The sequence below is a fragment of the Labeo rohita genome, chromosome 6 (assembly GCF_022985175.1).
Source record: "Labeo rohita strain BAU-BD-2019 chromosome 6, IGBB_LRoh.1.0, whole genome shotgun sequence".
Lineage (NCBI taxonomy): Eukaryota > Metazoa > Chordata > Actinopteri > Cypriniformes > Cyprinidae > Labeo > Labeo rohita.
In genome coordinates, this window is record NC_066874.1 from 34,162,874 (window position 1) to 34,451,231 (window position 288,358).

Here is a 288,358-nt window from a genome sequence, read left to right on the forward strand (position 1 = left end):
TGCTTCTAACAAAATGCTGAGAGATGTACACTTATGCTGATAATATAATTTGTCATTAAACTAGAAGCACTTCCTCTAGTGGACTCAGACCTTTGAACACTGTATTTGCAGAAGAATGATGCAATCAGCGGAAGGTCGCTGCATTTTAGCATTAGTGTGTTTGTGCAGGACGTCCTGGCAGGGACTGCAGAGGGAAATGATTGATAACTTGCTGGAGCTCAAGTGGAGAGCCCAGTGATTGCCAACAGTATCTGGCAGGAGCCACAGGAGCCGAGCCGCGTGCGCGTCGCATGTGTCTACAAAGGTCAAAAGGTCATCAGAAGAGGGTTATTTAGACAAGACCACCTCTGATAGACATTGATGACGTTGGTGAAGAAGAGGCTGCTGGTAATATTCCACTTGTGAACATGACCACACAGTCTGCAAGCGCCTTTTAGAGCGTTTGAAACCTGGAACAACCCATAAATGTTTTATGGTTTATACTCAAGGTGGTGATTTCACATGCCCTTGAATTTCTATATGTGTGTTTAAAGCCTAAGAGCCTTTGAGACCAGGATTACCAGCTGCCTAATTCTCATTGGAAATTTCATTCAGATGCTCGTCTCCTCCAAGAGAACGCCACAGACCAAACCATCATTCACTAAAGAAGATATATGCGTGTCGGTCTGTAATATTTGGAGCACACCCCAGCTCAAGGATGAAGGCGATGAAATTTTGATTGGTATTACAGCGTTGCCCATAAATCACATCAAAGAGCACATCATTAGGCAAGATTTAGAGCTGGTTTTTGATGCAGATGCTGTGTATTTAGCAATGCACGCTCATTACTTTTCAGCTAGTTTAGTTTTAAGAGACTTTTTGTGTGTGATGATTAGTGTTAATAGTAAATGAAATTGTTTGAACAACACAATACTGAAAAAAATTGACAATGCTATATTTTGTTTTTTTTGCAATATGTACTGCAACATGACAAAATACAGATATTGTCACCAGATGACTTGAAGAGCTATATTTGGAGATAATGAATCATTCTGGAACAATTGGGTTAGTTTTATTGCAGAGGGCGTATGCATAGAAAATAAAAATAATTTTAAAAAGCTGAAAAAGTACTTTTTACTCAGACAACCTGAGGAAATGTATTATTATAATAATATTTCTGTTTTGTTTAATGTTTTTTTAATAAAATAATAATAATTGACAAAAAATTATACATTAAAAACAATATAAATGTGCAGCCCTACAAAAAAGCACATCAAGCCTGGAGTTCTTTAATTGCATTTTTACTTTTTTAAATTGCAGGGTTTTTTTTAATTGAAATGATTTTGTTGTGGAGTGCATCTACATAGAAAAAAAAATAATATGGGAAATTTCAGTAAACAGCCATACACAGTAACCATAAACAGGCTTTCTACTTTCTAGATTTCATAGGGCACATTTCCACTCTTTTCACTATAAAATAGTATTATTAAAAACCAGAAATTCATGTATTTGTTTAAATAAATCACATTCTTCGCAATTTAATTATTGCATTAACCATATCTCAATATTGGTGTCGATATACAGCACACCCACAAATTTGACACTTCATGTGGCATTTCATTGGAATAATTAATAATACAAAATTAGAGCTGCAAAATGATTAGTCAATTAGAAATAAAAGTTTATGTTTGCATACTGTATGTGTGTGTACTGTGTATATTTATTATCTATATATAAATACGCACACACACACACACACATATATATATATATATATATATATTAATTATTGTATTTGTATGTAAACACTTGTATGTAATTTATATGTAAATATAAATATTATAAAATAAAATATAGTACGCACACACATATACATAAACTTTTATTTTGAATCAATTCATCATTTTGCAGCTCTAATACAAACAGGCTGCATTGATCTTTAAATATGATCATCTTCGTCTTTTCCAGAAAGAATCTTTCTGTCCTCCATGTTCTCTTTAGTCTCGATGGCCATTTTAAGTTTCTGCCAGAATGCTCGAGTATCTTCTCCAGGTTTGGGGCGACGTAGATACGTCCGTTTCTTCACCAGCTTCCGCATTCGGTAATACGGCGAAAGCTGGTGCGCGGGAATATCCTCAAGAAAAACTAGAACCAAAATGTCTTTCTGCTCATCAAAAAGTCTGAAGCTGGCCACCTGGATCTCATGCGAACACCAGACGCTCTTCAGGTAGTTGTGCGTGATCAGGCAGATGGTTTTGCGGCTGTTGTATATTGCGTCCACGATGTTGTCGATAATGGCTTTTCCTGGCTGGAAGTCTCGATGATGAAGGCACAATCTCAAGCCGTGCTGATCCTCCAGTTTGGGCACAAGTTCCTCCAGGACCCATGGCTCCTCTTGAGCATTGTACGAAATGAAAGCGTCATATTGAAAATCCAGATTTGGGGTTTGCTTCCTCTTCTTGTCATTGAGGAAAGCTAAGAAGAGGTAGTACGCGTAGACCAGCTGCCATTTTAGAAAGTGGTAGACAAATGAAATGAGTAGAGTGAGAATGACGATGGAAGAACTGTAGATGAAGCATATGAAGTCGTAATTCACATTGCAGGATTCAGTGTTGAAGGCCGCCAGACTCTTTCCGCTTAAAGAGAGGGGATAGCGACATTCGTACTTGTTCAGGTAAAGCACCTGCGTCTTATTGTTCTTGACAGCCCAGTCGATGAACCAAGCGTTACTACAGTCGCACGTGAAGCTGTTGTTTTGCAAGTCAAGCACTTTGAGTTGAGGAAGCGACTGGATGATGGTTTTGTTTATAAATTGAAGGTCATTCGTACTGGCTCGTAGGACCGTCAAACTGGAGAGGTTTGCGTCGACTAAGAAGTCCAAAGACTTAAGGTGAGTCCGACCCAACGTAATCTTATTTAGGCCTGATATTGGCCCGAAAAGCCTGGATGTCAAGGCATTCCTGTTCGCAAGATTATTAGCTGTCAAATCCAAGTACGTAAGATTGGGAGTGTGAATAAATGTGTCCACATGTAAATTCTCTATATTAAGATTCCCAGCATAAAAGACTTGCAAGTTTTTGAGACCATTCAGGAAGTTCGAGGGGATGTAGTTTAAGCCTCGACGTTGGCTATTAATCTGCAAAGTTCTCAGTTCACTTAACAGGACGAATGGTGGACTTTGTAGGGCCTGTTGACTCTCGTATGCAAAGTAGTTGCAACTCAGTTCTAATTTTTGTAGGTTAGGTGTACCAGCGAACACAAGATGGTTGCTTAGAGTTCTTCCTGTGATCTTGTTAGATGAAAGGTACATTTCTGCTAAATTGATCAGTCCTGCAAACGCATGTGGTTCGATAATAAATATCTGGTTATCTGAGAGATGCAACATCTGAAGGGAATCCAAAGCTTTAAAAGTGTCATTTTGGATGGCACTCAACTTATTGTTCGTTAAGTACAGGTATCGTAAGTTCCGGGGGCCTAGTTTAAAGGTGCCAGTGACCGTTAGTATTTGATTGCTGTTCATAATGAGCTCTTCGAGAGTTTCTAAATCCTTAAATACACACGACTCGATTGTCACAATTCGGTTTCTGTGCAAATAGAGTTGTCGCAACTGCGTCAGATTGGCAAAATCAGAGCAGGCAAGATTTTCAATGTTGTTGAGATGAAGGTCGAGGACCCGTAAGTTGGGGAGAACCTGAAGAGTTTCATTCAGTTGCGTCAGAAGGTTCTTTTGTATTCGTAACTCCGTCAAGTTGACTAGATGTTTGAATGACGATTTGTACATTTTCAGTACTCCGTTGTTTCTTAGGTGCAACTCATTCAAATGCACGCATGGTTTAAAAATGCGATCGGTGAGTAAGGAAAGTTGGTTATCCTCCAAGTGGAGACCCCTCAGACTAGGAAAACATGCCTTCTGTAAAAGCATCTCCACTTTGAACCCCTGTAGACCATCCAGCGCCATCCAGGACACAGACGGGAAACTCTGCATTATATAACCCAGCTGTTTCTCATCAACGTGATTCCTACTGAAGTTGAGAATTTTAACTGTCTTCAGAAACGCCTTGTCTAGAATAAACCAATCGAATGTATTGGTCTGGAAACAGGTTGACAAGTCCAAGTACTCAAGAGCAGGAAAGATGTTTTCCATCATCCGGAACACTGTCAAGGGATTCACCGACAGATCCAACTTTTTCAAACCGACGAATGCTGACGGGATGTCGCTTGAGTTGAAAACTCTAAAGTGATTGTTTCCCAAGTAAAGGTTCTCCAGATGTGGTACTTGAAGAAGAGGATGGAGTTTGGAAATGTCCTTTAACATGTTATTGGTAAGGTTCACAAGCCTCAAATTCGAAAGTGTCGCAAAGGTCTGGTTTTCAATCATCTCTAGGTTGTTGAAGTCGAGTCTTAACTGGGAGAGACTTGCAAGACCGTCGAGCATTTTTGTGGTTACGGTTTTGATTTTATTGTGGGACAGGTTGAGCTCTTCCAGGTTTGGTAGGTCACTCAGTGCGTTGGCGTGTATTTCAGATATCCTGTTGTGAGATATGTTTAGAATGATCAGATTTGAAAGCCTGTTGAAGTCCCCTTCAGCGATCTGATAGATGTAATTGTAGGAAATGTCCAGATTGACAATGTTGCGTGGTAACGGTGAAGGTATTTTCCAGTAGCCCATCCTGTTGCACAGCACCTTCAGATGGCCAGAGTATTCGAAAGGGAAATAAATCGTGCAGTTACTGAAAGAAAATCCATCGGTCAGGGTTATGAGGACACAACAGTTCAGAATGAAGAAAAATGCAGAACTTTGCCTCATTTTGTGAAATCTGTAAATAACAGAAGTCTGCACTGATTTTGAAAGGTCTCAAACAGCACCTTGATCTTCCCCTGTAAGACACATTTTTAGTTTGAAAACACATTATTCATTAACATTTTAGTATGTCCACTTGTGCAATGACTTCTAATTTGCAAGACCTATTATAGATTTAGGAAGGTGTGAAAAGTATGAAAGGAAGTCAACAAAAAGGCCAATTTGTTATCGTATCTGATAAGTATTCAGGGTTTCTGCGGAAAAGTCTTGAAAAGTCTTTATTTGCCCTAAAAAGGTCTTAATCAGAGCAGAAAGCCTTATTAAATTCATAAAGTCATCGCATTACGTTGCATGCATTGCTAAAAATTTACATCATCTTCTGCAGTGGTGGGTGTAACGAATTACAAGTAGCACAAGTTGCATAATCAGATTTTACTAGAAAATGTCTGAGTTGCTTTTTCAAGTAACTAACGCCAGTTACTTTGTTTTTCCATTTATTTATACTGTAGTTCTAGACTAATGCATTAATTCATCTCACTTGCAAAAAACAGATTCAGTATTCATCAACATGAATTAAAACAGTGAAAAGCAAACTCAGAATATGATGCAAACCAATAATTAAATGTTAAATAACACAAATGTCCTTTAATTCCATTTTATTAACCAGTATTTTTGCTGCTGACCTACGACGATCCAGTTCAACCATACTAATAAGAAAAATGACTTCAGCTCAACTAACATTTGTGCTTCATTGTTTTTCTTATTCCTGTTGAATTTTCTTCTGTTGCATTCTACAGATGTGAATTTACTTTTCCTTCAGCCTGAGCATTATTAATTTCATTTTTTGGTGTAAAAGAGCTTTTATGTTTGCTACAAATGTATTTTTTATATTAAAAACAAACAATCAAGCCCTGCCCAGGTTTAAAAAGTAACGCAAAAGTAATGTAACACATTACTTTCCATTAAAAAGTAACTAAGTAACATAATTAGTCACTTTTTTAGGGAGTAACACAATGTTGTAATGCATTACTTTTAAAAGTAACTTTTCCTAACACTGATCTTCTGTACTTACTCCAAAATGAAGATACAAAGTCTTGTTTTCTGAGAAATAATACAACACAATGTACCTTAAATTTTCTTTACTTTGTCTTAAAAGGTTCTTAAAGTTCTAAATGTAACTTCATTAAGCCCGCAGAAACCCTGTAGTATTTCATGTTTAATTTGCAGTTAAAGACAAATGCATTTCGATTTATTGTAAGCTACTTTTTTTGTAAACATGTAAACTTGCAATTTTATCCATTTTAAATGTATTTTTTTGCTCTCCGCATTATCTGATATATTTTTGTGCAGTTAGATTAGCAGCTCTTAAAAGCACTTCGCCGCTAGTTTGATCTAGTTATCACTATTATAAATATAAGAAAGAGATTCGTACCTTGTTCGTCTATACTTCTCAGTAGCAGCATGCAACCCAGTATGTCAGAGATCTCTTACAGATTTGAAGGAAGAAGCTATTTGAGTAGTTCCCTGTTTTTCTGCCGAACATTGGAGGATGTGACAGCCACTGCCGTACTATAACTTTCTTTGTGATTTCCACATTGCATATTGTTCGTCTATGTCAGCACAAAGTTAAAAAAAAAAAAAAGACTTGTTAGTCAGCAGAGGCATTCTTATTATTTAAGAGAAGCAGTATGTCTTAAGGTAAAAACTTGGAAGAGAAATCAACAATAAAAAAACAAGAAAATGTATGACCAAATATATATTTTCAATTTCACATTTTGTATCATTGTGTCAATTTAAAGGGGTCCTATTGTGCTCTTTTACAAAGTCTTGATTTTGTTTTGGGGGTTTGAAAAACACATTATTTTTAACATAATTGACATTATTACAAACATTTTTCCCAGCCTGGCACAAATGACTCGATTAGTTCCGGGTTTAGTGAAGGCTCGCCTTCCGAAAAACAAAATGTCTTGTGATTGGTTAGCTCTCCCACTGCGTTGTGATTGGCGAATAGCTTAGACGGTTTTTCAGTACTGCCACGCCCCTTGTCAAAGAAGTAAGTTCCGTGAACAACTGTTAGTGCAAGCTAGATTAGAGTGATTCTTCTGTTTTAAATATGGATATTGTTCTTACAAAAACACATCGATTCGCTACAGGAGGCCTTTATTAACCCCACGGAGCTGTGTGAGGCACTTTTTATTATGGATGGATGCACATTATTGGACTTGTTTTGGACTGATGAGGAAAAAACACCCATCTATGCCGTTCTAAAGCTAAAAGATAAATTTTAATATAACTCAGATTGTATATATACACCTAGGATGCATGGAGGGTGAGTACATAATACGCTACAGTAGTGTTGGGTCCTATTGTTAGCCTGCGAGATTGCCAGTACATGATATTATTGTGCTAATTTATTTATTTACATAACGTTACTTAGTTTCATTTCCCGAAACCAGCCCCAGCATAAGGCTAAAAGCAGCCTAAGATTATCAGAGAACATCATCATTGATTAGTCTAGCCTATTCTAGTGCAAGTTTATGGATTAAAAAATGCTCGCGTTATAAGTGAAGCTATCTACACTGTATGATGAATAAATATCTTACTGCACACAGTGCACACGTCTGTGGCGCATGACGGCTCTGACATTGCAAGATCGCGGCTTCGGCATGTGTTTCGACCCCCTGTACTAAACACGTCTGCGCCGCGTTACGGCTCTGAAGCGGCCGCTCTAGTCAATGCTTGCGTTTATATCCGCCACGCTGCGGCTTGTTGAAGCGGTTCTCTGCACTGCATTGCTAAAGTTAGGCTAACCCCCCCACCTCGTCCCTACCCACCCTCCAACAATTCAAATTTCCGTAGACAGGATTTATTTTAAAGATATTCTAATAGACCGCGCTGTGACATCATTGCATGCGGAAAACAAACGCTGTAGTACAAAGGAGTCGTTCGTGGTAGTTCTTTAAAAGATTTTTAAACAACGAAAGATCTCCCTTTGGAGTGGACTTTGAGATTTGTAACTTTGCAGATCTTTTTTATGCCCAAACATACACACCCCACACTGACTAAAATTCAGTGAAAAAGCATAATCGCACCCCTTTAAACATTCGTCTTTGTGTTTTCAGTTAGCTGAGCTGGTCTTTTGACACATGTGTAAATGTATATGTATTCTACAGGTGGTAAGGAGAATAAGATGCCCATCCTGATCTCAAAGATCTTCAAAGGACTTGCGGCGGACCAGACGGAGGCTCTTTACGTGGGCGATGCGATTCTGTCCGTGAACGGGTGCGACCTCAGGGAGGCCACTCATGACGAGGCTGTTCAGGCCCTGAAGAAAACCGGCAAAGAGGTCATTCTGGAAGGTAAGACGGAGCAAATCGTTTGGCTTCAAGGAATAGTTCAGCCGAAAACTATTTTTATTTTTACTGTTTTTGGTCGTGGAACACAAAAGGTTTTTTTTTTTTTTGCTAAAATCCTGATCATTCCTTTTTCATATAAGAGTGAATGGAAACTCGGACTGTCAAGCTCTGAAATGACAAACACCATGCATATTTCTCTTCTGAAGTCATACAGTACATTAGTGTGAGCAACAGACTCAAATTTAACTCATTGTGTGCTGGAAATCGTGAAGGATCAAGCTTACTGTAACTCACCTGAATGTCTGAATCATGAACAAACGGTTCTTTTGAGTCTAATCGTTAACAAAACCCATATAAAAATAAAATTTCATGACTTGATACAAAATAACGTTCATTGACTTCAAATTAAAATGTATAAAAAATAACTTATTTCAGCTACAGTTGCAGTAATTTTGTTGTTTTGTGAAGTACTAAAATAACTAAAAATAAAATAACTACAGTTAATAAGAACTATATATAACTATAGAACTATATAGAACTATATAGACATATTTAATTACATATTGAGATCAGGATGGGCATCTTATTCTCCTTACCACCTGCAGAATACATATAGATTTACAAAATACCAGCTAATATTTTTGTTACTTGATGTGTTAACTGAAATAAATAAATGTATAATAATAAACTGATTTAATAAGAGCTACAGTACTTCTCAGTTTTTTAGTTTAATTTGAAGTACTAAAATAACTACAAATAATCAAAAAAACAATACGTAAAAACTATAGACCTGACTATAATAGTGTATCAATGATACTAAAATAAGACTGGTCTGATCTTTTCAGTGAATCATTTGATCCAGTTCATCCAGTTTTGGTCTGAAAGATTCATTCACCAATCAGAATGATTCCTTGACTTAATGAATCATGCACACACTAGAGTGGATTATTATAACTGACTTTGCACAAAATCTCAAACAAAACTATCATAACTTCTGAAGACTTGCAATATAGAGTCATATTAACTGTTAATATACTTTTATGGTATTTTTGTCATTTTGGAGCTTGACAGCCCATTCATCTGCTTTCATTGTATTGAAATAAGCAAGCATGCCATTTTTCTTCCTTTTTTTTTTTTCTTTTTGAGTTACCTAGTTTTAGAACTTGAGAATGACTAAATTAATTTTGTGGAAGTAAGTGTCTGTCTACCAACGCTGTATAGATTAAAGCATTCAAACTGCAAACCGTCAAACCTTTTACAGCATTAAAGCTGCCATTGACCAACCTTTCTTTTTTTAGTTTGCACGCTGCTTTTGATTCTCGCTTCCTCTTAGTGCAGGGGTCAGCAACACTTTTGACATGAAGTGTTCAAATGGGAAACCATGAGCCCTTAATAACTGCGCACAAGTGTTTGGAACTAAAATTGAGCATGAGTATATCAGCGAATGATAATTACATTAATGCACATCTTTAAAAGGCTTGATGGATTCCATAATGGAAGGTGGGCTGTATAGGTTTTACAAGCCTGCATGTGTATGTGAGATACCCATAGTGCCATGTCAGCATTTTAGCGCCTTTAAAAAGGCTCTTAAGCGCCAAAGATGCAGGAGTGAACGGTGTTTGCATGTAATGCTGCTCTCAGGTCTACTGGGATGGTCCTACTTATGAGTTCAGAATTGGTAATTGCGATGAGATGTGCCTTTAGTGATTTTTGGACTGGATGTAGAAATATTTCATATTTCTTTTTATTTATTTTTAATGCTACAAACATAGAAAGCTTTATCTTAGCACAATAGCATGAGAAAATGAGGAGAAAATGATGCACATTAGGGTGTGTACTGCAAAAATCATTTTCTTAATATTTTTGTCTCGTTTTTCATATTGTTTTAAAAATAGATGTATTTTGTTAAATTTATGAAACGAAAAATTAGAAAACAATTTTGCAATAAGGTTAAAAAAAAAAAATAACTACCTTTACATTTATAATTTTAATGTATGCAGTTAGCAGACATTTTATCCAAAGCAACTTACAAAAGAGAAACAAATTCAATAATTATTTTGTTAACAATTTACAATTAGTTTTCATTTGTTAACATTAGTTAACTATATTATTTACCATGAGCAACACTTTACTGGACAAGCATTTATTAATCTTACCAAGCATTTATTAATACTCACATAAACAAACACTTATGAGTCTTAGGTTTATTTTTTTGCATTATTAAAATCAAAAGTTGTATTTGTAAACAAATTTTTAGTTTTAGTTTTATTGTACAAGCCTGATATTTTCTCAAAAAAGATTAAAAAATAAAAAATGATATATATATATATATATTAGAAAAATATTTACACTAATTTCCAAGGCAGAATTTCTCATTATTTTCAGGTCTTTAAATAACTAAAACTAACTAAATAAAGTTAATAAATAACATTTCTAAATACTATGTAGACATATTTACATATTCATTATAGATAAAACTAATAAAAAACAAAAATAACTTAAACATTAACTAAAATTAAAGTGAAAACAAAATAAAAAATAAAAAATAAATAGTAATGTTACCTTTAGATGAGCTGAAGCTTTTTTACTTTTTCATTAAGTAGACAAATTAAATGCAGGTGAAATTGTACAGTCACCAATCACAATTAAAGCTTATTTTGCTCTAAGAAAACTGCCTTTTGTGATTATACTTTGAAAGACTATAATTCTGACGTGACTTATAGTTGGTATATTAGGTGAATATCAAAGAAGAAAATGATATCAGACTTCCTCAACACTTATCTGATATCATTTTATTTATATTATTTAACATGAGCAACACTTTATTTTCCTCTGTAATTCTCACTCAGTGATCCTAAATCTGCAAATCAGAGACAGACGGGCAGCATGAGAGAGTCACAGCAGGAACGAATGGAAGCATGAAAACTCCTGTCATCCGCTAAAGCTTTTCCCACCATGCTTGGGCGCAAAAGGCTTGATTTTTCAGAGGCTCATCACACACACACACACACACACGAGCCGCTCAGAATCTTGCAGTCGTTTCTGTCTCAGGGATTTACTCTCTTCTGCTTAGTGAGTTTCTATGATTCAGTAATTGAGTGTGTTTGGTTCTCGCTCGGCTTCTGCATCCTTCTGCTTTCCTCCATCTCTCACACATCAGCCGTTGCATCTGCTTCACCACTGACGCCTTCAACCCTGTTTGATTCGTTACACACTGGATCATATTGTGGATGTGGAGAATAATCATACACACATATTTAACTTAGGCTAGGGATCAGGTTTGCTGGTCCTGTTGTATTTATTTCTCCGCCACCATTTGTTTCACACATTTCTGTCTCTCTGCCTGTCGTTGGTGTTGAGAGTGGGTGGATTTTCTCCTGTGACATTTGAATCAAACAAATCATGCATGAAGGTTTGTGACCTTCAGCTGCTTCAGATTTATTGACTATAGAATTCATCATTCATGGGAGAATATGTATGTTCGGGTTCTTGTCTAGCTGTGGCTTCAGTGAAGGATCCTTTCTGTGATCCTTTAAAGATGAAAGTAAACAGAATCCTTCTGATTCCACATGTGAACACCGTGTCCAAACCAGACGTGACACGACACGCTTCCAGTATCAAGTCATGTGTTTCTGTTCTTCACCAAGAGTAAATGCTGCATGACACAACAATTGACACGACAGACGATTGTTTTATCATGTCAGACGTGTTTTTGTTTTAAGATTAAGAAATGAATGCATTAAATAGATCAAAAGTGACAGTAAAGACATTTATAATGTTACAGAATATTTCTATTTCAAATAAATGCTGTTCTTTTGAACATTCTATTCATCTGTGAATCCTGAAAAAATCACGGTTTCCATAAAAATCTTGGGCAACACTGATAATAATCAGACATGTTTGTTGAGCAGCAAATCAACATATTAGAATGATTTCTGAAGGATCATGTGACACTGATGTCTGGAGTAATGATTGAAAATGCATGTTCAATTGCAAGAATAAATTATATTTTAACATCTGTTCACACAGAAAACAGCTATTTTGAATTCTAATAATATATTAGAATTTTTAGGTATTGTTGATCACATAAATGCAGCCTTGCTGAGCAGGAGACGTCTCTCTGAAACATTGCATAAACTCACTAATCGCAAACTTTTGAACAGTAATGTAAGTGTTAAATATAGTTAGAGTAAATTGCAAGCATACTTTTTACTGTAATAGTATGTTATTTTTTGCACTATACCATATGTTTAATTTGATCGACGTCCACTATTTCACATTTGAATGCTATTTGAAGTGTGGAAATCAAGTCAAGTACATTGCGTTGTCAGAAACAGTATGCTGTGATCACCTACTAAACATTTTGGCGAATGCACATCATCTGAGTATTCACATAGAAAACAGTTATTTTGAGTTGTAATGATATTTCACATTTTTTATGTGTTTTTATCAAATAAATAGAGCATTGGTGAGCGGAAGAGACTTCTAAAACTTTGCATAATCTTTACTGACCCCATGCTTTTTGAAAAATAGTGTATGTTATATTCAAAGTGGATTGCTAGCTTAGTGTTTACTGTAATAGTGTGTGATACAGAACATAGTGTGCAATAATAAATTCTTATACAGTAGTATACCATGTTTTTGCATTGATGTTTTCTGTTATTTTGCATTTTTAATGCAGTTTAAAGTTTTAATGCATTTTTAATGCAATTTAAATTTCTTTTGAACAGTAGTCTAAGTGTGCATTATATTCAGAGTGAATTGCAAGCATACTGTTCACTCTAGTAGTATGTGATACAGAACACATTATGCAATAATAATTTTTTTACAGTAGAATGCAATATGTTTAATGTGATTGACGCCCACTATTTTACATTTGAAGGCTATTTTGAATGCACATCATCCGAGTATTCCATGCATGCGTAATATTCACAAACTGTATACAGTATACTACAAAAATAGTATGGGTTGCATGCTATTCTGAACATATCGCTCATCAAATGCTGAGATCCTCCACCCTGCTGCTCTCCAGGGATGCAAACTAAATGCATGACTTCATTTAGATCGGGTCAGATCTTCATACTTGTGGCCAAATTGAATATTCGCACTTAACTAAATTAAAATCATAAGCGCTTCCAGCTGTTTTTACGGCTTCCAGTCAGGAAGAGAAGTTGTGCTGAGTGTTTTTCTCCAGATTATTCAGTGATATCAAGTTTGACATTAGTGAAAAGAAAAGCATGCATTAGCTACTTGATCTGAGGAAACGCTGCTTAAACAGTTTAAATATGGAAACACACACACACAAGTTCCTACTCTTAATTGTAATTTTTTTGGTAGGTGTGAAAACACTTTTTTGGGACCGCTGTGTGGCGTGCACCAGTTTGGTCTGGTGGTTTCGTGTGTGTGGATGTGTGTTTTCAGGAACATTTTTGTGTAGGCGATGAGCGACATTCTGGGCACAGCGTGCTTCGGGAGTCACGGCGTAGCCAATCAGACAGATTCCGGACGCTCCCACGACAACCGGAGGGCAGGGGCTCCACTGTAGGGGTCTGTTGTGTTTGACGTGGCTCCGGGCTCTTGTGTTTGCCCAGTCAGGCAGCAAGAACAACTGCATGCCTCCATGTCGCCCAACCCGGGCCTCAGCACCTGGAAACCACCGACCGAAGTCGCCAGCTAGAAAAATCTGTATCTAGTCTCTTAAAGGATGTTCGCTTTGTGTCCCAAAGGGCAGGAATGTTCACGTTTAGATAGAGCAGTGACAGCGCAGACAGATTTATATCTTGTTTTTCTTTTCCCAAAAACACTCTAAGTGAATATGTGAATGCAGACGCGAATGTTTGGATAATGCAAGAATGCAAGGAGGGTTTCACTCAAATGTCTGTCATTATACGAGGTAACTGAATTAACTAACTCAGTAAGAGAAAACTTGTGGAATGTTTCATTGCTTTCTCATTCATATGTCAGGTATGGAAGCTTGTTTCCACCACAGAATAAAAAAAGTACAAAAGTTAATCACAGTTCGGACTCACACATTTTTCCTTTCAATATCTGTCAGTTCTGAATTTATATTTCACAATTCTGAGTTTAAATCTTGCAATAATAAATTAAAATCAGAATAGTCATAAAAACGGAAAAATGTGAGAATAAAAAGTCACAGTTACCTTTTTTTCATACTCAGGAGACTTAATTGTTTCAGTGAAGTATCAGTGTTTTTTTTTTTTTTTTTTTGAGATCTCTTCTGAAGCACTGTGTGAAATTAATGCACATGTGAAATATTCTTGCACATGTGAACATTCTTTTATCAGAATAAACATCTTAGAAGACTTCTCGTTTATGAGATACAAGTGAAATGCTGAAGAAAAATTAAAAGTGAGTTTTCAAGATGCATGAATTTATTTACATCTAGATATCTCCGTCCTAGACATTTTATAATGCAATGATGCACAAATGGAGTTTGTGTGGCTAGATGTGTTTGCATTCACATGCTAAAGCAGAGACGTGTTTATTTCACAGTGGAATTGAATCTGGCATTGGACTGGACCCTAACATTTGGTTTGGGTTAAACTAAATCATTCAAAGATGAGCTGTATTTTTCCGCCTGTTACTTGTCAGAACAATCATGACCTCCTCCCTGTTTCCTTCCTTGGCTTTTCTTTTTCCTACCGTTTCCACACTGAAAACCAATAACACTACAACACTAGACCGCTCCTATTTCAATCAACTGAGCTAAACATGGCCATTGCTCTTTGATCTCTTTAACATTCTCTTCTAGACAGTAATAAGACTAAATGGAGAACAAATGGAGACTTTTGAAGTGAAACAGGATTTTTCATGTGAAAAATACAGGATGGGACTTGATTTCGGGACATATTAGTTTGAAGTTTATTTACTTTTCTGCTTAGCAATACTGAGATTGAATTGTAGCAGAAAGTGCACTGAAAAATAAAATTGCATGAAGAATACAAAATTACACATAAAACACAAAAATACCCCAAAAATATAAAAACAAAACCTTCAGTGATAAAATTGCTAATGAAAAATATACATCCATTCACACATGCACATAAAGATGAAAAGTTTTAAAACATATAAGACCCTAAGCATCCACATTACATTCATTGTACAGTCTAATACCATAAGGAATGGTTGAACTAGCGTAACGTTTTGTCCTTGCATTAAATAATGTCAAGTTACTTTGCTTCCTAAGAAGTCGACCAGTTTTTTCACCCCTGATCATGAAGAAGATGATCATACTGGGCCGTCTCTTGTATTAGTTTAATAGTGGCTTGCTTACTCTGATCTTGTAAATCAGGTAGATGTATTGATGTCTTAGTAAATCTCTAGATGATTTGCTGTGCTCTCTTTTGAACATTTTCCAGCAAAGCTGCTTGCTTTTTTGTGCAACCAACTAACAGCACATTTGCATACTCCAGACAGGGTCTGATCAAGGAGCAGTACATACTGACTAAGTCATCAGCAGAAGCTCCATGTTTTGCAAAAACTGTCAAAAAGTAAAGACGTTGAGATGTGATGATTTGCATTTAATTGATTGTCAAGATGGTACCCTAGGTATTTTGACTCTAACACCACAGGAACTTCCTGACCTCCCAGTATGAGTGGTGGTGGTTGTGTTTTTTTTTTTTGCAAAACATATCCTCATTTCGACAGATTTATTTCCATTTAAGAGCATGTTGTTATTTTGTGCCCATGTTTCCAAAGCGAATGCCTCCATTTCCATCTTTCTATCCGTTTTGATGCCTTTTACTTTACAGCTCGTTATATAGCAATATCATCTGCATAAACTGTGTCCATTGTATCGCCAAAAATGACTTCACGGGTTGACATATGAAGTAAGAACAGATATGGTGACACAGCTCCACCTTGGGGAACCCCTGATGTCACAACCTTCCATGCACTGCTTTTATATTAATCAAGTAAATGTCCATTTCTTTGTGTGTCTTCTAGAGTTTCAGAAGAGATCTCAACTGTGTGCAACTGTGTGTAAATGTGCTTCAAATTAGTCAAAATCACAAAGCCTGCAAGTCTCATCAAATGTAATTTCGTAGCTTTATACTCATACCGGATGACTAATTTGTGTTTCATTAAGATCATTTAGAAGAAACATCTCAGACAAAGTAGAAATCCAAAGAGAAATCCGCAAAGATCTCCATTAAGTCTCCTAAGCTGTGAAAGAGCAACCTCTGCTCTTTACCGTTTCCTCGCCAAAATGCACATCGCATGGCAATTTTAATTCCACAAAGGCCATTTAGTATCAGTCCCAGAGGGCTTTTGTGCGACAAAATCCTTCCGTCTATAAATAGCCTCAGAATCCTCTAATCTAAACCTCTGACGAGAGTCTTTTGTTGATGTGATTAATGTTTGGTAGGAGATGCGAGACCACTGAAGACTTGAATTATGAGAAAGCAACAGCAGAAGGATGGTGCTGTGGGGCTCAGTCGTGATTGGAAATAACGAGGAGAAGAAGATGAGACAATTACATAGTTGATTAAAAGCATATGATTAAATAGATGCAAAAACGAAGGCCAGTTACAATTCAGTATGCATATACTGTGATGTCGTCAATGCTGTTGGTTGAATTTTGAAGATAAAGTCAATGGGAGATTTTCAAACTTTAATCTTAAATTTCTTCTTTATAAAAACCAAAGGTAGCCCAACTGAGACTGAATTTATTTAAGGTCCGAAAGGACTTGGTACATTAAGCAGAAAATCAACCTGCAAATTGCGTTTGGTTAATGACGTTTTCTCTGTATTTGTTGAGATTAGACTGGAGGATGCATTTTGACGGAAAGTCAACATTATATGTATTGCAACCCATTTTACTGCTGGAATTGAATGTTTTTCCAAGTTAAACGACATTTAAAATAGAAGAAATTTAAAAAAGTAGCTGTTGGACTTGATTTTATCCATTAGGAACAGAATGGACCATGAAAGTGAGCATTGCATAATTAAATAAAAGTTTGTACCACCATTCAAAAGTGGATAAGATTAGTTTTTTAAAGAATTAATACTTTTATTCAGCAAGGATGCAGTAAATTGATCAAAAGTAACAGTAAAGACAGTTAAAAATGACATCTATTTCACATTAATGCTGTTCTTTTAAACTTTCTATTCTTCAAAGAATCCTGAAAAAATATAAAATGTAACAGTTTCCATAAATTTTGGCAGCACAACTGTTTCGATAATAATCAAAAATGTTTGTTGAGCAGCAAATCAGCATATTAGAATGATTTCTGGAGGATCATGTGACACTGAAGACTGGAGTAATGATGCTGAAAATTCAGCTTTGCATGACAGAAATAAATTACATTTTAACATATATTGACTTAGAACACAGTTTTCTTAAACTGCAGTAATATTTCACAATTTTTTCTGTATTTTTGATCAAAGAAATGCAACTATGGTGAGCAGAAGAGACTTCCTTCAAAAACATTTTCTTTGGGAATTTCTGTTTCCTTTAAGACTGCCACTGGTGAATCATTCACAATAAGACCAGGAACATGTATTAAGTTGAAAGAGTCAGCTTTATTTCCCGTTGAGTTTATGCCACCTTCAAAGAGCATATGAGGCTGATTCTGCTGAATGTGTGTGTGGTCAGCAGGTGAAGGACTGAGGAATTCAGACACAACATGTGTGAAAACAGACTGTGTGTGTGAAATGCTGCATTCAATACTGTAAATGTATTTATAGAGTGAGAGAAAGACGGTTGTGTTTGTCCGCTGCTGCTGTATGTGCTGACTAGATGAAGTGTGTTAGTGAACGGCCACTGAGACGAGCTCTATTCTGAGTCAAGGAAGCCCCTCTCCACCTCTATCACTCGCCCAGACGGAGACAGAGAGAGAGAAAGAGAGAGAGAGAGAGAGACAGGGGTGTGTTTCACACTTCAGCTTCTACAGTGAAACTCAATCTTCCCTCCATAGTGGCGTCTTCTATTTATAACCATCATGAATGTGTGTGTGTGTGTGTGTGAGTGTTAAAGACAGAGACTACTATGTGTGTTCATGCTGAAGGGTTTGTCGTGTTTGGTGTCTTTTGTGTGTGTGTGTGTGTGTGTGTGTGTGTGTTATCAGCAGTATTGAGGAGCTAAATGTAACACTGCCACTAACTTAACTAGATTTTCAGTAGCCTTGAGTTGATGCAATAACCAAACACACTTTCTTTTAAATTCAATTTTGTAAATTATTTCTTTCTGAATGTACTAAAAAAAAAAAGTCAGTTTAATGAATTTATGTATTTTTATTTATATTTATTTATTTGTTTTAATTTCTATTTATATATTTTTATTTATATTATTTCTTTATTTTAGGTATAATTATTTTTATGTATTTAATTTATTTTTTATTTTTATTTATTTACTTAGAATGTTTATTCAAGTTTCATATTTTCAATCTAATTGGGGTTTTTTTTTTTTAGTTAAATGCTGCTGTTTTTTTACTATGTTTTGGACTTGGTTTAAATAAAGAATTCATTCATTTATATTTTTTATTTATCTATTTTATATTTAATATGAATTAGATTACTGAATACTCATACATTGAAAAAGACGCTCCCTTTAACAGCTTTGAGTAGTTAGGTAACATGTAGTGTAAGACATTGCTCTAATTTTATTCAACAGCTGTTGTTTTGACCTCTAATTTTATAAACTAAAGTGCTTTGACCTTTAAATTGTATTAAATCGATGTAATGTTTCATCTCCAAATTTTATTAAATCATTAACCTCAGCCTCTTATTTTCAACCTCTGGAGGTCAGAAGGCTGTATTTGGACATTTATGTTTTTTTTGTTTTTTTCTATGCATGTTACATTGCAGCTTTGACAATAAATATGTGGCCATTTTAAAATCCACTAAAATATTCAGTATGTAAAGCATCAAAATCTGCCATCGGTTTGTCTAAACTGTGCAAACAGACTGGACTGCAGCACTGAACATGCTGAGCAATACTTTCCTAATGGAAGTGTTTTTATTTTTGGTTGCGTAGAACTTCTTTCCCTTTCATCCGAAGCTGCTTTATTGGTAGTTGGACTTTCCTTTTATAGCCGTTCAACTTAAATCAGCAAGATTTTTCAGAGTTTAGTGGGTTATGCCCACAAATTGACTCTAAGGCTGTGTTCAGAATAGCACACTACTCATACTATTTGTCCATATGCATGATGTGAACATTGCAGAATATCTGTGAACTAATGCATATGACATTTTATTTATATATTTGTAATAAAAATATTTAAAAAAAATATTTTTATCAGTTTTATTCCATGTTTATTTGAAATAAAATGTTTATTTAATTTTTAAAATTACAAAAAAAATTGTATTACTTGTATTTTTTATAAATTGTATTTTATATTGTTTGTTTTTCTTAATTGAAATTTAAAAAGGTAAAAATACAACAAAATTATTTTTTTTATTATTTATATTTTTATATATATTTGTATTAAAAATATAAAAAAAAAAAACAATTTTGCTTATTTGTATTTTTTGTAAATTGTATTTTATATTGTATGAATTTTATTTGAAAATTAAAAAAATGTAAAAATACAAAGAATTTGTGTTTTTTTTTATTTATTTTATATATATATATATATATATATTTTTATTATTTGTATTTTTTTTTATATATATATAATTTGTTGTTTGTATTCTTTATTATCCAAAATGTTTGTTGTTGCATAATGCACAAAACTTTTTCACACACTATTCTTACAAAATATAATTCCGTATTCAGTGTTTTTTTGTGTGTGTAGTATGTAGTAAACAGTATGCAAGTGTTCCATTCTTGATCAGAACGGACCTGTGTTTAGCCCTATTTCAGAATGACAGGAACACTTTTAACTAGCAGTAAGAATATTGTCCATCTCTGTCTCTTTTTTTCTCTGTAGTGAAGTATATTAAGGAGATGTCAGCGTTTTTTAAGGGCGGATCATCAGCGGGACCTCCGGTGCTCGATTCTCCTCCAGCCACCCCACAGAAACAGACGGACCCCGCCCTTAAAGAGACCCGGACCATCCCGCTCCGAATGTGCCAGGTGACACGCAAACAGTGTCCGCCTGACACAGAGGACAGGTACACACACACCTGTAGAGTTTACCCATCATAATGTAATATAATATAATATAAATGTACTTTATTGTTGGTAGAAGGATTGTTTATGAAGATTATTATGGTATTACATGATTATAAAGGCATATTAAGACTTGTTTGTTGTAAAGTCTGCTCTTCCGTCTCTGTAGGTATTTTGAGGTGGTGTCGTCAGACAGGAAGAAGTGTGTGTTTCTGCGGGCTAAGGATCACGCTATGGCTCAGGCCTGGTATAACGCCATCCAGACCGGAAGTGCAGCGTTACTGAGCAGCGCCAAAACTGAGCTGAAAGCCCTGCAGCCGAGTCTGGATGTCATGCACATCGGCTGGATCATCGAGCAGGTGAGAAGCACACGCACACACACACACACACACACCATGAGCTGAGATGAGATGCGATGAGATGCAGCAGAGTCTGAAGATAGTGTGTGTGTGTTGGCAGGGCTCAGAGCGACCAATCCTGGCGGTGTTGACGGACAGAGATCTGCTGCTGTACGGATCCCTGCCCGACAGTAAAGAGACACTCAACAGCCCAGACAAGAGCTATCCTTTAATTACCACCAGGTAAAAACAAACACACACACACTCGAACAGTGCGTACTAGAGCATTAAGATGAGAGGATATGCACGCATTTACCACAGTAAAACAGTGATGCTGGCACAATGCATGGCAGATGACTACAGTAATAAAAAATGGATTGATAAAGTATGATAAAAATTATTTTATGTAATTATTTTATTTTACATATTTTATTTTTTAAAATATTATTAGATTATATTATTTAAAAAACTATTTTGCTTATTTGTATTTTTCATAAATTGTATTTTATATTGTTTGTATTTTTTATTTGAAAAATAAAAATCTATTTTTATGATGTATATTTTTATATATATATTTTAAATATTATATTATTATATATTATATGGAAAACCTAAAAATAAGAATTTTAAAAAGTGATTCTAGGATATGACAAGTCATTGAAATAAAATATAATATAATCTGTAATGATATAATTTTTCTCGTAATGCATGATTGTCAATTTGCTGTCATTTTTTTTTTAATATAATTTTATATAATTATGCTTTTATACATTTTTTTTTCACACACATATACACATTCTGAGATTATTTATCATACTACAATATGTATTTATTATTATAAATTTGTTTATTTGATTACATTCATTTATTTATTTATTATTGGAAGAAAAATATGATGTGCTTAATAGTCCAAGAATAGCTATATATACATTTTTATTTTTATTTTATGTATATATACTTACATTTTTATTTTTATTCATACACACATACACATTCTGAGATGAGTTATTGTAGTACAATATGCATTTATTATTATATGTTTGTTTGTTTGATTGATTCATTGATTAATTAATTTTTGGAAGAAAAAATATTGTATGCTACTGTAAATATTTTAAGAATGTGTGTGTATTTTTTATTTCTGTATTCATCTATTTACTTATTCACTGTATTTATTTACCAGACTACAATGCATCATTGATTTGGTGGCTTTTTTGTTGTTGTTTTGTCATTGTGATAAAAACAGTTAATGACAACAGTAATCATAATAAACAATTCTGAGAGGTCATGTAATTCATTAGGCAAACGTGTCTCATCCAATAAAATTTTAGGGCCACATCTGTGCATTTATAAAGCAGATAATGTATGTAGTTGAATATGTATGTTAATATCTGCTGTGTTTGTCTCGGTCAGGCTGGTTCATTCTGGACCGGGTAAGAGTTCATCGGTCCACGACTCGGAGCTGACATTCGGCCTGCGTTTGGGCACTAAACAGGGTGTGGAGACGCATCTGTTCAGAGTAGACACGGCCAAAGACCTGTCCACCTGGACGCACCTGCTGGTGGAGGGCTGCCACAGCGCCGCAGAGCTCGTGCAGGAGGTCACGACAGGTGAACAATCACACTCAAACTTGAGCTGTAAACATCAGTGGATGAACCGATGGGCAGATCGTGAGACTGTGTGTGCTCATGTCGCCCTCCGTTGTGTCAATAATGTGTTGCACTGTATTTCAGCTTTATTTCATTTCAGAAGTTTAGTTAACGATGGTGCCCCTTTTGTAACGCGTCTTCTCTCTGTGTTTTGTGTAGCGTGCAGCTGGAACGGGAAGTCTTGTATGTTGAGCGTTCACATAGACAAAGGCTTCTTGTTGTTCACGGAGGAGGCCGGCGTCAGGAGGAACGTCCTTCTCCAGCAGCCCTTCGAGCGTCTGCGTATGTCCTCAGACGACGGCGTCCGCATGATGTTCCTCGACTTCGGAGGCCCAGAAGCTGAGATCGTGAGAGACGTTTTAATGCTTTACTACTTTCACTTTCACCCTGATTTGCTCTGAATTTGAAGGTGTTAGCTCTTTCCTTGAGGAAAGCGTTATTGCTTTTCTTTGTCTTGGCCAGTTTGAGACATGGTTGAGATTTGAGACGTTAGAATACTGGGTTCGTTTTCTCAAGTGAAACAAGTGAGAAGTTGGAGACTTCAGCAAATAGGCAAATCTTTGTCTCTTTTTAATTTCAGTGCCATCTAGGAGAAACAATTGAGATATTGATGAGATCTCATGTGATTTTTGTCTCTCGACACCTCATATTTTTTTCTAGTTTTTATTGATTTTCTTAGTATGTTAAAGAAAAAATAAGTTCGTATTTGATAACTCAAATCAGGCCCAAACCCTAGCAAACTTGCTGACGTCATGAGAACATCTGCATTATTTATACTGTTTAATTTTAGTTCAGTTTTTATTATTTTGTCATTTTTATTAGTTTTTTTAATGTAACTATTTGTTTAATAACTTTTTTTAAAATTTTTATTTCCATTTAGTAATTTCAGTGCTTCAACTCATTTTTTTTTTTTTTAAAGTTAATTTTTAATTTTCAATTTATTTTCTTATTTACGTTTAGTTTAGGTTTAAGTTGTCAATTTTATTTTATTTAAACATTTTTTAAGTAACTATTTATTTATTTAGTTACTTTTGTTTTAATGTTAATTTAATGTTTATGATAATTATTATTATTTGTCTTTTTATTATTTGTTTTTTAGTATAACTATTTGTTAAATAACTACTTTTTTTGTTTTTATTTATTTCCAGTCAGTAATTTTAGTGCTTCAACTCAAACTTACATCAGATTTTCCTTTAAAAAAAAAAAAAAAAAATGTTATTTACATTTCGTTTAGGTTTGAGTTTTCAATTTTAGGTTTTTATTTTATTTAAACATTTGAAATGTTTGTTGCATAATTTATACTGTTACAAATTCTATTTTTATATTTTCAGTTTTAGTTTTAATTTTACTTTAATTCTTATTCATTTTATGTACTTTTGTCTTTTTTGTTAGATAACTATTTTTAAAGTAACTATTTATTTATTTAGTTTTAGTTTTTATTCGTTTTTATTTTTTTCTTAGTAAATTAATTAATTAACATTAATTTATTTTCTAATTTACGTTTAGGTTTTTCATGTAATATTTAAAACCATTTTTAAAATGAACAAAAATGTTTTCATAGTTATTCTGAGAAGTTAGAGACTTCAACAAATGCTCAATTGTCTCTGTTTTTAATTTCAGTGGCGTCAAAGAGAAACATTTGAGATATTGATGAGATCTCATGTGATTTCTTTATTTCAGCAACTGGACCTTCACTCCTGCCCTAAAACCATCGTCTTCATCATTCACTCTTTCCTGTCGGCCAAGGTCAAGCGGCTGGGGCTGTTGGCGTGACGACGGCGCTCGGAGACCCCGCCTCCACAGGACAAACGCCATGACGACGGAAGTGACCGGTGGACCAGTGGACATCAAGCCAAATCTTCCATCACAGACTGTCACGGGTCAGTGTTGAGACGCGGACGGCCCAGACCTGCAGCCATTCAGAGATGATTTCACGCTGTTTTCCTCATAGCGCCGACCTTTTATTCATTATCATTTTATTGGTTTGTATCTCAGCTAAACTTTATGAATGTTTAAAAAAGAATCACATAATAATATGCTATAAGAGCAGCAACAGAAACAAAACAAGAGATTAAACTCTGTTCCAGAACCTACGTAGGCAGCTGTCTATTAAGGGAGCATCTAGTCTGAACTGATTTAAGATGTTTGATAAGTGTGAAAATATGCAGAAAAAGTCAAATAAAATACAATAAAAAAATAAATAAATATATTTAAAAAAATAATACAATTAAATAAGGTAAAATAATAAAATAAATACATTTAAATAAAATAAAAAATAAATAGTAAATAATACATTTAAGTACTTTTATTATAGGTAAATCAGTAAACTTGATACTCCAGTGTTATTTAAAATAATTTATTTAGACTCATCACCACCTTTTATAGATCCCCCCCCCCATGCTTGTTGCAATGCATTATGGGACTGCCTTTAACACAAGCATACAAGTGATTCTGTATTCAAATTTTCCCGACAGCCTTTCAGTGATGCCTTAAAAGTGCTGTCTAAGAAGGCAGCTCACTAGGTTTTGGAACAGAGACTGTGAAAAACGCAGCTGCTCTGATCATGAAAAGGGCTTTAACGTTTGGCAGCTGAGAGCGTTTAAGAAATAAGATCTCAGAATTCACCTTTCTATGGTGAGAAATAAGGGGTATTTCTAATTTGACTACCTTCTGACCTATAAATATAACCTTTTAAGACACGTCGTCTTCCAGAATATCTGCTATGAATCTATGCATCTGTGAAGGGAGAGAATCAACCGGCCAAACCCTTATTAAAGGTACCGTTACTATATTCATATACTATATGGTATATGGCTTTTGTTTGGGAAATATGGTTAAGTGTCTTTCTCTTTGTGTTTCACAAGCCAAAACTACAAATAAAACTCAAGTGAGAATCATAATTCAGATTAAGATTTGGATAAACCTTCACTAAAAGTGAAAAGTCTGTGTACTGATTTTAAATAACTGTGTTATACTGACCTCTAATGGGCGTAATGAGCATTACAAGCAGTATGAGCTAATCTCTCTGGCTGTGTTTACAATGATATATTAACATACTGCATACTAGTTTTACCAGTTTGGATGTTAACATGATGCTAACTGATGCAATAATGAACCTAAAAATAAAATTGTCCATTGTAATTAAAATAAAAAAAATAATTACAGTAAATTGGATTCAAAATAATTAAATTAAATTAAATTAATCAGTAAACATTTCAGTGTTTAATTTATTTTTTTTTGTATAATTTTTTTTATAATAATTTCTCTCAACCAGAGCACTCTGCACTGAATGCTCTATCCCATAATGCAGTGCCATTGACTTTCCATTTGCATGATAAATGCACCATAAATATTAGTTGTGATGTATTAACATACTGCATACTAGATTTACCAGTTTTGATGTTAACATGATGCTAAATGATGCAATAAACCTAAAAATAAAATAAAATTGTAATTAAAATACTCTATCCCACAATGCAATGGCCTTGACCTTCCATTTGCATGATAAATGCACCATAAATAATATTAGTTGTGATGTAAAACAACTTTTTCTTGAAGCATCATTTGTTTAGATGCCTAAAACTGACATTTTTAGACGTGCTTGCATTAAAAATTCATAATATTTTCTTGGATAAGCAGATGCTGAAATAAACGTGTTTATTGTTGCACAATGCATATTGTGTTTACAACAGCAGGAAGTATGCAGTATGCTAGTGTTGCATTGTAAACACAGCCTCTTTTATGCAATATCATCTTGTTTTGTTATTTTTCTTTGTTTTTTACCTCCTCCTATCTGATTTATGTGAGTAATTATGAATTCCTCGTAGACGTCTTTCTGTTTTCACATTTGTGCCGTTTGAGTTCTGCTCCAGCTGCATCGTGACGGCGATATGCAAGTGTTTTCTGCTCAGAGACGGCCTTTTACAGGTGGAAAATATCCTTCATGTGGCCTTTTTTAAATTCTACTAAATTTTAATATATTATAATTCAACTAAACTATATTCGAACTATGTTAGCTATCGGATGGAAAATCATATTATATCCTTATTTAAACAAAAGAGTGCCTTTTAGGGTTGTTTGTATATAAAATTGCAATAAATATAACTGTTGACTTGAGTTTTATTGGGTGATTTCCTGGGGACGAGAGGCCGGGGAGCGGCTTTCACTCATATATGGTCAAAAACATGAGTGAAAAGCCCAATAAAACGCACACAAACACAGTCCAGCAGCCGGATTCTGAGGGAACATTCATGAGTCATGTACACTATAAAACTAGTTAACTGTGTCTTGGTTTTTAGGAGAAATAAAACAGACAAATGAGTCAGTCGTAGAGATATCATTTGTGTCCATCATGACTGTTGTTGTTGTTTTGCTGTGAGACAAAGCTTCACTCTTCTCCTGCTTTTAGAACACAATGAGGCCAAACCTCGACCCACAACAGACTAAAATAAAGAGTTGAACCAGGAGAAAACAGCCATTATTATTTCATTTGAAACAGTTACTGCCTGAAAGGTCAAATGACTATTTTAGAAAACATTTTTAGGGAAAAAAAAAAAGATAAACTAAAAAATAAGATATTCAGAAAGTGTAAATAATGGAACGGAGCAATTTGTTAATTTAATTTAATTTTAAAAGGGTATTGCGTTAAATATCAAATCAATATTTTTTTTTTTTAAAAAAAAGTAAAAACAAAAACGAGATTCTGGTATATTTAGAGCAGATAAACAGGAAACAAAGTAATTTTGATTTAATTAGAAAAGGATGTTTTTGTTTTGAAAATACATAAAACATTTTTTAGAATTTGAAAAGTTCATTATCTGAAATATCAAATCATATTTTTAAAGGTAGAATTCAAAAACAATTTTCTCAATAAAAATGCATAACATAATTAAATAAAAGAGATATTAGACAAGGATATTGCTTTTACAGTCCAATATGATATGATCATTTTTTTAATGAACCTTTATTTTTAAAGCATAAAAGGGTTGAACAGAAAGTACAGTACATAGACAAATTCAACATTTTTTCTATCGTAAAAGATGATTTTTTTTTTTTACAAAATACATAAAACACTTTTTATTTTAAATTTTAAAAAAATTATTGTCTGAAATATCAACTCATATTTTTAGAATTTTACCTTCTTTTTAAAAGGTGTTAACTATTTTCTCAAAAAAAAAAAAGTAATATAATATATTTAAATAAAAGAGGTTCTGGGATATTCAGAGAGTCTAAATTAGGAAACAGAGCCTTAATTTATTTGACGTTATTGCGTTTGCAGTCAAATATGAAATATGATATTTTTATAATGAACCTTTATTTTTAAAAGGGGAAGAACAGTTTAAAAAGGTTGAACAGAAAGTACAGTACATGGACAAATTCTACTTTTTTTCAGAAAATACATTTAAAAAATTAGGGGAAAAAAAAGCTTATTTCAAGGGAATAATTATATTTTAATTTTTAAAAAATTAATGCTATATTTAGGCTGAATTGGATTTTATTATTATTTATCAAAAACTCATCCAAAATAAGCTAATAATAATAAAAATAAATAAATAATTCCTTTTGCATGACATGCTAAACAGAGTCACGACTATCATATAATGTAAGTTCAGTGCTGATGTGAGTCGCTCATGTCCAAAGCAAAGTCTGTGTTCAGTGTTCAGTGTTCAGTAATGCAAAGGACATAAACACGAAACATTTATTTATTCCCCATATTGATTCCATGCAGGTTAAACCAGATGTGACTCCGTGCCTGCTGGTAACTTTTGAAAATAAATCCTTTTTTCCAGAGAATACAGAAACGAATTCTATTTCAGAGCGGTAAACCGAGTGCTGGTCATATATGGATGTTCTGGGACAATATTGATGGAAAATAACTCAGTGTTATCTGAGCAATTAATCAAGCTTCACTCAAAACCAACCAACATACTCTTCCCGTAAACACACCTTTACCCGGCAACCGTCGCCATGGCAACAGAGATTGGCAGCGGGCCGCTGTGTTCATCAGTTAGATGGAAAAATTGCCATTGAGCCCTTTACATGAGTGAGAGAGAGAGAGAGAGAGAGAGAGAGAGAGAGAGAGTGCAGTGAATATATTTTGATTAGATAAAAAACTGGAAGGCACTCAGGAGGAAAAGAGAAAAGAGAAAATTGGTGCAGGCGCTGCATTAAGAATATCCAATGAATCAAATGAATCACTGATTCACACTGAACGATGCTTCTGTTCAGTTCTTTTGTGAAAATGCTCAGGTGTTTTTAAATGATTGGAAATGCTGAATTTGGGGCTGAGAATTTATTTGCAGTGAAATACTGATGAATTCTATACAGAGACATTTGTTTATGAGATGTTTCTAGCTCATAAAATTTGTGATTTTTTTTTTTTTTTAATTATTATTGCTGAATTAATTTTATTTTAAAGGTGAACTTCAGTTAAATGTAATTAAAAACACTTTATTGGCCAAAAAAATCTAAGCATTATTAATAAAATAAAATAAAATAAAATAAATAAAAATATGTGATTTTTAAAGTACAAACCTTTTAAGGTAAAAATGACAGCATAAAGAGGTTGAACAGAAAGGTTAGAGCAAGTACAAAGTACATTTTTTCAGAAAATAAATAATGAAATTGAATAAATTATTCTTACTAAATTAATTCTATTTGTAAAGAAATAAAATCTAACTAAAATATACCATGTATATTTTCAGAAAATAAACTTAATATTTAGCAAATAGAATATTTTAGTAATTAAAAAAGAATAAACAACTAATTATTATTATTATTATTGATTTATTACTATTACATAGTATAAACAGTATATAAAAAGTAAAATATAATAATTTACAAATGTTAGAAATTAGACTAGATATCAAAGCGTATAGGCACAGTTTGGAAGTGAAGTTTGAAATTATAAATTGAAAATGAAATTACGTTACTAGTGTAATGTAATTATATGGATTAGTTTAATGATGCAGTTATCACTTTGACTGTAAAAAATCGTGGGCATTCAGCTGAACAACATGACGGAGAGTAGATGATGAGGATCTGTTCTTGTTCATCTTCATATTTCCACGCATCTCCTGATAGAACAGATGGTTTTGCTGTTAAATCTGTAACAGGTGGGTTCACTAGTTCTGTCATTTATCCGCAGCTCATTATCAGTCATTCTGGGCTCATTTCAGGCTCATTCAGGATAATTATCCTTTATACATTTATTCATTTGGCAGACGCTTTTATCTAAAGTGATTCATATTGCGTCTAGGTGCACATGTATGCGATTCGTTGAGATAAACTCCATGACCTTGATGTTGAATCAGTATTTTATACTGAAAAGTCTTGTATTTGTGCATTTTTTTTTTTTTCCCATAATCTGTTCTTTCTGGTTAAGATGGTTAAACTAGTCAGGAGAACTGGTGGAGTCAGCAGCAGTCCAGTATCCAGTGCTGGTGAACATGCTGTTTTTTGTTTTTTGTTTTGTTTTTAACATGTATTAACATTAATTATTGAGTATCCATTATTACAATGATTCATTCCTTTTTTCTCTTTATTGAGACACATGAGATTGATTGTCTTTAACAAGTTGTAACAGTTCTGTCTAAATCTTTTCAAGTACTCCTGATCTGTCCCTGTTCATCTTCTTTTTTTTTTTTCAAAATTTATGTCCTGATAGAACAGATGGTTATGCTGGTAAATCTAAATCTAGAATGACTAATTCCTTTTCAGGTACTCCTGCTTAGCATTCGCTGTTCTCAATGTAATCTGATCCTGTGTGTCTCAGGTTGTCTTGTAAGGAACCCATAGTGTTGTGTCAGAAATAATCTACTAGTTTTGTTGGAACCCTTCAAGACATTTCATATGGAATTAAATATGGAATATGTAAAAAAAAAAAAATATCCAGAGAGAAAGACAGAGAGACAATATTTTAGATATTTTGGATAGTAGTTATAAAATAAATTTAAATTTATATAATAACAACACATTATTAATAATATTTAATTTAATTTGTAATTATTTTTAATCACTAAAATATTAGATTTATTAAATATTATTATATTTTACTTTTTACTATATGTTAAATATTTCTGATACTTTTTAATTCAAATAATCAAATTAATTGAATAATTTATATAATAGTAATAAATTAATAACATTTTTTTAAAAAAAATTTAAGTACTAAAATATTCTATTTGCTAAATATTCTATTTAATATTTTAAAATACTATTTTGTAGTTACGTTTTGTTTCTTTACAAGTAGAATTAATTTAATATTTTATTTAATAATAATAACACATTATTAATAATAACATTGAGTTATTTTTTTAATTTCTAAAAAATATATTTTAATTTAGAATTTATATAATAGTTTATAAAATATATAATAATTTAATTTTTATTTAATTTAATTTTATTTTTTATTGCTTTTGCAGTCCGATATGATATGATTTTTTTTTTTTTTACAAAAAAAGGGGGCATAAAAGGGTTGAAAAGAATATACAGTACACTGACAAATGAACATTTTCTCATAAAATACATAAAGCATTTTAGGGGAAAAAAAGCTTATTTCAAAGGAATAATTGTATTTTAATTTCAATAAAATAATGCTATTATTATTATAAAATAATAATAAAAAAAAGATTTTAGCTATTTTTAGGTTGAATTGGATTTTTTTATTTTTAGAATCTGAATTGGATTCATTAAATTATTTATCAAAAAGTTATCAAAAATAAATTAATGATAATAAAAATAAATAAACAATTCCTTTCGCATAACACGCTAAATAGAGTCATGTCTATCATATAATATAAGTTTAGTACTGATGTGAGTCACCCATGTCCAAAGCAATGCCTGCGCCTTTGTGTTCAGTTTTCTATATTTTATTTTATTTTATTTTATTATTATTTTTTTAAATTATTATTATTAATGAGAAACTGAAGAGCAACCTGTATCTGCACTTTCAGACTGTATTTTCCCATCATGCGTCAGCAGGGGGCGCTGTGTCTCTGTGTTTGCTGTGCTGCTGGTTTGTGGGGGGTGGAGAGCAGCAGAGCTCAGATTGAAGAGGTGACCTAATTCAACTCAGGACATCCCACAATGCTCGCTCATGTACAAACACACACACACAATGAGAATCAGGAGGGAAGGAAAAAGCGAGAGCGGCTTTAACACACAAGATGAAAACCCGTGGCATTGTCTGACCCTCCCAGAGCTCCATTATGATCCACAATCACTCACAGTCACAACCTCAAAGTCACAGCCAATAAACCTCACTCATTTATTAAAGGAATACGTTAGACATAAAAAGAAAGAAAATGACTCATTATTTAATCACGTTATTTAATCCTTCTGAACCCGTCTGACTTTTTTTTGTTTAACAGAACTGCTTATTTCCATACAGAAAAAGCATGGAGTGTTAAATAATATAAAAACACCATATGACTCATGCAATATGTCATAATATTTAGCTTTGTTTTAATGAAAGTGTGGTTAGATGCATGGCTCTCAAAGACAATTACTGCTGATTTTACATCAGCAACGCCATTAGCTATCTTGAGTTTTTTAGTTATCTTGAGTTAGTTTACTATGCAGAAATGCAAGATATTTTAGAGCTTTATTTAAGTGAAAAACAACCTGATTTTGCTCTGTTCCTCACACAAATATGATTCTCAGTATATTATAGTGCAAAAGTCATAGACTACTGATGTTATGAATTATGAAACTGTTCACATTTACTTTCAGTGTTTATTGTTAAATGAAAAAAATCCTAAACTATTAAAACGATTTTTGTTAGATAAAATAACCATAAAATAAAACATAAGTATTAGATGTATATCTTCAACAAAAATAAGAAATGTTAACTGTTAACTAAATACTTAAATAAAATTTCAATAGTAATATAATTATGTTGTTAATATTTTAATAATATAATAAAAATAATTTTGTAATATATATATATATATATATATATATATATATATATATATATATATATATGTATAATAATAAATGTGAAAATAAATTAAGCAAATAATTTTTTGTTAACAAAAACTAACAAACATGCATATTGAATATTATATCTTCAACAAAAATGCGAAATGCTGACCTGGCAACTAACTGAAATAAAATAAGTTTTAAGTACTAAAATAAGTAAAACTAAGACAGTAATAAATAAATACAAATAAAATAAATTAAATAATAGTAAAATAATAAATTAAAACTACATGAGAAATAAGCAACAAATAAATAAATAAATAAAATTTTGTAAAAAAAAAAAAAAAGGAAGAAGTAATAAAAATTATAAAAGCAAATCACAAAAATGACTAAAAAATAAAATGAAAAACATAAAAATAAAAGCTAATATAAAACAAACACCATAACAGTATATAAATAATACTGAAACAATTAATGCATTTTTTATAATATGAAAATGTGCAGCTTGGACATTGTGCAAAACATCTCCTTCCACAGAATAAAGAAGCTAAACCGGTTTAAAACGACATGAGAGTAAATAAATGATAGCAGAAGTTTCATCATTGGTTGAGTTATTCCTTTAAAGCTGGTTAGTCAGTAACATTCGCTCTTTCTCGTAAAAAGACGGCAAACAGTTTTAACAGGAGCTGTTTCTCGTTCTCTCCTCCGCCCCTCCACGTTTGCCGCAGGCTGGAATTATGGGTAGTCATTTCATGCTAAGACATGGTTTGACTCTTTTTTTTCTTCCTCTCTTTTTTATGATTGTTATTATGACTCTCTGTACTAAAGAGGCAGGTTAGGGTTATTAAATATGCCAGGGCCAATTGTATTTTTGCTCAAGTAAGCTTCCTGGAAATATTCCATCTTAGCTGCTTTTATTCGGGCAAATGTAGTTATGAATTTTAAAGTAGGCTGTTATAAGTGGAGGGAGAGAGAGGCTGTGAACGGAATTCTGAGTAACGCAGAAACAGAAAGATTGGAATTTCTTGTTTCAGAGGCCGAGAGAGAGAGAGAGTGAGTGAGTGAGTGAGAGAGAGAGAGAGAGAGAGAGAGAGAGAGAGTGGAAGAGCAGTGAGGTTGTATTAGAGCGGCTGGTTTACATCAAGCTTCCAAAAATACTTCCTTCATCTCCTTCTCTCTGTTTCACCTTCTCTCGTCTCATTTTCTCTCTCTCTCTCTCTCTCTCTCTCGTCTTGATGTGAGGAGGTTCATATATAGATTTTCTCTTTAAACTCAGAGTTAGAAACTCTGCTGAACTCTTGAGATGTTTGTCGAGATGTTTCTGTGTGTGACCATGTGATTTGCTTATACAACGAGTTTTCATGTATGCATGTGTGTGTTTGTGTTCATAAAGATGCACAAAAACACAGCACCCAGGCCTTTTTAATTGCTGCTGTTAAAACCCCATTAAAACATGAACTGACTTGATTATATACTATAATACTGTACTATAACACTTTAATTATATATATATATATATATATATATATTCATTTAAATTAAAATATTTAGTTAAAGTTGGTACTCCATTTTTTTTTATTTTATTTGTACAATTTTTGTATATATAGACATAAAAGCCCCATAAATGAATATATATTTACAAATATATATATATAATTTAAAATGTATATAAATATATATATAATTAAAACGCACACACACACACACACACACACACACACACACACATATATATATATATATATATATATATATATATTATTACAATGTTATTACAGTTATCTTTATTACAATGACAAATAATGCTGAAATAAAATAAGTTAATATATATTTTCTATTATTTTATGGTAACATTTATTTTATTTCATGGAACGAAAATATATGTTTTAATGGTCTTCGTTTTGAAAAACTATAATAACCCTGCTATTTTGACAAATTTCCCATAAAATAAAAAAATAAATTAAAATAAAAAAGGCCAGAAAATATGTTTGCTAAAATATTTTTCTAAATATATTTGCATAAACATTTTATTATATATATATATGTGTGTGTGTATATATATATATATATATATATATTGGATACATTTGTTTTTAAAAGCAACTAAAACACTTAAAATACTTTGCCTTTAATATATTTCAATCCAAGACAATACATTTACAAAAAAAACCTGGCATATGAATACAAATAAAAAATCAATAGAATAAATACAAATAAAAACTAAAGCCAAAACGCATAGTCTAAACAAAAAGATTGGAAATGTATTTTCTTGTCTGTAAAATTATTTTTATATATGAAGGGTGAAACTAAAAATATTTTTCATTTTAAAAATTTTAAAAATTTAATTGAGCTTATTGGTTGCAGTTTAATTAGAACGTTTAAAATATATTGGCCAGGGAAAAAAAAATAAATTATATATATATATATATATATATATATATTTATTTATTTATTTATTTATTTTTGCTTTTTTTTTTTTTTTTGCTGTGTGTTGCTTAAATATTTTGGGTTGACATTTTAAAAATAAATAACATTTAAATGTTTACAATGGCATTTAGAGGCTCATAAAAATGGACTGAAACTCCAAATTCTGTTCTGTTTCACTACACGTTATAGTATACAGTACATAGTGCACTGAAACATGCAATGAAACATTTTGTGCTAGATATATGATAGCATTTCTTAGAGACTTCATGCAGTCATCAGAAGCAGCTTTGATGGTGGAAAAATAGTGAATGATTTCATATGGAAAAAGAGTGCTCCATTCCATACGATACTGCCTTATGAAAGTTCACACACTAGATGAGTGAGTGCATAGTGTGGATGTTAAAACGCTGTATCTCTGATTCAAAAATGCCTCTTGATGTGAGTATTGTGAAAATCTCCAGAGTCACAGAGAACAATAGTGCTCAGTAGTGTGTGTGTGTGTTGTGATTTATTTAATCAGGTTTGTTGTTCCTCTGAGTGCTGTTTCTGTGACACTCACACCTGAATTGAAGATAACGCAAATGAGCCGTGTGACAGAAAGAAACGTTCCCTCATTTATCGAATTATCACATTGTTTGAAACAGCTCAATAAAAAGCAGCACACAGGATTTTTTCCTTTAAGGACCTTAATTAAATTAGATTAGGATTTTCATTTATTTCTGTGTGTGTGTGTGTGTGTGTGTGTTAATAAGACATTTAGACTCCGATGAGCTCTCAGGTTTTCAAGCTACAGTGCAAAATTAAACACACACCCTCGGTACTAAATTAAAACTATAGATCAACCAAAAATGAAAATAGTGCCATTATTTAACACGTACAGGAGTTCCTGTTTATAAAACCCTTTTCCTGTTGACCTGAAAATAATTGTCTTTGTTGCTGCTTATGAATCTTTCAAACTATTCAGTTTAGACTTAAGTTATTTATTCTGAAAATAAATAAATAAATAACCAGAAAAAGAGAAAATTGTATATTTTAATGTATATTTTAACATATTTTAAAGCGGACAGAAAATGGCCAGAATATACATTTGCTAAAATATGTTTCCACATGTATATTTTCTACTTTTTCTTTTCTTTTCTTTTTTTTTTTTTTTGAATTTTTTTTTTTGCAATTTTTTTTTTTATATTTTTGAAAATATATTTTAAAAATATAAACACATTTTTTATACATTAAAAAATAGTTTTTGCATTTAAAATATGGTTGCTTATTCTCAAAACTGTGGAAATACTTTTGATTTGCTTCAAATCAAAACTTCAATTTGTTTTGTATTTATCATTTTTTATTGTTTTGTATAAGTGTATTTCTCTTTTTTTGGTACAAGTCAGACTAAATAAAATGAGAAACGTTGTCTTGGAAACTAGCTGAAATAAAATAAGATTGTTTTTAGAAAATGTTTTATTTTATTATTATTATTATTATTTTGAAACCAGAAGTTGAACATACAATATTTTTTTAAATAAAATGCATTTTATATGTATTTGAAATTAATTTTGTGTAAAACTCGAAAGGCCTGTCCTGTTTTGCATACTAAATTTTGTAGTTTACATAGTGGAAGTGCACTGAAACATGAGGTGCACTGCAGCATTAAAATATAAGTTTCTTTTTTTTGAGTTAATTTCTCATATTTTCTATACTACGGTATTAGATTTTTCTGGTTGGTTGATGTGTGGTTATTTCTGGGAAAGCATTATGCCAACTTCAGCAAATCTGACCAGGTCGGTGTGAAATTCACACGCTTTCTTGGGGAAAGCGACCTCTTTAACCTCTGAAGGTGTTTTGGCACGTTATGATAAACTAAGAGCGTTGGCTTTTGACTCGGTTTCTGTATGATTGACCGGTGATGGGTTGAGTTCTGGAACACATCTGTTATTTGAACTTGAGCGCAGCCGTGCCGGCGGTTTCTCTGGGTGGATGTGGGCAGCTGAAGCCAGCAGTGCCACGAGAAAAGAAAAAGTCAGTCAACTTTGAGAGGGTTTTTCTCTATAACGCGGACTTCCTCCTGCGCAGGGAAAGCACGTTCACACGCCGCTATCGGCAGCACGATCTGGACACACGATGTGGTGTTACAGTAAACTCAGGTGGAGCACCTGACTGATGATAAGAAACAAGGACTTTTGTCACTTCTGTTCATTCTGTCCACACCCACAGCATACTTCAGCTCTCCTGACATCTGTATATTCCCCACTAAAAGGACAAATTATGTTTTGCTTAAAAAGTCTGTTAACTTCACTTATATTTTTGTGACAGTTAACCACATTTTGATCACATATTTCAAATTTTATGTGGCATGAAGAACATTAAGCCTTTTTAGTAGCTATTTAATTAATTAATTAATTTCTTAGTTTTTTTTTTTTTTTGTCAATTAAGCATATTTTGATTGCAAATTTGGAATACTGTTATGTGAAAAATATAATTTATTATTGATTTTAGGATGAAATATGAGCTGTATGTGTTCTTGTTATCAGATTCATCACAATAATGTACAGATCACTATGCATACATGCTTTAACTGAAAAATAAATAATAGAAAATATAAAACAAAAATAAATAAATAAATAAAGGAAAATATATAACTAACTAAATAAATAACTCAATAAAATAAATAATGAAAAGTATAAAACAAACAAATAAATAAATAAATATCAATCCTTTTAGGACCATTAATAATTTTTTTGTTCTTGCTTCTTTGTCGTTTCTTTTTTTTTTTTTTTAATATATATATATATATATATATATATATAATTTTTATTACGGTTAAGGACATTTTGACCAGAATTTTACTGCAGTGTGTGTTTTTTGTTTTGTTTTGTTTTCAACTGAAAGAATTTATGGAACAGAAAAAAGAGAAATGTATATATTTTGTATTCTAATGTTTATTTTAATATATTTTAAAACATAGAAAAATGTCCAGAATATAAATAATAAATAAATAAATAAATAAACAACACAATAAAATAAATTATGAAAAATATAAAACAAACAAACAAAATAAATAAATAGAAATCCATTAAAAAGACCCTCTTTAAAGACCCTCTTTAAGGAGCAAAATTGGTTGTTTTTGTTGTTGCTTTTTTATAATTTTTTATTACAGCTAAGCACATTGTGACCAGAAATTTTTTTGTTTGTTTGTTTGTTTGTTTTTGTTTTTCAACTGAAAGAATTCATGGATCAGAAAAAAAGAAAAAAACTTACTATACTATATTTTACATGGTCTGTACATGATTTTTTGTGATTAATCCAATAATAAAACTGGCCTAGTTGCATGCAATTGTCATTTCTTACCAAGTCCCTTTTTTTACTTTACATTTTGCTAAACATTTTTTATTAAATTGTTTTATCCCCCACTAAAAGACAAACTCATTTGTGAAGGTAAATGGCAAGAAATGTCATGTGCAGCTTATATTAAAAAACAAACAAACAAAAAAAAACAACAACAACAACAACAAAAAAACTTTACATGAAGAAAGTGAAGGCTAATAGTATTTATTTATTATTTTTATTTTTATTTTATTTTTTTATCAACAGTTGAGGACACTTTAACCACAAACGTCAATTACTGTAATGTGAGCTTATTTTATTCATTTATTTATTTTTTGAAAGCATATGTTTTTGTGATTAATGCGACAAAGAAACTGGCCTAGTTGCCTTTTCTTGGGTTACCAAGTCCTCTTTTTTTTAACTTTTCATTTTGCTGAACCTAAAAAAAATGATGAAAAAAGGCATGAAAAGAAAAAGCAAAGCTCTTATAAAAGACAGAAACTGAAACTCTTTTCTTGTCAAATCCGCCCACGTTTCCTGAGCGCGCTTTTGCTCTTTCTCTCTCTCTCTCTCTCTCTCTCCTCTAACAAAAGACCAGTCAGAGAGAAAGGTAGAGGAAAAAGACTTAAACTAACCTCCCCTGTTAAAGAATACCAGACCAGTTACACATGTGGTCTCGTTAGCTAAAAATGTTGACATGGAAACCATAGCACATACGTTACATGTGCGACATCAAAGGAGGAGAAAATGACAAGAAACAGAGAGAAAAAAGCTCTTGTCAAAGTCTGTTCAGCGCACGTTGCACCGCAAAAGCTTCAACCGCAGAAGTGGAAAGTTTCCATGTCGCAGGTCATAAACTGTTTGAATGTTCAGTCCTGATGTCCACCGCAACGTCAAACCTACTGTAAATGCCTTTGTTTTCAGTACTCGATTTTTAGTTCATGTATTTTGTCAGCATGCAGCTCAAATAGACTGTTTTTTTGCATAAAAACATCTGTCTTGATCGATTTTGACGCATAATAAGTCTTTATGTATAATGCATTACAAAGGTGTTCATAATATACATTGTGATGCATTATATCTTTTCATAAAATGCATTATAATATTTGCTTGCCATGTGTTTGAGTGCATATACTTTATAAAGGTGTAAATATGATGCATTATAACTGTGCATACAGTTATTTATGATATGCATTATAAGGTGCATTAATTAATGCATATCTTTTACAATGCATGATATATAAAGGCTCCAAGTAAAGTGCTACCTGTTTTTTCCCTTATTTTACACTTGTAAAATGACTTTTAAATGCATGATTATGGCGTCTTGTTAAATCTATAGGAGAAACCTTTGATATTTCTGGAGTATAAAGTCTCCATTTAATCTCATTGCTAACAATTGCAATATTAAAGAGATCTTCATTCCTATGGGTCGTTGTTAGGACTGAACTTTTGGCCTCCTTCCTGGTGCTTTTTGCAATGAAACATCTTTGCTCGCTTTATTGTAATACACGCAAACAATAACGCACGCGACCGCACAATGAAACGGCATCTTTCTGTCTCCATCAGCGTATGTTTCATTAAGATTATATGACTGAGATATTCCTCGTAATGTGTGTCACAGCACGGAATGGCGCTTCTGGTTTCCAATTGTTCAATAATGATCTATCTGCCAATTCAACACTGGCAGAAACACCCGCCGCAATATGAATAAAACATAAACGCGGGGCGGCCGGGCAGTTTTACTGTATAGCTTTGCTTGTCAACTGCTTCTGAGAAAAACACATAATATGAGAAATGTTATAAATGGGTCTATACTTTCAGTAGCAACCACAAAAACCAAGAGATTTCAGGTCAGAGTCCATTTAAAACACACCATATGGATGCTGTACCGCGGTAAAAGCACATGAAGAGACGTTCAGCATTCATGTTCCCTGCTGTGTGAGACTGACTCATATGTGTTATACCATAATGTCCTTTTCTTTCTTATGTTGGAAGATTCTTTCATAACAGTAAAACAGCATGCCATGCAATGTATATCATGTTTTTAAGCAATAAGGCAAATATCATATATATATCATATGTACATATATATTTGCATTTTTTTGCATAATTCTTATGACAGTTAAGCACATTTTTGATATTTTTTTATTATGTAAAATTTTAAATTTAAATGTTATTTTTTTATATACAGTTTATTTATTTATTTTTTCCCTCTTTGCCTCTATTTTTGGAATCTTTTAATTTAATCATTTTATTCCCCACTGAAAGGACAAACTCAGTGAGGAAGTGGTTGGTTTTAACAACTTGTGTACATTTAATAAAAATGTATATACTGTATGCATATATATTTGCATTTTTTACATAACATTTATGACAGTTAAGCAGATTTTGTAATATAGTTGATATTTTTTTATTTTTATTTTTAAAAATATTTTACTTTTTTATAGTTTGAATTGTTTTATTATAATTTTTAAATATTTTTGTTCACTTTGCTAGGGTTACTAAGTTCTATTTTTGGAATCTTTTCAATTAATCATTTTATTTCTCAGTGGAAGGACAAACTCAGTGAGGAAGTGGTTGATTTTAACACCTTGTGTACATTTATTAAAAATGCATATATGCATATTTTCAAAATGCATATGCATTTATTTTGGCATAAATCTTATGACATATAAGCACATTTGGTAATATAATTGATCTTTTTTATAATGTAAAATCATATGTTTTTAATTATTTTTATAGTTTTAATTGTTTTATTGTAATTTTTAAATATTTTTGTTCTCTTTGCTAGGTTTACTAAGTTCTATTTTTGGACATCATTTTATTCCCCACCGAAAGGACAAACTCAGTGAGGAAGTGGTTGACTTTAACACCTTGTGTACATTTAAAAGAAATCCCAACCACAAACTTCTCATTTAACGTTTTTATTACGGACAAAATGAAACAAAAAGGCATAGTGACACAAAATGACCTGGCTGGCAAGGAAAGAAAAACCAGCATTCAAAAAGTAAAAATAAAAAATAAAAGCAATTGTCATCATCATTATCATCATCCAAAACAAAAAAAAAAACAAAAACAAAAACAAAAAACAATAGAATTCAAATATTGTAGTTATAAGCAAAAGTGATCTCATTTTGTTCATAAATAGAAACCTGTTAAACATTATTAAATATTAACTGATGGGCAACTTGCTGATAACAGTTTTAAAATAATTATCATTGCTGACTTTACAAATAAAATAACTACAATTGGCAGGTTTGTACACAAATTAAATGTCTTAGAAGTTATTCTTTTTAATTCAACTAAAAATAGTATGCTACAGTAGAAAAAAAAAAGATTAAAATAAAACGTTCGACTAAATGATCAAATGTATTTAATTTTTTCCCACAAAACTTAAAGATGAGATCAACACAATAAAACATCTAGCAAAAGCTACTAGAAAACTATAGACCCACTGTTGTTTTACTGTGTGCTGTATTATCTCACATTGAGAACATTATAGTTCACCTTTACATGTCATAGTGGTGGATTTAACGTCAGTCAAGACCAGGCAAAACAAACGACCCGGGTTTCAATAGAACTACTGCTTTAGGCTCGAAACAAACTCCGTGCAAGTACGCGAACGTGAAATGCGGTGCATGATCCGTGTTGCCGGAAGCGGCGAGTTTAACAAACTGAGGTTTCATTGCGCAAACATTTGGAAACGTGTTCACGTCTGCGTACTTGCACAAAGTGTGTTTCTGGCCTTTGACCTGAATCCAGAACTTTTACGCTTCTATACGTCGCATTTAGAACCTGAGAGTAAATCGACAAAGTCGATCAAATCACCTCACGAGTTTGGCTGTGAACACGCTTTGTAAAACCGTACGTTTGCGATCTCAGAGTTACGGAAGCCCGCTTCCGCCACAGAAAAAAAAAAAAAAAATGCCACATTTAATTTCACAATTCGGATTTTTTCCCTCAAATTTGCAAGTTTACATCTTGCGATTTTGACATTTTTTCTCAGAATTGCATGATCTGACTTTTTTTTTTTTTTGCGAGTTACAAAGTCCAATTTAATTGCAAGTTTACATCTCACAAAAAGTCAGAATCGCAAGAACTGCAAGATGTAAACTTGCAATTGTGAGAAAAAAAAAGAATTTCATGTAATTTAATTTATTTTTTGTTCAGCGGCAGAAACGGGCTTTCATACAGATTTGTGCGGGAGTCCGTTTCGAAATCAAAAATGAGGCTCTGATGAATCGGGGAGCCTAAATGGAGAGCCAGGTCATGCAGTCTGTCATGGTTTTTGCCATAGATCTTTTTTTGGGAAATCACACCAGTGAGCACAGAGTTTAATGCAAGATTGTGTACGTGTGGAAACACTCTTCTGATATCACCTGCACAGGCTGTTCAGTTACACAACGCACAAATACACTCACGCACGCTCATTCACGCCGGCACGCATTCACAAAATACCATTTAAAATACAAATCAATGAATTATAAGTCATATTAAAGAAGAAAAAATATCTGGACTTCATCTTCCCAATTTGACCCCCAAAAAAGTGATATTTACAATCACACTGTGACAGATCAACAAAGACCTACACGGGTCTTTAAAATTACAAAAAGAAGTTGTATTTATCAATTTTTCCATTTGCGCATTTATTTTTTTCTCGTCTGTTTTTTTGTTTTGTTTTTTTGCCTAAAATTCACAGAGCATTATTTGAACAGCAACGTATCGCCCTCAGAAGAGTATTTTCTCTAAAGTAAAGGACCTGTTATTGGCCAAAAGAAGCGTTCTGTTGCAAGCAGGAAATAAATAAAAGTACAACAACAAAACAAAACCAAAAAAACTAAAAATAAAATAAAAATGAGACCAGGAGGAAAGTAACTGAGAAACTACGAGGAGAGTTTTCCTCTGTTTTAGTTAAAGCTCATTTGCCCTGAGGGCCAGGTTAATGGTAGTTTGCTTTATTTTTTTTTCCTTTTCGTTTTTTCTTATATACATCTTTTTTTGACGTTTTCTTTTAAGTTTATTCAGAGACGGGGTGAGTGCTCTCTGAGGTCTCTGGCGGAGAGGCCTGTACATTTTTTAAGTGCTTGGCAAAAATGAAAGGATCACTAGTAGTCTTCAGAACGCGTACACACACACATCCTTCTAAAAACGAATGAAAAATGACACTGAGGGAAACGGATGATGTCTGGGAAGGGTGGAGAGGTGCTGGGGACTCCCTGGTGTTGTTTCATCTTTTCTCTTTCCGTTCTCCTTGTTTTGCTTCAAGTGAGGTAGAGTGGCTTATCCCTGCCTATCATACTGCCACTGCGAAACAATGAGAAACAAATGAGCGTCAGAAAAAGGTTCATGTCTTGCTTTGGAAAAAAACTCCAAAAGTTCTCTTCAGAAAATTGTCTGCCAAAAATAACAATTGTGTCATTATTCACTAACCCTCATGTCACTCCACACCAAGTTTCAAACCAATGCACTGAACAAAAATAAAGATATTAGGCAAAATGTCTGAGCTGCTTGTTTCCATTCTGCTACACTCACTGTACATCACAGAATGTCATGGAATTTTTCAAATTTCGGATAAATAAATAAAAAGAGGGTCAGTACACTTTAATCGATGGACTATTGCCTGTCAATATTATTGTGAATATTATTTACAAAATTTGGTACAAAAACAAAACAAAACAAAAAACAACGGAATCTGAGAGAGAAAAAAGCATAATTCATAGGGCCCTAAACATGTTTTTTTTTTGGTAAACTTTTAATAAACTGATGTTAAATTGTATTGTGAATATTATTGTAAAAATGTCTTATTCATTTACCATTGAAATGGAATCCAGAAAAATGTAAAAAAAAAAAAACAGAAAACACAGAATTTGGTAAAAAATAAATAAATAAAACAACGGAATTTGAGAGAAAAAAACTTAATTCATAAGACCCTAAAAATGTATTTTTTTGGTAAACTTTTAATAAAGTGTTGTTAAACTGTATTAAATTGTATTGTTTTCAATTATACGGAGTCTCAATATTATTGTGAATATTATTGTGAAAAATGTAATAAATTAAAAAAAAATGTATGAATTAGAAATACTTTTTGATTATTACTTAACCATTAAAATGGAATCCTGAAAAATGCAAAAAAACAAAACACAGAATTTGGTAAAAAAAAAAAAAAAAAAATTGGGCCTTAAAAATGTTTTTTTTTTTTGGTAAAATTGTTGTTAAATTGTATTGAATTGCATTGATTTAAAAACTAAACACCAGAACATGCAAATGGGGGGAAAAAAAGAAATCCAAAAAATTCTAACAGACAAAATGCAATTTGGAAAAATAAATAAATATATCAACAGAATTCATAAAAAAATAAAATAAAACGGATTAAATGGTATTCACTCAAAGTTTTCTAAAGATCTGTTATATGACTTTAGAACACTTGAAAAACATCTCAGTAGTTGTTTTAACTATGGTTTTGGAACTTAAGATGTTTTTTTGTCAATGCATTAGAACAGTGTGAACATTTGGCTAAATACCTACTTTTGTGTTCCACATAAAAAAAAAGAAAGTCATACAGGTTCGGAATGACACAAGGGTGAATAAACAATGACAGAATTTTCATTTTTGTGTGAACTAGTCTTAACTTTGTCATTATATGTGTTTTTTTTGCATTGCATTGTTATATTACACAATAAATAATTCATGCCACACAGCTCTGAAACCACACATGCCGCTTGCACACGCTCACAGAGTCCCCTGATACTACGACACACGTCTCGTGGGACAAGCACAGTTAACACTGTAACAAACACACACACACACACTGTTTACCTGCAGTGGTTTCCACCGCATTCCCGGTTGCAGTACTCACTGTCCCAGTCGGGGTTCTGGCCCACTGGGTTCGGAGCCCCTGGAGACTGAGACCCCCCCCACGCTCTTCTGATACTCGGACTGTAAGTGAGAGAATCCCTGCGAGAGAAAGAATACACATATATTATTAACATTTTTAGGCCAGGAGTATGCAAACATGAATGCTTAGCCAATGCAATGTAAGTGTGTGGCCCTGATTTACATACTTTACATACTAAATTGTTGCACTTTTTTTTTTTAATTCTAAAGCATGTTTTTCATAAATTTAAAATGCATTGAGAAGCAAACCTATAATTTGTTTCTCATTTCTGTTTTCTTTTATTGTTTCATTAAAGGAAGGCGCTAAACACTGAAGGTGCCTGGAAAATCAGACCTTTTCGGTTCACACGGCGTCGAGTCTTCTGATAAAGACAACACCTCCAAAATAACACATCCTCCACCCCAGTTCTCACTTCATCTCATTTCAACTCATACTGCAACCGCTAACTGCACGCTTAAGATGACCTGTCCTTTTCAGAGTTAATTTGGTAACACTTTTCCAACAAGATTAGTTCCTGCTAAGGTTCTGAACATTGCTATTACTGTCTTAAACAAAAAAACAGGAGGTGTATACTGTGTGTTTCACTGGTTTTCAACATTAAAATGAGTTTTTAATTAACAAAAATTACACTTTAGATCATGCCATACTGTTTACTGCACACTGCATGCTTTATTTCCAGAATAAGTTATTTAAACTGTAGCAATGATATATGTTTGGAATATATATTTTATAAATAAAAACTAAATAAATAAATAATTACAAAACGACTATTAAGAGCAGTATGCAATTATAAACATTTCTAAAGTTACATTAACTGAATACTGTGAATTACATACTACAATCTGTTTTTTTTTCCCCTATGCAACAAGCATTTCTTTTTTTCCAAAAGAGCAAATTATTAAATTAAATTATATTTACTGCATACTGTGCATTACATACTACAATCCTTTTTTTTTCATCTACGCAAGAATAAATGTTTTTTCTTCTTCATCTTCTTCTCCAAAATAGTAAATTAGACTATAGCATGATAGCTGTTACTATGGTCACGTTTGGAATGAAGTGGAATGTATGTTGTATATATATAAAAATAATAATAATAATAATAAAAAAAAACTATTAAATGCAGTACGCAATGATAAACATTTCTAGGGCGGAAACACTAGAATGAAACACTAGAGTACTGTTTATTGCATGCAAAGAGTTTGCATTGCATACAGCTTATTAAAAAAAAAAGTAATATGTGCTACACTATGCATTAAACAACAATGGTATGCAACCTCCTGCTTAAATAAGCAAATGATGTCCAATTATAATTTCAGGAAAAATCAAGTCATTCGCATTTAGAAAAAAATCAAATAAAAACTAGAAATGGAACATCAAGTTGATTGCATTGCCCTATGGGATACAGCTATACAGTTGCACATTTTGACAAATTTCTATGCATTCAATGGCAGTGCGCCGTTCCAGTCGCACCCCATAAACACAAGCACGTGTGGCGTTTCCCAGCGTGCACGCTAACCTGCTGTCCTGGGGGTGGGGAGTGCAGCGGAGCCTGGAGGCCCATCTGGTGAGAGATGATTGGCTGCGACTGGACCTGCTGCATGCGGATTGGCTGGTTGAGGAGGGAGCCCTGGTGCAGAGAGAGCTGCTGGTGGAGGGGAGGGCTGATCTGGAAGGACGCTGGGGGGGAGGCACTGAGTGCGGGCAGCATGGCCGAACGGGGCAGGCCGTGTCTGGGAGCCCCCGCCGCGTAGCTCTGGAGGTCCGAGAGGGGGAAGGGGCTGGGGCCCAGGTACGGGGAGGAGGGCTGGGGCGGGACGCTGTACAGGGGGGCGTTGGGGGGCATCATGTGTGACGACGGCTGACTAGACTGGGCGCTTTTGCTGTCCACCGGGTCACTGTAGGTCTGACAGAGAGGAAGACAGAGAACATGCACGTCATATTTACGCATGTTTATATGAATACTACTATATAACAGCACCAGGTGCATGAGTTTAAACACTCTCAAACTGCACATTTACCTTATAGACCCTGCTTATAGATCTTACCTTATATTTTGCATTATAGAATTGGCATGGACTCTAAAACTTTATGTTTTCCAGCATGATTTGAAAAAAGCATCTTTTACTTCAGTGGAAATGAGAAATAAGAAATTCCTTTAATGTCTTTTGCAAAATAAAGTCTCCTACTGTACTTCTCAGATGTTTCTTCTGAGAAAAAGTCTGCAATCAAAAGTCAGAACTCAAACATTTCTACTCAAATGACAAACAAACCAAAAAAGAAAAAAATAAAGAAGACTGTTAAGAGCAGTATGCAATTATAAACATTTAGTTTAAAGTTACATTCACTGAATACTGTGCATTACATACGATATATATATATATATATATATATATATATATATTTTACTATGCAACAATAAATGCTTTTTTTAAAAAAACATTACATTAAACTGTAACATTGATAAATGTTACTGTGGTCATGTTTAAACTATGAAATTATAAATTATTTTAAAAAAACTATTAAGAGTGGTATGCAATGATAAACATTTCTAAAGTTATACTTACTGCATACTGTGCATTACATAATATATTGTTTTTGATTTTTTTTTGCACTATGCTACAATAAACTCTTCCAGGGCTTTTTAAAATCATATTTACAGTATATGAACATATCTGCCAAAAACACAGCATATGTTTTTGACAAAAATATTTAATTACATGCAATGAAGGGTGGTGTTTAAGAAAGGCGTTTAATAAAATATCTCAAACTGTGCTCAGATTGGCAAACATCCCAAAGTCTGCAATCCAAACCAAAAATCTCAATATGAACTCAAACGTTTCTCACCAAATGACTCATTTGCATCTATTTTTATTTCCCCTGAGGAATTTAAAGAGAATGCAAGAGAATGGCTAGACCAATAGTTTTCTATCATATTTTATATGCATTATATTTTGACAAAATATTTAATTAAATGCAATAAAAGACAGCATTTAAGCAAGGCTGTGCATCCCAAAGTCTGTGTTCAAAAGCCAGAAATCTCAATATGAACTGAAATGTTTCTCATCAAATGCATCTTTGTTTATCCTGAGGAATTTTAGGAGAATCAGTTCATTAAATGAAGCATTGTCCTTGAGGAGGAGGTAGTGCATCAAAGTCGTGAAACACGTGCATGAGCGTCAATATTTAAAACTGCAGAAAACCACAGTGAGAAGGAAAACCGTCAGCAATCGCACAAACACATCTATCTGTGATTTGTCAAGCTGAGAGCGTGCGCTTACGGCAGAGCATTGTTTCATTACAGTTTTACTCGGAAGCATGCGTCGCAAATGGCAATATGTATTTCAAATGCCAGTGCGTGATGGCCAGTCGCTCGTGTTCATCAGCTGTCACCACCATAACGCCATAACATCTAAACTGATCAACATGAAAAGATGGAGGGACGAATCCGTGTCGGCGGAGAAAACGACCGAAACCAAATGGGAAAGCGAGCGCCGTTTGAGCGAGCACATCTGCTTTGGACGTTTTCAAACATTTCTCTTTAAATTAAACAAGTGGAGATTGTCCAGGTCCTGAACGTACATCATCACGCACCATATGATCGCCTTCAAAAGAAACTGTTATATGTGGTGCCATTAACCGCCTCATATTTCACACAATCTCTAAACAACATCACAAACCAGAGGTTTACTGTTTTTCACTAAACTCAAACTTGTGTCATCATTTATTCAGCGCTAAACTTGTATGAGCTTCTTTCTTCTGTTAAACACACAAAAAGCTATTTTGAAGAATGCCGGTGAACAAACAGCTGCCGGTACCCATTGACTTCCAGAAACCATTTGGTCACACATTCTTCAAAACATCTTCTTTTGTGTTTCAGGTAAGACAGAGATTCATACAGGTTTGAACCAAGTTAGATTTTTAGGTGAACTGTCCCTTTAAGACTCTCTGATATTCTTAACTCGATGAAATTCTAACATAATATCCTGATTTAAAAAATATAATGTCAGAAAATGTACTTTTACACAAACACAAACTCATATTTATGTAAAAACGACTTGACAGTAATGCATCACATGATAAAATAGCAGCAGGTGCATGAGTTTAAACACTCTGCAACTTCACATTTCCCAGCAATTCTTCTCGTGCTTTACTCTCAAAGACGCTCTTCATGCTCCCAACAAAAAAGTGCATACAAAACCTCATTTGTGACTAAAAAGAGTCACTCTCTTTTCATGAGTGTATGTTTCAAGTTTTGAGCCGTGAAATTGATGTCAGAGGCATTTTTTCCATCATATTTTCCTCCTTTTCAATGCATGAGAGTATACGAACACATCAATCAAAGCATCTGGCAAAAACAGATTTTGACGAAATATTTAATTATACGCAATGAAGGACGAGAAAGGCGTTTAATAAAAGCCTCCGAGGTTGATGAATACTGTATTCACGGCTTAATCAGCGCTCTTGTTTTGGGCCAAGGAGCTCCGAGAGCGAGGTATGGAAAAGGAGAGAGAGTGTTTAGCATGAAAATGCAATTTGCGTTTTTCAAAAGAGAAACAATGAATGTAAAATTAGTGGTTTGAAATCGCTGCGTTTTATTATGCAGATGAACGTATGCCATGAAACGACAGATCGTGCTGATTTCTGCTCGGTCGAATCCGTCCGACGCCTTTCCCCAATTCGTTATCGATTTATGGATCGCGCAGGCGGCGCAATCTAATAGATTACAACAACAGTTAGTGACCGCAGAGACATGACAGAGATGAATACCGCTGACACAATTATGTATAAGGTTTGGGCTAATGATGCTATTTTTGGGATTGTGTACACGAGCGTGCCAGCAGAACGAAGAACGAGCGTCTGAAGGATCAGTTCACACACAAATGAAGAATCTGTCATCATTTATTCACTCTCATGTCACTCCAAACCTGTTTGACTGAGAAGGAGAATTTTCAAAGGTTCTTTTCTCAAATCTTTTCTATGTGCTCATTACTTTAGGATTATTTAGATGCTCTTATGTTACTTATTAATCATTTGAATTATTATTTATTTATGTTATTTTTATTTCTTTTGATACTCCTGTTAAGATTTCATTTATATCAGTTTTATTTTCAGTTGCCAAAACAAACAAGTTTTTCATCTAATAGTTACTTTGTTTTATTTCAATGAAAGAAAAAAAGTTTTTAACAGATTTAATTGTTAAAAATAACAACACTGATCTTAAAAACACCATAAAATTATCATAAAGGCTGTATAATTTGCATTTCTTATAAAGTCAGATGATGGACTGACATGAAGGTGACTAAATAATGACAAAATCTTCACATTAAAACATTGTTATATTTTCAGATTTAATTTCAGTAATTTTAGTTTTAGTAATGTTGTTATGTGTCATTTCTATTACGTTTTTACATTTCTACTTAGCTACTTTAATTTACTTTAATAATTTAATTTAATTTAATTTAAATTTTAATTTAATTTAAAATTAATTTAATTATTGTAAGTTTTAGTCATTTTAATACTAAACTTTAAACTTATTTTCAATTAGTTATTTTCAATGCAGCATTTATTTATTTATTTATAATTAACAAAAATGATTTTTAATAGTTTTAGCTTTTAAGTTTTGCAAAACTAGTCTCAAAATTACTCAAATTAATTACATTAAAATTAATTATTTCAGAAAAAAAAAGTTTTATGATGAAATTGATATTTTTTGGATTAACTATCCTTTTAAAACACATAATTAAATAAATATTTTATTTTCAGGTTTAATTTGACTTTAACTTTTAGTAAATTGATGTGCTTTTGTCATGTTTATATTTACATTATTTTATACACTTTTATATAATTTCTATTTAGCTTTAATTTATATCTGTTTCAGTAGTCATTTTAATACTGAAACATTTTCTGCTATTTGCTAATAAAACATTTTTAAGTTTTTATCTAATATTTAATTTTAATTAACAACAGTAGTGTTTAATAGTTTAAGCTTTAGTTTTAGTTGACAGTAACAACACTGGTCTCAAAAAACACCATAAAGGTGTCATAAAAGTAGTCTATATGCTCTATATTTCTTATAGCAAGTCATATGATGGCCAGACATGAAGATGAGTAAATAACAGAGAATCTTCATACTTTGTCTGATCTATCCTTTTATAAAACACACATACAGAAACTCTCCTGCTCTGATGGCTCTTCCCACGAGACTGTGCTGAAATCTTTAGTCTAATGTTTACCCCCCCAACATCAGCGCTGACCCACAGACATCACAGACGTGAACCCGTCCCGTTACCTTGGAAACCAGGCTGGCTCGGTACGCTGCCAGGGCCTTCAGGTACTCCTTCTTCGCTGCTTCTGTTTTCCGTTTGTATGCCTGCGAGGAGACCAAACACAACTGTCAATAAACACACACACACACACACAAGTAATGCTGGAATATGAACAGTTAACCTTTGCTTTGCACCTGGTCAGTGTCATGTCAACAACTTTAGCCTAAACTTACTATCTAAAATCTAGTCTAGCCTCTTCCAAGTCTTTACTGTCTCACTGAAACAAAAAAAAAAAAAAAAAAAAAAATATATATATATATATATATATATTTTTTTTTTTTCTTGCACAGTGTTTTTGTCTTATTTTCCACTACAAATCAGTGTTATTTTAGCAATTTTTTATTATATTATTATAGTTTTTATTAATATTTAGATTTATTTTATTTTCTGTTTTCAGTAATTTTGTTGTTTTTATCTGTTGAGCAGTTTGTAATGTCGATAAAGTTTTTATAATTTTTTTTTCGTGTTTTAGTCTTAGTTATTTTAGTACATCAAGGTAAACTAAAGTAAAAGGTGAAATGCCACCTAGAAATAAATGTACTGTATTTATTATTTTATATAAGTTATAGTTTATTTTATTTCAAGTAACCATTTTTATGGTTTTAATTTAAGTTTCAGTTTAATTTTAGTTAGCTATATTAACCCTGTTATAAATCTAAACATTTTTAAATCAAGATACATTTACATTTACAAAATGAAGACTTTAAACTTTAAAATAAGACAAAATATCTGGCAATGTGACAAAAAAACAACAAAAAAAAACAAAAACAAAACATGCATGCATATTAGTAATTTTTATGTGCTTTTGTCATGTTGCTATATATTTTTTATATTTATTTATTTATTTTATTTAGATTTATATTTAATGTAAGTGTGGTTGTCTGCATAATAGAAAAAATAAGCCTCATGTTCAAAACAAAATTATTCTGATTGGGTTCATACTGAGAAGCCTAATAGAAAACCACACAAAACATCCCACTTTTTAGCCCTTATTATGTACTTTTGTCATGTTAGTATTAGTCTTTTACATTTCATTTAATTTATATCTAATTTAGTAGTTATTTTAATACTTCAGCTTATTTTGTTTCAGTTTCAATTGACCCCGCTGAGAGAGATTAAGCATAAATACTGAGCATGAAAATCATGTTTTACAGTGCATTGCACGTTGCATGTGAGTGTAAATGCAGTTGTCATAATGGAAGTGAATTAACATATTTCAAACCAAATCATTCTTTCTGGGTTCATATTGAGGAGTCCATTAGAAAACCAGACGGATTTCTAAGTGTACATCCCACATCAAAGAAACAGCACAAAAGAAAAGGCAAGAAAAGGCTGGGGGTTGAGGAGGAGAAAGACTGAATTTACTGCAGCCTATGCAAACAAAGTGAACGAAATGCAATGCAGGCTAATGTAATTGCTTGTCAATCATTTCACCATCCCAGAATTACGGCTTCTATTTCTTTTTGGCAACAAGTGCAGCCAATTCCCTGTGAAACTGGGACGGACATCAGAATGATTTCAGCTGATGGGGGAAACACGCTTTAAAACGGTGACAACATACGTCACGCTGCTTCCAGACACATCCAGACGACAACGCTAAATCACCACCCGAGAAACTGAAGGGAAAAAAAAGCAGCTTGACTTAACAAGATGAATACGGCTGCGGTCTCACAGGAAGAAAAAATACAAATGAGATCTCCTGAATATCTCAGTCCTGTCTCCAAGCAATGAGATCAAGTGGAGTGCAAACACTTCCTTAAAATAAGAGCCGGAAATCTCACATGTGTGAGTTTATGATACTTCCTACTTTCAATATCATTTAAATAATGTAACTTTTTTTTCCCCTCACATTACAGTAATGTGAATTTAGGGGAAAAATGTGCTACATTCATTCATGATGATAATGGCACAATGCAATGAATAAACAAACAAACAAACAAACAAACAAACAAATAAATATTAATATAATGGTTAATATTTATTTAAAACATTATTTTTCTATGAATAAAATATAAAGTATGAATATAAAATATGAAGTTCTATGAGTAAAGAACATTGGTATATATCTGGAGATGATCTTGAGATTTATAAAAAATAATATAAAATAAAAATAAAATAAAATATAAAAACTATAGAAGACACACAAAAAAACATTTTGTATATCTGTCTAGAAGTGCAAAATAATGATAAAATACTGTAATATTAAAATAACATACTGTAATAAAAAAAAAATAAAATAAAATAAAATAAAATAAAATAAAATAAAGAAGAACTTATCTGTATAACTATCTACAGCAGACGCTGTCCTTAATGAACCAGTTATCTGGAGCTCTAAAGCTGCACATATTCATACAACACTCTCAGCAAGCAAACACATGGATGGATTAAGAATACAAACACAATCTGGCCTCAAAACCAAACAAAACCAATGAATGACAACGAATCGCACTCAATATGAAATTCTTTGTTTAGACAAATACTGGTAGGGATAAAAATTGGGCTGATAAATAAAATAAAATAAAGTAAAATAAAATAATAAAATAAAATAAAATAAAATAAAATAAAATAAAATAAAATAAAATAAAATAAAATAAAATAAAATAAAATTAAGTAGTGAAGTAATAAAATGTTTTTAGTCTAAGTCTATTTTTTTTTTACAAATTATTACAATAAAACAGCAAATGACACAAAATAAAAATTAGATTTTATTTTATATTAATTTTATTTTATTTTTTAGATATTTCATTTTAGATATTTTACAATATTATATTTTATTATAATTTTTTTCTCACATTACAATAATGAGAATTGTCACAATGCAAAAAAATATTTATGTTAATCTTGTGTTAATCTTGTTTTTTTAATGAAATATAAAGTGTTAAATATGTCTGAAATATATCTGGACATGTTTTTGAGATTTATGCATGAAAATACAGGAAAATAAAAGCAAATATCTTACAAATGTAGATAACTATAAAATAATATTAATACAATAAATAAAATAAAATACTAAATTAAAAAAGTAAAAAAAAAATATAATATTAAAATAATGAATAGTAGTAAATTTATAAATAATTTTTACAATAAAACAGCAAATGACACAAAATAAAAAATAATAATAATAATAAAATAAGTGTTTTAGTGTTGGATTTACTTAAAAAAAATTCACTCAGAAATTGCTAGTAAATTAAGAATTTTTACAATAAAACAGCAAATGAAAAAAAAAAGCAAAAAATAAAATAAAATAAAATAAAATATAAAATGATGTTTCCCTAGCTTATTTTAGTTCTTGTAGTTTCTTATTTTATAGTTGATTTGTAAGTGTTAATTTAGAGACGCCACTAAAGGTTTTTAATTGTAACAATAACTGTTGATCTGTCAGCACGCTTTGAACCTTCACAGAGAAGTTGATTTTAACCAACATTTAATCAACACAACAAAAACAACAGACCGAAAACACGAATACCTTCACGGAGCGCGAGTTCGCGACCTTGCGCGGCGATGGTTAAATATTGAACGAGGTGGCGTCGTTTTTTGTAGTAATGAACTCCCGAGGAGCTCCCAGCAGCTTTGGTTTCAAATTAATTTAACCTCCACTAATGAGTGGCCCTAACGACAGCAGCTCTTAAATAAATTACCATGCCTAAGGATTTCTAATTATTCCAAAGTGAGCGGATTCATTAGCAATTGAAGCCGTCAGAGAGGGAGCAGGTCGCTATGAATTAGAGGTAACGGAGCGCCGGGGCCGCGGAGCATGTGTTGGCGTCTTAATCGTGACACGCCGGTCGCCCCCCGCAGAATTAGCTGTAATTGTACCTTAATGAAATGTTCTTGTTTGATAACCGCTTAATTATGGAAGACAATAACTCGCGAGACCCGCTGACACGGGGAACGAGAGAGAGATATACAGCGCTGAGAGGCTGCGTTTTACACTGAATCAGGACGAAACTCGTCATTTGTGGCTCTCTCAGTGAATCTGAAGAACAAGTAACAACACAAGATGAGTTTGAAGTGTTATTATCTGGGGCCGGACGACGACACGGACCATCCAGAAGAGCAAAGCCTTATATTTAATGAGGCTGACGCGTGACATTCCCAATGGAGAACAAAAGAACAAGATCATTATACACAAGGAAGATGTATGAACCCAAAAAACATGCATGAATCTCTTGAAAACATGTCATGGTCACATGAAACCCCCAAATTTAATTACTGTAATGCATTTGATTGGAATTGAGTTTGAAAACTTGTTTGAGTTTGTAAAAAAGCTTGTAATTCTCATAATTCCGAGAAAATTGAAATGATTTTAAAGTCAGCATAAATAATGAAAAAAATTTTTTTACTCAGAAATTGCTTGTAAATTTGACAATTATTTACAAAAAATGCCAATTAACATATTAAATTAAATGTTTGTTTTTTTTTAAATGGTATTTTCTTGTGAAACATACTCTAGTATCTTTATTTTACTTTACTGACAACGTTGAAAAATCATTTTTACAGTGCATGACATCTAAGTATTACTATTGTATTTTTTATATAAGTTTATATATTTTATATTTATTTAATTTTATATATTTTATATTTAATATTATATTTTATTATATATTATTTTCACATTACAATAAGAAGAACTGTCACAATGCCAACATTTTTTAATGTTAATCTTGATTTTTTTATTTTATTTTATTTTCAAGACATATAGTGTAAAATATGTCTGAAATATATCTGGACATGCTTTTGAGATTTATTTATAAAAGTTTTTTTATAAAATTTTTTATAAAAGTTTTATTTTATAAAATTTATTTATAAAAAAATATCTTACAAATGTAAAATTAAAAATATATATATATATATATATATATATATAAATAATATAATGTATGAAATAAAATACAAAATTAAAAAGTAAAAAAAAAATGAAATTATCTAAAAATGAAAATAATTATAAATAATATTAAAATAATTAAGAAAATAATGATTAAAACAAAATACTAAAGTAAAAAAGTAAAACAAAATAAATATCTAAATATTATTCAAATAATAAATAAAATAAAATAAAAAACTATAAAAAGACAGAAGAAAAATGTTGTTTGTCTGTCTAGAAGTGCAGGCCCTGTCCTTAATGAACCGGGTGTGACTGGAGCTCTGGAGCTTCTATAACCAGTAAATAAATGTTAGGGAATGAGGCTTATTGCCTGCGGTTGAGAGGGCGGCTGGAATTATGCCTGTTCAGCCACTGTGGTTCTACATCATTTACCATATTCATCATTCACATGACTGACAGGTCAGGGCCATCACTAAAAGAAATGACTGTCATCTATTGGAGCAGAGGCCTATCAATCATCCACTAATGGCCCTATCAGAGCGGCTCTTCTGCAGCACGACTCCTCCCGCTCTGCTCTCTTCACACAATCAAATAGAGTAAGAAAAAAAAATTGTGTTAGATTTACTTTGAAATAATGTTCACTCACAAAGTATTATTATAAAATGGCAAATAATACATGAAATAATTATGTATTATAATTAAATAAAGTAAAAAATAAATAAATAAAATGAAATACAATGTGTTTTCAGCACAGGATTTACTTTAAAATTGTTTCACTTAGAAATTGCTAGTAAAACAGAAGATGGCAAAACTAGACAAACAAATAAATCAATGAACACATGAAATAACACATGAAATAAAAAAATTAAGTATAAGTACATAAAATAAAGTAAAAAATAAAAATACAAATATTTTTAAAAAGTATTTTTAGTGTATTTTCATTTTTTTATTCTCAGAAATTGCTAGTAAATAAAAAAATGATTACAATAAAACAGAAAATGACAAAAAAATAAATAAAATAAAAATAAAATAAAATAATGTTGCCCTAGCGTCCCTTAATAATGAGTAAAATAAATTAATTTCTTTTTTTTAAATTGCTAGTAAATTCTACAAAAAATTACAAGCAAACAGCAAGTAGCACACTGAATTAAAAGTGAAATTTTAAAGTAGACTGAAATCATATTTTCTTACAAAACTCACTCAAATATTTTGTATTTACAACTTTATTTACAGCGTACTAAAATATGAATAGCATAGGAATCATGCTCATATTGACCGATTTGAAAACACATCTTGCACACTCATGTTGATCAAACAGAGTTTTGGAGCAGCCTATACACACACATGCTGCCTAGGTAGGCAGCTCACTAGGGATTGAAACAGAGCCGAACGTGCACTGAAAGCAGCTACATTCGATCCTGCAGAACTTTCTACACGTCCAGTTGGGCCGAACGTCAGTAGCAGGTGATGATCTCAGAAAAAGATGACATAACCAGCGCTAATCAGCGAATTAAACGCGCCTCGGGGACACGCGTCCCCATGACCTCATCAGCTCCGGCCACACGGAACAGATGTGCGGCGAGTTGAGTCACGAAGGAACAATCCCAACTCTCTCCAGAATGAGAGAAAAAGTCACCTTGTTATGCCAGATAAATAAAAACGACACAAACAGACGCCACCGCTCAAGGACGAGCCTTATTATGCTAGGAAACAAACCGAACGCAGCCTAGACGTTCCCTACATCTGAGTCTTCCAGCCGCCGAAGGGTTAAAATGCACAAACAATAACATTTCGGAGAGCAGATGTCCTTGAGGGGGAATTGAAGGGCGCCGGGTGATGGCTAATCTCGTATTCTCAGCATGATCGAATCACCAGGCAACAGATATAAATAAAAAGAGCCCGGGAAATGAGGAATTCACATTCAAGGGTGTCAGCGGCAAAATGAAGATTCATGGTGAAGAGGGGAGAGTGAAGGAGGCAAAAATTAACTGCAAATAAAAGGACACAGCAGCTCTCAGAGAAAGAAAAAAGGCGAGCGAGCGAGCGGGAGAAATATCAGCCGGTGAGGGTGAACGAGCCGCACTCTGTCACCGAGGCAGGTGCTCTTATTTGACATGCAATAGCAGCTTGTGTTATGGAGGATATGCTAAAAATACAGCGCCCATCACACACACACACACACTTCAGTCGAGCTTACTGTATACAAAGCTCATTACTGACACAAACACACACACACACACACACACACACACACACTTCAGTCGAGCTTACTGTATACAAAGCTCATTACTGACACAAACACACACACACACACACACGTTCCCATGCACATCAACACATACTGAACAATCATTCCATGCAAATCAGCTGATTACAGGACAGTGTATATGTATACACTACCATTTATTCAGCAAGAATGCATTAATATCTATCCATTCATCCATCTACTCCATCCATCCACCTATTCTATTCGTCCATCCATCAGCCTGTTCATCTACTCCATCCATTCATCAAATTCATCCGTTCATCTACTCCATCCATCCACCCATCCAACACATCCATCCTTTCTTTCATCCATCTAATCTATCCATCCATCCATCATCTATCTATCCATCGGTTTATCTATCCATCTATCCATCTATCCATCCATCCATCCTCCATCCAACTATCTATCTATTCAAGTATCCACACATCCACCATCCATCAGTCTATCCATCCATCCCTCCAACTATCCATCCATCTATCCAAATATCTATCTATCCATCCATTCGTCCATCCATCACATCTATTCATCAATCTATTCATCCATCCCTCCAACTATCCATCCATCCATCATTTATCCAATCCATCCATCCATCCATCTACCCAGATATCCATCCATCCATCATCACATCCATTCAATCTATCCATCCATCATCCCTCCAACTATCCATCCCTCTTTCCAAATATCCATCCATCCATCCATCCATCCATCACATCCATTCATCAATCTATCCATCCATTCATCCATCCAATCCATCTATCCATCCATCCCTCCAACTATCCATCCATCATCCATCCATGCATCCATCCAATCCATCTATCCATCCATCCATCCATCCCCCCAACTATCCATCCATCCCCCCAACTATCCATCCATCTTTCCAAATATCCATTCATTCATCAATCCATCCATCCCTACTACTATCCATCCCTCCAACTATTCATCCATCCATCTTTGCAAATATCCATCCATCCCTCCAACTATCCATCCATCCATCCATCATCCATCCAATCCATCCATCCATCCATCCATCCATCCATCCCACCATCCCTCCAACTATCCATCCATCATCCATCCTTCCGTCCAACTATCCATCCAAACGTCTTTCCAAATATCCATCCATCCATCTTTCAAAATATCCATTCATTCATCAGTCCATCTATCCCTCCAACTATCCATCCATCCATCCATCCCTCCAACTATCCATGCATCCATCCATCTATCCATCATCCATGTGAAATACTGTATAACTGAGACTCCTGAGCAACAAAAGAGCAATCCCTGATCAACGAAATGCTGGTCTGAATTTACTCACTTGTTTCTGTTCCTCTCCCAGACTGTCCCACATGGAGGCCACAATCTTGGAGACGTCCCCGAATGTGGCGTTGGGGTTTTGGCCCTTGATGGCAGCTTGAGTGTCCCTGAAGAAGAGTGCGTAGGCTGAGACGGGCTTCTGTGGCTCATTGGGGTCCTTCTTCTTCTTCTTCTTCTGAGGTTTGGGCTTGGGCTTCATCATGTCAGAGGAGGGTCGCTTCTCTCCTGTGATCTGAAGGCAAAGAGAGCGAAATTATATGAGTGAAGATGCATCAGTTTGCCTCAACAAGACATACAATTCAGCAAATATGTTTCACTGCTGCATTCAGACAAATCTTCGCTGGAAGTCATTCTAGTTCCTTTGAAGAGCAGAGTATGAAAATGAAATATTTAATGCATGTGTAGTTTGTTGATATCTAAGGTTTCTTCGAGTGCGTCTACACCCACAGCCTGTGTCTCCCATCATGCACTGCTGTTCCAGTCATATGCATGTTTGACTATGCAAATGCGGGTTGTCTTTTATCTGCAAACATCATGAAATAAAAATGGGACGCACTGAATTCCAGAATGCTTTCAGTCAAGCGACGGCGCGGTAATCTGCTCTGACAGTTCATGGACTCTTCAGAGCTCTGAAACATTGCGGCTGAAATTGATTTCTTAATGCAGAGAGTCCAGCAGACGTTGTTAATATCCCATTTGAATCAGTGCTGCATCATCTCATGTCTGATGCGCACTAATACACATTTCTTCATCTAAAACTGCTGTGCACTTAAAATAAAAACAATTGCATTATTTAAACCAGTGAAAATGAGGATATAAACTGAGATAGAGAGAGTGGTGGTAAGACACAGAGGAACAATACAACTTTGTTAAAGCAAACGAGTGAAAGAGGTTTCTAGGGCAGAACTTGATGGTTAGATAACATCATTCTCTCTCATCAGCATTTTCAATGTAGCAAAAAAAAAAAAAAAAAAAGAAACTAATTTGAAGAGAGGAAATGTAGCATGAAAGGCTGGCTGATGCTCCATTAAAACAGAGCGTCTGACTTTACATGTGATTTACATGATGATCACATAAAACAACATTAGAATCATTACCAGAGTCAAAATGAGTCATAAAGTCAACATGATATTAAAAATTCTATTTACTTTCTTAAAAGATGTGGCTTTGACCAGGATTACAGTTAACTAAAACTGAAACTTAAATTTAAAAAATATTTTTGTTACTTTTGTTAAAAAAAAGCGTTAACTGAAAAGTTTAATGTGTTATACTAAAATAAATCAAACTGAAAAAATATAAACATTATACAAACATGTTAAAAAAATACTAAACATGACAAAAAAAAAAAAAAAAAAAAAAAAAAAAAACAAACAATACAATTAGTCAAATTTTAACTAAAATTAAAATGAAAATAAAATATATAAAAATTAAAACAGATTTAAAATATTAATAAAAATTATAACGTTATTTCAATGGTACTCAAACAACACTAGCTTTACTCTTTAATATTTCACTTAAAAATCCACAATTTGTATAGATTTTTATATAAAACATAAAAAATACAAAATATAAAAAAAATTAAATAATATATAAAATATAGATTTTTTTTTTCATTTACTTTATTTTTTAAGCTACTAAAAGTGGTCAAAATAAACACATTTAGACATTCAGACTTTCTATTCTGGAAAAATGGACCGAAATGGACATCATTATTTTTATGGTGCCATATCCGAATTTTATTTCAATACTGTAAGTGTCTCTCAAATCTGTCATGAGATGTGTGCAACAAAACACAGAGTGAGGTTTTGATTTGAGTCAAGTCCAAACATGTCAGTCAGATTATTTTGTACAGTGAATATGTTGAGTATGAGGTACAGTGCACTGCCTGTTCATACTTTACATTTGATCAAATAGTGACAATATGCTTATGTCAATGCCGCTACAGCGCCACTTGTGGCAGCACTGAGAATGCAATGTTCCCTCTTCATTGTGTTGTTTTGTGTTTGATGTGAAATCAAGTTGGCGTGCATTACAGTAACATGATGAAATATTGATTGTAAGTATGTTTTCCACATGCGCACACACATCGCCTATATGTGCACAGCTGCATATTTCCAGACTAGAGGATTCAATTAATGCATGCAAAAGCACACATTCACATGCATGAATATACAAAGCATATGTCAAATACACACAGATGCATTCTGGAAACTGACTGGAATCCAGCCATAAAATGCTTTAGATTTATATACATTGAATTTAATTAAGCGCAAACAAACACACATATGCCATCCATGAGCGTGCGCCACATTCCAGAAGAAAATGAAACGCAGGATGGATGTGTTTGTGTCGGTCACAGAGGTTAAATACATTAGCGTGCGTTGGTACGTATCAATGAGCAGAACTGTACTTGCAAGCATTTCCAGTAAAAGAAATACAGATGGGAATGAAATGTGCTAATTGTTCCCGTTGTCCAGACGGCATTATTATTAAAATCCACCAGGGTTTCAGGCTGACTGAAACACTTCTTGCTTATTTTGACTGGCTTTTTAAATCTACACGGACCAGGTATAATTGCACTGGACTCTGCGCAGTATTAGGCCAGACTCTTCCATAAGCCCGCTGAAGAACAATGTAATTTAAACATCATGTAAGTTAATTCACTCTTTGTGTTCTCCAATCCAATTAAGCATGCAGCGTCGCGATAATGAGGGATTTCGAGCTGCCTGCGCATTACATGCAACATTCAAATTAAATTCAAACTGACACTTCCAATAAAAGGAGAGGATGACGGACAAGCAGGAGTAATTGGTTTTCTGGGACAATGAAAATGAAAAGAGGGATAGAGAGGGAGAGAGAGAGAGAGAGAGAGAGAGAGAGAAACAGAGTAATGTTTTTGCCAACAAATCACAGGGAACAAAAGACGTCAAGATGTGAAGTTAAAATGCAGAGATTTGTAAACACTATTGAGACACACGGAAAATCGTTTGCCTTTAAATAAAGAGGGGAAATTATTCTCAAAGCTCTCGTCTGCCGTTTATGCTCCTCTACAGAGCGCAGCAGACGGATTCCGGAAGTAAAAATCACTTCAATTCTTTGCCACAGAGGAACTGATTTTTAACGATAACGTATAAACCTTTCAAGACAGACCTGCCATGAGATCTGAGGTAATTCACTGATGATATATGATCCTGTAGCCAACGCAATTATTTAAACTGTGCTTGTGTTTAACAGCCAAATTCCTGCCCGTATTTCTGAAGAGAAAAATACACCAATCAGAGAAGCCTCAGTTACCATGGAAACGGAAATAGTGACAAAAGCGCTACTACATATAGATTGAAGTCTCACCAAGGCTGCATTTGTTTGATCAAAAATACAGTAAAACTGTAAAAATGTAAAATATTTTTATAATTTAAAACAACTTTTTTCTATTTGATAACTTGTTAAAATATAATTTATTTCCGTGATGAAATGCTGAATTTTCAGCATCATTACTCCAGTCTTTGGCGTCACATGATCCTTCAGAAATCATTCTAAAATGCTGATTTGCTGCTCAAGAAACAATTATCAATGTTGAAAACAGTCGTGCTGCCAAATATTATTTTTCAGGATTCACATGAATAGAACGTTCAAAAGAACAGCATTTATTTAAAATATAATCTTTTATAATATCATTAATGTTTTTACCGGCACTTTTGATCAATTTAATGCATCATTGATTAAATCATGGCGTTTAAATGATTGACGACAAAATCACTAATGCTTACAACAAGACAATGCGATCGCTAACATGAACTATCAATATTTTTACAGCATGCATTAATCACAGTTCACGTTCATTTCCACATATACTAATACTTTTTTAACATTTCAAGTTGTGTAAATTAGTAACTTGCTTATCATGCTACCAACATGCTAATCAGGCTATAAACATGCTAGTAACTTGTTAATCATGCTAGAATCATGTTATTAACTTGCTAATCATGCTAACAGCATGCTAGTAACATGCTAATCATACTAAAATCAGCATGCATTAATCACAGTTCATGTTAATTTCCACATATACTAATACTTTTTTTTAACATTTAAAGCTGTGTAAATTAGTAACACAGCTAGCAATCATGCTAGCAACATGCTAGTAACTGGTTAATCATGCTAGCAACATGTTATTAACTTGCTATTCATGCTAACAACATGCTAATCATACTAGAAACATGCTAATCAGGCTATAAACATGTTAGTAACTAGCTAATCATGCTAACAACATGCTAGTAACTTGCTAATTATGCTAGAATCATGTTATTAACTTGCTATGCATGCTAACAACATGCTAATCATACTAGAAACATGCTAATCAGGCTATAAACATGTTAGTAACTAGCTAATCATGCTTACAACATGCTAGTAACTTGCTAATTATGCTAGAATCATGTTATTAACTTGCTATTCTAACTTGCTAATCATGCTAGAATCATGTTATTAACTTTGCTAATAATGCTAACAACATGCTAGTAACATGCTAATCATACTAGAATCATGTTATGAACTTGCTAATCATGCTAGAAACATGCTAGCAACATGTTAATCAGGCTATAAACATGGTAGTAACTTGTTAATCATAATAACAACATGATAATAACATGCTAATCATGCTATAAACATGCTAGCAACATGTTTATCAGGCTATAAACATGCTAGTAACTTGCTCATCATGTTAACAACATGTTATTAACTTGCTAATCATTCTAACGACATGCTAATCATGCTAACAACATTGTAATCAGCCTATAAAAATGCAAGCAACAAGTTAATTATGCAAAAACATATTAACAACATGTTAAATCATGTAAGCAATGTGCTAAATCACGCTAGCAACATCAACTTTAATATTTTTACATCTGCGTCAAACTTCCGGGCTAGGCTTTCTCAAGCCCACTCAAAGTTTGTTCTCAAACTTTACTTATCTAGTTATAAATTAACATCAACTAAGATGCAGAAAAGCTGCAAAAGTGTTATTGGTTCATGACACCTAATGCATTAAACAATGTGCAATTTAATGCTGATCGCCCCGTGAAACGCCAGCGCTTTGGAGGAAACTGACAGGACAGTGGTTCCTGTTCGTGTACCTTTGAGTGGTACTTTGCTTCCTCTTCCTGGGCGGAGCTCGAGGGGGAGGGCGTGGCTGACTGACTTCCTGACGATGACGGGGAACCGTGTGTAAAGGAGCCTTGGCCAATCTGAGAGCTGAGCTGGGACAGGGCGCTCATGGGGTGGGACAGTATCCGGGCAGATGGGTTTAGCATGGGGCTGTGGTGGGCGCGGGGGTAATGACTGCCCGCCTGCCCCGCAAACGCCGGCATCTAGGGTGAGAGAAGAAGACCAGACTTTACTAGGAGGAATTTTGAAAAGAAATAACCAATTGAGGCCGATCTACAAAGACACTAGTTTCTTCCCTCACCCTTTGAAGTGGCCGCCTGATTATTGGTGGCTAGTTTAGTTAATTTTGCAACGACTTTTGCACTACAACGCAGATCTTTTTTCAACTGATATACATTCTCACAAACACGTACTGTACAAAGCTGCGGCAAATCGCAATGCATCTGAACCCTGGGGTTTTGAAAGTGTCCTTTATAGTTTCAACCTGACTTATATCATCAACAGATTAGAGAGAGATCTAGATAGATAAGCGTCATTTACAGTAAGTCATCAACCACACTTCTCTCAGCATGAATTTCAAAGCTACTTCAGAAAGCCACAACGTTATTGGTGCTCAACCCGGAAGAATCCCAGAGCAACCACAATAGTGACTTGACACCTAAAAACAACAGTAAGAATTCACCACATGAGACCTTCACATGAGCTAAATAAACCATATATGTAGAAACAATTATGTAAATCACCATATAAAGCAAATACTACTTGTACAGTATGTACAGAAGGGAAACCGCTAAGAATGAATTGTGGCTGAAACGCAGTTTGCACAGGTTGATTCTAGTGCATTTAAGTGCATTTAGCACCTGGTTAACTTCTCTGCACCAAAATCCAATTCAACACCTTATTTTACACACATTAGTATTGCAATATATACAGTAAAACAAAACACCGTTTAAGATCATTTACTAAGAAGTGCAATTTGCATGATGCAGTTCTCCATCTTGCAACTGTGCATCACTATTTAGCACCTGTCAAACTGTGGGTGTTTTCAGTTAATTAAAATGCAAGCTTTTGCACTGATTCAATGCACGGTGATATACAGTATACAGTATATGCCGTGAAGCAAATTCCATTTGTATTTACAGAATAAATTGTGACGGAAATGCACTTTGCACAGGGCGGTTCTAGTGCATTTAGCACCTAATTAAAGTTTTTTTGCACTCAAATGCAATGCAACTCTTTCATTTACATCTATTAGTATTGACTTGTGTATACTAAAGGGAATTTACTAAGAATGAATTGTGGTCGAAAAAGCAATCGGAATTTGCATTTAGCACCTGGTTAGCTTTTCTGCGCTGAAATGCAATGCAAACTCCTGATTTTACATGCATTACTATTCCCTTATACAGCCTAGAGTAAAGCAAACACCCTTTGACTTATATAGAAGTGAATTTGTTAAGAATAAATTGTGGCCAAAATGCAATTTGCCAGGTGCAGTTCTACATCTTGCAACCGTGCATCACTATTTTAGTGCATTTAGCACCTGTTAAATTAATTGTGGGTGTTTAATTAATAAGGCACAGGATTTTGCATTGAAATACCATGCATAATTGTTTTTTTTTTTTACTAGTATTACCATATATGCAGTAAACCCGATTCTACTTGTATATACAGAAGGGAATTCACAAAGAATAAATTTTGTCCAAAATGGCACAATTCTTATGCATTTCAGTGCATTTAGCCCCGGTTACATTTTTTGCACTGAAATGCAATGCAACTCGTTATTTTACATGCATTACTATTCCCCTATATAGCCTAGAGTAAAGCAAACACCCTTTGACTTATATAGAAGTGAATTTGTTAAGAATAAATTGTGGCCAAAATACAATTTGCAAGGTGCAGTTCTACATCTTGCAACCGTGCACACTATTTTAGTGCATTTAGCACCTGTTAAACTTAATTGTGGGTGTTTAATTAATAAGGCGCAGGATTTTGCATTGAAATACCATGCATAATAGTTTTTTACACTAGTATTACCATATATACAGTAAACCAAATTCTACTGTATATACAGAAGGGAATTCACAAAGAATAAGTTGTGTCCAAAATGGAACAATTCTTATGGATTTCAGTTCATTTAGCCCCTAGTTAGATTTTCTGCACAGAAATGCAACGCAACATTTAGCACCTGTTAAACTTAATTGTGGGTGTTTAGTTAATAAGATGCTGGATTTTGCACTGAAATACCACAAATGGTGATGCAATTCCTTTATGCAAACTCAAAGCAAATTTCACCTTTGAATTGCGGCCGAAATGCAATTTGCATTGTGCAATTCTCCATCTTGTAACAGGGCATCATTATTTTAGTGCATTTAGCACCTGTTAAACTTGATTGTGGGTGTTTAGTTAATTAGATGCAGGTTTTTGCAATTCCATGCACTCCATATTTTATATGCATTTGTACATTTCTACCACAAGAATCAAGGAAAAAAGAGACAGATACTCTTTGATGAAGGCAGACATTGCTAAATCAGTTAATTTGCTAAAAACGCAACGGTTCCAGTTTCTCTGAAATCCCGAAATCCTCTCGAACTAAGCATCTGTAACTCGTGTATTTTAATATTTCACCGTGTTTCATTTCCATCGGCGCTCTTCAAAAAGCATCTCATCAGAAGATGTGAGCGGATGTCGACAGGAGGACTGCGAAGGGATGTATTCATTTACACATAAATAGGAATACTTAGCCAACCACGAATCAAAAAGAAATAGAAATAGAGGGAGAAAGTTGATGAACTAGCATTTATTAGCGGCATGCAACATTCACGAGTTGGGCTGAATTAAACATTACGAATCAACTGTATGCTTTTAAAATGATTAATGAAGTCGGAGAGGTCTGGGCAGAGCGGCTCTTGGTAAACATTACCGTAACGGCTATGATCTTAGCGAGAGCTCGTAATAGCGCTAATTAACCTCTCAAGACTTGCTAATAGATGAAATTTAAAATGAAAGAGCTACAAAGAGCAAGAAAAATGCACGCAAGTTCGCAAACGCACAGCTCTTTGTTAACGCCGCCGAATTAGCCCGGAATCTACAGGACATCCTACTATGTGTCGGTACAAAAGCAGACCCGAAACAAAGGCTTTCCTCATTTAGACGTTTCAGATCTCCAATTCTCAACAGCCCCTCCACAAGCAGCCCAAACACAACCTCCAACCTCAAATCAAATTTCAGCAACACCATTAGTTCAATTTTCAAATGCAGCGAAATAGCTTTAATGTTGGAGAGAGAGGGAGAGAGAATCCATTAATTTTCCATTTTCCGTGGAGTTGCTCTTTAAGGGCTTTCACAAACCAAGAAGCATTGAAAAACCAATTAATCAAACATGAATGGCCTATCATAGCGACGGCAACCCCATTTCCATAGCAACCGCTGCCGGCCAAGAGCATCACCCTGTTCTTTAATCTGGGCGCCGAACACACAAAAGACAAGAGAGAGAGAGAGAGAGAGAGAGAGAGAGAGAGAGAGACGGCCGGCAAAGCCAACGGGCTCATTGAGTGAATTTTCATATTACGGACAAATTCTGTGATTGGAACCTTTGTTGGGACAAAAGGTAGTGGGACGACTCTGCAAAAACCACCAATCTATCATAGTCTATTCTTTCTCTCTCTCTCTCTCTCTCTCTCTCTCTCTCTCGCTCACTGAATAATTTATGCTATTTGTTTCCAAACCATCATTGCAGCGCTGTCGTCCCGTTTGAAATTCTGAATATCATTTCAATAGTGTTGACTGGAATTACTGGCCCGTTTCGTGCTGAGAAAAGGCTTTGTAAAAAATAAAACCAGAATACAGTGAATGAATGCACATGAAAATATCTGATTAACAGTGTTTTCTTCAATAGGGATGTGCCAAATACTCTTTTCCAGACACTTAAGTTGAAGCCAGGAATTGCTATATTAGCTCTTTTGCTATAGGTTCTCTCAAATCAAACTAAGCATCTGTAACTCTTGTATTTTAATGTTTCTTCATGGTATTTGTTTATATAGTACTACTGTATTAGTTGCAAATAAAACTAGAGAATATTATACAAGAATATACTATTTCAGGCTTTGCATGTTTAATTCAATGTGTAATAATACTTTTTTTCTGAATAAATACACCTTTTTTTAGTGTACCTTCACAAAAACACCCATCAAAATAAAGCATTTGTAGTTTAGTTCAGTTGAGCTTATTGCTGAAACTTTGCAAGTTTCATTAGTTAAAATCAGTCAAATCAACTGCTTTAATATGCACAAAGTAACAACGAAAATAGTTTGAAAGCATTTATCTTAAAATGAAAAAAATATGGTGTAGAAACAATTTTTACTCAAAAATTGCTAAATTTCACAATTATTTACAAAGCAACTTATTGAATTAAACCTGAAATTTTGAAGACTGAAATAGTATTTTCTTGTAAAAATGTACACCAATAACAATTGTTTTTTACAACTTTGAAAAAAAAATTTTTTTTTTTTATAGTGTAGATACTGTTACTTTTTATTTACAGATTATTAAAAGCTGCATCTGTTAAAATTATTTAATGCACCTGAGCTAGATAACTAAATATGTTAAGAAATATGTTTCTCATTCTTATTGCATTAATGCATTAACTAATGGAACCTTAGTGTAAAGTGCACTTTATTTATTTATATAACACATTTTTAAAAAAGTTTGTTTTAAGCGAGTTTAACAAAATATAAACACAATATACAACAGGATTATCACAATAACAGGACAATAAATACATATGTGACCCTGGACCACAAAACCAGTCTTAAGTATCACAGATAAATTTGTAACAATAGTTAAAAATCCATTGTATGGGTCAAAATTATCCATTTTTTTAATGCCAAAAATCATTAGGATATTACTTAAAGATCATTTACCATGAAGATATTTTGTACATGTCTTACCGTAAATATATCAAAACTTAATTTTTGATTAGTGATATGCATTACTAAGAAGGTTTGGACAACTTTAAAGGTGATTTTCTCAATATTTTGATTTTTTGCACCCCCAGATTCCAGATTTTCTCCAATATTTTTTCCAAATATTGTCCTATCTTAACAAACCATACATCAATGGAAAGCTTATTTATCCAGCTTTCATATTTAAAAATAGACCCTTATGACTGGTTTAGTGGTCCAGTGTCATATATAGATTAAAATAGAGATTTAAAAACTTGCATTGAAGTATGTAATCATCAACATGTCCTTTAGATGCAGAGTCTACGGCACCGTTGTGTCTTTTATTTTAACATTAGACTTTTATCATTTCTTTCACACTATTAGGCCATTCCTCTCATATTTCACATTAAATAAGCAATTTCTAAGCGAAGAAAATCGTCAAACGAGTGAGCGTTTTGTGAGAGCGTGCCGGCCCTGTTATTCCAAACCACATTTGCTTTCAATTTATTTGGAGTCACGGTTATAATCAAAAGAATAAAGACGTGCACCTTCAGCAAACGACTTCTCTCTTTACCGTCAATTTAGACAAAGCAGTCGGCGCGAATCGTTAAACAAACAATATATTGTCTGCTGCCTGCTTACTGCACATTTAGATGACATATTGAATATTTGTTTTTAATGCCGTCTGTTTGCAGAGAGACAGAAAGAGAGAAACTGATCAATAAGTGAGAGTGAAAAAGAAAACATGCGAGAGAGAGAAAGAGTGATGGGTTCAGGCTATATAAAGCAGGTTGGATGGCTGTACAAACATCATGAAACAGTCTCACAAAGGTTAGCGGTTGCCATAGGTACTGTATGCTAATTACTAAATGGTATAATCCTCGACGGGGGGGATGGAGATGCTGTTCGGACCGGGCCATATGACTATATTTATCTTGTTTATTGGCACGAATGATTTATGTTACTTACATGTGAAGAAACGTGCAGTTACTGAGTAAAATACAGAGATGATTACAGTTACAAAGTGATTGATTTATGCTTAAATCTACAAAAAAGATTTCTATAAAGCATAAAAGCCCATAAAGCCTAATTTTTCAGGCTTCTAAATGCACCTTAATCAAAACCTGTTAAACCTGTCAAACACAATCTGTCATCTGACTGACAGTTTATAGGTGATAGTTTATTATTGAGTAAACATAAGAAGAACTTCAGAAATATTTCCAGATGAGCACTTATTGGACTGAAGCAGCTTGGCTTTACTTGATTCTCCATGAATCCTTTTTTTAGGCACAAATCTGCTCATTAAGATCTTTTGAGAAACGTTTGTTTCCAGAATCTTTACTTTCAATGTTTCTCAGTGGAGGAATGATCTTTTCAAGCCTCCAAAACATCTCACATCTTTTGAGGAAGTGTTTTGTTCATCTCTCAGTCAGAATTGGATTGCATTGCATTGTTTGGATCATTTACATCTCATTTTACCAAGACATATTATTGGAGATATAGAGTGACTACTGATACGTATGTGCATTTTTACTTTTATAAAGAGATCTCACTGATTTGCATTACAAGCATCAGAATTTCACCCTACTTTTTATCTATATAAATATCAACATCTGCACCAAATTGCATATTATTGCTCAGGTTTATTTCCACATATTCTCACAATATCAGACTGCATGATCAGACAGCAAGCCTGATGCATCAAATATGATTAAAAAACACTTCTTTATATTTAATGTTTAATTCAGTGCATTACTTGCCAATTCTGTGAAATTGTTTTTGAAATTTACTAGCAATTTCTGTTTCTACACAATTTTTTGTAGGTGTAACTTCAAAATAACAATTTTAGCGTAGTTTAGTTTATTGGTAACAAATATCAGCATCTGCACCAAATTGCATATCATTGCACAGTTTATTTTTCTCCATATTCTCACTATTATCAGACTGCATGATCCATAAAAAAAAAAACACTTATGCAAACTTTTTTATATTTATATTTTCTAAAGACTCAGGAAACTATTCAAAATGAAAAAGTCTATTATTTCATATGTCAGGCTTTACAAGCTTGTTTTTCTTACCTCTTAAGCAGTTTTGTCTTGTTTTGACCTTCAAACTCCCTAAATATTGTTTAATTTCTTTGGCAGAAAGACTTTTGCTTCTCAAATAAATGCTTTGTGTTTTTATGATTTTAAGATATTTATAGTGGAAAACAATTTTTTTTTTTTTTTTGCATTTACTGTAAGACATGTTCCTCACCCACCCAATAACAAATGCTGTGTTGATTTAGCAGAGACTCTCTGTAAGGAAACTTCATTTCCTGTTCCTCTGTTGTGTCTTCAGCCAAATAGAGTCCAAATAACAACCGCCATCCAATTATGAGCTCCACACTGAGCGTGTGCAATATCTCAACGCTATTGTGTGTGATTCTCTGAATCCTTCTCCTCTAGTGTGCGATTGGACGAACACATGAGGTGTTTGTAATGAATATGAGGTTACGTTTTTTCAAGTATGCATACTCTATTCTGCCATGAAATACTGTAAATCATCTACTGCACAATTTTGTCATGTGTCATGTGTCTTTCAGAGATTGAAATTTGTACAGTATTTTGCATGAATTATCATGCATTGTCAGTATAACCTGTGTGACATGAATTACTGCTACAAGAAAGAGAATGTACCCAAATTATCATGTATGTAGCTTCATGTGACAACTGTTCGGGCTACAGAATAATTCACAGTTATATTCGTTTCTGTAAAAGTACAGAATAGCCACTTCCGCAGTATGCAGTATGTATACTGGGTACAGAATGTACAGAATGTAGAATGCATACTGTATCCCACAATGCAATGTGTTTAACTTGAGCTCTCTTTTCTAGTGTGACAAATGAATTGTAAATAATATCTGCTGTGATTTTTAACATCTATGTTTTTGACTTATTATCCTGGTCCATATTGGATTAAAAATGCACATGCAAGACATTTAAAACATGTTTAAAAAAGCATCAAAAATGAACTGAAGTTAAATTAGTAATAAATGTAAAATTGAAATTAAAAGACATTAAATAGAAATATTAAAAAATATAATATAATAAATAATTAAAATATATTTAAAAGAAATATATAAAATATTAAAATGACAAAAGCACAACAAAATGACTAAAACTAAAATAAAAATAGGTTAAACAGAAATTTCTAAAAAAAAAGAATAAAAATGACAGAAGCACAGAAGTTACAAAAACTAAAACTAGAATAAATAGAAATATATATGAAAAAAAGTAATGGCAAAAGCACATAAAATTATACCAAAAAGCACATAAAACACCAAAACTGAAATTAAAAGAAGTTCAACAGAAATATTTAAAAAATAATAGAAATAACACAAGCACATAACAAATTTACTAAAACTAAAATAAATGAAATTGAAATATAAAGACAAAAAAAAATGGCAAAAGCATACAACAAAATGACTAAAACTAAAATAAAAGTAGGTTAAATAGAAATATATAAAAATAATAAAAAATTGCAGAAGCACGTAAAATGACTAAAACTAAAATAAAAATAAGTTAAATAGAAATATATCAAAAATAATAAAAAAATTACAGAAGCACATGAAATGACTAAAACTAAAATAAAGTTAAAAGAAATATATAAAGAATTAAAATGGCAAAAGCACAAAAGTTACAAAAACTAAAACTAGAATGAATAGAAATATTTAAAAAAATAATATAAATAGCAAAATTACACACTGAAATTAAAAGAAGGTAAACAGAAATATAAAAAAAATAATAGAAATAAAAAAGCACATAACAATTTACAAAATATAAAAAAAAATGAAAATGACAAAAGCATATAATAAAATTACTAAAACTAAAATAAAAAATCGAAGTCTAAAATCACTTAAAATGATTATACTGTAAACTAAAATTAAAATATGGACATGAAAATAAAAATGTAGGATATTAACAAATAATAAAATATGTGACTAATTTTAATAAATAATAATAAAATAATAGCATATAAATAACACTGGCACACTGCATGGTAAATAGTGCATTAGTATTGCATTGTGAACACAGCCAGTGATACAGCAGAGAGAATCTAGGCCATCAGTGCTCAACTGGTGGGTCACAAACCCTAAAATAGGTCACAGGTCTGATCTGACAGATAGAGAGAAAAAATCATTTTGCGAAAATTTGCGAAAAACTACATAATCATGCATAGGTAGGGAAAAAAAACTAGAAAGAGATGTCAAAGGTCACGTGTGCAGGTGCAACCTGTCGAATCAGATGTCAGCGCGGACAGATTGCGTGACACGATCTCATCCTCAAAAACCGAGAACAAAAGTGCAATGCAAGCTGTGCAGTTCATAATAAGATGAATGCATTTGTCTGCATGACTCTGGGATCCTTTTGTAAGTGATTCTGATGCAAAACGAGTCCTGAAGCACAAGCGCTGCTCTAGGCATGATGGGTAAGCGCTCTCTCTCGCCCGCCACCTCTGATTGGAGACATCTTGTTGGGAGTGATGGCTCACTCCACGCAGGTTCACAGTTGCTATTGTAAAATCACAGAGCGGTTAATTGAAACAAATGACTATAATAATAGAACATTATCCCGGCAGGCTCGCGGCCATGGCAGCTTTAATTAGCCGAGCGCCGGAGACTGATCTCTCGCGCTCCAGCCGTAAACACGGCGGGACGGGCGGGGGGGGATCTCATCGCGCTCTGCCCTCGCCGCGACTCCTTGTTCGCCTCGAGGGCAGAACATGAAACCCCGGCGCCGGCGCTCACCTCCCTCTTCCTCCATCGCTCCATCTCTGCCCGCGGGGGTCATTTATAACGCCGCTCCGAGTGCTAATAAGAGGGCCAATTTATAAATCAAGCGCTGGTTAAATCTGTAAGCAAACGCAACCTGTCGTCCCCGAAGACGTGCGAGTTTCATCTCCTCGCGTGTAAACGGAAGATGCTTACAAAGCGCCGCTCTTTGAACTCCAGGCTGAACTAAACCTCGCCGCACCACATCACACGCCGGCTCCATTCACAGCTGATCGCAGATCAGCCGGCGGTCTCCATGCTTGCTTCGCAGCGTCATTCATCAAACATCGCACGAGTCGCACAAATGTCTCTCATCAGATACAGATTGGATTTCCTACTGTAAGCTGAAAGATGCTTATCAAGGCTGCATTTATTTGATTAAAAATACAGTTAAATGCATAAAAATTGTGAAATATTATTACAATTTAAAATAACTGCTTTCTACGTGAATATATGTGAAAATGTAATTTATTTCTTTGATCAAATTTGAATTTTAAGGTGTCACGTGATGCTTCAGAAATCATTCTAATATGCTGATTTGATCCTCAAGAAACATTTCTGATTATTATCAGTGTTGAAAACAGTTGTGCCGCCCAATATTTGTGTGGAAACGTCATACGTTTGAAATAGAAATTTTTCGCAACATTATAAATGTCTTTACTGGCTCTTTTGATCAATTTAATGCAGCCTTGCTGAATAATAATATTAATTTCATTTAAAAAATTAATAAAAAATAATAATAATAATATTAATATACTAATCGTTTTTATGTAATTATTAATTATATTACAAAAAATAAATGTTTTATATAATATATAATTTTTGTCTTTGCTAAATAAAAATGAAGATAGAGATTTCTTTCCAAAAAATGTCTAAAAATATAATATAATTTATTTTATTACTATATAACAATATTTTATTTGATATAATTCTATATAATATCTAATTTTATATAATTATGAATTATATTATATTAAAAAATCAATAATTTTATTTTAATTTCATATATATGTATTATATAATTTCATATATATATATATTGGACAAGACAGAGATTCCTGATTCACATTTTTAACTAAATTAATAATAAATTAATATTAATAAAATTAATAAATCTAACATTGCTACATTGTTTGAAAATAAAACCTGTTTAGTGAAACACATAGTGCGTAAAACACAATAACTGTTCCTAATAATAATCATACTGCTAGAGAAGAAATGCTAAATGCATCTGATTGAACAAATGCTGTTTCTCCTCTGCAGTTTGTTTGTTTTGACTGTTGACAGTCGATCAGATGAGCTGATCGCATTGCCATGTTGTTTCTCCTCTACAGTAGTAATATTCCAGACGTCTTGATCTGCAGCAGAAACATCCTACATCTCTGAATGGAGTGCAGCAGAAAAACCACAAAAATCCAATTTAGATTTCATGGGGTCTTAATGTTAGTAACATTCATGGGAGGAGGAGACTGGAGGCAACAATTGAAATAATTTGATTGGACCTTTATTTCATGGCTGGGACAGTTTTATTGCATTATATTCCAATTCAATTAACTGGGATGTAAATCTAAGGCGAGCGGCGAGAGACGGAAAAAGAAGCCTCTAAAAGACTGGCGGAGTCTCTCTACGTGTTCATTACGACACGGACGCACGCGTGTTCGTCTGAAACTCAACGGATCGGTGTGGGCCAAAACAACTAATTCACTTTCACGCATTTAATAAGCTTCCGCTGCAATACGGTTTCGCTCAAAACGTCTTTAAAATGTGAGTGAGACGGGAGGAAAACAAACAAGACCGACAAGCTGACAAACAAAGGCTTTAGCGGAGCTGCTTGGTTGTGTGTCATGTTCACATGGCTTATTTGTGTGTGTTTTCAGCGTGTGTGTGTGTAATGAGGCTAACACTATAAACACTGTAAAGCTACAGGACGGTCAGTGTTTACTGCCTCAGCGGGACAGCACAACCACCGCAATTACACAGATGATATTCTGTGATCAGATTCAGGCTTAACATTCAGTGAACATGAAAGAGGAAAGTCAGTCTGATCCTAGACAGTATTTTAAGGCTTTATAGGTACAATCTCAACTTGACACCGATCTAAAGGGTAAACGGCACAACGGCGATCTACTTTAGGACAAAATCTAAAGCAGCATCACATGCATGTTGTTACTGTTAAATAAAACTATTAAGAATCTAAATAACCTAACTCAAATTTAATTATTAGATCAGTTTAAGTTGAACTTGTTTACTGAAATAAAAATGATTTTCAAATATATTAAAATAAAAGACAAAAAAATACTACAAATAAATGAATAATAATATATGATAATAGTTATATGATTACTATTATATGACAATATATGATAATATAATAATAATTATATGATTAAAAAATAATATATATATATATATATATATATATATATATATACACAAAATATATATAATGACAAGTAAAATAGGCTTAAAAAATACAAAAGCACACAACAATCACTAAAACTTAACTAAAATTAAGAATAAAATGAAAATTAATAAATACCATTTACAGAAAAATTTTATCTTTTTTTTCATTATTTGATCAGACTGCCAAAACTTATTTTCTTTTGGAAAAATAAAATTAAAATAGAAAATAACAACAAAATAATATGTGTAATTAAAATGTAAAATTTCATTATTAGATCAGTTTACACTGAACTTGTTTATTGAAATAAAAATAATTTTAAAATATAATAATTATAATAAAACATAAAAAACTAGAGAGAGAGAGAGAGAGAGAGAGAGAGAGATTTAATTTTTGTTTTAATTAACTAATATATATATATATATGACAAATAAAAAAGGCCTAAAAACCCACAAAAAATACTTTTTAAAATATTAAAATATTAATATTTGAAAATATATTTTAATTAAAATGTAAAATATTATAATTAAAACTGAAAACAACAGTAAGTGAACTGAAATAATTTTTAAATAATTAATTTCAGTTTTCAAATTGATCAATGTAGGTCATGTAACTTTTTAGCATACTACTTGAAATGTTTATCATGAAATAATTACTAGTTTTTATTCATTTTTTTTTAATAGTATGCAGTACAGTATACAGTAAGCTAGTATTCCATTCTGAGCATGACCAACGAGATGCAAAGGCTTAAAACAACAACTAAAAACACGGTGCAAATGGCCCCTTAGCAGACAGCAGCCTATTTAGACAGCAGACAGCAAGGAGCTCGCTAGGTTTGGGAAGAGAGCATATATATTTCCCAGGCTCATCTCCTTCCCTCCTTGTTTCTGTGAGCAGAGTTTGACATGACAGCTCTGAAATGGCTTTGGAAGAAGAGAGACGGCCGTATCAACACATGGAACAGACAGAAAGACAGAACATTTCTACTACATCTAATGAGAAACGAAGCCTGCAGTCAGCAGCCACACACACACACTCACACACACACTCACTCACTCTCGGCGGGGTGTCGCGGCAACAATTAGGTTCATTTAAGGATGATTAGTAAGTGCGTTAACTCTTCACACATGCTCGGCACGTGTTGGTGACAGCGGAGCGGCTTTCAGAAAGTGTAATCCAAACCCCTGCTAGCTCAAATCCATCTGCACCGCGCTTTACGCTTTATATATCTGTGCTGGAGACACCGGTGAGACTTTAACATGTAAAAGAGACACAGACTGACTCTCACTAAACCGAATGATGCCAAACTAAAGCAATAAGACACATTACAGCTCTTTACTATCTCTAATATTTCGAAGTTTCAGATTTGCCTGTAATCAAAAGTCAGATTTTAACTGGTCTGACCTCCATATCCAGATTAATTGGTAACACTTTAGTATAGGGAACAATTCTCACTATTAACTAGTTACTTATTAGCATGCCTATTATTAACATATTGGCTGTTTATTAGTATTTATAAATCACCTATTCTGCATGACCATATTCTACATCCCTAATCCTACCCAATACCTGAACTTAACAACTACCTTACTAACTATTAATAAGCAGCATATTAGGAGTTTATTAAGGCAAAAGCCTTAGTTAATGGTTTGTTAATAGCGAGAACTGGACCTATTAATTTTATAGATCTGTATATTATATATACAAATAAAGCAAATAAAGCAAATAATAAACAAATAAAAGAATCAGGGTTATTACAGATAAAAAAAAACTAAAATTAAATAATAAAAAATAAATATAAAAAAATAAAAAATAAAATAACATTAAATATAAAAAATACATATTTTATTTAAAAAAACTTAATGTACTAAAATAAAATAAAAAATACTGTATGTGTGTAAAAATAAATAAAATAAAAAAAAATAAAAAAAAATAAAATAAAACTAAAATTAAAATCATAAAAAGAATAAATATTTTAGTTAACTAAAATTTTTCAAAAACTTTGTTTACTTGAAATAAAATAAAATAAAATTTCATTTAACTTGATGTACTAACTCAATAACTAAAAGTCAAAGAAAAATAATAAACTAACTTAATAACTAAAATGAATAAAAGAAAATATAAAAACAAAATACTGATTTACTGTAAAAAGTATTTTGGAGTTTCTTTTTATTATAGTTCAAACTGTATTATTATAGTTAAGCTAATTAAAACTAAAATTATATAAAAATATAAAATAGATATTTTAAAATGTTTTTTAGCTAGTTGTAAAAGCATTTCTTATTTTTAATTAGTTTAACTTGATGTACTAAAATAACTAATACTCAAATAAGAATTCAAGTTATGTACACATAAAAACTTTAACTAAAATTAAAATGAAAGCAGAAAATATAAAAATAAAATCAAATTCAAAATATTAATAAAAACTATAATAATATCTCAGTGACACTAAAATAGCACTGCTGGGAACTTGATAAAGTCCAAATTAAGAGCAACAGAAGTCAAATTATCTGACTGCTTTTATCTCTCTTTATTTTAGGAGAAACATTTGAGACAAAGTTACAGAATGAAGTCTCTTGAGCTGTGAAAGAGCATCATTTGAGCAATATTCCAGCAGTTTCTCACCGTCAGCTGATGTGTGTCCAGATACACGCGGCGCACGGGAATACGGACGTGATTTCATGCTTTGATAAGATATAGACGCCAGTGACAAAATGAGATACATAAAGCAGGCCTTTATCTGCCGCGGTGGTTCCTGCTGTATCAGACAGACACCTCCGTGCACCTCCTCTCCTGCGCCTCCTCCTGTTTCCCTCTCGCTCCCCTCGATAAGGACATTATGGATATACTATAGATATGCTGACTTCAAATCAAATCACTTTGTTTCCAAGCAACAACTGATGTCCTTCCCAATAGTGCTGCTCTTTTTCCAGTAAACAATGAGACGACAATGACTAAACAAGAAGCAACAATAACACTGACAACGGCATAAAACTCAGAATTACTCATATGTCACATCTTTTGGAGTTAGTGAAATTTTGCATAGTCTGATTTAAATGCGACCGCAAATACACGCTCAGAAAAAAAGGTACAAAAGCTGTCAATGGGGCCTTTTCAAAAGCTACTAAAACGTACCATTTAAGTACAAATATGTACGTTTAGGGGACTAAATGTACCCTTTAAGTATAAATAAGGTACAAATGTGTACCTGATTGAAAGGATACAGTCCCAGCGACAGCTTTTGTACCTTTTGTACCTTTTTTCTAAGAGTATATAAGGAAATGCTCTTGTGTAAAAGATGATACATAAGAAATATAACATAATTTTACAGTATGATTTAAATGAGGCCGAATATATAATTAAGTGCTCTGCAAATTATAGTGCAAAAGATGATTGTGCAATTTACACAAGAAGAACCTATAATTTAACAGATATATAAAGTATACATATATGCATGCACATATACCCATCTGTTATGTAAGTTATATATATATATATATATATATATATATATAGAAACAAAAAAATAATAATATATATTGTAATTGTTCAAACATGTTGTGCACACATAAATTCTTATTAAAGTTTAAAATTAAGTGATATTAGTGTTTTTTCATCTCTATGAATTGGCCATGGCCTTAAAAAATGCCATGTGGTGCAACCGTAATTTATATTAAAATTAATTCATTTCCTTAACAAGCTTAACATTTTTTTTTAGATGTTCTCAATAAATAAAGTATTTCCAAACAAAGTATTTGCATTTATTTTGTTTTGTAAATATTTTTGAGTTTTTGCATATTTTTGTTTTAGTTAAGAAGGCGCCTGTAGTTAGCAGTCTTATTTTTCCTGTAAAAAAAACTAATAATAATAATAAAAAAATTAGAATACCATTCATACCACTCACATTTCTACTTGTAGAAATAACTTAATATTCATTGTTTTTTTTTTTGTTTGTTTTTTTTTTTGAGATCATGACACGTGATATCCAAATGTGGTAACTACATGCCAGCCATTAAAAAAAAAAGTGTTTGTTGTTGTTGTTGCTGTTGTTGTTTTTTCCAAATTTGAAAGAGAGTTACAAACCTACTTGACACTTCTGTGGGTTACTGGCTAATAGCTATATGATGCAAAGTCCAATCTTTGAATGGATTTCAACATAAAAGTCCAAAATGGTAGTTTCTTGATGGTCGCACCACATGACATTTCATAAAATGGAAAGCTTGTATTATGATGGAAATATAAATACAAATGCTTTGCAATTTTACACAGGATCACAAAACACTTTGGAAATCATTAATTAGATTAAAATTAGGGTAATTTTAAAGATGTTTCCAAAACAACAGTTATGGCCGGATTGTCGCACCACATGATATTTTGACACTTTAAATAACAGAAAAATTACAAATATATATATAAAATAATGATGAGTGTTTTGTGATCCTGTATAAAATTGCAAAGCATTAGTGTTTATATTTCTATCCTAATATACAACTTTGTCCGATGATTTCCATGTTATGAAATATCATGTGGTGCGACCACAAAGAAACTACCATTTTGGACTTTTATGTTGAAATCCATTCAAAGATTTGACTTTGCATCATAAAGCTATTTGCCAGTGACCCATGGAAGCGTCAAGTAGGTTCAAATAACTCATCTTAACTAACTAATCTTGTTACTGTATGTCATTTAAATAACAGTTGTGTATATGTACATAAATGATCTTATTTTGTAAACTGCACAAGCAACTTTTATCATATATGTTGTAGTAATATATGTAATTTTTTAATCATGTTTCCTTCTCTCTCTCACTCTCTTTGTCTATAAATGTATATATATAAAATAATTATTTGATATATGTGACCCTGGACCACAAAACTTAAGTAGCACTGGTATATTAGTAGCAATAGCCAAAAATACATTGTATGGGTCAAAATTATTGATTTTTCTTTTATGCCAAAAATCATTAGGATATTAAGTAAAGATCATGTTCCTTGAAAATATTTAGCTAATTTCCTACTGTAAATATATCAAAACAAAATCTATCTATCTATCTATGTATCTATCTATCTATCTATCTATCTATCTATCTGTCTGTCTGTCTGTCTATCTATCTATGTATCTATATGTGTGTATTCATATATGAGATCTAAATGTGCGTGCCATAACCTAAAGTCTCATATTTCCAGAGGAACGTGATTGGAAAATGGAAAAGAACTAAATGAAATCTGTAAATGACGCCTTGATTAGCACAATCCAAAGCCTAATGGACTTTATTAGAGAGAAGAGATAAGTTCTCATCTGAAACACACACACACACATCGTCTCTTTTTTGTTGCCTTTTCTTCCTCTATTTTTTGCTATAATGAAATTGGAAAATAACTTCTATTTCTTTAAAACATTTCTTAATATACAAGCCCGCTCTCATATCATATTGCGCAGAAGGAAATAAGGCACCTTCTCCCAAGAGATAATAAAAGAATTGAATTTTTCCTTATCGGCCCGGTCATCTATTTTTCCACGGAATGCTATTACTTGCTGCCTGCGGTTGCTAGGCAACAGGAAATATTAATAGGGGCTTTTATTAGGCAGGCTTTCACAGTGCAGCACTAAAAAGAAGAAGTGGAAAACATGAATGTGTTACATAAATCTTTAGCGCTCTCGCAGCTTTTGCGCAAGTCTATGTTTCCCTCTTGATTTATCGCGCCTTCCCCTCATTTATGGGAAATAGCGGTGTGAAATAAGAAAATGGTACATTACCCTGAAGGACTATTTGAAAATAAATAATCGCAAAGGTGAAAAGAAAGCTGTTTAAAAACCAGGGGGGTTTCGTTCTCCTCTCTCTCTCTCTCTCTCTCTCTCTCTCTCTCTTTCTCTCTCACGTTTTGTGCGAGGCCAGATTTCGCAGGGCCTATTGAACAGCCCAATGTTTTCCCCGTTTTCTCCAGATCCATCAATCATCGGTGTAATATTCCTTGCAGGAAATGCATTCTATTACGCTCTTTGAACTGCGATGGAAGGAAAGAAAATAAAAGATATTAATAGTTCCATAAAGCATTTCCGCTACAAATGTAATCCCCGAGTTGTGCCGTGATGCAAATATCTTTTGCTTTATATTGATTAATCGCACATCGTTCCATTTTGCGGGAAAAACTGACGTTTTCTCATTTCTTCCGTTTCTCTCTCTCTCGATACTCAGCCTCGCGTCAAAGCTGACAGATGCCATAAACCCTTTCGGTGGGCATTTTATTTTCAAATCTTGGGTGGAATTCAACAAAAATACATTTGATTAAAGCTGCTCGAAGGCCGGACGGCCACAAATAGCCTGAGAGTTTGGGCAGGCCGTCATCTTCGGGCTATTTCTGGTCGAGTCCCGACCGCAGTCCGGTTCATTCAGGCGGTGATGAATCTAGCAGTATAAGTACAGGCTGTAAAACCATTACTACATTCGCAGGCCTCCTCACTACGCTGAGAAAAACTTTGAGAGCTTGAGTGAAAATCCTGCTGGGTTGCATTTAATTGCATTCATGCGTTTGGCAGATTCTTTTGAACAAAAGCATGCGTTGCATGTGTTGATGAATTCGTGCATTCCCTAGGGACCAAACCTGTGACTTTAATTACTTTCAGCTACTGTTTATCACGCTTTTCAATCGAATGCAACATTATAAGCATAACAATTTGGGTTCAAAATAAACAGCCGCTAAAAACATGAACAAAACCTGATGATCATGATTTCCAGTATGATTTGGGATGATTTGAGCTTCAGTGGAAGAAGAACATCTGACCTGTGCATCAATGACAATCATTTAGTTGCATGTGTTAATTGTGTTTTTTGACTTATGGAAGCCTGTTTCAATAAAAACATTAAAAGTAATTATGACTATATCTCACAATTTTGACTGTTTTTCAGAATTGTACAATATAAACTCAAAATTGTGAAATTTAAACTTGCATTTGTGAGAAAAAACACAATTATGACAGAAACAAACAAACAAAAACTCAGAACTGCGAAGTTTATTATTATTATATGAACTTGCAATGAAGAAGGTAATTTTTTATCTCTTAGTTCCAACTTTTTTTCTTGCAGTTCTGACTTTTTTTCATAATTGCAATAATAATTCAAAAAAGTCAGAATTGCAAGAAAAAAAGTTGGAACTAAGAGATAAAAAATTACCTTCTTCATTGCAAGTTCATTCATTTTTTTTTATTTATTTTATACAAAAGAAAAGAATTGCAAGAAGAAAAGTCAGAATTCTAAGTTCATTTCTTTTGCATTTCTGACTTTTTTTCATAATTGCAAAATATAAACTCAGAATTGTGAAGTATGAACTTGCAATTCTGACATGAAAAGTCAGAATTGTGAGATAAAAACATGCAATTGCAAGAACAAACTTGGAACTGAGAGATAAAAAGTTGCAATTACCTTCTTCATTGCAAGTTCATTAATTTTTATTTATTTCATACAAAAGAACAGAATTGCTATAAGAAAAGTCAAAATTCTAAGTTCATTTCTTGCAGTTCCAACTTCTATCTCAAAATTCTGAGTTTACATCTTAAAATTGTGAGAAAAGTCTGAATTGTAAAATAAAAATTAGGTTTTTCCATTATTCCGTGGCAGAAACAAGCTTCCGTACAGACTTCTTGACTCCAGTGCACGTTAATATACGTTAAAACTGAAAGTGAATGTATAACCGATGCCTATATTAACGCTTTAGTTTTCTCCAAAGTGGCCTGTATTGACTTCAAAGCACTCTTAGCATTGACAAATAAACACATTCAAGTTTACATTCAGGGAGGAAACAAAAAACACTAAAACTTAAACTACAGACTATGTTATCCTGCATTATACAACATACATAAAACGCTCAACAAAACACTTGTACTCAAGGACAAAAGCCTCGATCTGTTGCTGTAAATGTATGCTCCTGCAAATTATCCTCCCTCTAATGACATGATGTTTTTTTACTCACTTGATTGCCCTTGAAATTTCATTGAAATGTGACATTTCATTAATGAAGCATGTTGCATTCAAAATCCACATCTGCTAAACTGCTCAAATCATTAGGTTAGCATACATTTTTCACTTTGATATTCACATTAGCTTGAACTACAGCACAGTTTCTTTCCTTGTGAGATATTTGTACAGTAAAGCGGGCAGGTTAAATTAATAGCATAAACGCTACCGCATCACTGATATTCAATAACAAATGTTGCAAGATGCTATGACGGACACCGAGCATCAAGAGAGATCATGTTTATATAGAAATATCAGATTATTTCTTCTGGATGGCTCTTCCGCCTGTTGCCTGATATTTCAATGTGTTACTTGCCAACTCTTTATAAATATGAGAAAAATTCCACAAGCAATTTCTAAGTGAAAATGATTTAAAAGAAACATTTTCAGCATAGCTTTGCAAACATCTTTCTAAAACAGTCCATTTATTTGTCAAGAATGCCATTTATTTGATTCATCAACACGCATTTATGAATCAAAACATAAAATAATGAGCAAACCAGACATTTCCACACAGAACAACAACCTGACTTTTAACCAATACTAAACCTATATGCAATTAGTGATCCTATTTTGGTATTATTGTACCGAGCATCGCTCACAAGAAAAATCATTAACACTTTACTTAAAGCCTTTATGTATAATGCATAATGAAAGTTTTCATAATGTTTGTTCATAAAAATGCATTATAATATTTGTCTATTTGGCATGCATTTTAATGCATTATACTTTCTGAAGGAGTTGCAATGCATTATAATGTAGTTACAATTATTCATGAGATCATATGATGCATTATAAGGTGCATTACAAGGCATAATTAATGCATTAAAATACTTTTATAATGCATTACATATAAAGGCTTTAAGTGTTACCGAAAAAACTAAGAGAAACTTTTGGATACATTTCCAAAATAAATTTCACATTATCTAATAGCTTAGTCTGCTTTAGCAAACCCATAATGAATTGCTCACAATAAGACAAGTAACTGAGTTAATAATGTAAATATACTCAGTTTTGATGACTTTAGTAGTAGCACTCTGGTTACATCTGAGCTCAAACTCTGTTTGCTTATCAAGTTATGACGTCCTACATGAACCTGCATTACCAGTGAAGAGTGCTGGTCTAGATATTTATACTTCATCAGAAGCACAAACGCAGTTATGGAGATGGAAGTTGTGTCCATGCAGCAGTGCTCCATCTAAATTGTTTGATATACTTTAAAAAGCTCTTAGTACTGATGACATTCCATTCAAAGCAGTTTTCCTTTTATCCCTGTGCCGTGTTCATTCACTCAACCTCTTTTTACCCCTCCCGTCTTCCTCGTCGTTGCTCTATCACTCTTTCTGCCCCTCCAGCCCATCTCTCTCCATCTCTTTTCTCTGACAGTCTCTCTCGCTCTGCACCGCTCTAATGAAAAAAGATCTCTCCAGCTCGCTCTACTCAAGACGGAAGATGAAACCTAATGGCTTTTCTTCTCTTCTCTTCTGGAGACGGAATATATGCACTGACCCCCTGATGGCAGAGATTCATTTCATCAGCAAAGGCTTCTGTTTGTGATGAAGCCCGAACAGGACGGACAAAACCGCAGATACACGTTCGCTAAACAACACCACAACATGACTAACCAAAACGGACCAGACTTGTTTGTTTAGACATTTGCAGATATAAACACTCAAAAGCGCAGCGCATGGATGGGTTTCGGTTGTTTGAATTGTGCACTTGAGGACAAATTAGGCCAGAAACATACTTCATGCAAGTATAGAAACATTAGCGTTTGCAAATGTACATAACTGTTATTTCTAGAGTCATAATTGGAAAAAAAAAAAATGACCGTATTCAAATTGGTCGGACAAACAAACCAAAGAACTTCTAGCTAAACTAAAAAAAAATAAAAAAAAATAATGATAATCAGAACAAGAAAACAAAACAAAATAAAACAGAACAGAACAGAACACAAAACAGAGAAAAACAGAACTGACAACAAAACAAAACAAAGCACAAAACAAAAGAGAACAAACACAAAACCAAACACGAAAGAAAAAACAAAACTCAAACACAAAAAAAGAAAAAACAAAACCAAACATAAAGCAGAACACACAACAGAACAGAACAAATCAAAAGATACAACAAAACATAACACAAAACAAAAGACAAACAGGAAACAAAACAGAACAGGAAACAAAACAGAACAGAATAAAAGACAAAACAAAACAGAAGAGAACACAAAACAAAACAAAAAAACAGAACAGAATACAAAACCACAAAACAAAACAGAATACAAAACACAAAACAAAACAAAATAGAAGCAAATTCAAAACAAAACACAAAACAGAACAGAAAACAAAACAAAAAAACAGAAAATAATATAAAACAAAACAACAAAACAGAAAAGAAAAGAAGACAATATAAAACAAAACAGAACAAAACAAAAAAAACAGAAAATAATATACAACAAAACACGAAACAGAACAGAATACAAAACAAAAAAACAAAACAGAAGAGAACTGAATACAAAAAACAGAACAGAATTAAAAAAAAAAACACAAAACAAAAGTAAAAACTAAAAGAAACACAAAACAGAACACAACACACAAAAAAACTAAACTGAACACAAAACCAAACAGAACAAAAACAAAACCGAACACAAAACAAAACAGTACAGAACACACACACAAACTAAACTGAACACGAAAAAACTTCAAAACAAACCAGAACAGAACTCAAAAAAAAAACAATAAACAACAACAAAAAAACCCTGAAAAAACACAATAAAAACATAAAACAATATAGTATATAGCACTCTTTGTGGCAACAACCAGTACTTGTGTTTGAATGCCATCGATCTACTGAACAAGACAAAATCAGCAATCTACAATTTCATTTCATCAAACTCGGATTGAGGCAAAGGTCATAAAAGGTCAAAATAAAGCGTGGAATGTTATCAGCATCACAATGAATAGGGCACAGTACACATTTCCCGTCCATACAGCTCACAGAGCATATAGCTCTCCAAAAAATGATTGGTTTTACCATTGTTATTGTGGTCATATAAACTGATGAATGCCACAACCAGAAACAACCTGAAATTTACAGCACAAATACTGCAGAACATAATCACTGCATGCTTAAAGAAGTTTGCTTGGGGAAGAAATGGGAATAAAATGGCAGTCCATCACGCTGAACGTACGCCGTCATTTAGTGGAGTATTATTGACTAGCACACTCTATTCGCCGCTCGATGGGTGTCAATATAGAAATGGGATCTCGAAATGAAAGAATGGTTGATTTAATGCGTTCTGGTAGCTAAAGAAATTGCATGCATAGATTCATACGGCTGTAGAACCGCTGTCATCCATTTTGTGCTGCTGCCTGATGTCCATTTTAAGTGGCTTCTTTTGTAGAGAGCCATTAGAAGAATGACCAGAGTTGAGTTCAATTTTGATTCTGTCCTGCCGTTGCATCGAATCCCAGTTTCAAACTCAGTTTTATCATCAAAAGGCAGAAAAATGATAAAGCCATGGCATTTTAATGATAAAGTGTTGATAATTTTGTTAGATGCTTGTCATTTTTATTATTTTTTATATTTCTATTTAGCTTTATTTTCAATTCAGATTTAACAATCTTAGTATTTAGCACTTATTATAGTTAAATATAATTTTTCTAGTATTGCAGTAGTATGTCAATACTTTGAATGAGCTTTTATGTTTAATTTTAGTCATGTTTTACTAATTCCGTTACATGCTTTTGTCATTTTTATTTCTAAATATTCCAGTTTAGCTTCATCTGTATTTCAATTTTAGTACTTTTAGTACTTTATTTTAGTACTAAATTAGCTTATATATATTTAATTTGTAATGTTTTACTCATTTTGTTAGATGCTTGTCATTTTTTTATTATTTTTTTATATTTCTATTTAGCTTCATTTTTAATTACTCAAAGTAATTTTAGAATTATATCAGAATATTATTTATTAATATTTTGAATTAGCTTTTATTTCTTATTTTAGTTCAAGATTTTTACATGCTTTTTTATTTTTAAAAAGAAAATTTCTATTATGCTTCAGTTTATTATTATTTAAGTTTTAGAATTTTGTACTTTCACTAGTACTTATTATAGTTAAATAAAATTCTATTTTGCAGACTTTAAGAGAGAATTTCACATTAAAGAAGAATTCCTTAATATCATTTTAGTATTATAGTAGTATTATATATTTATTAATATTTGGAGTTAGCTTTTATTTTATTAATATTAATATTTAGTTATCATTATTTTAGTTAGTTTTAGTCATTTTATTACATGCTTTTGTCATTTTTAGTTTAATTTTTAATATTTATATTTAGCTTTAATGTTTTTCATTTATTTATTTTTTTATTTTATAAAATATTTTTATTTCATTTTTTCCATTTCAGTTCAATCTTTGTATTACTCATAAGTTCAAAAAATCTTTTTTTTTTTAATGTAATTAGTTATTTTCTTTTAATTCAGCTTGATTTCAGTTAACATTTCATTTCAATCTAAAACCACTAGTAAGAAATAGACAGTTATAGTGGAATGTAAATCAGTTTTGCATTCTTAAAGAGTGAGATTGACTCTTCCTCATTGTTTTCCCAGTGTTTCTGAGCGGTTCTGTGAATTTCTCCGCTTTACGAGGGAGTTTCCACAGATGGCAGATTTGACGACACTCCTGATATTTCTTTATAGCCCTCAGAGTCTGTGTTAAGCAACAAAACACAAAGTAATGAGCTCTAGATATGAGGAGGAGGAGGAGCACAGCGGAATGGACTAACAACGACACCGCTGATGAATTTACCCACAAACCCTCAGCGCCACAGACAGACAGATGCATCCACATCATCTCTCTGTCTTACAATGCAATTAGGCAATGGTTAGTACAGACGAAGGCCTGATGCGGTCAGTTAGTTGTGATGTTTAGATGATCATTTGTCTGCGGGTCAGAGAGCAGCTCTTGCTTCATTCATCAAATCATTGTGTGGCACTCATACAAACACAGACAAGCACAACACTCAACATACTGTCCTGCCATTCAACTAAAACAACCAATCACGTTACCGGTAAAGACATCACATGCACACAAACGCTTTGAGACGCACACAACCCTACATACACCCAACATTCACTTTATAAATCACAGTAAACTGAAGACGCACATGCACAAGCTTTACTCTCCACCCAATATCATCCCTGAAATACCATATATGTAGCTTAAAATCATTTTTTAATTATGCAATACATCAACTGCATACCATTTACATATGCATATTGCCATTCCGCTGATTCTTTGTTTTGTTTTTTTCAGTAATTTTTACTGTAAATATCTAAAATTATATCTAAAATATTATAAATTATATAATATATATATATATACATATATATATAAATATTAAATATTTAATACATAATAAACAAATAAAAACATTTAAAAACATTTGGTGCTCTAAAGACATCAAATCTATGATAAATGCTCATTATATATATATATATATATTTTTTTTTTTTTTTTCAAACTGGAAAACTTTATAAAACATCATTATATATATAATATATTTTAGTTCATTTTAGTTCATGTTTTACTAATTTTGTTACATGCTTTTCTCATTTTTTTTGGTCGTTTTTCATTACATATAATTTACATTTTATTTTAATTTTATAATTTTATATTTTAATAATATAATAATAAAATAATAATAATTATTATTATTTATACTAAAAATTATAATACAAATAATAAGAAATAAAAATTTATATTTATTTAAAATATAAACAAGTTTTGGACATTTTGCTTGTTCCCAATTCAAGTTAACAAAGAGTACTCTACTGGAAAATAAACACACTGCTGCTACTGCTTTACTAATAAATAAAAATGCATTGTGCATATACAAATATCGCATGCCAGAGTTCAACTGAACTGATCTATTTGCATTGATAATTCTAAGTAATGAATAAAATAATATTCATAATTAAACACATTATCTGCAATCTTAGATCTTGAGCTCACTGCAGTGCATTCTGGGATTGTCTCATCCACAACTTCCTGTCTTTTAAGGCCATGCAATTAGTTTGCAACAGTCTTTGTGTTGGGAGTGCAGCTGTAATGCCTAACTCTGCTGCCTATGTAGGGATGAAATGTGGGACTCACCGAGGGTATCTGGCTGGACAGCAGGTGTCCGTCCTGGGTGAGCACATTGGGCATCATGAGGGGCAGCTCGGTGTAGGCGTACGGGTTTATCAGGCCATTGTGAGAGATGGAGTGACACAGGTAACTGGAATCGTGGTCCATCAGGTGCAGCAGCGGTGGCTCGGGGTGATTCGGAGGGGTTATAGGGGGGGATCTCGTAATCCTCGTCCCCCCCCCCTCCGCCGTTCCCGCTGCCCCCTCCCTGTCCTGAGTAATTCTGCTGTGGGAAAAGAAAGAAAATCACTTAGTGAGTTACACTCTGTACTCTATAAATGTATAAAAAGACTCTAGACGCTATAAAAAATAATGTGAGTGGTGTGTGTTTGCCAAAATAAAATAATAAAATAAAATAAAATAAAAATGTTAAAATAAAATATTTTTTATAAAAAATAATAAAATACTACTAAAGTTTGAATACAAAACATAAAATAAAATAATATCAAATGAAAATACAATATATGTGCAAATAATATGTAAATAAATTAAATAAAATGTATTGTTAAATGCAATAAATGAAATAAAATAACAAAAAATAAAAAATAATACTGTTACTTATGTACATATGTATACGATAAATATAATAAAATTAAAATACAAATTATGTTCAAATTAATTAAATTAAATAATATGAAATAAAAATACAATGTATTTTCAAATTCAATTCAATTCAATTCAATTCAATTTATTTGTTAAATGCAACAAATGAAACAAAATAATACTTATGTATTTATGTATACAGTAAATGAAACAAATTGTTCAAATGAAATGAATTAAATTAAATTAATAAAAAATTCACAACTAAAATAACTTTGTTCAAATAAAATAAAAAAGTTAATTTATAAAATAAATTATAACGTATGTTCAAGTAAAATAGAGAAAATAAAAACAACACTTATGTTAAAATAAAATATTGAATACATAAAATAAAAAATACTACTTAAGTTTAAATACAATAAATAAAATAAAATAATATGAAATTAAAAAACAATATATGTGCAAATAAAATAAATGACATTTAAAAAAATGTAATAAAATGTACTGTTAAATGCAATAAATGAAATAAAATAACAAAGCATAATATGTGTTACTTATGTACTTATGTATACAATAAATAAAATAGAATAAAAAAATTATGTTAAAATTAATTAAATTAAACAAATTAAATAATATGAAATAAAAATACAATGTATGTTCAAAAAAACTAAAATTAAATTAAATTTATTTAAATAAAATAAAAAAATAAAAATGAAAAAATAAAACGCGTATTACTTATTAAACAAAAAATAAAATAAAATAAAAAGATGCTTGAAAATTGTATGATCAAACTCAAACCCTTCTGTATATATGAGCAATGGTAGATGGGATGATTGCCTAATTACTTTGTGAAGAGAGGCATAAACATAGCTATATAAATATTATGCAGTTAAACAAGTACGAATCACTTTTTTGGATGATTATCAGTTGGCAGCTTCCGATCTGGCTCTGGAATCACGGAAAGTTGCTGGAAATGCGGCATTATCACAATCAACTTTTGGAAGCGCAGACCATGTTTTCATAGCGCTAAAGTTTGCGATCGGCTCCGGTGTTTTCCTGACGCTCGTGCCTCTCATCAGCCGCGTCAATCTAACTTTGGGCCCGACGGAGGAAGCGTGCGACGTTAAAATCAGGAAAAAGGAAAAAGAGAGAGAGAGGGAGAGGGAGAGAGAGATTGCCGGGGTATTCAAGAGGGAATGAAAAGCAATTTTGTAGGAGGCGATCTGACTGGAGCCCCGTCCATAATGACTGAGTCAAATTAATCATCAGAAATAATATTCCGCTGTCAACCATTCAAGAGCTTTTTTTAATAGAATTTTTATGATTCATGTCTGCCCGTATACATCAAACAGTCAGTTCTGCAACATTTCAGAAATCAATTCAATATCATCTTTGTGTTGCCTGTCATCTTCGCCTGGAGAACGGCCATTTATCTTGCAAACAAATACTTTTAGCAAATACGCGGCCATGGAAAAGGAGAGAGAGACAAGGATTGCGGGACCTCAGATTTCACCTTGCCGCCGTACATTACTCAAATCGCAAAGTTCTCCCAAATATATCACCCCTCCGAGGGTCTCCACAAGGCTGAAACGCTAAACGACGTTTTAAGAAAGAGACTAAACTCACTCAGAAGAACATTTTCATTGCTTAGAGATCGTTCTTTCATTGCTCAAAAGACTTAACCCTACATGATGCTGATGAACCTGTTTCACACACAATCTACTCCATGTCTTCTGTCAACTGATTGATACTTGAGTTGTTTTATCAAGTCAGAGGTCTTCAAGCCTCAGCTGGTGCTTCACGTGTCTTTTTGCTGTCAAATCTTGACTGATTTTTATCAAGTAAACTTGATATTTCCAGATGAACTCTTCCTGGACTGAAGCAGCTTGGCTTTACTTGATTGTCTCAAATCTGCTCATTAAGATCTTTTGAGGAACGTTTGTTTCCAGAATCTTTATTTTCACTGTTCCTCAGTGGAGGAATGATCTTCTCAAGCCTCCACAACATCTCACATCTTCTGAGGAACGTCTGTTTGTTCATCTCTCAATTATCGTTGGATTGCATCGCATTATGTGTTTGGATCATTTACATCTTATCTTACTAAGACATATTATTAGAGATATAGAGTGACCACTATTTCTATGCATTTTTACTGTTTTACTGTTTACTTTTTGTTCATATAAATATCAGCATCTGCACCAAATTGTGTATTTTTAATCAGTTTGATTCTCTGAATAAAACTGAGCAGTTTTTCCTCCGTATTCTTACTATATCAGACTATATGAGCCATAAAAGTCTGATGTATCAAATATGATTTTAAACAAAAGCACATATGCAAGCTTATTTTGGATTTTCTTTTATATTTTGTCTAAAGTTTAAAAGTTAAAGTTTAAGTGTAAATATCACGAAAAACCACAGTAATGCCATGGTACACATTAAAAATACTATGGTAAATGTCCAAACTACCATGGTAATACCATGGTATGCATGGTATAAATTTAAAATACCACAGTAATGTCCAAAATACTATGGTAGTACCATGGTAAATGCCCAAAATACATCAGTAATACCATGCTATATATGTATATGTCCAAAATACCACCATTATACAACGGTATATGTCCAAAATACCATGGTATACATAATATACACACAAATCACCCCCATAATACTATAGTACACACAAAAATGCCATGGTAATTCCAATGTATATGTTCAAAATACCATGGAATGCATCAAAAATAGTAGTGCCACACAGTAATACCATGGCACAGGTCAAAAATACTATGGTAATACCATGCTATACATGGTATATGTCCAAAACACCACTAATATACTATGGTATATGTCTAAAATACCAGAGTAACCCCATGGTGAATGTCCAAAAATACCATTGTATACATCCAAATCAACCTCATAATACTATAGTACACACAAAATTCCATGGTAATGCCAATGTACATGTTCAAAATACCATGGTAACAACATCAAAAATAGTAGTACCACTGTAACTGCCCAAAATAGCACCATGGTACCATGGTACAGGTCAAAAATACCATTGTAATACCATGCTATACATGATATCTGTCCAAAACACCACCAATATACTATGGTATATGTCCAAAATATCAGAGTAATACCATGGTGTATGTCCAAAATACCATGCTATACATCCAAATCACCCTCATAATACTATAGTACGAAAATTCAACGGTAAGGCCAATGTGCATGTTTAAAATACCATGGTAACACCATGGTATGCATCCAAAATAGTAGTACCATGGTGACTCCCCAAAATACCATGGTATACATCCAAATTACCCTCTAATACTATGGAAATACCACTGTATATGTTTAAAATACCAGGTCCAAAATAGTAGTACCATGGTAAATGCCCAAAACTCCACAGAAATATCATGGTGCAGGTCATAAAAATCATTAGAATACCATGCTATACATGGTATACACCCAAAATACCAGTATAATACTATTATTTCACGCTGCAGGCTTTACAGGGTTAATTTAGTTTATGTTTCATGTACTGTAAGTATCAGATGTTTCTCCAAAAATTGGTGCTCATTTTCTGAGGAGAACAATGTAACTGAATATTTGTCCTCATTTTTGGTTGAAGACACCACAGAGATATGAAAGATGGTGATTTTAGTTCAAAGATGAGCAGATATTCAGCGTAAGGTCGCTTTATTCGTCTTTCGGCGTCCAGATCTCGCAGAAGCCGGCCCGCGATCTGATTTGCTCGGACATGCGGCCGCGCTGCGGCGGCTGGATATTAATCTTCCATATAGTTCTGCAGCCCTTTGAAGACAGATGTCTTTGTAGGCTTCGGGGCCTCCCCTGTTATTGTCCGCTCTAATGGATGTGAAAATGAACATTTCCTGAGATTCAATTTCCCTCATAATTGTTGGAAGGAAACTAAATTGTGTGTTGTAAACAGTGGGGCGAGCGGCTATTGTGTGAAGAGAGACTGTCGTCGGGTCCTCAGGAGAATTCTCCTCCAGCACGAATTACACATTCACCTCTTTAAATGTGAGATGAGATGAACCTCCGCAGATACGCTCCAGTGTCAGCAGATACAGCGCTGGAGAAATCACACACACACACAGCCAGAGTCAAAGCTGGAGAAATAAATAACACCTCATGACAAAACCCATCGTGCCCGATGGTAATACTGTGATATTTACTGTGCTAAACCTTACAGAAACATACTGTGGCGGTACAACGGTACTCTTAAATAGACTTGAGTACTGAAATTCATGTACCATGGTATTTACATGACAATTCAAGGTCCATTTGTAAAACTACCATGGCCCAACCAAAACGCACATCCAATACTATGTTAATACCATGGTACATGTCCAAAATGCTATCGTAGCACCATATAAATATTCTAAATACCACAGTAATACTATGGTACAGATTTAGAACACTATACTAATACTACTGCACGTGTCTAACATACTATGTTAATATCATGGTACATGATATTAATGTCCAAATGTCCATTAATACACATGACAATACCATGGTACTGTACGTTCAAAATAACATAGTACATGGTGCTAAAAAAGAGTGGCAATACCACTGTACTTGTCCAAAATACTTGCCTAAAATACCACAGGAATGCCAAGGCATATGTCCAAATGGTAAATGCCCAAAATACCACACCAATACCATAGTACACGTACTAAAATACCATGATAATACCAAGGCATGTGTGTCTAAAGAATAGTACATCTAGAATACCAATGCTAAATGTCTAAACTACCAGAGTAATACCATGGTACACATAAAAAATACCACAGTAAATATCCAAAATACCATGGTAATACCATGGTATACAAAAATAGCATGTTAATATCATTACTGTAAAATTCTGTGGTAGTACCATGGTAAATGCCCAAACTACTATGGTAATTCCATGCTATACTTGGTATATGTCTAAAATAACAATAGTACACATAGCAAAAACAAAAAAAAAACAGGAATACCATTGTACATGTTCAAAATACTATATAAGTACCATGGTAAATGACCTACATACCACAGTAATACCATGCTATTCATGGTATATGTCCAAAATGCCACTGTTATACTGTTGCATACCTTCAAAAAACCATGAAATTTTGAACATGTACACTGGTATTACTATGGAATTTTTTTATGTGTACCATGGTATTATGGAAGTAAATTGACATGGAGTACGATATGTATGATATATGTGGTATACCATCGTAAAACCACGGTATATGTCCAAAATACCATAGTATACATGGTATATGTCAAATTACCCCCATAATACCATGGTAATACCAGTGTACATGTTCAAAATTCCATGGTAACACCATGGTATGCATCCAAAGTAGTAGTACCATGTTAAATGTCCAAAACACCAAAGTAATACCATGGTACATGTCATAATCAGGGAATACCATGATAAACACGGCATACCATCATTATACCATGGTATATGTCCAAAATACCATAGTATATATGGTATATGTCCAAATTACCCCCATAATGCCATGGTACACATAAAAATTCCACCAAGGTATGCATCCAAAGTAGCAGTAGCATGGTAAATGTCCAAAACACCACAGTAATACCATGGTACATGTCAGAAATAGCAAATACCACGATAGACATGGTATACGTAATATAGCACCATAATACCATGGTATATGTCCAAAATATCACATTAATAATGTGTACAGGCCAAAATTACCACGATATTACAAAATACCACAGTAATACCATGGTATACGTCCAAAACACTGTACTTTCTGGAACTTTTTTGGAAAAAAAAAAAAATGAAAAAGCATTCTACTACCATGCTGCTTTTGACATGGTACCATGGTACATTTCTGTGAGGAAGATGGCGGTGAGCAGATGCAGGATTGTAAATGTGGAATCAGCTGTAATGTGTTGAGACCTGAAGTTGAGCTCCAATGAAACTCCATTAGCTGAAGCTCCATTGAGAGCAGCGGAGCGACGGCTGACTCATCACACATCTCCCGCGCATGAAAGGCCGCGTTCATCAAATCCGTCCACGTCATGCTGATTTTAAGGATAAATGCTAACAATGGATTCAGTGAGTGTTTTGTGGGGAAACCAGGAAGGGACGGGACGTTTGTCAAAAGTAGCAGAACGTCCTTGACGATAAAATGTAAATCTCAAGGTTGTGCCATGTCGAACGGTTCGAAAAAATACATAATTCATCCGCCTCACTTCAGGACGTGATTATATGTATTACACATTTAGAAGCTGCTCTTCAAAGCTTGGTCGCAAAGCAGTTGGTAATAAGACAAATGTTTTTTCTCCCTCTTTGTTTGCCTCTTTTTCCATTTTGCTGCTCCTCCTCAATCTCTCCGTCCAATTTTCAAGGATATTAGAACTCAATTTGGATGCAAGATGGCGTTTGCATTGAGTTTGAGGGTTTCAATTTGTAGCTTTCATTAACTGAAGAGGGGACGCCACTTTGAAACGAACGCTATCAAATTCCCGGGAATATTTACGACGTGCCGCTCGAAACGTTCGGTACCGGTCTGTCGAAAAAAGGCCGCCGGAAAAGTCGACTCAGAAGCACACGTTTGTGTATTTGTGATCATATGCAAACGCGCACAAACCCAACGCCTTCTGTTTTCATAAACAGATGAACGGCTAGTTTGTGTAAACGATGGAATAATGAAAAGAGAAGAGAGTTTTTCCTGTGTTGGGAAGGCGTCCAACTCTCTCTGGCATCGATTTAAAGCCATTGTACGCTGTTGGGCTGATTAGAAATCCAACCATATGAGCGCGCGAGCTTCAGTCTTAACACAACAGATGTCATTCAGACATAAATCTATTTCGATCTGGCTTATTAAGACCATTATTTCCACAACTACACTTTTACATGCTCTGAAGCATATCTGAATGCGTTTGCATGTGCAAAACTCAACGCCACGATGCCGAAGTTTATCTAGTTCCTGTATGGAGTTTGTCTGGCAGGTGAAAATCATACATCTGATCGCTAGAAATGCATGCATAAATGTGATGCACTTAAGCAGAATATACTGCAGCTAAAAGAAGCAAACTTCTCTCCTGATGGCAGTGATGGACTGCTGTGAATGTTATATTAATATTCACATTTATTAAAACTAAAATAAGCTGCACAGCCTCACCTGTTACGTAAAATAATATTTCTGAATTAGTAAAATGTCTTGGAGGAATACTTACTCAAGTGCAAATAATAAAACTCTGAAAGTTTTGTGTTCGGCGAGGCAAATGTAATGTGCTCCTGTGTTTAAAAGCATAATGACAGATTTTTCTAATAAGCATTTTTCTATAGACCTCCAGCGACATGCGTGATGGATGCCTGAGCGATCTAACCTAAAACACATCCCCCACAAACCCACCGAACGACAGACAAAGAAAGACATTTATCTGATTCCCATTCACTCTGTGTGTGTGTGTGTGGATGGGTGGGTTTATCAAAGACGATGTTTTTGGAGCGTCATCTGTTTTTATTTGGCTGACGGACAGCAGCACCATCATAAATTACCCAAAGACCAGACAGAGAGAAAGAGCGTCTGTGTGTGTGTGTCTGTATGTGTGTGCGTGTTGTTCCCAGAAGTGAGATGAAATGACAAAATGTCCTTTTGGAGATGTAGGTAAAGGTGAAAACCATTCATAACTGAACTAATTTTAAAATGCTATTTAAAGGTTTTACGTAGAGTTAAGATTGTACTACTGCAGACTAGTCATGCATCCCAAAAAAAATAAAGATGAAAAAAATCTATCACCATCTTTTCAGTTGAGACAGAAAGAAAGCACCCTAGTCAGTTAATAAGGAATTAATAATGAAGCATGCTTTCTAATGCTAAAAATGTTATTTAAGCGGATAGAGTTTAACTTGTGGTTAAAAGGTTTAATTTTTGTTCTTTAAGGGATAGTTAGCAGTGTTTACTTAGTTAAGCACCCCCCAAAAAAAAATCTAAAAAAACTGATAAAAAAAAAATGCATGCATAATTAGAAAAAAATGCAAAATGTTCTTTAAAAGTTTAGTGTTAAACAAATTATTATTAAAACAACGCATATAATACAATAAATGCAAGCCACTTTAATTCTAAAAATGAAAAATGTCCTTTACGGGTTTAAGGGTTAAACTTGGTATAGTTAGTAGAGTTTGCCAAGGCAAGCATGGCAAAAAAAAAAAAAAACAGAAGTAAACAAAAATAAATAACATCTATCTAGACATTTTTCACTTGAAACAGGAAGAAACTGCCTTAGTGAATTAAAAATGAATTGATAAATATAAATGCATGCATTTTTATTTAGAAAAATGCAAAACGTTCTTTAAAGGTTTGGGGTTAAACTTCCCAAAAATCATCTATCTAGATTCTTTTCACTTGTAACAGGGAGAAACCACCTATGTAATTTAATAATGAACTAATAAATATAAATGCGTGCCATTTTACTTCTAAAAATGCTAAATGTTCTTTAAGGGTTTAAGGGTTAAACTTGGTATAGTTTGCCAAGTCAAGTATGGCAAAAGTAATAAATAAACAAAAATAAATAACATCTATGTAGACATTTATCACTTGAACCAGGAAGAAGCTTAGTGAATTAATAATGAAATAATAAATATAAATGCATGCAAGGTAAAAGATCTTTAAGGGTTTAAACAGAGTTCCGCGTGTTACAGTTAGCAGCGTTTGCTTAGTTAAGTATCTCAAACAATCATCTATCTAGTCTCTTTTCTCTTGAGACAGCAAGAAACCACTGTAGTAAATAATGAATTATTTATGAATGAATCAATATAAATGCATGCATGTTTAATTTTAAAAATGCAAAATGTTCTTTGAGGGCTTATGTAGAGTTGGCATTGTAATAGTTTGCAGAGACTTTTAGTGAATTAACAATGAACTGATAAATATAAACGCATGCATTTTCTAATTCTAAAAATGCAAAATGTTCTTTAAGGGTTTAGGGTTAAGCTTGTAGTCGTAGTGTTTGCCAAGTCTCACTTGAGACAGGAAGAAAGCAACCTAATGAATTAATAAATATAAATGCATGCATAACTCTAATAATAGAACAGAAGTTAAGCTTGTAATAGTTAGCAGCGTTTGCCAAGTCTTTTCACTTGAGGCAGAAAGAAACCACTCTAGTGAATTAATAATGAATTAAGTAATGCTTTACTAATTCTAAAAATGCGAGATATTCTTTAAGATTTAAGTATCCCAAAAAATCTAGACTCTTTTTCACTTGAGACAGGAAGAAACTTAGCAATGTTCTGTCAATCACCCAGCACACCCAAGCAACCAAACAGTACTATGAAATTTTATTTAGCATGGTTTACCTTTGGAAAATGTAAAGATCCAGTCATCCTGAGCTTTATTTATGTCTATATGTGCTCATTTAGACAGCCAGGTACAAAGCAGCACCTTTTCCAACAGTGGATTGGATTATGGGCGTCTGCAGCGAGAGATAATTAATAAATATCCGGCTAAATGAAACCTAATTGCAACAGTCACACACACAGTCTTATTCACCCATAAATAAAGTGAATGTGCAGCCTACATACCATCTGCTCCAGTCTACATTATTCTGAGAGCATGTGGACGAGGCGAAACATTTAACCTTCAATGTGTTCACTCAAACACCATATGCTCAAGCGCCAATTTACAGTCTGAAATATCCAGAAATCTTTACATTCTCATCAGGCCAGTTCGACCCAGTCGATTTTCTACAGTTCAATAGCACTTGAAGGAAACGTCTGGTAAAGAAAGAAAAAAAAAACCACTTTTTCTTTTGTACCTCGCTGTCGAAAACACACAGCGTTCTTAACTATATCATATCAGTCTACGGCCGACGGAGGAGTCGCGTTACTGCAGCACAACAGCAGCGTGTCAACGACTATCCTAATAGGAAAAATAAAAATACTGCATGATGTTCATGACTTATGGTTCTCCTAAAAGTTCTGTAACATCTGAAGTCGATGCAAAGAAAATAAGACGTGCAATATGAGCAATAAGTGTTGTCATGACGATTAGCCCATTTTATATTCTGCCAGATGCATATGTGGATCAACAGTCGTCTTAAGAGTGCATGGTTCAGTGTTTCAATTAAAAGTCTGTGGAAACATGCAATTTTATTGCTATGTATGACATATGCAGACATTTTTGTGCACAGAAAAACTAGAGATTAAGAAAATGCACTTTGAATGTTTGGGTTCAGAAAGATTTTTAAAGAAATGAATACTTTTGTTCATCAAGGATGTACTAAATTGATCAAAAGTGACAGTGAAGACATTTATAATGTTAAATAAGACTTCTACTTCAAATAAACACTGTTGTTCATTTTGAAAAATAAAATGCATGATGGTTTCCACAAAAACATGCTGTTTTCAACATTGCTAATATTCAGAAATATTTCTTAAGCAGGAAATCAGCATGTTAGAATGATTTCTGAAGGATCATGTGACAGTAAAGACTGGAGTAATGATGCTGAAAAGTCAGCTTTGATCACAGAAATAAATTACATGTTAACAGATATTCACATAGAAAACAGCTGTTTTAAATGGGAATAATATTTTACTGCATGTTTGATCAAATAAATGCAGTACTGGTGAGCAGAAATGACTTTTTTAAAAATTGACTCACTTACACCTATAAGTAAACGTTATCAGTATCACACAGTTAACGCAACATGTTTAGTCTACTTCCCCACTTTCACTGAAAACCCGTTCTCGTCTTCCCGTCACGCTCCTCTCAGGTGGGACGTCGGTCTCGTCTTATTGATTGACAGCTTGTGTTTGCTCAACTTTGGCGTGGCGTCATTTTTCATTAAACCTGAGACTGTTTTGTGAGGCGAAGCGTATAATGAGTCGACAGGAAAGATCAATAAATGAAAACACATATATATTCGCATATATGTTCATTCTGTCTCTTTTTCAATATCAAAAAATGCTGATATGATTCATATAACAGCTATAAATAGTAAGATGATTCAATCAGCATGAAAGGGGGAATGACACAGTCTCGCTCTGTCATTGCACTCCATTTGAGCATTAAGGGAATTCTGGGAAATCTGAGGTCATTATTACTGCACACTGGACTGGAAGAGAAACGCAACGTGAATGTTTGAGACAGAACGAGAACGGAGGGGAATCAAACTAACGATGAACACTCAGGTCACAGAGACAGACATGAGATGAAGCTCCTGCGTGACGTGACATCAGGCGAATATTCAGAACAAATGTAAATGAAATACAGACGTGACGCGTTTTATGAGTCTTACAGCAACTACATATGACGTTGTGACATGTGACTGCTGTAGAAGTTGGCTTCTTAGAATCTTACAGACACATTATCTTATGATTCTTATGATAATCTGATGTGAATCATCACAATCTGCATTCAGCATCAATATGAAACTTAGTTTTACTAAATTCAGGCCTGATCTGACAGTGAAAGCTTGCTCTACTGAGACTTGCATGTTATGCATGGAAAAAAATACTGATAAATGAGTTCAGCATGATCATATTCAACAATATAGAGTATGCTGTGACACAAACCTACACAAAACATACATGAAAACTTCATGACACAGAGCAACGATATTAACTTCACTTATTTGTTAATTGAATGTCCTGATATGCTCATCAGATCTTGTTGAGTGTTTATGGTTTATCTGTCATCTCAACCACATTTCAGGTCAAGTCCGCAGTCTCACATACAAATATCACTTCAGCAATGTCTTCTTACACACAAACAAAATGTTTCTCAGTTCTCAGTAACGTCATCACGTGATTGAAGGCTTCCAAACTTTTGAATGGTACATTTACTTACTGTATGCCGATCCTGAACCATCTTCAGATAACTTAATGTAATGCTTTTCAAACTCACAATGCATTTAATGGCATTTTGTGCTGACGTTAATGATGTTTTTAAAAGGAGAAACGCAATGAAAAATCTCATGAAAAGACCATCCTTGAGTCTGCAAAGAACATCTTTGTTTTGCACAAAGCAAATCACACTACAGTGGTGTTTCCTCATGAGGCTGCGAGTCTGAGTAGCTTGAGTTTGTTCTGTGTCTTACAAGACATGACATGATATAATGATATAACAAAATGAATATACAAAAACTTAGTGGCAGAAAGATATGAGCAGCTGAGGAAATGTTTATCTGTCTGCTTTAAACATGAGCGATGTAACGAGAGGTGATACACTTTTACTGTATATACACATGATATCAAGGATTCTTCAAGTCATATAAAAGACTATAAACTACTGGCAACATGAGCGCCTTGAATAAACACTCAGCTGCATTTGTTAACAGTTCGGTGTCAGTGAAATATTCCAAACAGCCAAAGACTGATGGGGTGAATCTCATGAAAACACACGTTTAGCTTATGATTCATCCCCTAAATCAAAACAATTAAACTAGAAATCAAGAAAATCAAACCTATGTTTAGACTTTTTGTATCATAATATTATTTTCATGATAACTGAACACATCTTTACCTGAATTATCATTATTGTAATGCATCCAGATGTTTTACTTTTGAGTAAATGATGCCCTGCATTAAATCTCATTAGATTTGTTTTTCTTTTAAATGAAATCGGCATAAATTGCATGCTCTTCTGGGAATTTTTTTTGCTAAAATGCAAAAGCATTACAACAAATATTACCCCGATGCACACAACTACTAGACGTGATCTGTTCTGATGCACACAAAGAAGAAAAGCCAAATGCAAATAATAAAATGCAACTCATTAAACATAATGCATTGCACTAATGAGAGTTTGAGGGTAAATGTCCTTAATTGTCATGAAAATAGTGGCCAGCAATGCAAAAAATCCTAATGGTCCTAAACCAGGCCTCATTGTCTTTATGCAAAATATAAACTGCATGGTGAAATCTGAGCTGCACGTGTTGTTTTGAGTTTAATGAGATTCACCCGGTGATCAGAGACATTCAGGCCGGTTTGTGAGAGAATGTGGGTTTTGCTGTGGCATCAAATCTGGCTGTCCAGCGATCTCTCTCAGCTTTTGTTTTCTGACTGACTCTCTGCTTGCTCAGCAATCGACTATAGAAATATTTTGGCAGGCTCGCGCTTTGTTTTCATTTGACAAAAGATGTGTGGTGGTAGCGGGGCGAGGGGGCAGGGCCGACGGGCCGGCGCGCTCTCGCTCTTGCTCGCTCCCTCGCTTTCTTTTCAATCTAAACAGCAGGAGGAAGTTGTAAATCATAGTAATGTACTCAGCCGTAATTCGGACCAGCAGGGAGAGCAGCGCACACACACACAACATACGGCGGGAGTTTACAGTCGGCACAAAGATGCTTTAATCAGTGAAAACGGGCCAATGACACCAGATCCCCAATCACAGCCAGTCACAGAAAACACACACCGGCACTATACATTCATAAATATATTCTAACTTTCACATCATAATGATTCATCTCCCTCTGGTGCTGTTTAGTCATTTTTGCCCCCCCAATTTTTTTTTTTTTTTTTTTCATTTTCAGGTACGAAACTCTATAAGTGTTTTGCCACTTGCTATGTGAACACAAAAGTACGAAATAGTCACACTTGTACTCCTCATGGTCAAAAATGACTGCATTAGAAACAAATGGGAAGCGAATTTCAACTAGTGGAAACGTTTGGTACTGCGCCCAAACAAAATCTTCCTAAAAGCTATTTTTTTCTGATATCATACTTAAATTTGGGAAAAAAAAAATCTTGTATGGCTTTAATTTTCATATTTCATGTTAAATTTCAAAACCACTTTTTTTTTTTTTTTATTTAGTTTCACATTTTAAACTTTTTTTCTTTTCGTCAATAATCTGCAAATTGTTTTCTTATATTTAACTCCAAATTGAAATTATTGAATTGAAATTTCATTTTCAATAAATATAAAATAAAACACATTATCAAACTAAAATTTAGCACATTCATTTCATTATACGTTTATTTTTGACCGCCACTCAGGCGGCAACAGTGAGTTAAGAATTGGCCAATCAGAACAGAGGTCATTTGCATATAAAGGTACAGGCATCTTTTGTATTCTATATTCTATATTACAGTTCTACTGTATGTACAGTACAGTACATGTGACATAATATTGATTTCTACTAGAAATAACAAGGGTAGAGCACAGTGATGCACTCACAATGGAAGTCTATGGAAAAAGACAAACTAGAGGTTTTAAAAGCAGAAATGTGAATCTAGAATTTGATAAGAGCTTTTATTAATTATTCATAAAATGTGTTACTTGTGCTCTGAAGTTGTCTAAATCGTTCATTTAGCAATATTACTTGGACTTTTAGTTGCATGTAAACAGTGGACAGGTAGTTTGCATCCCTTTCTGATAGCTTTCTTTTGCATATCATGTCAAAGTGAACAGGTTTACCATGATGGAGGTTATAGAGATTATAAAGAAGTGATTTTATCATGTTGAAACATATCATACTTAGTGTTTATCCCAATGCAATGTCCTTCCTCACAAACATAATGGATAGATGGAAATAAACGGATTTGAAAATACTTAATAACATAACTAACATTATAAGGAAAATAAATAAATGAATAAAATACAAACTAAATAATATTGTAAAATAATAATAAAATAAATTAAAAATTAAATTGATTAAATAAAATAAATAAAAACGTAAATAACAAGCATTACACAATATACATAATTTTTAGGACAAAAATAAAAGCATTAAAAACAAAAAAAAATGCAATAAAATAAAATAAAATAAAATAAAATAAAAACAGAAAACATAAAAAAAACTAATTCAAAATATTAACAAACTATAATCGTATATGAGTGATACGGGCAAATAAAACGGGCAAAGGTCGTTTGACTAGTCCTTTTATCTACAGTTCTCTAGGTATTTTTAATCCTAAAATCATTGTTGGCTCTGACAGTTGAGTTTTGGATCAGTGCATGCAAACTTTCTCAGTTCTGGATTCCTCTTCTTGACGAAGCCCTCGTCACCCTTCGGCAGCAGAATCTCTCTTCTGACGTTTCAGATCGGCAGCCAAACGCTCCTCTGGAAGAGCTTCCTCTGTCTTTCCTCTCACATGCCCGCTTGCTCTAATCACAGGCCTACTTGGCAACCAAAGCTCCGGGAAGCAATCAATAAAACCTTGTTACTCTAATTGTGAGATTATAATCTTGACCGCGACGTCTTCTGCATACTCAAACGCCGAGTCCATTAGAGACGTTTCCCAGCTACTTTCTTCAGCCAAGAATGCAAATGCAAAGACTAACATTTACGCTGCGCTATCACATCCAGATGAACTTCAGCTGATAAAGGATGAGTAAACTGACACAGTGCTGGAGGACGGCTCAGCATGCTAATCAGAAGCTGGCTTTTCACAACGAGATCACGTTTAAAGGCATAGTTTACATAAAAACACAAATTCAGTCGTTATTTACTCTCATATAACCCCCAGTTAGGTCTGCTTACCAAAGCTGCATTTATTTGCATAGTTGCAAATTCCTGCATTTGCTTAAAAATACAGTACAAACAGTAAAAAATGTGAAATATTATTACAATTTAAAATAGCTGTTTTCTATGTGAATGTCTGTTAAAATGTAATTTATTCCTGTAATCAAAGCTGAATTTTCAATTGTCACCTGATCCTTCAGAAACCATTCTAATATGCTGCTTTGCAGCTCAGGAAACATGTTGAAACACTTGTGCTGGTTCATATTTTTGCAGAAGCCATGATGCATTTTATGTTTCAGGATGCTTTGATGAATAGAAATGTCAAAAGAACAGCATTTATTTGAAACAGAAATCTTTTGTAACATTCTAAATGTCTTTACTGTCACTTTTGATCAATTTAATGCAGCCTTGATGAATTAAAGTATTAATTTCATTTAAAAAATGGAAAATTCTCTAATTTATCAGCATCAGTGTTGGGCATGTCACTTTAAAAATGTAATTAGTTATAGCTACTAGTTACTTCTCACAAATAGTAACTGAGTTAGCAACTGACAGCATTATAAAAGTAACTAAATACCAGGGAAAGTAACTATTGTGCTACTTTAAAAAACAAACAAAAAAAAAACAATGTGAGAGACACCTATCAAATTGAAAAAAAAAAATATTGTAAATATTATCAACTTTCTACGGACACCTTGGCAATAGAATCGCCATTGGCTAGTAAATTTATTTTGTTTGTTTATTCACTAATATTAAATATCTAGTTTTTTAAATATCTGAAAGTACACTTAGCATCAGCCAGTCAAGCATTATAATAGGATATTATAATAATTTAGCATTAAACTAGTAATTAGAATAACCATGTATGAATGCAAATTTGTCATGTTGACTAAACTTTGGAGTGGTGGTATTGCAAGATCAGTGTTGGGGAAAGTTACTTTTAAAAGTAATGTATTACAATATTACGTTACTCCCTAAAAAGCAACTAATTACGTTACTTTGTTACTTTTTATGGAAAGTAATGCGTTACGTTACTTTTGCGTTACCTTTTAAATCTGGACTGGCTTGCTTGTTTGTTTTTAATATAAAAAGTTATATTTTTAGCAAATGAACACCAAAAGCCTGAAGGAAAAGTAAATTCACATCTATACTGTATAACACATGAGAGGAAAGTTCAACACTCTTCAGCAAATTAAGAAAAATAATAATAATAATAAAAAAATGTTTATTAGTGTGGTTGAACTGGATCATCGAAAGGTCAGCAGCCAAGACACTGGTTAATAAAATGGAATTAAATACATAAAGACTTTTGATATTACCTTACATATTTAATTATTGCAGGTTTTCGTCATATTCTTCGTCATATACTGTTTTTATTCATGTTAGGAATATCGAATCAGTTTTGTAATGCGTTACTTTTCTAGTTACTTCAAAAAAGTAATCTGATTGCGTAACTTGTGTTACTTGTAATGCGTTACCCCCAACACTGCTTGTAATTTAGTGTTTCTATAAAAAAGGGAAAAAAAAAAACTAAAAATAATACTGATAACAACAAAACTACTATGAATTCTACTACTAATAACAATATAAAACTAATGATTAATGAGCTGCTGGGTTCATGAATATTAATCACATTGTCTGCGTTCACTCAAACTGATTTGCTGAAATCAAAACAGGTGCAATAATAGATAAGCGTCAGCCAATGAGATTGCTGCTTGCGCATTAGTTCCGCCTACTACCGGAGAAACCGGCAGTTCTTAAAAGCTGAAGAATTACAAAGGAACTCTGTTATTTTGACAGGAAAACACAACAAAGAATATCGTTTAGATATAGCGCATCAATTCTGCATGGTATATAAGAGTCTCTCTCTCTGTATCTGTCTTTGCGTGTGTTTGGGACAAAGCGACGGCTAGTCGTGTGCTTTAAATATAATAAAATAAATATAATAAATTATAGTAACGCTGCATTTCGTTGTCAGTAACAGTAACGGCGCTGTAATGGGGGAAACAGTAATTCGTTTGATTACTTGTCCATGAAAAAAGAACACTGTTAATAACGGCATTTCTTTATAACGCCATTATTCCCATCGCTGATCAGCATACATAAATAAACAGTCATTTTTCGCATTGGAATTTGTCGTGAGGAAGCGACAAAAAAATCAACACAGCGCATTGATGTTTTCTCTTTGTAATCGATTCTCTGGCTGTATCTGTCTGTCTCTCTCATTCTCAGCTCCATTCAGCTTTCTCCTGTCTGTCTCTCTCTCTCTTGTTGGGCTGCTATCGATCGCTGGAGTTGGCTGGAGGTCAACCCTCGGCGGACTCCAGACTCTTTTGTTGGCGGCGGTTACCGTGGCGATCCTCCGTGACCCCGAACACACAGAGGGCTCGTTAGGGGCCAAGCGGAGACGATCTCTCCCCTACAATCAGACGAGGTCAAAGGTCGCAGGAGGACAGCTCGGTCAACGTGAACGCGATGGCTCCCGGGAGGGACGCGGCGCCTGATCTGAGACCAAACGAGTGTGTGATGGACCGGCCTGGACCGCGATCACACCCGTTTCCATGACATTCATCTTCAATGGAAGCTTTTCAAATGGAATCAGTTTCAAAGTAGCAACGAATGAAAAAGGATCAAACAGCACAGAATGTCCAGCCTCTCCTACATGTACAGTGCGCACATGCTGAATTATGAACTGTAATGTCTCATTAATGGACAACACCTGATGATCATGTTCTCCAGCATGATTTAAGACGCTGTAAACTTGAGCTACAGTCGAGGAAGAACATCTAATCTAATCTGCACAGTCACTGGATTTATGACGCTCATTTATTTACATTTAATTAGTCATATAGAAATAATGCAGAATCTTACATAACTTTATTTACTTATGTAAACAATATTTATATTACAACAATATTGATATTTCTCAAAATCTGAAATCTTTTTACATCTTTTTACATTTTATTAGTCACATAGAAATAACGCAAAAACATATATACTTGTTTAATTTTTATTTATAATAAAGTTTTATACTTAAAATAATCAAGTTTAAAATAATTTATTTACTTACATTTGATGAGTCAGTGCAGAATCCTTTAATATCATATATTTAATATTAATATAATAGTTGTATAATATGAATATTTATAAAAAAAATTTTATTTTATTAGATATAAACTCATACATAAATATTTTTGAATTTATGTTTATAGTTATAAAACCTAACAATATTTATATTTCCATAATATTTTCATTTCTCAAAATCCTAAAGTTTATTTCTTTAGGTTTTAATGAATTTTCATTTGACTAATCATATAGAAATAATACAGAATCTTGTATTATTTGATATTTATAATTTCTAGTATGTACATTTAGACTTAAATCTTAAAATATTTCTATTTGTATTATATTTATACTTCTTAAAATCCTAAAGGTTTGGTTGCAGAGACTGCTTCTTATTTATTTTATATTCAAATGTTTCTTTTCGACTTCAAATTGAAATATTTTGTCAGGAAACCATTTTAATATAATAATATAATGATTAAACAATAACACATTAGTATAACAATAAAATCAGCAAACACTGAGTTTATACTGTATGTTTTCATACGCAAGTTAATTAATTCAATCTTTGCTGTGCTTTTCGTAATTATTTCTTATTCTTACTGAACGTCATTGTCATTTGAAGAACCAAAAACAGACTTTACGATCTCGTCTGTGGTGAAGAATTTATTAAAAATCTCTCATGAAAATCCATGAGGATCTAATTTAGAGCTCGAATTCCCTCTATAACTCAAAGAAATGATGCTGCAGATCTAAATGAACACTAAAAGACACAATAAATATTCCTGTCAGACTGTTTTGAAGGAAAGACGAAATGAAATGACACTTAATGGCCAAAGCGATGGAGATGTGAGGAGGAGGACAGAATGTTTTTGTTAATAAAGCAGAAAGACATTCTCAGCTAGTTAAGACTGTTTGTCTGGCTTTGGTGAGTTGCTGTGTGTGTGTGTGTGTGCGTGTGTGTGTAACATTACAGCCTTAAAGGCAAAATCAGTCTGCACTGCCTGAACCTGGTCAAGCGGACGAGATACGCAGACAGATGTCAAATATGAGTCTCAGAGTAAACAAACCAAGACAAAAGGAGACAGAAAGCGAAAGCACAGGACGTCTATCAGATCTTCTTCTAGTTGAATCCACCATAAGAGCTACGACTGAACGATATATCAAATATATGCACAATGTTTTTATGATTTGGTCATTAATATTCGTGAAGAGCACATCATTAGACTAGTCTGATGATTGTTCTTTGTCTCATGAGCACGTCCAGATTGAGCATTTCGAAAAGACACTGAGCTCAAAGCCACATGAAAATCAAAAATACGACTAAATAAAAAGCATCTTCCATGTTATTTCATGGGAAACACTGAACAATAGAAATAAGGACGAACAAAACGCAAAATCCAGGCTTTCGAAGGACAGGTTTGAGGGTTTGAATCTTACCTGACTCGGGGAGAGGAACTCTTGGTTGTTCTCACTCATGTACATGTTGTCACCATCAAACTGCGGGCAGATGGAGAGAAGAAGATTAAAGTTTGATTGGTCAGACAGCCGAGATAAAGGAAAATGATTTGCATATCAGACAGAACGAGGAAAAAAGGGAAAGAACAATTCCATCAAAACCGTCTGAGAGACACAGAGAGAGAAAGCGACAGTAGATCTGCTCCAAACTCTATGTGCAACCTATCTAGGCAGCATTTCAGGGCACAGTCTTCTTCTTTTGGTTTGATTCAGCATTGAAAGCTTTCTTAATAGCAAGCACAATATATCAGTTAACATACAATATCAGTTTTATAAAGTATTTAAAAACATTAGCATTTTTATTGTTTATATTATTATTACTATTATTACTATTACTATTACTATTACTATTAATACATTACTAAAAATATAATAATAATGATAATTATAATAATTTTATATCATAATAATTAAAAATATTATAAGTAAATAAGTACTAAAATGATTATTATTTATAATATTATATTATAGTAACATCATATTATAAGTAAAACATTTTATCGCTATATAATATTATTTTTTATTATTAAATGCATTATGTAAATTTTTCTCATTATATCATTATTTTCCATTTTAAAATGTATTTTATTAATTAATTAATTAATTATTATTATTTATTTATTTTTTTTTAGTAAGTAAAGATCATGTTCCATGAAGATATTTTGTGAATTTCCTAACGTAAATATATCAAAACTTAATATTTCATTAGTAATATGCATTTCTTAGAATTTCATTTGGACAACTTTTAAGGTGATTTGCTCAGTACTTTGATTTTTTTGCACCCTCAAATTCCAGATGTTCTCATTTCGACCAAAATATTGTCCTATGCTAACAAACCATACATCTATGGAAATCTTATTCATTCAGCTGACATCAGATATTGTATAAATCTCAATTGACCCTTATGAGTGATTTCACAGTGGAGAGTCACATATAATTAATTAATTGATTAACTGATTGATTGATTGATTTGTTATCAGAATCATATATTCATTTCAGTTGCATTTCTTTTAATTCATTCAATTAATTTAACTGCATTGATAATCCAAGTAATAATGCATTGCACAAGTGCATCATATTAAAGATCACGCTGTCATATTAGCAAAGTGCAAAAAGTCAAAACAAATGCTGATATTTAATTTGCAAACAACTTTTGCCACTGACAGACTGAACAGCTGAAAACGAGACAGAAAAAAAGTCCTAGGTTTGAAATGATGGAACAGTGTGAAAGGAAGGATATGACAGCTCGAAAGAGAGAATTTGAAAACCGACCACAATTGCCCTGCAGCGCGTGTCCTAGGACTGAAAGGTTGAGAACAAACACGTCGCTCCTGCCTTGGTGATTCTCAGCTAAATTACTCATAACTTTAGTTTAGTTAAATGCACGCGAGGACGCAAGAGCAGGACGAGCGCAGCCACCAAACACTGTCAAAACCGCACAAGACGTCTCTCTTATGAGCTCTGACAGCTGTCAAGTATAAGATGACAGACAGAAACATACAGTTGCAAACAATTTATTAACAAATCCTGTTGTCAAAAACACATCATCAAACGGCTGATCTGAGGAGTGCAGAGAAAGCCCTCCTTGTTATGACTGAAGAAATCAAGGACTCAATTAACTTGCTAATCGTTTCTTTATAGTTATGTCTTAATTGCTTCATAATCGCTCATCAGACAAAACCTTATTGGGAACAACCGAGCAACAGTCATATTTAGACAACAAATATCAAACAAACAAGCCAAAGCAAAACAGGAGGTGCGTCAGTGTGGTGTTTGCTAAAACCACAGAAATCAATACGATACTGAAAACTCAACAGACGTTCAGAAAAGCAGTAGTTAAGCACAATATACCAGTTAACATACAGTATGTGTTTCAGAAAACATTAGCATTTTTTACATTATTGTTATTTTAAATATTAATATATACTGTATATATCCAAATATATATACGCAAGTTTCAAAACTAATAAAAAAGGGATCCAGCTTTTCTATTTCATACTAAATAATTACTTAAATTCTAGATTGGACCTGCAATGCAAATGTTGCGTTTATAAGAGGGTAAAACACCAGTAAATCATGATACTGATTATGGGCCATTATAGAGTTATAATATTGATTGTCTCTGTTATCAATCTTCTATCACAGGTTTATGAAATCTTCATATCAGCATTAACCACTATGCATATTAGCATCAATGCAAAATGCAACCAGATGACATTTAACTTTATGACAGTGTTTTGTGGGAAAGTTCACACCATCTCACATGCATTCAGAGTAATTCCTGCTGTACATCTCTGATATATAGTTTAGAACATGTGCATTGATGACACACACACATATGCACACAACCACAACATGCACAGAGTGAGAATGAGAGTTTCTCTCTTTCTGTGCATCCTCATCCATCTCTCTCTCTCCTCTCCTCTCAGAGAAATGTGATATTATACTGCCGTATAATGACAAAGCCGTCAAACAGCTGATGGGGGTCGTAGAGCATTTCCAATGTGAACACCTCCCTCCCCCACGTGCATATTATATGCATATGAGTGTGTGTGTGTGTGAGCTAAACAGTCATCATGCATTTATGTATTCCATACTGCAAACTGCAGCATCAATAATACAGTATTACAGCATCGCATTGCACACACACACACGACTAAAGGCAGCACTGATAGTTTTGTTGATCGTCTTCTTCTAGAAATGCACCAGCATATCTGACCCCCCCATCTCTAATTAAGATGCAAATATATCCAAACGCACTATAGACATCTTCACAAATTACACCCTTTCACTGTGTGTGTGTTTGTGAGAGAGTGTGTGGGGGTGGTGTGAAGTTATAATGGAAGATTAAAAGATTTTCCCTCTTATCTGCAGATTTTATTACATTTAGACACATGTGCGCAGAAATATACACACTGTATAAACGTCTGGGGTCAGTATGCGTATTTGTGTATTTTTTAAAAGAAAGTGAATACTTTAATTTGGCAAGGATGCATTTAATTGCTCAAAAGTGACAGTAAAGACATTTATAATGTGACAGAAGATTTCTATTTTAAATAAATGCTGTTCTTTCGAACTTTCTATTCATCTGTGAATCTTGAAAAATAAAGTGTATGATGGTTTCCACAAAAATATTAGGCAGCACAACTGTTTTCAACATTGATAATAATCAGAAATGTTCGCTGAACAGCAAATCAGCATTTTAGAATGATTTCTGATGGATCATGTGACACTGAAGACTGGAGTAACTATGCTGAAAATTCAGCTGCACATCACAGAAATAAATTACATTTTAACACATATTCACATAGAAAACAGCTACTTTAAATTGTAATAATATTTCACATTTTTACAGTATTTTTGATCAAATAAATGCAGCCTTGGTGAGCATGAAATTTGGCAACACCATTAATTTGCATTCTCCACACAAACTCATAATGAGATTTTCTGATCATGGTAAACACAGAACACCGCACAGAGTGTGTTTATGTATGTGTGTGTATCTAGATGTAAGAGTCTATAAAGCATTTCACAGACAGTCATTAACTCTATTAATACGGTTCATATCATATCACACCTTTCAGTTCAAGGCCAGTTCCTGTAGAAAGAGCCATGAGTACAAACACCTGTAAGTGTGACTATACGGTCCCTTGATAATATCGCTCTGCATAAAGACAGATTCTGTAATAACATTTTCATGTGGTTTCTATAAAGCAGCTCTCAAATGACCTGCACCTCTGTCTCAATGTCTGTGTTTTCACGCTGCACAGCATGCACTCTTTTAAATAGCACGTTAGAATAGTATACATTACGCACGATAAACGATGCAAACACTAGCATGCTTTATTCTCATCACACAACCCGGTTCACATGGTGATTGTGATTGATTTCATATCTGCTAACAGAAGGTCAAGCACATCGCATGTGGTTTATAGTTCGGATGCATACTGCACATTTCGACAAATGTCATCCAGTGCATGCAGAACATTAGCATGGTGGGCACAGTATACATAGTACAGGACTAGTATGACTAGTATTTGTCCCGTCCTCACGCCCTCCACCTCCTCGCTCGCTCTCTCTCTCAGCACGTCTGCCACGCCAGGCTTTTCTATTACCCGTCTAATTGCACATTCCGCAGTGACAAGAGCTCATTAGTGCTTAATTACACACGTGTTATTTAGTACAAACATCTCCATTTGGGCCCCTTTTGCCGTGTAATTGTTCTGCGGGGACGGCCGTTGAGATGAAGGGCACGTCAGAGAGATTCGTGCTGAGTACGGAAGGCTGGAAGTAGGTCATGTGCCGTAGCAATAAACAAGGAACACTGCAATAAAATAATATAGTCACACACACACACACACAAACGCATGCATGCCAAAGCCAGTAATATCCAAAGCTCATGTAATATTTACAGTGCACTAATAGAAAGATGGTAGAGAGAAACAGATTCTTTTGCATTTGAATTTCAGAGAAAATCGCAGACTACATTAATACTGCTGGGTTTAGTGAGTCCATGTGTGCGTGTAAAAAAACAATGTGTGTTTGCACCATAGAAATCTGACTGTAAGATTATAGTGAATATGAATACAGTACAATGGATGCAAAAGTCTGAGAGCACACTGAAAATATGGGATATTGTTCAAGTTTTAGGATTTTGAGAAATCTAAATATTATAGAAATATTTATACTGTAAGGTTTTATAAGTATAAGCATGTACTATAAATTATAAATATTAAAAGATTCTGCTTTTTTTGACTTATCAAATGTAAATGAGTTCATTTAAACCTAAAAAATAAATACTGAAAATATATAAATATTATATAAATAAATAAATATTGTAAGGTTTTATAAACATAAATATATACTATAAATAATAAATATTTAATATTAAAAATGCTGCATTATTTTTTATGTGATTAATCAAATGCAAGTGCACAAGTTATTTTAAACCTACAAATAAACAGATTTAGGATTCTGAAAATATATATTATAGAAATATAAATATTTGACATTTTTATAGGTATAAATATATAGCACAAATTGTAAACATTAAAGATTCTGCATCATTTCTGTGTGATTAATAAAATCTAATGAGTTTAAGCTTAGAAATAAATAGATTTATGATTTTAAAAATATATGCATATTATAAAAATGTAAACATTTTAATGCTTTGTAAGTACAAATTTATAATATTAATATTAAATACTAACAATTTTACATTATTTATATGTGACAAATCAACTGTAAGTAAATGAGTGCATTTAAATCTAGAAATACACAGCTTTAGTCTTTGAGGAAAATAAAAATAAAATAAATATTTAAAATGTATAGATGCCATATATTATAAATATTAAATATTGAAAGTTGCACTTTGGAAAATCATCTCAAATTATGCTGAAGAACATGATCATCAGGATTCGCTCATGAAGCTGCAGTGCATTTTGAGAGATTTTCAAACGCATTTATCAGTTCAGCTTTTTACTCCGACGGCACACAGTATAATAAGTATAATAAAAAATTCATATTCAAAAGGAAAATGCAAAATGGAAGCATTTTTCACAAGCAGCCTCGAACTTCTGAACCCCACTATATTTTTTAAACATGCAAAAAAGCAATAAGTGAGTTTTATTATTGCTTTTATAAAACAGCAACAACCGTAATATGATAAAGTTCAATTAATAGTTAAAATTATTATTAATAATCATTACAAAATAATTTCTTTCCATGATGTTATAGTTCATTAGTCTAACTGTGCCTGTTTACAGCTGACAAACTTGTGCATTAATGCATTCACATTATAAACAGCCCTCAAGCGCAGCTCATCCAATCAGAAATGATAAATCACCCTGGATGCTGATTGGTCGATACAGTTAAAACACACACCAATGATGCGAAACAGCTGTTAGCGTGACCTCGGCAGCCCGACTGCTCAATTAAACGGCTAAACACACCTCGCTTTCGTGCGATTCGATTCAGTTCACTGGAGTCCAATTCACATGTCAGTTTGCTTTGGTTTTGACCTTTCATTCGGTCTCAGTTACTGTAATCTGGCAACAAGCGGCACCGTCCAGGCCAACTTGGACTGAGCAATTCAAACAATCCAGCTGTTGCCAGAACAGCGTTGGGAAGAACAGCGGCGGTAATGACGGCAGCTACCGGTGCTCGTCTCCTCTCTGGAGAATGAATAATATTCTGGCAGTGCCGAATCTAATAGGCGCTCTCTCTTAGATATTCAGCTGAGAATGGCACTTATGAAATATTAATATCATACAAAAATATGGCAACTCCAGCGCACTCCATCTCTCAAACTCCAGCGTAATTGACTATGCGAGTCTTTCCAAATCAGGCAGCGAGGAAACGAGAGGGAGAAAGAAAGGAAAAACAGAAAGTAGGAATATGTCAGCTTTGTGGCAGAGGAAGACGAGCCGCGTCTCACAAATGAGGACGAATTAAACGTACAGATGTGACAAATGGACGACGGATTTGATGATTACACGAAAACACAAACGCGCACGCAGCACGACACAATTAAACGGCCGTAGTGCGATTGCACGTTGCTGAATTATGATAATTGGACGTGTTTACACATTCAGATAAATGAAAACATTAATAACAAACACTTGAGTCATAAATGGACCACGACGTAAATGAATTTAAATGAAAAACTCAGTGTTTATTTTCTGTCTGGCTGTGAAGTGCTAAAACCTCCTCTACCAATTTATCATGAAAACACACTGAAACAATAAATGTATTTCAGTGCACTTCACCGCAGATCTGTACAAAATAACACACATTGAGCCACGCCCACCGTGTTCTCTGATTGGCTAATCACATGCGAGTCTCAAAGTGCCACAATAAATTCACGAGCTCCAGCTGTGGCTGTTATTATGAGGCTTATTTAGAGCTCAAGTATCAGAAACACATGTTGTGCTGCCCATTCAAACAGCATCACATCCTCATTTCAACAATTCAACAGCTCTCTTAAAAAAGCCTTAAAAACTTGTTTTAGGTGTGAAAGCTCAGATACAATGAGCTTTGAGACTTACAGTGCGTCTTTACTACAGAAACTCCTTACAAAAGTAGTACACTCTTACAAAATCAATCAGTTGATCAATACATCAAATCATGCATATATACATATATTCCAGATTAAAAAAAAAACAATAACAAATGTGCTTTATGAAAACAAAAAATGAAAAAATCTGATTTTTTTCTTTCTTTTTTTTTTTTTTTTTATATAATTTTCATTTATCCCCAAGGTTAAAGCAATCTGAGAGATTCAGAAATGATTCACATTCATTTGGAAAAATTACACTATAGGTATGTACTATTCATGAGGAACCCAAACATTTTGAAAACGAAACAAAATAACATTTACAAAGATACTTGATACATTTTTTAAAATTTGAATATTGCGATGGGACTTGAAAAACATTAAACTGTGATATTATTTGTTAATATTATTTTTGTGGCCTTGGTTACAACAGCAGAAGAGTATATTCATACAAGTTATAGAATGTTAATTAGAAAAACTATCACATATTATTACTTTTTTTTTGCAAAACACTGATGAATTGTGCACAGTAAAATGAGGGACTCTTATTAAGAGCAGAGTAAATATGTTGTCTTTAAGGTATTTATTAAAACCAGATATATAGTTTTAATAGTGATCATCCACTGAAAGCAGTTTATTATGCCCATAAATCCATACCACGTGAGATTATAGTCCAGGATTACAGAGATGAGAACTCAATTTGAAAAAACCCACAAATTGGCATCAATTGATATTGTGAGTTTGCAGGTCCAAATGACGCCAGCGCTGCTCTCTGGATTACACATCAAAACATTACATTAGCACATATTTAGCAGAGGAGGGAAATTTGAGATCTCATTTGGCTAATCCTGCCGTCTTGAGGCGGTTTAGTGTCGACACCTCGCTGCGTGTTTAACGTTTAGCTTACAGACGAAATGGCAGCAAATGAGGGAAACCACTGTGAGGAAAACTCGTTAATGTCTCAGTTGTTTCAGATACGTTTCTGTGATATAAATCAGAAGCATGCAGCCAGAAGTCAAAAAATCTCAGTATGAACTAAATTATGTCTCATCAAATGATCTGAGCTGGTACAAATATTCATTTTATAGCTCACTGATGACAACTACTGACTCATTTGTATCTGTTAAAGTCTCCTGAGAAACATACGAGACAAAACTGAGCTATAAACGAGCAACGGTGATGAGATTACATGGGTTCAAATTTAGAAAAGCAGATGTTTGAGATAATAAGTAATCCCACATTTGTCTCAGAAGAGATCACAACAATGTCTCGAACTGTGCTCAGTATGAACTCAAACATTTCTCATCATCTGATCTGCTTCACAATCATTTTATACCTAGATAACAACTACTGGCTCAGTTGTGTCTGTTTACTTCTTCTAAAAAGTTCTACGAGAAACATCCAAGACAGTTCAGACATAAGTGAGCTATTAATGAGCAACAGCATTAGAAATTAAATCATTAAATTCAAATCCAGAAAAGCAGATGTTTGAGATGTTTCTCCTGAGAAACAACGCTAGTAATCTCAAATTTGTCTCAAGAGATCTCAACAATGTCTCAAACTGCTTAGATACCAAAAATCCACAATCAAAAGTCAGATATCTCAATATGAACTCAAACATTTCTCATTAAATGATCTGATCTGCTTCACAATCATTTTACAGCTCTAGATGAGATACTATTACTAGATGACAACTACTGGCCGTCTATTCTATATATTTTCAGAGAAATGTTTGAGAGAGCTGAGACATTATGAACGAGCAACAGCAATGAGATTAAATGGATTCAAATCCAGAAAAGCAGATGTTTGAGATGTTTATGCCAAGAAAACAACCCTAGTACTCTCATATTTGTCTCAAGAGAGATCTGACCAATGTCTCAAACTGTGCTCAGAATCCAAAAATCTTGCATCAAAAATGATTAATCTCAGTATAAATTCAAATTTTCTCATCAAATGATCTGAGCTGCTATACTATTACTAAATGACAACTACTGACTCATTTGTGTCTGTTTAAATCTTCTAAAAAGTTTTAGGAGAAACGTCTGAGACAGCTGAGACATAACTGAGCTATGAACGTGCAACAGCAATATAAATAAATCATTAAACTCAAATGCAGAAACGCAGATGATTGAGATGAGAAACAACCCTGGCGGTCTCAAATTTGTCTCAAGAGATCTCAACAATGTCTCAAACTGTGCTCAGATACCAAAAATCCACAGTGGAAACTCAGATATCGCAATATAAACGCAAACATTTCTCATTAAATGATCTGATCTGCTTCACAATCATTTTATAGCTCTATACTACTACTAGATGACAACTATTGGCTGTCTGTTCTCCTAAAAACATTTTCAGAGAAATGTTTTGGAGACATGAGATGGATTCAAATCCAGAAAGGCAGATGTTTGAGATTAAGAAAACAACCCTAGTAATCTCCCATTTGTCTCAAAAGAGATCTGACCAATGTCTCAAACTGTGCTCAGATACCAAAACTCTCAATTTGAACTCAAACATTTCTCGTCAAATGATCTGAGCTGCTCTAAACATTCCTTCTTTAAAACTAGTGACTCAGTTGCGTCTGTTTATTATTCCGAAATTGATTTTAGGAGAAACATCTGAGACTAAGCTGATACTTAATCTCCATTAGGTCTCCAGAGCAACAACATTCTCCTCTGGCACCATGTGAAAAAAAGGAGGGAAAGAGACTCACAGTGAGAGAAAGAAAGCCTGTCGCTTTCAGAGCAATAAACTCTCTGAAAATAACTGTGTGTGTGTTTGTGTGTGTGTGTGTCGTTCACCTCCAGAGGAAGCTGAAAGGTGAGGGTGGGTGTGTGCGTGTGTGCGGGGGGGGTGATTTCAGCTAGTGAGCGGATGTTTAACTGAACCAACTTTTAACTGAACCCTCTGTGTCGAGATGTAAAGATACCGAACAAAGGCCTAAAACCTCGTTCCCCTCCCCTTACCGCAACACCTGACGCACGGGGCCGAGGAGAAACGGCACGTTTCCTCTCAGAGCTGTTAAAGTGGTTGTTCTGAGCTCAACCTTCATGCCATGGTTTGGTTAGACTTCTTAAAAGGCGGCAGAGGAGACGCTTGATAAAAGGCAGATAATTTTAAACCATTCATATGTAAATGCATGTACGCATCCGGAAAACTGAGCAAAAAAAAAAAAAGAAGAAGTTTTTTTTTCCCTCTGTCTTTTTTTAGATCGTTCCTCAGAACTCTGGGCATTGTAAAAATATCATATTTTTCACTTTTATTTATGCAAGTGTCAAGACTCTGTGAAAGAACTTCAACTAACTGCAGAATAATGAAATACACAAATCCACACTAAATTTACGTTCGAGTATTATTTCGCTTTATATATTTTTTTGATGATGCCGTCATTAAAAATAAACCTAATCGTCCCACAGAATTCAAGGTTTCAGTGAATGAATTTCCACGATTTTTTCAAGGCTTTTGTGCATTTTTAAAAATCCTTTTATAGAGAAGCTTACAAAGAGAATTCTGTAGTTGATCAAATATTTTAGGGCTGAAAATAACTAGAAAAAGACTTTTAAAAATGTCAGTAACACTTTACCTTTTTCTATAAAATGCATTATACATTTTTTTTAATGCATTAATTATGCCTTGTAATGCACCATATAATGCACTGTATGAGCTCATAAATAATCGTAACCACAGTTACAATACATTATAATACACCTCCAGAAAGTATAATGCATTAAAACACATCACCAAAAAAAAAAAAAAAAAAAAATGAATTTTACAATTTCTAGGTTAAATGAACACCATAATATTGCCATGCATGCTTAAAAACCATACATTTTATATTTTTATTAGTTAGTGCTTATTATTACTTAAATATATAAATACGTAAAATAATAAAATTGAAAATAAAATAAACAAACAAAAAAAAAAAACATGCTTTTTTTTTACATTTATTTTCAATGATTTTTCCGAACCTAAAGATCAAAACTGTACAATTTCTAGGTTAAAAATACCCTAGTATTACCCATAAACACTCAAAACTCACTGTGCAATCATGCACGTTCTGGTTTTTATATTAGTTGTCTTACAAAACATGCTTATTATTACTAAAACATTAAAATAATACAATAAATATAACCATAAGCAATGTAAATATTATTTTTAACACTACCAAGATGGCAATAGCATGGTATTGTTGAAATGTACCCCACAGTACATTGATATATTAATATGGAAACCAAATAATAACCAAACCAAATAATACCATGGCCTATATACTATATTAAAATTCCCTGATATTTTTCCTGGCCGTGGGAATCCTGATAATGGATTAGATGAGGTAGGACCGGTAAGCGTGAGCTGCTTTGTTAGAACTCCAGCGCTGATAAATGATTTACGATGCCGGTTTCTAGAACATCAATACCATCTCGTTTCTAATTAAAAAGAAGCCGCCCACAATATTGCACACGGCGGTATTCAGTCGAGCAGGACCACGAGAAGATCATTCCAAAAGAAAAGCTTCTTCAGCAGAGGATTCAGAGTGTTTTGGAACAATTTTATTTCCATAGATTCAGATTTTCAGTTAATGTGCTGAGTAGATCAATTGAAAACAAAAGCGGCGGGCGCGCACGGTTCGAGTTTTTCCAGTGAGTCAGACGTGCTTTACTTTGTTAAATACGGACGTCCTTTCAAGTAACGGAAAGTGAAAAAGGAAACTTAGGTAATTCTGAGTCAAACGTGCTCACTTTTGTTAGTGAGTCACTCTTGAGGGTGATTGTGTGTGAACTTTTGCAGCACTGCAAACGTAAGATGAGTGTATTTTCACCACTGATGCTCAACTGCAGAAATACCACCGCATGTGCACATCATAAAAACGATGCCTGCCATCTGAAGATCATGCTAAAATGACTATATGTTCACGTGCATCCCAAATACTACACTGCATTAGTCAGTGTGTTTTTGCAATAATATCAATTATTAAAAAATGCATACAGCATAGAAATTTCACGTTTGTCATTTGGTCAATTTGTTTCACAAAATTAATTTCTGTGTAAATCCTCATCATTCTATAAAAAATGCTAATGTACACAGATATGCTTTGTTTCATGTTTCATGTATGAGGCTTAATGCAAAGCAAAATAGCAACTATTCACTAACAAAAACTGATGTAAAAAATAGTACTAACCATGCATGCTCAAAAAAACAACATATAAACATATTTTATGATATATTTTTATTAGTTAGTGCTTATTTTTAATAAAATATAATGCAAATACAAAAAAAAAAAAAAACTAAAAATAGCAATAAAAGTATCAACATCAAATAATATTAACTTTTAAGAACTTAAAAATTAACTTAAAAAATACCAAAAATGCCATAATATTCTCTGAAATATCTTGGGGCACCATGTAAATGCCATAGTACATGAATATGGTAATGATTTTACCATCTGAATTTGCCACAGTATGTTTTGTAAGTCAAAGGAGTTACACTTGACTGTACAGTTTTGGTTCAAACTCAAAGTTCATCCTTTAGTGAGTGTGTGTGTGGGTGGGAGGTTATAGTGGGTGTGAAATGTGGCCCTATGGGGATGTATAGGGACTTTCAATTCATCATGTGACCCTCAGAGAACCACAAAACCACCACAGACAGACAGACAGACAGACAGACAGACAGTGTCTCAGACAACAGGGGGCGCTAGAGAAAGCCCTCATCCAAACATAGTGTGCTCCCTACACAGACCACCATGTGCAATCCCAATGTTGATTATAAGTATTTATATTTTATAGCAGGAAAACAATCATTAATCAACTTCATAGGTAAATCAAAACTGATTATTTTACTCAGTATTTGTGTGCTGTTTTTTATTCGTTTGAAAGTATTACGTCAGTTTAGCAAACGTTTCTCGAACTGAATCACTATTTACGAGTATGAGTTGTTGCCTATGCAGAGCGTTACAAATCAGTCACTAGTGAGGTTTCATTTGAGCTAGGATGCTAAAGAATAAAGGCAAACGTAAGATAACTATAATGATAACTATAGAATCACATCAATGGACGATAATGTTGTTTATTATAAGCACGTGCTGCAGTTTTGTCATCTGTCGCTTTAAATGCTCGAGCTCTGGTCAGGTGGATTCTGATTGGCTGTCAGTGTTTTTATCATTCGTCTAACAATGTGGACCTTTTTCACATTTCCGGGTTTCTCAACAACGAAAGTCGTCACAGTTGGGTTAACTTCACTTAGCAGTGAATGGGAGAGTACCACAGATATATGTTTTGCATTCCCATTTGCACAAATTGCAAAAGAAAAACTCCACAATAGTGTTTTCACACCTTTCAAAAAAAGGGGAAAAAAAATTGAGAGAGACTGATAACGGTAGTCAGAAGAGAAAAACCACGTCAAATTTACTGTCCCTCCCATAGATGCTGCATTAGAAACACCCTCGCATTAGCGTTAACGATTTTTTTTTTTTTTTTTGTAATTTGTTGCAAATGTGGTATAATACAAATTATAGTGTTATAAATGCACATATTTTCTTTTAAATCAAAATATTAAAAACTTTAGAGGATTTACGATGCTGATGACCACTGAAACGCGTCATCACAGTCTTGTGAAAAGGGTCCATTGTTAGGCTTTGTCGTTGTTGTCATTGTTGTGGTGTGAATATACATATGGAAGTTTACACAACACAGGAAAGTTTTTATGAATTTCGGCCGTACGTTTATGCGGTTTGGGGATCTTAAAATGCAAACTTTTAAACGTGTGTTTCAGAGTGTACTTTAAAAAAAAGATTACAGCATTGTTATCTCCATGCAAACTACAAAAATGTGTATGCATATACGTATTACGTGCAGTGTTGGGGGTAATGCATTACAAGTAACATGACTTATGTAATCAGATTACTATTTTCAAGTCTTAGTAAAGTAACGCATTACTTTTTAATTTATAAGAAGTTATTTTTTTAAATAAGTAATGGCAGTTACTTTGCTACTTTTTTCCCCCATTTATTGACTCTCCTGTTGAGAGAAATCAGGATAAAGATGTTACTTTAGTTCTAGACTAAATTTGAACATGCATTAATTCATCTCACTTTCAAAAAAAAAACTTCAGTATTCCTCAGAATGAATAAAAACAGTGAAATCCAACTTAGAATATGATGCAAACCTGCAATAATTAAATATGTTAAATAATACAAATATCCTTTTTTTTTTAAAAAATATCCTATTTTATTAATCAGTATATTTGCTGCTGGCCTTCGATGATCCAATTTAACCATAATAAGCAAAAATTACTTAAGATAAACTAACATTTGTTCTCCTTCTGCGTTTTACTTTACAGAATTGAATTTACTTTTCCTTCAGCCTGAGGCTTTTGGTGTTGAAAGGGCTTTTACATTTGCCAAAATTTGAACTTTTTAAATACAAAACAAATAGGCAAGCACTGCCCAGATTTAAAAAGTAACGTAAAAGTAACGCAAAGCATTACTTTCCATAAAAAGTAACTAAGTAACATTAGTTACTTTTTAGTGAGTAACAATATATTGCAATGCATTACTTTCCCCAACACTGATTACGCATTTAGTCTATCAGAATGTATAGATGTGCACATTTTTTTTCACAGCGGATGTTTTTTGCGGATCTGTGTGAACGGGAGTTATTTTGACAGCATTGCATGCAAAACTTTTTAAAAATGCAAAAGCTAAAGGTAGTACATTACTGTCACGTAAAACGACGCCTTATAGCGATTATTTAACTTTTTAGTTATCCTTATAGTTGTTTTCCTTGGTGTGAATGGACCTTAAGGCCAGAAACACACACTAAATGCAACTGCAAACAGGAACTACTGTATGCAGCTCGATTTTACAACTAGTATGTGTTGCATTGCACTGTAACAACAAATCTTTCCTCAAATCTTTCCTCATAGCACTGATGTTAGCATCTGTGATATAGAATACGTTTCTGGTCTGCTAGCTGCTCGCTACGTTTGGATGAGAGCTGGAAAAGGAGCTAAAGGTGCGAGTGTCGCGTCTCACCCCTGAAGAGGGCAGTCTTTTCTCCTCAGGGTTGGGCCTCACGGGTAAAGCGCCGTACAGCCTAACACCTCGATCTCCTACACCGTATCTGCTCTGAGAGATGGAGAACAGAGGAGAGGAAGACAGAGAGGAGAGAAAAACAGAGGACAACGCACCCAACTTAGAAGAGTCTCAGAAGAACAGTGACAAAAACCACAGAAGACAGTCATCATCACTAATCACAAACATCAGCAATAACAGGGTTTGTGCGGTGTTTTCCTTCACTGACATGACTGTTGTGGCAGGTTGCCAGAGTGTTGCTATGCAGTAGTTTGTGTTCTAAATGGTTGCTAGGGGGGGCTCAAGATGATTGTAAATGTGTTGCTATGTGGTTGCCAGGATGTTATCGAGATACGGCTCTGGTCCCTCCTTCTATGCTTTTCTTTTTTCACCTGTTTTGAGCAGGGGTAAACTGCACATCTGAACTTTAATACTTTGTGTCAGGGCTTCGATCACGTGACTGTCAGCACTAGCACTAGTGATGATTGACTTAAACGCCACTAATAACATATTGTGCTCAGCAGGAATTATGACATATGAACTGATTTCAGTCAGTCATTCTAGCCTTTTCCCATTGCGTGTACATGTATCAGTGTGTGTGTGTGATCTCCTCTGTCCCGCTCTGTGTGCGAGGCTTGTTTGAGGAAACGCTCCCGGCAGGAGTTTTGGCAGTCTGGGTTTGGGAATAGGAGCAATCCAACATCTAATGATTCACACAAGAGAGTGTGCCAAACACACACACACACACAGAGACATATGAAACTAGTGTAGTGTGCTTGTAGTGCACACTGCTGTCTATCAAATGACCCAAGAGAAATATTACAAACGGATGACGAAGTACAGCTTCAGACTCATTAACAAAATACTAATGTAATGTAAATGTACAAGGTAATACAACAGTATTCTTTTCCACGGAATATGAACAGTGCTGGGTAGTAAATGATTATGTAATCAGGATTACGTAATCAGATTTCAAAATGTTGTACTAATTTGATTATATTACATTTTAAAATGCTCATAATTAGATTACAGTAACTTTCTATGGATTACATAATTATCCACAATCCATCAAATGTAAATATAGCTGCAAGCAGCGATTACCGGGTTCAAACATTTTAAGGCTTTTAAACTCACATGGAAAAAACATTATTTAGCAAGCTTGTAACCACCTAAATCGATGATTTAAAAAAGCATTTTTGGCAATCTAGGTAATTTACCCTAAATATGATGTTTTTTAACATTTATTACTGTTATAGCAGCAGTTGTGGTGAGATCCCATTAAAACTTTGCATGCTTGTGTAGAATGAGCATGTGCTCAGCAGGTTTCATAAAGTTTTGAGTTTTCCAATAGGCTTTATAGGGTTTTTGGGTAAATTTGGACAGGCCTCTTTTCTAAACGACCACATTATAGCTTCCCAAAGGGTAAATTTACATTTTTTTTAAAATAATTATTTACCTAGAGAGTCTAGAGAATTGTACTGCAGTGTTTTTTTTTCCAGATCGATTAAAAAACTTAGGACTAGCTCACAATTTTATTTATTTTTTTTTACATCTTCTCAATCATTTAACAAAAGATTTGATTGACAGCAGTGGTTTTAGAAGCAAAGTACGAAAAACCGCATGACGTACAATCGTTTACAGCCTTGAAAACTGCGATATCGTCCCCCAGTGGCCAGTTTCTTTCTAATTACTCTCAGACCTTTGGGGCCGTGAGTCAAACAGGCCCATCGAGTTTCATTCCGACCGGTCTCCGTTAACCTCGTCTAACAGGTGTTCAAACTTTGTCGGCCAATGGCAGCCTTGTTTTTTGAGATACGCAAATGTAGACACTTGTGGCACTTCGGATCAAGACCGTGCACACCGATTTTCATGTTGACAGGACAAATGGTTGCAAAGTTATAGCCACTTTTATGTGGGCCACCAAGTGGCCAAGCTCTGTAATTTTTTCCCCTGTGACCTCAGACTGAGCTCCTTTCGAACGGTTTGGCGCCACTTTTTTTGATAATTATTGATTTTTGATTTTTAATTATTGAAAAACCTATGACTAGTTTGCAAAAGTAGGTTTTTCCAAAAATGCGGAAAAAAAATTGTCCAGCGTGAGTCAAGGATTCTAACGACATAAGGCACGAGACCGCAACTGATGATTTAGTAGTTATGAGCGATATTTGCTTTTGATCACTATAGTGCCCCCGTCAGGCCGACTGGGGCAAGCTTTGGTCACGTTATAGGTGGTGTGAGTACCACCATCCCTCCAAGTTTCGAGTCTCTACGACTTATGGTTTGATCTACACAATCAGTTTTATGCAGAGATTGCTGATCAGTGACCATTCAAACAATTACAACAGGGTTTCAGTGCTACGTGCTTGAACGCCTAAAAATTTAGATCATATATTAGGTCAAAAGTAATCTATAAGTAATCCAAAAGTAGTCTACAATAAAACTACAATTTTCATCATGCCATTTGTAATTTGTAAGTAATCCACCCATTACTGTGTATGAATATGGAAAAGAAAAAATAGTTAGGTTGTTTATTTTAAATACACATACAGTACATACAAAAACATGTTTTTTCCTTGGACATGCACAACTCAAAGTACCATGGTAATACCTTATGACACATCACAGTACCATCACAGTTCAATCTCTTCTAACTGCACAGCTTGATGTCAAATCTTTCCTCACACTAATATACGACAATCATTCTCTCTCAGCCAGTCTTCAAAACGCAAGCAAACCCACACGTGTAGTGATTGGGGTGAATCTGCATATCACTGTAAATCAGAAAGCGGCGTATGACTAACAATATGCTGTCAAGTAAATCCAAAGCGCCATATTTAGCGCGGTGAGAATGTCCCTCATCAGAAGTGGCAGCTCTGGCCGGCCGCGATGACTGCGCCGCTAATCGCCCAGACAGACTGAAGGCATCGTGGGATGTTGTCATCTACTTTTCTTTCTTTCTCTCTGAATTGTATCTCTCTCATCACTGCAGCTAAACTTAGATTCACAACAGGGGTTTTCTGCAGCTCGCGTCTTCCTGTTAACCGCCGCACGTGTCCGTAATCGATGTGCTTTACTGCGAACTTTACTGTAACCCGTGGGTGAATTAAGGGGCATTTCTGAATGTCTTGACTGAACAGATACCAGAATGATTGTGGTAAAATCACTTGCTTGACTGGAAGTTGAGTTTAAAATAAAAAAGCTCATGGATAAACATTAGTAGATGGCATGTTGTTGTGTATTTCTGCTAGCTTAGCTAGCTTTGCAATATGGCTACTAATACACGGGAAAATACAGCAAATACATGCAAATACTTTAACACCACAACCAGACTGATTAAAAAAAAAAAAAGTTAATTGACAAAGGTGAAAATTGGGGAAATTAGATTATAGATAAAAAGCTATTTCAAAATATTGATACATACTGTAATGCATATAAACAAAGCTAAAATAGTGCAGAGAAGTCGTGTAAGCATGCAATGCTGCGTTAAATATAAAACTGCTAACATCAACACTTTCTAGCATGCTAGTGAAGGAGGGAGGCCGTTTAAAAACAAACAAACAAGAGCAAATCCGCATCAAAGAGAAACGCAAAGCACCAGCTGCTTGACGCAAATGTTCCCTAAACCGCAAGACCATTACTGCAGTTTGAATATTGGATATTATTACAATGCAAATTGCATAGGGCCAGAGATTAAGTTGCAATTATGGCCTGAAAAGCATCTAGACCGGTGGAATGATTCTATTTCAGGCGCTGCGCACTGGGCTGTCGACAGTAGGGATGTACTTAGTAATATTAAATATAGTAGAAAATACTAGGTGGTGTGGCTGGGTACTAAGTGTGTATGTGTGTGTGTGTGTTTAAGCGATCATGCCAAACACTTAACGCTGCTCAATAAGGGTGCGATAAATTAACTCAGCCAGCAGGAGAATAAATGTCAACCCTGCGGTGAAACCCAATACTTAAAGGAACAGTTCAGCCAAACATGATATGATACAAACTCATACAATGTTATTTTTGTGTGAAAAACTTCCATGGAATGTTCATGGTGACCAAGTCTGTCAAGCTCCAAAATGGATAAAAATACCATACAAGTAGTCATCATGATTTCTGTGCTGTAATTATAATTATAATAACTCTTCTGACTCAAACGTAAGATACTTTTATGATGTTTTTGTTTCTATATGCTTTCATTGCATGGAAAAGAGCAGTGTGAGGGTGTCTGATGAGTAAATGATGACAGGATCTTTATTAGTAGGTAAACGACTCCTCTAACTGTAAGTTCTGTCCAGTGTTTTTCCATCGGTGAGTCATAAAACATAATCAAAACAAACTCATATAAAAGAGGGTGACTGATTATAAATGAGACCGAAACAGATCTGTCTCTGGCTTGCTTTTTATTTTGGAGTGGTCGTTAGATTTCTCGTTAGTCTCTCACAGATTCTGTCTCATTATGTAAATGGGGGGAATTGTTTTTTGGGATGTGTGTGTGTTTAATTAGGATAACACAGAAAAATAGGGATGGCTGAACACCTGCAACACAATAAAAGACACACACATAGGTCATTACCAGGATCTGCCAAACTTCTTCATATTTCTATGCTCATTTGCAGGAGAATTTGCTAAATTTAATGAATGAATTTAAACATGGTGAAATAATGGCATGTATTGCACAATACACAATCAAAAACACTTTTACCTGATCCATCAACGCTCACTAATCTAATTCTGAATCACAGAAATAATTAGAAATAGACAGATGTCTGAGATCCAAAACATCATGACTAATGTTAATTGGTAAGGATATCAATTAATAGATCAAGTTAATTAATGTACACACTAATGCATTACAAAAAATAAAATATAAAAACACATTATTAATTGTATTACATTAGAGTACATTTCTAGATGTTTGCTGAATTGAGGTTCTGTCAGTTTTAACTTATTCCTGAGAACAAAGCTACAGCCAAATACATTATTCTGTAGGACGCCGATGTTTATCTGCGACATTTAGGTACTTAAAACTAATCTAAAGTGAACGAGCGATGGCTTTTATTTCTCTCTGTCATTGCATCACAGCTCAAATCCCTAAAGCACACAATGTTCCCACAGGCCTTTACATCGAAAATAACTCTGGCTGGACGCCGTCCAGTTAATAACTGTGTTTGTACAATCAACATATTGTTTTGGCCATGTGAAGATGGATGACCTGTTTAAATGGGAGAGACAGACAAACAGAGGGACAGAGCGCCGCTGATCGGATGAGTAGAAATGAAAATAGTCAAGCTGCTGTGAATATTTACAGATGTTAGAATATAAATATGCTACCACATTGCTGAAAATATGAGTGCTGTTTTACTATGCGAAACATAAATATTGCCAGGGTTCTGTGATTGGCTAGGGCGTTGCTATGCAGTTACTAAGGGGTTTTCAGTGCTGGTTATATGTAATCAGATTACAAAAATTAAGTACTTGTAATTAGATTGTGTTGCATTTTGAAATATTTGTAATCACAATAGACTATATTTTCTTTCTCTTTGTATTTTTTGTATCAAAACGGTAAAAGATTATCCTATTTAAATCAATGTGATAATCTAAAAGTAATCAAAAAGCAGTCATGTAATTTGTAATCAGTAACAGATTACACTTTGCAAGTAGTCTATACAGCACTACTGTTTACTATGTTCTGGCTGATTGCCAGGATGTTACTATGCAGTTGCTAAGGTGTTCTCATTGGCTTTTATTACGCTTTCCTGGACGGTTGCCAGGGTCATTATGATGCGGTTGCTACGGAGAGCAATAATGATGACTGGACTGACAAACACCACTGAAAAAAGAAATTAAAAAGCATGATTGAAGTATGCAGTGAGCGCACGTGCACATGATCTCGCCTGGTTTAGCGTTGCATTCTGCGGCTGTCAAACTCACAGTCAGAGTGAAAACAGAAGAGGCCAATCACGTTACTTTCATTTCAGACACTCAAAATAGCCAATCAGAGGCGGGTTTCTTTTCACACCCTCCAGCGCAGCTGTAAAGGTGATGCTGACTAGATCATCTGATTCAAACTGAAAATACTTTCTGACTGTCAATCATCCTTTTGAGTTGACATAATCACAGAGATGCTGACAAACATTCTTATGAGTAAAAACACGCAGAGAATTTAAATGCAACGATGCCCAGAGGAAATAAGAATCACAAATGAGATCTCAACTGTTGAGATCAAATCAAGACTTCTGCTACTGCAGGATGTTTTCTACTGACAGAAGGAGAATTTTAAGTTGATATTTCAATGAAATATAACTAAGCAAGCCATTAAATGTAAAATAAAGCAACCTAAAACGTCGACTGTAAGCTTGGCAACAGGTTTCTATGGCTGAACCAATCGCCGTCAGGCTTCCCTGTTCCTCATCCTCTTTCTTTCCCGAGCATTTGGTGTTATGTCACCGTTCCATACACAGTAATGACAAAAAAGAGGCCGCATTAAAATAATCTTCCGTTCGCAGGCCAGACAAAAGAAGGAAAGTGATTTCTTAACATGAAAGCAATCTACTTACAACCATCTGCTCGTCGTCTAAATCAAAAGTGCTGTTTCCAGAGAAAAGCCTTCCAAACACTCGCTGCCAAACACACATTTGAGACGTGATGGAGTTTGAAGCCGCCAAGTCGCAAAAACATTGTTCTCGCAAGTTAAGACAAACTCATTTGGATACCAACAGACAGACAACAGACCAGTGAAACTTATTATGCTGAATTCAGTCCAAATCAGCACACGCTGTAAAAAAAATAACGATTTCAATTAGAACCGCAGAGTGTTTTACAGTCTGATGCCATACGAGAAGTATTAAACTTCAGGGTGCGTGTGTGCGCTGCAGACATGAACACGCTGTTACTTTACTGTGATCAGATGCAAGATTTTCACCTGTTGAATGATAAAACCACTTAGCAACACCCTGGCAACCACCCAGAACAGCCTAGCAACTGCAAAGAAATGCCCTACCAACCACCAAAACACTTTAGGAACCACACAGAAACACCCTGGCAACCACATAGAACAGCCTAGGAACTGTAAAGTAAAGCCCTTATAATCACCACAACACTTTGACAACCATGTAGCAACATGCTAAAAATCACTTAGTTCTCCTCATCAACCGCTTCCGCAAACACCCAGAAGAGCCAAGAAACTGTCTAGCGGCCACCACGCACTTAAGGAACCACATGAGAACAGATTAAAAATCACTTAGACCCAAAACAGCCTAGCAACTGCAAATCAATAGCCTAGCAATCAACAAAACTTTAGCTCCCACAGTTCACAAAAAATCAGTTAAGAACTCCTTAGTAACCACCTAGCAACACCCTGCAAACCATGCAAAACAGCCAAGAAGTAAGCTTTAGTTCAAACACAAGAAAAGTGAAATTTTGGACTTTTGTCTAAAAATCAATCAGATCTTCTCAGTAACCACATAGCAACACCCTGGCAAACACCCAGAACGGCCAAACAGTACGTTTTACACTTTAAAATTTGAAATTAAAACATTTTAAAAATCGAGTTTGAGTTCAAACACAAGAAAAGTGAAACTATAATGACTGTATTTGACAACTTTAGACTTTTAATTTGTACAAAAATCACTCATATCTCCTAAGCAACTGCATAGCAATGTAAATCAATACCCTAGCAACCACCAAAACACTAGCTCCCACAGCACACAAAAAATCTATTCAAAACTCCCTAACAACCACACAGCAACACCCTGGCAACCACCAACAACAGCCAAGCAGTACATTCATTTTACACTTTAAAATTTGAGTTTGAGTTCAAATATTGAAACTATAATAATTGTATTTGACAATTTCAGTCTTTTAATTTGTCCAAAAATCATTTAGCAACGCCCTAGCAACCTGATGATGAAAGTGTTTGGAATGTGAATCAATACCCTAGCGACCATCAAAACACTTGCTCCCACAGAACACTAAATATCAATTCAAAACTCCTTAGCAACTACGTAGCAACACTTTGGCAATCATGCAGAACAGCCAAGAACAGAACCTTTCACACTTTAAAAGTCAAGTTGAGCTCAAACACAAGAAAAGTAAAACTATGATTGCATTTGACAAATTTAGACCTCTAGTTTGTCTAAAAATCAATTCAGAACGCCTTAGCAACTACATGGCAACACCTCGGCAACCACCTAAAACAGCCAAGCAGAACATTTCACGCTTTAAAAGTCAAGCTGAGTTCAAACACAAGAAAAGTTACAGCTTTAGACTTTTCATTGATCTAAAATTCATTTGGATCTCCTCAGCAACCACATAGCATTACCCTAGCAACCAACCAAAAAAGCCAAGCAGTAAGTTTTACACTTTAAAAGTCTAGATAAAGTTCAAACACAAGTAAAACTATATTGACTGTATTTGACAACTGCAGACTTTCAATTTGTCCAAAAAGCACTCAGATCTCCTTAGCAACCACGTAGCAACACCCTAGCAACCAACGAAAAAAAGCCTAGCAACTGTAAATCAATACCCTAGCGACCAGCAAAATACTAGCTCCCACAGCACACTAAAAATCAATTCAAAACTCCCTAGCATCCACATAGCAACACCTTGGCAACTATCCAGGACAGCCAAGCAGTAAACATCACACTTTAAAAGTCTAGTTTGAGTTCAAACACATGAAAATTGAAACTACTGTATAATGATTGTATTTCACAACTTTTATTTGTCTAAAAATCAATCAGATCTCCTTGGCAACCACATAGCCACACCCCGGCAACCACCCAGAACAGCCAAACTGTAAGTTTCACACTTTAAAAGTCCGGTTTGAGTTTAAATACAAGAAAAGTAAAACTATGACTGCATTTGACAACTTAGACTTGTCTAAAAATCAGTTCAGAACACCTTAGCAACCACATAGTAATGCCCTGGCAACCACCCAGAATAGCCAAGAAGTACATTTTATACTTTAAAAGTCGAGTTTGTGTTCAAACACAAGAAAAGTGAAACTACAATGATTGTGTTTGGCAGCTTTAAACTTCTAATTTGTCTAAAAATCAATTCAGAATGACTTAGCAACCACATAGAACAGCCAAGCAGTACATTTCACACTTTAAAAGTCTAATTTGAGTTCAAACACAAGAAAAGTAAAACTATAATGACTGTATTTGACAACTGCAATCTTTTATTTGTCCAAAAATCACTCAGATCTCCTCAACAACTGCATAGCAACGCCCTAGCAACCACCAAAACACAGCCTAGCAACTGTAAATTGATACCCTAGCAACCACCAAAACACTCGCTCCCACAGCACACCAAAAAAACAATTCAAAACTGCCTAGCAACCACATAGCAACCACATAGCAACACCCTGGCAACTACCCAGAACAGCCAAGCAGTACATTTCACACTTTAAAAGTCTAGTCTGAGTTCAAACAGATGAAAGGTGAAGCAATAATGACTGTATCTGACAACTGCGGACTTTTAATTTGTCCTACAGCAGAAGAGATTATACTAAAATCCTGTAAAGCAAAAATAGGTGAACATATATTTCCGTACATGAATGTCTAATACCTTTCTAACACGTCAGACATTTATTGGTGTATCCAGGGCATTAGGCTGGCGACAGCGCTAGTGACAGTTTTAGCCCGTGAGTATGAGACCTTCTGATCCCGCCGTGTGTGTGTGCGCACGTGTCTGTAATGATCTCATGGGGTTTATTTTCCACAGCAGATGTCTCGTGTTGAACAACACAGTAAATTGGCGTCCATGCTGACAGACAGATCAACATGTACTGAAAATATGAGAGACATGCAAACACACTCACACACACAAACACAAACATTATCATTTCATCTCAGGCAATTAAAGAAGATTAAATCATAGGTGCAGTTCAGGGGCGAGCGTGTGTGTGCAGGTGTCATCGAATCAAATCTCATTTTAGCTGCTCATATTTTCCATAAGGTTAAGGTCAAACCAGCACTGGAAAGAAAAATCACAAACGCGATCTTTTAAATATCTCAATCCTCGGCTGCATCTGAAACAAAATTTATGAAACATGGTCTATGAAAGAGCAATCAAATGTTCCTTCGGGGTTGCCAAAGTAAGATTACACTCATAAAAAGCTAAAATGTTTCACAAAACCTCATAAAAATGTCTTTTACCACCATATCCATAATAAGACTTCATAACAAACTAAAACTCAACAGGTTTGGGTTTAGCAGCCAAATAACGTTCGTAAGCCACTTCGATGTGTGCGTTGCCCGAGAATTAATTCTCTAAAAATAAACGTTAACGGTTTCATCAGGAATAATGTCGAATCTGGCAGTCGTGTGTTTACTTTATGAGTAATGCAATTACATAAACTAATACCAGCACATTTCACAGTGTCTTTCTGCAGCAGACGAGGCACGCAGCGCTGATCTCAGGTCAGTTTCTACTCCAACACTGATGAAGCATCTGCGACCCTATAGAAAAACACTGTGACTGACTGCAAATAAGCCACGTTTTAAATGTGCAACATCTCAGGCCTATATGTTCGTCAGCGTGGGAGATCGTTGCTTATATCTGCTGAAAAAGATGAATCATGTTTTCTGCCCTGGAGTCTTTTGCACCGCAATGATGGCTACAGCAAACCGTTTGTGTGATATTGAAAGTGCATGCTAAGATATTGTGGTCGGCACAAAACAGCAAAGAGTCATTCTAACGGCATGAACTCAGGTCTGGTGAAGTTGTGCAATAGGTAATAATACTCAGCACTCAAGTGCTCTGTAAGAAAACCAAGTGTGCTACATTGCAGGATTCTGAAATATATATAATACGTACTTGCATGTGCCTTACAATGTTGTGCATCTGGAATGCAAGTGTAAATTCTAAAAACGTCATCTAGGTAGGCAGTTCACTAGGTTCTGAAACACAAGCACAGATCTGCACAGTTCTTAATGGCTTTGTGTTGTCTGAAGATGCGTTATACTGTACGTAAAAGCTCTAGAATGGTACCACTTTATGAATAGTCATTAACATACACTTAGAGAATGGTTTGTGTGTATGTGTGTGTGTGTGTGTGTTTTAGCACACAATGCACAGATTGTCTTTATCTGACTGGCTGATATGAGCACTCAAATAAGCCTGGTAATGCCTGACATTCCATTCATCGGAGGAGCCTCTCGTGAACATGTCTATTCTGTTAATCTGCAGGGAATGTTATGAGGAAACACACACGCACATACAGACGGTCCATTAATGCGAAATGGCTGTAAATGATACAACATGCGTTGGTTTGTGTTACAGGTAACAAAAACCCTGCAGCTGCTCTCGAGTCCCGCATCAGTGGCTACACACACCGAACACTGGGAATGTGTTTTTGTGTGTCTGTACACACGTGTGCGGACATATCGCATCACAAACACACGATACAAATGTTATATATGCGCCTGAATCTATATAACAATAAAAAAAAACAGGACTATAGTAATACCATGAATTCATGTTGTCACTTATGAAAAAATACCATGTATACATATATATAAACAATAACAAAAAAACAACATTATATATATACCAATAAGGTTTAAATTCAGTTTAATTAAGACGATTTGCAAGATGTTTCAGTGTTGCACTGACAGATGCATCTGTATCGCTGTGAAATGTTTGGCCTTGAAGGAAAGTCCGAAAGGAAAGTGGTCTTGAATATCAGAATACAGGCAGCACTCTAATCTGGTTCAGGTCCATCTTGCTCCAGCGATAAGCTTTGCCAATATGGTATCCGTTTCTGCTCGTTTCCTTGGCCGGCTGCCCAGCGTCCATTGTTTTCCCTCCATATCCCACCCTGCACTCATTTACTGCTCCCTCCTTCCCTGTTTGTTCACCGCAGCAACCGTCCTGTGCCCTGATTGGCCGGGATATCTGGCAGCTCAATTAACCGGTAATGTAGTGTTTACCTTTCAAACCACTGAAGAGGAAGTCCTGATGGCAACACACACTCACATACACACACACATCTGTTTGTGTGTCACTTAGTGCAAAGGTGAATCTCACAAAACCTGTTCAGGTCACATCTTTGCCCCAAAATTAAAAGAGAGGAATTGAAGAAAAAAGGTGTTAGAAATTACACTTTAGTATGAAAAACGTATAGAAAAATTAATAATAGGGAAAAAAATAAAATATTATATATTCATATATTCATAGCTTTTCTTAATTTTTATTTTATTCAGTTTTATGTAACATGTTTTTTATTATGTTATCATGTTTTTCTTGAGTTTTATTGTTTTAGTAAGCTGTACTTTTTAGTTATTTTTACTATTTTCACTTACTATATATAACGCAACTGCAGTTTGATTGAGATTAATTGGAAAGCACAATGAAATAAAACATGATTTTTTGAGAATTGTTAAAAATCTGTTAAAATATCTGTTTTTGCAAATGAACTCTTCATATATAGAGAAAAATTAGAATAATTCAGAAATACATATATAGCAAACACACACACACACACACACACACATATATATATATATATATATATATAAACAATATAGACATGTATACTGTAATGTGATTGTTATGAATATTAAATATACTTAAATACATGCGAAATGGTTCTAAAACAAGCTTCATTCAAGAAAATATGATGAATTATTTTCTTTTGAATTTGGGGTGAAACATGACCTGTATGTGCTTCCGTGTTTGTTTCTAGTCACATCCTGTGAAGGTGCTCCTCAGAGGCGAGTCCTGAACCACACATTGTGTGTGACTATTCCAGATTTGAATCTGTGAAAAGCCCCCGGGCCACTGTTTTATCTACACGTGGCATATGCAAAGCTAGAAATTAAGTAAACAATGTATTAGGGTTGCATGGTTTTTGGAGACAGACTCAAAGTCATGGGAGGAAAGAGAAAACGAGCGTCCGGGAGCCGAGAGCGAGAGAGAGAGAGCGAGGGACTCCTTCATTCAGCGGTTGCCAGTTGTATAATGAGAGTGTCAGTGTTGGTTAGCGTGTCTGTCGACTGCTCGCTCTCTCCGGCTGTAGACAGCCCTCATTAGCCCAGTAATGGCATGCCGTAGGGCCTATCACCACAGAAAGGTAAAGAGAGAGAGACACACACGGACGGCAGATTTTACAGTAAAATGAAGTCCTGAGGCAGGAGAGAGACGGCCGATGTAAAGGCCAGTGAGACAGATGTCTGTGGCTCTGCCCCGGGGGACGCCGTCGCTACAGTCTATTAGCACATAATAAGATCAGCAGCAACATGACAGAATTACACCCGCCCACAAATTAAAAACCAACAACTGCTGCGTAAATGAATTAACAGCCGCGCACGATTGCATCTTTTAAGTGTTTACACAAATGACGTGATTACGCCCGTTTGTCACATCGGTTAGCGGTTCAGCGCTCGGTCAGAGTGGCTGATTGCGTCGGGTCAGTCGCGACGCGTGCGATTAGCATTAATTAACCGTTTGACGGAGAGCGTGCCGAAGACGGTTGGTTATAATTTAGCTAATTATTTACTTGCCCTCAGATAAGGCAGTAGATGCAGCTCTTATCAGTTGCTTGCATTTTTCACACGACGACAACATTCAGGGACGACGCTCTTTTTCCATTTTCAGACCCAAATGCCAGAGAAGTGTGGTGCGTTCGACCCCGCTCACCCCACCGCACGTGAAGATACGGTGGAGATGGGACGATAAGAGGGTCAATGAGGTCAGGCGGCAACGTATACACACAATAAAAGAGGAAGACAAAACAGACCTGCACTCATTCTGAGAGATCTGAGATCAGCTGTGTTGTTTTTTTTGCACAAACATACATGTGGACAGGTTTTAATCTATATGTGAGCACAAAACCAGTCTTAAGTAGCACGGGTTTATTTGTAGTAATAGCCAAAGATACACTGTATCGGTCAAAATTACAGATTTTTTTCTAAGTAAAGATCATGTTCCATGAAGATATTTTGTAAATTTACTACCATAAATATATCAAAACTTAATTTTTGACTAGTAATATGCATTGCTAAGAACTTCATTTGGACAGCTTTGAAGGTGATCTCAATATTTTGTCCTGTGCTAACAAACCATACTTCAATGGAAAGCTTTTTTATTCAGCTTTCAGATGATGTATGCATCTCAGTTTCAGAAAATTGACCCTTATGACTGGTTTTGTGGTCCAGGGTCACATATGCATTCATCTGTGTTTATATGCATGCATGCAACTCTTACAAAAATGCACTATGGAACAATGAATACACTGAGGTGCATGTCCAAAATACCCTGGTAGTAACATGGTATTATGACAAAGATAACAAATACTATGTTTGTATCATGGTGCATGTCCAAAATACCCTGAAAGGTACTATGGTACTTGGTGCTAGCAATACTAAGGTCGTGGGTTCTGTTCCCAATAAAAGCAAGCACCAAAGAAACTTTGGATAAAAGCGCATGTCAAAATTCATAAAACGCAGTTGTCATGCCAAAAAATGGTAGTACTATTTAAATATTATAATATATGGGCTCCAGTACCACTGTAAAAATTAAAGTACCATAATATTCCCATGTGACACCATCAGTGTACCGTGGTGCTTTTTGTAAGTGATGGTTCTTCATGGTAATTTTGTGGTACTCTGTTGTATACAATTGTATACAATTGCAACATTTACTATAATTTATCACTAACATGGTACTCTTTGTATGTTTTGTGCTCACATTTGCAAAAAAGTGCAAAAAGTACCACAACTGTACCGTGGTATTTTGGACATGTACCATGGTACTACTACAGTAGTACTGTCAGTTTACCATCACTGTACACTGTAACACTTTTCTAATGAACGATAATTTTATGATCTGGAAATATGGAGTGCTCACACTTACAAAAAAGTGCCATGGTATTTCAAATAAGTACCATGTCAGTTTTTAAAATACTTTGCAGTGCAGAATTAATATTACAGTATTACAGTACCTTGTGAAACCATCACTGTGCCACGGTACAGTCACAGCATTTTTCTAAGTGATGAGAATTTCATAGTAGTTACACATGGTAATATTTACTATAGTAAAACTGTCAAAAACATGGTACTTTTTATACTTTTTTGTGCTTACATTTATAAAAACATGCAAAACGTACCACAAAATTCTACCACAGTATTCCAAATTATTGCACCATTGTAATAGTACTATCTATTTTTAAAAACCTTGGAGTACAATATAAATATTATAATACATGAACTCCAATAACATAGTAAATATCAAAGTACCATAGAATTACCATGTGATAGCATCATTGTATCACGGTACAGCCATAACACTTTTCTAAGGGATGATAATTTCATGGTACTTTGATATAAACCATAACATTTACTATGGTAAATGATCAAAACCTGGCAGTTTTTGATGTAAATATCATATATGAATTTTAGTACAATGGTAAATATTAAAGTACCATAGTATCGCCATCACTGTACCATGGTACCACAACTGTACTTTTCAAAATGATGATCATTTCATGGTATTTTGATATAAACCATTGCACACGGTAATGTTTACTATGGTAAATGATCAAAATAATGTTGCTTTTTTTTCTACTAAACTGTTTTAGACATTTGGAGTATCATATTAAAGTACCATAGTATTACCATCACTCTATCATGGTACCACAACAGTACTTTTTTTGTAAGGTTGGCACATGTAAATATTTACTATAGTGAATGACCAAAAACCATGATAGAACCATGGTACTTTTTGATGCTGTTTTGTAAATGGCATTTTGGTTACCATATTCATATACCATGGCATTGAAGTGATTTTTGTACATTTGGAATACAAATACCCTGGTACATAAATTTCAGTACCATGGTACTGGAACTACTTTTTTTTTTTTTTTTTTTTTTTGTAAGGGTGGCACATGGTACTATAGTAAATGACCAGAAACTATGATAGATGGTACTTTATAATGGTATTTAGTTATCATTTTGATTGCCATATTCAAGTTGCACATTAACATGAGAGTCGTGTCCAAACAGACACGGAATTCTCATGTTCTCTTACTGTGGTAACACTGTGGTAGTAGTTTGAGCAGGTTGGAGGAGAGGAGAGAGTTAAGCTCTTATCTCGATGCAGCAGAAGACATTCCTCTATGAGGCCACAGTTTGCTAGTTTCCTGCCTTCTGCCCAATGCCCTATTTTTACCCCGTCTTTACCCTCGTACCCTCCACAGCTTTTTCCTCCACACACACAAGCACTTCCTGCTATTCACACACACTGCTACTGTGTTGTTTTAGAGGGTTATAACCTGTGCCAAACCAACGCCACCTTCACCAAGGCTGAGGAAATGTTGTGTGTACGGTACGGCTTCGCATCGCTCTTTGAAATGACATACAGTTTGATTTCGATGTACACAATATCATGTTCAGAGCATTCGCTACTGTAAACTAACCTGCTAAACCAATTTGCCCTTTGAAATGAAACATCCCTTCATAAATCGCTTCTGGAGGTCTTCTGAAAAACCGGAGAGCATCAAGGTCTTTTTCATATACTAGAAATGCAGTTTTCTTACTCAGTGACCAACCTAAACCAGATTAGCGCAGCATAGTATCAGTGCTGTAATATGTCAAATAATCATTATATTCACAATAGTTTTAGCAGTGAAATTAAGGAGCATTGTGAGGACCACAATGATTCATTGCAGTGAATGACTTCAAAATGAGTGAATCAGAAACTCAAAAACTCTGACTCAACAATTCATTAAAATATCTTACAAATATATGTAAGAACTATTATTATCAACTACTGATATGCTAGTGTTAATCTAAATGAAAATAAATGTTAGTGAAAAATCATATATATATATAGGATATATATATATATATATATATTTATTTATTTAATTTGCTGAAAAGAGAACTCAACAATAAACATACAATATATACTGTTGTTTTACAGTAATAATTGTAATAATTATTATTATTACTCCTACTATGCAACAGTAAAATAGATTTACATTATACTACTAATATTAGACAACATAAAAAATGTTTATTTAGAATTAAAATAAATGTTTTTAATTTATAGTTTATATATAAAATATCAAAGATATATATAAAATATTATTTTTTTCTTATATCGTTGATATTATATATGTATATATGTATGTATATATATATATATACATATATACAGTAATATATATATATATATATATATATAGATATATATACAGTAATATTTTTACAACAAGTATCTTTTCAGTGCTACTTCTCTAAAACCTCATCAGTGTCTTGATTTGTTGAAGTGTGTCTGTGGCACTTTTGTGGGAACTAAAAAGAGAAGCACAATGGTTAGGTGCTGTATGAATGTGAAATTAGCGGTGTCTCTATGAACGGATCACTGGTCAGAGTTGTGAAAACACTAAAAACACTCGCTGTGAAAGCAAATTTAGGCACAGAACAAAAATCAAATACAGTACTACCTCTCCATCTGAATTGTCTTCATCACCATATGTTAATGAGCACATAAAGGTCCATATAGCATGGTATGACCATTGGATACCATCATTTTACCACGGTATCACCACAGTGCTTTACTGTGTTACTGCATTATTCTACCATGTGGAATACTGTCTCTCTCAGATCATCTTACAGTCTCTATTCGCAGCCAGACGACAGGTTACACACATCCAGCGGGTCAAATCACAAACGCCGAAAGTCAATAGAAACACAAGATGATTTGAAATGTGAGTTAATAATGAATAGCACTCTATACACTGGCGCTGGAGGAAATCACGTTTGGGGAATTGAGAGCGGAATCTATTTTTCACTGAAGGACATAAAACACAAAGCAGAAGTTGTGAATCCGCTTCCTCATTGACAACACGTTTAATCTGCCCATCAAAAGAGCTTTCGAAGAGCCGGAGGTCACGCCTTTTGTGTCTAACCAAGGTCCCTCGGGTCTGCGTGAATGTATGTGAGTGTGAGTTTGAAATGATATCACACATTATTAACAATAAATAACTCATTTCTAAAAAGTGATTTATAAACACATGAAATATGTTAATTTACTATTATATATACATATTCAAAACTTTAATTGTAAAGTCTTTCATTTCAAGGAGGTTCACGCCCCCGTCTGCCATTGGTCAAGCAAAAATGTAGCTCCGCCTCCACACTCACACCACTGGTTGAGTCAATATTATTGTGTCCAGCCTGTTAAAACAAACTGTGCATGTGACGCTGAGAAACGAGTATTTTAACGTAATAAATGATGCACATCACTCTTAATAATTTATAAATGCACAAAACTGTATAAAAATACAGTTTTACTGAGCCAGAGAACAGCTTCTCCTTGTTTAATCAGCCATTTAACTGAGGACTGCTACTGAATGGCACACAAAAGCACATTTTTAAGATGTTTCTTGAAGCAATAGAAAAGTTCTCAGCTAACGCTGATCACTGAAAACACTAAATATCGTGATTTTTCAGCCTTGTCATATGTGCATTGCGCACTATTGTTTAGCGGCAGTCAGTTCAGTTTCATGTGAGTTTGTTCATGTGTGTGTTACTGTAATTATTTGGCTGTGGTTTTGCTGGAGAGCCACCTGGTGAGCGCTTATGGGGGAGAACAGTGGGGTCATTGTGTGTGTGCTGGGTGATACAGGCTGACTGACCCATTCAACACACACACACAAGAGCCCACTATGTGTAAGACATCTGGAGGGCCTCAAACAGACGAGTATGACTGCATACGACTGCATGAAAAGATACACACACAGACAGACACTTAAACACACAAAGACAAAGCAGACAAACACAAACAATATCTTTCCCACACTACATGCCACTTACGATTAAACATAAAACAGAAAAAAATCCTATTAAAGGTTTTCTGAGATGAGCTCAATCTAATCTAACCTGTGGAAATGAACTGCAATTGATGATATTTCATTTGCATCTTTGCATGTTTTCTTGCATGCATTGCTGCTTAGCTCTGAACAACTCTCACTCACAATGAATGCATCACTTGCAGACCATGACGGAGAAAAGCAAATAGCATTCTGTGCATGTGAAGATTTGGTAGCAAATGCATCAGCAACTGGCTTCTCTCCTCCTAAATCTCTGAATAGTTCTAGTAGTAAACAGTGGAAAAATACAATGTGAAAAAGCTTATATGCCAGTGTACTCCAACAACGACTAACAAAATAAAAGCACACAATTGCATTGTACAGTCTTTCGCTTCTAATACAATGGGCAACATTTTATATATGCTAATGCATATTTCACTTCTGGGAAAATGGACCAAAAAATATTGGTGACTCACATTGCATTTGCATATTGTATTCATAATACATATTGCATATTGTGACCCTAATACACCAGGAAAAAGACCCTGAGGACACACGTTTACAGAGGCAGACACATACTGAAATGCAGCATTGCTCAATCTCTCTTCTTAAAGGTGTCCTGTACTTCTCAAATCATTTTTCAGAAGGCAAAAAGCATGCATGCTTCAAATATTCCTATGGCAGCTAAAATACAGAAATATTCTTGATACACCTTACAAAGAGAGAGTATCAGATGGTACATGTCCTAAAATATGTTAAACATATATATAAAAAATATATATATATATATATATATATATATATATATATACATACATACAATAAGAAAATTACCATTTTACCATCCAAAAAAAAAAAAAAAAATAATTAAAATACTATATTAAAAAAAAGAAAAAAAAAATACAAAACAGTTTTACTATGTATATGAAAATAAATAAATTAAATAAATAAATAAAAGATCATGTTAATACCATGGCATACATGGTTTAAATAAATAAATTACAGTATTACCACGGTATATATAACAAATAATCACAGTATTACCATTATACAAATTAGAAAAAATGAATAAAATAAATAAATGAATTAATTAATTAATTAATAATCGTAGTATTACCGTGGTACATATGCCAAAAAATGATCATAGTATTACCACAGTACAAATAAATGAACGAATTAATTAATTATTTAATTAATTAATGAACAAATAAATAGTATTACCATGGTACATTTAAAAAAAAAATCATCACAATATTACCACGGTACATATCCAAAAAAGCACAGTATTATCTTCACATATCTAGAAACTAATAAATAAATAAATACACGCATACATACATGAGTACATTAAAACAACAAAAAAACCATTGTGCATATACGTTCCCCAACTATGGTACTATTATGGTGCACACACTAAAAACAAGGTAATATTTGTAAAAATGTGCATATACGCATGGTAATACTGTGTGTTTTTGGTGGCTGTCAGTCATCTCATAATGTGGTTAGTGAGTCTGCAGGTCACAGTGAAGGACACAGACTGATGAACAGATTGTGTATTGTGTAAGCCAGAGTAATCAAGGCATCATATCAGACTGCATATCAAATATCAGTAACGCTGAAACCCATCCACGGCTGCTGGAGAAACTCCTCCCTAAATGCTGTAAAACACATGCTCTTCATTAAAGCCAGATCCCGCTCACATTTAGAAGCGTTTAAACCTGACGCTCATTGATCAAAAACAACATCTAACATGTCACTGTACACCCCGCTGAGAGTCTAAAGATGTTTAGTCTGCAGACGGCGACTCGCAACTGTTTACCTATCCAGAGAATAGAACAAAGACGGACTTCGGGTTAAACAAACAAAACAGAAAGTTCAAGGTCTTGACCCGCACACTCTCCTGGATCAGCAAAGGTAGCGCTGTCACTTTGTTGTGACTGGTCTGCCCGAAAAACTCAAACATTCAAGCTTCAAAGCGAGTTAAAACCAAGACAAGTCCTGCATCTTGCTCTAGTTTCCTCCAGGAGCGTAATCGGATTCCGACCCGCGAAATAAATCAAATCTGCGGCTGCCGAAGCGGGTGGCGAAAACAATCAAATCAGACGGTGGCTCGTTTCGGGTTGCGTATAATTAATTGACTTAATAAAACAAAATGTGTAAATTCACTAAACGAATTATCGTGGCTAATCACAGAGGATTACTAAAATAACTCATTGCATTTGCCTCTGTCGTGTTTTGCTGCGAACTCACGGCAAAGTCCCAGTAGTACGACTCGGATTTGAAGTTGCCGTTCAGTGAATACTGAATGCATGTTGTGGGGATTTGCCTCTGGATATACTGTAAGACTAAATGATAACATGGCCTCTGGATATAAACAAGTGTGCCGGGGCGCTCTCAGCGTGTACGGTTTCAAACAGGCACTCAGCTTAGAAGGTTACAATCAAAACTGACACGCTACAACTTTTATTCTGCCTCATGTTTAAGTGTGCAAGTGTTACTCTAAGCATCTAAACTGATCAAACTTCTGTCCTGCAGCATGAAATAGCATACTAAAATACTACTTTTTCTGCAGAATATAGTATGCATTTCTTAAAATGTGCAGTATACAACCACAGCATGTAAAGTGTGGATTTAAAGGAGCAGTTCACCAAAAAAAATTTAACTTTGCTGAAAATGTCCTCACCTTCAGGTCAGTCCCAGATGTAGATGAGTTTGTTTCTTCATCAGATTTGGAGAAATGTAGCATTGCATCACGGTCTCACCAATGGATCCTCTGTAGTGAATGGGTGCCGTCAGAATGAGAGTCCAAACAGCTGATAAAAACATCACAATAATCCGCAAGTAATCCACACCACTCCAGTCCATCATTTAACATCCATCATCAAGATGTTTTTAACTAAAATCCGAGTTCATAATCCATAATAACGCTTCCTCCAGTGAAAAAGTGGACTGGTCTGAATCAGGGGAGAAATCTGCACAGATCAAGCACCGTTTACAAAAGTCCAAAACAGCTCTGAACAAACAGAGACTGAAAATTATATACTTTCTGCAACAAATAGTATTATTTAAATTAATTTATTATTTTTAAACACATATTTAGCTGTTTAAACAACAAAATATATACTTGACAATTTTAGAAACAATTACATACGATTCTTAAGTTTTTTTAAAAACGTATTTCTATTTAAATTATTTTTACATTTATTTCATATATTATTACATTTTTTACACACAATTTTTACATTTTTAATACAATTTTCTTATACATTACTAAGATGTATAGACACAATTACATACATTTATTTATGCTTTAAATGCACCTTACAATTTGATATGATTTAACAAATGTATTTTTGTACATTTACATTTACATACCAACAGTCCAAAACAGCTCTGAACAAATATGTGGCTGGATTTTGATGTGAGAGACAACAGGAGATGGTCTTTTTCACTGGAGGAGGCGTTATTATGGAATATGGGCTTGTATTTTAACCTGAAGCAACGGTTTGAAGTTAAAAACCTTTTAATAATGGATTTGTTTCTTACAAACATGTAGCTTTTGTCTTCACAAGATGTTAACTGATGGACTGGAGTGGTGTGGATTAATTGTGTATTATTGTGATGCTTTTATCAGCTGCTTGGACTCTTATTCTGACGGCACCCATTCACTGCAAAGGACCCATCGGTGAGCAAGTGATGAAATGCTACATTTCTCCAAATCTGACGAAGAAACAAACTCGTCTACATCTTGGCTGCAGGATGATTTTTTCAGCAAAACTATTCTTTTAAAAACTTCTAAAAGTAAAGATCTTACACAAAATTGATTTGCAGAAGAACCAAACATGCACGCTTCTCGTCATATTAAACATGCAACATTATGTGATAATGCAGTGTGCTACTGTAGAAATGCATAATGCATACTGCTTCAGATTCTATTTTAGTGAGTATATGCAGTTTCAAACCCAGTCAATGTCTGTACAGGTGGCAGCAGTTGTGTCTTAATAAAGGCTAATCTTAGCAACAGAAAAAGCAAGTGAGTGAAACAGAAAGACAGAGGGCAGGGGTCGACGTTCTATTAAAACTAATTTCACCAGCACCAGCGTCCGCCCTACACGCTATACTTTCACTCCGGCTCGTAAATGTCTCGCTGCAAAACGGCCATATTTAGACAGGTTTTACGCAAACCTCTGTCCCTCCCGCCAAGAGGCGCCCGCTGAGGAAAATGGGCTTCACTGAGTTAAAACACATTAATACTTTAACTTCGCTTTCATAACCGTTTTCTGCACAAAAGCTCATTACTATGACAAAAATTGTGATTTTGGCTGCAAAGTAGCTCACTTTCACAAGAAAACATCACTCTAATGATGCTTATCCTTATACACACACACAAAAAAAAATAAAATAAAATAAAATAAAACTTGATATAATAACTTAAAAATACTTTAAAATAACTTCAAAAAAAAATTTAATTTAAATAACTTTACAAATATTGAATCCAATATTCTTTGTCTTATTTCTGAATATCCTTAAAAGAAAAAAAAATACTTTTGTATTAAGAAATTAAACAGGAAATTTAAATTTACTATAATAAAATAACATAGCATATGTATAATTCATATACTTGGTATAATGTTTAATTAAGTTTATTTTTATTTTGAGTATTTCTTTTAACCATTGGCAAATGGTTAAATGCTTAAAACAAAAATCCAAAAAAGCACACATTTTTGTTTAATTTTTAATGACATTTTCTAGTAATTATAGTACAGTACTCTAGAATTTCTAGAGTATTTTACTATAATTACTAGAAAATAGATATTGTAAAAGAAATTTAAAAAAAAAAAAATGAGTGATGTTGTGAATAAACGTCACTAAAACTTTATTCCAAAGTGGCTTGAACCACACAACTGACTGCTGAATGTAATCAGTTCTCCTCATCATAAAACATAAACTGCTCATAAAGGGCATTTTACTTGAACGCACTTCTCCGTTTGCCTCCACCAATGAAAGCTCTCCATTTCTGCCTATAAAGATGCTCTTAATGAGATGTATGATGATGGGAATCCAGATATTGTTTGTGAATCAAGGTCACAGGAGTAATCTGTGATTTACTGGAGACGTGAGCTCATGATGGACGGTTTGAAGGGTTTGAGCACCAGCTGTTACGCTTCTAATCCCACATTCTCTCTATCTGTTCTCGCGCTCCGTCATGACCGCTTTCTTTTTTTACTTTATTGCATTTTGCATGTCCTCACCTCACTCCATCTGTCCATTCTCACATTCGCGCCACTGTCTCTCTCTTTCTCTCTTATTGCTTTATGAACCCAAACGGTGCAGTGAACCAAACCTGTATGGCGAAAGAAGATGATTAGCAGAATCATCAGGCTGATCTCATACATGCAACACAATGAAAGCACCATAAGAGCAGTCCATACGACTCATGCTCTATATTTCAGATCTTCTAAAGTCCAATGACACTGTTTGAGAAACAGATCATTAGTCACCTAAAATCTAATTTGACCTTAAATCAGTTCTTAAATCACATTTGCGCTTACAAATAAACTTTGAGCCAGTAGTTCTTAGATGTCTTGTAATAGAGTCCAAAAGTCTATACATTCTGCAACAAATAACATTATTTAAATTTATTTATTATTTTTAAACATATTTCTGTATTTAGCTGTTTAAACAACAAAATATACACTTGACATTTTTAGTTACAATTACATACAATTCTTTAGTTTTAAAACAACTTAAATGTATTTCTATCCTACTTTTCTATTTAAATTATTTTTACATTTATTTCACACATTATTATCATTTTTACAGACAATTTTTACATTTTTAATGCAATTTTCTTACATATCACTAAGATGTTTAGACACAATTACATACATTTATTTATGCTTTAAATGCACCTTACAATTTTATATGATTTAACAAATTTATTTTTATATATTTACATTTTGCATGCAATTACATGCGATTTTAAATGCTTTTAATGAAACTTAAATTTACCTTATATATTATTTGTTATTTTTACATAAAATCTGTATATGATTTTAGCATATATATATATTATATTTTAACATATATATTAAATCTTTATGATTTTATATTTACATTTTTACATAGTAACAATTTATACATAATTTTAATGAAACTTAAATGTATTTTATTTTTTTTTCATAAAATCTTATATATAATTTAATTTTTTACATACAATTACATGCAATTTATACGTGATTTTTAATGCAACTTAAATTCATCTTAAATATTATTAAAAGTTTTATATAAAACATTTTATATAATAAAAATCATATAATATTATGATTTTTAATCCAATTAATGTTTTTAATTACTTAGATTTTTACGTGTTTTTAAAGCAACTTAAATGTGTCTGATTCTCACACAAAGCATCAAATGACTTCTGAAGACTTGTGCACAGGTCATGCGACGCTTTTCAGCTTTCATTGTTCAAGAGCAGCGTGAACATCCGTCTAAACGTCTCGTTTTGTGTTCTACAGAACAGCGTAAGTCACACGGGTTTGAAAGGACAGTAAATGATGACAGAACCTTGATTTGTGTGTGAAGACAGATATTATAGTGTGTGTTTGTGGCAGATGAAAGCTCTACCCCACGCATGCCCTCTGGGCTCTGGCACACATCCACCGCAGCTTCTTTCTTCTCTTTCTCTCTCCATCTAAGCTTAAGCACACAGCATCCACACAGTGTCATTCTCCGGCTGAAAGACGGCAGCTTTGAGCCACTTTTGATGCCTGATTTACCACGGTATTCCTGACTGAAGCCCGGGATAGATTTCATATACAAAAACAGAGAAAGCAACATCATAAAACGCCTCATACAGTGCGGCCTATCTGTAAAACAGACACTCGGGCCGGGTTATCTGCGCTTGTTGAATGCTTTACACACAGTGCACTAGCATGGTAACACTAGATGGTGTGGAAATCAGTGCCAGCCATCTCATTTGAATCACTGTGTCTATTGTACGCAAACACTGACGGCGTTCGGATGCGTTCTTTCTTTTGCATGTATTTAAAGTGTTCGACATCATATAACATAGGGAGACTATACTGTTTGTACAAGCAAAACATTAGTGCATTCAAATCACTAACCCAAACCATAACTAGAGAGCAGAATACACCCATCCAGCAACTGCCATAAACACAGCACTGTAAAAAAAAAAAAAAATGTATCAGAGACCCTATTATAATTATATAGATATGATTAAATATTTTTTCATAATATTTTTAAATTATAATTCTATTATTATTATTATTATTATTATTATATTTTATATTAATTTCAAAGTTTTTGATACATATTTTTGTCATTTTTATGTATATACATAAATATATATAAATATAAATAATGATAAATAAATAATATATTCATATTATTTATCATTATTTATATTTTTATTGTAGTGTTAATTATTCATTTTAATCATTCATTTATTACAAAATAAATTCAACACTTTTTTGCAGACACTTATTGTGTGTTGTGTCATTTTTAGCATTTTTTAGACAAGTTGTCATTAAATTTAATCCAAGTTTTAATACATTTAAATGTAATAATTTTTAGTTTTAATTCATTTTCAATTCAGTTTTAGTTTTCGTTATTTTAGTACAGCAAGATAAACTAAACAAATATGATAAATGATAAAATAAGAGTTTTATTTACATTTATTTTATTTTATTTCAGTTAATAAGTTTATTTAACTTTTTTTGTATAGTTTCAATTTTACTTTCATTTTTACTATAATAACCCTGGTACTAATAAAATAATTACTGGTGTGCATTTTACAAAATCTTTTTTTTTTCAGTCTTTCTACTTCTAAATTTCACGCTCAATTAAATGCTGCTTCTTTGTAATTATTTGGGAAATTTACTAACACTTTCAGAGTGAAAGCTGTTTCTGCATCAAAATGTTTCAAATCATGATGGAAGTGACTTTTTGCACGTTTAAGCGCTACTTAAATTTCCTCAGGAAATGCATGAAACCAGTTGATTTACCAAACGTGCGTGAACGCCCGAGTCAAAGACTGCAGTTTCGTTTTGCTCTAAAGGTTCTGGTAATCTAGGATTATAATCTGCATAATTTTGAATCTTTTTGGGTGCGTTTTATTCGCCCATCCAGAACGCAGAGTGATTGTATGCGGCGAGAGCGAATTTGGGCTGAAATGGTTTTGAAAACGCTTGAGCTGATTTGACAGGACAAGTACACAGGAAAGCTATTACTGCGGCTGGTGTGAAGAGAATAGACTCAACAGCTACATTTGCAGATCACGCTTTTTCTTCAATGATTTCCTCTCTCTCGCTCCTCTCGTTTTAATTTCACCTGCAGCTGCACGAGACTCTTTATCTCACGCCATTTACAGCTGCAGCTCGATTTGCACTCAGCGTTTGTTTGAGGATGTTAGCTCTCGCCACCGCCGCCATTCTGGACCAACAACGAGGCCGCGACGAGGTGAAATTAAATCATATTGAGGAAAGTGAAACATACTGTACATGCCATGCAGAGAGCCTAAACAATGCTAATATTAGTCCTCCTGCATGTGATTATGCATGAACCGCATTATGATCATTCACATGTGTGCAGTTTTTTTTTTTTTTTTTGCATGCTGCACATGATCATTTGTGTGTTTATATAGACACTTTTAACTTATATCAGTGTACTAAAATATAACTTTTCTAAGTACGAACAACTTTACAGATCAAATCTTTCAGTTTCCACCACAGAACTGCAAACACAACTCATTTATCAGCAAATGATGCAGCTTTGTCAGAGAAAGAGCTTTTGAAACACATACTCATAGATTAAATCCATCATCAAATTTCATTATCATCAAAGCTCAACAAGTCAGAAATATAAGTGAAACACTGCCATCATTATAGCATAACATATGTTTCACTCCAAACATAAAATCATTATAATGTCAAATTAGACCATGTGTAAACTTCATTAAATAAATGTGATGCTGTTAAAAGAAAATCACATTAATGAAGGGTCTTATTTGTCTAATGCATTAGTTAACATGAGTAGCAAAATGTGTTCATGTTAACTAATAAAACCTTAATGTAAAGTGTATCAATGTTCTCAATTATGAATTAAATATATATTTACAATAAGAAGAAATGAGAATGAATAATTTAGTAACACTTTACAGTAAGATTTCATTATTTAACACAAACACACATTTTATTTATAAAATAACACACATTTATTTTTAATTATATATATGCAACCTATGAATATATTCTATTAATTTTTGTTTTAGTTTTAGCCATTTTAGTTGCTTTAGTTTTACTAGCTAAAAAAGTGTTTTTTTTTTTAGTTTAAGTTACAAAATGTTTTTTAAATTTAAATGTTTTACATTTTTATGGTTATAATTTTAGTTTCAGTTTTAGTTAACTATAGCTACACTGGTTTTAAAAAAACAAACAAATAAATTAAAAACTCAATATTTTGTAAACAATCTGCAAACATGTGTTATGTGTTTTCTTCCTTTTTTTTAGTATGTCTATATAGCTTTTATGCATTTTTATTTCAGTTTTAGTTTTAGTTATTTTAGTTCATTCCAGTTAATTTAATTCAAGTTAAACTAAACTAAATAAAACTAAAAAAAATAATAATAATAATTTAACTAAATTAGAATGAGATATTGCCCTAGCAAAAATAACTAAAATAAAATGTCCATATACTGAAATTGCACCAACCAAAAGTACAAAAAACAAGCCATTTCTTACATATGAACACTTATGAATATTAATGAGATGATGCATGCATTAATAGCCGGAGCAAACCTATCCTGTCAGACTGGAGGGTCACAAAAACAAAGCATCAGTATGTGACAGCGAGCGTTCAGGAAGCATTCAGGAGCGAGAGCGCCGATCCCACCTCTTAAAATTCCTGAGGTCTATCTGAAAACACAGATATGGCCGTCGTCTTCTTGTTTTTAGAACAAGGCCTCTGTTTTTCCCTGACTTGGCTCTTTCCATTCACTCGCGGTACGGGGGGCCTCTGCATCGCTAAAAAGGGTCCGTGTTTATTTGCACATGTCTGTCATACGATTTTCTCATGTTAAGACGAGGCATTTGCACTAATGCTACGATATAACCCTAGAGAGCTGCACCGGAGCACTCGCTTTAACTAAATAATCAGCAAATGAAATGATATTTACCCAAGTTGTGCATTTACAGTCTTGATTGAAATTGATGCTATGAAAATAATGAAAAATACAGAATAAGATCTGAATTCTGTAGGCCGGTAGTTTTTATTTTTATATTTTCAATTTTTGTTTTCATTTTAGTTTTTTTTATTTTGAGTCATTTTGTTAATGAAAATGATTTTTTTTTTTTTTTTTTTTTCAGTTAATGTTTATTTCATGTAACCATTTGTTATGGTTTTAATTTTAGTTTTGGTTTTGAGTTGCATATACTTTTTATTAATTTTCATTTCGGGTTTAGTTTTTTATTTTATTACATCATGTTAAACTAATAAAATTACAAATTCAGCCTTGGTTACCACTTGAAAAATATGTTTTTATTATTTTATTTCAACTAATGTCTATTTCATGTAATCTTTTTTTTAAGGTTTTAATTTTAGTTTCAGCAGTTATAATAATGGCTGTGACTGAGAAAAAAAGTCAAATGCAAATAATAAAATACAACTAATCTAACAATTCAGCAAAGCTAGCAATGCAACGCTCATGAGTTCGATTCCCAAGAAATGCATGAACAAAAAGTTTGCTTTGGATGAAAGCATCTGCCAAATGCATAAAAGTAAATTATGCATAGTTATGACAGCAAATGAAATCATTTTATCCCTTATTTATCTAAAGTCTAAGATTATGCAAAACTATGCAAGGTAAAAAAAAATGAAATAAAAACACAACCCAGACAATATTAAATGCAGGGATAAACATGGTTCATTTTGACCGCAGTGCATTTTGTGCATTGAATTATTGGCTAGCAAAAGCATGCAACCAACTATAATTCCAAGTTTTCCTACTCATGTCATGTTAATGACATTTCTGCTTACTTTTGTAAGATAAACAGTTCTATACAGCGTTGGCCTGGTCGTCACTTGTAAAATCTGAGTCACGAAACACAACTGCAGTAGGAAACGCCAGTTTAAAGCATCACTGTAAATAAACGTTTTGGTTTTTTTTTGCTTAAACTGGCTTTTTTCCGCAATCTTGCTTCATAGTTTCCAGCAAACCTCTGGCACTGGGAAAGCCAGAGCCTCATTAAGAGTTTATAACCCGACCACAATATCAATAGCATGGATTAAAAAAAAAGAGGGGACAGAAAGATTACAGTAAGACCCGGCTTACGGCGGCGAACGGCTCGTACCTTTGAAATGTCAAGAGGAAGGAGGAGGTGAAGCCATCGCCAAACTCATTTAAACACTCGTACCTGGAACGCCGCAATACAAACATTCTGCGGCGCGTTCGCCCTGCAGGTATATTTAAAACATAAACGCTGTACGTCTCTCTTTCTGTGAAATGGAAGTGCGCGGAGTATCAAACGACCGCTGCAACGATTTCCACATGCGAGCTTAGTCGGGCAAAAATATCCCCAAAACAGGAGCCGTCTCAATAATCGGTGACTTTCCGCGGCGTCTCACGCCTCCCCCTCCGTCTCCTAATCTCAACCGGCAGCAGGAGAACAAATTAGGAGCTTTCAAAAAGAATGAGTGCGGAAAATAATTAAGAAAATATTTTTAAACAAAGTTGGTCAAAACACACGTCTGCTTGGTGCAAACGCGTGCGTCGGCTGGCTTTGCTGATTAGCCGTCTTTAAAAACTCAATTAAGAAAGCGCTACGAGAGACGCTCTGCCAAAAGCCGCCCGACGAGGAGGACCCAGTTGAGACCAGCTGTGATGCCATTTCGGCTTGGCGCTTTAATTTGAAGTTTACCCTCCGCCGTAACCGCGTCTGGAAAAACAAAGCGTTTATCTCGTTTCTCGCTGTGGGTCAGAAGTTCAGGAAAATGCCGTGCTGCGAAACTCTGGGTTTTTATGCTGCGGTTTCAAATAATTGCAAACATGCTGCACTTACAGTAACTAGCAGCCTTCTGATTGCAACTAACTAGCAGCCCTGTAGTTCTGTATTTGGGGGAGATGTCATCAGGATAAAGTTCAGATGCAGAAGTGCATGCGTCCCCACCAATCTGCAATCAGTCTGGACTACTAAACCATTACAAATTAACCACACACACACACTGACTCAATTTAGCAGTCTTGGGTTTACCAGCCCCGGGCTCTTTGTCCGGAGGCGATAAAACTAGCAGGCGTTTTTTCAAGCTACCAGCCCACAGGAGAGAAACATCACAAAGCAGATCTCCAGCATCTCAGTCGCTTCTCCAAAACAGAAATTAGATCAAATGGAGACTTTGTTTGCTTTTTTTTTTTCCATCACCTGCCTGTTTTTCAGATCTCAACAACGGCAAGATAAAGTGTGCAATCAAATTTAGAATGAACTCAATCACTTCTCATCAGATTAACACTTTTACCGCACAACTATTTTCTCATTACCTATGTTCATTATTTCTCTCATTTCAGGAGAAACATGAGACAAATATGTGAAAAGTAAGAACTCTATAAAAGCAAACCTCATTAACCTCTCAGTTGTTTCTTGATTGTTCGAGATTACATGGAGAGCAAATGGAGACTTTTTTTGCATGTCATAGTTAGACTTTCAGAGTTCCAGATCTCAACTATGTCTGCCTCAGTGCTCAGATTTTCCAAGATAAAGTGTGCAATCAAATTCAACATGAACTCAAATACAAAGATTTATACTCTTAATGCACAACAACTATTTTCTCATTCATCTGTTTTTATGAATTCTCTAATTTCAGGAGAAATATGAGTCTGCAGTGTAAGTAAGAACCCCACAAAGCAAACCTCACTAACATCTCAAGTGTTTCTCGAAGATAGAAATAAGATGGAGCAAATGGAGACTTATTTTGTTTTACCTTGCATGTCATGTTTAGATGTTAGTTTTTTTCTTTTTTTCCAGAGAAATTTTGGGGAGATTCAAATCTCAACCCCGTCTCACTCAGTGCTCACATTTGCCAAAATTGTATCAAATTCACAAAAATCCACATTGATTTTAAATCTCTATACTCTCAATGCACAACTGCTGTTGTCTCAATTATTATTACACTAAATATAACTATTTGTTTCAATACGAGCAAACCTTTTTAACATCTCAATTGTCAATTGCGTTTCTTGAGAAATGTTTAGATCTCAAAAATGTCTCAAATGGTGCTCAGATTTGCCAAGACCAAGGGTGCAATCAAACTCAACATGTCAGTCAAATATAAGTACTTAATTAAACAAACCTCAACATCTCAATTGTTTCTCCTAGTCAGAAATGAGATTGCATGGAGAGAAAATGAAGCTTTCATTTGCTTAATTTGTCTCACTCAGTGCTCAGATTTGCCAAAATGTGTGCAATCAAATTCAACATGAACTCAAATATTTCTTATCGAATTTGCAAAGATCCACATTGATTTAAATCTCTATACTCTTAATGCACAACAGTTGTTGTCTCAGTTATTATTATACAACTATTCGCCTCAATATGAGATAAATATGAGAAATGTAAGTAAGAACTCCATTAAGCAAACCTTGTTAACATTTCAATTGATTCTCAAAGTCAGAAATGAGATTACATGGAGATCAAATGGAGACTTCTTTTGCTTTTTTCTGAGAAAAGGGATTTCTAGTTTTTCAGATCTCAAAAGTGTCTCACTAAGTGCTCTGATTTGCCAAAATGTGCAAACAAACTCAACATGGATTCAAATATTTCTCATCAAATTCACAAAGATCCACATTCATTTCAAAGTTCTACTCTTGCTGCAAAACTATTTCACATTTATCTATTTTGTTCTCCAATGTCAGGAGAAATCAGAAAAATATGTGAAATTTAAGCAACTCTATGAAGCTCTCTCATTAACATCTCAACTTTTTCTCCTAGACAGAATTGCAAGCACGAGAGAGCAAATGAAGACTTCTTTTGGCTTTTTGCATCTCCTGCTTTGATGTTTTTCCAGTTTCAGATCTCAAAAATGTCTCAAAGGGTGCTCAGATTTGCCAAGATCAAGGGTGCAATCAAACTCAACATGTCAATCAAATATGAGACAAATATGTTTAAGTTCTCCATTAAACAAAGCTCAACATATCAATTGTTTCTCTTAGTCAGAAATGAGATTGCATGGAGAGAAAATGAAGCTTTCTTTTGCTTAAGTTTCACATCTCATCTATATCTCATTCAGTGCTTAGATTTGCCAAAATGTGTGCAATCAAACTTAAAACTTAAAATGAACTCAAATATTTCTTATCAAATTCACAAAGATCCACATTGATTTTAAATATCTATATGCAAAACAGTTGTTGTCTCAGTTATTGTCTCAATGTGAGACGAATATGAGAAATGTAGGTAAGAACTCCATTAAGCTCCATTAAACTTGTTAACATCTCAGTTGTTTCTCAGTCAGAAATGAGATTACATGGAGATCAAACTGAGAAATGAGATTTCTAGCATTTCAGATCTCAAAAGAGTCTCACTCAGTGCTCAAATTTGCCAAAATGTGGGCAATCAAAGGAAGAACTCCACAAAGTAGATCCTGTTAACATCTCAACTGTTTCTCCTAGACAGAACTGCAGGTACATGAAAGCAATTGAAGACTTCTTTTGGTTTTTTGCATCTTCTGCTTCAATGCTGTTCCTGAGAAATTACATTTCTTGTGTTTCAGATCTCAAAAATGTCTCAAAGGGTGCTCAGATTTGCCAAGATTAAGTGTGCAATCAAACTCAACATGAACTCAATTTTTTTCTCAAGCTCTGTACTCTTGCTGCATTACAATTTTTTATTTAACTTTTTTTTCTCCAATTTCGGGAGAAATATGAGACAAATGTGTGAAATTTAAGGAAGAACTCTATTAAGCTTCACAGAGCAGATCTCGTTAAAATCTCAGCTGTTTCTCCTAGACAGAACTGAAAGTACATGAGTGCAAACGAAGACTTCTTTTGGCTTTTTGAATCTCCTGCTTTGATGTTTTACCTGAGAAATCACATTTCTTGAGTTTCAGATCTGGTGCTCAAATCTGCCAAGATCAAGCGTGCAGTCAAACTCAAAATTTCAATCGTGTATGAGACAAATTTGTGTAAACAAACCTCAACATCTCAACTGTTTCTCTTGTCAGAAATGAGATCGCTTACGGCTCCAGCTAAAGTTTCAGATCTCGACAGTTTCTCAAACGGTGCTCAGATATGCCAAGATTAAGTGTGCAATCAAACTCAAGATGAACTGAAACACTTCTCCTCAAGCATTCATTTTAAATCTCTAAATTCTTACTGAACGACAACTATTTTCTCATTCATGCATTTTTATTATGTCTCTAATTTCAGGAGAAATACATACAAACTCTTGAGCTGTGAAAGAGCGAACGCTGAGCGATACAACACTGCTGTGAACACAAACACACATATTTAAACACAACAAATCCAGTTCCTGTTTGTCCCTAATTAAATTTATTCCCTTATTAAATCTTTATAATCCATAATGTCTGCCTTTCCAGCGGCGTTCCTCTGGCTCAGGCCTTTCCTAAATGCTTCCTACCTTCTGCGGAATGAGTGAAACGACACCAAATTGCTTTTCCAACATGCAGCGGGCTTGATAAAGACAGCCGTCAGTTCCTCTGCCATACTTTCTTTATGGTCTATGTGATTACGAACTGCAACCCACACTCTCTTCCAATCTGTCACGCAGCCATAGACTCAGAGAGAGAGAGAGAGAGAGAGAGAGAGAGAGAGAGAGAGACGGGCCAGATTCCACTGTCTTTGTGTCAAAGATTAGGAGCTGGAAGGAGAACTCACTGTTTGCTCTGGGATCGTACATTATCTCAACTACAACAACACCAAACATTCCTCATCGGTTCACGCACTCGCACACGTCCCGCAGGACCGATTCACGCTCCATCAGAGATCAGATTGTTAACTTTGACTCAGACGTTTCTCCTATTATATACATATTGGAGAAAAATTGGTGTAGGATTTACATTTTTCACTCAGAAATTGCTAGTAAACTTCATGAATAATTACACAAACAACAAGTAGCATTGAATTAAATGTGAAAAGAGAGAAAGATATAAAAACACTACCGTGGTGACTATCTGCCTCAAATCCCACAGATTTTTTTTTGTTGTTAAATCTTTATTTAGAACTTCAAAAATCGTTTTATTCAGAGTTCTAAAATAAATGCAGAGTAGATCAGATCATTTGATGAGTTCACATTGAGATCTTGACACTTTTAATTGCAGATAAATCCAAGTACACTTTCAAACACTGTTGAGATCTTAAAGCACTCTTGAGATTTAAGAAACTGTGTTTTATCCATAATTGCATTTCGGAGCAAAACAGAACATTTAAAAAGAATTGATAGGATTAGGAAAGTTGTTTAAGAGATTTTGCACATTCTATATAATGTGCAAAATAAAATCATAAACATATTAAATAAATACAATAAATAAATAATTGAATCAAGAATTTAGAGTCACATTTTACCCAGAAAAAAGTATAAATATCATTTATAATTTATATATATATATATATATATATATATATATATATATATACACTGTGTGCAGAATTATTAGGCATGTTGATATTCTGGTCATATTTTTTTTCCAAACACATTTTACCAATTCCAAACCACATCAGTCTTAGTAACTACTGTTAATTTTGTATTTAATCATTTATATGTGATGTATAATTGTCCGTGAAGGCTGGAAGTGAAAAACTCCTTATATTCAGGTGTGCAGGATTATTAGGCATGTTTTCGTTTACAGCTAAAATGAGCCAAAAAAGAGATTTAACCCAGACTGAAAAGTCCAAATTATTAAATGCCCATGAGAAGAATGCAATACTAATGCATTACAAGAATTTGCAAAGTTAAGGCTTGACCATTGGACAGAGAAATGCTTGTTGAGTCTGCATGGTCAGAAAAAACAGGTGGAGAAGAAAAGACGCATGTTAACTGCAAAAGAATTAGGAATTAAGGTGAAGAATTAGGTGTGACACCATCAGGAACCGTTTAGTCTCCAGCGTCACCATTTTCCAGAACTGCAACCTACCTGGAGTCTTCAGAAGTGCAATGTGTCAGATTCTCAGAGACTTTGCTTGGTAAAAAATCCTAAAAAATGCCCCTTACTTAATAAGAATAACAAGCTGACGTGTTGTGAAATACATGAAGACAGTTTTTTTATATGCTTTAGAGACAGATAAGTTGAGAGTGACTCTTGAAGGACAAGCATCACATCCTCTTGTGCCTCTGATTCAAGAATTTATCTTCCAAAATCTGGCAGTAAGTTTTGGGAGTTCATGTTTAGTCTCTTATCCTGAAAAGTCTGACTTGCAGAGATGGACTAAAATGAACTCCCAAAACTTACTGCCAGATTTTAGAAGATAAATTCTTGAATCAGAGGTACAAGAGGATGTGATGCTTGTCCTTCAAGAGTCACTCTCAACTTATCTGTCTCTAAAGCATATAAAAAAACTGTCTTCATGTATTTCACAAGACGTCAGCTTGTTATTCTTATTAAGTCAGGGGCATTTTTTAGGATTTTTTACCAAGCAAAGTCTCTGAGAACCTGACACATTGTACTTCTGAAGACTCCAGGTAGGTTGCAGTTCTGGAAAATGGTGGCGCTGGAGAACTGGAAACGGTTCCTGATGGTGTCACACCTAATTCTTCACCTTAATTCCTAATTCTTTTGCAGTTAACATGCATCTTTTCTTCTCCACCTGTTTTTTCTGACCATGCAGACTCAACAAGCATTTCACTGTCCAATGGTCAAGCCTTAACTTTGCAAATTCTTGTAATGCATTAGTATTGCATTCTTCTCATGGGCATTTAATAATTTGGACTTTTCAGTCTGGGTTAAATCTCTTTTTTGGCTCATTTTAGCTGTAAACGAAAACATGCCTAATAATTCTGCACACCTGAATATAAGGAGTTTTTCACTTCCAGCCTTCACGGACAATTATATATCACATATAAATGATTAAACACAAAATTAACAGTAGTTATTAAGACTGATGTGGTTTGGAATTGGTAAAATGTGTTTGGAAAAAAAATATGACCAGAATATCAACATGCCTAATAATTCTGCACACAGTGTATATACATATAATTTTTTTAGGAAAGAAATATATATATATATATATATATATATATATATATATTTTTTTTTTTTTTTTCTTTCTTTCTTTAAGATTTTGCACATTGTATATAATAGGCCAAATTAAATCAGAAACAAGTATTAAACAGAAATTGAATTTAGATTTCCAGATTTAGAAACCAGAATTTTTTTTTCTGTGTTTTTGTACATACAGTGGATATCATTGGGGTTCAGTGTTGTTTGGTTCCCAACGTCCTCCAAAATGTCTTCTTTTTTGGTCAAAAAGACAAAAAAATCATACCGGTTTGAAACGACATGAGTAAATGATGGACTTTAGCTGAGTTTCCATTTGCTCTCAGTTGAATTTCTGCTTAGTTGGAGAAACAATTTGTAAAACGTCTCATTTGTGATTGAGACGCACTGTTTAAAGGCCTTGAAGCCACTCAAAAGGTGTTCAACCCTGGTTTAGAAATACAAAATGATGAAGAGATGAATTGTTCAGCAGATGAACCTGAAAAGAAGCATGTAGATCTGTGATAAAGAGTCAGCCACCTATGAAGAGCCACTCACAGATGACACGGTCACAGGTCGAAAAAAAGCAGCTCACGTCTTCCTGTTAATTTCACTGGAAACCTTCACACTCATGAGAGTCAAATGCAAACTGTGTGTTTCTGTTCTAGCGTCTCTCGTGCACTCTGTACAAGTCGGGTTTCGGACAGTGTTACACATCGGAGTCTTGCACGTCTGACCCGGATATTGTGGATGAAGTGTCCTTTAGGTGTACGCAGCGTGAATGTGCCGTTCTCTCAGGGGCCCCGGGCTCGTCCTGAAGCCGTAAGCTCCTGTTTGCTCAGGATGTGCCACGGGACACTCAGACAACTGCTTGTGTTTGCCCAGCCTCTCTCTCCATACAGCTGCTGCATTCCAGTGCGTCCGCCGTATTTATTTATCTCATGTCCTCCGGTTTAACGTATGGAATCAACAGTCTTGTACATTCAGTTCTCAGAATCAATATGTGTGGAGCAGAAACACACATTACAGAGCATCTGCACTCGGATCTGCTCATGTCCAAGTCATATTTCACAACATAGTAAACTAAGAAAAAAATACATTTTTGCTATATATATATTCATATTTTGTTATTATTATTATATATAATATAGCCCAATTTTATTAATTAAATAAAATATTTTTATAATAAAATCTAAATAAATGAATTAAGTAATTTAAATAAAATGTTATAATCTAAATAATAGTATATTATATTAAATTAATTATTAAATTAAATTAATTTAATGAAAGAATATATATACTATTTTTTTTACTATTCTATTTTTTTCTAAACATTGTATTTTTCTAGATTATAGAGCATAATAAAATTATTAATTAAACAAAATATTCCTTATGCATAAAATACCACATAAAGAAATAATATAATATTATATATTAAATAAATTAATTACTTAATTTAAATAGAATTTTATAATATAAATAATAGTATATTATATTAAATTTATTACAATTAATTAATAAAAGGATATTTTATATAATATATTATATATATATATACACACACACACACACACACACACAATAAAGAAACCATTTAATTTAAATTAATAATTAATTAATTAATTTAAATAAAATGTAATAAAATATTACATGTAATAAAAATCAGTATATTAATTTAGTTATTAAATGTAATTAATTAAAAATATTTTATAGAATATATATATATATATATTACATAAATTAAATATTTTGATGCATAAAATAAAATGCAATTAAATAAAACATCATTACATATTACATAAAGAAATAATATTATATATCAAACAAATAAAATAAATAAATAATTTAATTTAAATTAATAAATAATTCATTTTAATTCAACAATCAGTATATTAATTCCAAATATTTTATAGAATATAGAAAAAAACTATATATATATATATATATATATATATATATATATATATATATTTTTTTTTTTTTTTTTTTTTTTAAAGTCAAAGAAAATGAATGTGTTATTGTAATGTAATCTATCTATCCTTTTAATTTTAGGATGAATGTGACCTGGGCATGTGATTGGTGGGTTTCAACGCCACAGAGCCATGAGGCGGAAAGTAATACAGGGAAGGTATAAAAACACTAACGTGGTGACTATCTGCCTCAAATCCCACAGGGAAATGCTAGTTGGTCACAGCCGATTTCATTTTGCGAGTTCTGTGGTATTTTCTCCGTTAGCTGTTAGCTTTAGCTTCTCTTCAGCTCCACTCCGTAACTCAGCTTCAGCTGGCTCAGGTGGGCCGTCGGCCTGTCAGACCGGCAGATAATCACAGCCCAAACAATATCAGCAACTTCCAGGCCTTGTCAAAGTTTCCTGCGTTTACAGCTCGTAAAACTTCCATGAAAAGTGTTTTCGTAGCCCTGCCCCCCCGCGCGCCTCTGCCCTCACTGATGCCTCATGTCCTGAGCAGAGACTGAGCTGATTTCATTCCCACAGTCTGCTGTATGTTACACTGCAACACCCTCAAAACCAACATCAAATCACTATTAACCTCATATACACATTCCAGGTATTCCAAAGCATTCATCAGTGCAACTGTTAGAGAAAACATTCCATTCTATCATTTTGAAAACGTTAAGAGAATGTTACATTTGAATGTTAAAAACACCTATTTAAAAAAGAGGAACATTCCATTTGATCATTTTTAAACTGCACAAAATATCATTTCTAAATGTTATTTATTTTTTACTTTTTTTTTAAGAATGTTTCTTCTTGGAACGTTTTATCATTTTGGAAACATTTGAATGTTCTCTCGATGTTAAAACATTTTTTTTATATATATGTTCAAATAACTTTTTATGTGCACATTAAAGTAACATTCCTTTCTATCATTCTGAAAACAGTATGTGAATGTTCAAAACACCCATTTAAAAAAAATTGAGGAACATTAAATTTTATCATTTTTAAACTGCATAAAATATCAGTTGTAGACGTTTTTAAACGTTCAAAAAAACTTTTTTTTTTTTAAGTTTTAAGAACGTTTCTTTTCGGTTAGAGGAACATTAGAGAAACATTCCATTCTATCATTTTTTAAAAAAAATAAGAAAATGTTTTATCATTTTGGAAACGCTATGATGTTATTTTTTATGTGCAGATTAAAGTAACATTCCATTCTATCATTTTGAAACCGTTCTGAGAATGTTACATTTGAATATTCTAAACCACAGAACATTCCATTCTATCATTTTGAAAAGAAAACATTATTTATGAATGTTTTTAAAATGTTCCAAACGTCCATTTTTGTAATGTATTAAGAACGTTTTATCCGGGTTATGTGAACGTTAGAGGAGCATTACGAAAACACGAGAATGTTTTATTGTTATTACCGAAGAACGTTATTAAACGTAGCTTGGACGACATACAATAACGTCAACAGAACATTCCGAGAACATTGTTTTAAGAATATTTGCTCTCTCGTTCCATAAACGTTATGTTAGAAATATTTTGACCTAACAACGTTATAGAAAAGTATGGTATTAAAGCGAGTTGTGAATGGCTTTCTGAAGCAGCTTTGACTTGAACCTCCTTACCCTGACTCTACAATTACTCAACAACAAATGCTCTCAAAGATTTCACGTTATTATTTTTTTCTTATAACCCACCACAATTCACATTTATTGGACCCTCATTATCATTGCTGCAATAATCCCACAGATTTGGAAGCGCTTTGTGCTTTCATAACTCATTTCCAGCAGCGCCTTGCAAGCCGGACGAAGTGCTTTCAGTAAGATGAGCTCAAATGCTTTCACTAAAACTTTTTTTTGTGGGTCTGTGTAGAAAGCCACAGATGAGCGAGGTGACAGGTCCACAATGAAGCCGAGTTCGCTAAAAATAATCACTGAGTGCTTTCATTGTATTTATGTAACACTTCCTTTAAAAACCCCCACAGCAGGACGGCAGAACACCTCCAAAGAAACAACACTAGTTAGTCATTGAGAAATGCTCAAGTTCCAGACCAAAAATAGGCTTTTTATGGGCTGAAGTCAAAATGCACTCGACTTGCTCTCTTAATAAGAGTTTCTGGTCGAAACGCGAACGATTCCGAAGTCTTCGAAATAACTCTCAAATGTCTTTCCTTATCACCCGACGGCCTTATTTATCAGCCATCTGCAATTTACAGACAGTTTTCACCATGCAATCAAGTCATAAAGGATCAAATCAATATATACGGTGCGTTCGCATGTAATCCTTAATTAGAAAGCCTTTGATAATGCACATGATCTTTTGATTAAAGTCACGTTCGCCAATGTAAAGAAGACTAGAAAACACAATCAGCTTGATCTGCCCTAAACCGGCGTCTGATGTCAATAACATCCGGATTTGGTTCGTGCAGGAAGTGAACTGTATACATCTGACAAAATACATACATCTGAGCATAATAAATGCATCACCAAGGCCATGAAATCATACAACCAAATCGTCAGATGTTATATTTTGGCCCTGATCAAATCATCTGCGCTCACATGTGCATCAGGGGTTAAAACACTTCCTGACCAAAAAGAGACAAACTGAAAACCACACACACGTGGGTGACAAAGAAACTGTGCGAACTCTGCGATGCCATCCTGTTTGGTTTAGGTTCAGCTGCCACAAAGATATTTCCTATTTCAAACTTACACAAGCAGCCATTTTATGACGAGATATAAAACAATCGCTCGGCCTGCTGGGAAATGAACGGTAAATGTTTGAATTTTATGCTTTTGGTACGGCAATGCATCCGAATGCATATTTCGAATCTGAATTTCACATAAGAGTTAAACGGCTACGCTCTTGTTCGCTTATTCTGAAAACCATCCGTCAACAATTCCCTGGCTTTGAGTTCTGAACTACGCCGAGCGCACTAGAACAATAAACTTCTGTCTTTCAAAGTGACGATCAGAGTGCGGCAACATCTGGTGGCGGGACTCATTTTTGGGTCTCCAAACCACCGACTGACAATTATGGTCGGCTGAGAAATAATGCATCCAAGAAAAATCTCCCGTCCATTTTTTCCCGCTCGCATTACGGACCACCTGAAAAACCCTCCGTAGCCGTCCCGTTCGCACAGCCGAAACGAGATGCTATTTGTGTACGTGCATTTGGGGGTGCAGCTACTGCGAGCCCACCACATCCTGAAGGGGGGGTCTGGACCCGTGCGCCACAGCGTACCGCCGTTCTGTAAGGCGCTGACGGGTAGGAAACACAGGCCCCACATCAAGCACTGACAGCTTCTGATCAAAGTGCCCTGAAGCCCCGCGGGGGGATTTGAATTAATGTCTTCGCCTTTTTTCCAGTTCGGTCTTTCTGTATTTTTCATCAGTTCATTTTGAGGTCATATTGCAACCGCACTGTGCAGTCAATTCTAATGCAGATTAATGGATTTTTATTAGGACGTGATTGCTACTCTGCAAAATAAATCAAAAAATAAACAAATAAATACATTTATTTATTAATGTATTTATTTATTTATTTATTTATGAAGATGTAAATAAAAAAACAATATTGTAGTTTTTTTCTAAATCAGAATTTCATGTTTAATTTCATGTTGTTGCATGTAATTATTTGTGAAATTTACTAGCAATTTTCAGAATGAAAATGATTCCTAGTTTCTTTTTTTTTTTCAGCACAGGTGCTCCAATTTTACAATTGTGATTCTCCAATTTTACATGTCTTTTTTATTAGAATTACTGGAATAAAAATTTCTACGGGCTAAAAAGCAACAGGAATGGTGATGCCAACTGTAATTAAGTTGTTTAAAAAAGTTACTGCATTTCGAAGAAAAATCATAAAGCCATTTTTCTCCTTTATAATAATGTGTTGTGTATAACTACAGTCTTATTTATCAGCCATCTGCAATTTACAAACACTTTTCACCATGCAATCAAGTCATAAAGGATCAAATCAATATATACGGTGCATTTGCATGTAATCCTTAATTAGAATTCAAATCAGTTCAAATGCTACATTTTTCTGGCAACACTTTACAATAAGGTTTTGTTTGTTTACATTAGTGAATGCATTAGCTAACATTCACTAAATGTGAGCAATATCTTTTTAAAAGCATTTATTAATCTTTGTTAATGCTCTTATTGTTTATATTAACTCACAGTGCATCGACAAATGTTAACAGATATAACCTTTGATTAAAAAAAAACCCTTAAGTATTGTTCATTGCACCTTCGTGTTAAGCAATATAGCTATATCTTATTGAAAAGTGTTTGTTTTCATAATGTGCATTGTTCTAAATAAGAGAAAGCATCTTTTAGTCCCCATGCATCATGCATGTAACTGAATTACATGATTTATTTCACCTTACAAGAAATACTTTAACCATTTAGCTTAATGCAAATGCTCATTTGGTTTTATCTTTATGTGCTTAACATTTAGGTCAGAGAAAAGTGTGCAGTTAATTTACGTTACGTTAATTTAAGTCTCAAACCTGAAGCACAAACACAACCTTCTACCAATGACTTGCAACTGAAAACAAGTCAAAATGCTCTATTTTAAAATCAGCATGATATGTCATTCTCAAAGCACTTCTGAGTGAAACTGAATATGTAATGAGGAAAAAAAGAGAAACAAGACTTAATTTAATCCATTGGGAATTGATTGGATGGTGAAAAGTGGGTGTATCGTACCAGAATGGAGATGAGAGGTTGAAAGGGTTGAGAAAAAACAGGATTAGTGATGTCAACTGAAACGGAAAGTCGTTTAAGAGGCAAAGCAAGTTATTGCATTTTGATGAAAGATTATGAAGGTGGTTTTTCTCCTTTATAATAACGTGCGGTGATAAATCATCCGCAATAACGTCAGGAACATGCATTAAGAAAATAAATATAGTCAATTTTGACTTCTCCAAACCACAGCAGCAGAAAAACCCTGAGACAAACTCCTCGTCACCTGAAGGGATGATCACACATTTCCAGATTCCCATCATCCAGCAGGTACTAAACTCGGGCTCTTTAACGCTGGCCGTATCAGCAAGTGTCCCAGAAGTCTGTGCAGCTCTCTTTCCCCCGCGGACAGGCATCGTTATTATTTACCGGCTGCATTACTGAATCAGTTGCTATTCACCATGCAGCCAGCAGCCATTCAGCGCGTCAAACCTCCAGCGCGTTCGCTCGCTCTCTCTCTCTGCCAAGGCCAATTAGCGCGCCGCTGCGCTGCACCCCCACAGCTACTGACAGCGCTTCACAAAACGCCAGCTACATTTACTGCATTACTGCCTGAGACTGTGACTGGGCCGCAGACAGTTTTATACAGGATACAGGGCAGGAAGATGCTAAGTAATTTTTGCACGGTGGTCACCCCGTCTTCAGCTATTTTAGTCTGAGCTAAAACAAATGTATAATGATTATTAACATCCCAGGACGTAGAAAACACTATGCAACCTTGGATGTCTTGGATGGCAAACTCGTTTTTACAGTATCTACGTAAAAGCGCACGTTACGGGTCTCTCTTAGATCTCTGTATTTCACACAGGTATTGGAGTTTTGTAACACCGTTTTGTGGTTCTGACTCATAAAGCAAAGCGCTGAATAGTTCTGAAAAGGTCTCGCTCACCACAGAGTGCACAGACATTTTCACACCGCGTGTCAGAAATACAGGTGCACAGTAGGGCCGTGAAGTGCCTCATTGTGAATGTTTCTGCATTTCACAACACAGGTGTGATTTACTCTTGCCAGTGAAGCTTCATATCTGGAATCATTGCAAAGGCAAATGAAGATTTAACAATAAACGTTTTTTGGCATAAGCACTTTGACCTATACACACCGGTGTGTCCGAAGTCTTCCGTTTGCTTTCTTTAACATTTCTCATCACATAGGATTTTAAATGCACGATAATTGGAACGAAAGTCGGGTTTGAAAAAAGCAACATTTCTGAGCAGTCATAAAATCTCATATTTTCAATGTGCTGACAGACTTTTGGACCCCACTGCACCAGTGCATACTGTGCTATTCATAAACCTGTTGACATTACACACACACACAAATCGGCTACAAACAATCCTGATGGATGAAAATAACAAATGAACAATGGCTCACAGGCAGGTTTATGATGTTGTGGCAGCGCCGTTAGACGGATCGCGCCGCTCTGCCATACAAATGAACGGCTCAGCGCAGCTTCTGTTAGGCCTCGACCGCCTCTTTCCACCTAATTAACTTGCCCGTGTTCAGAACGCAGCTCAGCTGGCCTGACGACTCATTTTATCTCACATCTCCATTACAGTGTCGAGGAAAGAGGAGAACTGTCATATACAGGAAAAGGTAATTACCGGCGGCATTTGCTTTATGCAAACTGATAGGATCGTTTTCACTTGTTGTTTTCTCTGGTCTTAATGTGAGCAAGATTAAATGATTTAAGACAACACATAGGTTCATAAGTAAACATACATGCAGGGAAAACTTCATCTACTGCTTTTACACTGATTTAGCATATATGCACATCTCAGTATAATATGCAGAATCAGTGTAACAGATGCAAACCTGAGGATTTTTTTCCATGCAATCACACGGTGCTGCTTCAGGTTGTACCGCACGTCTACATACACTGCATGTCTCCATATGCAATGCACAGCATGCACAAAAATAATAGGCGCAATTTTCTTCTTGGAAAATCTCTTATTTCTACTGCCTATGCTGCACTGATGCATTTTGGTTACAGTATTATTTAAGCTAAAGACAGTTGCACTCGTAGATGCACCACTCTGCACCCATTTCCAGTAATTGCTAGGCCTACGAGTTATTTTTAGACGGTTTAAGCAGCGAAGAACAAGCTCAAAGAGTAAGACAGAGAGAAGCAGACTCTTTGAACAGGCTAAATAATAAGTTAAGGCCTCAGACTAGCTTCAAATGAATCAAGGTTTTCTGCCGTCACACAGCTGGTAATGTGCCACCGCCACCCACTTACAGGGATCTGATTCAGAAGCGATAAAGTTTTTTGGCTGTCGCTTAACGTCTGAGGTGCCTTTTCTTTTGACGGCTGGCACTTGGATGTACAACTGAAATTGAAAGTCAAACTTTTTTCGAAGTTGCTACAAGAAACGGTCGCAAAAATACACCTATGCTTGTGGACATCTGGAGCTGCTTTATTATATTATCTTGGTTGTCAAGAATGAAATGACACGTGCAACCCATTTTACGTCTTTAATCTGACACAATTTGTCTGAACACAGGATGTTCGAAATGCAGGATTTTTTTAAATTGATAAATAGATTTTATTTTGAATAACGCACTGGTGAATCATTCTCGATTCATTCTGAATCCCGCATTAAGAAAGTACAGTAAGTAAAGTCGATTTTTATTTCTTATCACAAAAAAATATTTTCAAAAATATTTCAATATTCTATTGAAAATCACACTCTTGACATAGTAACTCAAGTGAGCGCTATGAATATACTTGATGATCTAAGAGTCAAAAGTAGTCGGCTTGTCTGTAACACTCGTGTGAGTCACGGCTAACTGTGGTCTGCCTATCTCTGTCTGCATTAATACAGTAGCACTGGTGAAGAGGGGGAAGTGGTCCATCTTCTCTTAACCTATCCAACTTCAATTTTAAACGCAGCGAATGAGCCCCGGGCGATGCACAAGTCATAATGCATTCGACAAATATTCTCTGGGTGAAACATGCATTTATGAAGAGATGGCCTTTAGAGGAGGAATTCACAGAGCGTATGCTTAACAAACAATACACCCACTCATGAAAACGAGAGATAGAAAGTCAGCATACTCAAAGTGAGAATGAGTCACAGCTCAACTGAAACTTCAGCATGAAGACACCAGAAAAGAATGTTCGACCCAAAATCTTGCACAGACTCTTAAAACTAGGTTTTGCACCATTGGACCAATGGCCGCTTGGGTAAATACTAACATAGCAGTTACTAGCGGTGGCAGAGGCCGTGTTTGCATTGGAAGTATGGATCTGGTAGGTTTGTTGCAGGGCAAATGATGACACTGGTTAATGTATTATCGATTGCCTGGTTGTTATAGTTGTAAAGTTGCTTCCCTATTCTGAGGTGTAACTGCCTGCACACTGTATGCATGCATAGAGACAGGATATGAACAAATCAACAGATGTTTACGTTAAAGTCCGTTTTTCGGTCTTAAGTTGAGTTCACATTAAGGACACGATTGGCTGTTGTCAATAGTGAAGACAGGTCACATATACACCAAACAGCCATTGATTTAGCCAACGCATTGAATTTGCAAAATTTCCGTGGGAGAATCTTTCACCCTCAGGCAAAATTCCCAATTGCATGGATTCCTATTGAAATGACTGGATTTGCTTGTAAAAATTCGACAAAAAACAGTAAATGTGACCGCAAAGTGATGAACGACGCTTCTATCTACACAAGTGCAGTTTGGTATGTTGAAAGGTAAATAAGACAAGTTCAAAACTAGCTAGCTGAAGAACAACACATCCACATGTTTGCAATGCAAGATTTAGCTGAACCGTGACTCTCGTATCATCTCGTATCTCAACATGGCGGCCACCATGAAACAACACTAATTGGTATTGATTTTCTTGAATGTATGACTGGAAAAAGTAGGAAAAAATATGTATTGCATCTTTTATATGCGATGCTGCAACCCTAATGATAAAAGATGTTAGTAGTTAGTGTTAGTGCACTTAAACTTAAATCCAGATTCCTCCAATAGGAATAATAATTGCAAAATATTTTTTATTTAGATTTTCTTGATTCTTAATTTGTAAATCCAACATATATCCATTGCTGGAAACAGAAACTCAAAAATGTGAGATTCTCCTACTTTATGCAAAGCATACTCTTGTTTTGGTTTCCCACACAGTATGTGCATTGTTCTACTGTTTACTACACTTCATAAAAGCATGAAAAAGCTCATGCACAGTTCAGGAATGCAGCATGTAGCATGTTTGTGTGTTAGCAACAGGAAACGTTAGTCACTTATCATGGATGGCCTAGTTTTTTTAGAACTATTTCCGGTTCATGTGGCACCACTGTAAACCACTTCACGCAAACGCTAAAACGTTACATATTAATGCGAGACCTCCATACGTGACCTTCATTTGGGGCCTCTCAAGAATGCTGGAGAATATTGCATTATTAAAGCTGGGGCACATAAAGAGGGCCATTGTGGTGGGGAGAGCAGGCTTTTCCCCTAAAATTTTGTTTCATAATGTCCACTTGCACGGGATCATTTTTCAACGTATGGAGTTGGCTTAGATTACTCCGCTCTCCATTCGCCGCCTGATCTTTTCCATATGCTCAGAGCCACAAGCTTAACTCTGTGACACCCTACTATAAACACCCATCAGCAAATTATGAGTTACTCTCTGTCAGGATGACTGAATTTTAAGCTCTATCACAGGCTGGCTTTAAAAAAACCTGCAATGCTTCTAAAGAAAAAGGGGTTATTAAATAATGCATTTACTCTTAATGGTAAAAGCCAATGTTTCCACCATAACATAGGCAACGTAATTCATACATCAACATTTTTAGATATATAAAACATGAATATAACACATTGAGTTCAATAAAAACAACTTTAAACTAATGCACAATTAACAATGTCTGTGCTTTAAAAAAAAATAGTGGTGGCAAACCGAGAAGACATTACCGGGCCCTGGCCTGAGGCTCGAAAAGATGATTGGTTCCTGCACAATTTTGTGCAAATTAATATTTATCAATAAATATACTTATATATTTAAGTTTAATAACAGATTTACTGGAGTTTAGCTACTGTTTAAGCTTTGCGAACATAACAGGGAACACGGAAAATGTCGCTACCGCTCGATCATCCCGTGACCAGCGCTTTCATACGTCGATTCAGTTCCGAACTCTGAATTCCGAATTCTGTGTAAACAAAATAAGAATTTGACAGCTCGACGTTTGTTTGTTTTTTTAGGTATTACAAGATCACAAAAGCTAAAGACTGCACTTTTATGACAACTTAGAAGTAAGACGTTGAACACAATTAAACAAAACATCATGAACCGAATTCTAACAACAGCGCAGCCAATATTGCGTACCATTAAAACACACAAAGCAATAAGGGCTCAAATTTGATTTGAATAATTTTTAATTCACGCCATCACTGGGCGGACGGAGATCTTATCGTAGTCAGCCTCTGCTGACGCCTAAACCCAATGCACATACTATTTTCAGTCAACACTTTGCAGTATATAGGCTACATCTTAACCCGTTAGTAGTCAAACCATTCAACTTAACACAATCCGTCTATTTCAGATGCACTTCTATGTTCTTCATGAATACTGCTGAACAAGGCTAAATGCACTATCCAGCGTTTTGGGTCTCGAACTAGCTGTCTTGTTTTATTCCAGTGAAGCAATAAAAATAAATGCACATTAAAGAAATCCTGCAAGACAGATCAGCAGAGTTCCCCGTGATAAATAAATAACGCGCTGAGGAACTAATTAATTGTTCGCCACTTCTAACACGTGGAATTGCAACTACGTCACAGAGGGATGCAGTTCTATCAACAACGCAATTAGGAAGCTAATTCGCATGCAGACAGAAAGAAAAGAGTGCTCCGAGTCTCCTATAATTCATGTGCACTGAGAGGTGCTGGACGGGAGCTCTTCATCTTCCCTCGGGAAACAAGCTGCCAGAGTCTTTAGCGGACTTTAGTTTACTCAACCTAATGCTTTTCAGGTGCAATGCCACATTTAACGAACAGCCTGGTTTTGCATGAATATAGCAGCAGTGATGCAAGCGCAAGTGCACCATTCCCGAGATACCGAACTAAGTTTGGGACGGTTTTCCACCTTGTCCGGAGATGCACACGCGTCCGAGGTTTCGCATCACCCACCAATGCGCACTCAAAACTAACACGTTCACCATATGCAGCCTACACTGTAGAACAAGATGTTCATTCTGCAACAGATGAAACTGCCCTGAAGTGAATGAAGCAGGTTATTTCCCATCTGGGAAAAAGAAACTGAACTGGTGCGTAAAGAAGAAGGAGAAGCCAACGCATGGTGGGGTAAATTACCTTGTTGGAGTGGTAATAGTCCAGAGAGGAGAGGCTGGTGTCGGTGGGTAATGTACAGGAGCCCACGCTTGAAGGAGGTGCAGGGTAAAATCTCACATCCATCGCCCGCTCCGCTAGACTGAAGGCATGGAGAGCAGCTTGCGCTTCTGTTCGCTCGGCTCTCTCTCTCTCTCTCTCTCTCTCTCTCTCTCTCTCTCTCTCTCTCTCTCTCTCTCTCTCTTTCTCTCTCTCCCCCTCTATTGTTAACCCAAACAAAAAGCAACAGAACGACTGAAAGAGAAAGGGGTTGAGCCTCTCTTCTTGCTCTCCTCACATCCGTTCACGGGATTTGTTCTGTTCCATACGAAAACGCGCGTGGTGATGCTCGGTGGATATTTTGCAATTATTTACGCGCTTAAAATGCACTTCAACGAACGTGAAAATGATGTATTTTTAACGTAGTTTTTAATATAAGTAAAACGTAAGAACGTTTTCTTTTTTTAATAAAACACTTCAGCTTACTGTAAAATGCTATTGAAATTGTTTTTAATAAATGAAAAGGTAAAAATCTTATATATGCAGCACCCAGAAGGAGGCCACGTAGTCTAGTGTCTAAACCATTGTCATTATATTTGTCACGATAAATTTCCAATAGAAAACAGCATATAGCATAACTTTGGTAGATACAGAAATGCAGTAATCTCTTGCTTTATGACTCTGTGTGTGTGTGTGTGTGTGTGTGTGTGTGGTGCACTGACACGGACTCCTCCATGTGAAATGTCAGGCGACCTCTGCCGATGGGAGCGGGAAGGAAAAGAAGGAGAGATGGATGAGAAAGATTTGAGATGGGACATCACGCTGAATTGATGACCGCTCCACAAACAACGGCCTCAAAAACTATTTGGACACTTAAGTTGCTAAAAAATCTCCCCGACATGGGCTGTACCACTGAAATAAATGTTCTGAGAAATGACTCTTACATCCGTAAACACATCAAAAGAAACAAGGCAGCAGCCTACGCTTTTGTAGCAATTTAGAAAGCGATCAGATAGATAGATAGATAGATAGATAGATAGACAGATAAAAGGTTGTTTAAAAACGTTTTTTTTCTCTTGGTTATGTGAATGTTTAAAACAACTTTAAGGGAATGATACATTGTATTATTTTGCAAATATTATGGGAATGTTACTTTTGAATGTTTTCTAAAACTAGTAACAATGTTTCAGAAAAAACATTCCATAAATGATGTATCACGTTTTGTATCCTAACATTTGTGCTAATGTTTTGAGAATGTTATTAAAGTAACTTTGAACGAGTGTTCTATAAACGTTAGTGGCTTTGAGAGAACATTGCTAGAACGTTACCCAAAGTTCTGAGAATGTTCCCTGTTATTTGGACAGACAGATGGTGATTCTAGGAGTAACTAAATTATGGAGAGTATAATGCATTCCTTATTTACAGTCATAGTTCATTTTCAAAATTGCTGTAAAAATTCTCGAATATACTTTAGATATACTAATATATTTGCTTTTTAGGCCATAGGCCATAGGTTTCACCACACTTTAAGCTTCACGAATATATAATACAGAATATTGTATTGCTCAGTTGTCATGTGATGGCCTATCCATTCATGGCCATTCAATCAAGACAATGTCAAAATGTTCTGAATAAAATCTAAAAGAGAATGTGAATTTGACAGATTGAAGTTGCCTGTGCGTACAGCAGCACAGAAGATGAAGAATACACCTTTATAAGAACTTACCAAGAACACAATGAACACAATTAAACAAAACAAACTGGAAGTGCTACAACCCACACAATAACAACAAAATGCACATTCATGTCTCTGTATTCGGTTATACTGTACACTTATAACACTGTTTAAGTTTATGTTTTAGCTGTAAGCTTTTGCTTATTCATTCTTCTAAACCAGTTCATTTATCTGATTGTACACTGTGCATTTGTGTCCACCGTTTAACCTAACAGAAGACACGCAATTTCAAAGCTAGAGAATTAAACAGGGAATAGAGCAGAGATAGATAAAGCACAATGAACGGAGAGAACGCCACTTTCCTGCTAAGCCTTTTAAGAGGCGAATTTAATGTTAAATGTTCCTGATGAACAGACCACTAACTCGGCTGCAAAACTGCTCGTATTCTCTGTACGCGAGCTGTGGAGTTTACATCTATAACATGCACAACTGCATATAGAATCAGTCTGTGCATCTTTTGTGTTTGTGTGTGTTTGGCGCGGTTGTGAGTGAGCTGTCATTGTCATCGCAGTAGGACACTTGTTGTCTCTCCACGACCGTGTGCGTGTCAACATGCTTATTGTACCACATGCAGTTAGTGTGAGTGTGTTGGAGAGGGTCCTGGGGTGGGAACTTGTTTAATAAAAGCCACAGATGGAGAACTCAACAGGCATGTGGAGCAGACGCTCGTAAGAGAGAAAGAGAGAACATAGCCGTTCATGCGTTGCATTTACGTGCATGCACATGCATGTTTTATGTATCTGTGTATGTGTGTGTGTATGTGTGTGTGTGTGTGTGTGTATATTTAGGGGTTAACAGGCTCAGGGATTCCATTGCATCACGGCTTTGGAATGTGTAGTGCCTCCCTTCCCAGCATCCTCTTGTGTTCAACAAAGAGCAGGGACAAAAAAACGTTGCTAGTGCAAAGATTTGTTTTATTTATGAAGCACTGATAAGCTGCAACCCAACGACCCCCAGAAACCAATTACCACTATACAACTTTAATGGACCGAATCCCACAAAAGAGCACGTCCAGGTCATTATTTCACCCCAAAATCACAAGAAAGAAGCTGATTTAACTGTTCCCCAAAATACAAAACATTGTGCATTCTGCAGCATTTTCGAAACTTTCATCTGTTTGTTTGAGACCCAAACAGGCAGACACAGAAACAACCAATGAGGTGCGATTAAGGCGGGATTATTTGTTTGTCGACGAATGGCAGAAGGCGATGTGGAAACCTGTTTGGAAACAATCCGAACGAAATTATTTTTGTAATTCTGATGTGACGATACTGACACAAAAATGGCACGTCATTAATACAATTTTAATGAATTTTATTTTATTTAATAATAAGTTTATATATATTTTTTAAATATATGTATTTATGTATTTATTTGTATTATTTAATTACTATTTATTTTTATTTATTATTTTATATATATATATATATATATATATCCATCTATCTTATTTATATATTTAAATACATTTTTAAGATAATTTATCATATCTCCTGCTACCAATTCCCACTCATATTTTAAAAAAAAAACATTATTTAATGCATAACTTAATGCAAGAACAACAAAATATAACTTAAAGTTTAATAAAAAAATACTTTATTACATTAATCTAAGATGTATGTAAATGTATGTAATATATTAAAAATGTATCTATGTCTTACAGTAATGAGAATGTTGAATAATAAAAAAAGAAAGAAAAAAAAAAAAAAAAAACACCCAGAGATATAAACAATGAGAATATAAGGGGTAAATGTGCTTAATTGTTTTTTTATGGAAAATTAATTTTCTTTTAATTTGTGAAATGTGACCTAGACTTGTTTTTACGAGACTCATCCAATTACTCGTGCAGTTAGCCAATTAACAAAGCAGATGACACTTTGCATTTTCAAGAAAACCTTTGAAAACAGTTAAACTCGGCAATCGTCACCTTCTTTACAGTAAATGAAATACACACACACACTTTAGCATGTGAGAGACGGCGAGTACGTTCAGCCATAATAAGCGAGGGCCAATAAATAAGGGAGGTTACACAAGTGTTATTAAATGTCAAAATGATTACTGTGTCAGCGAACGGCTGGCTTATTCGAGCTGAACACGTCGCGTTGAGCTCTCGTCACAAACCACCTCAATGAACAAAAGAATACACTCTTATTATAAACTTATGTCCAACACGTTAAACCTTTTCCTTACATTCAGTGTTTCTGAACGTTCGCACACAGAACACATTCTCCTGACTGCAGCTTTACACTGACGTCTATGAGTGTCCGCTTATTTTGTGGTTTATTTCAGAGATAAGGCGTGTTTTCACACATTTAAGAAAATAATGTCGGAAAATTCTGTCATTTACTCACCCACGTTGTTCCAAACCGGTATGGTTTTCTTCTTACTTCAGAAAAACACAAAAGAAGATATTTAGTAGAAAGTTCAGGCTGCTCTTTTGCAAGCAGAAACTGCAAATAAAAGCAATTCACACAAGTGCCCATTACTGATTATTTGCTGAAACCCTCATTTGCATATTCACATACATTGTGGCGTGTGTCATAAACGGAATGGTTTATATGTGGGTGTGGGCATGAGATTTCAGAGCAGCGGTGGAGGACAGAAAGCCATACTGGTTTGGAAACACGTGAGGGTGAGTAAATGATGACAGAAATCTCTTTTTTGGGTGAACTATTCCTGTAAGTGTGCTTGTTTTGGTTCAATGGCTTGTGTTTGCTGGCTTTGGTGAGAAAGTACCTGTGTGCCGTTTACAGGGATGTTCATTTTATCCTCCCCGAATCCTTTTTTGCCTCCTGATCGTCAGTAATGAGAATATGTTCTGCTGTTTACAAGAAATGGACCGTTGAAGAGCTGTTTTTGCCTGTCTGTTTCCATTCGCTGTGAGTTTCCATTCTGCGGCCACCAAAACTTAAAAAAAAGAATGATAAAAAAGAAAATAAATCGAAAGCACACACACAAAAAATTCTGTTTTGTAAACTATAATATTTAAGCAATAAGATCCAAGAGGTTGTCACAATATTTCCAATATAAGCAATATATAATAGAAATAATAAGAAAATAATATGAAACAAAAATAACTTGTATATAAAAAATAATTTTACACAAATTATATACACTATTTAAATTAATAAAACTATTTTATTTTTTTATTAAAATTTTTTATTTATTTTTTTATTTTAATTTAATTTTTTTGTGCATTTGTTGTGCGTTGTCATTTTTATTAATTCTTAGGTTTTTGTTTTTTTCCCCTTTTTTCCCCCTTTCCCAGATGTATCCATATATCCAAAATAAGAAGGAATAAAAATGACAAGAATGATAACATATTTTATTTGTCATTTTTATTAGTAAGTTTAATAAGTAAAACAACAACAACAACAAAAATACAGCCAACACAATAAAAACATGATAACATAATAAAAAAAACATGATTTTTGACATTTAAAAAAAACAGAGTTATCTATTTTTGCAAATAAACTCTTCATCTAGTTTTAGTTATTTTAGTACTTTAACTTTAAATGAAAAAAGCATTGCTGTCTTTACAACTACATACATTAAAACACATTTTAAAATATGTTTTATATATTATCTAATAATAAATATTATTAATGTATAGATATTTATATATTTATGATTTAAAATGTATTTGTCTATTTGTTTGTGTCCACACTGAATTGATCAATCAGCATTTAACCTTATAGTTTTGTCTACTTTTTTGACCAAGGGATCATACTGTACATTTATAGTAAGCATAAGAAGCTTATCACCACGCTTCACATATGCATAACTTCAAAGACCAGGCTTTCGTATGTACACAATATGGTAATGTCACGCGATGGCGACGTGTAGCGTTTATTTCCTCGCAACGTCTTCAAGCGTGCCAGTAAAGAGAGTTTGTTTCATGTTTACTTTGGTTATTCGAAATCATTAAATCCATAATCCTTCCTGCGGGGTTTTCAATCAGGTCTTTCTTATTGCGTAGCTTTTGCATTATAAATAATAAATGTCAGAGCAGACCTCGCTTCTTCGTAATGATTGTGACATTTCAAAATCAAAACGAGTGCACTCCACTTGCTGAAGAGTCAAATTTTCCCTCAACAAAAGACTTGACTCGAAGCCAACAAAATGACTAAGATCAGCACTTTGGTTATCATCAGACGCTCTGTCATTTTTCTCTTGCTTTTCATGCACTCAACTCCAGCACAATCCGCTCTGTCAACTCGAGAAAGAACAGGCTGATTCTGAGAGCTGAGATTCAGTGGGCCTGTTTGCTAAAACATATTCCTCTTCTTTCTCTCTCTCTCTCTCTCTCTCTTGAATTAATAAATGAAAAGCACCTGTCTGTCCCTCACTTTCTCATTCTCGATCTGCAGATACATATATTTAGAACTGAAATGTGCTGTTTACATAATCATTCGATCCCCACAGGTTAATATTTCCTGCTTTTACAGGAACGTCAAGCTTTTTGGGGAAAGCTTTTTGCCTTTTTTCTCCTGGGATGTTCCTGCTTACGCGTTTGGAAGCTGTAATTACGATATGATGTGCATTCAAGTGATTTTTCATGGAATAAAATGAATGTGTTCACATATTGCTTTCTCTCTTTTTCACTACACGACACAAACAGGATGTGTTTTAGCACCGCAGTGCAACAAAATGAAGAGCGAACAATGACGGTCCACATTTGGATGCTTTGTGATTTCATTTTAATGCTGAGAATGATGGGAAATGTGGTTTTATCACATTCCCCTTATAAATCAACTGGGATGTGTTTTCTGGCAAGCTTCATCACTATTGTGCATCACCAGTGTATAAAATGCATGCAAACCAATTAAAGTTCCTGTAAGTGATTTATGCATTTTGCGCTTGCCAAACCTACAACCCACACAGAAAAACATGAACATGCAATATAATTTATTAAAGGCATTTAAGAACATTTTATGTGTTAGGGTTAAGGTTAAAATGCATGAGCTCAGTCTAAAATACCCATCCAAGATAATGCATCTTTATCAACAGGACATACTTCCTATTCATATACACTTATTAGACTATTGTCTCTTATGCTGTTTGCATTCTTACTATAAACAAACACTTGCTATAAAACATATTATTCATAGGAATATGAGTTATTAGGACAAAAAATACATATTATAGCTAAGAATATATAATAATAACAAATGAATGAATTAGAAAAAATATATATAAGAATATATAGCATACAGAAGTAATTCATAAATTTAAAATTACATATTATAACTAAAAAATGTTTAATAACAAACATATAAATTAGAAAAAAATACATATAGCTAAGAATATGTGCAGTATGAGCAATAATTAAATCAACACTGTTAAGAATATACAAAATTAATTAATAAATTAGAAAAATACACATTATAGTATAGAATAATAATGTATAAAACAAAGTGTATATACATAAGAATAATAAATTGATATATACATATATTGACAAAAAAAGTATAAAATATGAGGAAAATAATGAATGAATAATGAAAAAAATAGAAAAAACAAACTTTAATTGAATGTATAGCATAACTAAAAATATATACTGTATGTAATATCTAATATAATAATAATTATTATTAAATTATAAACAACTTACATATCACAGTTAAGAATATATAAGAATAATAATGAATGAAATTGAAAAAAATAACACTTCTAGCTTTGTATATATAAGAATAATGAACTATACAATACATTTAATTAAAAAAATAAAATAATAGAAATTGGAAAAAAATATATATATATATATATGGGTCAAAGACAAAAAAGGGTTTGTTATGTAACATTATTTCAACCAAATTTTGAAATTTTATTCTCCAAACTTATATGAAACTTTAAAAGTAAACACTTTGCTTACATTTAATGTGCTTTCTATGGACATAAAATCACTTTTGTAAACTTCTTTTGATGTGGACATCTTAACGTCTTTGACCCATATAGCAACAACAACAACAACTACAGCAATGACTGAATCAACTAATTCAATTTGTGATTGCTGGTAAAAACTGAAAATAACATGCTAGAGCAACATGATCAAAGCTAAGATGTTCTGATGTGTTTCTATGTGGTTGCTAGGGTGTTCTAGTTGGTTCAAACCACTAACACCAAGACTTATGTGATAGCAATGCTGCAGTTTGCATTAAGCATCATTAACAAGACTAAGCAAAAATGAACATCACACTGTTGATAGAAAACAACAGTCCAGCACTGAGAACACTGAGCTGCAAAAGCCGTGCGTATGTGTGTGTGTTAATATAGTGTGTGACTGACAAACTTCATCTGATCTTTGAATGGCTCTCGGGTTTCAGGTTCAGTCCGTCTCATTGTGTGGACAACTCGAGCGATTTGAGATGTTTGGGCAACATTCCACAATAGCGTTATTCATAACGCGGCGAGCGCATTTGCTAAGACTTACACTAGTCCTGCTGCGCATTATAATGAGCTAGTCATAATTACACATAATTGCAGTGTACTCACATCTCAACAACAGGTTTGAAGTAAGTACACAGTTAGCAAAGACAGTTCGCCAGAACAATAGCTGCTGAATTTTGATTGTAATTATTAGTGCATCAGTCTTTTGATAATTGTAAGTCGCAGAAAGCTGCACTTCTCAACCGGTTTTGTTTCAGGACCCAAATTTTACATTAGACATCAAGTGGATCCACAACTGTTTATTGTGTAAGAGTAAACAAAAATGTCCTTAAAAGCATTGAAACTCAACACTGGCTTCTAAATGTTTCGCTAATGTCTGAGAGCATGAAACCTTTGAAATGAGACATTTGTGCCAAAATACCTAATGACGTTCATTTTGCTATCAAATGCATGATCATATATTTGCATTTTTTATGCATTTAGCATTGTTTCTGAACCCAGTTGAGATCCACTGACATACAATTCAAATAGAAAAATGAGAGATTTTAAAAATATCTATAAAAAATAGCAATATAAACTATATAAACTATATAAGCAATACAAATGGAAGTAAATTAGAATGTACATAAACTCTCTTTAATGACTTTTTCATTTCAGTGGTTTAATTTTCCAATAATTATTGACCAATGAGAGCATGAATGCACTGAAATAAAGAGACATTTGGGCCAAAATATTTACGTTATAATATATTTTGCTATCAGATCGATGCATGATTACATTATATTTTTGCACACATTTATCATTGTTTTTAAACTCAGTTTTGGTACTTGATCCACCAGTTGAATTCCACTGCCATGCAAATAAAAATTTGCATGGCATGCAAATAAAGTGAAAGTTTTTAAAAATACGCATAAAAGAAGCAACAGAAATCCTGGTATCATGAAGTTAACGTGATGTTTATTAAATGAAAGCCAAAATACATACTATAAATGCATAAAAATTCCAACAGTGGTTTCTAAATGTTTCTCTAATGTCTTCTAAACGGCTGCTGAGAGCATGAAACCATTGACATGAAACATATTTGTGCCAAAATACCTAATGAAATTTATTCTGCTATCAAATGCATGATTATGTGAATATTTGCATTTTTTATGCATTTAGGATTGTTTTTTAACTTATTTTTGAGATCAGTTGAGATCCACTGCCATACAATTTAATGAGAAAATAAAAGCTTTTAAACATAACTATAAAAATAGCAATAGAAACTCAGTTGTGATGAAGTTATTGTAATGTTTATCATATGAAAGTAAATTAAAATGTACTTAAACTCTCCTTAATTTCAATGGTTTCATTTTCAAATAATTATTGACTGATGACAGCATGAATCCATTGAAATTAAAGAGATATTTGTGCCAAAATACTTCATGAAAAAATAAAAGTCTATTTATTTAGCTGTCAGAATGATGCATGATTACATTACATTTTTGCACACATTTATCATTGTTTTTAAACTCACTTTTAGTACCTGATCCACTGTCATGCAAATAAAATAGAAAATGAGAGTTTTAAAAAAGTATCCATAAAAGTAGCAGCAGAAATCCGGTTGTCATGAAGTTAATGGGATGTTTACCAAACAAAAGCAAAAATGCACTTAAATACATTGAAACTCCAGCATTGGTTTCTAAATGTCTTTTCAAATTTAGTGGTTTCATGCAAAAATTGGTGTGGTAATAATTTTCACTCAGAAATTGCTAGTAAATTTCACAATTAATTACTAAGCAACAAGTAACACACCAAACTTCTTGTTTTTTTTTTTTTTTGTTTTTTTTTTCTCAGCAGTGTAAAAGCATGAAACCATGCATGATTATATGCCTATTTGCATTTTTAATATGCATTTAGCATTGTTTTTAAAAATATCTATATAAGCAGCACTGTGATGTTTATCGGATGAAAGTAAACTAAAATGAAACTCTAGCATTGGTTTCTAAATGTCTCTTTAATTTCAATGGTTTCATGCTCTAATAATCATTGATCACTGAGAATATGAAACCATTGAAATTAGACATTTGCCCCAAAATGTATTAATATTTATTAAAGTGGTGCATGGTTATGCATTTAGCGTTGTTTTTAAACTAACAATTTGCTCCATTTTACTAGCAGATCCACCAGTTAAGATGCGATTCAAACTAAAAAAAAAAAAGAGTTTTTAAAAATGCTATAAAGTAGCAATAGTTGTCATGCAGCATTGAAACTCCAACATGAATTTCCACCCACTGAATTTGAATGGTTTGTCGCTCTGATCATTATTAGCCATCAAGAGCATGAAACCAGTGAAATAAAAGAGATATTTGTGTCAAAATACCTAACAAAAAGTAAATGTCTATTTATTTTGCTATCAAAATGATGCATGATTATATGGCTATTTGCATTTTTATATACATTTAGTGTTGTTTTTGAACCCATTTTTTAAAAATATCTATAAAAGTATCAGTAGAAGCTGGGTTGTGATGACATTAACGCGATGGTGTGTGTTCTCCGTGATATGCAGAGATTGAGGAGCGAATGCTCTCTCACCATGAGCACATTGAGCAGCACAGCAGAAGATCATGTGACTCCAGACTCCATTCTGATCTTCTCTGGATCAGAGGCCTGGAAACGCCTCACATCTGTTAGTAAAATGCAGACTTTATGAGAAGGGAGCTTAGATTCTTGTTAAAATCGTATTATAAACTGTCATATTCAAAAGAGAGACAGAAACACAAACGTTAATAGGAAATCATAAACCTCGTCATGATTACTTGGCCTTTCCGGGTTTCTGACAGCATCACGGAAATATTTTTACATTACAGGGCTTCTCACCGAGCATCAGAATCACAACAACACATCTGACCTTTACCAAACACAGAGAATCAAACACTAAAGGTCACATGAGGAGGACGAGAACTGCTCAGCGGAGGAAGGGGAGGAGCCAAAACACACAAACAATCACACACACACAGCATATAACAAACAGTGCTGTTGCTATGGGGTTGCTAAGGAGTTTGGTGTGGCTTTGAGCACACTGTTATGCAGCTGCTAAGGTGTTGCTGTGGTGTTCTAAACCATTACCAGGGTGTTGCTATGTGGTTGCCAGGCAATGTTTCTAGGGTATTTTAAACAGTTTTCAGGGTGTTGCTATGTAGTTGCCAGGAAGTGTTGCTAGGGTGTTCTAAATGGTTTTCAGAGTGTTGCTAGGGTGTTCTAAACAGTTTCCAGGGTGTTGCTAGGGTGTTCTAAATGGTTTGCAGGGTGTTGCTATGTAGTTGACAGGAAGTGTTGCTAGGGTGTTCTAAACAGTTTCCAGGGTGTTGCTATGGTGTTATAAACAGTTTCCAGGGTGTTGCTAGGGTATTCTAAATGGTTTCCAGGGTGTTGCTATGTGGTTGCCAGGCCGTGTTTCTATGATATTCTACACAGTTTCCAGAATGTTGCTAGGGTATTCTAAATGGTTTCCAGGGTGTTGCTATGTGGTTGCCAGGCAGTGTTTCTAGGGTATTCCAAACAGTTTAGGGTGTTGCTAGGGTGTTCTACACTGTTTCCAGGGTGTTGCTATGGTGTTCTAAACAGTTTCCAGGGTGTTGCTAGGGTATTCTAAACGGTTTCCAGGGTGTTGCTATGTGGTTGCCAGGCAGTGTTTCTAGGGTATTCCAAACAGTTTAGGGTGTTGCTAGGGTGTTCTACACTGTTTCCAGGGTGTTGCTATGGTGTTCTAAACAGTTTCTAGGGTGTTGCTAGGGTATTCTAAATGGTTTCCAGGGTGTTGCTATGTGGTTGCCAGGCAGTGTTTCTAGGGTATTCCAAACAGTTTAGGGCATTGCTAGGGTATTCTAAACGGCTTCCAGGGTATTGCTATGTGGTTGCCAGGCAGTCTTGTTTGGGTGTTCTGAATAGTTTTCAGAGCGTTGCTATGTGGTTGCTCAGGAGTTTGGAGTGCCTTTTAGCACACTGTTATGTGGTTACTAAGGTGTTGTTAGGGTGTTCTAAATGGTTTCCAGGGTGTTGCTATATGGTTGCCAGGTAGTGTTGCTAGGGTGTTCTACATTGTTTCCAAGGCATTGTCATGTGGTTGCTAGGAAGCACTGCTAGAATGTTCTAAACTGTTTTCAGGGTGTTGCTAAGTGGTTGCCAGGTAGTCCTGTTACAATGTTCTAAACGGTTTTTAGGGTGTTGCTATGTGGTTGCTAAAGAGTTTGGAGTCCCTTTTAGCACATTGTTATGCAGTTGCTAAGGTGTTGTTAGGGTGTTCTAAACAGTTTTCAAGGTGTTGCAGTGTGGTTTCCAGGCAGTGTTGCTAGGGTGTCTTAAAAGGTTTCCAAGGCATTGCTATATGGATGCCAGGCAGGGTTACAAGGGGGTCCTAAACAGTTTCCAGGGTGTTGCTATCTAGTTGCCAGAAAGTGTTGCTAAGGTGTTCTAAACAGTTTTCTGGGTGTCGCTAGGATGTTCTAAATGGCTTTCAGGGTGTTGCTATGTGGTTGCCAGGCTGTTTCAATGTTTCATTGTGTTTTCAATGTTTCACCAAAACATGCTACATTGTTTTTGGACATTCATCATGACATTATGTGTTTTGGACATGGACCGAAGTATGAATTCTTTAATGTGCCATGAACATGGTCATTATATAATATCATAGTACACATGGTATTACCATGGTATTGTCACATGATCTGATCTCTGATAGTATTTTTTGGTAGAGCTGGGCTGTTCATAATGAATGGAGGAGCTCAGAGGTCACTGAGCCTGATGTGATCAAACACAGTGACCATCAGGCTTCTGCTGAAACTAAAAGCAGGAGAAGCGCATGACATGGCCTTTGTTGAAATGACAATACATGCTGGGACTTAATGAAGCACCTATTTAGTCAACATCTTTGAATTTGTCCCGTAAAACCTACTTTGAGAGCAACAGAAAATAAGAATTGTGATATTTGTAATTGCATTACGAGAGGAACGCACAGGACTCTCTGGGATTCAATCAAATTAAACACAGATATCTCAGATTGGATTGCTGCTAAATTAGATTTCTGGCTACCAAAAAACAAGGAATGTAATCTCATTCGGCCCTGAAAATACAGAAAAAATCAGTTCTGTGCACAACAAACCAATGCATGTCTAATCTAAATCCATCAGATATATTAAAACACAAGAAAAATACACTAAAGGAGAACATAACGCATGAAGACAAACAGGACCCGGAATCAGCCTGGATGAAACGGCCCGTCGTGACGTCCTGCGGGAATTCACCTGTGAGCATTACGAGATTAATGCTGCGATTTATTCTCGGAAAAGTCAGAATTTACAACAGTGCAACAGAATAATGCTAAAACAAGTATTTGGGGATATTACTACTGTATTAACTAAAATTTAAAAGCATTTCATGTTCATTTTCATTTTAGATTAAGTTAATTTTCTGTGCTTTTGTAATTTTTTATGTATTTATCTTTCATTTGTTTCAGTTTTAGTAACTTATCAAAATAATTGTTGATTAAAATAAAGCTGAAACAACATAAAATACATTGATATCAGATGTAAAACTTGATTAATGAATGAAAATGAATAAATGCTAAATTAATAAATACTAGGGCTGTCAAATGATTAATCGCGATTAATCGCATACAAAATAAAAGTTTGAGTTTGCCTAATATATGTGTGTGTACTGTGTGAAATTATTATGTATATATAAATACACATAAATTAATGTATATATTTAAGGGATATTTGTTATGTACAAAATAATTGTATTTATATATAATATAAATTATACAGAAATTATAATAAATAAATATACTTGTAAAAATTTTGTAAATATATACATGAACGTGTTTATATTTATATATGCATAATTATTACACATAGTAAACACACATTTATTAGCCAAACTCAAACTTTTATTTTGTATGCGATTAATCGCGATTAATCGTTTGACAGCCCTAATAAATACAAATGTAAAAACTAAAACTGAAATAAAAATAAATTAAATCTAAGTAGTAATGCAAAAGAAAACTAATAATGGCATAAGCACTTACAATTACCAAGCAATTACAATTACTAAAGTAATAAAGCAATTACATAACTAAAAATATATAAAAATTATATATATATATATATATATATATATTATATATATAATATATATTAAAATATATATTACATATAAAAATAAAGGCTCCTTCAAAACATCACAAAAAAACTATTATAATATCTAAACAATACTAACACAGCACTGCCTAAAATGTAGGTATATGACATCATGTGATTAGGTAAACCGTTTATATTAAACATGCATGGGCAAATTAACTAACCAGTTGCACTCCTTGATACCCCGGTATTTTACACTGAAATGCATCATGTTGACAAATACACCTTCCCATGTTTATATTAACACTGTGTGTAGGAGTTTAGCTAATGAAGACGCTGTCTGCAGGCACCTTACCTTCTTGCATCTTCTGTCCAGCACTAAAGTGTTTAGCTGAAGTAACGACACAAAGTGAAAGCAGCGAAGCACTTATCGTATCGTAGCACTGCTGCAGCCTCAACCACACACCTCACCAAAACTAATAAGCTAAGTGTGCAGCACCGAGAGTTCGGAGACACTCAGAATAATTGAACTGATCATTATACACAAAAGCACAAATACACTCCAAAACATAAGCAGCAACATTATATTACCTTATAAGACGCCTCAATTCACAAAGGAAATCCCATAACATACTGGTATTTGGTATTTCATTATTTCTCACTTGCTGTTGTCTTTATGTACAGCATGTGTGTTTGTGCACATTCTAGACAGCTGAAAACTTTTAGAATCTTTCATTTCTCTTTTTCTTTTGCATTCAAATGATTCAAACCAAATGACATCGATTAACTAACAAGCCGGCGTTCAGCACCTTCACAACCTCAAACACTCTCAGAGTGAAATGCAGTCTCTGCACATCTGAAGGCTTGTATGAATGCCGCGTGCGTTATGTAATGTGTCGGCAATATTCCAACAGTTCATCTACAAGAATATAGAATGACAGGTTTATCTTGACAACATCACAATGTTCTCCAGGGATCGGGGCCAAAGTTTGGAAAAATCTCCCCCTCATATGTCAGAATTTCATTCCCTGCCTCAAAAACGGCACATCTGAGGAAAAAAAACAGGTTTTTGAATCTCATTAGACATATGTCCATTTCAACAATTAAAAGAGCAGTTCACCCAAAGATGACAGTTCTGGTATCATTTACCGGTCATACTGTAGTTCTTGTAAAGTTCTTATGTGTTCAACGTAAAAATAAAAAAAAATAAAAAATCATACGATCATTGTAATGGCAATATATGCCTTTTTAAAAATAATAACAATAAAAAAATCAGCTTAATTTAATTAAAACAATAAGCTTAAAGTTGAAATATTATATCAATTTAAAATAAAGTGTTTAAGGTAAAGTGTTTTTTATTGTAAAATATTTGAAAATGTAATTTATTCCTGTGAGGGCAAAGATGAATTTGTAAATGACAGATTCAACTCAGTTCAACTGAAGTCAGTTCATTATAGCTGAAGTTATTTCTAAAAAAATGTATTCCTGTGATGCAAAGCTAAAATTTACATTTTTGACTAACAGATTCAACTTAAAAAAAAAAAAAAAAAAAAAATCAGTTTAATATAAAAGGGGAAAAAAAAGTTGAAATATTGTGAAATATTATTACATTTAAAAATATATAAATAAACTATTTATTCCTGTGATGGCAAAGTTTTTTCCCCCAACACAACACAAGATTCAACACAATGTTTCAAGTCAGCTGAATATATTTGGCGAAAAAACATTATGAAATATTATTATAATTTAAAATGTGTTTTCTATAGTATTACATATTAAAATGTAATGTATTTCTCTGATGGGAAAGCTCAACTTTTGAATGACATTAAACCTATTTTTAAGTCAGTTTATAACTGAAAAAAAAAAGAGTTGAAATATTATATCAATTTAAAATAAACTGCTTAAAGTGTATTTTTAAAAAGGACAAATGAATTTGTGAATGACAGATTCAACTCAGTTTATTATAGAATAAAGTTATTATGAAATAATTGTACAATTTAAAATAAGTGTTTTCTATTGTAATCATATTTTTATAATTTATTTCTGTGATGCAAAGCTAATATTTTTGACAGACAGATTCTGATAAAAATGTAAAAAAGTTTAAATATTGTGAAATATTATTACAGTTTTAAATATATAAATTAACACAACACAAGATTTAACAATTTTCAAGTCAGCTGAATATATATATAAAAAAAAAATAAGTTAAAAATAAGTTAAATTATTATGAAATATTATTACAATTCAAATATTTTAATGACAGATTTAACTCGTTTTTAAGTCTGTTTATAACTGAAAAAAGAGCTGAAACTTGTACAGCCAATTTTATTCTACTTCAAAATTTAAGGCAGTAACTGAACTTAACTTGAAGTAGGTGGGAATTTTTACAGTGCATAACTTCCTTTCTTCTGTAAAATACAACAGGAGACATTTTGCAAAATGTTCATGCTGATCTTTTCCATGCAATGGAGCTAAACTGAGTCCGTATTTGAACATGTGCAACTTGAGAGCGGACTACGTTTTTATGCATGTTTTTAATGGACCTTTGACAGCTTGACAGCTTCCGTACCAAACTGTATTCACTGTAGTGTGAATATTCACCTCTAAATAAGTGAATTTTCATTTTTGGATGAACTAAATGATTCACTTTCACTGATTCAAGTGAGTAAACCAAGCTACGGCAACACGAACAACAAAATAAGTCGTATGACGAGCGAGGAGAGATATTTCTTTAGTTGGGCTGTCAGAGCGCGTCACATTACGGAGAAACGCGGCGTGCGGCAGACTACAGATTTTTGCCATCTAGGAAAGTTACATAAGCTACTTTGAGCTCATGACACACTTAAACAAGCAAAGGTTACACAACCTCGCTAACTGCACTCCAATAGCCCTACAAATGAAGTAGGTGTGCAGGAATTTACAAGAGCCAACGAGAAAACAGTGCGGCGGATTCCTGCCTTTGTTCGGAGGGTCGCACATTAAAACCTGTTTTTGCATTAGAAATAAAGTCCAGCTGGATGGTATTTCCTCCCTAACGGCTGACTCACAGGAAGTAAGAAGAGGAAGAGGAAAAAAATAAGAGCAGAATATGAAAAACATAAAGTCAAACTCAGCACACACCGAGAGAGAAGCCTGAAAAACATGATACACAAAGCCATCAAGCGTTTTATGCGAGCGAGCGAGAGAACGGGCGAGGGGGGAGGACGTGTTGTTTTTCACCATTATGCGGGCGGCCCCTGCTTACCGATTCAGAAAGGAGGCTGTTCGCAAAGTGTTGGAAGCTTTCATTGAGGCATTAATGTTTTAAGAGTAACATGGCTTTTTTATCAGAAGTACATTTTTCCCATTTCTCTCTTGGCTCTTGATGTAAGCTGTGTGTTAGTGTGCGTAACAGGATTTTCCTTTTATCTCACATGATTATGTTAGCACATTGGTCTCTCTCTCTTCTATCGGGCTCATTGTGCTCTCTGCCTATCTGGGATTCAGGACGAGCGCCAACAAACGCTGGAGAAACAGAGATGTCTATGAAAATTCCTCAAGCATGTTGAATACGTCTGATAAAACGCATCTCTGCTTTCATCTGTTGATGGGTTTACAGATGCCACTTTACAGTCAAGAGTTCAAATATGTCAATAGGCTACAACGGTGTAAAAGGCACTGTTAATATTACTTTCCTCTAAACCACTAGATGGCACAAAAAAGTGGTGTGGCACTTTCCAAAACATTCGCTTTTCAAGATGCATGTGCAAATTTGTCTGATCCTTGACGGGCAGCGGCGCAAAGTCGATTCAAGCTTGATTGATCTCATATTTGATGTTTTTTAAAATGTTGTAGATTTAAGCAGCAAATAAGAATCTCTCAAATGAATGCATATATTTCTTCTTAATGATTTTCAGTTTTGTTAACCTTTGAACTGCCTAAGTTTACTTCACTATATTATATTACATTGTTGGAAAGGTCTAATAAACATAGGTTTAGGACCTTTGAACCACCAATTAGCATGTGTCTTTGCAAATTCAAACAAACGCAAAGTGAAAGTAAAGTGTGTTGTGCGTGCATGAAAACAAACACAAAATAACATATTTGTATGACAGCACTGTCTGAAAAAGCACAGAAACACACGACAGAGCACTTTGACTGGAATTTATGTTTTCACATCGATTCCAACGTGGAATACAGCCAGAGGATCGATCCATTTGGCTGTTATATTTTGTAAATTATATTCTTACATAGTTTATAAAAATACACAATTTTTTCTGTTGCACTCTGTATATTTCTCTTATTTTGTATGTAGTTTGTGAATCATTTGGACTGTTTGTATATTTGTTGCGCAAGACCATTTGTGCAATTGTTTGCGTTTGTTGTTCATATTCCAAAAATATATTTCTCTGAAGAAAAAAAAATGTGTTTTTTTTTTTTTTGTTTGTTTGTTTGTTTTGTTTTTATGTAACACAGTTTCCACTTACTTTACTTCCTAAACATTTTAGGACACATCTATATTGTCAGCAAACTAAATAGATCTGTTTTTCACCTATAACAATATTGTAATAAATGGCTATAACTTGCTTGGGGAATGTTATATGTAGACAAAATATTATTTCGAAGTGTAAAACACCCAAATACAACTTTCTAAAGAAAAAAATTGCTGACAAACAATGTCTAAAGCATATAAAGTGAACAGACTAGTCTTCAGTTTAGTGACTGTTGGAGGAACACTGAATCAGTTCATTCATCAAAGGATCAGATACACCACTATTTACGCTCATTTCCAGTCGGAGTCACCGTCAGGCATCCAAAAGTGAGTTCTGATTGAGCAACTTGTAAATCTGTGCTGACCAAGCCACAAACTGTTTCAGACATTTCAGTCCGATTTAGTGAACTGGTTCATCTAGTTCGCTAAAAAGGAATCGGTTCGAAAGAATGATTCATTCATGAACCAGACATCACTATGTAATCATTTGCCTGAGGATCTGGATTACAGGTAATAATGTTGTAAATAATGTTCATTTTCACTTAATTTTTACTTTACTGATATTAACTTCCTTGAAAATATTTTTTTAAATTCTCAAAAACAGACACTGAGTTACATTTTATGAATGACCAAGGAGCACAGTTTCAACTAAAAATCTTCTTTACTGCTGTACTAAAGAAAAAAAGTCACGTACATCTAGCCTAAGGGTGAGCAAATTAACAGCAAATTTTCTTTTTTGGGTGAACTGTCCCTTTAATGTTTTTGCATTTCAATCTCCTGTTTTGCATTTGACCAATTAAAGGAACTACCAAAGACAAAAAAAGTGATTTAAAAATGTAGATAGATAGATAGATAGACGGATAGATAGATAAACAGGCCTCTCTTAGTCTGTGCAAATGAACAGGCCTCTGAGGGAGCTACAATTAAATATTTATCACCAATAGCTATATTTATCATAAATATTCATAAGATACAGCTGTTATTTTTCAGCAAGTGGAACATAACATTCAGCAATTACGCTGCGGTGGAGATGTAGGTGGGTATGAGATCTTTAGCGTGAACGCGTTCTCCATCTCCTTTAGTGTGGATGAGAGATGCCGCTGCTGTAACGTGAAGGTGACTGACTGTACGCTTGATTCATCGCTGATGGAGAGATACTGTTATTCCAAGGCTGGATAATAAAACACAGAATGCACAACCTGGAAATCTTTCTTCTCCTTTCTACACACAGATACACGCATTAGGGTTTCTAGCTTCAAAGTGTTGTCAAGTACACACATATGCATTTAAAATGTACAGTCCTTCTTAATGTTCCTAATTAGTATCAATTGCACTTTTTAATACTCTGTATGCAAATATTCCCGACGCACAGCATACGGAAGCTTCAAGTCAACATGCAATCAACAAACACCCTAATAACACCTACTTTTAACTTGCAGTAGCAAGTAGCAAATCATGATTCACAACTGTGAATGAATATGCAAATTAGAAAAAGTGCACTTTCTTCTTTCAGAAGAAATGTATTTGAATTATTTCAGTTCTGCTGAAAATACTACGTGCAGTATATTTTAGATGTATATTAGAGATATGCATGCTGAGATGGTTTTATCTTTAGCTATTTTTCTCTCTCTGATTACAGAGTTTCTCCACGATTATTCAGATCATCTGAAGACTCTGACATTCACTTATTTTTTACCACAACAACAACACTTCACACTGAAGAAATGATGCACTATAGATGAATCACTTTCACCATCACATTCACCACAAGCTGAAGCTGATCTGGCGGCTTCCGTTTTATATAACGGCGCTCTGGATGTAAACACAGGACGTATACGCACATAAACCCGGTGAAGCGCTGGATCTGGTGGAGGATAATGGTGTGCGTTGGCACAGCTGTGTGTAACAGCCCCACCAGCGCTCCACTCTTTTATCTCCTTCTGTAATGTGCACAGGTGCTGCTTAATTCAATTGGAAAACGTTGCCATGGTTTTACATTAATATGTTTCTATGTTGCCGGCGCATCGGTTGTCATGGAGATGATGGGACTTATTTAAGCTGAAACCTCAGCTTTGGTTGGAAGGAAAGGGAAAAAAACACGAGAGAAAAGGAGAGAGAGAGGTCTGTGTGTGTTTTCATCTCATTAGATTTAGATTTGTTTTTTAACCCACAGTCAAAAAAAAAGGCTACAAAACGGATCCGTGCCACGCAAGTCTTATTGTGTTTCATTAGAGAAAGTGAAACAAGCTTTCAGTCTAATTAAATGACTTGCAGAGAGCAGCATATCCTTTCATAACCCGTGATTGCTCTCCTGAGCTCTCTGCAAAACCACACGACGAGCTCTTTCTGCACCATGTTGTGAGCGTTTATTGTGTTTTGTTGAGGGTTTCGGGCAGGTTTCTATTTGCACAGTTCATCCGAGCACGCACTTTAATTGTCTCGCAATGAAATAAGCAATAGTCCGTTAGAAGAACTCAATAACCTCAGGTGGATGCGAGAGAGGGTCTGTTAAAGGCAACGTGAAACGGCATCAGCAACACGACTGTTTCACGTATGTAAAGTGATTGATTTTATGTTGACTTTAAAGCAATGGTTCATCCAAAAAGACATGAAAAGCTGTTTTCTCATTTATAAATGCAATAGTTCACCCAAAAATGAGAATTCATTTACTCAACCTCAAAAGACGATATGATATCAAAGGCTGAAGAGAACTGATCGTGATGGCACAATGTGCTTGCACTGAAAGAAAAAGAGCATCGTTAACATTGTTTCCCATTTCTCTGTTCCACTGAAGAAATGAAATCATAAGCACACGTCATCTCGTGTAGATGTTGGGTTTTTAGCTGCTTCTGACAGATACAAAATGAACTTGACTTTCATACTCCCAAATGTGATGAAATTGGAAAAGCGTTCAATATTAAACAAAGTGGGATTATTGTATTGCACTCTAAAGGGTATGAAATAAGAATCAAATGAAGTTATCATTTTTCAGCTACTTATGAGTAGTATTAGAGTGTAACTTAATCCTTCTGCTAGAGTGTCTTTGCATAATGATTATCAGGCATACAAAAGCAGGAAATCATCTCACAGACATCTATCCTTAGCAGAAAGACAGTCCCATTGGTGATGCTAGGCAGACAGACAGAAAAAAGATACAGAAATACAGATACAGACAGACAGAATAAAGGATGGACAGACAGATAGACAGACAGACGGCCAGACAGAGAGACACATACAGACGGACAGACAGACACAGACAGACAGACAAACAGATACATATAGACAGATATAAACAGAAGGACAGGCAGACAGACAAACAGAGAGACAGATGAGCAGATACAGACAGACAGATGGACAGAGAGACATATAAAGACAGACGGATACACAAATACAGACAAACAAATGGACAGAGAGGCACATACATATGGACGGAGACAAGACAGATAGACAGATGTATAGACAAACAAACAGATACAGACAGACAGACAGACAGACAGACTACCAGATACAGACAGATGGACGAACAAAGAGACACATACAGACAGACAGACCGGGAGACAGACAAACAGAGAGAAAGACAGAAAGAAGGACAGATACAGACAGACAGAAGGACAGAGAGAAACATACAGATGGATGGATGGACAGACAGGGACAGACAGACAGATGGATACAGATAGATGGACGGACAGACAGACAAACAGATACAGATAGACAGATGGACAGAAAGAAACATACAAATGAATGGACGGACAGATAGACAGGCAGATCAATACAGATAGAGACACATACAGATGGACAGGGAGACAGACAGACAGATACGGACAGACAGACAAACAGACAGACAGACTACCAGATACAGACAGACGGACGAACAAAGAGACACATACAGACACAAACAGAGAGAAGGATGGAAAGACAGACAGATACAGACAGACAAATGGACATAGAAACACATACAGATGGATACAGATAGATGGACAGACAGACAGACAAACAGATACAGACAGACAGGGTCACACTGAGCACAAACTGCACCGGTCTGGAGCGATTTTGGCAACATGGGGTACAAAAAGTGACATCACACGGTCAAAAAAATAATGTTTAATATCTCAAACACCAAACCAGCACAGACATTCGTTTTTGCGGCACAAATCAGCACAAACGAATGGCATAGTTTTACAGACAGACAGACGTACAGACAGACAAACAGAGACAAGGACATATAAAAGACAAACACAAACAGACAGACAGACAGACAACCAGATACAGACAGACAGATACAGACAGATGGACAAACAGAGAGACACATACAGACAGATGGACAGAGAGATAGACGGACACACGGACAGAGAGACATACAGAGGGATGAAAAGACAGACAGATGGATACAGACAGACAGACAGACAAACAGACAGACGGACGGACAGACAGACAGACAGAGAGCCACATAAAGGCAGACAAACAGATTTTGTTATAGTGATGACAGCTTTTGTTGTGACCATCAGCGGTTGGTAAATGAACAAGTGTGCTTCATACTTGTCCATGTGCCAGATCTGATTACTAATAAAAATGAGCCTTAACTGAGTGTTTATTTTAACTGGTTCACTAACAACATTTCAGTGACAACATGTGCCATGAATCTGTTTTATGTGCTCTTTTACTGATCATTTTAATTTAAAGTTGTAAATCAAAGACAACATCATTGTGTTCTTGCTAGCTGAATTTACTTTCTTAATATACCAGATAAAAAAAGCAATTTAACTAAAATGAAATAAAATAAACACAAATCATTAGAATAATATAGACTAGAGAATAAATGTGTATAAAGATAGAGAGTTAATTCAGTGTTCATTAATAATCAAAATATAACTTTCAGTGTCCAAACAGCAATACTGATTATAAGAAAAGCAGTTTTGATGCATCGTGACTTAACTGCCAAATTACATTTTACCAGTATGTAGACTATGAAGACAACACTAGCTGTATTGACATGCAGCATAAGATCTGAACAACCAGTTTGAAATGTTTATCATTATTAATGCATACTGTTTACAGTTCTTTTTAAATAATATACAGCACAAATGTACAGTGTTCCAATCCAAACCAGCAATCAAGTCAAATCAACAGTTTGTTGCTAGAATGTGGCATTGCTGTACGTTCAATAGGTGTGACATCCAGGATATTGATACGCAGATAATGTAAACACAGACACACATAAAGATTAAACTACAGCTTGGTATCTCGAGAGCAGCTCACAGATGTACTTTACACATGCGCGTCTCATCATGCGCTCCATCATCTCGCCGCATTACCGAGAGAGACGGCGTTCAGCAAGCCTTACATAAACCTGACGTGACAAGATGGTTACTCTCTCTCCGCTGTGACAGTTAATTCTGTACGAGGAGAAATGTCAAAAATATTTAGCCACACTTGACTGGAGTTAATTACGGACCCCCGCAGCAACAGCGACCGGCCGCTAATGGCATTGACTCCCAGATAAAAATCCATTTACAAAAATGTTTTTAGCTAGCGATCTAATTTACTTAATATCAAATATTTATGCAGCCACAATTAGATTAACAATGTTTACGTTCCTAAAAATACAGGCATGACACGTGTCCGTGTTTTAGCTTGATTTGATCCTAGAAATCCATCCGTTTCCCAAAATGCCACACTGAAAACACATGCATGTAAACAATCGTGACATGCAGTATGTAAACAGCTCACATTGAAGCCATATGGAGGATCACGTGTCATAAACATTTATGATTTAATTATGTTTTAGAAATTGACAGCAAATGGAATTTTAACCCTCTGGTGCTCTTCGATTTATTTGGGTAGGAAAAAACTGAAATGGTATGAAAAGTACAAAAATAACAAAAAATATATATATATTAAAACTTTGACATTTCTCTCTCTATATAGCAAAATATATTAATCATACTAATATTGACATAAAGAAATGGCAAAAAATTACTGTAAAAAAATTACTGAAGGTAAAAACAATCATGAACATATTTTTTTGTTTATTTATTTGTTTGTTTGCGATATCAACCTCAAATTTGGAACACAACTTCTTTAGATTTATGGTTTTAATTTTCACACAGCTTTAGAGTAAAACATACAAAATATATATTTATATGAAATTTTCATACAAATAAAATTTTGTACATTTTTTTAGTTTCACTTTTTTAACATTTTTCTTTTTGTAAACAGCCAAGTGTCTTCTTTAAAAAGAGAACAAACTTTCTGTGTTTCAAAGCATTCATGATTTACAGTTAATAAATGAATAAATATATTATAAATATTCCATAAATATAATTTAGTACATAAAATCCCCTAAATACAAAATATTAAATAAAAAATAGTATTGAACTAAAACATACAGAACTAAAATGAATGCATACTATTTAAAAACAAAAATCACAAAAAAATAACTTTAAAATAACTAAATTAAAGTATAAAAATACTATACAATAAATATTAAATATAATAAAATAACACACAACAAAATCCTCTAAAACTATAACCAAAATGAAAATGGAAAAAGAAAATTATATGACTACTAACATTGTACTAGTACTACTTTTTAAAATGTTTAATATTATAATTTATCATCTGCTATTATAGTTTTGAATAGCTGTTATAGCTTTGACTATTTGTTTTAATATTTAATATTATAGATTTATTGAAAATGTATTTATTATTATTGCATGTATACTATATACAGACACATACAGAGCATGTGAGCAGCACCAGAGGGTTGAGAGAAATCTGAGACAAAACTGAAACGTAAATGAAACACGAGTGAAGTGTCCTGAGCTCTGAAAGAGCAATACGATTTTCCTCTGGGCTCTGAAAGAGGAAGTGATGTAACCACAATAATATGTTGGCACGGGTCCAGTGAGGATCTCGCTCTCGCTCTCTTTCTGATCGTGTTTCTCTCTCTTTTTCTGTGTGTGTGTTGATGTGCAGGTGGTTTGGGACGAAAATGTCACCGAATCAAGAAGCAACTGTCAAAAACACTTCAAAGTCTTCTGGTTAACTGCGAGCTATTTAAAGCTGCGACGTTCGGTGAATGAGAACAACATCAAGATGGACAAGTGTGATTTTCAAGAACATTTGCAAAAGCAAAGTTGTTCCAGTGAAGACATGAGCGCATTAAGTCTAATTACTCAGAAAAACTGAAAAAAGCTACAGAGCTACAGTATTCATGTGCATAACGTAAATTTGTGCATTGCATAATAACGGAAAGCATATATTTGATTTGTATGAAAATATATACACATTAAACTGCATACATTAAAATTAAAATTAAAATTAAAATTAAATGATAACTAGCATCGCTATGAATTGGGGTTATTGTTAACTAAAACTAAAACTCAAATCAAAAAATAATCTTTTGTTACCTGAAACAAAATAAATATTAGCTGAAACAAATGTCATTTTTATTTAGTTTAACTTGAAGTACTAAAATAACAAAAAGTAAACAAACTAAAACTAATAAAAATAAGAATAGAATTTTTTTATTATTTGATATTATTTGACTTTTTGTTGAATAGTAAATTACTTATTATTATTATATAAGCTACTATTTAATAGTATTGTTTTGCTGGATATTAATTTCCCTAAAGTTAAATATTATTATTTAGTATTATTGTTTTATTTAATAGTAATTTATATTATTATCATTATTATTATTATTATTGATATTATTATTCACATTACTGTTGAATAATAATCTCATTGAATAATTAATACTATTATTTTATTATCATTTAATATTTAACATTATTTATAAACATTATTTATAAAAAACTATTTATACAATTTATACAATTGTTTATAAAAACTTAGTAAAAATGCATGAAAACTATATAGAAAGATAAAAAATAAAATTTCACAATAAAATTAAATTAAAACCTAAAATTAAGTAAAAAAAAAAAAAAAGTATAAAAATAAAATATAAAAATTAAAAGCAAATCAAAATATTAACAACTATACTAGTATATGATCAAGCAAAAAAAAAAAAAAAAAAAAAACCTCTTAAAAATAGAATAGAAATGAATATTAGGACAAGGTAAAGTGTGGGGGAAAAGAGAAAAACACATCCAAATTACTACAATTAAAATAAAAACAGAAAATATAAAAACAATACAGTGTATTTAATATTATTATTTAATATTATTAATATCTAAAATATTTTTTTTAATATTACTAATAATACTAATAATATTGAATATTATTGTTTATATTATTATTGAATATGATTGTTTTATTGAATATTTATTTGTTATTCAATATTTAATTTCATCATTATATTTGATATTATTACTGAATATTATTGTGTATGCACACACACACACACACAAATAAATATATGATATTTTACTCTTCAGACAGTTTGATATATTTATGTACAGTATACATTTCTCTTGCAAAGCTGAAGTGAATTTGGGCGTCTAAAAGGATTCTAGGCAGTGGTTTGTGTATTTAGTGTGTGTGTTTTCTGGAGTCTAGCGCTGCACAGAGATGAGTTTTGACAGCGTATTCCTGCGCATCTCTGGCTCTCGTCGCTCGCCCTCATTCTCTCTGTGAGCTATAAGCAATGGAGGCAATTTAGGCAGAACTCCTGTGTATTGATCAAACCCCAGTGAAATAAATAAGCTGCCAGACTCGTGCCAATCACAGCTGACAGCGTATGAGGAGCTGGACCTGCTCTCCATCACACAATAAATAAGAACAGAAAATCACGCTCTGCTGCTTTCAATCTCAAAGAAAGCCCGTCTGAAACGTGTGAATACAGTTATGAGACTCATCCTTCACTGACCGCATCAAACGTATGCGACGTTTGCCCACGCCGGACTTAATTGATACGGCATCCAAATCTAGATTAGATTCTAATCTGGTTAATGTAGTTGTGTTTTGTAGCTCAGGAGACTTACACTTACGTTATCGGACTGAACTTCGGCTCAGATGTTTCTCCTCAAGTGCCTAAGAAATAGGGGTCGACCGATATGTGTTTTTCAGGGCCGATGCCGATACCGATTATTACAGATCAAATGCACCGATAAACGATATTTTGAACCGATATGTGTCAAAATACAAATGTCACATTTTTTGTCAACACAGTAGCTTAGGAAAAGCTGAAAACAAAAATTACATTTGCCATTTAAAATTATAAGCAAAAGAACAAATCCGTTGGCTTGTAGCCATGACGAAATTAAATAACTTTTAACGAAAAAATGTCCCGACGTCGATTTCAGCGTCTCTCCCACAAAGGAAAATATATATAAATACAACAACAAGTAGTAATAGACTAAATGATAGATGTCGGTTTCTTAACAGTAAACTGACCATTTTCTAGTCCAAGCTGAACGTCCTTCAAGGACAGCGCATCCACACTTTGCTCGGCCATGTGCCATCCTCTGTCTGTACAGCCCGCTCTGATGACCGTTATGCAAATCCTGCGTGCACAGACCTTGCCAATAAAATGCGCCGCAGTCCATGCGTGCATAACAGTCATGAGCGCAGGCCGTACAGGTGCTCTATAAGAATGAGTAAAGCCAAAGACTAAAGGACAGACATGCTGTTCAGAAAGGACGTCGGGAAAAGGAGATTATTACACCGCCTGCTCCCGTCCAAATTACACCAGAGTTACCGACCGCTACCGCGTTTTGTTTGTAAATTTATTCCCGCGTCGCAAAAAATCTGGTCGAGTCCGCGGGAATGCAGACCTCTAGTATACGGTCCTACTTTTGATTAATTCATCCAAACTTTGATGACTCATCCAAACTTTGAAAAATTCCGTGGCATTTAGTGTTAACAGTATACAGTACATTCCATTTATATGACTGGATTCCGCGATTCCGTCCGTGTTTTCCGCATCCGGGAAATCAAGATAACATTGAGGTGTTTTTGCAACTTCACCGTAAAGGATTGTGAATTACTAAAACACAATCAACTTCTGCTGCTGACTTACCTTTGAGAGACAAGTGATTACTGCCGCACGCTGCACGCAGCTCCAGCAAGCGCGTTCTGTCTGTTTCTTCACTTCCTTCAGCCTTGGAGTTGATTGGTCGGACTCGCGACTTCCAACAAATCTGATGCGCGGTGGGCGGAGACTGCTCTAGGGCACAGAGTGGTGAGCTCTGACAGGCTGCGTCGGAGCCAAAGAGCGCATTTCAAAAATAAATTATTTTTATCGGCAAATCGGTTTTGAAAATAACCGATTCCGATAATCGTGAAAATGCTTAATATCGGCGCCAATAATCGGTAGGGCCGATAATCGGTCGACCTCTACTAAGAAACAAACAGAGAGACAGATCAGTCAATAGTTGACATATAAAGAGTATTTAGTTTGGGTAGAAACTGCTGCGAGATCAAGCTGAGATTTCTGACTCACAAACTTTGGTGTCATAGCAAATCTGAGCACAGTTTGAGACGTTCTTGAGATCTGTCTCTCAGGAGAAATGTCTGACTTCAGCAAACTCCTGCACTTAACACTGTAAAACAATGAACATTTGTAATGATCAGATCAGGGTTATTATGCTTATCTAAAACTCAAATCATAAAAATATTGTTATACTTGCACAGTTCATAAACTAAAACTACAAATGTATAAAATCTATATAGACATACATAAAAAAATAAAAAACTAACATTAAAATGAAAAAAGAATTTCTTTAATATTATTTTATAATATGAATATCATTGGACTAATGTTAATTTCTTATTATTTAATATTTTTCAATACTCATTTTAAATGTTAGACTTCTATATTATTTAATATTATTGTTATACTGAACATTTGTTTCACATGTATTATTCTTATGAAATATTAGTTTTATTGAATATTCATTTGTTTCATATTTGTTATTATTATTAAATATTATTGTTTTATTGAATATCAACATATTTTATATTTATTATTATTTAACATTATTGTGTTGAATGTAAATTTGATTCACATTTACTATTATTAAATATTGTTTTGTTTCATATTAATTTGTTTCATATTTAATATTATTTAACATTATTGTTGTATTGAATATTCATTCGTTTCATAATTATTATCAAAAAATATTGCTTTATTGAATATTCATTTGTTTCTTATTTAATATTATTTTTATATTTTATTGAAAAGAAAATGTATTTAATATTTTATTATTAACTATGCTATTTTAATAGTATTTAATAGTATTTTTTAATAAATATTGATTTGTTTCATATTTATTATTATTCTTTAACATTATTGTTGCATTGAATATTAATTTGTTTCATATTTATTATTATTATTATTATTAAATGTTTTTATTGAATATTACCTTGTTTCGTATTTATTATTATCATTTAACATTATTGTTGTGTTGAATATTAATTAGTTTCATATTTATTATTAAATATTACTGTTTTATTGAAAATTAGTTTAATATTATTATTTAACATTATTGTTAACTAATAATTAACTAATATTAAATTTATATTATATTATATTATTATTATTGTTTATTTAATAGTAATTTATTTAATATTTTATATTAGCATTATTTATATTATTATTCAACATTACTGTTCTATTAAATAATAATTTAATATTTAATATTTACTATAATTTATATTATTATTTAATATTATAGTTTTGTTGATTCTAATTTTAAAAATATTATTATTTAACATTATTCATAAAAACGTCATACAATTATTTATACAAACTAAAAGCTCAAAATATTAATACAAATGATAATAGTATCACAATGATACTACAATAAAACTAGATTTACAGTAGAGCTGCAAAACGATTAGTCGTGATTAATCGATTCAAAATATGAAAAATGTTAGATTTATATGTAAAATATTTTATTTTTTTATATAATATAAATTATATACAAGTGTATATATGTATATATAAACACATATAGTATGCAGCCATAAACTTTTATTTTGAAACGATGAATCGCGACGAATCGTTTCGCGGCTCTAATTTACAGTGCTGAAACACTTTGAGATATTAAAGAGATTTAATGATTTTGGTTCTGTAGAGGTTTTGTGATTTGTTCAGCCCGTGATCCTGCAAGTTTTTGCTCTTATAACAACAGCTCAGTGCAATGAAAATGGAATGATCATCTACCAATCCCTGGACAAACTGATCAATTCTGAGAGCGACTGCAAAAGCTCCTGACGGTGTGTATTTAAGCTCAGGATGTGTTCTGCCTCCTCTTCCTCTCTTTCTACATTTGTTCTCGTCGGTGTTCATTCGTCACTGAGCGTTTCTCTCTATTGACGTGCCAGTTCCCTGCGTGAATGCATCTGTCATTCCCACGCGCCGCGCCACAAAGACGCACGGTCATTAGTATTATGGTGAGAACGCCCGGGATCCCATCGCCCTCCACCCTTGACTAATTCTTTATTTGTATCAAAAAGAGAAAAAAAAAGAAAAAAAACATGGCAAATTCCCCGGAGCAGCAACAAGCTTCACGTCTCATTTGACTATGCTAATTACCTTTTGCATGATTAATTGGACCAATTAGAATTAGTGGTGGAAGAAAACGATTCTTGGCAAGGTGCAAACTATTAATTAGTCATGAAAACATTATTAATGCAGGGCTTTAATCTGAGTGAATAAGACAGAATTACAGAAATAAGGGTGATTACGACGCGCCGCGCTCATATACTGACAATCACACACACTGGGGTTATGATGTTTGGAAAAAATAACATTACAGAACATTAAACATGATCTAACATCATTATATAATAGTTTTATTGTATATTATTGTTTTTTTAAAATATAAATGTTTTTTTTTAATTTATTTAATATTAATAATGTTATTGTACTAATATCAATTAACGTAATATTTACTATTATTCAACTTTATTGTTTTAATATTAATTTAATATTTAACACTACAATTATTTAGATTTTTATTAATAAAATTGTGTCATTTTACATCAATATTTAATATTATTTAATAAATATTTTATATTATTTTTATATTTAATGAAAAAATATTGAATATTAAAAGATTTATTTAATTTGTTATTGTTGTTGTTTTATTTAATATTAATGTGTTTCATATGTCAATACTATTATTATTGAATATTCTTGTTAAAGTTTTATACATATAAGTATACAGTATTACAAATATTTAATATTAAAAGATTCATTTTTATTATTATTATTATTATTATTATTATCATCATCATCAAAATCATTATTATTGTTTTTGTTATTTTTAATTATTATTATTATTGTTGTTGTACTGATATTCATTTATTTAATATTTAATTTTATTATTGATTTTTTTATATTAATGTTTTTATTCATAGGTTTTATAATTATAATTGTTGTAGGTATTAAATATCAATAGATCTATTTTAATTTATGATTATTGTTGCTGGTATTTTTATTTTATGTTATTTAGTTTCATATTTAATGTTATTGTTATTGAATATTATTTTTGAAGTTTTATACATATAAATATATTATAAATACTGAATATTAAGATATATATTTTAATTTATTATTATTATTATTATTATTATACAGGTATTCATTCATTTAATATTTATTATTATTATTATTATTATCGAAATCATTATTGTTGTTGTTGTACTGAAACTGTATTTATTTTATTGTTTTTATTTATAGGTTTCATAAATATAATCGTTGTAGATATTGAATATTAAGAGATTTATTTTCATGTATTATTATTATAATGGTATTCATTCATTTAATATTTAATATTATTATTATTATTATAATCGAAATAATTATTGTTGTTGTACTGAAATTTTATTTAATATTTAATATTATTATTATTATTTTATATTATTGTTTTTATTTATAGGTTTTATAAATATAATTGTTGTAGATATTGAATATTAAGAGATTTATTTTCATGTATTATTATTATAAAGGTATTAATTCATTTAATATTTAATATTATAATTTTATATTGTTTTATTTAATATTAATTTATTTTATATTTTCTTTTTTGAGGTTTTATGCATATAAATATATTATAAATATTGAATATTGAAAGATTAATTTTCATTTATTTATTTATTTACTTACTGTTGTTATTATTATTATACTTCTATTAATTCATTTATATTTAATATTATTATTTGATAATGAATATTATTTATATTATTTAATATTAATCATTTAATATTTAATAATTATGAATGAACAGTAATCATTTAATAATCATTCATGTAATATTTACTTTTTTAATATTTAATGTTATTATGTAATATATTTTTGTTTTAAAAATATATATTATAAATATTAAATGTTAATGATTCTGTATTATTTTGCGAGTAACCAAATACTAAATCATATGTGAGTAAATAAGTAGAATTGATCATGTGACTTTGTACAGACAGTCGGACGCTTAAATCCTGCAGGAGAACATGATCAACGGGTTTAGTTCATGTATCTCCAGTTACAGCAAAAGAGACACAAACCAAACGCTGAAATGAAGAGTTGCTCACACTTCCTGTATGTACAAGATCTGCTTCATCTCAGCACTTAATCAGACTTTTGAAGTGTTTCTAACGGTTGCTCTTGATTGTGAAACAGTGCGATTCTAAAGAAACGGTTTCAGTCTAACGTAAATCACTATTTAGACAAAAAAAAAAAATCATTGCATCAGTGTTTGGAAACAGAGAGAAAGGCTTTGAGAAAAGCAGCCGGCAGTTTCTCTCCTGCAGTGATTCTCAATGAACACGTCTAAACCGTTAAATCCGCTCCCACTGAGAGAAATGGAACACAATTAAATGCAGTTAATGTAGCCGATTTAATGCAGGTCATTTAGTTAGAAACAGCAGCGGTTCTGGACATTTCTGGATGCGGTCTGCTTTTAATCCGCTCTAAACGCCATGATCTGCGGAAGCTGACGACATTTTGAGACGTCTTGGAGGTTTTTTTTTTTGCAGAGGCGTGATTTTTTTTTTTCATCTTAAGTCACACCGGTCTGAAACTTGTAATAGTTTCATTTCTTTGCCTCTCTGACCCTAAAAATCAACCTCCTACTGACCCCAAAATCTCATTTCTAGCGTTTGAAGCTAAAAGTCGAGCGTACTTTCCATTGGAGGCCACAGAGAACAACATTATGAAACACCACGTTTGCTAATGGTTTCTGCTCCTGAGGAAGTTCTGCGTTCATAATGAGTGTTTTGGATCCCGGTGGATGCAGGAGGGATTTCCTCTCCTTGTTATTGTGTGATTGTCATAAAAATATAATGAAGTCAAAAGACTCTTTTGAGAGGCGCAGGATTGTTGTGGAGAGTAACATGTAAGTAAATGTATAATCATATGTGAGCTTCATAAATCAGCGTCGGGCCGTCACGACAGGCCGTGATTGATAAACGATGCATATTCATGATCTGTGATGATTTATAGGGCTTTTGTGCGATGCAATTAGCAAACGAAATAAAACGAGCGACATGTGATGAGCTACAACACAACAGAAACCTTTCCACCTTTGTTACAGTTGAATGAATATTCATTATTTAAATACTAACTCTGTTTCAAAACTTAGTGAGCCGCCTACCTAGGGGTTATTAGTAGGGTTGTGCAAAAATCAGATTAAAGAATCGGCTTCCTTTCAAGTCATGAGTGTATTTCAACGGAATTACCCACAACACACAGGAAGATGAATTGGAATGACAGGAAGAGGAATTCGCTGAATTGTAATTCAAAGAAAATCAACACAAGTAATGCATTCTGGGAATCATAATCTACATCTATGCTAGTTTTACGGTTCTATGTCTATGTCTGTAACTTTTTATTAAAACTTGGAAACATTTTTTCAAGCCAGTTTGTCTTGGCAAACTTGTTTTTCTAGTTCAAATTTGATATAGGAATTCCTATTTTAAAATCAAATGTATACAATTTTGATTTATTTAATTTAAAATCAAATTTAAATAACAAAATTGAAATCAAATCAAGACAGTGATGCATTTTTACAAAAGTTCATTTCATTTATGTATAATAATAATAATAATAATAATAACACCATTTTTAAAAAAAAAGTCTAAATAAAAATGAAAATAAAAAATACAATTCAAATGAAAATTAAAATGAAAAACTAAAAAAAAAAAAGTTCAAACTCTGAACACTATTTGTTGACAAACTTTGTTTTTCTAGTTCAAATTTGTTATAGGAATTCTTATTTTAAATAAAATTATAATTTATTTAACATAAAATCAAATGTAAATAACAAAATTGAAATCAAATCAACACAGTAATGCATTTTTACAAAAGTTAACTTAGGCCTATGTATAATAATAATAATAATAATAATAAATAATAATAAATAATAACACCATTGAAAATGAAAATAAAAATGAAAAACTTAATACAGTCTAAAACTCTAAACACTATGTGTGGACACATGTTGCTTTTCTAGTTCAAGTTTGTTATAGGAATTCCTATTTTAAATAAAATCTTAATTTATTTAAATACAAAAAAGTTAATAACAAAATTTAAATAAAATCAACATAGTATTCCATTTTCAAAAGTTAATTTAGGCCTACAATGATGATAATGATATAACGATAATGATAATGATAATAATAATAATAACAACAACAACAACAACAACACCATTTTATACAAAAAAAAATACAATAAATAAAAATGAAAAAAAAAAAATCAAAAACAGTCTAAAACTAAAACATTATGTGTGGACAAACTTTTTTTAGTTCAAATTTGTTATAGGAATTCCTATTTTAAATAAAATTTTATTTGTTTTATTTTAAATAAAATTTCAATAATAAAATCAACACAGCATTTTATGTTAATTTATGTATAATAATAATAATAATACCATTTTTTAAAAGCCATAATAAATTAAATAAAAATATAATAAATGAAGTAAATAAAATAAATAAATAAAAAATGTAAAATAAAAATTTAAATAATAAATAAAAAATAAATACAGTATAAAACTCTAAACAATCTATCTATGTGTGGACCAACTTTGCTTTTTTATTTCAAATTAGCTATAGGAAATCCACTAAAATTAAAATAAATTCATCACAATGTATTCTGCACAGGTTCATCTAAGAAGAAGGAAAAAAGAATATTAAAACATACACAAAAAATAAAAATCTTATAAACTAAAACCATATAAAATATATAAACTAAATACAACCTAATACTATAAATAATTTATCTGTTGAAAACTTTGCTATTTTAGTTCAAATTTGTCATAGGAAATCCATTGACTTTTTAATAATTTAATGTGTTAAATTAATAAAAATACAAACATACATAAAAAATAAAATTGTAATTAATAAATATATTTTACAAAATCATAAATAAAAAAAAAAACTCAAAACAATCTATATATTTGAGTAGACAAACGATGCTGCTGTAGGAATTTCTCTAAATTTCAATCCTGCATCCTTTTTGCAACTTCAGTGCAAATATAATTCATACTCAGGAATTGGACTGTTGGAATTAAAAGTAATTCTCAATTCAGCTGTGAAAGGAGCTCAACGCTGCTATTTTAACGCAGATGGTTTGAATTTTGTATTTGGGTGAATTGTTTAGTAATGCAAGTTTGATAAATGGCTCATCATGTTGAAGCCTTTCACATGTAAGCAGCGATTTGAGTATGTGTACACGTGTTGAGCCGCACTGATTGGTTTGGTGTTTACAGTGTGCTGTATTTTCAATCGCTCTGTTCCATTAAGAAAAGAATATTTGGAATTATACGGCCAAATTACGGCGAAAGCGCAATTTCCAAACGATTCGTTCGGCCGAACCGACAGGCCTAATTCGTCAAGTCAAGTGCATTTACCCGCGGCACGTTCGAGGTCAAATTCGGTCGTTTCTTAGCTGACAACTTTCATTCTCGCATCGATTTAGCAGAAGAAATTTCCACTGCGACCGTTCGTCCAAACGAACGCCTAAAAACCTAGAAGAGAAGAGCGGCGGAACGTCAAACGCGGGCGAACGTCACCTCATCTGGCTTCCAATCTGTTTCCCTTCACATCCAATGTCTTTTATGAGAAATCTCTGAAACAGAAATGATCTGGGGGAGCAATAATGTCCAGCACTAATTTAATACCTTATTACCATAAGCCTAGTGCGATGCATGCATAATAAATTTGTTGTATCGCACAAGGCTCAGGCATACGCTTGGAACGGGATTGCGGGTCCTGAGACAGCAAGCCCCATTTGCATGATATGATGTGAGAGTTGAATGAATTGGAGGATTATGGGAAACACTGCCTCCCTGCCCAGGCTCATTGTACTGAAGAGAAGTATCACATACCCACAGATGGTTCGCAATTTGGAACAAACCAAAGAGAAAAGCATGGAAAAGAGAGGGAGAAAATGTGCACGCTTTAAAAAAAGAGGAGAAGGAGAGGGGAAACGAGGGGAAAACATCAAAGACTGCATTTTTAATTTCATTTCCGAGCGCAGGGCACTATCTACCGGATTTTCGTTTTAATTCAAGAGGAAATGTAGTTGTACTTAAAGCGCGGCTTCTTAAAGTAGACTCGACGTCGTTAGCTACAGTTCTGCCCCAGACGTTTAAGGAAAGCCTTATTTAGACGGATATGCCGTCAAAAAGTCGGATGGTATAAATACATATAGGAAACACTTTCTCAACATCTTATCTATTTCTATTTTACAGAGTTTCCGCAGGCTTCACCGAGGTTCATTTAAGACTTTTCAAGGCCAAAAAAATTAAAGGGAACAAAATATATCAACATGGTTTCTAACTGTCAATGTCTACAAGTTTGAAAACACATCTTTCTACAGATTTACATTACTTTTTAAGTCATTTTTACAAAAATAAAGCTTAAAACTTTAATAAAAAAAAAAAAAGTTTGGCTTGTTTCCTAGTGCAAATGTCTAAAGATTCACAAATCAAAAATTTAGTTTTCTTTTAGAGATTTTTCTTTTAAATTACTTTCTTTTTTTTCAGGCTCCTATAGGTTTAGTATGATCTCTAAATGTAAATGTCTAAACATTTGAAAATACAGCTTTTTACAGATCTCCATTACTTTTTAATTAATTTTACAAAAAAAAAAAAAAAAAAACGTATTATTTAAACAGCTCTGCTCCCAAATATTAGAATATGGACAAATACCTGTAACCACATTGCAAAAAAAAAAAAAAAAAAACCTCTAAAGATTTAAGAATAAAGATAATGTGATTCTTGGGGAAAATGTCTTGTTTTCTGAAAAACTGATTTATGATTTAATAATAATAATAATAATAAAAAGGACAAGTTTTCATTAACAGATATAAAACTTCAGATGCAAAAACCATCTGAGGTTCCTATGTTTAGGCTTATTTTACATTACATTTTACTATAATAAGTTCTTCTTAGTCAGTTACTAAATGCCTGATTTAAGTAGTGAATTCTTTTTACTGTACCTTTAATCACATTGCAAAAATAATAAATAAATAAATAAATAAAATAAATATAAATTATCTTGCTTTCCAGTGCAAATGTCTACAGATTCACGAATCAAGATGAAAATGAGTTTATGATTTAAAAAAAAAAAAAGTTTCATACCCCATTCACAGATATTTGTTTTCAGATGCAAAAGCCTCTAAATCTGTTCAAGATTTTTCTTTTAAATTACCTTTTTTAAAGGGAAAACAATATGCCAATATGATCTCTAAATGTAAATGTCTAAACATTTGAAAACAGCTTTTTACAGATCTCCATTACTTTTTAATTCATTTTACCAAAAAAAAAAAAAAAAAAAAAAAAAAAAAAAACAATAATTATTTAAATAGCTCTGCTCCTAAATGCTAGAATATGGACAAATAATTTTACTGTACCTTCTAATTACATTGCAAAAAAAAAAAAACAGTTAAGAATGAAGATAATGTGATTCTTGGGAAAAATGTCTTTTTTCTAATAAACTGATTTATGATATAATAATAATAGTACTAATAATAATAAAAAGGACAAGTTCTCATTAACAGATATAAAACTTCAGATGAAAAAACCTCTAAGTCTGTCTGAGGTTTCTATGTTTAGGTTCAGTCATTTTACATTACATTTTACTATAAAGAGTGCTTCTTAGTCACTACTAAATGCCTGATTTAAGTAGTGATTTTTTTTTTTCTCCTTTAACCACATTGCAAAAATGATTTTTCTAAAAAAAAAAAATCTTTTAAATTAGCATTTTTTAGGCTCTTATGTTTAGGTTCAGAAATCTCACTTGTGACTTATGGCAAGAGAAGGTTATTAGTCAGTTACTGAATGCTTTATTTTCAAAAAAAAGTCATTTACTCATTTAAAAGAAAAATCTGAGATGGACTTGGAGGCTTTTTCATCTGCAGTTTTCATTTGTTCTTGTTTTAATCATACACTCACTTCATTTAGTTCAGTGTCTCAGAAGACAAGACTTCATATCTTCATTTTGCATCTCAACAATTTTGTAATAAGGACAAATAGATATTTTTACTACAAAACAAGTAAAAAAAAATACAAAGGAAATACTCTATTTTGCAATGCATGCAACATTTATGCCATGATGATTTATAAATGTACGACTTTCAGATCTTTTTAAGGCCTGAATTTGTGGAAATGTGAATTAAGACCTTTTAGGACCAAGTAAAAATATTTAAAATAAAGGAAAACAATGTCAATATGATCTCTAAACGTAAACGTCTAAACCTTTTTACAGACATTCCTTATTTTTTATTTCATTTCACAAAAACAATGGCTTAATATTTGAATAGCTCCGCAGCCAAATACTAGAATATGGAAATCATTTTTACTGTACCTTATGATCACACTGCAAAAATAAAGCGTTTCTTAATTAACATTTCTTAATTGCAAAAAATTTGGTTCTTGATTTAAGCACAAACTCACTTCATTTAATTCAATTTCTCATAAAACAAGACTTCATATCTTGATTTTGCATCTCCAGTAAAAGTATCTTGATTTAAGCATATTTAGACGAATAATGAGGAGGATATTACATTTTGGAGTGCATGCAACATTCAAGGCAGGGTTTTTAGGGTTTTTTTTAGGTTTTCAGTTCACTCATGCATTCAGAAACGTAAATATGTTCATGTAATTTAACAGTAAAAACAACTTCACAGAAATTGCACACATAAACATTAAGAAAGAAGCATGAAGTGCCATTTTAAATGGAGTTTGGCAATGCTGATGTTGTTTCTTTGATGCTGCGGTGTTAGCTGAGCTCTGAGTTCATAATGAAAGTTTCTATTCGTGAACCACACCTTGTGCAGGTCTTACAGACATTAAAAGCATTGGTGATATTTCTTGCATCATTTAGTTCACACCTCAGTGCTGTTCAGGCCTAAAAAAGAAATCACATGCCTGTTTGGTTTTCACACTCGACATATTTTGACATGCTCATCTTCTGCTAATTTCAGTTTCAGGTGTCAGGACTGCTGCATGACAAAAACAAGATGCTGACATGTTTTGATTTGTTAAAGTTTAACATTTGTTTGATGGATAGTAAACGCTCAATAAAACAAACGTAAATAGTGTACTGTTGTACGGTGTCAGAAATGTACTACCTACTATTTTTGTATACTACGTACAATGAAAACACAGTGTCAAAAAATGTCAGATACTTCAGTTAATTGATAGGAAATGCACAAAAACGAGATGCTGACGTACTTGATTTGTTAAAACTTCAAACAGAGTTGCGTTTTACAGGTCAGAACTGTACCTTTAGTCTCTTAGAACTTATTTTTCACAAAAAAAACGAAAAAAAAATAAAATCAACTGATGGATTAGATATTAATCAAAAAGTGTTTGAAAATCTTTATATAAAAATGATCTATAAAATAAAACTGTCCGCCAACAGCATTTAATCATAAAACTACATGTTAAACCCAGCAAAAGGTCACCGATCCCACGTGCCACAAATGCACAAAACCTTTCACAGCCAAAAAAACGAGCTTTGCACAAAGTATCAAAATGAGGTTAAACGGCTGTTGAAAAACTGCTTTGTTAGCTCATTTGTGAAGTGAAACATGCTAATCGAACGCGACAGTTGTTTTAACCTTTATCCAGAGCTGCCATACCTTCGACATGTCCAAGAGCACGTGAAGCTGGGGTTTTTCCACCGCGACGGGTTATTAGCATGATGCTAGAGCTGATTGACAGTGAACTACAGAAGTTTAGCTTGACAGATTTCAGCACAACTCAGTCTTTTCTTAAAGGTCATTATGGCTTTTGAACAACCACCAGATGAGTTTCAATCTGACACATAAATGCTAAATATGTCATTGAGAAACCAAGACCACCTTTAGCTAGTCACGTTTCCTTTTTGGAGATTCAGACAAAAGTTTGATTGCTTGTTGTTTAATGTTTCATAAGATCAACTGTGGTTTATTACTTGCATCTGTAATACTTCTAGCTGGTCTCATATCATATTGTGGTATCTTTCTTTGAGGCCGAGCGGCTTCGGCGAAGAACTAAAAAAAGAGGAAGCTGTTTTCTGATGCGTTGCACAGTTATCACTCTCTATCATCATAATTACCATATGTATACAGTACAATTAAGCCTCTTTCAAGTTTTTCCCACAGTAATCATCCAAACATGTGGCTTCATTTTCTGCAGAAAATTCAGACATTTGCTCCATTATGCCGCATTGTTCCAGAGGACAAAAACAATGCATGCATTAGCATCGCAATTTGCCTCTTTATTAGGGCTCTATTTGGCCTTGCGCGTACCTTTTCACGAAAGAAAAGAATAAAAATAATAAAGTCTAGAGCTGCTCGTCTGCCTTTCAAACTGGATTTACATGCATGCATACTATGAGAAACATACTTTCTTAAATGGTCGTGAAGTAAGTTTAAGTATAGTACCTACTCATATTGCATGCGCTTTCAGACGCAGTTTAAATGCTAAAAGCAGACTTTAGCTTTTTCTGAACAAAAAGTGCATGGTGTTTCCCACATGCAAATGTAATGTATATACACATATAATACATTTACATTGTCATCTGAAGTAAAAACATATGAAACCTGAACAAATGTAATTTGTGCACAAAATTTGTGCATTGCATAAATTTCCATACATGTAAATATACTTTCATCTGAAATAAAAACAATATTGTCATTTGAAGTAAAAACATATTTGAAAAGAATTGGAACTATTTTTAAAAATGTTTTAAAATAAATACATTTAAAACAAAATATTTATTGTTGAAATATACGGTTTCTACATAACAACACATAAAAAAGCAGAAGATATTTTATGCATTGTGTAAATTTGACCCAGACAGTGTACATATGTAAAAACTTATTGTTATTGGGCAATTATGTCATATATTACATTTCCATATGGGCTGCATGTGCATGGCTTGAGTTTTTCTTTAAATAAGTTTTTTGCTCATTTTTGCATATTGGAAGCCAAACTTCAAATCAAATCACTGAAAAACAACAACACAACGTGTTATGCACAAAAATTAAATACTAGTGTTTGTGATTTGATCACTAACCCTTACTATAGTGACACTTGCGAACGATCTTACGCTAATTCCAGAATGAAAGCACGTTGCGAAGGCGCTCTCAAGTCAAAGCCCATACCATCACAATCCAGCTCCCGTCATTTCATGTCATATTTATCTAATTGTCTGTTTCAAGGCCAATCAAGTTCGGAGCGCAGCAGCTAAAATTAGATGAAGATGACTCACATGTGAAATCATCTAAAGGTTACCTGATTCTAAAGCGCTGTAATTGCACTGGAAAGCCTATTAGCTGCGATAGAGCTCAGAAAAAGAACATTCTTATGTTGTTTCATGTGCCGTTATGCTCAAGCACAAAACACACCAGTGCCACAAGCAGACTTAAGCTTTTAGCTTCATACCTGACTACTGATAAAGTTATGCAGCCCGGCATAAATGATCCTAAACATGGAGTTAGTTAGACTTAAACTTATACAGCTGACCTAACTGGATAAACAAGGTACAGACTGGCTAATATTCACTCAATATTCAAAACAATATGAGGTTTTGATTCTGGTTGACGGCATAAAACAACAGCAACGTTCCTGAAATAAACACTTACTTCACACTTTATTCAGTCAAAATTCACTTAGATAATAATTTACCATTACAGGTTCAATTCATTAACATTAGTTAATGCATAAACATTTTTACAACAGTTAATAAGTTGTTCATAATACATCATTTCTGCAACTTTAACGCAACTATTCAACTACAAAATATTAAAATGAATAGAGTAGGCCTTATAAGTGCTGTAAAAAGTACTGTCCAAAGGTTGGATACAGTAAAAAAATATATAGCTGAAAGTTCTGAAAAAATTATTTCTGAATCATCAAAAGGTGGGTTTTTAGTTTAGTTTAGTTTTTTTGGGAGGGGTTGTTTTTTGTTTTTTGGTTATGCAAACATTAAGTGGAACACTCAAACAAAATGTTCTTCTCTTCAACATTCCTGGAATAATGTTTGTTCACTGTGACTGTCATGCATAAATAAGAAAAACAATTAGGTAACAATTTAGTTATGATATATGTTTGAGCTATGAACATTTATTCATCTAACAATTGGTTAACATTAATTAATATTAAAAAAAAATACTATAGTTTTTAATTCATGTTGATACATAATGCAAGTTAATTTATACAACTTTAACTTAACTGTGCAAAAAAGTGCACTAGTAAATGTATAAAATTAACCAAGATTAATAAATTGTTGGATAGAAAAAAATATAGCAAAACTCAAAATGATCTGGTGCAATCACAGGAAATAAATAAGATGTTTCCTCAGCTAAACATCATTCAATATTCTCCAGCACGGGAACACAACGCACAAGTCAAAAGTCAGCATTTGTATTTGGAAGTATATCTCCAAAAAGCCAGTTCCATCATATCAAACTACCATTTTATGATGCGCAAATCCCATTCCCTAAAACAGCACAACCGTTCCTTATCGGAGGCTGAGGAGATATCAGGAGCAATCGTGTTTTTCATCAGTCTCGGCCCGCGCTCGCTTTTATTGTCACAGAAAATGAGAAGCTCGCTGCGGTGCTGCGGGGGGGAGGAGGAAGGAATAAAAGTACGGCGAACATCCCGATGCATAATGCAAGAGCCGCGCGTGTTTATACGTGCTGATGATTCGCTCGAGCCGCCGAAAACGCTCTTTATCACCACACTCCTGCTACACACATCACACATCTGCTGCTGTTTGTTTGTGTGAGAGCAGAAGAGAGCCGCGCACTTAACAACAACTCACATTAGCTTAGCAAAGCTAACGCGGGCGGCACTGTGACTAGCGCTCATGTACTCCACTAAGTGATCAGACGCAGCATTCTCACCTGCTGAACCTGAAAACAGCTGAAAAAAAACACACTGACACACATTAAATAAGAAACCTCAGCTACAACTAAATATTTAGAACTTCACATAGTAACACCCTCACAACCTCTTAGAAACTTTATAGAAATGACCTAGCAACAGCCCACAGCACCCTAGCAACTAGAACACCTTAAGAACTTTATAGAAATGCATTAGCATCAACCCACAGCCCCTACCAATCACTTAGCAACAAGAATTCCTTAGAAACTTTGTAAAAATGACCTAGCAACCACCCGCAGCACCATAGCATCCACCTAGCAACTAGAAACTGTGTAGAAATGCCCTAACAACCACCCACAGAACTCTAGCAACCACTTAGCAACTAGAACACCTTAGAAACTTTGTAAAAATGCTCTAGCAACCACCCACAGCATCATAGCAACCACCTAGCAACTAGAACACCTTAGAAACTTTGTAGAAATGCCCTAGCAACCACCCACAGAACCCTAGCAACCACTTAGCAAATAGAACACCTTAGAAACTTTGTAAAAATGCTCTAGCAACCACCCACAGCATCATAGCAACCGCGTAGCAACTAGAACACTTTAGAAACTTTTTACAAATGCCATAGCAACCGCCCATAGAACTCTAGCAACCACTTAGCAACTAGAACACCTTAGAAACTGTAAAAATGCTCTAGCAACCACCTACAGCACCGTAGCAACCACCTAGCAACTAAACACATTGGAAACTTTGCAAAAATGCCATAGCATCCGTCCAAGGATTCCTAGCAACTAGAACTAGAACTATGCCCTAGCAAACACCCACGGCACCCTAGCAACCTCCTAGCAACTACAACACCTTAAGAACTTTGTAGAAACACCTTAGCAACCACCCAAAGCACCCTAGCAACTAGAACACCTTAGAAACTTTGTAAAAATGCCCTAGTAACACCTAACAACTAGAAAAATGCTCTAGCAACCACCCACAGCACCATAGCAACCACCTAGCAACTAGAACACTTTAGAAACTTTGTAAAAATGCCATAGCAACCGCTCAAAGCACCCTAGCAAATAGAACACCTTAGAAACTTTGTAAAAATGACCTAGCAACCACCCGCAGCACCATAGCATCCACCTAGCAACTAGAAACTGTGTAGAAATGCCCTAACAACCACCCATAGAACCCTAGCAACCACTTAGCAAATAGGACACCTTAGAAACTTTGTAAAAACGCTCTAGCAACCGCCCACAGCATCATAGCAACCACGTAGCAACTAGAACACTTTAGAAACTTTTTACAAATGCCATAGCAACCGCCCATAGAACTCTAGCAACCACTTAGCAACAAGAACACCTTAGAAACTGTAAAAATGCTCTAGCAACCACCCACAGCACCATAGCAACCACCTAGCAACTAGAACACATTGGAAACTTTGCAAAAATGCCATAGCATCCGTCCAAAGCATCCTAGTAACTAGAACACCTTTGAAACTTTGTAGAAATGCCCTAGCAAACATCCACGGCACCCTAGCAACCTCCTAGCAACTCCAACACCTTAAGAACTTTGTAGAAATGCCTTAGCAAGTGCCCAAAGCACCCTAGCAACTAGAACACCTTAGAAACTTTGTAAAAATGCCCTAGTAACACCTAACAGCTAGACAAATGCTCTAGAAACCACCCACAGCACCATAGCAACCACCTAGCAACTAGAACACCTTAGAAACTTTGTAGAAATGCCCTAACAACCACCCATAGAACCCTAGCAACCACATAGCAATTAGAACACTTTAGAAACTTTGTAGCAATGCCATAGCAACCGCCCAAAGCACCCTAGCAACTAGAACAACCTTAGAAACATTGTAGAAATGCCCTAGCAACCACCCATAGAACCCTAGCAACCACTTAGCAAATAGAACACCTTAGAAACTTTGTAAAATGCTCTAGCAACCACCCACAGCATCATAGCAACCACCTAGCAACTAGAACACCTTAGAAACTTTGTAGAAATGCCCTAGCAACCACCCACAGAACCCTAGCAACCACTTAGCAAATAGAACACCTTAGAAACTTTGTAAAAATGCTCTAGCAACCACCCACAGCATCATAGCAACCACCTAGCAACTAGAACACCTTAGAAACTTTGTAGAAATGCCCTAGCAACCACCCATAGAACCCTAGCAACCACTTAGCAAATAAAACACCTTAGAAACTTTGTAAAAATGCTCTAGCAACCACCCACAGCATCATAGCAACCACCTAGCAACTAGAACACATTAGAAACTCTGCAGAAATGCCATAGCAACCATCCAAAGCATCCTAGAAACTAGAACACCTTAGAAACTTTGTAGAAATGCCCTAGCAAACTTTGTTGAAATGCAACTAGAAAAATGCTCTAGCAACTACCCACAGCACCATAGCAACCATAGAAATTTTGTAAAAATGCCATAGCAACCACTTAAAGCAACCTAGCAACTAGAACACCTTAGAAACTCTGTAGAAATGCCCTAGCAACCACCCATAGAACCCTAGCAACCACATAGCAACTAGAATGCCTTAGAAACATTGTAGAAATTCCAATAGCAACCACCCAAAGCACCCTAGCAACTAAAACACCTTAGAAACTTTGTAGAAATGACCTAGCAACCAACCTGAACACCCAAACAACCATTTAACAACTAGAACACTTTGGAAACTTAGTATAAATACCCTAGCAACCACTTAGCAAATAGAACTCCTGTGAAACTTTGTAGAAATGGTTTAGCAACCACCCACGGCACCCTAGCAACCCCTAACAACTAGAACACCTCAAGAACTTGTAAAAAATAACCTAGCTACCACCCATAGAACCCTAGCAACTACATACCAACTAGAATGCCTTAGAAACATTGCAGAAATGCCATAGCAAACGCCCAAAGCACCCAAGCAACTGAAACACCTTAGAAAGTTTGTAGAAATGCCCTAGCAACCACTCACAGCACCCTAGCAACATCCTAGCAACTAGAACACCTTAAAAACGTTGTTGAAACGCCCTAGCAACCACCCACAGCATCATAGCAACCTCCTAGCAACTACAGCGCCATAGAAATGTCCTAGCAACCCCCTACAGCACCATAGCCACCACCTAGCAATTAGAACACCTTAAAAACTTTACAGAATGCCCTAGTAACCACCTAGAACACCTTAGAAACCTTGTAGAAATGGCCTAACAACCACCCATAGAACCCTAGCAACCATTTAGCAACTAGAACACCTTAGAAACTTTGCAGAAATGCCCTAGCAGCTACCTACAGCACCCTGGCAACCACCTAGAGCACTTTAGAAACTTTGTAGAAAGGCACTAACAACCACCCACAGAACCCTAGCAACCACATATCTACAAGAACATCTTAGGAACTTTTGTAGAAATGCCCTTGCAACCTCCCACAGCATCAAAGTGGTCAAGCATCACATTTTCTTGACAAATGTAAAAATGCAATTCCTGTTAAGAGTCTGTAAATCTGCATAGTTCATGAAAAACCTTCATGTTGTTGCCGAGCCATCAACTATGATGCCTTATGTAAAGGTTAGTTTCATTTATAGAGAACAGAGAGATATGAGCCCTCGGACCGTCCATACATGTGAAGGAAGAATGCGTTTTTCCACAACCACTATGACATTTACAAGAGACTCGAGAGAGAGATGGTCTATTTTAAAGAGGAAAAAGTGGTAGAGACATTCAGAAAGTTGGTGTTTGGTGAGAAATGAGAGTGGGGGGGTTCCCCAGGTGAGAGTGAGTGAGTAAGAGCGAGAGAGATAGAGAATATGATGGTGTGAGAGAGAAGCTGTGGTTTCATAATGCTGGAGATCTGCAGGTCATGTATGACTATGTAAAAGGGGACTTATATCATACATTTTTATCATATCAGTTCAAGTCAGTGAATGTTTCGTGCACCAAAAATTGTTTTGTAATTTTCAGAGTCTTTCTGCTTTTTTCCCCTTGCTTCAGCACCGTTAAGACTTATATGTAAACGCCCTGTTTTCTTTGCGGGTTTGCTGTCACTTCAATATACTGTGGTTTCAAACTGCTCCATCCTTCAATAACAGCCTCTTTGTAAAGCATAAAAGCAATCTCCATTCAATGTGCGGCTTAAATTGTTCACTTTGCAGTGTATCCCGGCCAAAAACACCCCTAAATGGCATGTAAAATTGTTTGTACGTCTAGCAGTGGGTAAATCTGATATAGTTAATACACAATGTGGAAAAAACTCACAATATATAAAATACAAATATAAAGTGCATCTGTCTCTGTGTACAGTTGATCAAAAAATGCATGAGAAATTTGTGACAATGTGTGTACGGTCAGTGATCAGAACTTCTGTCTTTGGTTGTTTAATTAAAAAACAAAGCAGAACATCCACCTTATTTTTAAGATACAAATACAGTCTGTTATGCTTAATACTGCAAACTAATACTTGTTATGATACTGTTTTAATTTATGAGCATAATCATAAACACACCGGCTTGTAGCACAAATAATTGTATCATTCACATAGGGGTTTTAACATATGATGCCTAATGAAACCGATGTCTTGAAATACTTTATTTCTGCATTAAAAAAATAAGATGGATACAGTTGTACTTGTGGATATCTAGTTTACTAAGTGTCTGAAAACATGGGATCCTGAGATACTGTGATATTTCTCTGGTGTTAATAACAACATATCAAAGCAAATGGGTGGACCAAATATCTCAAGACCAAATAGGCCGAGCTGACGTGTTCATCATCACTTTGGAATGAGCCATTTTTGCTGCATGCCGTCTAATAGTCTGTGTTCATTGTGACGTTAAAATGTACATTCCGTTTGCTCTTTGAATAATGAAATTGGTTGGTAAAAGCAGTCAGGGCTTGTATGACTTATTCAAAAGCACATTAGCAATCAGCAAAACCAGCAAGTTAGTGACTTATGAAGGAAAGTGTTTACAAAAGACCCCTAATGAAGTCTTAATTATGTTTAATCACGTTGCCTACCTCATTGTTGTTTTGATATGGAATAGTGACTGAACAGAATATGCAAATGTTTAGCGAGCTAATGGTTGACATGCAGCTGCGAACGCAGTCGTTTCTTAACTCATTCCGCATGATGACCTTTTAAGTGGAGCAAAAAGCGCGAAAGTGACAATACTGATGAATAATGGATGATTAAAAAGGCTTTCGAAAAGCTTAATGGTGGAATTAAATTTACTATAATAACAGATTTGCATGGGGCCCGTCATTCCGCTAATATTTAAAGTGGAAGTTTAAATATAGCTTTATGGCATGGCATTGAGAGATATGATAAAACGCATTGTATGCATAATGCACAGACTTCAGCATCCTGCTGTACTTGAAGAGAACAGCTTTTCATTGTATAATTCAAGGTCAGCTGCACCTCATGCACTGTACAGTTTATCCCTTATATTCAGAAACATCAAAACCCAAACAAGCAGTTTGCCCCCAGGAATAAGCATTTGACCGTGTCACACAAAGCTTTACCAAATTATCAGCATTTACAAACAGATCACTGATCTCAAAGTTTAACATTTAAACTGCAAAAAATGATTTCTTACTTATTTTAATCTTGTTTTCCAGTACAAACATATAAACATTTTTAAATCAAGACAGATTTGCTTGAATTTGCTTAAGCTGTTTTCTAAAATAAATAAATAAATGGGGTCAGAAAAGTAAAAATAAGCTGATTTTTCTGACACCATTGGCAGACATTTGTTCTTGTTTTAAGCATAAAGTCATTTAATTTTCACAATGTTGTCTGAAAACAACATTTCTTTATAATGTAATTCTCCTTTTTTGATTTAAGAATGTTTTTGGATATTTTACTGAAAAACAAAAAACACTGAGTAAAAACATAATTTTTTTTGCAGTGTACGGTGTTCATATTAATAACTCTAATTCTAAGCAATATAACAGTGATGCATAGCTTAGTGAACACCACAATCTCAAAAAGATAAAGTAAGTAACTCTCCTTTCTGTCCTTCAGTGTTTCATTGCATTTGTTTTCATTTGGCCGTGTCTCTAAACGAATGTTATTGTATTATTCATCTCCCCCAGAGCTATGACTATCTCCGTCCTCAGTCGTACTCGCCGTCCTACCGCTGCCAAGACAACAGCAATGGATTTAAAACAACACAGGCAATTAATGAAGAACGAGTGGCGTTCTGCAGTATTTTAAGAGCGATTGAAAAGCTTTCAGTGGCCTTGGCTGTGGAGTGTCGGTGTGGGAGGCCGAAGGGCCGCTGGAGTCGCTCCTCCGTCTGTACTCGAGTGTTTCTCTACTCAGAGGTGATATGGAGTTGATTTAGGTGCTGGATATTTAACCTCTCTTGCCAACGGCTGTCATTAAAAGTCCAAAAATACTGAAAAAATTAACTCTAGCCCTTAAAGGTGAACTGTGCCATTTTTTAGATAAAATGCTACAAAAGTTCAGAATTAAAAAAAATAACACGAAATGCTGTTTGTAATGCATTTTATCTCCAAAATGTAAAACAAAATACGCATCAAGACAAAAAAAGAAAGAGTTCTGAGAAAAGTTTAGAAAATTAACAAAATAGACTTGGTTTTAAATTAAACATTTTCCTCAATCCTAAATTATTTATATAGGCGTGTAAATTGTTCTTCGGACCCAAAATATGACAGAAACTGCAAGGCAAAATACCAGTAAACAGCTAAAAAAAAAAAACCTGGAATTATGATGGTGAATGTCTTCAGAAATAGTTAAATCTAGTTATTTTGCCATTACATTTAATAGCGCTTCTACCACAGAAATGACACACTTCACCTTTAATAAACAGGAATCAATCTCTCTTCAGACTTAAAAACAATATTAAAATGTTGTTTGTAATGCATATTATCTCCAAAATGTAAAACAAAATACGCAACAAGACAAAAAAAAAAGAGTTCTGAGAAAAGTTTTGAAAAATTAACAAGATAGACTTGGTTCTAAACTAAACATGTTGCTCACACTTTGCAACAAACCCCTAATTCTACTTTATTTATATAGGTGTGTAAATTGTTCTGCGGGCCTAAAATATGACTGAAACTGCAAGGCAAAATACCAGTAAACAGTTTAAAAAAACCCTGGAATTATGGTGGTGAATTTCTTCAGAAATAGTTAAAATCTAGTTATTTGCTTTTGCCACAGAAATGCCATACTTCACCTTTAATAAACAGGAATCAATCTCTCTCCATACTGAAAAACAATAATGAAATGCTTTTTGTAATGCATATTATCTCCAAAATGTAAAACAAAATATGCAACAAGGGTTCTGAGAAAAGTTTTGAAAATTAACAAGATAGACTTGGTTTTAAATTAAACATTTTGCTCAATCCTAATTTATTTATATAGGCATGTAAATTGTTCTGCTAAACCAAAATATGACACAAACTGCAAGGCAAAATACCAGTAAACAGCTAAAAAAAAAAAAAAAAAAAAAAAAAAAAAAAAAAACCTGGAATTATGCTGGTAAATTTCTTTAGAAAACACTAAATCCAGTTATTTTCCCATTACATTTAATGGCGCTTCTGCCACAGAAATGACACACTTCACCTTTAATAAACAGGAATCAATCTCTCTTCACTGCTGCCCTCTCCAGAACCATAAACAAAGTCAAACACTAATATTAAATATAAACATTCAGCAGTCTACATTCAAAGTGACTCTATATCAGTTTTTGTCTTTCTCAGAACTTTGGCGAACGTTGCGGTAATGTTCTCTCAAAGTGATACAAACGTTCATTTAGTAACATAAAATGTTTGTTCAAAATAATGTAGCATACAACAACGTTATTTATACATTGTTTATGGAATATTTAAATTTGTTGTTCATCTAACATTTTTTAAATGTTACTTGTTTTAGAATGTTCAGGGAATATTCAAAAGTAACATTTCCATAATGTTTGCAAAATGATCAAATGGAATGTGCACTTAACATTCTTATAGCCAAGGAAAAAAAGAAATAAATAAAATAACATTTTTACAACATTAAAAAACTGGACACTCACAAACAGTTGCTGGAAGCCACTTACTTCCATAGTAGGAAAAAATACTATAGAAGTCAATGTCTACCAGCAACTGTTTGGTTATCAATATATAAGTTCAAAATATCTTCTTTTTTGTTCAACAGAAGAAAGAAACACATATAGGTTTGAGGGTGAGTATGATGACAGAATATTCATTTTTGGGTGAACTACGCCGTTAACAAAACATTCTAACAACATGTGTTAGCTGAGCTGGAGTCGACAGGAAAACTACACCAACCTTACAATAAAAATCAGTCCTATTGTATTTCACTGAAATACATTTAAAGGACTTTCAATGACATTGGTGAGTACCTGAAACAGCCTTTACTATTCATGCCAAACAAAGTGTTTTCCAGCAATCAGCAGCTATACTGTACGACGCATAGCAGCATTATTACGGTAAGAGACACTATAGCTTGATTTCACATGGAAATGATTTGTTTCTGAAGGCAGGAACACAAACACAGAGGTTGGATTTAAATAAGGGGGTCGCGATGAAAAGAAGAAACTCACAGTTAGATTGCAATCAAGGTTTTATGCACAGCACTTATCACAGAAAAGAAGCACGGCCGTTCACTAACAAGTGTACTTCTCCGCACACTCAAACTCCTGTCTGTTGAAACTGAAAGGTTTAAATTTGCATATACTTCTCATCAACATCCGATACTGTATGTATAGCTGTTTTACAGATTAACAGAAAAATACTCTCTCTGCATTACCTAATTAGCTAGCATTAATGTTCCATCTGATTTCATTTGTCTTTCGAATGCAAACATGAGCAGCACCTGCAGTCAGGGACGTTGCATAAATGCACAGGCCCAGGACAACATGTTTATGGGTGGATCTCCTCATCACAGGGTGCAGGACAATGTTCCCCTGACAACAGCCCTGTCTACAGATGCATTTACATGATGCGTGTGTTTACAGTGTGAACTTGCTGCCATCTAGTGCACTACACTGCACACTACAGTATATATACCAAATAACATCCCAGATATTTATACTGGACAAGACTGTAGTGTGTAACATATATATGTAAAATACATAAAAGGAAAATAAAATCTATAAATATCTAAAATAAATTTAAGCATAAAACAGTAAGTGTAATACTGCTTTAAATTGTTGTTGTTTTTCCAAAAAAAAAAAAAGTACCTAATTTATATTATATTTATATATAAAAATGGATATTTATACTGGACAAGACTGTAGTGTGTAGCATATATATTTAAAATATATAAAAATATATAAAATTAAAATACATAAAATAAATTTTAATAGAAATATATAAACATATAAAAATAAATTAGATATTTTTTAGAATTACAAATGCATGTCAATGTATGTTTTAATTATATTATATATATATATATATATATATATATATATACAAAATATAAAACAATTTTATAATAATAGAGTATATAAAATAAAATTTATTTTATTTATTCTAAAAATATTAAGTAAATTATAAAAAAATATTATAAAAAATAAATTATATATTTTTTTACAATTATAAATATCACTATATATATATATATATATATATGGGTGAAAGACGAATAAGTGTTTAAACATAAAAACAATAAGTGTAATACTGCTTTAAATTGCTGTTTCAAAAAAAAGCTTTCTGTTTAATTTAATTGCATTTTTGTTTTTGTTTTTTAATTGCATTAATTGTGTTTTTGTTTTTCTGAGCAAAAAAATAAACATCATACATTGTTCCCTAATTTACAGAAGACACCCACTAAAATGTCATTCAGTGTAACAATCTTGTCAGCCATATTTACAACAAAAATCGATTTATGACATATTACAAGACTAATTACTTTCACCCCCAAATACGAATTAGTTGTCATTGTACATACTTATAATTTGCTACTATCATAGGTTTTGCCCATTTCATTTTCATTTAAAACACAATAAAAATTTAATATGCTCCCTTAAGTCAGAATAATCATGCTGTTTGAATTCTTACATAGATATTGTGTTACATTTGTCCAAATATTGACATTTTATTCTCCAAAAACATATTTGAAACACTAAAAGTAGACATGTTACTTACATTTAATGTGCTTTCTATGGACATAAAATCACTTTTGTCAATTTCTTTTGATGTGGACATCTTAATGTCTTTGACCCATATATGCACACACATCACCAAACAGAATAACAACAGTCTACCAAATTACAAGCAAAACCAGCATACAACCCTTTCCTTCTTCCCTTCCTAACTAACCAAATTCAAGAGCAAGCAGAGAAGCACTACGACAACATAGACAACCAAACCGCATAGAGAAACACAAAATCAGACAACAGATAGCAATCAGTTTTTTAGTTATCAGTTTTAGCACAACAGACAGATGTGCACTTTCTCCGTGCAGTAAATACTCTCCTCCTGAATAATTGATATCGACTGCCTGTTCAGGTTACTATATTAAGTGCTGTGTGCTGTGCCAATGATTCTGACATCTAAGAGGCCCGTTATACAGATGCCGAATCATGCTGACAAGGTTCTGCGGAGCTCAGAAAAGGTTTGGAGAATAATTTTCTCTATTGTAACTGCTTTCAAAATCTCACATGCTCTGTTTACATTGTTCTACCTGAGACATGTCTGACAAAATACTACAGAAACTGTAGCTAAGACAAACCTAGACACAAAAGAATAAACATTCTAAAAGCATAATTCACATTTTGATTGAGATTGTATCATTTATTATGATTTTACGATAACAACTGCGGCTTTTATACTGACACAGCTATAGTTGCCATGGTTGCCATGTTTGTGAGGGACGATTTAATTAAGTAATTTACTAAACAACTACTTTTGATAAATGATGCAGTCATTAAACTGATTTTATTGTGTTGCATATTCACAGATTGGTTTTAAAATAAAATAATTGCTTTGAGTTGACAATGAAAAGTCATTATAATTAACATTCAGTTAATTCGGTTTGGTCTGCCAAAACCTGCTCTAACTGAAAGCTAAAGACAAATGGATTCATAGAAAAACACCAAAGGGCGCATTTGTTCTTCTCTTACAAAAGAGGGCGCTGTTTTCAACATATTCATATTAGAGCACATTAATGAACAGACTAAGAATCGATGACAGCAAACAATCCAACACAGTGACGCTTCAGCAAACCATTTTATCTTCATCAACTGTGTGTCATTTAACACCTGCCCTAAATATATTTGCATGTCTTTCTCCTCCTCTTAAGTTCTGCGGCCCTGGAGGAGGAGCGATGCTTAGTCAGAGTCATTTGATCAAAGCGATTCCTTTTGGAAGCTTCGTTTTAACGAACCGGTTCAATACAAACGATTCGTTTGAGTTATAACTCACAGAAAGACATTAAGATAAATATTTTAAACTAGATGAGCAAAGTTTGAGAACAAACTTTAAGTTGGCTTGAGAAAGCCTAGCCTGAAAGTTTGAAGCAGTTGTAAAAGTATGAAAGCGGCTACCATGATTTAACACATTGCTTACATGATTTAACATGTTGTTAACATGTTTTAGCATGATTAGCTTGTTGCTTGTATTTTTATAGGCTGATTACAATGTTGTTAGCATGATTAGCATGTTGTTAGCATAACTGGCAAATTACTAGAATGTTGTTAGCATAATTAGCAAGTTACTAGCATGTTTTTAGCCTGATTAGCATGTTGATAGCATGTTTCGCACATGATTAGCATGTTACTAGCATGTTTCTAACATGATTGGCATGTTGCTAGCATGATTAGCATGTTACTAGCATGTTGCTAGCATGTTTCTAACATGGTTAGCATGTTAATAGCATGTTGCTAGCATGATTAGCACGTTACTAGCATGTTGCTAGCATGTTTCTAACATGGTTAGCATGTTACTAGCATGTTACTAGCATGATTAGCATTATACTAGAATGTTGTTAACATGTTTTTAATATGATTAGCATGTAACTAGCACGTTGCTAACATGATTACCAAGTTACTAGCCTGTTGTTAACATGATTAACATGTTACTAGCACATTGCTGACATTTTTCTATCATGATTAGCATGTTACTAGCATTTTGATAGCATGATTAGCAAGTTACTAGCATGTTGGTAACATGATTATCATGTTGTTAGCATGTTTCTAACATGATTAACATGTTACTAGCATGTTGCTAACACGATTAGCATGTTACTAACATTTTGTTAGCATGTTTCTAACATGATTAGCATGTTGCTAGCATGATTAGCAAGTTACTAGCATGTTACTAGCATGTTGTCAGCATGCTTCCAGTATGATTAACATGTAACTAGCATGTTGCTAGCCTTGTTACCAAGTTACTAGCATGTTGTTAACATGATTAGCATGTTGCTAGCATGATTAACAAGTTACTAGCATGTTGCTAACATGATTAGCATGTTGTTCACATGTTTCTAACATGATTAGCATGTTGCTAACACAAGTAGCATGTTACTAACATGTTTCTAACATGATTAACATGTTTCTAATGCGATTAGCATGTTACTAGCATGTTGCTAGCATGATTTAGATAGCTAGATAGATTAGAAATATTAGAGTGGAATCTTAAATGAGTGTAAATTGATTAGAAATAGTACGTGGAAGGGAAGCCTGATTGAGTCTCAAGGGATTCTGGGAGTTTAGATTTGAATTTTGTCAGTTGGAGTTTGAATAGTGTTGCTCATTTGAACATTCCGCCAATGTAAGTCTATGGGATTTTTGGTGGGTTTGATAGTCTGGTTTACGAAAACTGTAAGGCAGATCAGTCTGAAAAGATACAGCACACCGAGTCAGACCAGTCTGAAGGTCTGGGCCGAGTTTGGTGGTTCTAGCTTGAAAGCTCTAGGAGGAGGTAGATACCGAAATTTGGCTCAGAAGAAGAAGAATAATAATATTTTTTAAATAGTAGATCTTTCTCAAGCCAACTTAATGAGATTCCAACAGATATGATTTGAAATTATTTTCGAGTGTTGTAGTGGTATTTCACGAATAAAACAAGTAAAATAAAGGTAATGCCCATATTTGGAACATGTTGACCTGTTATGCTAATTTCACCGAATTACTGAGGTACTGAACTAGCATTTATGCCATTTAATGAACATCCTTAAATTGTAATTATATTCATCAAATTACCATAGTATTACTGTCTGACGTTCACTTTTCTGCAGTTAAATGAATGTTAAACGCAGCAATTTCGACGAAATATATAAACTTGGCCGTTTTGACTAGTTTAGGCACTGTGATTGTGTTTATTTCTTACCTGAGAGACAATATTGTGGCCTTGTTTATGATTAAGTATCCACCTCACACAGCACTGAGTCGAGTGATTTACAAACGCTTGCGAATCTGTGCGATTGAATCATTGGAAGGAATCGGTTCAAACGAGCGATTCGTTCACATCAGCCACTGCAGCCAGCCAAACCCCCGCCGCCTGTGCAGACGATGGAGGAGCGGATCTAATCTCATCGGATCTACCGACAAACATGCTGCTCGATCAAACCCTCTTTCCCCGCAAAACTAGCCGAACGACCGACTGATTGATATGTGAACTGAATCAGGTAACGCCGTTTATTCTTACGTCCGTTTGTGTGTCCGTTTGGGACAACTGTCACATGGGCCGCGTCTCAAAACCTAGCGAGCTGCCTAGGCAGACAGCACTGTGGGGCATTGTAATTTGAAATCCAAGTGTGCTGCTTGCTTAGAAAATTCTTTGAGTTAAAGTAGACACGGAAATGTGCTAGTTGCCTACTTCGCAGCTTCATGCATATTTGTCTTGACTCTAAGTGCGCTATCTAGTTAGTGAGCGCTGTAGATTTTGACACGCCGCCACAGTCCCGCATTGCGGCCTGCTACAGTGTACACAAAGATATTTAATACTATCTATTAGATTTTAAAGGTTAATGACTTTGAAGAAAGCACGATCAACAGTGAATGATGATTGACAGCTGTCATTTGTTTGTTTTGAAGCGCTTGTGAAGCTGAAATCAGCTGTCAAACAAACATGTATGTGATTGATTCGCGCCAAAGCTTGGAAAACGTCAAAAACTACTTAAGATATAATATTTTGCCTGGTTTGTTCATAAGCAGGGAAGGTAATTCTGTTTTTCGCTCATCTGTTTGAACGTTTAGCAATAAATTCGTGGTTTTAATCCCAGTCAGCATTGGGAATCATTCTGTGTTAGCTTAGCTCGCGAGCTGCTAATAGTCTGTAACGTTTCGCCCTCCAGGTATAAAATGAGTATAATTTGAATATAAATTGTCTAAGGACGTAAAACAAATATGTAAATATGAATGTGGACGTTTGTGTTAGGGTTTAAAGCTTCATTGACTCGTATCCGATCGGTTAGCACAGAGGCTAACAAACACAGCGGCTACGGAAGTCGAATTGAAAACATCATCTGGACGTGATATTTAGCAAGATTTTACTGTTATTCATATATCGGAGGTCGTTCAGTAAGAGAATGCATACTATATTTGTATAGTAACAAATGCTCTGAAACTAAAATACCATGGTAATATCATGGTATTCTTTGAAGTACCTTAGATTAACATGTAAATGCATGGTATATGTTTTTTTCCACCAGTACAGAAGTGTATAATGTGTGTGTATGTTGTATTTATATATTCATGTACATGTTTTAAAATAATTTGTACATACATGAATAAGTACATTTATATATATATATATATATATATATGTATATGTATGTGTGTGTGTGACCCTGGAGCACAAAACCAGTCTTAAGTCATTGGGGAATATTTGTAGCAATAGCCAAAAATACATTGTATGGGTCAAAATTATTGATTTTTGTTTTATGCCAAAAATCATTAGGATATTAAGTAAAGATCATGTTCCATTAAGATATTTTGTAAAATTCCTATTTTTAATATATCAAAACTTAATTTTAGATTAGTAATATGCAATGTTAAGAACTTTATTTGGATAAATTTAAAGGTGATTTTCTCAAAATTTAGATTTTTTTGCACTGTCAGATTCCAGATTTTCAAATAGTTGTATCTCTGCCAAATATTGTTATATCATAGCAAACCATACATCGATGGAAAGCTTATTTATTCAGCTTACAGATAATGTATAAATCTCAATTTGGAAAAATTGACCCTTATGACAGGTTTTGTGGTCCAGGGTCACATATATGCATGCATCTCTTGTGCAATGTGAATTTTAATCTTTATACTGTGTAAGAGATAAGTGGTGTTATTTCTGAGGGTTTGAGATCCATTTGGCGAAGCTCCATGTTTAAAGTTTTGGTTCTAATATTAGCAGAGCGCTCAGATTGTGTGTAGATTAGAAGAAGGACGAGGCTCGTAGGGAGCGTCTGCGTAATATCAAAGTTGAGAGGTTTTTCTATAATTGGTTAGATCCACCTTTGCTGTTCTTCTGTTTAGTAAGATGAAACTAACTGATAGTTCAAATCACAGTTCCTCATGTCAGATGAGCTTAGGATCAGGTGATCGACACAGAACATTCTGTGATGTTGTCAAAACACTGTCCTGCGTGGTTTGTCATCACTTCTGTATGTGACAGCAGACATTGATCTGATAAGAGAAAGCTTGTTCCTCTTAACAGGACGGGTGGTATGACCAAAATTAGTCATTTTATAGCACAGTAATAGTATATGTCATAATATAGCTGTTTTACTGTAAATTATATATATTTATGCAAATTTATATAGATTTAAATTAAATAAAAATTAGTTTTGTGTGTGTATATAAATAAGTACATAAAAAATACATAAATATTATGTATTGATTAAATATTTATATACATAAAAGCATATTAAACGCCAGTAGAGTCTACTTTAATGTTTACTTTAATGTAAAGTAACTTTTGTGAAAATAAAATGTCAATATACAGGTGAAATAATCTTTTATCATCATTCGGTGTAGCAGATTTATGCAAAAATGACACAACATACTTGTTCTGATATAATAAAATATATAAAAGAAGAATTGAGCAGACTAAATTTCATTATATTTTAACGTCTGATAGTACTTGAACTGCTTGTTTTTTGTTACACTGATCTGCTACTTGTGGGTGTCTTCTGTAAATCATGGTAAAAATATATGACAATCATTTTATTAGTTGCTCAGATAAAAAAAATTAATTAAAGCTTTATTGAAATGTTATTGTGTTGATGTTTGAAAACCCCTTATCATCTTTGACCTATATGTATGTATTTGTGTGTGTGTGTGTGTGTGTGTGTACTTGTTTTTGCTACATTGTGGGGACCAAATGTCCCCACAAGGATAGTAAAACCTGACATTTTTGACATTGTGGGGACCGGCCTGCAGTCCCCACAATGTTAAAAAATGATTAAAAATAGTAAATGATGTTTATCTGAAACTGTAACGATGCAAACATGTTTTCTGTGAGGGCTAGGCTTAGGGTTAGGGTTGGGTTAGGGGATAGACAATATCGTTTGGTCAGTATAAATCTATAGAAGTCTATGGAAAGTCCCCACAATTCACAAAAACAAACGTGTGTGCGCGTGTGTGTGTGTGTGTGTGTGTGTGTACTTTTCTTCCTAAAGCAGAATTAAAAATAAAACGCTGCCAAAGACTATTTAAGATTATTTTGTTTACCTGTGTTTTTTTACTTCTCTTATTTCTGAATAAACCTCTAAACACGTGTCTGGTTTGCGTCTCTCCTCAGGCCGCAGTCAGATCCAGTAGAAGTCGCGGTCATGTACTCTGAGTGGCGGTCTTTACACCTCGTGGTCCAGAGCGATCAGGGCCATCTGAGCGTCCTACACACTTACCCAGCCGGCGTGGGTCGTGATGTGGCAAACGCCGTGGTGCGGCCGCTGGGAAACAGCCTCGGAGGAGTGCCATCTGAGTGCCTCCTCAAGACTGACAAGGAGGTAAGAAGTGTTTTTTGTGTTTCATAGCATCTCACATCTGTGAAGAGTCTTGAATTCAAACCTGAGGCTGCGGCAGGAATTCAAGGTTGACTTACTGGGTGGCATGTTTGAATTAATTCAGACGTACAACCTGTTAACTGTTAACTTCTGTTGAGCTCAAGAGCAGCATCAAGGTTTTTTGGGTGGAAAATGTTTGTTTTCCACAGGACTTGCTTTTTTCACATGCTTTTTTTAATTTGAAGTGATTCAAATTAAATTTTTTACCAGGCCTGCAAATGACAGGTTGACTGAGAAAGTTTACCATAAATATTTTTTGCTGATGATGCAGCTGTATTTTGCATTATTTTTGTTTAAACATTTTTTTTTTTTTTTTTTTTTTTTTTACAATTTTACTATTCATGTCCTTTTACAGTATGTACAACTATTATTTAATTTTAGTTATTTACTTCTATATTTAATTGTTTTTATCTCTTTTATTTTTATTTCCTAGCTAAGTTTGAAAAAAGATTTTATGTAGAGCACTTTTACCACTACATGAAATGTGCTACATAAATAAATTTGCCTTGCCTAAAATGTTTTTTTTTTTTCCATACCTGGTAGTTCTTAGCTGTTTTTGCATATTAATGAGTTTTTGCATATTCATTTTATCACCCGCAGAATCATACACCATGTGAGCCAAACTGTAATTTTGTTCTTCAAATTTGAAAACTTTAGTTGCTTAATGTGAGGAATATTCCACAAACTATGAAGAAAAAAAAAAACATTGCAGATGATAACTTTTTTTTAGCCATTGATTTATGAGTTATACGTAAACGTGAACATTGCTAGACAGACTTTTGCATTTTGTTCTGAAGCATAAATTATATCCCATCAGACCTGATACATAAAATTTAAAGCCTCTGTTCTTTAAAAATGGCAAAATAAGGACTAATTCATCAAGCATGTAACATCCTTGTAAAAGTTTTTTTTTTTTTTTTTTTTTTTTTTAGCAAAACAGAGGCTTTAAAATATCTCTTCAAATAATACAAACCACTGATCGTTTTTTATTTAGAAATCTAAAACTGCTGCTCTAAAAACCCATTTTACTGTTGGTGAATTAGCCCTCCAGATTGGCCTACAAATTGACTTTATGAGCTCTATTTGACGTAAACCATGTAAGTTCCTAATAAAGTTAGATTTTATTAGGAAGTTAAAGACCAGCGCTGTTGTTTCCTCAGTCGATTATTTGCATAATTTGGTTAGAAGCAAAACACGCTGCTCAGGTTATGTCTTGCTGTAAAATGAGAGACATGCTGTGATGTTATTAGAGCAGACGTTCAAGTCTGTTTTAAACTGTGTTTAGTTCTCTCTGTTGTTTGTTTGTGTATCTGGGTGGGTTTCGGTGCTGCATAAAAAAACGTCATTTGCTTGTGTGTGTGTGTCGTACTGACTTCCATTGTATTGTGCGTGTGGTTCCTGTAGGCTTCTGTGTACTGTGATAAGAGGAGAGGAAATCCTGTCAATTCCCTCTCGGCCTCAGATTTTTTTCCTGACCTTTTTTCTAACCTCTGATCTAGCTTATTGCCGCCCATGGCGACCGATGCTGTTTGGAAAATAATCATATAAAAATGCATATCCAGTAAATGCACCACTTTACTGTTTCCTACTGACCGAACCAGTGCGAAACACTCACAAACGTGCATGAGAGAGTCATCAAACATCTCTCTTTAAAGCTCAGGGATTGTCAATCCATCTCAAACCAGTTTAGGTAGTTATTTGTTCATCTAATGCTGTGCTTGTCCTCCTCAGGTGAAATGGACCATGGAGGTGCTGTGTTACGGCCTGACGCTCCCGCTGGATGGAGACACGGTTAAGTTGTGTGTGGATGTTTACACCGACTGGATAATGGCCCTAGTGTCTCCAAGAGACTCCATACCCCAGCCCATCATTAAAGAGCCTAACCTCTACGTCCAAACCATCCTGAAACACTTGCACAACCTTTTCCTGCCCAGGTGTGTTCAGCTTATGCTTTCAGTTACCCATGATGCACAGTGCACGTAAACTCCTTCATGACTGCATTGATGAACACTTTTGAACGCAATTGATGATTTCCGCGAATTGCAGAATCCAGTCATAAAACCGGAATTTACAGTTTAACGTGGAATGTCACGGAATTTGTCAAAGTTTGGATGAATTCAGTCCAAACTAGGTCATTACACCTTAATCAAATTGTGATATGGACTAATATTTGTAAATATTAAGCCGCAAAACATTAATTAGAAGATAAATGAAATTAAGGGTTTAACTTCATTTTACAACCAAAAAAAAAGTAAATACACAACACAGAATTTATGAGAAAAATAAACATTGTACAAGACTATTGTAAGAATAAATTAAACTGGTTTTTATGCATTTAAATAATCAGATGCTAAAACACAGAATTTCATATCAAACATTTCATAAGGCCCTAAACGTAATTTTTGTTTTAACTTTTAATAAACTGATGTTAAATTGTTTAAGTTTCATGATTTTAATCAATAGGACTTAATAAGACATGCTTTTTGATAAATACAATTTAATCTAACCATTAAAAAGGAGTCCAAAAAAATTAAAATGGAAAAAATGGAATTTGGAAAAAAACTGGGAAAAAAATGAAAAGATTTCATAGGGCCCTGAACACTGCATACTGCATGTTTCATACTGTACACTTTGCACAATCATTCAAACATTAGTATGCTACGTTGATGTTGTGATATTTATTTAAATGAGCCACTTGTCATCTTGTGAAATAAAAAGCAGTCAAGAAGTATAGAGCTTCCTGTTTGTGCTTCATGATGTTAAATATACATGCTTCTTTCTTTCAGACCAGAGCACTTCAGCCTGGTGCACTTTAAATTGTGTCAGCAAGTGCTGTCTGCAGTGCAGAAGTTGGCACGTGACTCGTCCGGCATGGCCAGAGAGACGTGGGAGGTGCTGCTCCTCTTCCTGCTGCGCATCAATGACACGCTACTAGCCCCGCCCACTGTGGGAGGTGCGTACGTCAGCCGTGAATAAGCACAGTGATGTTCCTTTAAAATAGTAAACTATTTTAAACTAGATCTAACATTGACTGACAAGCAAATGAGAGAAGGTGCATGTTTTGCATCTAAACAAACTGAATGTGTGCAGTACGCAAATGAACCTCCTTTGATGTAATTTTGTTTCCTGTTTTAAGATAAAAAACACAGAAATGTGTAAAAAAAAAATTTAATCAACCACACATGATCAGATCAATATGAGAGTTTATTAAAGAGATCATATGCTAAAATATCAACCAGTCATATTTTAACTTCGCAGTTGTCTGATACATTTTTAACTAAATATATTTTAGCAAAAACATGCTGCACATTTCTGCTTTTGAAGTGCATTTGAAAAGGCTGTAATGTCCCTCATTGTTTTTCTAAGCAAAAACTAGATATAAGTCAGAATGAATGGCCATTATGCCACTAGTGCTGCCGATAAAGCTGAACATGTAAATGCAGACTGGCTGACAGGTATGGCTGGTTGTGTCTCCTGTAGGTGGAATAGCCGAGAAGCTGGCAGAGAAGTTGATTAGCGTGCTGTTTGAGGTTTGGTTCCTGGCCTGCACCCGCTGTTTCCCCACGCCGCCCTACTGGAAGACGGCCCGAGAGATGCTGGCCAACTGGAGGCATCACCCTCCAGTGGTGGAGCAGTGGAGTAAAGTCATCGCTGCTCTCACTTCCAGGTGCTGTAGGCCTGAATATTAGCTGCAGCTTTATTTCTGTTCTATCATTTATAGTTTACTTAACAGGGACAACACAGAATATCATTACTGCACCGTATTGAGCAGCAGATATATGCTTCTAGCTGATAGCTTGGCTCTTTCATTGTTAATGCACTTGTCTAGAGAGTTAATTGATATGCACAGTCAGACCTGCAGCAAAGTAGGAAGGACACTTGTTTTTAACACACAGTCATTTGTGTTTGCAGAAACGCAGGTTAATATCCTGTACTTTAGAGACAGCAAGTTTAAAAAAAGAAAAATTGTATAACAATTTAATCATACAAATTGAGATTGCACTGTATGAACTCAAAATTCATTAAAAATATCCCAAAACAGAAATTTGTTTTAAAGTAACTGCATTGTCCTGCCGTTTGAGTTTAAAAATTAGTGCTTTTGCACATCCTTAAAAGGATAGTTCACCAAAAAAATAACAACAACAATAAAAAAAAAAAATATATATATATATATATATATATATATATATATATATATATAAGTTTTCTGTCCCTCCTCTGAAAGTCCAGGTGACCAAAACTTAGAAGTTCCAAACAGGTCATAAAGTTGACACCAGAGAGTTTGAAACAAATGTAAATGTTTTTACCTCCTTTATTTTTATTTCTTACCTTTCTGATTAAAAAAAAAAAAAGATTTTATGTAAAGAACTTTTACCACTTTATATAAAATATGTTGTATACTTAAATTTGCCAAAAAAAAAAAAAAAAATCTGGTAGTATTTGCCTGTTTTTGCATATTCATTGAGTCACCCACAGGATCATATAAACCGTATGAGCCACATCGTAATTTTGTTCTTCATGTTTTAAAAATTTGGTGGAGGAATATTCCATAAACTTTTGAGAGTGATAACATTTTAGATGGTAATTTTTGGTGCTGGTCATAAATGCTTTTGTTAGTAGACGGTTTGTACCTCTAATCTCTAAATTTATAATTTAATAGTAGTTTATAGTTTATAATTTATATGTAATTTCTTTAAAAGTTGCAAATAAGAAACTGGTTTGAATCCTTTACTTTAGAGACATCAAGCTCAAAAAAGAAAATGATTCATTGTAGAACAATTTAGTCATACAAATTGAGATTGCACTGTATGAACTCAAAATTTATTCAAATATCCCAAAACAGAAATTTGTTTTAAAAATGTAAAAAATGTACTTTTGCACATTCTAAAACAAAACAAAAAAAAATTTAAATACCATAAAATAAAAAAAAATAATAAAAAAATTACTGAAAGTGGAGGTAACCAAAAAGGTCATAAAGTTGGTACCAGTGAGTTTGAAATAGAATTTTTCACATCAGGATGTTGCTATATAGCTATTAATTTGGATGAATTTACTTTTATATTTATGCATTTGACTTTCTATCAAAAGCGACTTATATTGCATTAAGCTATCCGTGTTATCAGAGCATGCATTCTTTTGAAATTGAATGACATGACCTTGATGTTACTAGCACAGGAATTGATAAAACAGACTACCTTTTTACTAATGTCGATGCTTTTGCTTGTTGACCTTTGTCTTATTTGCTTTGTTGTTCACACAGGCTGCTGCGGTTCATGTATGGCCCGTCCTTCCCTCCGTTTAAAGTGCCAGAGGAAGATTCCAGCCTCATTCCCGCTGAGATGGACAACGACTGTGTGGCTCAGACGTGGTATCGATTTCTACACATGCTCAGGTCTGCAGTCAAACTGACGTCATTTGCTTACTATCCCAGTCCGCTGGATGCATTCCGATCATAATTACTTACCTAAGTTGTTTGTTTATTTCTCTCCTCTTCAGTAACCCCGTGGACCTGAGCAATCCCGTCATAGTGAGTTCTACCCCAAAGTTTCAGGAGCAGTTGTTGGGGGGAAACAGCGTTCCTCACGAGGTCATTCAGCACCCCTGCCTCAAACAGCTGCCTCAGATCTTCTTCAGAGCGATGAGGGGCGTCAGCTGCCTCGTGGATGCTTTCCTCGGTAAGATCTGTGTGCCATATTACAAAGCCCTCTTAAGAAATACATTGGTTTTTTGGCTGCTACTGTGGTTGTATTACCATGATAGTCCATAAAGTAGCATGCAAATACCATGGTAAATTAATGTTGTGTTCATTCCCTAACACCTCTGCATATACACATTATTTTATTGCACTACATTTAAATTTCTGATGTAAATTATATTGCTCAGCAAATACTGTCGAAGCTCAATCCATTTTGGAGTATTTATCCAAAGTAAAGTTCTGTCCTTTGTAGCATTTAAACTTGTTGCTCATCATGGAAATAGTCAGGAAAGCTGGCGTGGCATTAAAACACCAATCAACCAATAATCTCAGATGTTGTTTTAGTGTTTTTGGTTTGATTTTTCTCATCATTTGATTTGAATTTCAGTCGCAGTGATGTATGAACACCACCTTTGACTGTTTTTCCATTTCTAGGTGTTGCTGTTTGTAAGAAACTCGAGTGTCGTGAAACTCTGCCCTCTTCTGGTACTCATACAACTATGCAGTTCTCTCATTGTCAATCTTAGCCCTTTTTTCACTGACATGGTGACATACACATAAATATGAAGCAGCACAACTGTTTTGATAATCAGAAATGTTTCTTGAGCAGCAAATCAGCATATTAGAATGATTTCTGAAGGATCATGTGACAGTAATGATGCTGAAAATTCAGCTTTGATGACTGGAATAAATTACATTTTACAGCACACTCGCATAGAAAAGAGCTAGTTTGAATTGTATTAATAATTACAGTTTTTATTGTATTTTCGACTTAAATAAATGGGGCCTTGGTGAGCAGAAGAGACGTCTTTCAAAAACCTTTAAAAAATCGTAATATTTTAGTGTCTATTTAAAGAACCTCTAATCATTACATCAAAGCCAGATTGTAATCATAAAGTAGCTGCGTTAAATTACATTGGATGTTAAAATATATTCTCAAAACTAGGAACAGCGATTGCAACGTGATATATTTGACTCGATCGTTATTCTTGAGTATCAGCACCATTTCAATGGAAAAAGGGCATCAATCAGTCCACAAAGGACATTGTGACTGTAACTTTATTCTGAAAGCAGAGCACAGTCTGGTTTTTGGTTTAATTATAAGTTCGAGCATGTTCAGGCAGTTGGAATCAGAACTTAAACTGAATAGAAAATCAGCTTGATTTGATTAATTTCTTCATACTTGACACGCTTCCGTCCGCTGCTGAATGCAGCAATTAGTTCTTTTTTTTTTTTTTTTAAGTGGATATTTAGTCAAAATTAATCCTGAGAATGAATATAAGGAGTGAAATGTCTGACCTTCCACTGTTTTTGTGACCAGACTGTCACATCGCAGTATAGTTAGTTGTGATTGTTATTAATCTTATCTCCACATGCTCAGTGGTTTGTTCACATAGCCTGACATGTTGTGTTCATACAAGCTCCTAACATTTTTTCAGAGGTCTTGTTTTATGTTTCCTCAGGGGTCACAGTGTCTAGGAGCAATATTCGAGACAGACTTCCCTCTATAGGTACACTAAACCTGTCCAAACCCAATCAGTTAGTGACTAACCGTGGGCTTAACTACCCAACACACTGATTTTGGAGGTGTTTGGGTGCAATAGAAGGGCTACAACTCGCACATCCTGATTAGGGACGGAAATAAAAATCATTTCCAAGCTGGAGATTACAAAATTATGTTCATATGTTGTAATTCTTCCTTTTTGAGGTTACTGTGTAACCAAATTTTTTTCCCCAGGTGTTGCTGTATCTCGGAACCATTTTCGAGACAGACTCCCATCTTATGGTATTTTATACATGCCTCTGACTAATCAAGAGGGAGTTTGATGAGGGTTGTAGATTTTGCAAGGTGTTTTTTTTTTTTAATCAAAAGTCCTTGTGTGTTGTGGTAATCAATTATCCATTGTTAATTACCTTGTTAATTGCCTTGTTTTTGCTCCCATGCAAAAGTAAATTGTTGCCCAGATTGAATGTGAACATACTTATTGGTTGGTATCCAGTCTACTTCTATTCGAGCTATCGTTTATTTAGACACCAAATCAAACTGGCATTTAAATGGCACTTTGATTTAAAGACCTCATGAAATTAAAATGTGTCGTTTAGTTGCTGTCTGTAGCTTTGAGATAATCAAAATTCTAGATTATGCTACTCATGCAAGTTTAAAATTTCTCAAATAAATTTAGATTAAATTAAATAAAAATTTTACATTTTAAAGTCTAAAAAAAAAAAAATGATTAAATGTAAATTTAAATCTATAAATATATGGCTCAGATGGATGTATACATGATGAAATGGCTCTAAAATATCAGCTTTCCACTTTTACAAACAACAATCAATATACTCAGTCGCTTTAAATCTGTCTGTGGAGCTTTCTGGAACCTAGAATGTCAAAGAGGGAGATTGGTTTCTTGTGCCAGCCAATCAGTATGTGCGCAAAGGTTTTAGGCAAATAACCAAATTTGAATGCAGGGTTTTCCAGCATTTACTGCCAATCAGCTGCTGAGCTGGGATCTGTATGGTAATGCATCACTGATGCTGATGTCTCTGTTTCTAGTGGAGTGTGTGTCTGTTTGCATTTCGTTTGAAATGCTGTGAACAGGTTTCACTCGCGTTATAAGCAAAACGCAGACGTGGACTTTCAAAACAAGTCCTAATTAAGAACTTAACACACAATACCTAAGAGTTCTGGAATTTAAGGATTAGAATTAAAATGCAATCTTGTTTCCAGCCCTTTCTGCCTTTTCATTAAGTATCGTTTGCAAACTTTAATTTCAAGAAGAAAATAGTGAAACAATGGCTCATAATGCGAGGGACGTCTGTGTTTGAACTCAAGAGTATTATTTGTGGATTAAAGGAATAACTCACCCAAAAATTAAAAGCATTTACTCCCAATCATGTGAGTTTAACCTGTGACATTCCTTCTTCAGTGGAGCACAAAAGAAGATGTTTAGCAGAATGTTCATGCCGTTCTTTTTTACATGCAATGAAAGCATACCTTGATCCGGACAAAAAAACAACAATACAGAAGTAGATCTATGTATTTGTGCAATGCATTTAAGTTATCTGTTGGCAGTTTTATCATGTTAGCTTAGTGAGAACCAATGGCATCCGACGGCTTTGAAGTGAAAACCTGTTAGTGTTCCACTGATTGAAAGTCATACAGGTTTAGAACTACATGAGGGAGTGTAAATGATGATTAATTAATTTTTTTGGGTGAACAATTCCTTTAAATTGGTGAATGTTGCACTACTGACCCAATCACTGACCTTGCCATGAAGCATCATGGATATACATATTCATTTTACACATTAAAGTGTTTTATCCAGCAAAGGGTTCAAAATATGCATTTTTGTTTAGCGATTGTGTTTCACAGAGCTGAATTGTTTGGCCTTGCTGATGGCGTTGAAATGGCAAAATCCAAGAAGTATCTTACGTTTGATTGTCTGCTGTCTTAATTGATGACGCAACATCTAAAAAGCCTTTTTCATGTTGCATTTTCTCATATTTTAGGGCTGAAATGGATCTGCTGAGATGTTGTCCTGCAATTAAATAAATGCTGGGCATGTTGGCAGGTGCTTTATAGCTGAATATGTGTCCAGACGCGATCTCTGATGTGTCGACGTATTCTCTGACGCGTCATTGGATTTAATTCTTTGGTTTTCTTGCTTCTTCACCTATTTGATTTGTCTCACAGGTATTTCCCGGCCCCGGTCAGACAGTGCTCCGCCCACACCTGTCAATCGGCTCAGTATGCCGACGCCCACAACGACAACCAACACTACACCCCCTCATAACCGCAGGCACCGCCCCACCGCTGTGGCCAAGACAACCAGCAAAGCCTCAACGGTATGAGCATGAAAAACAGAAACCCTACCTTGCATTTTTACTTTTTTGGTCATTATCCTGTTTCACTCAGAAGTTAATTCCCTTTTATGTTGACTGCGTAATTTACTCTCCGCTCCACAGACTGGACAGACCAAAGTGTCGCACCAGCCGTCATCCACATCCCCTCTCTCCAGCCCAAACCAGACGAGCTCCGAGCCGCGGCCGCTGCCGGCTCCGACCCGGCCAAAGGTCAACAGTGTGCTGAATCTTTTTGGCCAGTGGCTGTTTGATGCTGCGCTGGTTCACTGTAAACTCCACTCTGGCCTGAGCAGAGACAGCAGCATGACCGGTAAGACCGCAATACGTGTTATAATCAATACTAAGTCACCCCGTTTTCATTTGTTTTCATTTCTCTACTTATTTTACCTGTTGAGGGTGTTTTTAATTTCCTTTTCATTACAAAATATTCCTACCTGCAAGATTGTACACATTCAGGGTTCGTCTCCAGTGTTGTTACACTAGCTAGATGCTGTGAAGCAGTCATTCTGAATTTTGAGATCTTGCAAATCCAGTAAGTTTTAATGTTATGGATTTTAATGTATGTATGCAAACATCCTGATCTGATTCGCCACACATAGAGACCTTAAATTACATTTATATTTCAGTGTAATAACAGCAAATTGCATTAATGCAGCTCAAACAGCAGAGCATGGTGCAAACAAAGCCATGGTCATGTGTTCAATTTCCAGTTCAAATGTAAACATTAATGCAATGTAAGTCGCTTTGGATTTAAAGTGTCTCCCAGATGCGTACATGTAAATGCAGAACACAATATGTTGTAAAATATTTAGTCAAAATTCACAGTTTTGAAAACTGAAGAATCATTGATAAGTCGTAAAAGATTTTGAAACTGTCCCAAATACTTGTTAAATGTATTATTTATCCAGAAATTAAAATTTTCTGAAAATGTACTTACCCTCAGGTCATCCAAGATGTAGATGAGTTTGTTTCTTCATCAGATTTAGAGAAATGCAGCATTCCATCACTCGCTCACCTCTGCAGTGAATGGGTGCCGTCAGAACGAAAGTCCAAACATCTGATAAAAACATCACAATAATCCACAAGTAAACACTCCAGTCCAACATCTTGAGAAGACAAAAGCTGAAACAAATCCACCATTAAGACGTTTTTAACAAAAATACCTCTCCTTAATCCATAATAACGCTTCCTACAGTGAAAAAGTGGTCTGGTCTGACTCAGGAGAGAAATCTGCACTGATCAAGCACTGTTTACAAGCCAAAACAGCTCTGAACAAACGTGGCTGGATTTTAATGTGAGATGGACTTTTTCACTGGAGGAAGCGTTATTATGGATTATGGACTCGTATTTTAGTTAAAAACATCTTAATGATAGATTTGTTTCAGCTTTTGGCTTCTCATCTCTAACTGATGGACTGGAGTGATGTGGGTTACTTGTGGATGTGTGATGTTTTTATCAGATGTTTGGACTCTCATTCTGACGGCACCCATTTACTGCAGAGGATTCATTGGTGAGCAAGTGATGCAATGCTATATTTCTCCAAATCTGATCTTGGATGGCCTGAAGGTGATTAAATTCTCAGAAAAATTTTCATTTTTGCCTGAACTATTCCTCTATTTAAACATAATAGTTGTCAAACAAGTATCAGTCAGTTAATTGAAATTGTCTGTCATTTGTTTTTACATGTATGTTAAGTGAAAGTAGATTTATGATGTGTTAACATTCAGCTTTCTAATATGGTTAGGTTCGTTTTCACTCATGGCAACTATTGAGAATGTGTGTCATTAATCTAGTCTTATTTTTTTATGTAGTAAATTGATTGAAATCATTCTGTGGAGTTGTTAATAGCATTGCGTACATCTTTTCCTTACTTGCATTGTTTTTGTTCAGTTTTCATTTTTGCATGATGGGTAACTGAAATTTTTCAATGGTCTCCCTGTCTTTAAAAGCACAAAAGCAGAACGAAACGTCTGAATAGTTTACTGAACTCTACTACTGCTGTTCTTTGATTTGTTTCCATTTTATCTCTGTTATCTTGCAGCAACATTTTTCCAAATTCTTCTTTCTTATAAATCTTGTAAGTAGGAACACAAGCTTTACCAGTTGCAGTTATTTGGTTCATTTCAGTTTGTTTACTTCAATCTTTTTCGTTTTCTTTCGTTGACACTGTCACTCGTCCATTGTTGCAGTACTTGTTTTCTTGGGGCAAGAGACTTGCGCATACACTGCTTGAGTTAAAGGTCCGGGGAGTGTTTTGACTGCTGCCCAAATCTCATCGGCTCAACTGCAACAAATATTCAGGATCCTGAGGTGGGACGAGACCACCGACGCGCCGACGTTTTACGAGCGTCACGTGACCCGAGAATGTTTGTTGCGCTTGATCCTTCTCCTCGATTCAACTTACCCGCCATCATTAAAACCAGCTCCTACCCATACCATCTCCTGAAGGACCTCTACTAACTGATCTTCTCCAAAGAAACACACCAACCAATCTTATTTTGAGTTTTTGCCCAGCGTTGATTTGACAGCTTTTGTTTTTTACGTTAGCCTTTGATTAATTTCCTCCGTTTTCATTGGTTCTCTTTATGTTTTGTATGGATATTTCTGCATGTCGTGGTTGTTGGTGCAATTCGTTTCAGCCATATTGTGCCTTATTGTCTTAATTTAGGATGCTGGACTTTAGAAATTGGCATTTAATCAACGTTTGTCTGACATGAAATCCAACTGACATGCTCTGATAACAGGGAGACTGACCAGGAGATGTCAAATAGCGTGTTCTGTTCTGTCTCGAGCCGCTCGCGCGCAAACCCGATTGAACGTTATGGCACCGCAATGCGATTTCGTGTGATCCGAACAAGACTGTTTCCTCCAAATAGATACAAACGTGCTGATGAAGCAAAGGTCCCATTAGATTAGCACTCGCTTCCTACCGCAAATGAAATTATGCAGATGTCCAGTAAAGCAAATGTAATAAGCTCTTGTGGAAGGATAAATCTTCTGTAACTTCAATATTTATAGCTTTTTATAGCTTCAATATTTTTCGTAGTATTTTAATCAGAAGTTTGGATTAATGTTGATTTTTTTTTTAATGTTTTTAAGCAGAAAATCAGCATATTAGAATGGTTTCTGAAGGATCATGTGACACTGAAAACTGGAGTAATGATGCTGAAAATTCAGCTTTGATCACAGAAATAAATTACATTTGACAATATATTTAACATGGAAATTGCTATTTTAAATTGTAATAATATTTCAGAATTTTTACTGTATTTTTGAAATATAAACGCAGTATTGGTAAACATAAGAAAGTTATGTTCAAAAACATTCAGAAATCGTAACTATTCCAAACCTTTGGCCGGTATTGTAAATATTTAAAGAATGAGCATTTAATTGTCAGAATGTCCAACATTTTTATTTCTCAGTATGTTATATGCATTTTAAGACTTAGTTGTCTCAGTGCTTCTGCATATTTTGCGTGTGTAATAAAACTTTATGCAATTTATACTGTAATTATTGCTATTAAATTAAAGATGTGAGTTGGTAGTTTGATGTTATAATAATAATTATTATTTAATTATTTTATTAAAGCTAGTTAACTGTACTATTTTATATTATATTCAAACAGTATTAATAATAATAATAATTTTGTATAATTATTATTACATTATTTTATAAAGGCTAATTAACTATAATAAGTTTGTATGTATTAAAAATAAAACTAATATGCAGTTCAGTCAATTCGATTATATTAATTTAGCACATTTATCTTAAAGCAGTTTTACAGAAAATCATGACGTTGATGTTTAGAACATCTTAATATCTTTATGCCTTACAGTCGAATTTAGCTAATAATAATAATTACTCCCCTGCCTGTCTGAAGATCTCTTTGTCGGTAATCCCTGTTTTGGCCTTCTGCGGTTTGCATGTGAAAGCATCACTGAGTGTTTGCGCTTGTGTCTCTCCCTGTCTGTCTCTCTCTGTCTTTCTCTCTCTTTCTCAGCCCTGGCGACTCAAGCTGGAGTTGAACTGAGACGTAAAGGGTCTCAAATGTCCACGGACACCATGGTGTCCAACCCCATGTTTGACGCCAATGAGTTTCCCGATAATTACGAGTCCGGTCGAGCCGAAGCGTGCGGGACGCTGTGCAGAATCTTCTGCAGTAAGAAGACTGGAGAGGAGATACTTCCAGTGTACCTGTCCAGGTAACTGCCTCTTCAGTAATTACACCAAAAGGGACATTTATAGTGTTACAAAAGAACACTCTGTTCTTTTGAACTTTCTATTCATCTGTGAATCATGAAAAATAAAATGTATCACTGTTTCCACAAAAATTGTGCATGTTTCTTGAGCAGCAAATAAGCATATTAGAATGATTTCTGAAGGGTCACGTGACACTGAAGACTGGAGTAATGATGCTGAAAATTCAGCTTTGATCACAGAAATAAATTACATTTTAACATATATTCATATAGAAAACTGCTATTTTAAATCACAATAATATTTCACAATTTTTACTGTATTTTTGATCAGATAAATGCAGCCTTAGTAAGCAGAAGAGACTTTTTTCAGAAACATTAACAATTTTAATTCTTATTAACTTTAGTGTAACTAAACAAATTAACCTCTGTTCTCTATCTGATGTTTCTGTCAGGTTCTACATGGTCCTCATCCAGGGTCTTCAGATATCGGACTTCATTTGCAGGCCGGTTCTAGCCAGCATCATTCTGAACTCTTCGGCTCTGTTTTGCTCTGATCTTAAAGGGATCAACGTTGTGGTTCCTTACTTCATATCTGCACTGGAGACCATCCTACCGGATCGGTGAGCGATGCTTTCTTTCTGAGAAATCGGATCCAAAATACATCTACACACTCAATTTTGAATGCGTGTTTATTTTGTGCCAACAGAGAGTTGTCCAAGTTTAAATCGTATGTGAACCCCACTGAGCTGAGAAGAGCTTCTATCCATATCCTGCTGTCCATGCTTCCTCTTCCTCACCACTTTGGCAACGTCAAATCAGAGGTAAAAAGCTTTAGATCTGGGTTTAGCGTCTAGAACTTTTCTCTGTAATAATTTTTTTTTTAGATACAAATACGAATGTAATAGCACATGGTTTTCTAATTACATTTGCAGGTTCTGTTGGAAGGGAAATTCAGCAATGATGATAACTCGCTCCATGACAAGGCGGTCACCTTCCTCTCCCTGAAGCTGCGATTGGTCAATATTTTGATTGGCGCCCTGCAAACAGAGACAGACTCGATCAATACACAGATGATACTAGGTACGACTGCTTCTTCAATATGTCCATTTACTGATTTGCCAAGTGAAATATTATAAAACATAGCTCAGGCTCTGAAATCTGGGTAGATGAGCTGCATTCAATCCCGTGATAGAACTTGTAACTGAACTTGTATATAAAATATTCATTAGCCATTAGTTAAGCCAAGTAATTATTTCAGTATTTTAGAATAATAATTATAATAACAAAATAAAATGTTAACAATTATAATCTTTTATTTTAATATTTAATTCATTATTATTATTATTATTAATAATAAATCATTTATAGAAGCAATAAGCCATAAAAGCAATAAGGAAGTATGTAGTATAAAAGCTAATTAACAATACTAATATTCTATATACTTACATTAGAAAAATATAATAATAATAATAATAATCATAATTATTATTATTATTATTACATTATTTTATAAAATCTGAATAATTCTTTTATCATCATCATGACATTACAAAAATAAAATAATAATAATAATTATGATTATTATTATTATTATTATTATTATTATTATTATTATTAAATCATTTTATAAAAGCAATAAGCCATAAAAGCAGTAAGTATGGAAGTATGTAGTATAAAAGCAAAACTAATATTTTATATTATTACATTAGAAAAATTAGAAAAAAATATTTGTATTATTATTATTATTATTATTATTGCATTATTTTATAAAAGCTGAATAATTCTTTTAATATTTTGTCTTAAAATTACAAAAATAAAATAATAATTTTTATTTTTATTATTGTTGTTGTTATTGTAATTATTATTAATAATAAAAAAGTATAAAAGCAATAAGCCATAAAAGCAGTATGAAAGTATGTAGTATAAAAGCTAATTAACTGTACTAATGTTCTATATTATTACATTAGAAAAATATAATTGTTATTATTATTATTATTATTATTATTATTATTATTATTATTATTATTATTATTATTATTGTTAAATTATTTGATAAAAGCTGAATAATTCTTAATGTTGACATTACATAACAAAAATAAAAATAATAATTGTTGTTGTTGTTGTTGTTATTATTATTATTATTATTATTATTATTATTAATTTTATTATTAAATAATTTTATAAAAAGCAATAAGGATGTAGTGATATGCGTCATGTCAACTTTTCATCCTGCCGGCCAAATCTCTAAGTGTAATAAATTGTCTTTTGTGAGTTATTGCTTAGTGTGATTTACAGTATGCACATTTAATAATAATAAGTGTCAATAATAACTGCATGCCTGCCTCTTTTTACAGCGGCAATGCTGAATATTGTCCAGGATTCGGCTCTGTTGGAGTCTGTTGGTGCTCAAGCTGAAGTGGTACAATTTTGTATTTATTTATGATAGAGCTTGATATAGATTTGAAGTGTCAGCAAGGTGATATGTGATGAAGAGCGATCACAATTCACCAATTATAAATGCCACTGTGTCTTTGCTCTGTGTAGGGCAGTGTGGATGGAAGCCATTCTCTGGCTAAGAGCCACAGTCGCAATAACAGCGGCATCAGCAACGCTAGCGCAGGCAGCTCAGAGGCTACGACTCCAGACAGCGAACGTCCCGCGCAGGCCCTGCTGAGAGACTACGGTAAGCCGAGAGGGACACTTTGCACAACCGACTAATGCATTAGAGCTGTTTGAACCTCTAATTTTGAGGAATTGCTTTTGTTCCTCTTTTGTAAGTCGCTTTGCATAAATGCATAAATGTAAAAGCTCAATAAGATTTCAATAAAGTGCACATGAGGAATGTGATGTAATGCATGTTTGTAGAAAGATGCATGATGATGATGCATTTTGATGTCAATGTCAGTTTTATTTATATAGCATCATTAAACACAACCAAAGTTGAACAGTGTGCTGTGCAACGAGAAATAGAAAAAGGCACGTTACGAAGCAGACTAAAAAAGCAATAAAACTATACAATAACATTACTAAAATCCAGTGCAATGATGCTTCATCGCTGGCACGTTTTAAAATGCCTGTCTGCAAATGAATGTGAATGGATATTATAAATGTCTTAACCAGTTTTTGTTCTGTATGATGAATGCTTATCCTTATTGTCAAAGCATGATTTAAAATGAAGCCTAACCGGCTTGTTCTTGTGATTTCGCTGGACTAGATCATCAGTGTCTGTAACTAGCAAGCGATAACGTGTTCTTGTGCTCGTCTGTGTTCATGTGTACGGTTTATGATTGCCGTCACATGACCGTCTCATGACTGCATCTCTGTGCCTGGCTTGCGTCTGGTGTGTGTGTGTTACTAACCCGCTGTCTGTGGCGTGCTGTGTGTTATATCCCAGCTCTCCACACAGACACGGCGGCCGGGCTGCTGATCCGCAGCATCCACCTGCTCACCCAGAGACTCAACTCTCAGTGGAGACTCGACATGAGCATCTCACTGGCCGCCCTCGAGCTGCTGGCCGGCCTCGCCAAGGTACGCTGACAAAATCAGCTTTATATATTGTATGGGCCGAAGACATTAAGATGTCCACATTAAAAGAAATGTACAAAAGTGATTTTATGTTCATAGAAACACATTAAACGTAAGTGTCTACTTTTAATGTTTCAAAGAAGTTTTTGGAGAATAAAATGTCAACATATGTTTGAAATAATGTTCATTGTCATTCAGTGTAACACAATATTTATGTAAAACTTCAAACAACATGCTTATTCTGACTTGTACATTTAAAATATATAAAAGAATAAGGGAGCATATTAAATTTTATAGTGTTTTAAATGAGTAAAAAAATCTTACTGACAAATGGACAAAACATAGGATAGTGGCAAATTTTAAAAATGTAGAATTACAACTAATTAGTATTTGGGGTGAAAGTGATAAATTGTCATAATTTTTTTTTTTTTTGTAAATATGCCTTATAAGATTGTTAAACTGAATGACATTTTAGTGGGTGGCTTCTGTAAATGTATGATTTTTTTTTGTTTGTTTTTTTTTTTGCACAGAAAAACAAAAACAAAAATGCAATTTAATTAAACACAATATTTTATTTTATTTTATTTTATTTATTTCTTTTGAAAAACAACAGTTTAAAGCAGTATTAAACGTACTGTTTTTATGCTTGAACCTTTCGTCTTTGACCCATATATTAAATTATTATTTTATACCCATATATTAAGTTACGTACACAGTTGCAATTTTTCATGTTTTTGAAAGTCTCTTCTGCTTATCAAGGCTGTGTTTATTTAGTGAAAATACAGTAAAAATGTGATATATTATTACTATTTAAATGAACTGTTTTCTGTGTGAATATCTGTCAAAATGTAATTGATTGCTGTGATCAAAGCTGAATTTTCAGCATCATTACTGTGTCTACTAGTCTTCAGTGTCACATGATCCTTCAGAAATCATTCTGCTGTGCTGATTTGCTGCTCATGAAACATTTTTGATTGTTATCAATGATGAAAACAGTTATACAAATAAAAATATGGGGTTTGGGGATTTTTTTTTTTTTAAAGGAAATCAAAACTTTTATTCATCAAGGATGCATTAAATTGATCAAAAGTGACATTTATAATGTTACATACGATTTCTGTTTCAAATAAATGCTGTTCTTTTAAACAATTTATTTATCTGTGAATTCTGAAAAATAAAATGTATGACTATTTCCGCAAAAATATTGGGCTAAGACTGACAATGATGCTGAAAATTTAGCTTTGATCACAGAAATAAATGACATTTACAGTATATTCAAATAGAAATAAATAGAATAGAATAAATGCACCCTAGCTAGGCATGAGACGTCTTTCAAAAACATTGAAAACAATAATTTTTCTACTTTTAGACCACTTCCCATTAAATACACGCATGTTTTTCTAAACAGGTGAAGGTGAGCGTGGAGTCGTCGGATCGTAAGCGCGCAGTAAGCTCCGTGTGCAGCTATATCGTGTATCAGTGCAGTCGTCCTGCTCCGCTTCACTCCAGAGATCTGCACTCCATGATCGTCGCTGCCTTCCACTGCCTGTGTGTTTGGCTCACAGAACACCCCGACATGCTCAATGAAAAGGTAAGACCAGTCTGACCTCAACTTCAGCTACTTTAGATTCTCTAAATGCTGAAACTTGAGCACCAACGATTAGTAGGGAAGCCAAAAACAAAGCTTGTGATTCATAATCTAACTTCCACATCAACAGCCACTTTACAATATTTAACTTCCCCTTTACATCATATAGTTCAATGACAAATATAATTGCCTATGCCTGCTTAAACACGCAAGACTTATTGATGAAATCAAGAAACATTGTGATGATTTCATACCACTTTTGATTTGGCTATTGAACTTCCTAAAAAGAGCAGCATTGAGTTTCACATGTGCTTCTTGTTTGACTTTTTGGCACCTCAATTTTGGAAACTGATTTAATTCAATATCGCTTTAGTGATTTATGTAATCTTTTTTAAAAAATAGGCATTTTACAGCTATCAAATTTTGACATGCACCGTATACATACATGTTTACATACATGTTACATATACATAGGCTTTTATTGCAACATATTCACAAGTTTGGAGATTTTTTTTTTTAGTCAGTCAGCAGTCTTTTCTGCTGACCAAGGCTGCATGTATTTGATTTAAAATACAGTAAAAATTGTGAAATAGTATTAGAATTTCAAACCGCTGTTTTCTATGTGAACTTCTGTTAAAATATAATTTATTTGTGTGATCAAAGCTGAATTTTCAGCATCATTATTCCAGTCTTTAGTGTCACATGATCCTTCAGAAATCATTCTAATATGCTGATTTGCTGCTCAAGAAACATTTCTGATTATTACCAATGATGAAACAGTTGTGCTGCACAATATGTTTGTGGAAATTGTGATACATTTTATTTATTTTTCTTTAATGTATAGAAAGTTCAAAGGAACGGCATTTATTTGAAACAAATCTTTTGTAACATTATAAATGTATATATGTATATAAATATATATATTATTATTATTATTATTATTGTTGTTGTTGTTGTTATTATTTTATATATATATATATATATATATATATATATATATATAATTTTTTTTTTTATTATTATTTTTTTTTTTTTAAATCTAAGACTCCAGCCTTTTTAACAGTAGCATACTTTATTATATTAGTGCATATATAAAAATATATTTATTTAATTTGTGGAAAAAACAATGTTTTAACTAGATTTTTACTGTTTTTTTTAGAACAGTACTTGAAACAACATCCATAAATATTTTCAGATTTTAATAACAATTCTGGAACAGTTTTTTGTTGTTGTTTTGGTCACTCATCTGATTTTTAATTTGGATGTTTTTTATTTTATAAGCTCAGTGTTGTATTATTGCATTGTGTCTTTTAAGGATTGTCTGATTGAGGTGTTGGAAATTGTCGAGCTTGGCATCTCGGGCAGCAAGTCCAAAACTGGCGAACAGGAAGTGAAGTACAAAGGTGACAAAGAGCACAACCCGGCATCTATGAGGGTCAAAGACGCTGCCGAGGCCACGTTATCATGGTGAGCATCCTTCATAAACCCTCATTGATTTCTCTGCTGTGATATTTAATCCTGTCTCTGATTTGTGTTGATGTGTGTTCCAGTATAATGCAGGTGTTGGGTGCGTTCCCGTCTCCCAGCGGCCCCGCTTCACCCTGCAGTCTGTTGAACGAGGACACGCTGATCAAATACTCCCGACTCACCTCCACGTCTCACAGCAACTTCAGATACTTCGTCCTGGATAACTCTGTTATTCTCGCCATGCTGGAGCAGCCGCTGGGAAACGAGCAGAGTGAGAACCTCACACGTCACATCTCGTTCCTCCAGTACATTACAGCTCTGATTTCTGGTTTCTTATCAGTGCGTTTGTGTCAGCAGACCCCTGTCCGTCAGTCACCATGTTAATCAGAGGCATGTCTGGTCGACACGCGTGGACAATGCAGCTCTTCCATCAGCCTCGAGGAGCAAGAGCCAATCAGAAGGTAAGACGCAACCTCAACAACCAATCAAAATAGAGATATGCTTTTAGTAGCCAATCAGTATGGCAGGCTGTTCTAACATTTAATCTTTAAAACATTCTAGTATCTATTTTAATGCTACTAGTACTTATTTTTACCTACTAACTAGGCGCTAGTGCTTATTCATTAATTACTAGTAAAAATGTGAAATGAATGGGCTAAGAATTGAACAAATGAAGACAGATATCGTGTTTATGGTGTTTTTCTGCTGATTAAGGGAGAATACAAGATGCCTTTTTCGATTTTTGGAATCGGTATCCAAAATTAGTAAGAAACAAGTATGATGCATGGCAGTTATGATTCTACTTTGTCTCTTTTTGTCCTACAGCAAGTGTTTGTTCCTGAAAGCCGACCGGCTCCCAAAAACGATGTAGGGATTCGGTTTAATGTCAAGCACAGGCCGTTCCCAGAGGAAGTGGATAAGATTCCATTTGTGAAAGCTGACCTGAGCATCCCGGATCTCCATGACATTGTGGATAAGGAGGTAAAAAAAAGCTTCGGAACATTTTGTTAGCTTTAGTATTACACACTTGACATTTCTATCTGGACGTTATTCATTTTTCATTTCAAAATAATTGCTGAAGCTTTTATTATGGTATTGCATTGAGTTAAGATTAAAAATGTATCAAGTAAACAAATTTTCTAAAGAGATTACGTGTAAAAGAACACAAATATAACTAATATTAACAAGGAATCAGAACATTTCCAATTCAGTCAGGTTTTAGTCCAAGTTAAAATGTAAAAAATATTTACGTATTATCCAGGGTTATTTTATTATAGTTAAAAAAATAAATAAATAAAACCAAAAAGATAAAGTTTTGTTACTTAAAAAAATAAATTAAACTTAAACTTAAATAAAATATATAAAAAATGGAAACATTTCATTTCAGCTCATTTCTCATTTAGTAAAAACTATATAGCTATAAAAAAAAAAAAAAAAAAAAAACACTAATAAAAATTACAAAAATGCACAAAAAAATTACTAAAACTAACCAAAATTACATTAACATTAAATATAAAAAGAAAAAAATTAAGCCTAATAAAGAACACTAATAAAAAAAAACGTATAAACCAGGGTTATTTTATTATGGTTAAAAAAACAAAATGGTAATTTTGTTGCTTAAAAAAACTTGTAATAAATAAAACTGAAACTTATTTCGTTTCAGCTAGTTGCCAAGCCAACATTTCTCATTTTCATTAAAAAAAAAAAAAAAACATTAAAAAAGTAAAATGTACTAAAAAAAAAAAAACTAAAGCTAAAATGAAATAAAAATGAGTAAAAACTATATAGCAAAAAAAGACTAAGTAACAAATATAGCAAAAAAAAATACTAAAGCTAAATAAAATTACAGTAATAGTCAAAGTAATACAATAAAGTAAGCCTTTAAGTATTAAATAAATAACATGCAGCAGAATCAGACGTTGTCTCATATTTCAGGAAGTTTGCATTATTGATTCTACAGTTTTCCTGTTTAGTACTATGAAGCTGCTTTGAAGCTGCTTTGAAACAAAGTGATAGACTTAAATGTTAATATTTGGTGTTGTGAAAAACACCATACCAAATACAAAAATCTAAATGGCTGTTTAAAATATTTAAATACTATTTAACTTTCTTTCTTCCATGATAAACGGTTATCGATAACGACTGCATGGAAAGAAGTGTTAAAAAATCTGTGCACCTCATGATTCACAACGTGAATATAAAACATCTCACTGCTCCTGGCACGATATATGAGTGTTTTTCAGAAACTCACACTCTCAGTTGTTATGTATTTATCCTTATCGTGTGTGTGTGTGTGTGTGTGTTTCAGTTGGAGCAGCAGCACGATAAGCTGCGAGCTGTGATGGGAAAGCAGATAGATTACGAGACGAAACTGGAGCACTACACAGAGGAGTTATGGAGGAACAAACCCTTCCCAGACCCGCTGACAGACTGTAAACCACCAGCTCCCGCTCAAGAGTTTCAGACGGCACGCCTCTTCCTCTCGCACTTCGGCTTCCTGTCACTAGAGGCGCTCAAGGTACGAGAACAGACTGTCAGACGTTTGCTTTGAATGTCTCTCTTAGTGATGCACTGACAATCAGCCAGTAGTTTTGAGATTTTCAGCATTTCAGCTTTTCCTTCTAATCAGTTCCAGTTGTCAGTTCTGATTTCAGTTCCATACCATATGACAGGAAATAAAAAACATTGACCTAAATCTAGCTGGTGCTTTGTGTGTGTGTGTGTGTTTTCTCTCAGGAGCCTGGAAACAGTCGACTGCCTCCTCACCTTATCGCTCTGGACTCATCTGTGCCGGGCTTTTTCGACGACGTCGGCTACCTGGACCTGTTACCGTCCCGGCCGTGTGACACTGTGTTTATCTTCTACATGAAAGCTGGACAGAAGAGCAGCCAAGAGGTGAAACCTAATGAGTGTCCTGCTGTGAAAGTGCACTAGTTTTTATAGCAGGAATGCAGCAGATGTCACAGGTGTGCATAAATCAGCATTATTAAAAATGAGCTTGTGTGTGTAGATCTTGAGGAACGTGGAGTCGTCGGCAAACGTACAGCCACACTTCTTGGAGCTCCTGTTGTCTCTGGGATGGCCGGTGGAGGTCGGACAGCATCCGGGATGGACGGGCAGTGTGTTCACCAGCTGGACCATCAACACATCCAACGGCGCTGAGACACCAGGTACACACACACAAACACACACACACACACGGTTCCTGTATTTCTGTTCAACTTAAATTCAGTTTTAATTTTAGTAATTTTAGTAACTGTTATTTCAAAATTGTATTTCAGTTAGTCACGAAGACAACATTTCTTTTTAGTATATACAGTACAACTCTGTTTTGTTTATTTTGGTGTTAATTTTGTATTATTTATACACCATTGTTTATATTTATTTATATTTTATTTATATTTGTATATTTTCAGTTTTCATTTTAATTGTAAATGTTAGTCTTTTTGTGTTGTTTTATTATTTTTTTTTAATATTTCTCTTTAGGTTTTTATTTTTATTTTAGTTTTAGTATTTAGTTACTTTAATTAAAACTTGTTTTCACTTAATCAACAATTTTGCATTATAAATAAACAAATTTTGTATTATTTATACGCCATACGTTATATGTATTAAGTTTTATTAATAATTTATTTATAAATAAATATTTTAATTATATATTTTCAGTTTTCATTTTAATTGTAAATTTTAGTAATTTTATGTTTATTATTTTTTTCTTTTACTTTTTAGCTTTTATTTATTTTTATTTTAGTTTCAGTACTTTTTTTACTTAAACTATTTTAAATAAATATTTTAATTCTATATTTCCAGTTTTCATTGTAATTTTAAATTTTAGTAATTTTGTTTTAATTTTTTTATGTGTGAATTTATTTTTAAATATTTCTCTTTAGCTTTCTTTTTTTGGTTTTAGTAATTTTTTACTTCAGTTTAAAGTTGTTTTCAGTTAGTCAACAATTTAAATTAAATGTATTTTTTCATCAAATATTAAAAAAGTATTTTATTTTCAGCTTTATTAGAGTAAAAAATGATACTTTTTCAATGTTTTTGTTTAGTAATAACACTAGTTTATTTTAAGTAGAGCACTTGTCATATGGGCTAGTTTAGCAGATTAGCAGAGATTTGTCATGTTAACAATAAAATGACAAGAAACAGCTGTCCCTTATCTTTATAAATATAATCATGACAATATACGTTATTTACAAGAAGTCAGCATGATTATCTGAAAACATAGAAGCACCTTCATGTCTTATTTTTGTTTTCTCATGATCATACTATAAGGACAAAACACTGTTTGACTGTGTTTGATCAAGACAGTGATTCACACTGATTCACTCGTAATGTGTAATAATATAAATGTGGATGCGGTGTCATGACTGTGTGTGTTTGTGCAGATGATTCAGTGTCTCTGGGCGACACCGGCGGCGGCGTGTTTAACGGAGAGAAGCGGGTGCTCTATTACGCAGACGCTCTGACAGAAATTGCCTTTGTCGTGCCGTCCCTCAGCGACTCGTCTGGTAAAACACTCTGTTCAGTCTGTCCACACAACACTTTTGGATTGCTTTCTGTATTCAAACACTTTCAGCTTTTATTAAATTTGTGGCTGAACAGAAACGTGAATTTGAGGCAGCATGCATCCTTTCTAACACACTGCAGAGGACTATTAATGGAGTATTGATTTCTCCATTAGTTTAATGTGTTTAGCCCATGTAATGAATTCATATTGATTTATTTAATATGACAAATGTTCATTTCTCTCCTGCCGTACTGCCGTAGCCGAGTCATCAGAGCACAGCTTCCCGACCGCAGACTCCGACTCTCAGATGGAGCTCTTACCCAGTTTACTGAAGCAGCCAAACCTCACTCTGGAGCTCTTCCCAAATCACTCCGACAACATGGGACCCACACAACGGGTAACTAACCACACTCTCAGACCTGAGCTTTCAGATCAGTGCAGTTATGAGGCATATATTGTATATTGGCTAAAAGGTTCTAATTATATATTTTTTTTTAAAGTAGACTCTTCAGTAGGCTACATTTATTTGATAAAAAAAATACAGTAAAAACAGTACAAATTGTGAAATATTATTACAATTTCAAATAACAGTTTTCGGTGTAAATATATTTAAATGTAATTTATTTCTGTGATGCGCAGCTTTCAGCATCATTACTCCAGTCTTCATTCTAATATGCTGATTTGCTGCTCAACAAACATTTCTGATTATTATCAATGTTGAAAATAGCTGTGCTGCCCAATATTTGTGTGGAAACATCATATGTCTTATTTTTCAGGATTGAAAGATGAATAAAAAGTTCAAAAGAACAGCATTTATTTGAAATAGAAATATTTTGTAACATTATAAATGTCTTTACTGTCACTTTTAATCAATTTAATGCATCCTTGATTAATAAAAGTATTGATTTCTTTAACAAAAAATCCCCAAACCCTTATGTTTTTATTAGTATAACCGTTTTCAGCATTGCTAATAATCAGAAATGTTTGTTGAGCTGCAAATCAGCATATTAGAATGATTTCTGAAGGATCATGTGACACTGAAGACTGGAGTAATGATGCTGAAAATTCAGCTGCGCATCACAGAAATCAATTACATTTTAACAGATATTCACATAGAACACACTTATTTTGAATTTTAATAATATTTCACATTTTTATCAGTTTAATGCGTCCTTGGTTAATAAAAGTATTAATTTCTTTAAAAAAAAAAACATTTTTATTAGTATAACTATTTTCAACATTGATAATCAAATGAAGGATCATGTGACACTGGAGACTTGGAGTAATGATCCTGAAACTCAGCTTTGATCACAGAAATAAATTACATTTTAATAGATAGTCACATAGAAAACAGCTATTTTAAGTTGCAATAATATTTTACAATTTTACTGTATTATTTACATATTAAATGCAGCCTTGGTGAGCAGAAGAAACTTCTTTCAAAAACAATTAAAAATCTTGATTATTTCAAATTATTGACTGATTGTGTATAATGTATATTTCTTGCGCTCAGTCCCCCACAGTGAAAAGTAGGAAGTTGCCGCCCGGCAGGACGATACCACCATTAGGACCGGACACTAAAGTGTTGGTCGTGTGGGTTGAGCGATACGATGATATAGGTAAAATGTTTTCCTCTTCATTTAAATTCATTGACTTGCAAATTGTTTACAAGTAAATCCTATACCAAATTTGCCCTGTTTCTCTCAGAGAATTTTCCCGTGTCAGAGTTACTGGCAGAGACGAGCACCGGCGTAGAGACGGCCGTCAATAGCAGCGCTTCCAGGTAACAAACAGTTTGAAAGACTGACTTCAGTCCCTGAATTGATTTCATTTACCATCATACGTGTTCTCTCTCAGGTCCAGCTCCTCAGAGAAGGATATTCCTATAATATTCATCCATCCGCTGAAGACCGGTCTGTTTCGGATCAAACTGCACGGCGCTATGGGAAAATTCAACATGGTCATTCCTCTGGTGGACAACATGGTGGTCAGCAGGAGATCACTGGGTATGTTTGTGTGTGTGTGTGTGTGTGTGTCCCATAGTTAAATATGAAGTCTACAGTGATGAATTTGTCATTCTCTCACCCTCTCCAGGATTCCTGGTGCGGCAGACTGTAATAAACGCGTGTCGGAGGAAACGTCTCGAAAGCGATTCTTACAGCCCGCCACACGTGCGGCGGAAACAGAAGATCGCAGAAATCGTGAACCGCTACCGTAACAAACAGCTAGAGCCCGAGTTTTACACCTCGCTGTTCCTGGAGGTCGGTGAGACGAGCCTCAACCCGTAAACGAACACGCAGACCAACGCAAATGAAGGTGGAATTCCTCTGCACTCGAGTTGGTGGTTTTTGATGAATTACATTTTTTATGTCAATTTGGCCAAATACTCGCTTAACTCAACCTGTACACTATCAGTGCCCACCTGACAGGAGGATTATTGTTGCGGATCTTAAAACGGATCCATTAGGTCTCTATGAATCTCATAAAAAACGGTCACGGTTACATTTCACATCACAATAAAAAAAAAAAAATATATATATATATATATATATATATATGTACACACTGCCCCTCGAAAGTTTGGGATCAGTAAGATTTTAAATGGTTTTTAAAGACGTTTCTTATACTCATCAAGGCTGCATTTATTTGATCAAAATACAGTGAAAACTGTAATATTGTGAAATATTATTAAAATTTAAAATAAGTGTTTTCTATTTGAATATATTTTAAAATGTAATTTATTCCTGTGATATAAAGCTAAATTTTCAGCATTGTTAGTCCAAGTGTCACATGATCCTTCAGAAATCATTCTAATATTCTGATTTATTATCAATGTTGAAAACACTTGTGCTGCTTAATATTTTTTTTTGAACCTGTGATACAATGAGGTAAAAAAAAACAGCATTTATTTAAAATAGAAAAGTTCTCTAACAATATACACTGCTGTTCAAAAGTTTGGGGTCAGTACATTTTTATTCTTTCTTTTTTTGAAAGAAATTAATACTTTTATTCACCAAGGATGTGTTAAATTAATAAAAAGTGATAGCATAGATTTATTTTGTTAGAAAAGATTTATATTTTAAATAATTGCTGTTCTTTTTAACTTGTTGTTTCATCCTGAAAAAAAGAATCATAGGTTCCAAAAAAATATTTGTCAGCACAACTGTTTCCAACATTAATTCTAATAATAAATCAGCATATTAGAATGATTTCTGAAGGATCATGTGACACTTAAGACTGGAGTAACAGCTGATGAAAATTCAGCTTTGGATCACAGGAATAAATTATATTTTAAAGTATATTAAAATAACAACCATTATTTTATGTTGTAATAACATTTTACAATATTACTGTTTTTTTCTGTATTTTTGATCAAATAAATGAAGCCTTGATGAGCATAAGAGACTTCTTTAAAAGACACTACAAGTCTTACTGATTCCAAACTTTGAGTAATATATATATATATATATATATATATATATATATATATATATATATATATATATATATATATTTCATAAAACACATTTCAATATTTTGCAGAAAGAAAATGAAGCCTGTTTTTATTTTTTGTGACATTATTTTCATGACATTTAAGCACATTTCCTCCCCAAATTCTCTATCCATGTATTTCTTATTTATAATAAATAATTCAATAATCGATAAAAAATAATTTATAAAAAATAAATTTCATAATTCTCAAATGTGATTTTCATTCTTGTAATACCATAAAAATACTGTAGTACAATGTTTATTATTTAAATTGGCATGATCAATAGACAGTACAACAAATACCAGCGTATGATGTATAAATTATTTTAAATTTAAATAATACATAATAATTCTTTGCATTTATTTTTGGCTTTTTTCATGTTTTTTGCCCTTTTTTTTTGCTTTGTTTTAAATCAATCTTAAATTCTTAAACAGGCTTTATTTTCTTAATGCAAATCTAGTTTTATTTGTGATTTTTGGAGTGAAATGTGACTCATTGACAGATTTGGGGAGATTCACCATGTTACTGTACTTCACAATGAATGACATTTTATTTCATCATGCTAATTATTTGAAGGAACGTCCTCACGTGAAGCCATTTCCTCTAAAGCACTATAAAAATGAACACTAATCTCCAGCAGCCAATGATCTGATGCCAGTCGCTTCTTCCTCTTTTCCTCATCCTCTTCCTCATGTAGTTCAGTCCGTTCACTTCAGCTCTGCTGCTTCTTTTTTTCTAAAAATTGTTTCTCGTATGACGAAAGCAGAAAAACTACTGAGTATGTAGCGTTTTGCAGCGCACTGATCTTCACCATGATGCTACTTTACTTCATCCCATAATGCGTTTCAGTCGAAAGACATTATAAGGGCTTATCATTTATTTCCTTTCTTTAATTTAGTGTTTCAGACACTTTCTCATTGGCCACATTTCATTTATTCAGCATTTCCATCATCAAATCAAACTGAATTCACCTAGCACTACAGGAATAACCAATCCTTGTTTCCATCGTCCTTCCGGACGGCCTGTGTTTATTTATTTGAGTTTTCCATTCTAAAATGCCTTTAAATGCAGACGTCACCCCAACACGAAGCCAGTTTTGATGTCCGGTTCTCGCTAATAACAATTCTGGAAGAGATTGACACGTCATGTCCCATTTTTGTGGTCAGAAGCTCCCTATAAACGCTGCGTTTCTTTTGTAAGAACAAACTGTAAAGGCCGGTTGCTCGGAGGCGTCTCTTTTTCCGTGTGTAAATATTGACGGCATGGACTTTGTATAAAGTTTGACTTTCTATGTAAATATCCGCGGGTGTGAAGTTCTGCTCACTCATCTTATACTATTGATTAGGGACGGCACAACAGATGAACGCTTGTTTGTATTTATGCCATCATATACGTGTCCAAACGAAACATTGGATATTGAATGTAACACATGTAATGAAATAAAGATTTTAATGAAATTCTTATCAGACGATGCCTCTGAATGCTTTGCTGTGAGCGTGTTGCGTTTATCTCTAAACAACTGCGTTGTTATTCGGTTTTTCACCTGAACAAAAGTTGCGTCTGATGCGATGGCAGCTCTCATTAGTCATGCTGTTATCTCACGCAGCTCTTTATGGAGATAAAATCCAATTGTTACTCAACATTCATCATGCACGCCGGATTTCATGAATAGGAAACTAAATAGAGCTTGAAAATGAAGTCAGACTTTTGTTCTTATTCAACAAAAGGTCAGTGAATGAAGCAGCTTAACCTGCAGAAAATATGAATCATCCTCAGTAGTTTCATTTGACATGCATTTTATATGAGGTTTGCATTTGGGAATATAAATTATTGCAACCTTGATTTGTGTAGGGTTATTGGATAATAACTAATATTTAATGCTATCACAAATGTTCAGCTATCATTTAAAAATCTTGAATGAAATTTGTATTTTTTACTAGGAAAAAAAATAACATTTATGTTGTTGTTCAATTTATTTCTTACATTTGTATTTTAGGTTTCTAAAGGCAGAGAGAGCGTGCATGTATTTGCATGTGTGCATGTGTTTTGTTGCATGTTAATGTGTTGTAGATGAAGTAACTGGGTTACAGCAGGTTGATTTATTTGCAGTTTCCTGGACTAGATGCAGTCAGTACAGTGTTAAGGAAAGCGTAGTGAAGTATTAAATCATACAGAGCTGCTGTTCAGTGAATCGGGGTCACAGGTGCCGCAGTCGTGTGTGTGTTTGACCCACATGAGAGCATCGATCCATCGCCTCCATTCACAGCGTGCTGCAGAAATACTGAGAGACTGAAATTCTCAGGAAACCGTCGTGATTCACAACTGATATTAATAGAATACAGAGCGTTACTTTGTTTAACATTTCACTATTAATGTCTGCAGTCTTGAGCACTTTCTAATGGCTTTTATAGAATAAAATGTGAATTTTATGCATGGATTTTTTTTTTTTTTTGAAAATTAAAATGTTTTACTATGTATGTTTTCTGTCTTAAAACATTTGAAAATATTGGATTTGTCTTTGTTCCACACTTTATTTTTAAACTTGTTATTCTGTAACATTTTCTGTGCTCAAAATGATGAGTTGATCTTCCTGACATCATATTTAAGGAAGTGACATCATAAAAAACCTTTAGACCACTTTCAACTGTAATTCACACCGAGGTAAGCTTCTCTTTCATTCTGTATCAGTATTTCATTTTATTTACAGTAATAATTACACCTCATCAAAATGAATGCTGCTGTAGTTCAAAAATTATACATGTAATTTATGTATTGTACTGGGAGAAAGTGTAAAAATATTTTACTAGCACAAAATATATTTTTAAGGCAAGACAGCACAGGTAAATAGAGTAAACATTTAACTAAATAATAGATATAAGCATGATTAATCACTGTAAATTAAATGTTATGTTTAAATATGCAAATGTGAAATTATCTTATTAAATATGCATGGATTTGCATAAATCTGAATATTGAATAAAGCCAGGCTTTGAATTCTGTTTTTCCAGAGGCGTTTTTGGATCTCTTTTTATCACCCCAAAAATTAGAAAATACTGTCAACAGACTGAAAAAAAAAAAAAAATTCACCATGTATAAAATTAAGCCAATGATGTATGAACAAACCTCTTTGTGAAACCCTTCCGAATATAGGAATTAAACTACGTTTTGCCTGTATTGTCATGCTTTAATAAATGTGTGTTAATGTTTTGCCGCAGCGTTAAAACTTCATACGTCATGAAGATTTGACAAGATGCATGAAGCATTTCTGTTTTTCTTAGATTTGGACAGGATAGACTCTCCAAATCCATCTGAAGCTCCAGCAGAGCCTGAGGAATGGCAATGTTGCAGTTGTGTGAGGAAGTATGGCAAAGGTAGTTTTCACATTCATTCAATGTAATATCAGCACTAATGTCCGTTTCCATCCTCACACATCCTCCCACGGGACGCTGTCAGCGCACAAGGGGCAGAGAGTGTCTCCTTCAGCCGCTCAGGTGAAGGTCGAGTGTCACAGTTTGTTCCATTATTTACAGAACACAGTCATGTAGGCGACCCATGAACCCCGGATCACTCACTGATCAATAAGAAATAATGAGAAATAGCAGAGCAGAGCTGCATGAGTGCAGAGCTGTATGACTATAACACCGCTGGTCTAGATTGCTTGAGAAGATGTTTTGGATAAAGGAGGAATAAACAGAATGCAGAAGTGTCTCTAAATCACTAACAGCCATGATTTTTACTCATATTTTATGAATGTCCTGTCTAATTAAATGATTTTAAAGAGGAGCTTCTACATGCATATGATAATATTGTATAAACAACAATATTTTGCAACCTCTAATCTATCAAGAAAGTTAAAGTAATCATCAAGAAAATTATAAACTTTTTTTTTTGTTATGACATTTTATGCCCATTGGCTGTCAAATTAGAATCAGTGCATTTCACTCTTAGGAACAGTAGTTTTAACAAGGATTAAGAAGCAGGCCAAATTACAAATGTACAATCACTTTTTTGTAGTGACAGTATTACTTATGATATTTAAATATGTGCACGTATGTAAATTAATCACCAGGTTGATATCTTACAGTTTCGCATTAAGTCACAGTATTTCCTTGTTTTGTGTGTTTTAAAACAGCACATTAAAATTTAATACATTTTAAGGCACTTAATTAACATTTAATTAATTGACACCATAGGTAAATAGGGTTTTTTTTTTTTTTTTTTTTTTTTTTTTTTAAAAAAGAAAGATAAAATAAAACTAATATCACCATATTTCCCCTCATGATCGATTTCATTAGGAATTCCAGGCATTTCTTTGTATTACAGGTTTTCAGAAATGACGTTTAAATATGCAACCTGTCATTATCTAGTTATGCACTAATTTGCATATATTAAAATCCTATTGCATAGGATTTTAGATTTCTCTTTTTTCATAAATCATAAAATATTGCCAACAGGCAGAAAGAAAAGGCAATCTGACCATGTTTTTAGGGAGAAAATACTGTTCTATAAATCAGTGTGAATAAAATATGAACAAACCCCTTTGTTAAATCTGCTGAGACCCGGGAAAAAATATTATAAAAATTCTTATTTTTTCATCTTATTACATTGTTTAGAGCATTAAAAAAATACAAAATAAATCATATTTAATTCATAAGTTATGCTATGTCCTTGGTTGTGGACATCGGGACTCAATTAAAAAAAAAAAAAATAAATAAAAATATGAACATGCATAGGTAAAAACATATGATTTTTTTAAAATCACCAATACATTTTCAGTTTTCAGGATTTATTTATTTTATTTTATTTTTTATTTTTTTATATATATATATTTTTTTAAAATGAGTCTCAACTATGTTATAACAGAATGATTTTATATACCATTTTTCTTTATGCAAAATGTGTGTGAAATGGCTATAAAGGGGTTTTCTCATTATATACAATTTATCTATAAACTAAATCTGCATATTTGCATAGGAATATTGAAATATAACTTCTTTCCCAATTAATTTGTTGTGTCTCCCAAAATGTGTAATAAACATGCTTTTAGTCCCCTCATATGAGGACATGTATATAAACAACATCCTGTTTCATAACAGAAAGTCATATTTTGATTTGAAACCCCGTAACATTTTCCTGAGATGTTGATTTATGACACCCAGTTTAAAAACCAGTCAGATTTAAATGATAATTACAAAATATTATCATATTTCCATATGTGGCACTAAATTAATATTAGACATTTTTAAAGGAAGAAGAGAAAGTGCTCATGGTGAAACATCCAAACAGTATCTCTGAAAAGCCCTGAATTTGCTCTGTACAGGACATCCAGACTTAAAGAGAGAATTTACTAGAATTTACTAATTCGCTAAAATATAACGTCCTCACATGAGGATGCAGGGTCTAAATACTGCCGAAATGAAGTGTTTCATCTTAAAGCTGAGGTGTGTCGTTTCTGTGTCGCCAAACATGAGGGAAACTCAATCCTGACTGAGACTCCATCAGTGCTGCATCTCACACACACACATATGGGATGGTGTGTGAACTGCTGACTCACGCTCGCTCAAACAGCACTGGATTCATGGCATTGATCTCCTCTGATCCGTCCGGATCAAAACCGTGTCCATATACACACACACACGACTACCGTGAGCAGAACCACAGATAATCTGGACTCTTCAGTCACACTTACAATTGTCTGAACTTCTTTTAATCAGAAAACACTGATGCAAATGCCATCTGCAAATAAATGATGCTGGAGCTTTTATTCATAACGAAGATTGTGTTTATTTACAGTGGACATTTGAAGTCTGTTCCCTCTACTTTGTATGCATTTACACTTATGCATTTGGCAGATGCTTTTAAACAAACTGACTTTGCATTGAAGGAACATATGTTATCACTTCATTTCTGTGTCTAAATGATGTTTGTGTCCAATGTAAGCGTGGAGTATCTCAGTATCTGATGCCATGAGCTCTGTTCTGGACAGCAGGTTTTGTGGCCCTGTAAGGTTCTGGCTCTCGTCCCGCCGTGGGTTCCTGTGGTCCGGTGCCAGGCGTCCGTCTTAACCCGGTTTGAGGCCTCTTGATGCCTTATGCTGCACTTTCTGTCTACGGATACTTTCCTATGGAAGCATGCTTCTGCCATGGAACTAAAAAATAAAAAGGTAATAATTTTTATCTCACAAGAGCAAGTTTATATCTCACAATTTTGACTTTTTTTCTCATGAGTGTTGGGTTTGCATCTCACAACTGTTGTTTTTGTTTCCATTATGGAATTAAAAAAATAAAAAGGTAACTAAGACTAAGGTTTTTTTTTCCTGATTTTTTTTTTTTTTTTACAATTTATTGCTAAACTCCACCTAAAGCAACATTTTTAAATGATTCTTAATTAATTAATTGCGGCACCACAAAGAATTTTTGTATTTGACACTGCAGGACTGGTTATAGGCATAGTTCATCCAAAATGATCATTCTTTCATCATTTTTTCACCCTCATGTTGTTCTAAACCTATCAGACTTTATTTTTTCTTTAGAACACAAAAGAAAACATTTTGAGATTGTGATTTTGTTCATATACTGAAGATCAGTGGGCTCTAATGTTGTTTGAAATGACATGAGAGTGAGTAAATGATGACAAACCTTCATATTTGGGTGAATTATCAATTAAAAATAGTGAAAAGGCTATTGGTTAAACAACATTAGTATAGTAAGAGGATTTGAAGGTTGAAATGGCAGTAGAATATGAAAGGCAAACCCATAAAAGCAAAAAGTCTTTTCTTCTGCACAACAGAACCGTTGGCGTTTCTCTGTCCAAACATCAAACGGCACACAAACACTAAAGCTAATCCTCCAGAACAGGCCATCTGGCTCTGCTGAAGATGAAGCCATTGAAGCTCAATGAAGCCACTCCAGAACGTCTAACGCTGGCACATTTCAGCTCTGCTGTGTGTGAATGCTGAAGACGCTTTATAAAAAACTCATAGACTGTTCCTTCAGGCTTTAACAAAGGAGACAGGTGTCTGATTCACACTAACCTGCTCATAATCTCCGCATCTCAACGTTCTGAAAAAAGTAAGTGTAGAAACAATTTTCACGGAGAAATTGCTGGTAAATTTCACAAATATTTACAAAGAAATGGCACATAACACAGATTAAATGAGAGATTTTTTTAAGTAGAAAGTCTGAAACAGTATTTTCTTGTAAAACATACTCCAGTAGTTTTTGTAATTTACTTTTTACCAAAAAAACCCCTTGAATATATAAAAATGCATTAACGGATCTTTCACTTCTCATCTCGCACTCGTTCAAGAAGGAAGAATCACCAGAGGAAGACATGATAGAAGCCAGAAATTATGTAGAATGAGACTATGGAAATTTATTTCACCATGGAATAAAAATATAAAACAGGTAATTGCATCTTTTTATCTGATAATTCTTAAAAAAGAAGAAGAAGTAGAATTATGAGATATTAACTCAGAATTGCAATATAAACACAGAATGCAAGATATAAACTCTGAATTATGATATGTAAACTCAGGATTAAGAAATAAACTCGAGAAATGAAATATAAACTCAGACTTACAAGATATAAACTGAGAATTATGAAATATAAAATCAGAATTATGAGGTAAAAAACTCATAATTGCAAGACAAACTCAGAATTATGAGATAAAATATAAACTGAATTACAAGATATAAACTCATAATTGCAAGATCTAAACTGAGAATTATAAAATATAAACTCTGAATTACAAGATATAAAGATCCAAACTCGGAATTATGAGATCAATTCAGATTTATGAGATATAAACTTAACTTACAATATATACATTTAGAATTATGAGATGTAAACTCAAAATTACAAGATATGAACTTATAATTACGAGATGTAAACTCAGAATTATGAAATATAATTTCAAAATTGCAAGATATAAAAATTTAGAATTATGAGCTATAAACTCAAATATGACAAACTCAAATTTCAAGATATTAATTCATAATTATTAGATATAAACTCAAAATAAGAATTTTGAATTTTGAGTAAAATATAAGATACTGTATAAGATCAAAACTGCAAGATAAAAGCTCAGAATTATAAGCTATAAATTGAATTATTAGGTATAAACTCTAATGATGAGATAAACTCACAGTTCTGAGAATAAAAGTCTGAAGTGGTTTGACCCACTGACATGTCATCTCAACTACCCATGTGTTGATGTAGGCTGTTAGTCACCGCAGTCAGTCACTTCACCCGTTCTCTGATGAAGGTTTTGGGCTCTGAATGCTCTGTGATTGAAGCCAGTCCTGTAGTCATGGTAACCAGCCCTAACCGGTTTAAACAATTCATTTGTGCGACTCTCACTGTCGGCGTCAGTGATGATGAACACAGTCACCTCTCAACAAAAGCTCAGCAGACAAATCATTACAACATCCACAACATGCTTACAAAACCTCACATGGCTTACATCTTGTGACGCTATAAACAATCACAGAGCTGAGATTTGGTATATACTGCAGAATATATTCAAGTATTTTAAAAAAAAGTATTAAAGGCTGTCAAAGAAAATAAGAAATATGATTTTACACCTGTTTGAGCTTCTTGTTTTGTCTTATTTTCAGTTGGTTTAAGCCGTATGAGACGCACAAAGGTCAGGCTTTCAGAAACTAAAAGTCAACATGAAATCAAGGATGAAATAATGCTTGTCCTGTCAAAATATAATAACTGAAATGATTTTGTAAAATGATTTGACATGACCATCAGGAGCGTTTGCTGAATCATAGTTTTTTATGATTAATATTGTATTTTTTCATCATTATGTGCATCTGTACTGTAAGAATGATGATGATGATGATGGTGATGATGATAAACACACACAACCTGAACACACTCATTGTTAGCTGAGATGTTGTCATGGCAACACAACCCAGAAGAGATGAAAAGCAGCGCTGCGTTTGTTCTTCATCTCCTCCATCCTGACAAACACGCTCAGATATTGATGAATTATTATAGGCGTTCTTCTCATAATGAAGCTTTTCTGGACAGTTTGTCTTCACGGCTCCTAGTGCTCATCAGAAAACAAACGTCTCTTGTATTTGTCATCCGTCTCATGTGAGGTTGTGAGTGATTTTTGGCTTTCTCTCATGGGGAGTGAATGTGTCGGGGGAGACGGTGCTGCTGGGTCATTGATTCCCACAGGGAGCTTTGGCTCTGATCAATAATACATCCATTCGTCAATACTGTCATATTCCCCTGTGTGAGACGTCAGCTCACCTCCAGCCATCACTATTCAACAGCTTTCATCTAGACGTGTTTACACTGCAGACAAGAACAATGTGATGCTGATGCAAAATTACAATATGGGTCAGTCCAAATCATTTTTCACCCCAAAACAAATATAATCATATATTAAAAAATAAACCTAAATATCTAACATAAAAACATGCAAACGTTTTGGAACGTCTAAATTAACTGGTTTCATTTGATTTAATTGTATTTATTTATATATTATATAATCGTATGAATGCATTCATAATAAGTAAGATTTTATTTAATTATTATTTATTTAATAAATATATTATTATTTATATACACTGCCACTCAAAAGTTTTTTAATGGTTTTTAAAGATGTTTCTTATGCTTATCAAGGCTGCATTTATTTGCTTAAAAATACAGAACACAATGTTATATTCTGAAATATTATCTTAATTTAAAATAGCTGTTTTGGGGTTTTTTTGTGAATATATTTTAAAATGTCGTTTATTCCTGTGATACAAAGCTACATTTTCAGCGTTGTTACTCCAAGTGTCACATGATCCTTCAGAAATCATTCTAATATGCTGATTTATTATCAATGTTGAAAAAAGTTGTGCTGCCTAATATTTTTTGGAACCTGTGATACTTTTTTGGGGGGGATTCTTTGATCAATAAAAGGTTAAAAAGAACAGATTTTTAAAAAATAAAAAAATAAAAAAATAAATAAATAGAAAGGTTTTCTAACAGTATACACTACTGTTCAAAAGTTTGGGGTCAGTACATTTTTATTCTTTCTTTTTCTTAAAGAAATTAATACTTTTATTCACCAAGGATGTGTTAAATTAATAAAAAGTGATAGCATAGATTTACATTGTTAGAAAAGATTTATATTTTGAATAAATGCTGCTCTTTTTAACTTGTTATTCATCAAAAAATCCTGAAAAAAGAAATCACAGATTCAAAAAAATATTTGACAGCACAACTGTTTTCAACATTGATAATTCTAATAATAAATCTGCATATTAGAATGATTTCTGAATGATAATGTGACACTTAAGACTGGAGTAACAGCTGATGAAAATTCAGCGTTGCATCACAGGAATAAATTATACATTTGAAGTATATTAAAATTAAAAACATTATTTTATATCGTAATAACATTGTGCAATTTTTTCTGTATTTTTGATCGAATAAATGCAGCCTTTATAAGCATAAAAGACTTCAAAAAAACATTACGAGTCTTGCTGATACCAAACTTTTGAGCGGCAGTGTATATATTTACAAAGCCTAAATTAATTTACACCAATTAAGTTTAAGGTCCAATCAGGTGCTGTATTTTTACATTTTTGCATTACACTTGCATCATAGTTTATTTCTGTCCATTAAGCATGCTGTTACATTTGAGAAATATTATTCCGTTCTCAGAGAAATCAGTAAGTTATAAAGCTCCATTCAGCTGAAGAACAACACTGATGTGTATATTTGATGTTTTGTCCTCTGCCGTAGCATTATTTCCCTGTATAATTCAGCAGTCCTGACTGTCATCCTCAGATGTTGATGGACGTTGCTGTGGGACTCTGGGCTGGTTTGTTCTGAGGTTGTTGAGGAGCTGATGACTGAGATGGATGACTGGAGAGAAGCTGCAGTGAAGATGCTGTTAAATATAGAAGTCCGTGAGAGAATGATGCATCACACACACTCTCATTGGGTAAGTCCTGCATCACTGTGGGTCATACTTACTGTTAGTAATGTGATCAAAACACTAACAGTGAGCATTAACAGCCAAGTCTATGTGAGACCTGCACTGGCTGTTAAAATGAATCATGTGGGTCTTTAACCTGTATATTATGTTCCAGGTCAGTTCGACCCACACTCAAGGATGTTTTTCTCAAAATTCTGTTACTCTTTCTCATGTAGGGTAACGGACATTCAATGCTCTGGGGTGCTGTGGGATATGAATATTAAATTTCTATTAAATTATGATGTTAGCAGGTCAGTTTGATACACAGATTTCCTGATTAAAGGCAGGTGCACAGATCCAAAATTTAAAAAAAAAACAAAAAACATTCAAAGACACTTCATTTAAGGCATAAATATTTATTGGCTCATGCATGTGAATTTTGCTGGGAATTCAATACGTGGTTCTCCCGTTTGACACAAGCACACAAGTATATACGACATTTTTGCAATTTTTTCATGTGTGATATTTTTTATGTATTGAATCCAAGTTGGAATCACTTTGACCCAGAATTTATTGATTGTATCCAAAATTTTAGCATAAGGATTCAAAGCTTGACTGGTTCTGAAAGTGCTATGAGATCCTTTCTGAATGTGCTGTTCCTGAGTGTCAGTCTTTGGCAGGTCTGATGTGAGCTGAATGATCCGAGATCGCTCTTGATTTGATTAGCAGGGTCTGGAGCGGCTCTCGTGTGTCTCAGGAGACACTGCTGTTGTCTGGAAACAAACACACAGAGCTTATGACGAGCACACAGAGTCTTATTCAGCTCCCCAGGAGGCAAACACTGTATCTACTTGTGATGCTCGCCAACGTCAGAGTGCTGGATGTGTGTCTTTGTGTTGTGGATGGGGTTACGTATGGTGAATTATCTGTTTGATCTTTTGACATCTGCAGATTAGCATACGACAACCCAGAATCAGCTCGTGTTGATGTAGACTTGGAGAAAAACTGGAATTTATATATATGATTGATGCAATGTTCACATGTAGCTTCAGTCATATTTCACCATAATTCACCCTATTTAACTGTTTCATACTGTTTTCTTTATCATAATTCTTCTATATAAGAAAGTTCATCTGATGCACCATGTATTTTTAGGGTTACATTTCCAAAGCTTTCTGAAATTATTTCAGCTTTATTACATTACAGAGGAACAGCGTTGGGAAAAGTTACTTTTAAAAGTAATACATTACAATATTGCTTTACTCCCTAAAAAAGTAACTAATTACATTACTTAGTTACTTTTTATAGAAGGTATTGCATTACATTACTTTTGTGTTACTTTTTAAGTCTGGGCAGGGCTTGCTTGTTTGTTTTTAATATAAAAAGTTCTATTTTTGGCAAATATAAAAGCCCTTTAACACCAAAAGCCTCAGGCTGAAGGAAAAGCACATTTACGTCTGTACAGTAGAATGCAGAAGAAAAAGTTCAACACTAAAAAAAAAAACTCACACAAAAAAACTTCACTTCAACACAAAAAAAAAAAAAAAAAAGTTTATCTTGAGTAATTTTTGGTTATTATGGTTGAATTGGATCATCAAAGATCAGCAGCAAAGACACCGGTTAATAAAATGGGATTAAATATATGTTGGTTAATGTATTTAATTATTGCAGGTTTGCATCATATTCTGTGTTGCATTTCACTGTTTTTATTCATTTTTATAAATACTGAATCTGCTTTTTTGCTGAGTGAGATGAATTAATGCATGTTCACATTTATTCTGGAACTAAAGAAACATCTTACTCCTGAATTCTGTCAACGTGCATGCAGACAGGCTTTCAATTAATAAACAGGGAAAAAATAGCTTTTTAACCATTTTTGCATCTTCAACAATAAAATTCAGTTGCATTTAGTTTTAATTTGGCCCAAAAACAACTCATCCTTTTGGGAAAAATCTTAAACCTGATTAAAAAGCTGTGTCTCCCAGCCTGACCTGCTGAAAACTGCCCAAAACCGGTCTAAAACTAGATAACAAATCAGGCTATGAGGCCTAAGACTGGTTTCAGATGTTTTTTCAGCATCCTTAGAAAAACAGAACAGGTGGTGCTTTTTTTTTTTTTCTGCCAAGGCATTATCATTTAATTAAGATTATAGAGAATTCGTTTAACTCTAAAACACAACACAATGAAATGTCATTCAAAACAGGGGTAAAGTGCCAGTGAAAAATCAATACCGTACATTTGGACCTCTTTTATGGCCTTTTCTTAGAGTACAAGAGGAAATTCGACACAAACCAAACAATTTAAATGTGCAATAAAAGTGGTAATCACAATAAAACTTGTAAAAAGAAAAATATAATTAGCTACAAAATTGCATAAGCGGCTGTGCTGGTTTTAAAACCCTCTAAAAACAGATCAGGATGGTTTAAGATGTGCTTTCAGCAACATATGAATCACACAATTAAATGTGCAGTAAAAATGCCAAACATGTACATAAAAAATCTCACTTATTCTTACAGATTTTTACTGAAAAAAAAAAAAAATCTGATGTTAGAGTGTTTTGAGATAAAGCAAGTGCGACTCTCTATTAAAACCATCATACGCAATTACAGAAAGTGCATTTATCTATCAGATTTGGTGGGGAAAAAGATTGGCTATAAGGTCACCTTTGAAAACCCCAAACAGGTAATGCAATGTAAGTGCAAATTAAAACATAAAACCATTCCTTACTGCTGTAAGTAAGTAAGTAAATAAATACTTCTTTCAATCAGCCTAATCTGGTCCGGCTAGTCTGTAAACTGGTTTTAGAAGGTTCTGAGATCAAGCAGGGGCGACCAGCTTAAACCAGCTAATTATATGCAATTAGAGAAAGGGTACTGATCTGTTAAATCCGGATTCGAAATAAAAACAAACATAATTTATGGCTATAAGGTTGTGTAAGATGCTCGCCTTGGAAACCCAAACAGGACTAATTACCTTCTCAGCACCAAAACTAGTTCTCTAGGGAAAGACAAACCTGTGTAGAGAGAGAGAGATTGAGAGGAAGGGTATGTGTGTGCGTGTGAGAGAGAGAGAGAGAGAGAGAGAGAGAGGTAGGCTGCAGATCGTCTTCGCGTCGCTATTGGCTTCTTGTTCCTCCGCACGCCCTCAGCGCCGCGCACCTCTCTCTCGCGCAGTGATGCTCGCACCTGGCGAAGGGCGGAAGAGCCGCAGCATCAGCAGCAGCGGATCTCCATGACGACAGGAGCACCTCCAGCATGGTGCAGAAATCCCGCAACGGCGGCGTGTATCCCGCCCCGCAGGCCGAGAAGAAGCTGAAGGTGGGCTTCGTGGGGCTGGAGGCGGGCGCGACGGAATCGAGCCGAGACGGCGCGCTGCTGATCGCGGGCGCGGAGGCGACGAAGCGCGGCAGCATCTTGAGCAAACAGCGCTCCAGCATCTCCGGCAAGAGGCCGCCGAAGCGCAACGCGTTCTACCGACGCCTGCAGAATTTCCTCTACAATGTTCTGGAGAGACCGCGCGGATGGGCGTTCATCTACCACGCTTACGTGTGAGTACCGCTCGCTGCTGGCCATCAAAACAAAGAGCTTCTGAAGGCACACTGGCATCCTCTCGCTTTTGTTCACGCACTTGATGAGATGTTTACAGGGTGGCGGGATTGCTCTAGCGATACAAGAAGGACTGGTGTCTGGTTTCGCTTTTATATCTCTCGAACCGAGGGTTCCTTGGCGTTTCTTTGGTGTTAATAGTTTAGATTAGAGTCAGATCTGCCCAGAGAACCCTTTAAAGATCTTTGTGTTGTGGATCTTTGTCTAGTGTTCCTTGCTGAAAAGCGCTTCACATGTTTACAGTGTATCAGGATTGTTCTGGTAACAGAACATGATGTGACTTTTCCTCTTTGATTAAATGCGTATCTGCCCAAAGAACCTATATATACAGCAATGAATCGTTCTGTTTGGGACTTCATGCTCTTGCTCTTTATGGTGAAGCATGTTACACTAGTGTTAACTGTTATCTGCTGCATTTCTGTAGTGCATGTCATGCATTTTACAGATGTTATCGCAATAGGAGATGGTGCAGTTCCTTCCAGTTGCTCATTATATCATTCTAAGAAGATTAAAGGAATCGTATAATGGTAATGGTTCAGTTTAGAGCCAGATCTGCCTTTTGTAATCATTGTGTTGAGGCTGAATGTTCTTTTGGCTTTTGTCCTTTTTTGTTTAACACACTGAATGGCAGGACTGATGTAGTAGTAGATGATGTGATTCTCTCCTGCTAGTTGAATATATCACTCTAAAAAAAGAACAAAGAACAGTTTTATACTGCAGAGAGTCATTCAGATTGGGGCTTCAGGCTCTTCATCGTAAAGGGCTAATTACAATGATCTGTTATCAGCTGGACTTATCCTCTGCTTTTTTTTACGGATGTTATCGCAATAGAAGATGGTGCATTTTCTTTCTGCTTGCTCACTATGTAATTTAAAGAAGTTTCTTTAAGGCTTTTTAATGGTATTGATAGTTCATTTAAGAGCTGGTTTTGTCCAAATAACCCTTTTATAGATAATTGTCTTCTGTTCCTTGTGAAAAAGCATTTCATGTTTATCATGTTGCAGATTGGCAGAACTGATGTACACTCTTAAAAATAAAGGTTCCAAAAAGGTGTTTTTGCAGTGATGCCGTAGAAGAACCATTTTTGGTTCCCCAAAGAACCTTTCAGTGACCAGTTCCTAATAGAACCATTTTTAAAGGACATTTGATCAAATTTAAAGAACCTTTTCTGACTATAAAGAATCTTTTTGGCATTTGAAAGGTTCCATGAATGTTCAAGTTTCTTCGTAGAACCACTGATGCCAGTAAAGAACCTTTATTTTTAAGAGTGTAGTAGCAGATGACGATGACTTTCTTCTAATAGTTTAATATATCACTGTAAATATGATTTGTTTATATGAACATCTGTCAAAAGAACCCTGTTAAATTGCAATGAATCATTCTGTTTAGGACTTCAAGCTTGTGTTCTTCATGGTAAAGGGTTGTTGTTTTGTCATGCATTTGACAGATGTTTTAGCAATAGAAAATGGTCTAGTTCCTTTTGGTTGCTTATTATATCCTTCCAAGACAATTAAAGCATTCTTAATGGCTGTTTGGGACTGTTATCTGATGCATTTCATGCATTTGACAGATGTTATCGCAATAGAAGATGGTGCAATTCCTTCTGGTTGCTTGTAATATCATTCTAAGAAGTTTTTAAAGCTTTTTCAATGGTATTAATTGTTCAGTTTAGAGCCAGATCTGCTCAAAAAACCGTCTTAATGGTCATTGTGTTGAGACTCAGTGTTCTTTTGGCTTCCGTTCCTTGTGGAAAAGCATTTACATGTTTGTCATCTTTATAGAGTGGCAGCATTGATCTATTAATAGATGATGATGTGACATTTCTTCTGCTAGTTTATTGTATCACTCTTAAAGGGTTGTCAAAAGCATTGTTTATGGATAGTTGGATTTAGACCTTTTTGTACTGAAAATGAATCATTGTTTTTGTGGCTGAAAGTCCTTTAGGCTATTGTTTAGGCTCAGTGAACTGTTATCTACTGCACTTTTGTTGTGCATTTCATGCATTTGACCAGTGTTTTAGCAATAGAGGATAGTGCTTTTTCCCTCTGGTTGCTCATTATATCAATCTAAAATGATTCCTTAAAGCTGGTATTAATAGTTCAGTTTAGTATTCAGATGAAATGAATCATCATGTTTCGTCAGCTTTCTGCACTAGCCTAAAAACAGGATTGTTTAGCACCAAAATGAAGCTGTTGTCTCCCATTTGTCTTGAATCTAATGCAATAACGGATGTTTAATGGGAGATTGTTTTAGCAACAGAATATGGTTCTGTGTGACTTTTTGGTGGTTTATTATATCACTCTGAAAGCTTGTTTTGTGATATTAATAGTTATTACTTACCCAGAGAATCTTTGCATGCTCAGATTTCGTGCTCACAATGCGTTGGGATTTAAGTTTCTTGTTACAAGCTGAAGAAATCCAATCGAATGTCATTTAGAGGCACGTCTCAAGCTTGTAGGAGATTCGGTTTCAAATTCCCTTGTTTTAGCTTGTCCAGAGCTCATGTGAACCCAGATTAACAAAAACCCCACAGAATCAGAAATGTTATAGTGTTGTTCATCATTCTCTTCACATCTAGATTTGGATTCATCTGTTGTAACTCGTCCTGTATTATTACCCTGTGGCCGTGATCAACATCAACCGCTGCACAATCAGAGCGACACACCGAAAGCAGACAAACAAACATCTGCAACCATGCTGTAAAAACATGTTTCCAAACATGTTTCCATACTTTGAGATATCCCATGGTACTGTATGATTATCTGTACCACTGGGTATGTACCATTATTGGTTGTTATATATCAAAGTTTAATGATGTATTTACATCATGTTTGGTGATATCAGCTGCAGATGTAGACGTGCTCACCAGCGACCCTGTTTTGAAGCGTACGCCGATACCAGTGCGCGTATCTTCACAGCATTACCCTCCGACCGCGTCTAATCTCACTCAATTAAGCGTGAGTCAGCGGCTCATTGAAGGCAATGTGAGGCGCTGGTTTCAGCACCACAGCATGTGAACAGCTCCCGTGAACCTCACAGCAGTCCTGAGACACAGATGCATGAGCAGAAACAGCATTTACACTCAGTTTGCATATAAAACTCTGAGATTAGGCCAGTAGACACAAAAGAAATGGAAAAGAAAGATGCACAAACATCATAATTGTAAAGTCATTTTGATCTGGAAAGAATGTCTTGCTAGTTAACGTCATCGCATTGGACTAAAACATACTGACTTTGCTCACACGGGGTATAACAGCTTCCCAAAAAATTTTTTTTTTTGTTGTTGTTGTTTTTCTTTACTACCTTATGATGTTTCTCGTCAAAAATGACCGACATACAAAAATTGCTTATGCATTTCTTGTTATGCTATATTATAACCATATTTTGGATTCAGTCTTTTTATTTTTCTTTCAGTTAGCACAGGTTTTTTATTTCATTTTGGAACTGATTGATCGTAGGCTTGATTAATCTAAGCTTATGCACCTCAGTTTTTTAAGTGATTGTCACCAAAATTATCCACAAATAATGCTTTTTTCCACTCAAAAACCGAGGCATAATTCACCAGTGTTTATAGCAGCACCTGTTTTCTGTCTGTTTGTTGCATTTTGGAAATCTTTGTGATTTTTTTTTTTTTGTTTGTTTGTTTTTTTTTGTTTTGTTTTTTTATGTAAATATGCTTTTTTTTTTGATGAAATACTCAATTTTTTGTGATTTTTTTAAAAATTAATTATTTTATTTATTTTTATGATGAAATACTCAATTTTTTGTGATTTTGTTTTTTGTTAAAACATCTCAAAAATACCACCTCAACCAGCCCAAAATAGCAACATTGACTCTTAATGGTGTTCTTAATTCTCTTAATTAAAGGTGAAATAATTCATAAATGAATTGTGCATGTTAAACTTATGTTATTTTCATATTATTCAGGACCGTAATATAGTGACAGACTTTATTTACTTGCCATTTTCACAGTCTTTGTAATGAAAACCAATTCCCTGTCATATTTTTCCTTATATGTTTTTGCCTTCTTTATTTAGCTTTTTGTCTTCATAGCTAAAATTCAATCCTTTTTTCCCCATTTCTCCATATATGCAGTGTTTTCCTTCCTATCTGATGTACTTGTTTCTCTTTATCTGGTTTACTTTTTATCATAATTATATTTAATTAAACAATGAGCTCATTAGTCAATGTTATCATGAATCCTGAGTATCTGGATTATATCTGGTCAAATTAGCAGTTGTGTGGGTGTAGATACAGGATTAGTTTCTTCATGGTTCCTTCAAAGCTTTCCATGACATGAAAATGCTATAATTATTGCTATATTTGAAGCTAGAAACACAATAAGCGTTGATTTGGCTGTAGGAAAAAGACTGTAGTCAATAATAAGTTGTTTTTGAAAAGTGTTGAAATTCTTGTATTTTAGCTGCAGATGTGTCTGAACCGCTGTGTTTCCGTGTCATGAAACACGTTGGCAGAAAACTGCAGAGTAACACGCTCAAGTCAGCAAAAAACGCTAATCGCAGTAGACAGTTCGGAAACTAGAGAGGATGAGTTAAATAAATAAATGGCTGAAAACTGCCGCTGTCATGATGTTTTAGATGTTTTAGATGTGCTGATGTTCAAATAACAGCGATAAAGTCAAACAGCGAGAGTCCTGATGTGAGTATTTCACAAAGCAAATGCAATTGTAGCTATTGTACACTGTACACGCAGAAAATAACTGTACAAATAGGGCACAACATACTGTATAATTTGAAGGAATTTTTCCATATTTATTGTTTACCGGTGTTTTAACTGTATTTTAAATTTCACAGTTCATTACATTGTGTTTTAGAGTTAACAGAAATGTCTGTAAAATTAGTGGATAGTGTTGTGTGTAATCAGCTGCCAGTACTTTTACTGTTATTTTATTGATTTCATTTTTAACAGTGTAAAAATAAATAACTAAAATTGAAATTTATGGTAATAAAAAATATTATGTGATTTCCAGAACTTTACCATAAAAAATATAATAGCAAAACTTTAATATTGCAGGTTGAACATACATTTACACTAAAACAAATTTAATATTGCATTAAATAATGTTTGCAATAAACATTAAATTAATAACATAAAACGTAGCCTAAAACCCTAATGTACTGATAAAGTAAAAATAAGAAGAAACTGTTATTGAAATTAAAAGCTGTCACACAGGAAATTATATCAGTGTTATGGTTTTGAATCTTTTTTACTTTCAAAAACAGTATTTAATCGTAAAATTTACAAGAAATGTCCCTTTAGAGTTATTACAGTAGTGTACTGTATAAACTTACCATAAACTAATTATTAGTTTTTTTTTACTGCGTTGTTTTACCATTAAATGTACAGTCATTTTTTACAGTGTAGTTTTTCCGAACAGGTGTTTTATTGATGAAAAAGACACACTTTTATGCTGTCTTCATAATGTGAAGAATAACTGTGTTTCTGGCATGATGAGTTTGGTCGTCGCCTCATTGTGGGAACAGGTGTATATGACACACATGTCCTTCATGTGATGACATTGTGCTGTAAAACTTATGTCTTATGTGGCCTTTTGATGCTGCTGTCTTTCCGCAACCAGAGTCAGCAGTTTTCTAATTAATATCCATCATTCTAGAGCCAGGTAGACTCGCAGCTGAGCTCTCAGCTCAGGTGTGAATCAGGCAGCACCATTTAAGTTTGCTGTGAAAAAAGCAGCATGGTCTCAGGCCGACAGAGACACGTCCGGGCAATCGGCCCTGCACCAAACGAACACAGTAAAACCGGCTGATTCATGAGCCGCTTCACTCGATTTATATGGAGCTGTTAGTGTGTCACAGCATTACAGTGATGAAGGAGACGCACAGCTCATAAACATGCACTTTCTGATGAGCTGAAGCACTGATTTATAGTAAACAAAGACTGAGTTCAAGCTTTTAGTGTTGATGTGAATGTCAGTCCTGGTCTTCTGATGTTATGTAACAGATGTGTGTGATGAACAGACCCAGATTTAATCATTATCAATGTTGAAAACAGCTGCTACTTCATATTTTTGTGGAAAACATGATGCATTTTATTTTTCAGAATTCACAGATAAATAGTTTAAAAAAGTTCAAAAGAACAGCATTTATATGAAATCTTAGTAACATTATAAATGTCTACTATCACTTTTGATCATTTTAATGCATCCTTGATGATAAAAAAAAAATTGATTTCTTAAAAAAAAATCCCCAAACCCTATTTTGAATAGTGTAACTGTTTTCAACACTGGTAATAATCAGAAATGTTTCCTAAGCAGCAAATCAGCATATTAGAATGATTTCTGAAGGATCATGTGGCACTAATGACTGGAGTAATCATGCTGAAACTTCAGCTTTAATCACAGGAGTAAATTACATTTTAACAGATATTCACATAGAAAACAGGTCATTTAAATTTCATAATTTTTTATGTGTTTTAATCAAATAAATGTAGCAGTGGTGAGCAGAAGAGACTTCTTTAAAAAATGTAAACCTTAAGTACAATTATTTCAAAATTTGTCTGGTAGTGTAACATTTAAAGGTGAATTTGTCTCTTTGTAGTAAAAGGAAAATGACAGTCTGGCTGGAGGTTACGGGACATTTAAAGTGAATCGGAGGACTGTGTGTCTTCATGCAGAGCTCAGTGTCACTCTGTCTGTCAGTCAGGACTGTAAAACCCAGTTTTGTGGGTCAAAGAACAAACATCCTGTTAGAGAGAAAAACATCACAGAACTGCATAAATGAAGGCCTTTTGCTTTCTGCAGAGGAAAATGATGCTTATTTTGTTGGTTGAATTGCACCATCTGAAAGGTGCTATTTAAGTTACACAACAGTCTGAGATGAAGTCAACAGCAAACAGCTTTTGCATTTTGCAACCCATTTTATCTTTGTAAAATTATATATTTCTGAGTGAGACTGGATATTCACGGAGATAAAAGTATACTTTATCCTCCAGGAACTGGAGAAAAACTGACGTTTTGTACCAGAATGAGTCGGATTTTGATTGTTCTTGAACAGACACTGATTATTGGTTTTGTTATGTGGGTTTGAGGTGTTTGACAAGCTGTTAAGTGATGCATTTTAACATGAATATTAGTGAGTGTGTGTGTGTGAGCATGTGTTGGTGTTTAGCCGTCTGTGCTGGTCTTTGGCTTCAATCCATTTAGATGACCAGAGCAGCTGCAACCGCCAGGAAGTTTAATGACCGAAATGAAGTTACAAACCTCCCCTAGTGATTCCTTCACACTGTGGGAATAAATCATATGAGTGTTTATATATGTGTGCATGTGTTTGTTACTGAAGGCCTTCCTCGTCATTTCATTTACATGTAGATCAGCTGAATGAAAGACGATGTGCATGGTAGTGTCAGCAAAATTCATAATGCATTAGATAATAGAGCACTGGATAGCACAGGAACCACCTAGCAACCGCATACCAGCAGCTTGGCAACTTTTGTATGGAGTTTTTATGATCAAGCGTCCCATTTACAAATTTATTTATGTACTCAAAAAAAGGTAATTAATTTTTATTTAAATTTACTTTTTTTTTTTTTTTTTTTGGAACATTCTGGTTCATATATATATATATATATATATATATATATATATATGTATATAGCATAAATTCTGTATATAGGTCTGTTGCTTTCATGATGCATTAGAAGCTCATCAGGGTCAGTTTAGTGGTTTATTAACGATATTTATTGCAGCAC

The 288,358-nt window shown here is 34.0% G+C and overlaps 5 protein-coding genes across 8 annotated transcripts in view; 3 read left to right on the forward strand and 2 right to left on the reverse strand.

Annotated features, from left to right (window-relative positions):
- The window catches only part of snta1 (syntrophin, alpha 1), a 28,380-nt gene extending 2,071 nt beyond the window's left edge, over positions 1–26,309 (forward strand). The window contains exons 2-8 of the mRNA XM_051112319.1: positions 7,954–8,139; positions 20,028–20,211; positions 20,379–20,568; positions 20,669–20,790; positions 21,958–22,154; positions 22,353–22,540; positions 23,874–26,309. Of these exons, the coding sequence (XP_050968276.1) occupies positions 7,954–8,139; positions 20,028–20,211; positions 20,379–20,568; positions 20,669–20,790; positions 21,958–22,154; positions 22,353–22,540; positions 23,874–23,966 (1,160 nt within the window). The 3' untranslated portion in view covers positions 23,967–26,309. The remainder of the gene's footprint in view (positions 1–7,953; positions 8,140–20,027; positions 20,212–20,378; positions 20,569–20,668; positions 20,791–21,957; positions 22,155–22,352; positions 22,541–23,873) is intronic.
- On the reverse strand, positions 1,811–6,267 carry LOC127166766 (toll-like receptor 13). The gene is made up of 2 exons (XM_051112309.1): positions 6,213–6,267; positions 1,811–4,857 (listed from the first exon to the last, which is right to left on the reverse strand). Exon 2 carries the CDS (start codon positions 4,784–4,786, stop codon positions 1,919–1,921), a length of 2,868 nt encoding a protein of 955 aa, XP_050968266.1. The 5' UTR covers positions 4,787–4,857; positions 6,213–6,267; the 3' UTR covers positions 1,811–1,918.
- Positions 26,310–40,770: 14,461 nt separating the features above from the next.
- tox2 (TOX high mobility group box family member 2) lies at positions 40,771–177,030 on the reverse strand. The gene is given in 12 exon segments (XM_051112318.1): positions 40,771–43,166; positions 44,679–44,776; positions 44,778–44,816; positions 46,277–46,663; positions 51,050–51,130; positions 59,490–59,720; positions 64,615–64,848; positions 90,967–91,155; positions 91,157–91,225; positions 111,499–111,558; positions 126,657–126,749; positions 176,755–177,030. Coding segments are annotated over 12 exon segments (1,626 nt in total). The 5' UTR covers positions 176,857–177,030; the 3' UTR covers positions 40,771–43,123.
- Positions 177,031–234,207: 57,177 nt separating this feature from the next.
- Positions 234,208–265,156, forward strand: ralgapb (Ral GTPase activating protein non-catalytic subunit beta). Of its 2 annotated transcripts, none has more exons than XM_051112278.1 (30): positions 234,208–234,367; positions 237,484–237,691; positions 239,480–239,682; positions 240,535–240,701; positions 241,229–241,415; positions 243,009–243,140; positions 243,245–243,423; positions 247,138–247,289; positions 247,410–247,617; positions 251,308–251,509; positions 251,959–252,126; positions 252,213–252,327; positions 252,439–252,586; positions 253,861–253,925; positions 254,051–254,189; positions 254,901–255,034; positions 256,440–256,622; positions 257,935–258,086; positions 258,170–258,357; positions 258,444–258,547; positions 258,912–259,067; positions 260,395–260,604; positions 260,823–260,981; positions 261,097–261,256; positions 262,478–262,600; positions 262,860–262,996; positions 264,113–264,218; positions 264,307–264,382; positions 264,457–264,605; positions 264,694–265,156. In XM_051112278.1, the coding sequence occupies exons 2-30, from the start codon at positions 237,515–237,517 to the stop codon at positions 264,885–264,887; spliced, it is 4,473 nt and encodes a 1,490-aa protein (XP_050968235.1). In that variant the 5' UTR covers positions 234,208–234,367; positions 237,484–237,514; the 3' UTR covers positions 264,888–265,156. The 2 variants fall into 2 exon arrangements, with proteins under 2 accessions (XP_050968235.1, XP_050968236.1); XM_051112279.1 differs by having other exon boundaries at positions 254,913–255,034.
- A 13,991-nt stretch (positions 265,157–279,147) lies between these two features.
- Positions 279,148–288,358, forward strand: part of LOC127166734 (potassium voltage-gated channel subfamily KQT member 2) — a 47,343-nt gene continuing 38,132 nt past the window's right edge. For 2 of the 3 annotated variants that reach the window (XM_051112248.1, XM_051112249.1), the window contains exon 1: positions 279,149–280,572. In XM_051112248.1, the coding sequence (XP_050968205.1) occupies positions 280,280–280,572 (293 nt within the window). In that variant the 5' untranslated portion in view covers positions 279,149–280,279. Of the gene's footprint in view, positions 280,573–288,358 lie in introns of all 3 variants that reach the window. The other variant, XM_051112250.1, reaches the window with a different exon arrangement.

Excerpts from the sequence above, each read along its gene's own strand:
- ralgapb (XM_051112278.1), top strand. The coding sequence starts at position 237,515 with ATGTACTCTGAGTGGCGGTCTTTACACCTCGTGGTCCAGAGCGATCAG. Across the intron at positions 247,290-247,409 it reads CAACCAGCAAAGCCTCAACG|ACTGGACAGACCAAAGTGTC; the intron begins GTATGAGCATGA and ends TCCGCTCCACAG. Across the intron at positions 247,618-251,307 it reads CAGAGACAGCAGCATGACCG|CCCTGGCGACTCAAGCTGGA; the intron begins GTAAGACCGCAA and ends TCTCTTTCTCAG.
- LOC127166766 (XM_051112309.1), bottom strand. The coding sequence starts at position 4,786 with ATGAGGCAAAGTTCTGCATTTTTCTTCATTCTGAACTGTTGTGTCCTC.